The sequence below is a fragment of the Vipera ursinii genome, assembly GCF_947247035.1.
Source record: "Vipera ursinii genome assembly, chromosome: 6".
NCBI lineage: Eukaryota > Metazoa > Chordata > Lepidosauria > Squamata > Viperidae > Vipera > Vipera ursinii.
The window spans coordinates 44,395,160-44,655,350 of record NC_139515.1 but is presented as its reverse complement, the minus strand read 5'-3'; the positions used below and the strand labels follow the sequence as shown (position 1 = coordinate 44,655,350).

The following is a 260,191-nucleotide window of genomic DNA, read 5'->3' as shown; positions in this document are numbered from 1 at the left end:
ACCACATGTTCAACAGAAGGAAGGTTATACTCTCCAAGCTATAACTCAGAATCTGTGTGGGTTGGCAGACTAACTCATGACTCTTACAATAAATAAACCATTTGAGTGTTTCAAAAATTGAAAATTTGAGAAGAGGGAAGTAGAAGAAATATTGTTTCTACAATTAGTAAATTGTCTACAAAAGCAAAGTCCCTTCCTTCCTTCCTTCCTTCCTTCCTTCCTTCCTTCCTTCCTTCCTTCCTTCCTTCCTTCCTTCCTTCCTTCCTTCCTTCCTTCCTTCCTTCCTCATGGCACATATTTAGTAATTCTGGATCATTTCATGAGCTTGTTTGAAAATCTAACTCTCTTGATGAAAAGATTCTTGGCAAAATTCACTGCACCTGTATCTAACATTGTGTTTTCTAATTTTGATGGCATTACAACTCCCATAATTCCCAGCCAAGGAACTGAGTTATAGTTCCAATGCATCTGAAGGGCATCGGTCTGGGGAAGATAGTTGTAGTGCATGAGAAGAACACTGTTGTATAGTATTATTTATGTAGAAAAAGAAAATATGTAATTGGGCTACTGCATAACCAACCCTGTTAAGGAAAGGCACTATATTTTCCTATGTATTTTTTCATGTTATGTCTATCAAATATAGATAGCTACAGTTTGTTACAAAGAAAATTAATATGGCCAGGCTGATATCACATGACTGCTAATGGCTTCCTTAAAGTGTTGTATGTCTTAGAAGGACCTGCTAGTCAATATCAAAATATCTGCATTATTGATGAAATCAAATGGGTTCTTTCAAAGGAAAAATCTGCTTTGGTTCTTTGATCCTTTCCTCTACAACTTATCAGCATAATGTCAAGGCTTTTTAGTCCTTCAAATATTGAACATTTGTCTTGCTGGCAAACAAAGAAACATGCTATTACTTGGTTTTTATTTCTGCTGAGAAAAATGGGCCATTTCACCGCATTCAGATTTCTCTTTTTTTCTTTCTCTCTTCTTTATTTCAATAGGTGGATTGTTCAAAAAAGTAGTAAATGGCTTTCTGTTGTTACTGTTAATAAGTACAAAGAGATCCTATATCAGACATCTGTCTTGCAAGCTGCAAATTATGTACAGTTAAAATCCACAACCCCTTTGACCTGGTTTTATTAGGTAGCCAGAGAATCACTCTCTGTGATTTACCCATGGTAAAATTGATCAATTATCTTTGTATTCAAGCTAACCACTATTAATGAATCTTAAAACTGGTAACCCCTATTTTATGTAATGGTAACAGTTATAGTTTGATATGATGTCAAGGGTTGAATTTCCTTCTTTTTCCTCCTGTGTTAAGTAATAGACTTTGAAAGGTACCAGCTTTGCTGGACAAATATTAGAGAGAAGTCCACATGTGGATTTCTACAACTTGGGATTTTTTTTATTAATAGGAAACAGAATGCTGTTAAGTCATTCCAGGAATTAAAGGGAACCATAAAAAACCCCTTTTTAAAGGGACATTATCTGGGACCCACTATAGATGGTCTGTAAATGGGTGTAAGGAACTTAGTATCTGTCAAGTTTCTCTCAGATTCCCTTGAACTAGGTCTCAAGCAAGGTTCAAGGACACAAAATTTGATAAGAAATGTTTTGTTATAGACTCTAGAAAAATTGCTAGTGCAGAGAAAATTAACAAGTGAAGACTATAACATTCAAGCCACTTATACAGTTGATCTGAAGTTCAAACCTTATGTCTCTTCCTTATGTACATGTGGTCTAATGAAATGAGAATCATATATCAGCTTTCAGGTCCTTTGCTTCTCACACCATTCCTACCAGGGAAGACCAGAGATAATGAAATTACCAAGTAGTACTACTTATATTTAAGCCACAAACTTTTTACTGTCAAGAGCTGAACAGAATTCTTTTGAAATGTAAAGTGAGCCAAAGAGAAAAGGAACAGAAAAGTGTGCATATGTGTCTTAATGGGACAGATCATCACCAGTTATTTCATATGCAATTATTAACTTGATAATGAGTGAAATGATGACTTATATCTGGGAAGCAGAGATTATAGTGCAACCAGAGGGTTCGATTAATGTAGTGTTTGGGCCATGGTGGTGCAGTGGTTAGAATGCAATATTGCAGGCTAACTCTGCTCACTGCCAGTAGTTTGATTCCTTTGATCCTGGCCAGCTCAAGGTTGACTCAGCCTCCGATCCTTTCAAGGTCAGTAAACTGAAGGCCCAGATTGTTGGGGGCAATATGTTGACTCTGTAAACCACTTAGAGAGGGCTATAAAGCACCATGAAGCAATATATAAATCTAAGTGCTATTGCTAATGCTAGTGCTGTTAAGGCATCATACTGGAAACTAGGAGATTGTGAGTTCTAGTACCATTTTGGCATTAAGCCAACTTGGGCCAGTCACTCGCTCTCAGCTCTAGACAAGGAGGCAATGAAAATCCACTTTTGAAATCTTGCCAAAAAGTCTGCAGGTATTTGTCCAAGCAGTCTGCCATGAGTCAACACTGACTTAAAGTTGACAAAAAATATATCTGTTATGTATGCAGGACCCACTACATTACAATATCAAACTCTAGATTATGCTATTGACAGTTTATACATTTTGGGTAAGCAATAGAAACTCTGTTATAAGTTATCTCAGACAATATACCTATTTTGCATCCTCAACATTCTTAATAATATTTAGGAGTTTTGTGTTATTATTAAAACAGAGTGCTATCCCATTAGAGATGTTTAACAATCATACTGATGTTTTGATATTACCATAAGAAATTATATAGGAGAAAACATGGGAATACTTTGCTCTATGAAAGATATAAATGGGGAACAATCCTGGATGCATTATATATTTATGGATTTACCTAGAATTTGCTGTATGCTTTTTCGTATACATGCAGTGAAGATGGAAATAAGGTTTCTTAATGGAACAGATGAGCTGAATAAATTCCTTAACCAATATAACATTTTTAAAATTACTCTTGTATATATGCTAATAATTCAAAGAAATTCACCTAGATAGCAAAGCATTCCTCAAAAATACTAGTTTTGCTGTTTATTTGGATCTCCTTATAGCAGGGGTGTCAAACTCAATTTCATTGAGGGCCGCATCAGCATTGCAGTTGCCCTCAAGGGGCCGGGTGGGTAGGGCCAGGGTGGGCGTGGCCTGCTGGGTGGGCGTGGCTAGAGTGCATATGCCCTACTGGGTGGGCATGGCCAGCTCTACATCGTTCGCATCAAGGGTGCCTATGGGGGCCTGGGCAGGAGCGGGACAGATCTGAGGGTCTCTGGCAGAAGGAGGGTCTCTGGGCCAGGGCCAGGGCCAAGGCAGTGGGGGCCGTTCCCTCCCTGTTTCCAGGATGGCTTCACAGGCCACAAGAAACCACTTTGCGGGCCGGATCTGGCCCCCGGGCCTTGTGTTTGACATGTCTGCCTTATAGTAAATGTATGTCCGGCACCTGCTTATATTTATAACATTAGCATAAAGCAGTCTTTCCAGTTTACTTGACAAACTTTTTCTCCTACATGTTTTGAAACAACACTCAAGTTGCTAAAAAGCTTTATTTTTCTACAAACAAAGCTATTTGCATCTTAATATAAATAAATAATAAATAAAGTGAAATATGGTTATGAAAGCTAGTAATTTACTAGGATCTAGTATATATAACAATCATTGTATAACAACATATTGTTTCCTTTTTCCCCCTTCCCCTACCTGGAAGAAGCAATGTTGTGTATAAACTCTTTGTGGTTTTTAACACATGGAAGTTGTTTAAGAAGAAAGTCCCTGTTAGCTTAAATTGATCTGAAGCACTGAACTTTCCATTATTTGTTTTGAGTCTCTTCACTATTCTTTGGAGCTTTCATTTAACAGCACAAGAAGCCAGAATCAGCATTTCAGCTGTGCTTATTCCAAGAATCTGAGAGATAAACAAGGTTGTTGTTATGTACAGGGCTTTTTGAGGGAATACAACGTGGGTTGCTGGAGCAGCTAACGGCTCTCCAGCAACCCAGACTACAAGTCTCCTGTGCTGCAATTGGCTATCTCCAGGCGGCAATGGTTGATTCAAACCTATTGGCTGCCACCTAGGGGCTAGACTATATATTACGGCTGGTTGCAGCCATTTCCCGCAGTACAGTTACATCACAAAATAAACGATGAGTTACCCTGTACTCCGTTTCGCGTCTTCATTCCTGCATCAAAGAACCCACTATTTAACAGTGGCGACGAAGATGGGATCCTGCTTCACAGACTAAAGAGCTGAAGTCTATGAGGGGAAATGCAGCTCACACCGGAGGGAAGAGGCATTCCCCCCCCTCTCAAGCTCGGCTAGCAAGCTACGCTAGCGACTTTGTGCTCAGTGGACTCATTCCCTGAGCCTGGAAGCAGGATCCACAAGAACGCAGGAACCAGAAAGAAAGAATGCTGAAGGTTGGAAAACTGTGAGAATTCAACGTAAAACACCCGGAGGAATGGCCATCATATTTATCGCAAGTAGAAAACTACCTCAGAGCCAATCAAATCGCGGAAGAAGGACTGAAGGTCGCAACGCTACTCTGCATGTGCGGCCCGGCAACCTTTGATTTGGCCGAGAACCTTTTTGCACTGACACCAATCAAAGCGGTCTCCTATGCAGATCTCAAAAAGAAGCTAACCGAGCACTTCCAGCCCAAGATGTCTGAAATGGCTTGGTGGTTCAAGTTCGACCAGAGAGTGCAGCTACCTGGGGAGTCAGCTTCGGAATTCATAGCAGGCCTAAAGCAGACCGCACGCCTATGCAAATTTTCAAATTTAGAAGAGGGATTACGAGACCAGCTCGTCTGCGGCCTACGGGACAGAATGCTTCAGCAGAGACTATTTGCTAGGCCAAATTTAACGTTTTCTGAAGCACAGGACGAGGTGATGGCCAACGAAGCTGTCGGGGATGCAGTTCAGACAGTACAGCCCACCAAATTGACAAAGTTCAAAGAAACGGTCCACCTTGAGGACGCCAAATGCACCGGAGAATCTTCCGAGGAAGAAGAACCTGAAATCAACCAACTCCAAAAGCAACCCAACACACAACACCGCAACAGCCTCCAGCAAGAGGACAGTTAGTTTTCTTACTGAGTTGTAAGGGGTGCGGCGGCAATCATTTTTGCGCCAATTGCAGATTTTGTTTAGCCACGTGTAGAACTTGCGGAAGGACAGGCCACATCGTGGTGGTTTGCAGAGCCTGCCAGAGAGACCGGCCACTTAAACACCAATTGGAAGAACTGACTAGGAGAGGTACTGGGGCCCAGGGTCCAGTTAGTGTGAGATTTTTCAGAATCCAAAGAAGTGTATGCCGCACTGGGGCTCGACGCCCCCTCAAACCCAAACTTAAGCTCATGATAGAGCTACAAGGAGTTCCATGTAAGATGGAATTGGACTCCGGCTCTGCAGTCTCAATCATTTCTCAAGACACTTTTAACTTCGTCTGTAGGCGCAGTAACAATTGGGCCAAACTAAGACCCTCAGATATAATCCTAATGGATTTTCAAAATGCTCACGTTAAAGTTAAGGGAGAAGCCACTTCGTTGGTAAAGTTTAAAGGGTTTTTGGGCCACCTGGATGTAATAGTAGTAGGGGGCCAGAGAACGAGTCTCATTGGACTCAATTGGTTTAATGCCTTAGGTATTCAGATTATTGGCATAAACCGGACACAAACTTTAGACCTCGCGTCAGTGTGCAAGGAATATGCAGATGTTTTTGATTCAACCCTTGGAACATACACAGGCCCGCCTATCTCATTTAAGCTAGATCCCAACATAGTTCCAATCAGGGTTAAGCCTTGTAGGGTCCCCTTTGCCTTAAAACATAAAAATGATTCTGAAATTGATAAGCTTGTAGAACAGGGAATGTTACAGCCTGTAGATGGTGGGGAGTGGGAAACTCCTATAGTAACTCCACTTAAAGCCAACAGGGAAATTCGCATTTGTGCTGACTATAAATGCACACTAAATAAAGTCCTCAAGCAACATGCTTACCCGGTCCCAGTGGTCAACCATATTTTAGCCTTCTTGCAAGAAGGTACTATTTTTGCTAAACTTGATTTAGCACAGGCCTATAAGCAATTGCTGGTTGATGAGGCCACAGCTGTGGCTCACATGATCGTGACTCACAGAGGGGCATTCAAAGTTAAATGCTTACAGTTTGGAGTCAGTGTTGCACCGGGTATTTTTCAGGGAATCATGGAGCATACACTCAAGGGTATTCAGGGCATCTGCCCTTATTTTGATGATGTTCTTATTGCAGGGGAATCCCCAGAAGTGTTGGCCAGTAGGCTCAGGGCTGTCTTGCAGAGGCTTCGCAAAACAGGCCTCAAATTAAAAAAGAACAAGTGTAGTATTGGGGTTTCTTCAACATAATTCCTGGGTTTCCAAATTGATGCTAATGGCATTCACCCCACTGATCCTAAAGTGAAGGCCATTAAAATGGCTCCTACACCCAAATCAAAAGTAGAGCTACAAGCATTCTTGGGTGTCCTAAACTTCTATCACACATTTCTACCTCATAAGGCAGCAATAGCAGAGCCCCTCCACAGGCTTCTAGATAAGAAAGCTCCATGGAAATGGAATAACTTACATGAAAAAAGTTTCCAGGACTTAAAAGCACTATTGTCAGAAAAGTCCACTGTAACTCACTACAAAGAGTCTAAATCTGTATGTCTTGCATGTGATGCATCTCCCTATGGGGTGGGGGCAGTTTTAAGTCACATTGAGAAAAATGGAGTTCCTATAGCATTTTACTCAAGGACATTGTCCTCTGCTGAGTGCAAATATGCTCAGATTGACAAAGAGGCCCTAATCATCATTGCTGGAATAAAAAAATTCCATGACTATTTATATGGCAGGGATTTCACGGTCTACACTGACCACAAACCTCTGTTGGGACTTTTTACAACAGACAAACAACCTCCCCACATACTATCTCCAAGAATGTTGAGATGGTCTATTTTCCTATCTGCATACAATTTTAAATTAATTCACAAACAAGGCAAGGAAATGGGCCATGCTGATGGCCTTAGCAGACTACCACTGCCACTAATGGATTCAGATCCAGCTCCTGATGCTAGAATATTGTCCATGCAGGACATACCTGAGTTTCCCTCTCCATGCAGGGGACATCGCTGCTGAAACTGCCACAGATAAAATACTTAGTAGAGTGTTGTCATGGTTATACACATAATAATAATAATAATAATAATAATAATAATAATAATAATAATAATAATAATAATAATAATAATAATAATAATAATAATAAGAATAAGAAGAAGAAGAAGAAGAAGAAGAAGAAGAAGAAGAAGAAGAAGAAGAAGAAGAAGTAGAAGAAGAAGAAGAAGAAGTTGGAAGGGACCTTGGAGGTCATCTAGTCCAACCCCCTGCTCAGGCAGGAAACCCTATACCATTTCAGACAAATGGCTGTCCAGTCTCTTCTTAAAAACTTCCAGTGTTGGAGCATTCACCACTTCTGGAGGCAGGTTGTTCCACTGGTTAATTGTTCTAACTGTCAGGAAGTTTCTCTTTAGTTCTAGGTTGCTTCTCTCCTTGACTAGTTTCCATCCATTACTTCTTGTCCTGCTTTCAGGTGCTTTGGAGAATAGCTTGACTCCCTCTTCTTTGTGGCAGCCCCTGAGATATTGGAACACTGCTATCATGTCACCTCTCACCCTTCTCTTTGTTAAACTACACATACCCAATTCCAGCAACCGTTCCCTATATGTTTTAGCCTCCAGTCCCCCAATCATCTTTGTTGCTCTTCTCTGTACCCTTTCTAGAGTCTCGACATCTTTTTTACATCGTGGTGACCAAAACTGGATGCAGTATTCCAGGTGTGGCCTTACCAAAGCATTGTAAAGTGGTATTAGTACTTCACTTGATCTTGATTCTATCCCTCTGTTAATGCAGCCTAGCACTGTGTTGGCTTTTTTGGCAGGTGCAGCACACTGCTGGCTCATATTGAAGAGATCAGAATTTCAAAGCTATTTTCTCAGGAGGCATGAGTTATCTGCCCATAAAGGGTGCATATTTTGGGGAAACAGAGTCATAATTCCCACTTCCCTAAGAGACAGGGTTTTACAATCATTACATGAAGGCCATCCAGGCATTGTCAGAATGAAAGCTTTAGCTAGAAACTACCTCTGGTGGCCTGGTCTTGATAAGGCCATTGAGGCTCAAGTCCATGGTTGTTATACATGCCAGCAATCTAGGCCTGAAATGCCACAGGCTCCAGTTCACAGGTGGGAGGAAACGCACACTCCCTGGTCTAGGGTTCACATAGACTACGCTGGGCCCTTTCAGGGACAGCTTTTCCATATAGTAGTGGATAGCCACTCAAAATGGTTGGAAGTAATTCCAGTTCCTAACATGACTACTGCTAGGACCATCCAGGTGCTGCAAAAACTCTTTGCCACACATGGGTTGCCAGATGTCTTAGTTTCAGACAATGGGGCCCAATTCACTGCTGCTGAATTTCAGGCTTTCCTTAGAGCTAATCTCATCAGACATGCAACATCTGTGCCTTTTCATCCATCTTCTAATGGTCAAGCTGAACGCATGGTGAGGACAATGAAGGAGGCACTCAAGCCTCGTTACAGGTGACTGGCATCACAGATTGGCAGACTTTTTACTCTGCCAGCATTCTACGCCCTGCACTGCCACAGGCAAAAGTCCTGCAGAACTACGTTGGGGGAGGCGTTTGATCACTAAACTGGACAGGTTGCATCCAGATAGAGTGACATCAGAAGCCTCTCAACTAAAATCCCCAAGGGGGCTGCACATGGGCGATTGGGTTTGGGCTAGGAACTATGGTCATGGGAATCTGTGGGTTCCTGGTCAAATTACCAAGTCATCTGGACCCTATCTTATGAAGTGGGGTTGGAGGGAGGGTGAGTTGTCAGATGACACATTGATCAGCTCAGGAAACGGTTTCCAGAATGGCCACTAAGCAAGGATTGCATCATAAGTCCCTCCCAAGGTCCTCAAACTTGTGGCCAAGCTAGCCCTCACATGGACTACCAGGACTTTTCCTTCTTAACTGAGATGGAACCAGAGGGAGAACTGGGGAGCTCTGGAGTGCAACATGGACCCCCTGAAGGAGCAAGCCAACCGAACTTCAGCAACTGCTGTGCTTACTCTGCTGAACAGTCTGACTCTGGGGTGGGCCAACCTGGAGAGGCCAGCCAGAATGCATCGAATGCCCTTGACTCAGGAGCACAAAGGGACACAAGTCTACCCAGCCCACTGGGTAAGCTGGTAGACCACAAAGTGATCAGAACTCTGAGATGTTCCTCTAGGGCAGACATGTCAAACACAAGGCCCGGGGGCCAGATCCGGCCCACGAAGTGGTTTCATGCGGCCCATGAAGCCATCCTGGAAACAGTGAGGGAACGGCCCCCACTGCCTTGGCCCTGGCCCAGAGACCCTCCTTCTGCCAGAGACCCTCAGATCTGTCCCACTCCTGCCCAGGCCCCCATAGGCACCCTTGATGCGAATGATGCAGAGCTGGCCACGCCCACCCAGTAGGCCATACGCACTGTAGCCACACCCACCCAGTAGGCCACGCCCACCCAAGCCATACCCACCTGGCCCCCTGAGGGCAACCGCAATGCTGATGCGGCCCTCAATGAAATTGAGTTTGACACCCCTGCTCTAGGGCACACAAGCCTCCTTCATATCTTGCAGATTATGTTGTAAAATAAAGAGCTATATATTATTGTAATTCCTGTTGACACTAGACTACAGAAATTAGTGCTATGATGTAACTGTCTAAAAGTGCCATTTTGGTAGCCTATTCATTCAGACGTTGTTTAATAACATTGTAGTCTACATTGTTCTTTTTATTATTATTATCACTTTTACTTTAGTGTGTTTGGATATTGAGTCTTGACAATTGTTGAGACTAATTGGTGTTATTATGGTCTGATCTAAGAGGGGAGGGGTGTTATGTACTGGGCTTTTTGAGGGAATACCACGAGGATTGCCGGAGCAGCTAACGGCTCTCCAGAAACCCAGACTACAAGTCTCCTGTGCTGCAGTTGGCTATCTCCAGGTGGCAATGGTTGATTCAAACCTATTGGCTGCCACCTAGGGGCTAGACTATATATTGCAGCTGGTTGTAGCCATTTCCCCCAGTACAGTTACATCACGAAAGAAACAATGAGTTACCCTGTACTCCATTTCGCGTCTTCATTCCTGCGTCAAAGAACCCGCTATTTAACATTTGTGAACTGACAGGGTTTTTTTTCCCAAAATGAAATATGTCACAAGGCTGACTAAGCTTTGGCATATTACAAAACTACCTGCCAATTGTCAGCTTTTTGCAAACTAAAAAGGTTGGCAACTGGCATTTTTTAAAATACATATTTGCTATCTCTAAAGTTGCTATTTGCACACCTGCCAGAAAATGTCAGCATGTTTGCCAAGAATAAAAAAGTGACCTTATATATTGTTTTCTAAAAAAAAAAACTTTATGGATTTTCCAAATTCATTTACTCCCTAAAGTTGTTCATGCAAATGAGAATTTTGGAGAACATAAGATAGGATTACTTTCTGATCAGATCTAAGGCCTATTTCACCAGCTCCTCCCCAAGGAGAAGTTACATATTAGGGAAGTTTAGCTTTGCACTGAGGATTAATTTGTAAAGGACTAGCAGGTATCAGGTGCCTAGTTTAGGAAAAAGTGTAAATATTATCTAATTGGAATAATCAAATTGGAAAAGACTAGCTTGTCTAAGCCAATCTTTGGTTGCTAATTAAATACAGTTCAGTCACAGGATACTTGTCATCTCCTGCCAAACTCTTCTTTCTAGTACAGTACAAGACATGGTTATCAGTCATGTTTCAAAGGAACTATGTGTGCGAAAGGAGGAGGAGGAGGAGAAGGAGGAGGAGGAGAAGGACAAGGACAAGGAGAAGGAGAAGTAGCAGCCAAGGTAAGCAGATGAGACTGCAGAGGAAGCATTGGTAGAACTTGCAGCTCTCTTTCCTCCATATTTTAACCTGGGATAGAATTTCAATATGGGTTGAAATGTGAGGACCATTAAAAATGTATTTATTAAATGCTTTCTAAAAACACTTAAAAGATAAAGCAGTGAACACAGACTATTTATTAATAAAAATATCAGCCACTGAGGAAGGGAAGAACAAAGCATCTACAGAAGGACTAAAACACATAAAACTATAAATATCACTAAAATCAAACGAGCTTAGGAATCCTGTCAATTATCAAAGGCCCTCTGGAGTAGCTTAGTTTTCAAATAAAAATAAAATAAATTACAGAAGGCAAGAACAGTGTTAGCCAACTTAATTTCTAAAAAGGAAATTATTTCACACTGGAGGAGAAATAGGCTTATGAGCTTCCGATATATACAACTAAGAAGTCACCAGTTGTTTTTCCTGTGGTGTCCAGACAAAGTAGGTTGATTCTGGTTGGAGGAGAGATTCCTGCAAATAGGGAAAAGTCATAGCTAAGGATTAAACTTATTGTTGTTTCATGCTTATTTTATATAGAAATAGGAAAAACACATAAGAATTGCAAAAGCTTGATGAAATGGGTAGATATCGACAATTAGAACTGCAGCCCAATATATAGTAGTATTTTTGTGTTTTTTAACATTAGATGCATGAAAAATGTACATGACATCCTTCTTAAAAAAATTAATATTTTTAAGAAAAGGAAAAGGAAAAAAGACACAGAGAAAATGGAGAAAGTAAAAAAGTACAATATAGCAGGGAGCTTAAAGCTTCACAGAATTGGGTTAATTTTTTTCAATACATGATTAGTTTTACATAACTATTATTTTAAAAAGTACAAATCATTGTTAAAATCCAAGTAATATTTGAAAATCAACTATAGTTAGCATAGTACACACTATAAAATGGGATATAAACAATAATTTCTATCTGAGCAATGAAAGTCTTTATGTTAAAAGAAACACGATTTTCAGATGTGATATAAATCTACATATAGAAGTACAAACTAAAAATGAATTCCAAATTGAATTAAATTCCATATCAGATTTATTTTGGAAACATGAAATTATTTTCACATGGTAATCTTATGTTGATAAACTTTTAAATTAGAATTGGATGTTTGGATTTGGCATTGTTTTGCTGTGCTACTTTAATTTATATGCTTCCGGTTTTGATGTCGCGACTAAACAGGCAAATGAAGATGGGGCTCCATCTTTCGCGTTTGGTTTCGCCCTGCTGGGAGACTCTGGAAAGGGTTGAAAGTCACCCCATAGAGGTGGCAAGCAAGGAGGGGACTCTTGTTGATCATGGAGGGGCGGGTTTGTCAGCCCTCCCATTTGATCCAAGGAAGCCCTCCAAACTGGTGGGGGAAAGACTGGCTGCATTCATGTAGCTCAGGAGTGTCAAACTGCTGGCCTGCGAGTTGGATGTGTCAAGCCAAAACCACACCCACCTCATTACCAGCAATGGGGAAAAAATCACAATACATCACAACACGTCACGCAACATTGCGAGTTTGACACCCCTGATGTAGCCAGTCCGAGGCTGCTGACAACAGAAATCAACAAGCACTACTAAGCAGCTTTACAGCAATGTGGATGAAACTGGGTGAGACCTAATCCTTTCTTTATGATTTTAAGATCTCTTCCTGAAAACGTGCCCAAAGCACTCCCCCCAATGAAAGAGGGAAAAGGAATTTCCACCCCATTCCCTCAGAAAAGAAAATCGGCAAATTAATTACTTGGGGGAAATGGCAAAATCCATAAGACCTATTTGGAATTAATATATACATACAGATTAAAAATTTGGGGACTAAAAATGTTTTTAACACTACAACTTATTTATGCCTAAAAGAAACCTGGCTTGAAGCCCAGGATTAGATAAGACTTAGGCTGGTCTTGGAAGCTTTTAGTACTGAGAATTTCAGCTGAGAAAAATTGAACAGGCTTGGGGGCTGCTTATCTGTGTGGCAGAGATGATAAATATGGTAAATTTGGCCTGTCTGAATTTTGAACATGAATACTGACTTTCAGAATTGTATTGTGCAATTATTTTCTTGTAGAAGAAACATATGGAACACTTTGGATTATAAATCTTGATTGTTGAACAACCTTCAATGGTTCTTTTTTCTTCCTGGACAGAAAGGATATATTTCTTACTGGACAGAAAAGAAATGAATTTTACCTATATCTGCTTAGGGGAGACTCAAGAACAGACATTTGGTTGGATAAATCTATAAAGACTACTAATTTAAAAAAATGGATGTTCCATACTCGGTGCTAAATAGTAAAACATCATCTGTAACATCTGTTTCCTGTAACATTAACTTGCCACATCACCAAGAAAATACTGATGAAACACAGAAAGAAATTCTCTCCATGATGAAATTAATACAAAAAACAATTACTTTAGCTTGTGAGCAGGTTAATAATAATACAAAGGAGATAAAAGAACAATTTTCTAACTTAAATCTACAAACTCAGAAAACAACTACAAAGAAGGAACCAGCAACCCAGAAAATAGAAGGAAAACTCTAGAATGCTGACACAAACATTGACGATCTAAAGGAAGAAACTAATGACCAGACTCAGATAAATGAAAACTCGGAAGACACAACGATAATATTGGAAACTGAAAAGACATTTTATAAACCAAGGTTTCAGAACATACTGGATGACAAGGAAGGAGAGCTGATGGAATGGAAGATAAAGCCATTAACAGAACTGTGGGGAACTGGAGAAGGAGGGAGGTGATTTAATGAACATCAATGGGCTAGTTCTTCTAAAAACACTTTAACCAAATTGTTTCTCTTGTTGCAAATAATATATACAAAAATAGAGGAAGAATTATTTGATGATCCAAATGCACTGACTTGGAAAGTTAGTTGGCAAAGAAAGAAAGCTAGAGTAAGATTGAAGGAAATAGAAGCTTTGACTTATTAGAGGCGATGCCATATTAATTAATTAGAGGTTTGAATATGGTTAAGAATAGATTGTTAGAAATAGAAGTATTATTATAACTAGATAGTTAGGAGTTATAATCAGAATATTATATCTTGATATGAAAAGAGAAATAAGAATATGTTAAGAATTTTGAATAAGGGATGCTTTTGGTTGCCCAAATACAACTTGCTTCAAAATTATAAATGATTGGGATACTTTGAACATGGATTGGAAATTAAAATTGTAAAAAGTGAAAATAGGATATGGATTAAATAAGTGGAAATTGAATGCAAATGCAATTAAGATATGCTTTGGCTAGAAAAGATATTTTAAACAGATATTATTGATATTATTAGAAAAATGTAACATAGTGATATGCAATTGTATGTTTACTAACTAATAAGAATTGTATTTGCTTGATGCGAAAAAATGGTTATTGCTAGAAGAAGAGAAGATGTACTGGTGGGTGTAATAGTGGATTTAGTTGGAAGAAGCTTATATGGTACCACAGAATTAATTAAAAAAACTTTTATTTAAAAAAATGCTTTAATTGTAAAGCATACTTTGAACCTAACTCTATTCATAAAATGTTTTCTATTTCTGCTAATTGATAAGAAAGGGAAATATGCAAATGGCTGAAAACATGCATAAAAGATAAGCTCAGAAAACAAATGATGATGAGACCAGTTTAGGGGCATAAAACTGAAAGTTTCCTGATTTGGGGAAATGTCTTGATTGCCTATAGTGAACACACAAACTGACATATTCCTGAGATGCAGGTTGCAAAATGACCATTCTGGAGAAAAAGTTTCTGTTGGGGTGGGGGAGAGATACATTAAATTGCTAAACAAAAGCCTAAAACAGAAAAGGTTGGATTGGCAGCTTGGACAGTAAACATCTTTAAAAAAAACGATCCAAGAGTCTAAAGGGCATTTTATCATCAGTGCACTCTAGATATGCATGTCCTAGCCCTTCTTGCAGTCCAACCTCTTTGTGTCCTTACCGGCATCTGTAACCTCTCTGGTTAGGATCCTACTTGAGACTAAGCTCCTAACTGGGACCTGGATGTTGGTAATTTGCCTTAACTTGGAAAGATGAAATTCTCTTTCTGTTGATTGTTTTATTTATCTAATGCCCATAACGCTAGTTCATTTTATCAGTGTAACTTGCTTCTTTACTATCTAGTAAAAATAGCTTGACTTCATTTTGATCTTTTATCTTTAGCTACTACTCTGCCATAAAAAAGGAGTTTGTAGTTAGGAGACAATCTGGTGTCTGTAGGTACATCTGGTTTTGTTTGCAGGTATGAGAATGGATGCATCTGAAGAACAGTTATTAAATCAGATACCAACAGTTTATTTGAAGTGGTCTTAGTCAAACACATGAGTAATTGAACACTATAAACTAAGATTTTTCCTAATGGTAAATTGTGTTTGCCAAGCCCTCTATAATAAACAAACTTAACAGCTTGTTAGACAATCCAGAGATCAAGAGTGGAGTGTAGGAGCCCCACATCAATCTTAACAAGATCTTATACAAATAAATATTTCAGAATGTAAGGCACATTACATAATTTTACTATGTAACTCATTGCTATGAAAAATGTTGGGATCATTTTCTTAAAATTCAGAATAGGGATTGTTACAAAATCTTTGTCCTCTGGTTGTTAAACTGTCATTTTGGGTCATTACTGTAATTCAAATCTGTTCTTTCCAAGAATGTATCTTGTGGAAGTGTCTGCTAAATTTGCTTAGACTGACCAGAGAAAAATATTAGAAGCACTTCGGGCTATTTTTCAGTGGCAAAATAAAAAGGTTCATTGGATCTAGTCAAAGGAATGGATGAAATGATGACTGATTTCAGCATTATACCTATAGAATGACTAGAAGCATTTCTTCATATCAAGTGAAAGCACTTCCCACATTTACCGCCTGAAGGAGATGTGAGAGTGAAGTCAGCAGAAAACTAAACCAGCCTAACATTTAGAATGCCTATTGACAATTCCTGTCTTGTAATAGGTAAGATGGGGATGATGTCTTTATTTATGGTACATAGGACACATCAAGGATAGGTATTTGTGGATTTAGTGTGCTCCCCTTTCATCAATTTCAGCAGCTGATAGGAAAACATCCACCAGTTGCTTTCTTTAACTGGGTTGGAACTTGGAAGGATGCAACTTTAGACAAAAAAACCGTCCTCAAGTTTTGTGCAAGTATTATCTGCAGATTCTTTAAAGGAAATCCAAATGTCAGTTGATGTGTTCAGCAATATTCCAGAAGAACATTAAACCAATGATCTAAAATAGCTTTATAACAGGAAATCACAGCTCACTAGCAGAATATTGGCAAGATATATACAGCCCCTGGTTATACTGATTCAATTTTAAAAAATGTTTGGTTACTTATATTATGAAAAATCCCTGACTTAGTCTTTATTAATAGTTGCCCATTGAACAGTATAGAAAATATTGTGCTATGTAGGCAGATAGGTTGGAATTCTGTAGTTCTGTGAAATAATAGTGAAATCATAACAGAGTTGCCACTGTTTCTAACATCATAATTCAAAAATATCTACTGAGTTTTAAATACTAGCGTGGCAAACTTACCTTCCTGCAGCTGTATACATGTTGCTAAAAAGTGCAGCTACCCAGAGAGCATCCTTGCAGAGTCTACAAGAGAAATGGATCCATTTTTCTTGGATCCTATTCCGTCCAGTGACACCACCACTATACCTCTGCCAATTTTGTAAAAATAAATAAATAAATAAACACTCTAATTTTAACTCAAAGTTCAAACCTGAATATGGTGGAAATTTCCTTATTTACAAGACTGCCATACATTCTTGATTTTAGAAAAACTATTAAACACAGTGTCACGAGACTGATTTCTTACTCCCAACTTCTATGTTATTTTTTTCCCTTTAGTTTTCTTGGGATGTTCTAACAACCTAGTCATGAATCTTTTACTGCCACCAGCTGGGTGCAGACTTCATTGCAATTGCTTTCAAGGCTGCCCCATGATTGTTATCTTTCAGGAGTCCTGGGAATTTAGGACCAAGATATCTGTATCAAACCAATTTTTATTGCAAGACTTCAGATGCTATTGCTTTTTTATTCCCCTTTTCTAATGGTAGTCAACTGACTATTTTTGCATGCATAAAAGATTGTGAATCCTCAGTTTGCCCCAGTAAATCATATAAGGAAAATGACATAATATGGTGGTTGTCTTGTTATTTCCTACTGCATTCCTGTCTTGAGAGCAAAAAGATTCAAAATAATAAAATGACAATACTGTCATGATTTTGGAACACAAATGTAGGGTTCTGTATTGCAGCATGAGATAGAATGCTCAAAAGTAACAAGGTGAATTTACCACATTTTTGAAACATTTAATGTTTCTATGCACATTGCAATTTAGATAGCACCTGAGTAGCATTTATGTAGCCAGGAAGTTCCCCACAGAAACCCTGCTAGGTGTGTGACTCTCAGACAACAGCTTACAAATGTATTGCTTATCCCAAAGATACTTTTTCACGAGGCAACTGGACTTTCTTGTTTTTCTTTCAAGATGTTTCACTTCTCATCCAAGAAGCTTCTTCAGCTCTGATTGGATGGTGGGGAATGGAAGGACTCATACTAATTGCAGACAGCTGAATGTCTCTTAGTCATCCAGGTCATAGTTATACCAAAGATGCTTTTTTCACAAGGAAACTGGACTTTCTTGTTTTCCTTTGAAGATGTGTCACTTCTCATCCAAGAAATGTCTTCGGCTCAGAACCTCATGAAAAAGCATCTTTTGGATGCAGACAGCTGTTCATTTGCATTCTTTTAGAGAGTCATTGAGGCTACCTGGAGGTTTATTTGCATTGTCAGAGTCACCTGAGTAGTGCAAATGGGTGTGGAGCCTTCCTGGAACTGTTAAAGGACTGTGTTGTAGACTGGAAATAGATGATGTCATATCCCTCCCCCTCTGTTGAGAGAGGGCTGTTCGATTTTGACATAGATGGCCTCTTTGACCATCTAATAGTGTATTCTTGGGTTTGAAGTGTGCACCTATGTTGTGTTGGCTGAAGATCCTCCTGAGCTTTTCTGATATTCCTGCAATGTATGAAATGACTGCATTGCTTTGTTTATTGCTTTCTTCTTTGTTATGCAGGAGCTCCTACTCGGTCTTTTCTGGGATTTGATTAAAGCCCACTTGGGATAGCCACATGTTCTGAAGGATTCCTTGATATGTTTTAGTTCTTTTTCTTACTCATCTTTGCTGGTAGGCAGGCCTTCAGCTTGGTGGTGTAGGGTTCTGATGACTCCCATTTTGTCCTCCCGTGGGTGGTGAGAATCAAAATGTAAATATTGATCTCTGTGTGGGGGTCTTCTATAAACTTCATTGTTAAGACTTCTGTCTTTCTTAATGTATACTGCACAGTCTATGAAAGCTAGACTGTGGCCATCTATGTCAAAATTGAATAGCTCTCAACAGAGGAGGAGGGATACGACATGATCTATCTTCAGTCTACAACCCAGTCCTTTCAACAGTTTCAAGAAGGCTCCACACCCATTTGCACTACTCAGGTGACCATGGTCACACAGATAAACTTTCAGGTGGCATCAATGACTCTTTGCAAATGACCAGCTCTCTGCAAGCAGTATAGGTCCTTCCACTCCCCACCATCCAGTCATAGCTGAACAAGCTTCTTGGATGAGAAGCGAAAGGTCTTCAAAGAAAAGCAAGAAAGTCCATTTGCCTCATGAAAAATCACCTTTGGGATAACTATGATCTGGATGACTGAGAATGTCCACAGACAAATGTATTGCTTCCAATTATCTTTATGTTTCTGTATATCCAACACAATTTCAATACAATACTCAGCTACACTATAGCAGGCTTTAAATATTGGAGAGGAATTAGATACATCCATGTGTGTATGTGTAAACTGCAATAAACTGCAACAATCGGTTGCCAAGAAATGTTGATTCCTGAATTTAATCAATATTCTGTAATTGGGTGGATTACCTTTCTTTTTCTATCAAGATATACTTTCCTATAGGAATCAGTCTACTGAGATCAGTAGACTGTGATTGTACAGTGGACAGAACTGAAACAAGTTGCAGCAATGACCAAAGCCCAAAAAGTGTGTGAGGTCCATCATTTTTTGTAGTTTAAACTTCATCTTTTTTTTTTTGCCTTTTTCTGGCATCCTTTTCACTCTCAACACTTCCCCTCTCTCATTAGATAGTAGGCTATCCAAAAAAGAGAGACAACCCTTTTGCCCGATGCCTGAAATTACTGGATGCCAAAATCTTTTGATTTTAGGCTGAAGATTGCATCAAATTAGACCATATGGTCCCAGGTTCCTGATTTAAGATACTTTGTCAAATTGAAGAATAATGTTATCTATGTCATAACTCACACCTAAGTTCAGTGAGGAGCATTTCTGCATGCAGAAAATCCAGGGGCCTTGTTGTGATTCAGGGTCAGCCTGTGGGTTCGGCAGTTGGGTCGGACGACTCAGAGGAGGAGGAGGGGGATGTTGAAGACCTTGCTGAGGGGGTTGAAGATCTTGCTGATGAGAGCCCTCAGCCAGGCCCCTCCCACTTGGTCACCACGGAGACCCAGCTGTGTGAGCCTGACAGCGTGGATGAAGATGACCCACAGCTGGCCCTGTTCAAGGACGCCCGACGCAGGAGGCAGTGAATTAGGAGTAAACAGAGGAAGGCAATGGGGCTTCTCGGAAGGAGGCAGAGAGAAGCCACGCCCTGAACTCTATATAAGGGGAATGTGTGGGGAGGGCTGGTTTGCTGAAGGCAACCGCTTGGATAGTTCATGTTTCTTTAAGCTCCTGTTTCTTGGTTTGTCTTGTTCCATTTGTTTTTGTGGTAATAAATTTGGCAGGCATAATTCCAGCCTCTTGCCTTCTTGTAAAAGGGGTTGTCCCTGCCTTTTCTGCAGGGCCGGTAGCAGGCTGGTGCAGAACAGGCCTTTTCTTAGCACTATCTTACCTGGGTCTAGGACAACTCAGTGTAGCCAACTTGTCACGGCCACCTTGCTGCGACACAGCTCACCACAGGACAAGAGTTACTGTAATATTGAAGAAATGGTAGAATAGAATAATTAAAGAAAGGAGGCCAAAGGGGGGATAAAATGAAATGTGAATGACAAAAATTAAAATAATTTTTAAATTACTTTAAATACTTAAATTGAATTGGTGAATTGTCCTGCAGCAAGTTGTCCCGTACTGAGTTGGCCACAGAGAGTGTCCCAGTGTGAGTTGGCCGTGATGAATTGGCTGTGGCGAGTTGGCCACACCAAGTTGTCCCATTCTGATCTTACCTAGCCTGTTGCCCTTCAGATCATTTGGATTATTCCATTATATATTGCCAGTGGTCAGAGATAATGGAAATTGAAAGATTGAATAACATTGAAAAATCAGAGGTTGTTAGACCTTGAAGGTTTTGAACTGTATTTGGGTGGCATGTTTATTTATGGTACAACAAAGTAAAGGTTAATCCAAGTTTTAAGAATCATTTTATTAGACTATTGCTAAGCACATTTAATTTGTGCTTAGATTGTAAGCCGCCCTGAGTCTTCAGAGAAGGGAGGGATATAAATGGGATTTAAAAATAATAATAAAATAAAATAAATTAGGTGTATCCACTGTGGATATCACTTCATGAAGCACCGAACAGAAAAGAGATACTAATCAAAGCTAAATGGATAACATATTGTGATTTACTGACATTTGAAGAAGAGGAAATTAAGATAAAAACAAAGGTATAAATAGTAAGTGGAGGATTTAAATGTGACCAGTTTAATTATTATAGAATATTTGAAAGATTTAAACTTGATTAAAAAAACTTTTGATTTTGCAGGAGATAAATCTGAATTGGAATCCAATTTATATTTTTGGGATGACCATTTGATTTCTAAAGTTTATCAAATGCTGCTTACAATGAACTTGGAAGATGAATATGCTAAGGATTCTATGATAAAATGGGCAGAAAAATTGGTTATAACATAATGCTAGATCAATGGGGAAAATATGGGGACTAATGGTTTGAAGTTTATTCTGAGTTACATTCTGAAAGAAAACTTTTATAAAATGATATAGAAATGGTATTTGACCGAGACAGATTGGCAAGAATGTTTAAGGGAACCTCCAACAAATATGGGAAAAGTAATCAAATTCTAGATACATTTTGTCACATGTGGTGGTCTTGTAAACATGCTAGATCATACTGGATAAATATAATAACTGTTATGCAGAAAATAGTTAAAATACAAATATTAATGAAACCCTCCTTGGTATTATGGATAAACTGATAAAAAAAAAACAATTTGGGACTTTATTTTGGTACAGGGTGACTACCGCAAGGATTGTATATGCCAAATACTGGAAAGATATGGAATACCACAAGAATAGATCCTAAAACTGACACAGCTGGCAAATTAACTGTATTGATTAGAGACAATGGTTTGGGCAAGTTTATAAGAGACTGGAAGAGTTTTGGAATGTTAAATACAACAACAGACTATTAACAGAGGACTTTGAAGATTAGTTTAACTTTTTGGGTTACTAATTAACAGCTTTTTTTTACAGTGAACAGAGATTGGATCCATCTGATTGATAGACAATAAAATTCTACATTTGGGATATTTGTTAAGAGATTGTGATTTAAAATAGTAATTTAGTTTAGTATAGATGAGAAAATGTATAACCATTTGTAAACCCGTCGAGCAAGAGAGGGTATTTATTTATTTTATTTATTTATTTTAATTCCATTTATATCCCGCCCTTCTCTGAAGACTCAGGGCGGCTTACAAGCTTAGCAGTAGCCTTCATTCTATGTATATGCCTGCTTATTAGGGCTTTCATACACCCCCCAAGCGGCGTATTTATTCGATTTGTTTGAGTTATATTTATCAACTTGGTGGAGTTGATGGAGCCTTGGTGGAGCCTTGGTGGAGCCTTGGTGGAGCCTTGGTGGAGCAGTGGGCTAATGCCTCCTTAAGTAACACCAGCTGCCTGCAATTAGTGCAGGTTCGCATCCCACCAGGCTCAAGGTTGACTCAGCCTTCCATCCTTCTGAGGTAGGTAAAATGAGGACCCAGATTGTTGGGGGCAATTAAGCTGACTTTGTAATAATGCCGCTTGGGTTGTGTGTGAAAGCCCTAACAAGCAGGCAAATACAGAGAATGAAGGCTACTGCTAAGCTTGTAAGCCGGCCCTGAGTCTTCGGAGAAGGGCGGGATACAAATGGAATTAAATAAATCAACATTCAACCAGGGTGTTAATTGTATATCTGTTATATAAATATTTTTGTTTGTTTGTTTTTTTATCCAGTGTTAATTTTTTTCCTATTTTGTCTATAGTTTTTGTTGTTTTTTGTTCTTTTTATTTTTTATTTGTATTTTATCTTTTGAAATCAATGTTTTAAATAAAATTGTACTCTATAATATCTAGAAGACTACAGACTGGGGCAATGTGTTTGGCATGTCCAATTAAGAGCATCAGTTGAAAGACCCTTGAAAGTTTCTATGGATCAGAACAGATAATACTGTGTTAGATGAACCAGGAATATAACTTGGTAATACAAGCAGTCCTCGACTTACAGCCACAACTGAGCCCAAAATTCCTGTTGCTAAGTGAAAGGTTTGTTAAGTGAATTTTGCCCCATTTTATGACATTTCTTGCCACAGATGTTAAATTAATCACTGCAGTTGTTAATAACATGGTTGGTAAGTGAATTTTGATCAGGTGATCATGGGGATGCCACAATGGTCCTAAGTATGCAAAATGATCATGAGTCACTTTTTTCAGTGCTGTTGTGACTTTGAATGATCATGAAACAAACCGTTGTAAGTTGAGGACTACCTGTAATTTGAGAATTTCCTCTACCAAAAGTGAAGTGATATAATATTAAGAAAACGGGTATGCTGTCTACAGTACAAGCCTTCCTTTCCTTAGGAACTCTATATGTGCCTCTTTCTCCTGGAGTAACTCAGGCCTATCTTATGAGTGATTGGATAGCAGCATTGCTATATTAATTAGCTAGTTTGGGCTGCAAACTTGTCATATGAATTACAAATCCTTTGTTCAAATTCTAAAGAAACTCCATTCTGCTCTCTTACTTTGCTGAAACTGCATGATTTATTGTGAATGACATGATCAGATTAGTTACTTAACCAAGGGAAATAGGAACCATTTAAGCTGTGTTTTCCCCTTATATTAGACTTGGGTATCCTTTTATGTAATTTATTCTGACTTCTGCTCCATCTTCTTAGCATTGCCTGCATGCTTTAATATAGAAGAGGACAGGGATAGATTAATCCATCCATTTTACTTCCTAAAGGTTTTGATTCTTTATGAATGGAGAGCTGATTCTGGTCTGCGTCAATCTGCAAGTGCATTGTTTAAATATTTACGAGAAAATCTGCACGCATTTCACCTAATATATGCATTTTAATGGATTGTTTCTTATCATTCTTTTCAAACAAATGTTCTCAATATATCGGGTTTTGTACTGATTTTTCCCTAAGATATAATTTTAATACAAATGTTTCCAAATGTATAACTTTTTATCTTTCCTTTCCTTAATATACACATTACATTTGTGTTAAAAAGAAGCAGGGAATGCAGAGAAGCACAATCTAGATTGCATATTAGTTCAGAAAGCACAAATTACAATGGGCACATTAAAATGTGAGAGATTGTATATATTTATGTTTGTAATAAAGGGACTAAACCAAATGTTTTGCAATAGGAAAAACAAAAACAACTTATCTGAACAATCAACTGAAACTGTGATCTATCAATTTCTTCCCAAATCCCAACAGGATGAGGGACACATGTAAGAGGTATTTACTATAAATCAGGGGTGATCAACCTGCAACTTTAAGATTTGTGGACTGCAACTCCCAGAATTCCCCTTACAGATATAAATATAAACATAATTCTGGGAGCTGAAATCTACAAGTCTTAAAGTTGCCAAGATTGGACACCCCTGATTCAAACAATGCAAAGTGGTGGTCAACAACTCTTTCAATCAGTGTTCATTTATTCTTGAATATGAAAGGAAGAGACTGGATGTATCAAGATCTTCTATTTTCAAAGTCCTTCAAAGTGTATTGGAATTCAACTTTGCATCAATTGTTTATCTGCCTTTAAAATCTTCTTAACCAATAGGGACAAGAGATAGTTAGAAGAGGGACTCTGCAGTTTTATATCCTTTCCTTGGGTAAATGACTTTCTCTGCATGTCATTAGATAACATATTTTCTTTTGATTCCACTGGTCCTGTCAGAATGTCATCACTTTGACTTCCTTCTCCTTCTCAGATCTATTTTATGTTTCTATCCCGTTCAGTTCAGCTTAACTCCTGATTCCTCTTCTCTCCAGTAATGAAAACAAAATACAACAATAATCTTTAAATAGCTTCAGATACACTAAGTTATTCAGGTTTTTGTGTATTTCTCAAATAAAGGTAATATTTTAATTTAATTCATCCAAGTTCTACAGGTCCCTTAGCTAGTCATGATGACAAAATAAGATGAAGAGTGATGTCACATTACAAAGTCACAGGCTTTGCAACACAGTGTCTGGATAAACATTCTATCATTTGCCCCAATTCAATTGTCTATAATAGACAATTTTATAGCAATCTTCTCAGGCTACTTGGGAGGGGGGCATCCAAGTCATGTAACTGCATATATACAAGGATATTAAATGCTTTTATTAAAAACTATAAAATATATTTTATATATAAAAATAAATAAGATAAATATAAATATACATATGAATAAATATAAATAAGATGCATATAAAAGACAAATTCCTTATGTGTCCAATTCACTTGCCCAATAAAAAATATTTTATTCTATTCTATTCTATTCTATTCTATTCTATTCTGTTCTGTTCTGTTCTGTTCTGTTCTGTTCTGTTCTGTTCTATTCTATTCATGAATTTATTGAATATCTTTGGCATGTGATGAAGAAATCCTGGGATGTCATTAATATAATAACTGAACAACATCACAGCCAGGATAAACTCTACCTTGAAAAGTAGATATATTTCATATGAGAGAACCACTGGTATGGACCTTCAGATGGGTATTTGTATAAAAAAACCTTAACTAAATAATGTATTTAACCCAGATAGCTTTTTCTACAATGCATCTCTATTTATAAAGTGGCTCAGTGGGTTAGGATGCTGAGCTTATCGATCAGAAGGTCGGCAGTTTGGCGGGTCGAATCCCGAGTGCCGTGTAACAGAGTGAGTGCCTGTTACTCGTCCCAGCTTCTGCCAACCTAGCAGTTCGAAAGCACGTAAAAATATAAGTAGAAAAATAGGGACCACTACGGTGGGAAGGTAACAGCGTTCCGTGCGCCTTTGGCGTCCAGTCATGCCAGACACATGACCATGGAGACGTCCTCAGACAAGCGCTGGCTCTTCGGCTTTGAAACGGAGATGAGCACCGGCCCCTAGAGTCGGAAACGACTAGCATGCATGTGCGGGGGAACCTTTACCTTTTACCTTACATATGCTACACTAAAATACTACCATAAAATGTAAACAGTTGTTTATTTTGGCTATATATTTCACTATGAGATGATATAGTAGGAAGGAATCATGGTGGAGAGTCCAAATCTAAATCTAGTCTGTTCTTCCAAGTTGTCATTCTTGCCAGTGCTCAATTCTAATGAAAAGACGTTTAGTATACATCTTGGCCAGTATTATTTACAAAGCTTGTAAGCCCATGAATTCGAGATTCTCTTATTACCTTTTTTATAAACAGGCCTATGATGAAAAGTTCCCATCCTACTAGCATGCATGGAACTCTGGTTGCAATTTGCAAACAAATAGCTTAAAGACCTTCTCACACAAAGACTGGAATAACGACATCAAAGAATACTTTACATTTCTTCAGTATACCATATGCAAAATTTCAGAATATTGCCAAATTAGACCTTTTCATTGACATTTCAAACAGTATAATTTGCTTTGTTAGCGATTATGAATTTCTTATATTTGGGTCTGAGCTTAAACATATTGACAGATTTCACATAATGTAACATATATATATATCTTCTCTGAATGCTTAGGAAAAATTTACTATATGCATCATTTAAGAATCTCTATGGTTACAGCACAGTTCTTATTTAGCCCAAATAAACACTATATATTTTATTATATGTAGAATGAAAAATTAATTTGCTAATATTATAATCCTTACTATTATACAAAAAGTTTGTGTTTTTCCAGAATAGTTATTTATTATTTCAGTTAGTTACTGGTTTGATTGTACTCTCTGTTCAGTACCAGTAGTATATCCATAAGTGATCTGTTACAACCTACAAAACAGTTTAACTTAAGAAACTAGTAAAGTACACCTACTGTATGAAACAACCTGAGTGGGACACGAGACTGGAATTTAGAAAAGCAATCTAATGTAGGCTATAAATGAGTTAATATCTTAAGTTACATAAAATATGTTCATACCTAAAGTTAGATACAATGGAGCAGGAACTTGAGCTTTCAAGGTTTGGTAGATCTTTTTTTCCTTCCATTCAGTTGTGCACGATTCTCAGAGACTGTCTGGACAAGTCCCTGCAATTTTCTTGGAAAAGTTTTTGAGAAGTGGTTTTGCCATTGTCCCTTTCCAGAGCTGAGACAAAGTGACTGGCCCAAGGTCACCCAGCTGACTTAGAATTAGAATTCATTTCTGGCTTGATGCCTTAACCAGTACACCAAATAGGCTCTCAAAACTTACATTTTGTTGTTGTTGTTGTTAGCTGCAAAGTCATGTCCGACCCATCGCGACCCTATGGACAATGTTCCTCCAGGCCTTCCTGTCCTCTACCATCTTCTGGAGTCCATTTAAGCTCACATCTACTGCTTCAGTGACTCCATCCAGCCACCTCATTCTCTGTCATCCCCTTCTTCTATTGCCCTCAATCTTTCCCAGCATTAGGCTCTTCTCCAGTGAGTCCTTCCTTCTCATTAGATGGCCAAAGTATTTGAGTTTTAGCTTCAGGATCTGGCCTTCTAAAGAGCAGTCAGGGTTGATCTCCTCTAGGACTGACTGGTTTGATCGCCTGGCAGTCCAAGGGACTCGCAGGAGTCTTCTCCAGCACCATAGTTCAAAGACCTCAATTCTTTTGCGCTCAGCCTTTTTTATGGTCCAACTTTCACTGCCAAACATTGCAACTGGGAAGACCATAGCCTTGACTATACGCACTTTTGTTGACAGGGTAATGTCTCTGCTTTTTAGTGTGCTGTCTACATTTGCCATGGCTTTCCTCCCCAGGAGCAAGCATCTTTTAATTTCTTGGCTACAGTCCCCATCTGCAGTGAACTTGGAGCCCAGGAAAATAAAATCTGTCACTAACTCCATTTCTTCCCCATCTATTTGCCAGGAATTGAGAGGGCCGGATGCCATGATCTTGGTTTTCTTAATGTTAAGTTTCAACCCAAGTTTTGCACTCTCCTTCTTCACCTGCAACAAGAGGCTCTTTAGTTCTTCTTCACTTTCTGCCATTAGAGTGGTATCATCTGCATATCTTAGGTTGTTAATATTTCTTCCGGCAATCTTAATTCCAACTTTTGATTCATCTAGCCCTGCCTTTCTCATGATGTGCTCTGCATATAAGTTAAATAGGCAGAGCGACAGTATCTGCCAATTTTGAACCAATCAGTGGTTCCATGTCCAGTTCTCAATGTTGCTTCTTGGCCCACATATAGGTTTCTCAAGAGACAAATAAGATGGTCTGGTACACCCATCTCTTTAAGAACTTGCCACAGTTTGTTATGATCCACACAATCAAAGGCTTTAGCATAGTCAATGAAGCAGAAGTAGATGTTTTTCTGGAACTCTCTAGCTTTCTCCATGATCCAGCGTACGTTGGCAATTTGATCTCTAGTTCCTCTGCCTCTTCGAAATCCTGCCTGTACTTCTGGTAGTTCTCAATCCACATACTGCTGGAGTCTAGCTTGTAGGATTTTAAGCATAACTTTACTAGCATGAGAAATAAGTGCAATGGTGCGATAGTTTGAACATTCTTTGGCACTGCCTTTCTTTGGAATTGGAATGTAAACTGATCTTTTCCAATCCTGTGGCCACTGTTGAGTTTTCCAAATTTGCTGGCAAACTGAGTGTAGCACTTTTACTGCATCGTCTTTTAAGATTTTAAATAGCTCAGCTGGAATACTGTCACCTCCACTAGCTTTGTTGTTGCTCAGCTTTTCTAAGGCCCACTTCACTTCACATTCTAGGATGTCTGGCTCGAGGTCAGTGACCACCTCATTGTGATTATCAGGGATGTTAAGCTCATTCCTGTATAGTTCTTCTGTGTAATTTTGCCACCTCTTCTTAATCTCTTCTGCCTCTGTTAGGTCCCTGCCATTTTGGTCCTTTATCATGCCAATTTTTGCATTAAACGTTCCCTTCATCTCTTCAATTTTCTTGAAAAGATCTCTGGTTCTCCCTATTCTATTGTTTTCTTCTGTTTCTTTGCACTGTTCGTTTAAGAAGGCATTCTTATCTCTTCTAGCTATTCTCTGGAATTCTGCATTCAATTGGGTGCATCTTTCTTTTTCTCCCTTGCCTTTCACTTCCCTCCTTTCCTCAGCTATTTGCAAAGCTTCCTCAGACAGCCATTTTGCTTTCTTGTATTTCTTTTTCTTTGGGATGGTTTTGGTTGCTACCTGTTGTACAAGGTTGCGAACCTCTGTCCATAGTTCTTCAGGCACTCTGTCTAATTCCTTAAATCTATTTGTCACCTCTACTGTATATTCAACAGGGATATGATTTAATTCATATCTGAGTGGCCTAGTGCTTTTCCCTACTTTCTTCAGTTAAAGCCTAAACTTTGCAACGAGAAGCTCATGGTCTGAGCTACAGTCAGCTCCTGTCATTTTTAGGATTGTATCCCAGTATTGCTTTTCCTACTCTTTTTTTGACTATGAAGGCTACTACATTTCTTCTGAGGGATTCTTGCCCGCAGTAATATTCCTGATGGTCATCTGAATTAAATTCACCCATTCCTGTCCATTTTAGTTCGCTGATACCTAATATGTCGATGTTCAGTCTTGTCATCTCTTGTTTGACCACGTCCAGCTTTCCTTGATTCATGGATCTTACATTCCAGGTTCCTATGGAGAAAAAGTCTTTACAGCATCGGACTTTCCTTTCACCACCAGACACATCCACAGCCGAGCGTGCTTTCGGCTTTGGCCCAGTCGCTTCATTCTTTCTGGCGCTACTAGTAGTAGCCCTCTGCTCTTCCCCAGTAGCATATTGGACGCCTTCTGACCTGAGGGGCTCATCTTCCAGCGTCATATCGTTTTGCCTTTTGGTACTGTCCATGGAGTTTTCATGGCAAAGATACTGGAGTGGTTTGCCATTTCCTTCTCCAGTGGATCACGTTTTGTCAGAACTCTCTGCTATGACCTGTCCATCTTGGGTGGCCCTACACGGCATATCTCATAGCTTCATTGAATTAGAGAAGCCCCTTCACCACGACAAGGCAGTAATCCATGAAGGGGCAAAACTTACATAGGTAAAAGGTAAAGGTAAAGGTTCCCCCGCACATGTGTGCTAGTCGTTTCCGACTCTAGGGGCCGGTGCTCATCTCCGTTTCAAAGCCGAAGAGCCAGCGCTTGTCCGAGGACATCTCCGTGGTCATGTGGCCGGCACGACTAGACGCCAAAGGCGCACGGAACGCTGTTACCTTCCCACCGTAGTGGTCCCTATTTTTCTACTTGCATTTTTACGTGCTTTCGAACTGCTAGGTTGGCAGAAGCTGGGACGAGTAACAGGCGCTCACTCTGTTACGCGGCACTCGGGATTCGACCCGCCAAACTGCCGACCTTCTGATCGACAGGCTCAGCGTCCTAACCCACTGAGCCACCACGTCCCTGTAAAACTTACATACTACTGCACAAAACCTATCAAATTGTGTGATGTCGTAAATGGTCGTTTATTTGTAAAAAAGCATTTGGATATAGACAAAGTCTAAACTAGCAAGATATCTGCCGGAGATGGAGGATGAATTTGGTTTGAACATCTCCATAAAAGGAGTAAAGAAGAAAAATGTTTTCCATGGTTTCTGTCTCTCCAGAATCATAAGGCAGAGCCTTTTAGCCAATCCTCCTTGTTTTATATTTGAAATCCAAAACTGCAGAAGGGAGAACATGACACTGGGTGAAGATAAAAGCTTTCCTGTGACTGGAGCTTTCTAGCTGTGGGAGTCAGCCGGCAGAATTGACTATCTTGCATTTGCTGACGATAGGAAGGCTGGGACTTTCCTTAGGTCTGCTTGACTCTCAGTCTGCTTTATGGAAGTTGTTCCGGCTGATTATAGTCTCTTGAAAACAGAGAGAAAAATCCAGATATGGGGGTTAGATCTAACAGCTTTAATTCAGGTATATCAATAGTCATCCTGGAGAAATAAGGAGGGATTCTTGCCCGCAGTAGTATACCTGATGGTCATCTGAATTAAATTCACCCATTCCAGTCCATTTTAGTTCACTGATACCTCTCTGCTACTTCCTTTCTTCTACCAATTTCCTTTCAAGATCTCCTGGACTTCTTCCTGACCCCAATTCAGCGGCCCAGCACCCGTTCCTTCGGGATGACCTCTGGCTGCTTTCCCGGAGCCTGCATCGCAAATTCCTGAGCCAGGAGAGGGCAGCAGCCTCGCGGTCCTTACTGCATCTGCGTGGACTTCTCAAGCATGCTCATTCACCAGGAAGGAGGAAAGCCTTGATGAGAAGCCAAGCCTGGCATCGCTGACGGCCAGCGGGAGCTGGGGCGATGCTCTCCCAGCTGCACGAAAGCACCATGTGGAGGACGGCAGCCTCCCTTGTCTTCCTCTGGCTTCATCTCCAGGCGGCAGGTAAGGTGTGTGTGGGGGGGAAATCAGCCGGGCTGACGACCTCAGGGAGCAACGGGTGGGGATAGCTCTCTTCAAGCCCTGGCGAGAATGGAAGGAAAGAGGATTGCCCTGCTCGCTTACCAGAGAAGCCAACTTCACACGACCCTGTTCAAGCACTTGTTGTTACTAATGGCCAATATGGGGTGGGGTTCTGCAGGCGGGATGGTCGTCGCGGTGGTAGATGAACATGTTGCGGACAGTTGGGGAGGGCGGTACGCAAATAGGTGCTGATTCCGCTCGAAACGCGCGAGCCCCCCCTTTTATCTGCCCCTTCGCCGCCTTTCAAGGGTGGCTCAGAAGAGGCAAATCTGACTCCTCCGGCGGCGTTGTTGGTGGGCTGCGGGGGGTCACTGCTGCTCTACCGTCTCGATCCCGTCGCGCTTCCTTAATCAAATCGATGCTCCTTTTCTGCAAGGGTGGGTTTCTCCCTGGCGAAAGCTCGAATTCCCGCTTTGTTCGGAGTGCGCGGCGGAGTCTCGGTCGTTCCTCCGTCTGTTTCTAAGGTTTCAGCACCAGGGTCAGGAGCAGCCGGAACCCGTGAAAATGCCCAGCAGCTGGCCCGGGCGGCGCGTGGGCGGCGGGGAGAGAAGCTGGCGAAGACTTCCCATTGCCAATCTGTCCGAAAGAGCGCGGTTCCCGTGAAATCAGGCCATTCCTCAAAATGCCACTTGCAAGTTCAGGTCCCGCAGCTTTCCAAAGAGAGAAGATGCGCTGGAGGGCTGGTCCAAGGAATCGCACGGATGAGGCTGTTCCTGTGCTGTTTCCTGTGAAAATAGCAGTTTAGGAAGACCAAGGAATAAGCGGTCAGTGGCCACCTGGTCACCCCACCTGATATGTTGCTCCTCTTGCTGTTAGGTTCAACCAAGCCATAACTTGTTGTACAGGTAGCCTTGGACTTATAACTGGGACCAGAATTTCTATTGCTAAGCAAGGCAGTTGTTAAGTGAATCACCCCCGATTGTATGGCCTTTTTTCCTCCATGAATCCTTTAGTGAATCATGGCTGTTAACTGTATCATGTGGTCAGTAAGCAAATCCAGCTTCCCTCATTGAATTTACTCGTTGGACGTCAGCTGCCAAGGTTGCAAATGGCAATTGCACAACACTTGGATGCTTGCAACCATCATGAACACAGGTCAGTTACCAAATTTTGATCACATTGCCATGGGATCAATGGTGCAATGGCTGCAAGAATGTGAACTGGTTGTAAATCACTTTTTTTCAGGGCTGTTGCAGCTTCAAACCGTCCCTAAATGAATGGTTGTAAGTCAAGGACTACCCATACTGTACTGCTTCTCCAAACAGAATCCCAGGCCTCTGCTAATTCTTTTAGCAACTCCAGTGAAAGGGCAACAGACAACTTTGCTAAGGCTGTCTTGAATTCTAGCCATTTGAATGGTGCGAATTCTTCCTTGATATTGCCTTTTGAAAACCACACTGTGAAGTTCTTCCTCCACTGCAACCTGACTGTTACCATTTTAAATTTATCTTCTTCGGATATTGAATCTGAAAGGCCATCTGTGGGTTTAGCCAGAAGCAGTGAAAGCCAAAGTTGTAAAATTGAAGGCAGAGAAATCTTAAGGGATCACACGGACATCGGACCCAAGAGTGGAACAATACCATTTGCCAATAATATATATATATATATATTAAGCTTTTGTTTCAAAAGACTCAGATGTTAAAATGGTCTTTGTTCTGTAATGTTAGTTAAATTCTTTCCAAATAAGAACTGTATTAATTTAAATATGAGATAGTAGATATTAAGAGAAAAAGAGAAGAAGTATTGGATGTTGAAATAAGGGAAATTTTGGTAATTAAATTATAGTATATAGTATAGCTAGGCTTTTGAATACACACACACACACACACACACACACACACACACATATAGCAAGCAAGAGAGAGAGAGAGTATAAATATACTAAATATGGTTATGTCATTTTACTGCATGCACTAATAGTCCAGTAAAAGCAAAATGCTTGGTTGCTATGGGGAAAATTAATTTTTCATGGGGAGATCTGGCTTGCTTGCCCCCAAGGGCCCAGTGACCTATTAACCCAAATTACTATTATACTCTTCTTATGCTGGTCTATGACCATAATACAGATTTGATTGCTATTAAATAGAAATGATAGTACTGTATAAAAAACATTAAAATTGCTGAACTTTATCATCCTATGCATTTCTATAAAGTGGGTATGCAACATCATGCCATTCAGGAAAGATATCAGAGGTATGTGAATATTTTTGAGAGAAGGTAAACCCAATTATGGGTAGCTTTGTGAAAGCATCTAATAATAGTTGCCATTTGGTATATTCTGCAGAAATTAGGGTTTGTCTGTTTCAATTGTATATTAAACTCCTATCCATGAAATACCTTAGGCTTTAATCAAACATATTGCCAAAAATTGTATCCCTCTTTTGGATTTAATAATAAATGCGACATAAAATTTTAAACATCCTGTAAAATAAATAGGTAGGCAAGTATTAAAATGTACATTTCAAAATAACATCAATAATAATTTAAACAATACATTATGGTTGGCTGGTTGGTTATTCATAATGTCTTCAAGTCTCAGTTAAGAAGCAGCACCAAAAAAATAAAATATCGTCAGTGATACCATTAGTCTAAATTTAACATACTTGAGGCAACATTTTTAAAATACTTGCAATCTCCCTCCATATTATGGAACTTGGTCAAGTTTATGCTTTTGTAGATAAATTTTACTGAGAATCCTAAAGAGTCAAACTATTCAGTCACATCTGAATATTTATGTATTTATTTATTAAATTTATGTGCAGCCCATCTCACTGTCAAGTGACTCTAGGTGGTGTACCAACATCATAAAAACCAAAGGTACAAAGTATTAAAATATTAAAATGAACAGAGATTAAAACCAGAATATTATGGGATGGCATGGCATGGCAAGATGGAATGCCCAAATTGAGACCAAGGCCAATTGGCAGGGCCAGTTTTCTTGTGAACGGCCAAGAGGATGGAGGCTGATCTCATCTCAAGGGCACGATGTTTCAGAGGGCAGCAGCCAGGAAAAAAAGGCCCTTTTCCTGGACCTCTGAATGTTGTTACCAATAACTGATTAGCAAGCAAATGTCTGAAAGCTATCCAATGATCTTTAAGTTAAGTTTTAATTGAAAAATAGGAAGTCATAAAGGTAAGGGTAAAGGTTCCCCCGCACATGCGTGCTAGTCGTTTCCGACTCTAGGGGCCGGTGCTCATCTCCGTTTCAAAGCCGAAGAGCCAGGGCTTGTCTGAGGATGTCTCTGTGGTCATGTGGCCGGCATGACTAGACACCAAAGGTGCACGGAACACTGTTACCTTCCCACCGTAGTGGTCCCTATTTTTCTACTTGCATTTTTACGTGCTTTCGAACTGCTAGGTTGGCAGAAGCTGGGACGAGTAACAGGCGCTCACTCTGTTACGCGGCACTCGGGATTCGACCCGCCAAACTGCCGACCTTCTGATCGACAAGCTTAGCGTCCTAACCAACTGAGCCACCACGTCCCTATTGGAAGTCATAGAAAACACATATATTATTGACAAGCTACCAATACCTCAGAAATTCAGCCTAAAATGAAAAGAAAATAATAACATGTATTGCTTTGAATGAAAGGTTGGTGGAAATAGACACCTCAAGATAATCCAGTTGTGTTCACAAACAAGGGAATTTCATATTGCACAAGTGTTTACATGACAAAGAAAATAAATTACGTGGCTATGTAGTATGTGGATCTGCACTGCTTCTAGATAGGATATTTAGAACGATCAACCCAGATTTGAATTTGAAAAACATAAAATTCTGTTTCATTGCATGAAATTGATCAACCAGTTTCAATAGTTGCCCTTTTATTTTGGGGTTACAACAAAAGAATAATGTTGAAATTTTATAGCTTATAAATAAGTGAGGGGGATGTAGGCTATAATCTTTTATTTTTCTTCATAGAATACAGAAGATGTGGCCCAACATTCAGTTTTGTTTCATAAAAGAAGTAACTGGGGGGAAATGGCAGTTCTACTAAAAATACTAAAAATGGCTTTTTAGTATTTAACAAAATTTCTAACATACTCACCCCTATCCTAATAGACTCTTGACTGCAAAGAGAAACATTGGATAATAAATAAACTTAGTACAATCAGTTTCTAGTATTAACAATGTCATTAAAATATATTTTACAATTCTTGTTAGAAAAGATGCTGATGTAGATCAAAGCTGGTAATAGGTAGATTATATTCAGGTGGTTTTAGAAATCTGTTGACCAGGTTTCTTTCTTTTTTCAAGAATGATGTATAACTCTGTGTGCCTCATGTAGAGACAGTTGAATTGATGGGCACTTTCCCCAGCTATACATTTGTATTATTGCAATCCAGTGGTAGAGAGACTTGGTTCAGTTGTGCAAGAGAACATTCCAAGGCCTCAGGAAAATTATCCACTAAATAGAAAATTGTGATGAAAGCTGAACTTTTGAGAATCTCACCACTTTTGTGGCAAGAGTACTGCGTTCCATATTTTTAAGATGGCCACATGATGATGGAAACAAAGCAGGCTCCCTCAGCTGAGAATTGGAGTTGAGCACTGCTCCCTTGAGTTGGTCACAACTGGACAGGGGAAACCTTTAAACCTTTATAGGTTTAATCTTTTCAAAGGAATAGAATAATTTATAGATTTAATTGATGTACAAGTATCTCTATGATACTGTAGATTATAAATTTGTGTGGACTACGACACATTGTATCTTGTGCATGAAAACATATGCCCATAGATTTCTGGCATTTTAGTACAGTTGGGAAATATTTCTAACATCTTGAAGAATTGGGCAAGATGAATTGAAATATCATCCTCAGATATATTATCCTAAAGCAGCAGCAGTAGCAGCAGCAGCAGCAACAACAACAACAACAACAACAACAATAATAATATAAATTTATTTGCTGCCTATCACATGGTTCAGGGTAAACCATACTCCATTATGGATTGGTTGACTGTATGAATCCAGCTAAATTTACAAACCACAGTTAAACTATAAACTATAGTGTGATGTCTGGATGCTGAAGAGAGCTTCTGCCACTGACTGTAATATTTGGACAAGTTTACATTGTGATATGTGATCCCTTTGTTAGTAAGGATCCTAATTATTAGGGATTTAAATTTAAGCCCAGGACTTTAAATCATGGAAAGAGAGAGAGAGGGAGAGGGAGAGGGAGAGGGAGAGGGAGAGGGAGAGATCCATAAAAACATAAACATCTGGTAAAAACCATGAAAATGTGAGAATGGGGACAAACCTATGCATCATGTTGTTAGCTTTGTTGTTTCATGCTTATCTTCTGATGTTTTGTATATGTGTGTGTGTTTGTGTGTGTATGTGTGTGCACGTGTACATTCCCTCCCCCCCATCTCTGTAGACCCCTGTGTTTAAGGATAACCTTATGTTGAATGTCTTGCCAGAATAAATCATGTGAGCATGAATTACAGATATTAGGTGGCTGGTTCAGGAATTGTGGCTAGTGCTCTGCCAAACATATTTCTGGCACATTTCTAGATTTGCCATTTTAGCTAATAGCTACATAACAATCACTTAATAAATTTGCTTTTGATTGGAATATATATTTCTCTATGGCTGCCTCAGCTATAGGTATTTCCAAAAACAAAACACAGATGATATTTTTAAAATGTGGTATTGAAATAAAGGAAACGAAATAATAGCCTAAAGACTTATCCTTGTACTAACTTTGTCAGATTGTGTTTAGTTTTTTGAGATCAGCCATTGTTAGCTAGGTATCACCAGCTTGTTGATCAGAATGGATATACAGTTTAAAATAATGCCAGTAAAACAATAGTAAAAAATATTAACAAAACCTTCTGAAAAATTAGTTTATATTGTCTAATCTGAAGCGTACTCCTTTGAGATAATTGGAATTTCCTGCCAAATTTAAGAATAATTTCTAAATATAATTTTGTTTTGTGTTCCTTTTAAATAAATATAGAATGCTGAGGGCACATATAGCACAATCTCTCAAGATGAGCACTGAGTGAATGGGAGATTCAAATAGATAAGACAATCAAAGCTTCAAGGCATCTATGAACAAATTCTGGAGGAAGGAATGCAGGACTGAAGATGGCTGTATGAAAAGCAGAACCAATGACTGTGGCAGAATGAAGAGCTGACCAGAAAAGGAGAGGCTTGAGATTACAATCCTCAACTGCTCTAGACAGTTGCTCCTCATGAGGAGACCACAAGATAGCAATCTCCAGTAGGTTTAGAGCTCTGGGAGATGAGGAAATAGTGCTGTTGCTTAAACCATAGTCAGCACCTTTGAAAAGATACTAAGTTTGAGTACTTCTTTTTCTAATCACTTTCAAAAATTGCATGTTAATTAAATTTTGCAGGACTGGGTGAGTTTCCTTCAATCTTTTATGAAAATTAGTTTTAACTACAAGGTTAAGAAATTAATTTTTTTAAATAAACAACAAAAGGGTTATTAAAAGTTTGATTTTAGAAAGGGTTGAATGGTTCAGTTCAAGCTGGGAAGAAACAACATAGCAACTGCTTTAGAAAGAAGATTGCAGTTTATTGAAGAGGAGAGCCAGACAGAAAGATTGCTCTGGAAGAAAAGAGAGAGAGCACATGTAAGGAGTGGGTTTTTATACCCTCTTGAGACTTTTGTTTGGAGTTGTTTCCTGTTCCTGTTTGAGGCTTTGTATTTCCTGTGTCAGGTATTCTGACCTGAGTCTGGGTGTCCCTTTGGCATCTGTGGGTTAATCCTATTATGTCCTGTTTTAGATTTTGGGTGGGATATGTAGGTTTTAGGTGTCTTTGTTTTCCTAAGCTTCTAGCTGGGGGCCTCCAACCCTCCTGGATTATTTACATCTACATTTCTATAGAGCTGGTTTCTGCTTGGGGGAGGGAGACTTGGGGCTTTAAGAAAACTGGGAATGCTTTTCTCCCTCTTTAAAATCCTTTAGGGAAATATATTTTTATGTCCTTTTAATATTTCCTTCTCTGGAGGGCTGACTTCCCACAAAAGTTAAAAATAATTAAGGTTCCATATAAGTTTGAAGAATGTTTCGAAATTGATTATACAGAATCCTTCTTGTGAGAAAATGTTTTTGTTCTGAATTTAAAAAATAATAAGGTAGGATTTTAAAAAAATAGACACTAGAGGGAACAAGAGGGAAATAAAGATTACAATTACAGGAGAAGAACATAGGTTCAACTTACAGTTGCCACATGAAGCAAAATATTTAGACATATTGAAGTATATTTTTGAATGACAGATTTAGAAGCTAATTTTAATAGTGTCAACAGAGACATCTTTTTTTAAAATTCCATTTATATCCCGCCCTTCTCCGAAGACTCAGGGCGGCTTACAAGCTTAGCAGTAGCTTTCATTCTATGTATATGCCTGCTTATTAGGGCTTTCCCACCCCCCCAAGCGGCATTATTACAAAGTCAGCTTATTGCCCCCAACAATCTGGGTCCTCATTTACCTACCTCGGAAGGATGGAAGGCTGAGTCAACCTTGAGCCTGGTGGGATGCGAACCTGCACTAATTGCAGGCAGCTAGTGTTACTTAAGGAGGCATTAGCCCACTGCTCCACCAAGGCTCTGCCTCTTTGTCTGAAAGATGTTACGGAAGAGGAATGAGTTCTACCTGACAAAATGAAGACTGTGTTGAAAGTGGATTTACAAATCACAGGCTACAAGAATGATAAGAAAACAGATGTTACACTAGGCACATAAAAGAAACCAGTGTATGTCTTAATAATTAAAAGGAACATACAAACTATAAACCAAGAGAATGACTTTGATAATTTTTCTATACTGGATTTAGAAAAGACGCTTGTTGAAGTTTGAAGAATCTTTTGAGAAGAGACGAAGAAAAATAAACTGCAACCTTCTTTCTAAAGCAGGCGCCATGTTGTTTATTCCTGGCTTGGACTGAACCATGATGAAGACTTTTCCTTCAACATTACTTTAAATGTTTAATTTTATTTACAAAATATTAATAAACTAAGCAATGTCCAAGAATTAAAATTGTTATAATCAATTGATTATTGTTAGCTGGTCTGAGAATACAAATGAAATAGACAGATCTGCACCTTTTAAAGCAGTTGCAAGCACTGCGATAATCATTGTGATGAGTCCTTGGTGCTCTCTGAGCTTGGTTATTTTCTTGCAAATGTTTCATTACCCAAACTAGGAAACATTATCAGTGCTAGTAAAAGTGGGGTTTGCCTCAATTTATATTCTAGTGCAATGATGACGAACCTTTTAGAGACCGAGTGCCCAAACTGCAACCCAAAACCCACTTATGTATCACCAGTTGCTGGGTGGGCGTGGTCCACTGGGTGGTCATGGCCCACTGGGTGGGCGTGGCTACGGTGGTCATGGCAGACTGGATGGGCATGGCCAGGGTGGGTGTGACTACCTTGATGTTGCTCCTGGGGAGGGATGCCTGTGGGGGCCGGGCAGGGTTGGGGGAGATCCAGGGGGTCTCTGGCAGGTGGGACAGTGGGCTGGAGGCTCATCCTGCAGGGTGAGGTGAGGCGAGGGAGGAGGCAGGGCAGGGGTACCATTGCCACAGGGCAAAGCGAGGCAGGTGCCGGGGCTGGTTGCAGACAAAAGGGGGCTCCAGTGAGGAAGAGGAGGCAGAGGAAGAGGGTTTAAGCAAGCTGAGCAACTGGAGTGGGGATCCCCCCCAAAAAACGTGCTTCGTGGGTAACCTCAAAGCATGACAGAAGAGACCAAAACCTACTGCAACCACCCAGCAGATGGGAGGGGAATAAAAACCAAATAGCCCCCTCCTGCCAATCCTCAACAGAAATGTTCACAACAACGAAAGCCTCAGGGGGAAGAGTATGGGCAGGTGGTCGTCTTGCTCAGCTTATGGATTGGGGGGGAAGGGGTCAGCTACACCCCCTCCCAAATGCTGCCCTCTCATAAAAGTAGGATGAAAACTCCAAAAGGCAAGAAGGAAAAAAAATTAAATCAGAAGAGTGTCTCACAATGGTTTTCTTCCCCACTTCCTTCTAGCTGCAGTTTAAATATGTAAAGATCACAAAAGAAAAAAACTTGGCTTTCCCTCATTTTAATTCAGAAGGCAGGAATGGGAGGATCGGGGGGGGTGTTTTCCACAAGGCTGGGCAGCTGGTGAGTGTGAATGCTGCCTCGTTGGGACCTGCTGAAGCTAGCGAGCAGATGAGGCAGCTCCAGACACCCAGCCATCACCCCCTCCCCTATGTGGCTGGTTGGCCTGACAACAGAGGAGTCATTGCTGGCACCGCCACCATTCCTGCCTCCACCACTACCATTGCCTGCATTGCCGCCGCCATTCCTGCCATCGCCACCTCCACCACTGCCATTGCCAGGATCTCCACTGCTGTTACCACCATCACTTCCACCACCCCACAAGGCTGGGCAGCCAGTGAGTGAACACTGCCTCATTGGGCCCCGCTAAGGCAGCTCCAGACACCCGGCTGCCCCCTCCTCCACTGGGTGGCTTTGTCACCACTGCCACCATCACCGCTGCTGCCCCATGAGGCTGGGCAGCCGATGAGTGAACGCTACCTCTTTGGGCCCTGCTGAGGCCAGCAAGCAGCCAAGGCAGCTCCAGACACCCAGCCACCCCTCGTCCTCTTCCTCTGTGCATGGCTGGCTGGCCTGATGATGAGGGTGTGCTCCCACAAACAGAAATTCAAGACTCAGGCACAGTTGGGTTTTAACAGTTATGGGACCAGGTGCTCAGCTCAGCCTGGGACCCCTCCACTCCGGAGGCCCCGTGGTTGCCGGGGGGACATGGGGATTTGAGGAGGTCTCTTGTCCCCAGCCTGGCCATGTGAAGCAGCTAGAGTCTTTGAACCACCGCCCTGGAGGACAGCTTGGGTACCTGGCCCACATGTTGGGGAGGGAAATTGGTGGCACAGAAAGAGGCCAACCCTCAGGCATGCAACCACGATGATGCTGGCCCTGGCCTCAGCCGGGTGGCATGCTGGCTGCACTCAGGATGCCCGGAGTGAAGAATGGCCGCAGTGGCAACCTATCTTTCACCTTCATGGCTACAGATGTTTCCTTCTGATCTGTCCGACACACCTGAAAGGGAGAGGGGTGGGAGCCTCCGGGTGGAGACCGCAAAAGGAGGAGAGGACCCTGGAGTGGGCAGCATGGGGCCATGCAGTGGGACGATCAGCCGATTCCCCACCCGGCAGGTGGGATCACAGACTGGTTGAGGGCAGGAAAGCCATTGTCCCTAGCTTTGGCCAGGCGGCATGCTGGCCACCAAGCAAAGGTTGTGAAAGGCGAGGACCCCGGAGCAGGGAAGCTGTCATCATAGCACCAGGGGTCGTGTGTCACCACTGAGGAGAATGGAGGAGGAGGGCTGGCCAGGGATGGGCTGGCAGCAGGTGCAGTGCTGCTTGCAAGGGGAATCTGACCAGCCCCAGCCTGTAGGGGGAGAGAGGCCAAGGGAGCCTGAAGGGAGGCAGGCACAGTGCTTGGGGGTAGCCATTCTCCCCATTTTCCCCATGCTCCTGCAGAAGGGCTGGCTAGCTTCGGCGTCACCTAGGCAGGCCTAGCTGTGCATCTGATGGGCCCGGCCTTCCTTCCTTCCTTCCTTCCTTCCTTCCTTCCTTCCTTCCTTCCTTCCTTCCTTCCTTCCTTCCTTCCTTCCTTCCTTCCTTCCTTTCTTCTCCCTCCCCTCCTTCCTTCCTCTCTCTTTCTCTCTGCCTTTCTCCAAAGTGCAAACTTACATGTCCTTCCCCTGCTAGCCTTCTGCAAAGCGCACAAATGGACGCCACATCCAACTTGTCTTCTCCAAACTCACGCCCACCATTGCTTCCAAAGGCCATCTGCTCGCTCACTCACTCTGTCACTGCACTCCTACCAAAACCTGCTTTTATACTGGTTCCCCTCCCCCCACCCAGCTCTCACAGCTGTTACCACAAGAGCACTGCTGAATTCAGTTTTCCTGCCCTCTCCAGTTCCCACTACTCAGGTGCACATGGAGAGGGGGAGGGAGCATCCCTCTGGCCTGTGTGCCAACAGAAAAGGCCATAGGTTCACCACCACAGTTCTAGTGGCTTCAGTGGTGGGATTCAAATATGTGAACAACCGGTTCTCTGTGTGGATGCCACTTCCACAAGTCCATTCTGGGCCTGGGCAACAAAAAATTAGCTACCGGTTCTGACGAAGTGGTGTCAACCAACTGAATCCCAACACTGAGTGGCTTGCCCTGTCAGTGTGGGTAGGAGTGGTCTTCTTGGAGGTTTTTTAGTTGGGGTGTTTATTGTTAGCTTGCTTGGCAGTTCTTTGATTGGGATATTGTTTGCTTCTTGATTGTTGGTCTGATGTTATTCTTGTATGTTAATCAATGCTCATCTGGATGTTGATTCTGGTAGGGAGGTGTTTTGGGTTTTTTGGATTATTGATTGTTTCTTTTGCACAGTATGTGGATGTTGTTTATCTCTGTGTCTATTGATGGCCATAATTTCTCTAAGCATTACATCATAATTACACTTATTTTCCACAGAAATATTACTTTTTGGTTACTGCTGAGGTATATGCAGCATTACAGTCAAAGGAAGCTGAAATGACCTGCATATGTTTTTCAAGGTTAACAATATTTGTTATGCTTCTGTTTAATCATCATGACATATGTCAGATCTGATTACTTTGATGAAAATACTTGGCCTTTTGCTGCCTCAACTGGAAGTATCACCATATTCTGTAATGGCTAATGCAATATGTAGAATTATCAATCATTGTTGAATTGGTTAGAATTTTATTTTTAAAAAGTTATAGAACTTTTTTAAGGTAATGTATGTCAACAAGTAATGGAAAACCACTATCTGGTTCCCTATGTATAATATTTCCTTATAGACTAGAACACTAATTTGCAACATCTAAGTTCTATGATTTTGAAACTATTTGAACATCTCATAAACATAATGAAATAGTCAAAATGATTGTTTTTCTCTTCTCTATTGATCCTTTCATTCCATAAATTAATATGTAACCTAATGTTTGGAGACTGTTACTTTTTCAGTCAATCAATTAGTTCTCTTTGTTTTCCCAAGATTGATGCTTTATTCCATAGTTACTCATTTCTGCCTTATTGGGCCTGATCCATTATTTAGCAGCAGGATGTTCCAGAGTTCAGGAGAGTCTAATTTTCAGGAAGAATTATCGTTATGATAGCATCATCTATCTATGGGTCACGTTTTTACTTCAATGAATGGAAATTCATAGTGTGGCTGAATGTTTAATAATATCTAGTTCTGTCTTGTTTATTTCAGAATCTAGATGTAATTCCAAAGCCTAAAATCATGTGTGTTCAAGAGTACAAAAATTTCCATCTGAATTTGTCATTTCTTAATTTTCTCCTGGAATGTCATTTTCAGAATCAGAAGAGGTAGCATTGCTGAGATTTATTTCAAAAAACAGTTTTAGAGTATAGAAATGTGTTTAGTACATTCCACTTGTAAGATATATCATATAGTAGTAATATTTAAAATAGGTCATAAACACAAACAAACAAATGCCGTTCAAGCCTCAATCGATCCCCGCTGCCTTACATACGGACTAGAACAACTTCACCCGACATACATACTCAGAGGGGGAGAGCAAAAACAACTGACTGGCAAAACAACTGACTGTGTAGCCTTGCCTCCCCCCTCCGGAGCTCGCCGGCAACGGCAACAATGGCAGCAATTGACCGGGTCTAATACCTATTACCTAATCAATACCTAATTTTAATTAATGTTGAGTCCCTTATTACTTTAACATCTTACTAACATCTTCCCCATTTGTAAATAATGGCTTACACGGACATGTTTATTAGCTACGAAGTCACTCTTTAATCAATGACTCGTCTCAAGTACTCCATCACTGCCTTATTCGCCCTTAGGGGTTCCCCCTCCTCCTGGATGCAACCCGCCTCACTTACCAATCTACCTCTTGATGAAGGGCCCAATTGTTGGGACCCAGAGAGATGGCTGGGCAGGGATAGGGGCCTCGGTTACAAACCTAATAAGAGGCCCCTGGTTAATTTTCTAGCTAAATTTTTTATGGGGTTAGGGAGAGGGGAGGGTTTAGAGTTTCGGTCAGATACCGGGCGGTTTCCACCAACCGCTACTCAGGCCAGGCCTGAGATTGATCACGCTGAGAGGGAGCTTAGACTAGCTACCCTCGGGGCCCCGAAGCGGAGTTTGGGATTACCTATTCCAATGACGGTAGGGAATGGCAGTAGGTGTCCGAACAGAGGACCGCATCAACATCCGGGAGTGCGTCCCCGCTATCTTCAAGTGGTGATGCACTCCGACCCTCTGGTTTCGGCCCGTGGTACCAGGAGCGAAGATAATCAACCACCTGAGCTCAGGTTTGTATATCTTAATGCCAGATCCATAGTCAATAAAGCTCCTCTCATCCGAGATTTAGTTGAGAGTGAACATGCAGATCTGGCCTGCATTACGGAAACCTGGTTAGGACCTGAGGGTGGTGTCCCTTTGGTAGATCTTTGCCCACCAGGTTTCCGGGTGCTACACAGGCCTCGGGCTCTGGGAAGAGGTGGGGGAGTGGCGGTAGCGGTGAGGGAGAACCTGTATCTGCGAGAGGCCACTGTTGTCCAAATAGCCGGGTGTGAGTCTCTCCTCCTTAGATGTGGCCCTAAGGCTCAGTTGGGCTTGCTGCTAGTGTACCTTTCACCTAGTCGCGTAGCAGCAGCCCTGCCCGAGCTTCTTGTCATCCTCTCGGGACTGATGGTTGAGTTCCCCAAAATTATGATCTTGGGTGACTTCAACTTACCATCCCTGGGGAGATCATCTGAGTTGGCTCAGGAGTTCATGGCTTCCATGACGGCCATGGACCTGACGCAGATAATCCAGGGCCCAACTCATGTAGGAGGACACATGCTCGATTTGATTTTCCTATCTGGACAGTGGTTAGATGATCTGGGTGGGGGCTCTCCAATTGTTACGCCCCTGTCATGGACAGATCATCATCTCCTGCGGCTGACCTTCCTCTTTGCCACTCTCCGTCGTGGGGTTACTGAACCAATGAAATGGTACCGCCCCAGGCAGCTTATGGACCCTGGGCGGTTCCAAACAGCGCTTGGCCCCCCACCTGCCTCCTTTGCTCATAGCTCGGCCAGTGCCATGGTGGAAGCCTGGGAAAAGGCAGCCACAGAAGCACTCGACCAAGTTGTACCCATGCGGCCCCTGACCCGTTGCAGATCCCAGTGGGCTCCATGGTTTTCTACAGAGCTCCGGGAGATGAAACAGCAGAGACAGGGCCTAGAGAGCTGTTGGAGATCCAGCCGATCCGAATCCGACCGATCACGACTAAGGTCCTTTACGAGGTCTTATCTCGTGGCGCTAAGGATGGCAAGGTCTAATTACTTTGCTGCCCTTATCGCGTCCGCAGATAATCGCCCGACCGCCCTGTTTAGGGTGACCCGCTCCTTCCTTAATCTAGAGGTGAAGGAGGATCCCTTGCAGGGTCGTGCTGAGGAATTTAGCCAACATCTGCTGGACAAAATCGCTCAGATCCGGACCAGTCTGGATTCCAACTGGGCAGAATCTGACGATGAGAACATGGACAGTCTTGTTGATGTTATCTGGGAAGAGTTCGATCCTGTGACTCTGGACGAGGTAGAAAGGATCATGAGGAAGCTAAGCTCCACTACATCCTTATTGGACCCGTGCCCCTCCTGGCTGGTTTATTCGGCTCGGGATGGGACACGAGGCTGGATCCATGCAGTGGTAGCTGCTTCATTGAAGGAGGGCAGTTTCCCCGCAGCCTTGAAAGAAGCAGTGGTGATACCCCTCCTCAAAAAGCCTTCCCTGGACCCAGCTGTTTTAAACAACTTTCGCCCGGTCTCCAACCTTCGCTTTCTTGCGAAGGTTGTTGAGAGCGTAGTGGCGCATCAGCTTCCTCTGTTCCTAGAAGATACTGATTATCTAGACCCGTACCAATCGGGTTTCAGGCCCGGACACAGCACGGAGACGGCATTGGTCGCTCTGATGAATGATCTCTGGCAGGCTCGGGACAGGGGTCATTCCTCTGTCCTGGTCCTATTAGACCTCTCTGCGGATTTTGATACCATCGACCATGGTATCTTACTTCGGCGTCTCAGGAGATTGGGAGTGGGAGGCACTGTTCTTCAGTGGTTCTCCTCCTACCTTCTGGAACGTTCACAGTGGGTGTTGGTGGGTGACCAGAGATCGACCCCGAGGCCTCTCATTTATGGAGTTCCTCAGGGGTCGGTCCTCTCACCTCTCCTGTTTAACATCTATATGAAGCCGCTAGGTGAGATCATCCGTGGTTTTGGAGTGGGTTATCATCAGTATGCTGATGACACCCAGCTTTTCATCTCGACCCCAAACCACATCAGTGATGCCCTTGACGTGATGTCCCGTTGCCTGGAAGCGGTCCGGGAATGGATGGGGAGGAACAGGCTTCAACTCAACCCGGACAAGACTGAATGGCTGTACATACCGGCATGTCAGGATATTCAGAGTATTCCATCCCTTAATATTGGGGGCAAGTTACTGCCCCCCGTAGATAGGGCTCGCAACCTGGGTGTCCTCCTAGATTCACAGCTCTCCTTAGAAGATCACATAGGAGCTGTGACTAGGGGGGCTTTCACTCAGGTTCGTCTGGTGCGCCAGCTACGACCCTATCTGGACCTGGATGCCTTACGTACAGTCACCCATGCACTTGTGACCTCTCGTCTTGACTACTGCAATGCTCTTTACATGGGGCTGCCCTTGAGAATCACTCGTAAGCTTCAGCTGGTACAGAGTGCAGCTGCACGGACGCTTTTGGGGGCTCCCCGATACTCCCATATTACACCTCTGCTTCGTGAGGTGCACTGGCTTCCAGTTGCCTTCCGGGTGAAATTCAAGGTGCTAGTGATGACATACAAAGCCCTACATGGCATGGGTCCGGATTACCTACAGGAGCACCTACTGCCAGCATCAACACCCCTCCGTCCTGTGCGCTCCCACAGAGAGGGCCTCCTTAGGGTGCCACCAGTCAGAGAATGCCGGCTGGTGACCCCCAGGGGGAGAGCATTCTCGGTGGGTGCGCCAATCCTCTGGAACCGCTTACCAGCCGAAATCCGGATGGCCCCCGACCTTCGCACCTTTCGGTGAGATTTAAAAACCTATCTATTCCAGTAAGCCGGCCTGGCCTGATAGATTTGGGGTTTTATTTGTAGATCTGGGGTTTTATTTGTTTTATTGTTGGTTTATTGTATACTTACTTTGCTCTGTACACCGCCCTGAGTCCTCCGGGAGAAGGGCGGTATATAAAACGAATAAATAAATAAATAAATAAAAGAAAATTAGCAGATAGAAAAATTAAAAAATGTAGACATAGGGATGCAGATAGATCAGAGAGGTAGCACATCTATATATCTGCAAAGAGACATATATAAGTAGTTGCTCTCCCAGAACACACACATACTCACACAGACATAATTTACATACACACAACTTCTTCTCTGTCTTATACTCCATATGCACAAAAGTCTTCAGATTTAGTGACGAAAGTGCTGTGTTCTTTGTAGCATTGGTGGTGGCAGCACAGTGGTTTACAACCCCTTGAAGAAAGAATGATTTACTAGGGCTTTTCTTTGCCATCTAAGATGTGATCACACTTCAGCCATAGCCACACCGTGGCTTCATTTTTGTTTTTTTTTTATTTTAATTCCATTTATATCCCGCCCTTCTCCGAAGACTCAGGGCGGCTTACAAGCTTAGCAGTAGCCTTCATTCTACGTATATGCCTGCTTATTAGGGCTTTCACACACACCCCAAGCGGCATTATTACAAAGTCAGCTTAATTGCCCCCAACAATCTGGGTCCTCATTTTACCTACCTTGGAAGGATGGAAGGCTGAGTCAACCTTGAGCCTGGTGGGATGCGAACCTGCACTAATTGCAGGCAGCTGGTGTTACTTAAGGAGGCATTAGCCCACTGCTCCACCAAGCAGAAAGAACGAGTCTTGGAGGCTCTCGCTTCTTTTTTCTCCCACCCAAGCACAGCACAATTGAAGGTGGTACCACAAGAATGATGGGAAGATCCCCTTGGTCTTCCTCACTGCCTAGCTTTCTCCACCATGTATTTACAGATAGCAATCGATTACAGTGATTGTTACTGCTGCTGCCCATTTCTCACTTCTTCTATCACGGCTTTGTTGGCCATGCCCACATCCTTCTGCTAAAGTGTGAAGCAAGTCCTGTATCTCTGTGGAGGAAAAGAAATGTGGCTGAACAAAGAGTAAGAAGTCAAATTTATTACAGCATTGGTTTTTCTAGTTTACTTAGGAGAAATTTAGATAATGGTACCTAGTTTGTACCCTTTGCACGTTTACACAACCTAGAATGAAATTGTTTATTGAAATACCCACTTGGTAGAATTTTGCAATCTCCTTTGTATGTTTAAAAGAAATGTACGGGAAATCATACGTTACATACAGTTGTGCGTTATCTGCATATAACTAAGGATATGGTGCACAAAACCGCACAAGGCACTTGGCAAAATATGAATATTATAAAATGTGCACCTAAAAATGTTTACATAAGAGAAAATTGGCATTTAAATGCATGAAAATATACTTTTAATAAAAAATATAAAACTGAAAAGTTAAGTATCACTAAATTGACCACCAATTGGTCATATGCATTCATTCCTAATTTTAGGCTACAGTATGTCTGAGACCTGACTTATTAAACATTAACCAATGTTGCTTATATCTCATAATAGTAATGTTGTAGTAATTGAATGACCACATATTTTTCTTCCTTTCTATGAAGAATAATTTAATATCATAGCCTGAAGTGTTTTTGCTCAATTTTAAGGGGTTTTCTTCTTTTTTCTTAAATAGGATGTTTTTCAGGAGACAGTGGACATTTTTTGGCAGTTCATCAGAGGAAGAATTGGAAGCCAATGTTCATTTATCATCACGTGCAAAGTATTGAGAAAAGTTTGGACACCAGTGATCAGAAGAATTATGGAAAAAAATTCCACTTGCCTTCCCATGTAAAAATAGGCAAATTGCACCCTGCAATTATAGTTAAATCAGCATTCTCCAGACCAGCATTTGACCCAAGTCTCAATCTCCTAGCTATGACGGGAGAACACCAGGAAGTGGAAAACCTGCCCATCCCAGCAGCTAATGTGATCACTATGGTAAGATCCTTTACTCTTCTAAGGTATTTTAGTTTCTTAATCATAGCTCAGCTTAGGAATGTTTAGTCCCAACTTTCTGAGACAGCTACTCAGCAGATGTACAAGAACAGGTATTCCTAGAATTCTCAAGCAGTGTAGGAAACATTGTCTGAAACATGTATGAATAGTAACAAGTTGAGAAAGCCAACTTTAGTGTGCTATTGGTTTCCAGAATTCTAATGGAAACTTGCTGTGAGAAATATTTTTGAGGAAAGCTAGTCCTGAATTTTCTGCCCCCCACCCCACATAATTCAGGAACTGGAAACTGATTTATTCTGAAGTCAAAAAAAACCTCTCCAAAGTATATAGTGGACATGGTCAAAGATAAAGTGAATGAAATCCAAATTTGGCCCTTTTTATTATTACATATTTTGGTTGTTAAGGAAACTCATTCCCTACTACAAAAAGAAAGAAAGAAAGAAAGAAAGAAAGAAAGAAAGAAAGAAAGAAAGAAAGAAAGAAAGAAAGAAAGAAAGAAAGAAAAGGGAGATGGATGCATTAGGTCCCCAATATGTTTAATGTTTAAAAGAAAAAGTAAATTAATTTGGCTCCATTTTGGTGGTGTATTCGTGAAGGTTCTCAATTGCTGTATGAAATATTTCAATAAAATAATGTAGAACTCTTGTTAGTATAGTCTTTGATGAATTGCTTGAAGAGACCATTTGTGAATGTGAACTAAGGCTTTGCTTGTAGGCTAGAGATAAGATCCTATCTACCCCATCTTATCCTATCCTAAACAATATCCATTTAGCTTAATATATTTGCATTAATTATACCAATCTCTGTGTCTTGAGAGTAGTGTGAAAGTCCCTTGCCATGGTTTTAATGTTTCCCAGGTGAATTATTTTATATAATTACTACCTGAAGCCCAAAGTCAGCATATCTCCATTAAATACTTAGCAGGAAACCTGAATTTCTCTTTTTAATGCTTTTGCAAAAAACAGTGACTGATTAAAACAACTCCAACCGAGAATCATATCAGCAATGTGTCTGGGCACAAGACTGTGAATTAGGAACCCAGAGAGGATCATTTATAGTAGTGTACACAGCCTTCTATCAGTATGTATCTGTGGGCCACTGTTCTTTTTGCCTTGCTTCCCTTGGATGGAGATAAAGCTTAATTATAGGGAGGTCAGCTGCGATCTGGCTAAAAGTGCCTCTGGGAAGTCTTAAGATAACTTTTATCAATGGGGTTTCTCCCATATTCAGGAGAAGCTTCCAACCTTCAGGCACTTTTAATAAATTTGGTTTGAGAGCTGATTTTTTTTCCTGTGCATCGAAAATAACCTCTGTTTAAAGCTTTTATAGAATCAATACACCATTATTCCTGCAAAAGGAAAGCTCTACTATTCACTTCTTTCTCATTCTGGTTTGGTATTTTTGGGAGAATGGAAATAACTGTTTTTCCTTTCACCGTTTGTTTTACAGGAACTGTTCATGAAAGAGCTCTTTCCTCCAAGATCTTTTGGAGGATTATATTGTTTTCTATCATTGTCAATGTAGGACAAGGCAGGGAGTGTGCAACCTTGTGATGTCTCACACCCATAGTGGGCAAAGCAAGGTCATAGAACAAGCAGGGCTGCAACATACTTATCAGGGGCTATAATGTTATCCCTTCTTCTGTTTGGTGGAGATATACATAAGGCATATTTTTTTTATGTCTTGCTTTTTCAGCCTCTCAGGGGAATGGGAAACTGAAATTCATTATGGTTAGATAAGAGCGTGGGTTGAAAGCTTTTCATTGATCTCTGAGGTTGCCTATTGTTCAACTGTATCCATAGAATTGGTTATCCTGTATTTCATAGAAAGATTTGTTCAAACATACGTATTTGCGTGTGCTTGTATGCATATGTGTAATAGATATTTTGTGTTATATATATATATATATATATATATATATATATATATATATATATATATATATATATATAATACATATGCGTGTGTGTATAAAGATAGTGAGGTTAGAAGATAGGTAGGTAGGTAGACAGACAGACAGACAGACAGACAGACAAACAGACAGACAGACAGACAGACATTTTTTAAAAAAAAATCCCTTCTCATCCTTATGTGTGGTGTGCCTTCCTCAATCCTGAGTCCTCTATCAGAGCCCTTGGAGTTTGAGAGTTCTGCACAGGATCTTAGTTGTTCATAGCACTGAACCCTTCTAGGCAGAGAGGTCGGATGTAATTCCTGGGATCTGTTGGAGCTACTCTCCTGGCTTAGGAGTCACAACCTGATTGCTCTTACCACCATTGGGACCACTTTGGCCTTTACTTTCTACAACATCTCCAGTTCCTCCTTCAGGCCTGAAACTTCTTCAGTTTCTCATACTCCTTCCTGATATTGCTGTCATTTGGCTCTGCTACATCTATCACCACTGCTTGTTTTGGGGTTTTGTCTACTACATTGATATCTGGTTAATTGGCCAGCACCTGCCTGTCTATCTGGATCTGGAAATCCTATAGGATCTTAGCCCTATAACTTTTTGTGGGATCACACATTTCCAGATAGTTCACCTTAAGGCTTAAGCAGACTTCTGTGGCACTGCATGTTGGGGAATATATGCATCTATTATCCAGGGATTGAAGCATAGCCATTCCTTTTATATGTCGGCAAATTTTAACACTCTGGCTAGGGACCCCTCAAACAACAAAGTACAAAACAAGAAGCTGGGTCAACCGATCAGCATGCAGAGTGCACACCTCTGCAGTTGGAATTTGGGAGATGTTTGAGTCAGCCTGACTGCATCCCTCTACAACCTCCACTTGCCCATCAACCCCTTCACAGTGTAGGTATGTGGCGATGGCTATGGGCAGTTGTGGGCACCTCTAAATCAGCCTTCCCCTGAAAAGTTTGCTATGAGAATAAAATGAGAGGTTTGGTGGGATGGATAACGTACATATTGTTCTGAACCCATTGAGGAGAAGGATGGGATGATAAAAGAACAACCAGAGCAACCATAATATATTCTCAATGGAAGTTTGTGCTTTGGGGATTCCAAGGCTGATTAGAACCACAGGGCATGCTCGTGCTATCAAACTGAAGTGGGCAAGGGACAGGGGGAAGGTCTCAGATGAAGTGAAAGCCTTGGTTTTTGTCTTGAGAGTTATTTCAACATGGTCAGCGTCAACCCAAGAAAACAATTAGAAAAGATGATGGTTGCTAAAGAATTACATTTCTTGAATATCTTATGACAGAATAGGGTTGCCTAAAAATATTGTTCTTCTCTCTCGCATAGCCTTTTTTTAGGGAACATGATCCTGAATTCAGTTTAGGTTTTGATTTTTGAACAGGAGAAGTGGAGATGGAGGGCAATTGCTGTGAGTAAGAGTGAATTTTTTTGTTTTCAAAATAAAGCTTACAGGAGGCAGATCTTCTGTGCACTACACTTTCAAAGGCTAAGAGTTCAGTGGGTGTAATTAAGAAAATGAAATTGATTTGTGACTCTAGGAATAAAGGTTTTTTGCAAATGAACAGTCTCAGGATTTAGCCTGAGGGGTTTGTTTAGAGACAAATCCTCTTTCAAAGATTTTTATGGACCCTTGAAAGGTTTATAATTCAATAACACTTTTATCTACTATGGCTTATTTATTTATTTTCCTACTAAATAGCAACCACTAATGCAATTTCCCCCTTCATGGATTACTGCCTTGCATAATTCAATGAAGCTATGAGCTATGCCATGCAGGGCCACCCAAGACGGACAGGTCATAGCAGAAAGTTCTGACAAAATGTGATCCACTGGAGAAGGAAATGGCAACCCACTCCAGTATCTTTGCCATGAAAACCCTATGGACAGTACCAAAAGGCAAAACGATATGACGCTGGAAGATGAGCCCCTCAGGTCGGAAGGCGTCCAATATGCTACTGGGGAAGAGCAGAGGGCTAGTACTAGTAGCACCAGAAAGAATGAAGCGACTGGGCCAAAGCCAAAAGGACGCTCAGCTGTGGATGTGTCTGGTGGTGAAAGGAAAGTCCGATGCTGTAAAGATTTTTTCTCTATAGGAACCTGGAATGTAAGATCCATGAATCAAGGAAAGCTGGACATGGTCAAACAAGAGATGACAAGACTGAACATCGACATCTTAGGTATCAGTGAACTAAAATGGACAGGAATGGGTGAATTTAATTCAGATGACCATCAGGTATACTACTGCGGGCAAAAATCCCTCAGAAGAAATGGAGTAGCCTTCATAGTCAATAAAAGAATAGGAAAAGCAATACTGGGATACAATCCTCAAAATGACAGAATGATCTCAGTTCGAATCCAAGGCAAACCATTCAATATCACAGTAATCCAAGTCTATGCCCCAACCACCAGTGCTGAAGAGGATGAAATTGACCAGTTCTATGAAGCCCTACAGCACCTTATAGAACTAACACCAAAAAATGATGTCCTTATCATCATGGGGGATTGGAATGCTAAAGTAGGAAGCCAAAAGATAACTGGAATAACAGGCAAGTTTGGCCTTGGAGTACAAAATGAAGCAGGGCACAGGCTGATAGAATTTTGTCAAGAGAATATGATGGTGATAGCAAACACTCTTTTCCAACAATCCAAGAGACGGCTCTACACATGGACATCACCAGACGGTCAACACAGAAATCAGATTGACTATGTGCTCTGTAGCCAAAGATGGAGAAGCTCTATACAGTCAGTAAAAAAAAAGACCAGGAGCTGACTGTGGCTCAGATCATGAGCTTCTTATTGCAAAGTTTAGTCTTAAACTGAAGAAAGTAGGGAAAAGCACTAGGCCACTCAGGTATGAATTAAATCATATCCCTGTTGAATATACAGTAGAGGTGACAAATAGATTTAAGGAATTAGATCTGATAGACAGAGTGCCTGAAGAACTATGGACAGAGGTTCGCAACATTGTACAAGAGGTAGCAACCAAAACCATCCCAAAGAAAAAGAAATGCAAGAAAGCAAAATGGCTGTCTGAGGAAGCTTTGCAAATAGCTGAGAAAAGGAGGGAAGCGAAAGGCAAGGGAGAAAAAGGAAGATATGCCCAATTGAATGCAGAATTCCAGAGAATAGCTAGAAGAGGTAAGAATGCCTTCTTAAATGAACAGTGCAAAGAAATAGAAGAAAACAATAGAATAGGGAGGACCAGAGATCTCTTCAAGAAAATTGGAGATATGAAGGGAACATTTCATGCAAAGATGGGCATGATAAAGGACCAAAAGGGCAGGGACCTAACAGAGGAAAAAGAGATTAAGATGAGATGGCAGAATTACACAAAGAACTATACAAGAATGAGCTTATGTCCCTGATAATCACAATGAGGTGATCACTGACCTCGAGCCAGACATCCTAGAATGTGAAGTGAAGTGGGCCTTAGAAAAGCTGAGCAACAACAAAGCTAGTGGAGGTGACAGTATTCCAGCTGAGCTTTTCAAAATCTTAAAAGACGAGGCAGCAAAAGTGCTACACTCAATTTGCCAGCAAAGTTGGAAAACTCAACAATGGCCACAGGATTGGAAAAGATCAGTTTACATTCCAATTCCAAAGAAAGGCAGTGCCAAAGAATGTTCAAACTATCGCACCATTGCACTCATTTCACATGCTAGTAAAGTTATGCTTAAAATCCTACAAGCTAGACTCCAGCAGTATGTGGATCGAGAACTACCAGAAGTACAGGCAGGATTTCGAAGAGGCAGAGGAACTAGAGATCAAATTGTCAACGTACGCTGGATCACGGAGAAAGCTCGAGAGTTCCAGAAAAACATCTACTTCTGCTTCATTGACTATACTAAAGCCTTTGATTGTGTGGATCATAACAAACTGTGGCAAGTTCTTAAAGAGATGGGAGTACCAGACCATCTTATTTGTCTCTTGAGAAACCTATATGCGGGCCAAGAAGCAACAGTGAGAACTGGACATGGAACCACTGATTGGTTCAAAATTGGGAAAGTAGTCCAGAAAGGCTGTATACTGTCACCTTGCCTATTTAACTTATATGCAGAGCACATCATGAGAAAGGCAGGGCTAGATGAATCAAAAGTTGGAATTAAGATTGCCGGAAGAAATATCAACAACCTAAGATATGCAGATGTTACCACTCTAATGGCAGAAAGTGAAGAAGAACTAAAGAGCCTCTTGTTGCAGGTAAAGAAGGAGAGTGCAAAACTTGGGTTGAAACTCAACATTAAGAAAACCAAGATCATGGCATCCTCTCAATTCTTGGCAAATAGATGGGGAAGAAATGGAGGTAGTGACAGATTTTATTTTCCTGGGCTCCAAGATCACTGCAGATGGGGACTGTAGCCAAGAAATTTAAAGACGCTTGCTCCTGGGGAGGAAAGCCATGGCAAATCTAGATAGTACACTAAAAAGCAGAGACATCACCCTGTCAACAAAAGTGCGTATAGTCAAGACTATGGTCTTCCCAGTTGCAATGTATGGCAGTGAAAGTTGGACCATAAGAAAGGCTGAGCGCCAAAGAATTGAGGCCTTTGAACTATGGTGCTGGAGAAGACTCCTGCGAGTCCCTTGGACTGCCAGGTGATCAAACCGGTCCCTAGGGTCACGATGGGTCGGACACGACTTCGCAGCTAACAGCAACAATGCAATTTCAAATTCTTGAAGCATAATTTGATAATATTGAAATTACACATATTATGTTAATGTTTATATTGTGATTTTTAGATGTTACATTAATTTTAACATAAAACACAATGTGCTTTTTTCTAATTTCCTGTATGACTCAGTGTTTTCAGAAATGACTAAACCTAAGCATATGTACTATATACATTCTGATCACACTATCCCCTCTTAATGTTATAATTTTATGCAACCACAGTAAATGTATAAGTAGTAAATAAATAAAAAGCAAGAATTAAGTCCATTTTAGCTTCTATCAATGGTCTTTATTCCTTGAAACAGATCACATATAAAGTACTTATCAGTATTTGTAGTTTAAACTTCTTTTTTAAGAATTTATTTGTGTATATATGAGTAAGCTTATGCTTAAGCCATGTATCAAAACAAACACTCTTCTAAGAATATACGTTAGCATTCTTAGATATGTGAATTCCCGCCCCCCATTTTTAATAAACATTCTACTAGGTATACAAATTCATCTACTTGCTCTTATTATTTGCTGTTTGAGTAAATGTGTAGAAATTTACTTCATTTTCTTATCAAACAAAATTGAGTTGGGTTTTAATATATAATTTTTGATGCATACTTTTTCATCATATTATCTAACATTGCAAATTATTATTGGAGATTATTTAGGTTGAATGCCAGCAACATAGCACCATCAATGTACAACAGTACACCTAAACTGATATCCATTAGTTTTCGCATTCACTTACTGGCTTTTCTTACTTGCTATGAGAATAAATAGGGGAACAGTAATAGCATTGTTACATTCTTCACACACACATAAAGCAAATTTCATCCACAGCCTTTTTCACTTCACCATTCTAGCAAGCAACCTTTTTTCACATCTTGTATTAGCATAATTCCACAGATTCCATAGGCATTTCATAATATATTACTTTCCTTCTATTCCTATCACCTTCCACATTCTCTTTCTTTATGTTCCCCTTCCTTTCTTTCTGTTGGAAGACTCTTTTTTCTAATGTTTTTATACTCATACATTCTCTTTTGAAGTCCAACTTTCAATGTCACTGTTTCACTTATTTCATTTTATTCCATGTCCATTTATTTTCAAGATCCATTCCAGACACTACCAAAAAATGGTCTGTTCCATATTCAGAACTTCTTATACAGTAGTATTATAGTATTTACTATAAGGTTAATTTGTAAAAATATAAAGAAAAACAACATATGGTCTTAGGTGCTTTTAGGATAATCCAGAGTGCTTTTGTGTCTTAATGAAATTAAGAAATCTCTGTTCCTCATAAGTATCTTCTGTTGTTGGACAATTTCCATGATTCCAACATATTAAAATGATAAATAATGGCTAAAGTGTTTTAATATTTAAAAATTATACTATTTGTCTTTTCTACATTCAGAAATGGAGAAATTTAGAAATGAATTCACAAGCTCTTCTTTCAGGTTTGCACATATTTTTTGACTGCCATAACTGAACAGATTTTTTGGCTCATGTAACTTATATGTGAGTCACCAAATCATCAGTTATTTTAAGCAAGAAGCTTCATCATTTTCCTGAGATTAAATCAGTGCCCATTTGATATGAAATATCATGGCATTTTTTTGTAATATCTGCTGATATTTCTCCCTGCAGATGCACAAACTGCTATTTATATGACATTTCTGTTTCTCTTTTTATAATTCCTTTTCACATTTTTCACATTCACAATTGTGCTTTTTCTTAGATGTATCACATTAATGGGAATAACTGAAAAGGCTCCTAAGGCCATTAGCTTTTGATTCATGCTTTCAATACACATGTGTGGAAGAACTGAAAATCCAAGGCATTTTCAAGGATAAATATCAAATTATATGCACCCCATTTTTACCCATAACATAGAGCTATTCAAATGGTGAAAAATAGATATGAGCATACAGAGAAAAATAAAGAAAAAGAAATTGAGTAAAAGTCTCTTCTACCACTCAAGAATTCTTTTGAAAAGGTGGCAGACCTCAAGGCATTTTACTGGTTTTTAGCTAATCTATATGCTTTCTTTCATATATGCTAGCTTTCCCTTTTTCATCTTTTGTTCTTTTATTCTGATTAAGAAGTTGACTGCTTAATTTTCTGTTCAGTGACTATTGCAGAAGTTACCTACAGGGTCTATCTAGAAAAGATGGTATGCCTTATGAAAGAAATGATAGATTGACACTTTTAAATTTTGTATGGCTCACTGCTGAAAATTTAAATATGTAGATTTATATGTGTTTTTCTGAAATATGACAAAACCAGTGCTGCTGTACTTGCTACATAAGTATGAACTCTGAGAACCACTGTGGGAATATTTGCTATAAATGTTTAGGGCTCAAAGCTTGCATTTGATAATGGGCATGATTTCTTTCAAAATCAGGGATGTTCATTTCAAGGTTTGGGTTCTGTTCTGATTTATTCATTTCAGTTGAGGGTATTTGTAGCAGATTCATATGCATGTGCCTTTTCAAAGCCAAATCATATTATGGAAGATTTCTTGTTTCCCATACCTTCTCTCCAGCAATAAGTCCAACTGCATCCAAAAATCCAACAATGGAATGATAATAATGGCATTCATATAATTATTTCACAAATACACCATTAATTTGTAATCTTTTGCCACCATGAAATGTCATTTCTTTTCCAATTACTGGGATATTGCTTTTATATAATAAAGGGAGCTGGTAAAATATGTGTTCATTTAGCCGATTCTTACTTCTTGAATTATTTCTTACTTCACTTAACTATAATAAAGAAAATCACAGTGAGACAGCTAGAGGCAATATCTGCTTGTTTGTTAATGAACAGAGCAATGAATCTTAAGTGTAATTGATGTGGTGCATGTTTCTTACAAAAACCAGAACTACCCATTTAGACTTTTCTAGAATCTAAAGTGATGTCACTTCAAAGAGCTGATTTAAATAAATTATTAACAAATGAATGATTAGCATAATGCAAAGTGACAGACAGCAGAAACTCCTGCTAAAAGACAATTTCTATAAATCTTACATTGATGTCCCTGATTCTTTATTGTATCTGTCAAAATGACTTTGTAAGAAGGCTTAATTTCTTGCAAAACATATAGATCACTAAATAGGAGTCAGTTCACAATATAGTGAGTGGAGTTGCAAAACAGTATCTAAAGATCCTTGTTCCACTGTAGGAAAGAGGAGAATGACTGGCAAGTAGATTCAGCACCATGGAAAGCTCCACACAGAAAAGATGTAGCGGATGACCAGAGGTTTTTCGTTAGATCCACCTCATCTTGCCTGAAGAAAGTTAATCCAGCTCACTGACCTACTGGATGAACATCTATCCTCTTTTTTGTAGTCTCCCACAACACATTTTGTACTTCATTAGGTATATGTGTTGGAACAAAAGGTACCAACTTCTCAGGAGTAATAATTGCAGGAGTTGTTATTTGGCTCACATTCTTTAAATTCAGGACCATCTGCTTCATATTACATATAGGAATATGCTCCAGTTTTTCAGCCAATTGTATACATCCTCAGTCTTACCCATACTATTCTCTCTGATGATGAGTTTGAAGCATTTAAAAGCTAGACTTTGATTAATGAAGACTCCCAAGGAAAATGACTGTTTGCTTTATTATACAAGACGTAGAATTACCACCATTCCCATTAAATACATCATATCGAACATTAGAATAGTAACATCATGGAAGAGCATATTATTTGATCATCAATATATGACATGATCTTGAGAGTAACAATACTAAAATGGGTTCTGTAGTGTCAGTATTTGATTAACAATGTATATCCTATTTTTCTATTTTAAACAATACGTAGCACTTACAGGCCATCTATGAACATAATACCAGTTTCATTTAATTAAAGTAACTTTAAAGTGTCATTTAATACCATAAAACTATACACTGCAAAACTGCACTCATCATAAAACTCTTAGCAATAAGAAACAATCACAATTAGTGTATTTGTTATCTATAAAATAGGTATAAATAGGCAAAGAAAAAATAGCAATAAAAATATCTGAAAATTCAGGGTCAGGCTCTTCTATAACTAGATCAGTTATAATGCCATTGCTTTATTAAAGTTGGCATTAGGAACAAAAAGTGTCACATTGAATTTGTTTTCCTTATCCTTTTCTGTATCTGCATCACTGACGATTATGAGCTTCGTAAAGTAGAATATCATCAGAAAATAGTTCATCATATTCTACATGTAATTCTGAAATGAATCACACATCATTATATTATTGATTAAAACATTGTAATATGAAATTAGGGAAAACATTCTTAAGCATCAGATAATGAGGGGGCAGGTCCTTTCTTATATCCAAAAGGTCCTTTTGTCTTTTATCTTTTAAAACTATAATAAGTGTAGTTTACAGTTGGGACTTGGTGCCCCCTTTATGCCATGGTATCAGAAGACAATGGTATAGATTCCTCACCCTGGTTTAAACAAAATATATAGAGAATGGTGAATAGTATGAAATTGGCTTGTGATACTTTCAATATTTTCTGATATAAAGACTATCTTTAAATGTTAAATGTCCATGTATTTAACTAGAAACTGCAGAATGCTGTTGTATTTGAGCACATTCATTCTGTGAGATGGGAGAGGGGCCTTCCACAGACTCCAATAAAGGTGAGGAGCAAGTGGACTTCCAACCTCCAGATTTTGCTAAACTATAAAATCATAGTCATAATGAATGGTGAGAGATTGTACACATTAGTTCCGGACATCCTCAAGTTTCTCACCTCCAAACTGCATCTTCCCCTCACAGGCCATCATTTTTAATAATATAATTTTATGCTGATTCAATTTGCAAAAAAAATGCCTTCTCTTCTCTTTAGATGGTGAAATGCTAAATTTGGTTATTATACAGTATTAGTTCAGAAAGTACCCTTTCATTGAAGCTGTATTTCATATTCTAATTGCCAATGATTCCATTTTACAATATTTAGTCAGTCTGGTCACAAACATTTGGTAGCTTAGGAGGATAATTACACAGCTGTACATTACCAAATGAATACATTCAATATTTCCAATTACTTTTTTTAAAAAAATTAAAAATAGATGTTTATTTTAAATTACAAAAAAATCACATTACAGTATTTTTTGTTCTATCTATTGCTATAAAAACATATGTTTTCAACAGAATAAGAGTGTTCAAAATTTGAAGTAGTCAAGGAACTTGGGACTTTTCCAGGCTTTGAAATAAATATGCAGATTTATCTGATGACCTCTTCTCCAGCAGATGGCAACAGAATACAATTTAGTTAGGTGGGCAAAAGCTACTTTGCTGAGGTTGGGTTGCAGTTCCCAAAACCCTGAGCAGAATATCCAAAGGTCATGCTATGCTGTCTGGTAAGTCTGGGAGGTATGGTCTAAAATGACTGGAAGGTAACAGGTTGGGCAAGATGTCTTTAAATAGCTGGCAGATTAGAAAATAAGGAGACTCAATTATACAGATAGGCAGAGTATGTTGTTGCATAATTGTTCAAAAATAAAGAGAACAGAGAAAGATGGTATATTCTAACTACTAAATAGAACCCAAATATATCTATGTATGAGACAGATATATATATAGAGAGAAATATTCACCATTGTGAAAATTAAGGCATTTGACTTGTTTGTAAGTTTTTAAGACAAAAGATGATTTTTCCCCCCTGGGATTTTTCCAGCTGCAGAGAACAGGCATCGCAACATGAGGAAAGATGCAGCTACATTAAGGAATTACAGACAAATACGCTGGGAATACCCATGTACACTCAGATGTATCTTTTGCCTTTAAAGCAATGCAAAACATGTTGAAAACAAATGCTGGAGGAGGAAAAAAAACTTCATTGCTATTTCCCAAGTTTGCTTTTCTTGGAAAAAGCTATCAGTTTCTCCACATTCAAGGTGCTTGAGAATGTCTTCCAAATTTATCTTTATTGTATATTTAAGCTTACATTATGGTTGGAGATATTTTGAAGTGTTGTTACTATTCTATTATTGTTCAATTACACATCTTTCAATCACTGATTTCAATTCTTTCGATTCTGAAAAGATATGGAAATATTTAAAGGAAGCATGTGAAATAGGGAGACTATAGTGAGCTGGAGAAGTTGTGGTTCATTGAAGCACAGGACATTCATACATCCACATAACTTTGGCCATCTTGGACTCATTAAGGGTTAGGGTACAAATACCACATCATAGCTGTGATAAATTAAATTATCTTCTTATTTGAGTGAAATTTGGAAAGCAGTGAAAAATGGTGGTAATTTTTTTCCCCTGAATGGTCCTACTGGAGATGGAATTGTGTTAATGTTGCCACAGTGTTCATATGACTGTATGGCATGGGCATCAAACTCGCCATGTCACTTGATGTGTTGTGACGTATCACAACTTTTTTTGCATTGCCAGAGCTGGGGTGGGCACGGCCTCCACATGATGCAACCGGCCCATGGGCTGGCAGTTTGACACCCCTTCTGTATGGCATAATGCAGATAAAATGCTTTTTTGGGTGTGTCTTTGTATTCCATGAATTTAGATGCTGTTTTATTTGAGTATAAGCATGGTGTTCCTTGCTGATGGAGAATAGTCTCTTTGCCAATTTTCTTTAAACCCAGTTAATATTTACAAGAGGGATTCATTTACTGCATCAATGCCTTCACTCTGTTTCAAAGATGTTTTTCTATGCACAGCAATATGCTTTGCCCTTTGCAGAACTAATCAGTAAGCCTGGAACTCTTTAGTGTTAACATGACTCACAGCAACTGAACTGTCACAGTGCATTTAACTTCTGTTTGATTTCCTTACCTATAAGGTCTTAAATGCTAATTTCCCCTGAATGTTGTTGTCCTCCTGTTGCAAAGAAAGACAGGATTGTTTAGAAGGCTGTGAGCAGAAGACATACAAAAGACTGGTGCACATTGGTTGTTACAGAGAAGCACATCTAAAATAATACTGATCATTCCATTGTGTATTTAGGATGGGAATAAGTGAAATACCATTCAACTTCCATTTGCTAAGAGCAGGGTATATCCCTTCCTCCTCTTTGCTATAGACTGGAGACAACATGGAACACAGAACATATCCCAGTGGATACAGATATAGATATAGGCTAATCCACAAGTAACCTGAAGTATCTGTGCATTGCAGGCCCAATCTAGGTCTCATTTTGGTTAGAGCAGCATCTCTATTTGTAGACTTCTAACTATCTCTGACAATAGTGATAAGAATAGATTTTTAAAAAGATAAAAGTGTCCCTTTGAATGCAGATAATGAAAAGTTCAGAATTGTCTTTTCTATTCCTGACCTAATCAAAAGGAACTCATATAAATGGAGACCATAGGATATAATTAGAATTCCTTTGGAATTAAGAGATGTCAATTTTATTCCTAGGTTTATTTTATTTCCCTAGTAACCAGTTCCTTGATTTATTTATAGTCACACCTTATGTTTTTATTTCAATAATCAAGTAATTTTAAACTGAGGTAGGTCATACACTACTGTTAAATTACAGAAATTCTCCAATGCATGGCAATAATTTGCAAACAGGTAAAATAGCAAATTTTCAGAAAGGTGTTAAAAATGGAGATAGGATGAATGCTATCTCTGATTCACTACAATCTTCTCAATTACTTTCCTTGCAATAGTATCATGGATGAATCTGTCAATGTATTACTTGTTTTCCTAAATTCCTTTTGTTTCAAATTTGCTTCAGTTTTCTTTTTTTAAAAAAAACACATTTGAATGCATTCTTAAAACATTTCTCACAAAGTTTTCTTAACAGGTGTGCTTTTTGCAAATAATTTAACAATTATAGTATAATTGTGCTGCTTTTGTATTACTTTCTCTAGTGCCTAAGAAACTTCCTTAATGGGCACAATTTTAAACACGTCTTAGACTGTAAAACTATATAGCAAACTCTGGAAAAATTGTAGAAACTATTATTGTATATATTAATATTAATGATAACAATGCCTTTTATTTATGGCCAAAAGACTGGAATAAAAAAATACAGATATCATCTAAAGGTTTGGCATAGATATAATAGTTTAAGCCAGATAATATCCTGTTGAAAACTCTTGTAAAAGTTAGAATGCCCAAAATATTATTCAGTTTCAAGGTCAATAACATTACAGGGACAACATTTTTGAAAAATGAGAAATTTACCTTATAGAATATTTGATGGCAGCATGTTTAATCTGACTTTCAAAAGTCTATTCTGTATTTATGTATCTCTGAAGAGCCCTGGTGGCATAGTGGTTGTAATGCAGTACTGCAGGCAAACTCTGTCCATAGCCTGGAGTTCGATCCTAAGAAGGCTCGAGGTTGACTCAGCTTTCCATTCTTCCAGGATTGGTAAAATAAGGACCCACATTGTTGGGAGCAATATGCTGACATTATAAACTGCCCAGAGAATTCTGGAAAGCACTATGGGATGGTTTATAAGTTCAGGTCATATTGCTATCGCTATTTACTTAAATTTAAACTGCTAAAGTATATATAGACCTGAAAAATGTATTTAGAATTTATTCCAAAAGTCAATCAGTAGAGAATGGAAAGCAGCCAAACAGCATTTAAATTCCTTGCCCCAAGGCTACACCACAGTACAACAAATGGATAGATTCCTTTGAAGTATTTTAAGGAAGAACTAGACAACTCATGTCTCATTGGGCCATTCATGTTTCCTTACTTAAACAGGGAAACAGAATGCCCACAAAACAACACATAGACTGTGCAATGTCAAACTTTGTTACAAGAAGTTTATAGATGGCCAAAAAAGCAGTGAGAGCAGAAGTGACTTCTGATTTTTTGCTTCTCCATTGAGTTTCCTTGGGAAGGTAGGGAATGAGCCCATTCCTTCTGGGAAGCTATCAGAGAGCAATGGAAATGATCATGTGATTATGACTGACTGCAGGGAGTGCAGAAGTAGCCATACCTTTCCCAAATGTCATTCCCATACCACCTCCCCTGATCCCTGAGGGACCTGGGACAGCCTCTCCAAACATGCCAAGGGAGGCATGCCAACCCTGTCAGACAGTCCTGGTTCCAACTCCTCCTCCTCCGAACTGGGCTCCGATGGGGCCATGTGTCATACCTCCATCAGAGCCTGAATCTGCAGAGGAAAATGAGCTGGAACAGGACCCTATGGAGGTTGAGGGAGAGGTGTCTGTGGCTTCAGAGGAATATGGGGAAGAGCAGGCCAAGGCAGTGTCCCCATGATTGTTAATATATTATAACTTTTTTCTTATGTATACATTTTTGTTGACTGATATAGACTTAAATAGCTAATCTGTGCCCAGAGTGACTGGATATAAATGGAGCATCATTTTCCTGCTCATGTCTCTCAGCATCTGAACACCAATATCAACCAAAACCATAAATAACCATCACTATCAATAGTTACCAGCTTTGTTGTCAATAGCCAGTAATGACTGACAGTTTTGCTGTACATGAACTTGTTTATATCCCATTCACAACCATTCAAGTTGAGGATATCCCCATAATTTATGATAGCAAACTTTATAGTATATTTTTATGCTCTGAGAAGTTCTTCCATTCATCTGTTCTGCCAACATTCCAACAGCCAGCTTGATTTTGAAAACTTAAAAAAGCACCTTTGTGACAGACAGCTTGATTGGATTACTTTTGGTTCTACAGCTGTAAAAGTGGGAGGAAAACCTCTCTCTCTCTCTATTCACTTTCTCCAACAATGCAGCCTTTATGGGCCCAAATGGGATATAATGAAAGATGTACAATGGGAAAGGGCAAGTGTATATTCCTATCTGCTTGGTGATATCATCACCTTTTCCTTAGAAAAATATTTGGGAACATATAAGGTGTGATAAGTATTTTGTTTGACAAAGTTATTCATGATAAATAGGTTCTCCTGACTAAATGAGCAATATGGCTAAAGCAGCAGGAACCATTTTAACAGCTATATAATGTAAGAACTCAGCCTTTCTCTTGAAATTCCTAGTTGCATTGTTCTTAGAATAAATACTTAAAAAATAGAAGCTTAAAATAAATCCATAAGGGAATAGAATCCCATGCCAAAGAGAATAAGAAACAGCCAGCAACAAGATTTATTTATTTATTTAGTGTATGACAATGGTATATTAGCCAGAAGACTACAGTGTTAATACAGGGTAGTTGTTTGGCTGCCTAAGACTGCTAGCCCATTTGGTTCATGCTAATGGGCTATCCATAGCACACCGCAGGGGGGCAAACTAGCTCCACACTCAGAATGGTTAACGGCATTCGGCACTGTCATCTAGGGCTTTTCCCTTCACCAGTGTTGCCTCGTGTTCAAGTGTCCCATTCAGACAGCTCTGGCATTATCATCATTATTTTTCCCACCAAAGTGGTACCTATTCATCTACTTGCATGTAACATGCTTTGAAACTGCTAGGTTGAAAGAAGCTGGGAAAGTGATAGAGTTCTCTCCATTACATGGTGCTAGGACTCGAACTGCCAGAGTGCAGACCTTTTCCAGCATCTTTAAGCCATTGAGCCACTGAGCCTCATTCAGCAACAATAAAGGGATCTGAACAGCAGTGAGAAGAAGCCCAATGGACTTAGAAACAAATGGGAGACAGGAAAGGATGGGAGCATAAATTAAGAAGGTAAAACAATGGGCTGCTGGGTTTGATTAGTGAAAATGATTCCACTTAGGCAGGGTTCAACAAGGCCAAGCAGAGCACCTAAGAGGATCCAAATACAGTGATGAGAGCTCAAAAGCAATGACATTCTACCATCTGACCTTTACTCAATTCTTCTTTTTGAGTAGGCTATCAATACATTTATTGAAAATTCTGTTGTAGCTGAAATCATACTTAGTTACAGGAAACTCTGTAGCATGACATTTGTGAATCCATAATTTAAAATGGAGCATAAACTAATCCCAATAATGTCAGAGTCAGTGCTGATTGCTTAAACTGCCAATATTCCTCTCCCAGTAGCTTTTATGCATATTCCCCATCAGTGGACAGTTTTTATTTTCTTAAGCTTCAGAGCTTTAAGCAGAAGGATGATGACAGATGGTGAGGGGGTGAAGATTAATCTGTAGTTACACAGAGGATAGCAGTAGAGACAAATAATGAATGATATGATGAGAAGGTATCAATAGGACACTGGCTGCCAGGAAAAAAATGAGTCCTGCCAGAAAAAAAACAGGTGCAGCTGTGAAGTGCTTCAGTCTAGTTCATGGTTATCAAAGCTTTTGATTGGGATTGTGTATATTTTTCTCTTTGTTCCCCAGTATGCACTTTAGCCATTCCCTTCCCAGTGATCTATTTGATACCTTAAAAGAATGGACAATCTCAGAAGTATTTCTGCAAAAATATTAAATCTCAAAATGTAGACTATTTTTAAAATTTGCATGGGGCTTTCAGGCCCCTCCTTAGGTTGTAACAAATTCCCTGATGCCTAGATGAGTCAAGCTGCTAATGCTGGAGATAATTTGTTTCCCACAGCTGATCATGTGCTATGCTTCTACTAATAAACTTCCTCTTTGATGTGTTATTGTGGGACATGTATACTCTGTGTCAGCCAAATATTTGATACATCCTGTCTGCATCCACTCATGTAAGATAGCAATTATAGTTGTAGTTATTGATAATTATGCATATGTGAACTGACTTTGTTTCTCAGGATTGCTGGAAATGATCCCATGCTTACAAGATCCAACAATATGCCTAAGAGCTATCTATGCTAATATCCAACAGGGAGGGCGGTAACATGATGCAGCAGCTCTAATGTGTGACTGTTGGATACCTCTTTCCATGTAAATTAAATCTAATTTAAAGGTTACATTCATTATGGGGATTTTTAACTTTCTAGCAGTTTTTCTATCCCTTTGCTGTTTTACTTATCAGGCTATATCGCATAGATTCTGTGCATTAATGTGATAAGTACAGTCCATGTCAGTAGTAATCACCAACAAAACTGAAATTCCATGCATAAATTCTTTACTGAAATTAATTTGAATTTAAACAACACAGATTTCCATTGGACATGTGAGCTTAAGGAAAATGCAGGCCAAGTTTTGATGAATTGCTTGTGTTTTCTTTGCCAAGCATATTCAGTGTGTCAAATGGATTTTGTGCTATTTTTTCTAAGCTACTCATCAGTTGCTTTATGTCAATTGGTAACATACAACTCATTATACCTAATAAAGTCAATATGTATTTACAAAATTTAAAACAGCTGAAGTATGTTTTCTTCTTTCAAACCACCCCAGTGTCTTTGCAGTACAACTAATCTTTATAGGGAATGTGAGTTTAAGGATTTAAGAAATAGATGCCAGTTTTCTGAGGCAGCCGACAAATTATTTGCAAACATCAGAAGATGCAGAACACAAAAAAATAACGTTAATTGATTGTTATCTTTTGTTGATGAGTCATAATAACAGAAGTTCCTTTAAAGTTGTTTAAGAGAAGAAAAGTATTTATAAAATTGGACCTGCTTAGACAGAAGACAAATAATTAGAAAAGAGTAGATTAAAGCTAAAAATTAAACATGTAACATTTCCTAGCCCAAAGTTAAGATAATTGGACATTTTTACCTAAACAGATTCAGAGCCATAGGCATAATTTAGCATTCACTGAATGGGACAGCTAACTATTTGTACATACAGTAGCTAGTGCCATTATTTAATTAAATTTGGATTCAATGATCCTTAATAAACTTGCTCCAACAATATAAATGTGTCCCCAATCAAACAAGCTTTATTTATCATGGAACAAAAATGTTTTTATATTCTAGTTTTATTACTTTCTGCCAGTAAAGAGAACTGTGTAATTAAGCATTTGTTTCCTTCCTTCTACCTCTTCTTCCTTTAGAAAAAAAATATTAAATATAAGGATAGGTTTATATAACTAATGAAGTTCTAATATTTATGGGAAGGATAGAAAGAATAACATTTGAGGTCTCATTGTTGTTCTTTGGAACAACTGAACTATATCCATACCATACCCAAAAACTATGGAGGCTCTTTTTAGTTTATTGAATTTAGTTTAGTTTATTGAATTTATATACCGCCCTTTTCCCATAGGACTCAGGGCGGTTTACAAAGTATTTAAAAACGTCAGTACAATACAAAAGTTAAAGACAGTTAAAATAATTAAATTTAATCCCTGAACAAATATAAAACCCCACTTAAAAACTCTCAGCCTGGGCCGGAAAGCTTAAAGAGCCAGGTCTTCGGGTCCCGGCGGAATGACCGAAGGTCGGGGGCAGTCCTAAGCTCCACGGGCAGCTGGTTCCAAAGGGCAGGCGCACCCACTGAGAAGGCCCTCCCCCTGGGTGTTATCCGCCGGCAGTCTTTTACCAGTGGCACCCTGAGAAGGCCCTCCATGTGGGAGCGCACAGGACGAAGGGAACTTGATGCCGGCAGCAGGTGTTCCCTTAAATATCCCGGACCCAAGCCATTTAGGGCTTTATAGGTCATCACCAGCACCTTGAATCTCACCCGGAGGGCAACTGGAAGCCAATGCAGCTCGCGGAGTAGAGGTGTTACATGGGAGTATCGGGAAACCCCCATCACAACTCGCGCAGCAGCATTCTGCACCAGCTGAAGCCTCTGAGTGGTCCTCGAGGGCAGCCCCATATAGAGAGCGTTGCAGTAGTCTAAATGGGAGGTCACAAGTGCATGGGTGACTGTGCGTAGGGCATCTCAGTCCAGATAGGGTCGCAACTGGTGCACCAGGTGAACCTGGGCAAAAGCCCCTCTGGTCAAGGATCCTATGTGATCTTGAAAACTGAGCCATGAATCCAGGAGGACACCCAAGTTGCGAGCCCTATCAACGGGGGGTAACACCTCACCCCCCCATCGTTAAAGATGGAATAGTCTGGTTAACCCGAGATGCCGGTATGCACAGCCACTCAGTCTTGGCAGGATTGAGACGAAGCCTGTTTCTCCCCATCCAGACCTAGACCGCCTCCAGGCAATGGGACATCACGGCGAGGGCATCACTGGGTTGGTTCGGGGTGAAGAAAAAAAGCATACTGATGATATCCCACCCCGAAACCACGAATGATCTCGCCTAGCGGCTTCATATAGATGTTGAACAGGATGGGAGAGAGAACCGACCCCTGAGGAACTCCATAAATGAGAGGCCTCGGAGCAGATCTCTGCCCACCCATCAATACCAATTGCAAGTGGCCCAGGAGATAGGAGAACCACCGTAAAATGGTGCCTCCCACTCCCAACCCCCTAAGACGCTGCAGTAGGATACCATGGTCGATGGTATCAAAAGCCGCTGAGAGGTCTAATAGGACTAGGACAGAGGAACAACCCCTGTCCCGAGCCCGCCAGAGATCATTCACCAGCACGACCAATGCCGTCTCCGTGCTGTGACCGGGCCTGGATCCAGATAATCAGTTTCCTCCAGGAACAGAGGAAGCTGATGCACCACCACACTCTCGACAACCTTCGCCAGAAAGCAAAGGTTGGAGACTGGACGATAGTTATTTTTCCCATCGAATTATTGAGTAATCTTCCCCCACTCCCCAAAAACTTCAGAATGATCATTATCATTATTATACTTTCAGCTCAGGCATAATAATCTATGAATCTGCCAGATGTGCAGTCATGAAACATAGTTCGAGCCTTTCCAAGACTGTAGCTAACGTGCTAAAAACCTACTAGGCAGTCATCACAACTTAATATAAAACACAACACACACAAAATATAATAGTATAAGCAGTAATAGCAGCACTTCTTATCCAATTATGTCATTCCACCAGAACCTTCTGGCATTAGATCCTAATTTTAAAATATAAACAACAATGAAAGTCGGCTATGAAAGTCTACAATAAAAGTCTAGGCAAACAATATATTCTAGTTTTATTACTTTCTGTTGTTAAATGTTTTATGGCTATAGATAAAATTTGATCGATTGAATGTAAATGCATCAATGATTTGGCCTCTGCCATAAATTTAGTGTGAAAATTGTTGCTGTTAAGCTATTTTGAATCCATATCAGATCAAATCAAAATATTTTGCTTCAAATGTATTATTACTATGTCATCATTTCCGTATCATAGCAATGAGCTGAGCTGAGTGGATGATGGAATGATGCTACTAATGGGATAAGTGGATTAAATGGCAAGGCAGCCTGTGAAACAAGTGAAGCTCATGTCACCATCTCACTGCTGATCACCAGCACCTGTTACTTAGACTGCCACAACATTTTATCTCATAATAGGTCTGATCATTTATATCGGATACCTTCGAGGACGGCCATTCAGCCAAGAGCTGTTTTCTCCAAGCCTTCCTTTTCCACTGATAGGTCTTTTTCCAGTTTCTTTATTTTCTGGTTCTCCTAAGCTGCAAGAGCAGCAGGCACCTGAGCTGTATCCCAAAGGAGCCAGTCTCACTAGTTCTGGGACCAGTTATGCAGGCAATGACTTTACAGGGACTGAATGGGAATTGCTCTCTCTTTCTCTGTTGGCTTAGAAACCAGTGTATGATTAGAATGACTCACACCCTCTTCAGAAAATGAGATAGTCAATGAGATTCATAGACCCGGGAGCATCAGCCGTATCAGAGAAAACTAGCGAACCCTGGATATTACCTAAGGTATAGTGTTCTTCCTTTCTTTCCAACACAGCAGAACAAAACTCCATTAGGCAGGGCTGGGATTTTTTTGATGCATACAAACTTAATACTTTACTTCTTTTATATTTAAAAGTATAGCCTCGAGGCAAATAATGTCATTAAAGGTACGGTCATAAAAATATGTTTTTGCCCAATTTCTCTTGATTTTATTCAACTGAGGTTACCTGATCTTGAAAATATCATCTTTTGGGTACCTCAGTCTGATACTCCACAGCATTTCCAGGTGAATTTAGTTCAATTTTTTTTTTCCAATTTTGAATTAGAGCTTGTAGGTAAGTTTGATGCAATGGCAGTTATTACTGTTTTAACAGCCACGGACAATATAAATTAGTTTTAAAATGCCCAGTTTTATTTGTCAGTTTAATAAGGGTTGCATTTTTAGGTTTTATTTCATTCAATTAATACAAATTATTTGGTGTGCTTTCTGTAAGTTTCATGACAGGAGAGGAACATTAAATACTTAACATAAAAGTAAACCTTATTCTATTAGGTCCAATGTGGAAAACTGGTAGCCCCTGAACCATATTTGGCTTCCAAAGTTATTTCATTTAGTTTCTAAGTATTCTCTTGCATACTAATCAAATATTTTAATATGTGTACAGTATTCTTAAATATTAATTTATAGTTTCATTCAGATAGGGAAAAACGTGCTGTAAAAACTAGATTGCTCACACTTTAATATTGCATTTTGCGTGCAATTTGTTTCCAAAATATTTTGCACACAATTTGTAAGTTATATCTAAACATATATACTACATAGGTATAGGAGATCAGTTTAGTATAGTTATTACATTGAAGATGATGGAGAGCCCAGTTTGATGTAACTTTAGGCCAATCATCTAGGATAAAAACCAAACTTTTAAGGAATAGTTCTAATCCCTAATACAATGCTTGGAAAACAGATCAATCGTACAACACTCCTTTTTTTTAGGAAAAAGTCTGAAAAAAAATATTCCTATGCACATCTAGCACATCTTTGTGCTGGCCACAAAGGCCAAAAGGGAAAAGAGACATCCAATGTCATGAAGGGCCAAAAATAGGTTGACTTGCCAGTAAAGAGAACTGTGTAATTAAGCATTTGTTTCCTTCCTTCTACCTCTTCTTCCTTTAGAAAAAAAAATATTAAATATAAGGATAGGTTCATATAACTAATGAAGTTCTAATATTTATGGGAAGGATAGAAAGAATAACATTTGAGGTCTCATTGTTGTTCTTTGGAACAACTGAACTATACCCATACCATACCCAAAAACTATGGAAGCTCTTTTTCCCCATTGAATTATTGAGTAATCTTCCCCCACCCCCACCCCCAAAACTTCAGAATGATCATTATCATTATTATGCTTTCAGCTCAGGCATAATAATCTATGAATCTGCCAGATGTGCAGTCATGAAACATAGTTCAAGCCTTTCCAAGACTGTAGCTAACGTGCTAAAAAGCTACTAGGCAGTCATCACAACTTAATATAAAACACAACACACACAAAATATAATAGTATAAGCAGTAATAGCAGCACTTCTTATCCAATTATGTCATTCCACCAGAACCTTCTGGCATTAGATCCTAATTTTAAAATATAAACAACAATGAAAGTCTGCTGTGAAAGTCTACAATAAAAGTCTAGGCAAACAATGAAGTGTCTGCTTCTACAATAGTTGCAACATGAGGAGGCAACTAACTTAAAAAATGCACAGTAATTTATGGAGCTAACTATATAACAGAAACTGCTAGAAGAGCAATCCAAAGATGATAGGAATGAAAAACTTTAGGGCAGCATGCTAACTACACCTAGGCACAGTCATATTTTACCTTTTATGACATACAACTTTTTCCTGTCTAGAAAAAAAAAGATATTCCTGGAAAGAACAGTTATATTGTTTTGTAGATAAATAAAATGATTAAATCTTATGGTTGGCTTAAAAATGTTTTAAAATTAAAATGCTTTCTTGGTAAAACTGCTTTTGTTCCATAATTGCAGGCAATTTTAAATTTAAATTTTAAATAGTGCATAAAGAAAATATTGGAGACTAAATAAAATCTACTTCAACATTTACAAATTTATTGACTGAAATATAGTTTCAGGCCAAAATTAGAACACTTATTTAATCTGGTGCTATGTAGAATTCTGGATTCTATAAAAATCTACAATCTCTAAAATAATATATATTATATCAAAACTGAATCCAAGGAATAGAAAGGACGAAACTAGAAATTAGGTAATTGTTCAGGTTTCCTGAAGATCTTTCTTGGGAACCGATGCTTTTAAAATTGTTTTTAATAAATGAGCTGGATCTAGGAGAAACAGTCAAGTTCATTGTTGATCTCAAATGAATGCTGTGTGCAAGACTAAATAAAAATAACAATCATAATAATTGCAAACAGCTCCACAAAGTTCTCTTCGAACTAGGTCAATAGATTTCAAAGGCAAATGTAATGCAGTGTAAGTAATGTACTGTATAGTGGAATAAAGATATCAAATAACAGTTTCATATGTTCGTTACTGAGATCTGAGCTGGCAGGGACATCTCTATGAAAATCTCAAGCCAGTGTGCAGTCACTGTGACAACAGTCTTAACACCCTACTCCTATCCCTAACACTCGTCCTTCTTGGCCATGTCATATCTGACCCAAAGAGTTTCAAAGCCTGCTATGTGTCATAATCTTTGAGCTGGCCTGACAATAAACTCTTTTCCCAGAGGATTCAGGATTTATTTTTAATAATCAATATAATTTTTTCTCTATGTTAGATAGTATGCTGTTGGTAAGAGATAAGCTCATGGCTTAAAACAGAAGTCTTCATGGGGAGGACAAAAGAGTCAAATTAATACTACTGGTAGCAGTGTCATGGTGTCACAGTGCAAATCTCTTCTCTTTTTTATTTGTGTTGTAATGTCACATCTATGCCCAGAAGGATCAGAGTTTGCAACATGAAATCATTATACTGTTTTCATTATTCTTTGAAAAGCACAAGAGCCTGTGGACACCAAAGCCCCACAGAATCATCCAGTTCTTGTTGCTGCCATTTGAATTCCATGATGCAGCTTTCTTACCAGAGGTCATGAAAAGAAATTTGCAAGAAATCAAATTTGAATGTTGTAAGCTCCCTTTCAAATATCTCTCAGATTTTACTTTTAAGCAGTCTTCAGCCTTTTACACTGAAGTTATATTCTAATAATATAACTTAATATATAACTATAATATAAAATTAATAATAATAATAATGATAGATTATCAATCTCAGAGAAAGTGCACATGTAAGTGCACGTGTTACACCAAGCACTGCTTTCCAACTAATGGTTTAAAAAGTATTTTCTCCCTGTTTATGAAAAGTTTATTCTGTCCCAATGAATCGGTTAGGTGTTTAAATATTACTAGGTGTTAGTCTTTTTATTTTTATTGTACATGTATAAATGAGCCAAATTTTAAGGCATAACCTGATAATATAATTTATCATATCTATAGTCCTGAAACCTGCAAACTATCGCCAACAGTTGCAGTGACTAGATTAATAAATTGCTTTGGGAAACTGTGTTCCCTGGAGTGGTTGTCTTCTTCTCCTTTAGGGTTACTAAGTCACGGCTGCCAGCATGTACAGTATATTCAAACATGAACTCGCCTCAAGGAGCAGGTGCCAAAAATGATAAACAGTACAGATCAACAAGTCATAATATGACTAATTAATGTTGCCTGGCTTCAGAAGGTACAATGCTTCCTTTGTTGAATTAAAGGTGCCAGCAATGTTTGAGGAATTTCTAACCAATTAATCTCTTTCTATTGTTCCATGGAAGATTATTGCCCAAGATATAAGTGGTATGTAAAAGAGATTGATCTTAAAAGCTTGTGGAATGAATCCTATTCACAGAAGCTTTCTCATCATGTAAATTCCCTTGTGGCACCTAACCACAGTCCAAGATGAACTGTGAGATCAGCTTCATTAGGCAGGGATGCTTTGGTGTTAAAAGTTGGCCAAATCACATGGCCCAAGTGATTTGTAGCTGACCTAAACAGAATTTTCACCTGGCTGAAATATATTTCACAAAGTGAAATAGAAACGACTTCACAATTTCTATCTTAAACAAGCCTTCCAATTGGTGAATTTTCAGTCAGGTGAAAATTCTAGGATGGCACCAATTGGAAGACTTGCTTAAGATAGAAATTATGATATTGTTTCTATTTCTAAATTTGGGTTCATATATGGATTCAAAAAGTCATTCACCGAAGTAAAATCTCTCTCCTCTAATAAAATGTTCTTCATCTGTTGCTTCTACAGAATTAATTAGGCCACAGCTTCTCAAACATTGAGTACATTGACCTGCTAAAATGATAACATAATTTTATTAACTCTCACACACCACCACGAATTCATTGGGGCTAAGGGAATAAATCAACACTACTTACATTTACTAGTTACTTTTTAATTGATATATCCCTAGGACAGGGATAGGCAACCTCGGCTCTATTATGACTCATGGACTTCAACTCCCAGAATTCCTGAGTCAGCTATGCTGACTCAGGAATTCTGGGAGTTGAAGTCCATGAGTCATAAAAGAGCTGAGGTTGCCTACCCCTGCCCTAGGATAATCAAACTTTGTAATAGCTCAGCTGCCTACTGCACCCTTGCAAATAAAAATCAGGAGCAATGCCTGCAATAAACACTAATGGCACTCCGTTTTTGTCCAGGAACCCTAATCAGGTTAAAAAGGTAGGGGACTTTTCCCCACTTGCTCGCTAATCACTGGTAAAACTCCTAATTTCAACTATTGATTGATGGGCTTAATCAATGTCATGTGGGGACAGGTTGGAATATCAGTTTTCAGTTCAGGCGCATGTGATACCCCAAACAAGTTGGAATCTGCAGTTGTCTAATTTCCACACTGCAGGAAGCATTGATTAATGCCAAGCTGAGAAAAATGGCATTTCCCCCTTTGAGTTTCAAAGTGTTTAAGAGAAATGTGTGAGTGTATCAAGTTCCAATGGCTTCCCATGTTTCAGTCACGAGGGATATCCTCCCACGGGCTTTTTAGTACCAGGATACTCACAAAGGATACAAAGGCAGAAATTGTTGAAGATATTTCTTTTCCCTAGAAGAACTGTTCCCCAACTTAACTGCCCACAAATTTGGTGGAAATTTTGTTACATCATAGTTCCTCATCTCTAGCAACAATAACATAAAAGGTAGAGTCTTCCTTCATCCTGGTGACTACACTTGTTTGCTTTTTGCTTCCCAGTCTACTTTACAATTTTGAGATTTCCTGGTGGTTACCTATGCAAGCACTAATCATGTCTGATCATGCTTAGCTTTTTGAAAGCAGCTAAGAGTAGTAGCTGCTCCAATCTATCCACTATATTGTTTTATTACTATGAAGAATGATAACAATCAGAGGTAATTTTTCTGAGTGATACTCTTTCACCTAGTTCTATTGCAAGACCTTGTGATCTGGCATTTTAGCTCCTATAAAAGCTCCAGGAGTGTAGCCAAAGTAATTTCTTTGACCTCATGGTGAACTTAAGGTTATGAAAAGAGGAAATGTTAACATTCTTTAAACCAACAACCATTAATAGTCTGGAATCCTGCACCCCTGACCTCACTCCCCAACTCTTGTTCTCTGTTTGAAATGCAAATTGACTTCACACATTGCCATCCTGGGAAAAACGATTTGCACAATTCACGGAGGTCACTCATTAGCAGGGAACTGTGTGTGCCTTGCAAGATTAGCACTGTTTGGGTTTGTTTTGCAGACTCTGCAAATGGATGTAAACAAGTTGAATATCACATTGCTTCGGATTTTCCGCCAAGGAGTGGCTGCTGCTTTAGGACTCTTGCCGCAGCAAGTGCATATCAACCGACTGATTGTAAGTGGCTTAGTTTCATGCTTACTATTGCATAGTTTCACCTTCTGCAAATTAAATCAACCAGCCTGAACAAATAAATGGTTCTATATACCTGCTAGCTGCAGAAGTAACAATACTGGACAAGAAGATTCTCTGGGATGTCTCATCCATGTATAGTATTAGCCCAAATCCACTGCAGAATGACAGCCTTTTTGCTGAAGGTTATGGTGGTCTATAATCTACCACATTGATTCAGTGCAATTCAATGGATATACAACTTTTCGGTTTAAGGGAGAGAGACTGACTGGCGCAAAGTTGCCCACTTAGCTTCTGTTCTGGTTCTCCCTACTTCTAGCATAGCTTCATAACCAGTAAAGGTAAAGGTAAAGGTAAAGGTTCCCCCGCACATGCGTGCTAGTCGTTTCCGACTCTAGGGGCCAGTGCTCATCTCTGTTTCAAAGCCGAAGAGCCAGCGCTTGTCCGAGAACGTCTCCGTGGTCATGTGGCCGGCATGACTAGACGCCAAAGGCGCACGGAACGCTGTTACCTTCCCACCGTAGTGGTCCCTATTTTTCTACTTGCATTTTTATGTGCTTTCGAACTGCTAGGTTGGCAGAAGCTGGGACGAGTAACAGGCGCTCACTCTGTTACGCGGCACTCGGGATTCGACCCGCCAAACTGCCGACCTTCTGATCGACAAGCTCAGCGTCCTAACCCACTGAGCCACCACGTCCCTTTCATAACCAGTACACCATATTAATGATAGATAGCTAGATAAATAGACAAACAGACATATATATCCCTATCTCTATTTCTGTAACAATATATTATACATATACATATGCCAACTATCTTAATTTTATTTGCTTTTTTAAAATTATTTTTATTTTATTCAAATACAAATAATACAAACATAATACATATAAGTCTAAATAAAAAACAGTATAAAAAATACAAATACTACAGTGCCCCCACCCCCCTGGAGACCATTTTTATTACCTATATTTCTTCTCATATAACAACTAACAATATACAATATATTTCGATTGTGCCCTTATCCCCTCCAAAACAGCATTGAGCAAGTTTATTCCCTTTGCCTTCCACCAAGACTGGTGGGCACCCGTGCAAAAAATGCTCTGGCGCTGGAGCAGAACCCTACTTGGTGTTGCCCCGGGGCCCCGGTACCTCTCCTGAAAGACTCGTCTGGCTGGCAGTCCCTCTGGCGACCTCGACAGATAGTGACAATGTGGCCTGGTTTTCCACACACCCAGCATGTGGTTGTCCTGAAACGGCAATCCACACATTGATGGTGGCCTCTGCAGCCCAAACACCTTGGGAACAGAACTGCCTTGTCAGCTGGCCTCATTCCTCTTCCATGGTGCCACTGAATTTTGTCGACTTTGTGGTCGGAGTCAGTGTCTTCCACTCATTCAGTGTCCTAGTGGTGGACGGTTTCTGTAGATGGTGCACTTTTGGAGGGTCACAATGCCTTCACGCCCCCTCTGGTGGCTTCATCTGCCATAACTTCCTTTAAGGCTTCTTGAAGTGAAAGAGTCTCCTTTGCAAACAGTTTTTGTTGGAGCTCTCTGTTCCTGAGTCCATAGACTAAGCAGTCTCTTAGTCGCTCCTCTAGGTCAGAGAAATTGCAGAGTCCCGAAGCTTGACGAAGCACTGCAATGAATTCTGTCGCCGACTTGCTGGATTGTTGTTTGCGTTTTTCTAAGGCATGCCTCCACACTATCACTGAAATCTTTGGTTTGAAATGGTCATGCAGCTTCTTCTTTAGGTCTGCATATGTGACGGTCTCCAACGGTGCTGGGGTGACCAAATTCTCTGCAATATTGAAGGTGGCTGGGCCGCACACGCAGAGGAGGGTCACAGCCTTCAGCCCATCTTCGCTGACTTGATTTGCATACAGGTAGTTTTCTATGCGGGAAATGTAGGATGACCACCTCTCCAGGTGCGTCACATCGAATTCTTCGAGCTTTCCGACCTTCGCCATGGTGAGAAGTCTTTGTGGCTCGTGGCTCACGTTGCCTCATGCTGCTGGCTTCTTCGTAGTCCCTGGGACTGATCCTCAGGGCAGGGTGGTCTCCAGCGTGGCTTGCTAGGCAGACCGAGTGGGGGGAACGCTGTTCCCTACCAGGCTCTGTGCTGGTCTCACCCTCAAAACCTCCATCAATAATGCAAATAGAACTGGGGATAAGGGGCAACCCTGTCTTGTTCCCCGGCTTAAGGTTATTGTCGCTGTAACACCATCATTTATAACTATTCTCACCTTATTCTCTGAGCATAGTTGATTTATCACCTTTCTAAAAAAAATTCCAAAGCCTAACTTCTCTATTAATATCTTCAGTGTAGGCCATTCCACACAATCAAAGGCCTTAAATACATCTAATGCTAATAAACCAGCCTTTAATTTTTGATTCTTTATGTAATAACCTATATTTAATACCCTTCTTACTACATCTGACATTTGTCTTATAAATCCATGCTGATCATTTTTAATATAATGCTCTATAAATGTATTCAATCTATTTGTCAATATTGCTGTAAAAATCTTAGCATCCTGATTAATAAGGGATATTGGTCTATATGATCCTGGGTTTGTAAGTTGTTTATTAAGTTTCACTATCAACACTATCAGAGATTGCTTCCAGGAACTTGGAATAATTTCCCCTTCCATTATTTTATTAAACATTGACCTCATCTTCGGCACCAATAATCTTTAATTTTTTTTGTAATATTCTGTGCCTAGTCCACCGATTGACAACCCGTGGCTCTGGAGCCGCATGTGGCTCTTTCAGCCTTCTACTGCAACTCCCAGTCCTCCTCCGCCATTTGCAAAGAGAGAGACATAGACAGAGAGAGGCACTTGCGCTTCCCTTCTCTGTCTATTTCTGTCTCTGTCTCTGTCTCTCTCTCTGATCTTCTGCCTCACACTGTTATCCGACAAGCCGACAAGCTTATTGAGCGGGGCTCCTGCCTTTGCTGCGTCTCCACAGGAAGGAGGTAGCAGCAGAAAGCAACATCTCTCTCTCTCTCTCTCTCTCTCTCTCTCTCTCTCTCTCTCTCTCTCTCACACACACACACACACACACACACACACACTTTTACTTACTTAGTGGGGGAAGAGGATTGGCAGACCAAGGGCAGGAGAGAGCCAGCCCAATAAGAAATGTGTGTCAGCTTGTCACAGAACAGCATGAAGCCAGCTTGCCAGGTGAGCAGAAGATCAGACAGGGAGAGAGAGGGGAGAGAGAGAGAGGGAGAGAGAGAGAGAAAGAGAGGGAGAGAGAGGGAGAGAGAGGGAGAGAGAGAACTCATGCAGAGCAGCCTCTATTTCTTTTTAATTAAACTCTTCAATCAAGCTTCCCCTCTCCTGTGCACGCGCCTGCGAGTTTTGCAGCTCCCAGTGTTTTCTTTTCTCTGGGAAACGGGTCCAAGTGGCTCTTTGAGTGTTTAAGGTTGCTGACCCCTGGCCTAGTCCATCTAACCCTAGTGCTTTAACTATTTTCAATTTATTAATAACTTCCAGTATCTCCCCCTCTTCTATTTGTGATTCCATTATTTTTTTTTCATATTCTCGAATGTTACAGTTTAAATTCTTTTCTGTATATGCCTGACTTTCATTCACATTTATTTTCCCTTTCCCTTATATATCTTTTCAAAAAACTTCTGAAATATCAACAATTTTTCTCTCATCGTGTTACATCTTTCTCCCTTATCGTTCTTTATTACTCCAATCAGGTTTTTTGCCTTTTTTAACTTGTGTGGCTCTAGCCAACGTTCTAGAATTTTTATTACTATTTTCATAAAATTCCCTATTTAAATAAATTTGATTTCTTTGAACCTGTTCTAACTCAATATTTTTCAACTCTTTTCTTTTAGCTGATAATTCTAACATAATCCTATTTTCTCTACTTTCTATATTTTTACTCTCTAGTTCTTTAATTTCCGTCTCCACCCTTTTTATATGTTTCTCTTTTTGTTTTTTATATTATAAGAATATTTTATCCCTAAACCTCTTATCACTGCTTTCATTGCACCCCATATTACACCTATATCACTACCTCCTTCTTCATTTATAGTCCATACAGTATGTCTGTAAAATCTTACACCGTAAAAAAATCTCAAAAAAACTGGATATCCCCAGCTGTAATTATTATTTTTCTTCAATATTTGACAAACTTGATGCATCTTTCTCCTCCATTGTAAAGTCTCATTACATAAATCTGGGAAAACTTGTATCTGATGCCCCCAAAACATTATAGATGATATGTTTCTTCAATTTATTTATATGTGCTTGCCATTGCTTATGGCAACAAGTTTCATTCATGCTCCGAATGCTACGAATCACAGCAGGCCTTCTAAGATAAGCTTTATTGTGACTGCTGTTGGCTACCTATAATCTGAATAGAAAAAGCAGCCACCCAGCATTATATGAAGCTAGATGATTGATCTACTGAATTTAATAAGAGCTAATGTGATGGTCAGTCATTCCTATGGGCATGCTTTCTTCCTTGCCTGGCGAGGCCATGAATTGAGTCCAATACCAGAAGTGGACTTGTTTTTCTTTCTTTCTTTTCCTATGGTACAAATCTGCTGGGAAATAACAACTGAAGTAAAAATAACTGATAATAATGTCAAAAACAGATGAATTTTCTCTGCTGGTACATCACTTTTTAAAATTTTCTAGCAACCCCTTTCTTTCTCTTTCTCTTTCTGATATCCCCTTCTCTTCCTCACCTGTCTGCCAAAAAAATGAGCCAGATCACTCTTACTTGCCAGTTAAGGGGTATTGCAATTAGGCTGAGACAATAGGTTGCCTGCCCAAGGTCATCCTTTCCCAAAGGCTTTCTGCAATAGTGATATTGTCACTAATTAACCAACCTTGAAATATAGCATAAGTAGAAAGGAAAACCATATATTTGAAATGCAGTTTGGGATATTAAAAATATCAATTTGAACTTCTAGATAGCTAATTCTAATTAATCTCAAGAATATAGACTTCATTAATTCATATGTTTATTCCTACAAAGTTTTTTTGAGCTATTCCTCTCTTATTTTATGTATTATTGCTAGGGCAAGCGGAACTGTGTTGAACTCTTTATATCTCCAGTCAGTAGTAAAGGAGTTTCTGATACTATCCCATCCAAAGAAGTGCTACGATCCCTTAATATCAACGTCCTACGCCAAGGATTAACCCAGTTTGGAATTACAGAGATAACCCCAGAGGTAAGCTATCATTACTATAAAGTGCTAATATTTTATCCATAGGTACTCCCTTTAAGACCTGTTATTATTTTGCAAACTCAGATAATAAACAGTAAATAAATATATTTCTAGTATTTTCTAGATTATAAATTCCTAAATTCATTGTGTATCTAATGTGCCTGAGGGAACCAAGGTGCTCACTAAAACAGTACATTAAAGGTTGTAACCCTAATGCACAGCATATTGGAGCTTTGTTTTCATTCCATGGTTAGAAATCAACCAAGTGAGGGTCCTCTGGTATCAGGGCAGTATCCTGAGGGCTGATTAATAGAGTTCCTTTCCTCAAAAAGTTCAAAAAAGCACATATGGGATTTTTCTTTATTTCGTATAGTAAGGTACGGTGAAGTTAAATTGAGGAAGAGTGACTGAAAGTAAAGCAGTCCACTACCACTTTATAATGTTGCTCTAGTTTAGTTTGATATTACATAGTATGTGTTTGTGTGTGTGCAAAAAAGAAGTGTAGTTTTAAAGTGACAACAAACATTTACAGTCCCAGTGGCAAGAGTCATGGAATTCAACAGGGTTTAATTTCATATATATAGGATTGCAGTTTGATTCAGGAAAGCATAAACTATGTTCATTCATATGAGAACCTAGTATCAATTTATGTAGACTCTGATGGTATTTTTTTTTAAAGGAGCCTGGTTGGTTCTTTCAGGTAAACTAAATCTATCCTGTTTTAAATTATATGCAGGTTAAGAGTTATTGATTTTAATAAATTGCAAATGCAATGAATTCTTTGTTTCATGGATAAAACAGATAAACATACAAAATAATCTATTATTTATTTATTTATTTATTTATTTGTCCTATTAATTCATCTCTTTGCCTCATCTCAAGTCATTTTCAACTCCTAGTGACCACATAGATCTTCCAATGTTGCCACAGTCATTAAGTCCATTCAACAGTAATTGAGTCAATCCATTTGCAGTCCATCCTCTTATTTTACCTTCCACCTTTCCCAGCATTACAGCCTTATCCAGAGAGCTGGATCTTTGCATAACGTATCCAAAGCAGACTAATTTTATCCTAGTCGTTTGTGCCTCAAATTAGAACTTTGGATTTATTTGTTCAATAATCCATTTGTTCATTTTCTTAGCTGTCCACGATAGTTTTAGGACATTTTTTCCCACACCAAAGTTCAAAAGCTGTTGAACTTCCTATTTTCCTTCTTCAAAATCCCATTTTCACTTCTATACAGTGTCACAGGGAAATAGATACGTAATGAAATGTAACACAACTATAGCATATCTATCTGGTAGGGTTATCTTATAATCACTGATGCAAAAAATAAATAATAGAAATGTATTGAATCATTCGAGCATTTTATATTATTGAAGGAAGATAAAGCTTTATATTATACTCATAATGATTCCCAAATGTATATAAACCATATAATTACTTTTTTTCTTTTATGTTTTTATAAGTCAAAGAAAAATGTTTTCCAAGGCAAGCATGAGTCGGATAAACTCTGGAGTAAAGAAGGATTTTATGCTGTCATAATCTTTCTCAGCATCTTTGTTGTTATTGTAACATGTCTGATGGTAAGTCTGTTTGTTTCCATTGTCACTGTTTTTGCCTTTCTGAAAAGCAAAACAACCTTTACTGGTGCTGAAATTGTTTGCTAAAAACAGTCCAGTCTTTTAATCACAAACAAAATTAATGCAAATTGAGGAATAAGGCGAATCTTAATCATTCATAGACCAAGTAATGTTTTCATTCAGATGACTTCAAAGGGGCGCTTCCCACATTTTTTGAAAGGGTGAGTTCATTTATTGGCCCTCAGACAAACACATGCTTATAATTGGCATTGTAAATATATGGTGCCTTTTTAAAAAAATAGTGATTGGAGGAGAGGCAGAGTAAAGCATGGACTGAATCCAGATTTTCCATTCTCCTATTGAACAACAAATTGATTTTTGGTAAACCACAGCAGCTGGATTGGAAGAGGGGGGGGGGGGAATCATATGCAGAATCCATTTTCACACCCAATTATGGACGTAGCTCAGCATGTCCTGATAAGCTTATTTGGTCCTTAACTGGTTAATTTTTAAAAACACAAAGTGCTACAACATTTGTTTAGGCACCTGCTGCTAATTGCAATATGAAAAAAGACAAGACACCAACCTTGCTCTTTGGCACTTGCTTTCCTATGTCACATACAAGCACATAAGTCATGGCTTTTGCATCAGAATGTAATGATGCATTTTTTATCAATTGTCCCATCTCCCATGCTGTCCTCCTTGGGGTATCTATGCATACTTTCAGGAAAAAGAATAGTGTGAAAATCATTGTAAATATGTATAGAATAATGATGATTATGACTAGTGCAAATTTCTGTTGTTTATATGCTGACTGTTTCTAACAGTTATGCTCTGACTGGTAAATCCTAATATATCGAACCAAATAATTGTTTCCCTGTTAGTTGTTCATTTACACAATTTTTATTAGATTCCACATGGTTTTGTTTTTGTCAGCTGTAGTATTCCAGGCTTGTCATCTTATGTTTTCATCTGTTTTTCTGGGCTTAAGTAGTGATGAATCTCCTTTTTAAATTTTCAAACACTACTGCAGTGCCGACCTGTGAATGTCACTTTTTCTCATTGGAATTAGCAGCTTCTTTCTCTTCTATTTCTTTAATGGTTAATATATTGCTTTCTGTTCATTCATGCTTAGCTGTGGCATGTTGGCTTACCTTTATATAATAATTTTCTGTCCAATAGATGGGATGTAGATTATTACTGCTGGTTGCTATTTTGTGCCTCTTCAATTGTTATTATGTTCCTATTTATTGTTATTAACATAGTTTTATAATCCCAGACAATTAGAAATAAACAGTTGCTCTGCTTATAAAGAGCAACCCAAAAAGTGCATTAGGTTGTACCTGTCACTTTACTTGGACTTCAGTAAGGCATTTGATAAAGTAGATCACAACCTACTACTTGATAAGATAGAAAAATGTGGATTAGATAGCATCACCACCAGATGGATTTGTAGCTGGCTGACAGGCCATACTCAGCGTGTGGTCCTCAGTGGAACTGCATCTACATGGAAGGAAGTGTGTAGTGGGGTGCCCCAGGGCTCTGTTCTGGGCCCAGTGCTCTTCAACATCTTCATCAATGATTTGGACAAGGGGATAGATGGGAAACTCATCAAATTTGCAGTCGACACCAAGTTGGCAGGAATAGCCAACACTGCAGAAGATAGGCTTAAAATACAGGAGGATCTGGACAGATTTGAACACTGGGCGCTATCTAACAAAATGAAATTCAATGGTGAAAAAAGTAAGGTTCTACATTTAGGCAAGAAAAACCAATTGTACAGGTATAGTATAGGGGGTACCTTGCTTAAAAGTACTAACTGTGAAAGGGACCTTGGAGTCCTAGTGGACAATCACTTAAATATGAGCCAGCAGTGTGCTGCAGCTGCCAAAAAAGCAAACACAGTGCTGGGCTGCATTAACAGAGGGATAGAATCAAGATCACGTGAAATACTAATACCACTTTACAATGCCTTGGTAAGGCCACACCTGGAATACTGCATCCAGTTTTGGTCACCACAATGTAAAAAAGATGTTGAGATTCTAGAAAGAGTACAGAGAAGAGCAACAAAGATGATTAGGGGACTGGAGGCTAAAACATATAAGGAATGGTTGCTGGAATTGGGTATGTCTAGTTTAACAAAAGGGACGCGGTGGCTCAGTGGGTTAGGACGCTGAGCTTGTCGATCGGAAGGCCGGCAGTTTGGCGGGTCGAATCCCGAGTGCCGCGTAACAGAGTGAGCGCCTGTTACTCGTCCCAGCTTCTGCCAACCTAGCAGTTCGAAAGCACGTAAAAATGCAAGTAGAAAAATAGGGACCACTCCGGTGGGAAGGTAACAGCGTTCTGTGCGCCTTTGGCGTCTAGTCATGCCGGCCACATGACCACAGAGACGTCCTCAGACAAGCGCTGGCTCTTTGGCTTTGAAACGGAGATGAGCACCGGCCCCTAGAGTCAGAAACGACTAGCACGCATGTGCGGGGGAAACTTTACCTTTACCTTAGTTTAACAAAGAGAAGGATGAGGGGGGACATGATAGCAGTGTTCCAATATCTCAGGGGTTGCCACAAAGAGGAGGGAGCCAAGCTATTTTCCAAAGCACCTGAAGGCAAGACAAGAAGCAATGGATGGAAACTAATCAAGGAGACAAGCAACCTAGAACTAAGGAGAAACTTCCTGACAGTTAGAACAATTAACCAGTGGAACAACCTGCCTCCAGAAGTGGTGAATGCTCCAACACTGGAAGTTTTTAAGAAGAGACTGGACAGCCATTTGTCTGAAATGGTATAGGGTTCCCTGCCTGAGCAGGGGGTTGGACTAGATGATGATGATATCATTATTATTATTATTATTATTATTATTATTATTATTATTATTATTATTATTATTATTATTATCTCTAACCCTAACATTAGTCTATTTGCAATAGTTGCTTATTCAATTATTTCCCAGTACAATTTTGTTATCCTCCTGACAAAAGCAACCCAATAAATTCTATTGTGAAATATTATGCTAGAAACCCAAGATGCAGATAATACATACCAAACTATCTAATGAACAATTTAAGGATTCCATTCGATAAATGTTTTTTTATTATTGCTGATGCTCTCCTTGCCTATTGGTTATTTATTGTATTAGTATCTAATCCTCTATCCAGTTCATTACTAACCCAATATGTGCTTTTTTTTCAAAATTTAAGATAAAAACAGCTATTTTCTCTGTTATGAACAGATTTTATACCGAGTGAAAGAGAAAATACAATTTTCTGTGAGACAGGATAAGAACAAAAAACAGGAAATACACCTTTCTTCTGTCCCTCTGCAAAGAACTCCATCTGAATATAAGACAGCAAACAGAATGGTCCAACCTGAACAGACCCATAAAGTACTAAATGTTGTAGTAGATCCCCATGGACAATGTACGACTGAGATCAAGCCTCCATTTTCTGCCAATCCATCACCTTTCAAAATGAAACCAGTGGGGCTACAAGAAAGGTAGGATGAAAGCCTGTTAGACAGGGTTTATTATTCTCTCTTTGTAAGGCAGGGAAAGCAACTTGCCATACTGTACCTATGGGTCTGCAAATACCATCCATCTTCCTGATAAATCTCTGTGTCCCCTGTAACTTTTATTATTTTTAGGATTACTTTTAGTAAAGAACATGGATTTGGCATGTTGCTGAATCAAAGTGTTAACCTTAAGTGTCATTTTTTCTCTCTCTAAGAATGCCTCCAATTTCTGTAGGTGGTTTTAGAAAATAAAAAAGGTACTGGCTATATCCTGGTTTTTTATTTTATTTCCAAGTCTGCCTTTCAATACAGAGAAAGCCAAAGCAAGTTACAGATTTCATTTCATTTCATTTATTATATTTGTATACCGCCCTTCTCCCGAAGGACTCAGGGCGGTGAACAGGGCACATAAAAAATACAGAATACAAAAATTAAAAAAGAATTAAATAAGAGCCTGAGCTAAAACAGTAGAATAATATAAAAATCCCCAATAAAAACCCCAGCACATCCCCCATCAGGCCAGGCCGGCTTGCTCAAATAGGTAGGTCTTCAGACCGCGTCGGAAGGAGCGAAGGTCAGGTGCCATCCGGAGCTCAACCGGCAGCTGATTCCATAAAGCCGGGGTGCCCACAGAGAAGGCCCTCCCCCTGGGGGCCACCAGCCGACATTCTCTGACCGGTGGCACCCTGAGGAGGCCCTCTCTGTGGGAACGCACAGGGCGGAGGGAAGTTGACGCCGGCAGCAGGTGATCCCCGAGGTACTCCGGACCCATGCCATGTAGGGCCTTAAAAACCATTACCAAAACCTTGGTAAGGATAGTCTCAGAAAGCTAGTCGCACCAACCACACGCTTCTGGTAAAGAGAGGTTTGCTGACAAAGGTGGTGTATATGCTTCCTAGGTGACAAAAGCCAAAGAAAGTTGCCTGTGTTATGGATACTGATTCCATGAGTATTTCTTAAAGAATGGCTGAGATTGTTTTATTGCCTTGAAATATTATAGCACCTTAAATGAGTAGGAGTATACAAGTAGTGTAAATAGTATATACACGGTATAAGGGTTTGTGTGTTGTGGGAATTGTTTCCATCGTTTCACTAAAAGGCCCTGGTCTGGATATGTAATGTCAAGGACAGAAAACATATCTAAATCAGTGAATATTGTAAGGCCTATTGTCCAGTAATGCTTAGCTTTCAAATACATCCGCTTAAAATTTATGCTGTAGCAATGCAAAGTAAGGCAGTGTTATTAAACCATATCTGAGAGAAACTGATGCTGAGATTATCATTGCTTCCCCTGAACTAGCTTGTGCCAGAAATATTTTGCTTCCTATGACTCACATTGAATGCTATTTCTTGATGAGCAGTGACATCTAGAGGAGAGAAATTATTGTCATCACATTTCCTCTTTCATTTATGATCTATAACAGACGTGTCAAACACAAGGCCCGGGGGCCGGATCCGGCCCGCGAAGTGGTTTCATGCGGCCCGCGAAGCCATCCTGGAAACAGTGAGGGAACGGCCCCCACTGCCTTGGTCCTGGCCCAGAGACCCTCCTTCTGCCAGAGACCCTCAGATCTGTCCCACTCCTGCCCAGGCCCCCATAGGTACCCTTGATGCGAATGATGTAGAGCTGGCAACGCCCACCCAGTAGGCCATACGCACTCTAGCCACGCCCACCCAGTAGGCCACGCCCACCCAGGCCACACCCACCCAGCCCCCTGAGGGCAACCGCAATGCTGATGCGGCCCTCAATGAAATTGAGTTTGACACCCCTGATCTATAAGAATGGAAGATGCAGTTAACTTTCCCTTAAGTTCTCAGACAGAAACGTACGGATGTTGCATTATGTCATTCCCTCACATACAAGGTTTTAGATGATTTCTTCAGAATGGGAATGGGTCTTCGTTCTTTTTTACCACGTATGTCCTCTATGGCCTTTTCAGGTATATTGACCATCAGGAAACAAGAAGTGAGTCTCTCTGAGCTCTGGTGCAGATTTATAAAGAAGAGTTTAAAGTGATAATATGCATCCTGGTGTCAATTTAGCATTCTATTTAGGACAAATCATTCTTTGTGTTCACCTGGGAAAATATGTTTCTACAGTTTTAATTGGTATGCATTCATTTCTTCCTACAGTAGATCAAAATCAGCTTTTCCAGCCTGGTGCTGTCTAGAGGTCTGGAGTGACGGTCTCCAGAATTCCCGATTAACATCTCAACATATTTGGAGAGCACTAGGAGGTCTACAAATGTTCCCTGAATAGTAGCTTATCTATTTATCTTTTAATATTGCAGAGCATGTAAAAGTACTAGCACAGTATTTTCACAAACCAATTTATGGACAAGACCAGTTAGGAAGGTCACTTTCCACTATATTTTTGCAATAAGAGAAATTGACTGTCTCATTATGAAAACCATAGTTAAGTGTCCTCCAGTTTCCAAAGAACAAGAATGGACAAGAATGAAAGATGGAAAGTGGAAAGTATAGTTGTGTTTGTCACCTATTATATTTATTGGGAGCCTGTAGTGATCCAGATTAAAAAGACAAAAAGATGGCTAGGAATGTATACAACTGGATCCATTTCACCTGCCAACACTTGAAATCAAATGGTCTTTTTGGGGGTCTATACAAAAAGGCCCCTCATTGTCTTTCAATCCTCCAAGAGGCAAAAGATATCCACTGATTCCCATGATAGAAACATTTATTATGTGTTGAATTTAGTATGTTTTCTTCACCTTCGTCTGCTCATGGTTTTCTTATACTCCAACAAAAGGCTGGCTTCCACTCCACTTCCTCAGGGTCTTGCAGAATAACAGGGTAGAACAACAGCTAATGACCTTCTTTTACCGGTCTCCTTAGAGAGCGTCCTCTCGCATTGTATTGTGGTTTGGTATGCTGGCCAGACAACCGTGGATAGGAAAGTATTACACAGGGTGGTGAGCATAGCACAAGACATTGTGGGCTGTCCCCTGACACCACTGGATGACATTGACAGGGCTCGTTGCCTTGTTTATCTTATTTCAATTCTCTCTAATTCCTTTGGCTCCATCCCTGTTAGGATTTTTCAGCCACAAACTGACCTGGAAACAAACAGCTAAGATCCATAGGTGGGCCCTGAATATTTAAATTTATCAAGAAAAGTTTCAAGTGACAGTACAACAATTCAGACCAGAGCTTTCCACCTGAGCAATGTTTACAGCATGCTGGTGACAATCTTCCCATTCAATCTGACACTTCATTCTCACAAACCTTCCTGTAAAGGTGTCAAGTTTCAGAAGGTGAAGACCTATTTAGTCTAAAGTTACAGTATCTATAGAAAAGAGTTTGCTATGCCTGGAAAAGATGTTACTATTTAAAAGAAAAAAAATCCAGGGAAATTTAACTGCAGCCAGCTTAACAGTCCTTAGGCCTTAGGGGCAGAGAGGCTCATTCCAATTGCTCATCTAATTAAATTTAGATTTAATTTAAATTTAGATCTTTTTATGTGTGTAGTGTTACCCCCTCAGAGGCTGCCAAAGCCCAGGCCCTCTCCCCTCCATAGTGCTCTGCAGCTCCCCTCTCAAGGTGTTAATAAAGTGGGAGCTCACGTGAAGTGAGGCGGTGGCAGATTCTTGTCGTCAAGGAGGGGGGGGGGGAATTTAGGAACAAAGATGACCAACCCCTAGCCCCATAGTCAATGCATGGCATTGTTTAACAGCCCCAGGAAGTTGTAGCGGCAATAGTCAATGACTTTACAGCGACCATTTGGAAACAAGGGGGTGGGGAAAACCCTGGCTCCAGGAAGCAATGGAAACACAAATGAAGGTAATCGGTTGGATCTAATCCCGCCCCCCTCTCCACAACCTGATATAATAATCTATTCAGGCACCTTATATATTCAGACAGCTTCTCACCCCTCTTCTGATACATGTTCCAAACGAAACAGTAAGCTAGAGACCATCTTGGCAGATCCAAATTCATCATGCAACAAAGAGAGATAGTCACGCAGAGTAAAATGTCTTCGGCTCAATGTTAGGCTTTTAATAGCTTATGCAGAAGGGCCCTTTAAACTCTCTCTAACTCGTTGCTTATTCTTCAACTGCTTGTATTGCCTGTTCCATTCAAGCTTCATACTCCTCTTCCCCTTCTGGCACCGGTTGCATCCCCAAAAAAGTACGTAATTTGGTCAAAGGTGTGCCCCATACAGTCAGAAAAATCACCGCTACTCTGACATCTTCTGTCAGTTGCAAACTTTCAACCTGAAAGTACTCCAGAATACTCTTCTTCCATTCTAGCAGTACATAAAAATGGGGGAAATCCTGATCCACCTATCACATACACCCTCTGATCCGGGACAAGAACCCTCAATATCTGTAAAATTCACTCCTCTGACAAAACATTGCCAGGAATATCAATAACAATGCTTGTCCTTCACTATTCTGCTCCTCGCTCCACCTGATAGCTGCATTAGAGTCCCTTTTGTTCGCCTGGCTCATATCCCTTGCTAAAGGGGGTGGGGCAGGCAGGGAATCCCGGGACAAGCTCCCACATGTAGCGTTGCCACCTCAGAGGCCGCCAAAGCCCAGGCCCTCCCAGCCCCGCTCCCCTCCATCACGCTCTGCAGCTTCCCTCTCCCGCAAAGCCTTTCAGCCAGCCCCACTACATGTGCTTGCCATTTATGAGATCACAGTATATAGTCTTTATATCAATCACATTAACTTTTTCTAGCACAGATAGAAGAAATTCAGTCTGGAAAAGTATATATTGCAAGGCTGTGTAAATATACTGTACACTGGACTGCCTACCTGTAAATCATTTGTAACAAGCTTCTACAAGGATTAAAATGATCATCATTCAGCTATGGCATTTAAAAAATATATATCTAGCAGAAAAAGCAGGGCATTGACTCTTGATATCTACTGCCTTTAGAGTCTTTCCAGAATTCCTTTTTTTAATCAAGTGCAGCAGGATTTCTGGTGTAGGTATTGCCGCTTGTGCTATATATACTATAATAATTATTAAACATTTCCTGTGTTTTAAGTCCAGTATTCTGTTAAAAGCAACTGCTTGACATTAAGCATTGTGTTGCTCTTTGAAAACTAAATAATGAAACTGAGCCAGTGTTTGTGGATGATAGCATAGGCCTGAGACCCTAATACATGTACAGGAAAGGTTTTGGAATTTCCTGACTGAAATATACAGCTTTGCGTGGATTTGGAGGATAAATTTACTCTATTGTGTTGAGATGAATATGCTTTCTTGTGCTTAATATAACTCTTAGCTATTGCTTTCAGGGAAATGCCAATAACAACCCTGTTTTAAGCATAGGGTTGCGATGATCCCTAAAAAGTTTTTTTTTTTTTGAGAACAGTATTTCAAAGTGTTTGTAGTGATTGTGTTTGCAGCTCCTCTTTTCCCTAACTACCAGACATAATTATTTAACCTAAATTATAGTTAGGTTTATCTGTACCCAGAATAGCCACAATTTTAGTTTATCCATGGTTAAAGATGTTAGGTTGCATGTTGCATAAATCCAAAATGATGGTTGCAAGGGTTCACACAAAACAGGAAGCTTGTAACTGAGGTTAGCGTATTTGCACTGGGATGGGTAGCATATGCTCACGAACCAGACTGCTTAAGCTAACATATCTTGCAAAGAGAAGCACTGCAAGTGTTTCATTAAACCCAGGCATGCAGAGATCGACTTCCGGTGGCGGCGCGGCGCCGGAGACAGCCTTTTCGGGCTGCCCGCTGCTCAGCTGTGTTTTTTCACCGAAACAGCGCCGATCAGCTGTTCGGGTGGATTGGAAGCCCCCTCCTCGGGAGAAGAGGAGGGGGTGAGGCCACAGGTAGGGGTTGAGTTCTCCGGGGCCGCCTGAGCTTAAAGCTTGGGCGGCTGAAGGATTGAACTCCCCCGTAGCCTGGGTTGCTCCCAGCTGTTCAGCGTCTCTGCTCCGGGATTTTTGGAGCAGAGCCAGGCGTTTGCGACCACCCCTGCCAGAAGGAAAGACCATGGAATAAAAGGAGCAGGCAGAGCGGTACAGGAGGAAAAGGTGAAGAGGACATTTATTTTTACTCCCTAGCTTAATGGACTTTCTAAACTTAAAGTGAAAGTGCACAACAAGTGAAAGTAAAAAGATGGCGGCTAAACCTCCCTCAAAAACTCTTCGGAGTGCTGGAACTTCCCCGGTGCAGCAGACATCGCTGCAAGCTCTGCTTCCTCCTGCTGCATTGACATCGAAGGATTTACAAGATGCTCTTGAAAAACAAGCCCAGGTAATTTTAGAAACACTGGGTGATAAGTTGGCAAAGGTGGAGGAGAAATTGGAGAAATTGGAGGAGAGGATAGAAGAGAGGATGGAAGAGAAGTTCAGTGCGATGAGGGTAGACATTTTATCTACAGTGCAAAGTGTGGCTGAATGTGTGCAAGGTTTGGATGAAAAAGTGGAAGACCTGACTCAAAAGAATGCCATATTAGAAGTAAAGGTATTGGAGAATGAAGATTTAAGAGACAAAATGGACAGAGAACTGAGTCTTGTTCAATATCATCAGATGCAGTATGCTGTTAGAATCAGAGGCTTAAAAGAAAATATTAAAGAAGACCTAAAGCAGCTTATTTCTGAGGCTCTGGAAGCAGTATTGGGTCAGCCAGCATCTGAAATAAAGGGATGCATGGATAAAGTTTTTCGTGTAAACTCATGGATTGCTAGACAGAGAAAGTTACCTAGAGATGTGGTGGTTTATTTTGCAAAGAGGGAAACTAGAGATGAAGTTATTCAAGCCGCCTATGATACTAAAGTTGTGATTGCTGACCAAGAAGTTTTGGTTTTAAAAGAAATTCCTCCAAAGATTTTAAGGAGAAGGAAGGACTTTGCATTTCTTGTGCAGGAACTCAAGCAACGTGATATAAGGTTCAGATGGGAGATTCCAGTTGGATTGGTGGTGATGCATGAAGGTAAAAGGTACCGTCTGGTTACTGTGACACAGGCGCGTGATTTCTACAATAATGTTTTAAAAGCAACCCTGCTATCACTTCTGGAAGCTGCAAAGGGATCTGGAGAAGGAAAACCTCAAGAGGCTGAAGTTGGACAGACAGAGGAGAATGGTGCTGGAGGGGATCAAGTTACAACTTCCTTGGCTGATCCTGGAGAGCAGAGGGTGACGCGTGACGCTTTAAAACGAGCAAAACAAATAAAAGAACAAGACCAGCAGAAGTTTATGGAACTTTCAAAACGTACTTACAACGAAGCAGTGGGAGGAGCGCGGCCCAAAGGAGATAGTGGGGCTATTAAAGATGTGCTCCAACAGCTTTGGGATGACATGCATGGCGACTAAATTTCTAACCTGGAACGTTAATGGACTAAATTCACCACAGAAGAGGAAGAAAGTTTTTCAATATTTAAAACAATTCAAGATTGATGTTATATGTTTGCAAGAAACGCATATTAGGGTTATGGACCAAAAGTACTTATCGAACTCAAGGTTGGGCACGCAATTTGTTGCTTCTGCAATGAATAAGAAAAATGGAGTGGTTGTTTATGTTAAAAGTGCTTTAACAGCGGACTTAATTGAAGCAGATAAGCATGGAAGATACGTTATGATAGAGTTGCTGTTAGAAGGTAAAAAGACGCTTTTAGTTGGATTGTATGCTCCTAATCAACAACAAGCTGATTTTTTTAGTTTACTTCACACAAAGCTTACTCAGTTGGATTACAAATCGTTTATTTTTATGGGGGACTGGAATGGTGTTTTGGATGTACAGATGGACAAGGCTGGTTCTTTTAAGCGCGTTCCGAGTCATGCTAGACTGCCTAAATCCTTTTTTGAAATGAAGGATGATTTGGAACTGCGAGATATTTGGCGTGACATACATCTGCATGAAAAGGACTATACTTTTTTTTCTGACAGACATCAATCTTTTTCCAGGATCGATTTTATTTTGCTGACTAATGACTTTTTTTCTAGGATTAAGAAGGTAAAGATATGTGCAAGAACTATTTCTGATCACAGCCCAGTCTGGTTAGAGATTAATAAGGAGAATAGAGATAGGCGCTCGTGGCGTGTAAATGAGAATTTGTTCAGAAACGAGAGAAATGTGGAAGAATGTAAACAGCGGATGAAGGATTTTTTTGAAATTAATATGAATAAGGATACTTCTATGGACATGGTTTGGGATGCTAGCAAGGCCTATATGAGAGGGGTGTTGATATATATGAATAATAAACACAGACGTACTTTGGAAGCCAGAAGGAAAGAATTGGAGAATGAAATTAAGGAAAAAGAAAAGGCTTTGATTTTGAATCCAGCGGATGTGAAGACTAAGGAGGTTATTAAGCTATTAAGAGGACAATTTGATAAGCTAATGGCTGACCAAGTGGCAACCAATTTGCGGTTTGCCAGGCATAACACCTTTTGCATTGCTAATAAGCCAGGTAGATGGCTAGCTTACAGATTGAGGAAAAAGCAAAGGGCTTCTAATATAGATAAAATTGAGCATAAGGGAAGGGTTGTGTTTCAACAGGATCTTATTAAGGAAGCCTTTGTGGATTTTTATTCTAAATTATATGCTAAGGAGAAGATTAATGAAAAGGACATTGATGTATATTTGGAGAATGCTAGCATCCCGGTTCTTACGCAAGCACAAAAAGATGGGATTAATCAATTGATAACAGAAGAAGAAATTCTTATAGCAATTAAGGAATTGAAGGTGGACAAAGCACCAGGTACGGATGGTTTGACTGCGGCTTATTACAAAAATTTACAATTAGAGATGATAAAACCGTTAAAAGAACTGTTCCAGAAAATTCAGAGGGGGGGAAAGGTGCCTCCGTCTTGGAAAACTGCTTTTATTTCTTTGATTCCGAAGGAAGACCAAGATGCTACTCAAGTTAAAAATTATAGACCGATATCACTTTTAAATACAGACTATAAGATATTTGCTAAGGTGTTGGCTAATAGACTGATGAGGGTTCTGCAACAGGTGATTCATGGGGACCAAACGGGGTTTATTAGTGGTAGGCAAATGAAAAATAATGTGAGGCATATAGTTGATGTGTTAGAGTTTTTGGAGAGGAACAACCAGATCCCTGCGGCGCTAATTTTTTTAGATGCTGAAAAAGCTTTTGATCAATTGAATTGGCAATTTTTGATGAAAGTTCTAGATAAAATGAATTTTGGGGAAAATTTTCTGCAACCAATTAGGGCATTATATCAAAAACAAACTGCCCAAATAATAGTTAATAATAGCCTGACAGAAGCATGTAATATTGAGAAGGGCACAAGGCAAGGGTGTCCGTTATCCCCCTTGTTATTTGTGTTAACATTGGAGATATTATTGGTTAAAATACGGAATTTGGAAAAAATTAAGGGTATACAAATTAGAGATCAGGATTATAGATTGAGAGCGTTTGCAGATGATCTGGTTGTTACAGTGACCCAGCCGGAGAACTCTGTTGTGGACCTGATGGAGATAATAATACAATATGGGAAGGTTTCTGGATTTAAAGTTAATATACAAAAAACTAAAATTCTGGCCAAAAATATGACAGCTTTGCAAAAGGCTCTTTTAGAAGGACTAACTGGATTTGAGATTGTTAAAAGGGTCAAATATTTGGGGGTGCTTCTGTCGCCCTCTAATACAAAGTTATATAAAAATAACTATGAAAAATTATGGGGGAAAATTCAAAAAGAAATGGAGAGTTGGGAAAAATTGCAACTGTCTTTGTTGGGGCGAATCGCAGCAGTGAAAATGAATGTCCTGCCTAAATTTTTATTTTTATTTCAAATGATACCGGTTCTTAAGAAAGATTCTAATCTGGAGGAATGGCAGTGAGGTATCAATAAATTTGTTTGGGCAGGGAAAAGGCCACGAGTTAAACTTAAGATTATGCAGGATACTCGTGAAAGAGGTGGTCTTAAAATGCCCAATCTTAAATTATATTATGAAGCTGCTGCGTTAGCAGGAATAAGTGATTGGATTAATTTGACACCAGAGAGATTATTAAATCTTGAGGGCCATGACTTGTTGTTTGGCTGGCATGCATATTTGTTGTATGATAAGAAGGTAGATAATGTGTTTAGAGTGCATATTTTAAGACAGGCATTGTTGAGAGTTTGGAAGAAGTATAGACATAAGTTAGACTGTAAGATACCATTGTGGGCAATCCCAAAACACGCAATAGAAAATATAAATGTTGGTTTTAAACATGATGTGACTACGTATAAAGAGATTTTAAGCTTGGAAAGAAATGTCTGGTGTCTGAAACCATACAGCCTCTTGCGAGATGAGAAGATTGTCCAAACTTGGTTTCAATATATTCAGCTACGGGCCAGGTGGAAAGAAGATCAGAAAATTGGTTTTACAATGACTGATGAAAATCTAATAAAGCAAATTAGAAATCAGGGTCCAGCACATATTAAACGGATATATCTTGCATTGATAGAAATTGACTCAGAAACAGAACTTGTTAAAGATTGTATGATTAAATGGGCCCAAAACATCCAAGAAGTTATTACAATGGACACGTGGGAAAGGATTTGGGTGAGGAACGTAAAATTTACACAAGCTCAAAATTTAAGAGAGAACTTTTATAAAATGTTTTACAGATGGCATTTAGATCCTAAAAAGCTTGCAAGTATGTATCCGAATTATCAGCCTAAATGCTGGAGGTGCGGTGACGAAGATGCAACATATTTTCACATATGGTGGACTTGTAAAAAGGTTAAGGCTTTTTGGATAAAAATTTGGTGGAATATGCAGAAGATTTTTAAGCAAAGGATAAAGTTTTGTCCGCAACTTTTTTGTTGGGAATAATTACAGATGCTACAGTTGTGGACACTAAGTTGATGCTGAATTAAATTACGGCAGCAAGACTCTTAATAGGGAGGGATAGGGGGGATAGGGGAGGGGTAGGGGGGACTGTTAAAGATAAAATGTATGATAAAACTTTTCAATAAACCCAGGCATGCAGAGACAATGTCATTGTGTTGTCCCTTTTAACTACCCACTTTACTCCAGGGCAATGAAATGTTTAATGCCCACAGCCTGCAGATGTAGGATTTTTCAAACAAGGGATAAGGATCCTTTATTATAGTTGCAACCTGTATTTCTGTTAGAAAGGATTACCAGTGATACAGTACCATTAAGAGTTTTCTATCTTTCCAATACATTATCACTTCTTGTTATTATGCTCTATGGCAGTTTTTGCAAATATTTCTATCTTAACAAAAAGTAGCATTAAAAGCAGATGTGTAATTAAATTAATTTTAAAGGAGTTACCGACTTAAGTAACACCTAGCATAGAATGAGACACAATGTTTCTGCCAGCCGTGCTCATGGTCCCCATTAGTTTTCCTGCCCTCCCTGTCTCTTTTTTAAATATTATTTTAAAATTATTTCAACTATCAAAAATGAAAGTTGGCATGCTGCGAAGAAAAGCACCAGTCTCTACCATCATCTTTATCTCCAAGAATGTTCCTGGTTTGCAGTTGTTGTGACTGGTTTTAGATTAAATACAGGAAACGTACCAATCAATTTCATTTCCAAGATGACAGGAAATCTTTGCTCATTTGTTGATTGTGCATTTGTTGCTGCACCACCCACTGCACTTTTTCCCCCTCTTGGCTAAACTTAAAACAAATTAATCAGTGGTCAGCATCTGGCAGACAATTTTGCTAACTTTAAGTAATGTCACAGTGATCTGTTAAAAGGTTTGTTATATTGTAAACAGACTGAAGAAAGGATAACTGTCTGAACATTACACTTTTCTACGTTTTTTCAGCTTTTCATTCCTATACAATTAGTTTGAACTATGTAACTATAATGGCAGAGGCTTGTGTGGTGAAAGTCGACAGTTCCTAAGCTAGAGATGGCCATTGATATAATTTTTTTTCACCTGCACAAGGCCACAAAGCAAACCTGTCATTTATTACTTCAAAAGAAAAAAATCTGGATTCTAAAGTCTTGAAAGTATATAAAAGTCTTTGAAATCTGACTTACAATGTGTACACAAACAGCACAATGGGTGTGTAAGTGCTGTCAGTTTGAGACAATACGAGGCTGAGCATAGGACCAATAACCAATTATGTTATTTTACTCTTTTATTCTGAGGTATAATGTCTGGTTATTTTTAGATAGTAAAAATCTAAATAAAATATCTCCCCACCCCCCCCCACACCCCATTTAAAATACAGGGATAATTTTTTTATCTTCCTCAACACCAAGTTTCTTTTACAGGTAGTCCTTGACTTACGACACAATGGAGCCCAACATTTTTGCTCTTAAGTGAGAAATGTTGCCCCATTTTACAACTGTTTTGGCACAGTTGTTAAGTGAATCACTGCAGTTAGTAAGTTAGTAATCGAATTGTTAAGTAAATCTGGCTTCCCCATTGACTTTGCTTGTCAGAAGGTTGCAAAAGGGGATCACATGACCCCAGGTTACTACAACCATTATAAATATGAACCAGTTGCCAAGCATCTGAATGTTGATCACATGATCATGGGGACGCTGCAAAAGCCGTGTGAAAAATGGTCATAATTCACATTTTCAGTGCCATTGTAACTTTGAATGGTCACTAAATGAACGGTTGTAAGTCAAGGACTACCTGTACTCTCCCTTTCCCCCTCACCACCCTCCCAGTATTGCTAAAATACTGCTTTTCTTTTTCTTCTCTATCTTGGGTAAGCAGAAAAATCTTTATTCCATACAATCTTTGTTTGTTTGCTCCTTCCTTCCTTCCTTCCTTCCTTCCTTCCTTCCTTCTTTCCTTCCTTCCTTCCTTCCTTCCTTCCTTCCTTCCCTTCCTTTCCTTCCTTCCTTCCCTTCCCTTCCCTTCCCTTCCCTTCCCTTCCCTCGTCTTCTCTCCTCTCTCCTTTCCTTCCCTTCTCCTATTGGAGAAAGCTGGTTTGCTTGTCTTTCCCACTCGTTGTCCAGTAGAGAGACCTTTGTTCTTTCATCCCTTAAGCAGCCCCAGATCACAATTAATGACTTGAAAGGCCACATGTAGCCCACAAGCCTTCTACTGTAGACCTCCCATCAAGAGCACCAAGCCAATCTCAGGCTCCAATTTAGCCAGTACCAGATTATAAAGTTTATATCAACCTTCACCAAACTTCTAATATGTGCAGATTACAACCCTACAGGTTTTGTCAAGTATGGCTCTTATGTTGTCAGTACACTACTATGCTATTGATTTCTTCAGTGCAATGAGGTTGTTTTGGTTTGCTTCAGAAAAGTATGTATCATGCTTTTTATACAGAATCCATACAGTCTATAAAGAATACTGGCCATGCATGACAGATGGGCTGCATAATTCTTTTGACATGTTTTCTGTCAGACTGCAGACCAGCTGTTTTGCAGTTATGTTTTACAAATAAGAGTGATCAATATTTTTTCAGTTCAAGCATATATTCTCTAATAGAGAATATTTATTATATAGTGTGCTATATGCAAACAAATGTGCCTTTCGTTTGTTGCTTGCTGTGAATGTAATTATTGAGAACCAATTCTTTTCAACATAATGAAATGCATAGTGGCAGCTGCAGCTGCAGTTAGTAGACATGCGTATAGAAATAGGAAGCACTGGGAGTTCTGAGATATTGCTGGAGTTATCAATATATTAGTGTTTTTCAAGACAAGAATCAATGGATGGAAACTATTAAAGGATAGAAGTATCCTAGAACTAAAGAGAAATTTCCTAATGGTGAGAACAATCAACCAGTGGAACGGCTTGCCTTCAGAAGTTGTAGGTGTCCCATCACTGGAGGCTTTCAAGAAGAGACTGGACAGTCATTTGTCTAAAACTGTATAGACTCTCCTGATCGAGCAGGTGGTTGGACTAGATAACTTCCAAGATCCCTTCCAACTCTGTAGTATTATTATTATTATTATTATTATTATTATTATTATTATTATTATTATTATTATCATCATCATCATCATCATCATCATCATCATCATCATCATCATCACAGTCAGCCAGCTGTTCAGACTGGATTTGGCATTTTTGTCTACCTATTGAGTCCTTACCAGGACCTGGGATAGGCAGATGTGGATGTTTGATGGTATTACAGATATTGTCGCAGTTCCTAGTAAGGCCGCCTTTTGCAATTGACTAATGGTGAATTTGTCAATGCCAATGGTGTTCAAGTGGTGGTATTATTATTGTTATTGTTGTCATCATCATTATTATCATTATTACTCCCATTTACATTTCTGTGCTGGCTTCTTATATAATTGTACAAGCTCTGTGATTGCTATCACTTTTCCTTCGTTGTTTCTTTCATCATGACTTTGTTTTAATAATTATAAGATTGTTCAAAGTATTTAGAGCTCAAGATTTTTCCAGTCTATATTAAACCTAGAAAAAAATTATTTGACAATAAAAGGAAATAATCATTAGCTTCCACTGATGAAACATCAATCATATTAGATGATTAACTGGCAACCTACTATACAAAGGGGTAGTTGTTTTTTTTAAAATCCCATTTATATCCCGCCCTTCTCCGAAGACTCAGGGCAGCTTACAATCTAAAGCACAATGTGCTTAGCAATAGCCTTCATTCTATGTATATACCTGCTTATTAGGGCTTTTGCCCCCCCCAGCGGCATTATTACAAAGTCAGCTAATTGCCCCCAACAATCTGGTTCCTCATTTTACCTACCTCGGAAGGATGGAAGGCTGAGTCAACCTTGAGCCTGGTGGGATGCGAACCTGCACTAATTGCAGGCAGCTGGTGTTACTTAAGGAGGCATTAGCCCACTGCTCCACCAAGGCTGTTAGTTGGCCAGGAGCCACAACACTATTTAAGTATTTTTCATTCAGTGACTCAATTAAGCATTTAGTAACAGATAATAACCTCAATAATCATTTTAATACATATTTGGATTAATCTTTTAATAATATTCAAAAGGTTTATACAGTTGAAACACCTGGAAAGTGAAAATGTGTCCTTTTGGAGTCTTTGCAAGACTATTGCAAAACTAATTTTGTTTTGCTGATCTGAGGATCAATTCATGTATTTTTTATTTTTGCTCCAAAATTAATGGGGGGGGAGGGTTGCAGTCTTTGGAGAAAGACTACATGTCATTTTTTTCTACTGATGTTTCCAGCACTTGAGAATCAAATCAGCTTCAATGTTCATAGCCTGTTCTGATTTCTGTTTCATGATCATACCAGACCGTAACTGAGCATTCTTCACCTAGGTTCCTTGTGAATGCTTCTATCCCTTCATCTGAAAATCTGGTTTACATGATAATCTCCATTTGATGGTGGAGTTAATTGAGAGGTATAAACAGGTGTTTATCTTTCAATCAATAGTCTGTTCCTAATTTTTTGGATAAATAGGAGAATTGACAGAATTTTAGAAAGGCTGATTAAGAGAGGGAAAACTGAAATGTTTTTCTTTCAGCACTTTCCTGCACAGGATGTGGAATGATTCCTGTCCCAACCAGATACCAATTGCTTAAAATTTAGTCTAGATGTACTTTTGAAAATCATTTCCTTCATTCCTTTGTGGCATAATGTAATCTGACTAATGCTTGGAAGTGATTTTGAATATGAATCTAAATACTGAAAATGCTGCTCAGTTGATAGTTATTTTTGAAATTATCTCCTAGTGCCTTTAGGTTTCCAGCAATCCAGCAATTACTCTATTTTGTTTGCAGGAGTTTGTAACCATCCAGGGAAGAAGTACTTTAGCTGATTTTATTTAACAAATAAAGCAAGACAATTATACCTACTCAGCCAGATTGCTAAAGAAGAAAATTATGCTTCTCCAAATATCAGACTATAATATCAAATAAAAATCTGATGGGGCACATTTTTATTAAGGAAGAAAGGATTCTCCAAAATAAGGAACAGATTCTGCAATAAGGAACAATGATACCCAACTCTAATTCATTCATTTATGCACTTTTATTTTCACACTTTGGATAGCTCTCTCAAACTGAAAATAAGACAAAGTGGTTGAAATAAGTGCCTCTTGGTTGCACAGGGAGTCAGGTTCTGAATATCTTTGCTATAAGCTTTGATATTTTATAAGAAGTCTTCTTCTTACTGATTACATATCTAAAAGGATGCTAGGTTCTCTTATTAACGATTGCCTGAATAGTCCGAGCACATTATTTGAATACATTGTTCTCCTGTTGCATGTATGTTAATTTTCTCAACATTTTGGGATAATTCTTTATGTATTTTCCTCCAACTAGATATGGTAACATTGACAAAGGATCCCACATTGCCAAAAAGTTTGCATCTTTGGATCTGCTGCTTTAGTGTCTTTTCAGATAGATTTGTACCATAGTTGTTGGCCAAGCAATTTTTTAAACTGTGTATATAGAATATTTAATGTAGCTAAACTACAGTATGTGCATGTACATCCATATTTTGTTCAAAAGATATCTGAGAAGCCTGCACACCATTGCTACATGCAACTTAAAATGCAGACCATTTTTTTCCGTCTGATGTAAAGACAAGTAGTTCTGCTGGTTAATTAATGTCTTCCTCCCATCTCTCTCCTGTTGACACTATACAACAAAGAACTCCAGTCATTGAATCACATTTCAGAAATGCATATAGAGGAATGCAGAAGCCTCTATATCTGCAGTTATAAAGGAAAAAAGGCAGAAATGATGAATGAGGGGAGGGAGAAACTCAATCAGCTATGCATAATTCTTTGCCCTGTCCAGAAAATGAATGAATGAATGCAATCAGGTTGGGTACTGCAATGCTAAACATGACATTCAGAGCCTGGTGTTAAAGATTGCAGAAACTATTGGTTAAAATAATCACAAAAAGTGAAGAGAGAAGTCATTTTAAGGGAAAGGCAGGAAATGACCACTTCAGTGATTTATGGGCTTCATCAGATTGGTTGACATAAAGTGAATAGGTGGAGCTTCCTGAAGAGATTTTTCAGTTAAATTCCATGACACTCTTCATCCTCTAAAAATTGACACCCTCTGAAAATGCCTAAACCTATAGCATGGATTAGGCTGTTTGGAACACAACACCATAAAACCTATTGTTGAAATATGTAAAATTAAGTAAGAGTAACTTAATATTGATTCAAATTACTTCATAAACATGGAATATGACATATAGAAAGAATATATGGCTCTTATGATTCACATTAAAACTTTTCTCAGTGAAATGGGTATTGAAGGTTGATGGTCGTAGTCAAGCCTGTGAATGTGTTGAACCTGGAAAACTATTTGAGCGATTATTAGTCAAGTATTCTTTATGATTATAACAGAAAGGAAATTTATTTACAGGAAATACATTATAAACCTAGAAATAGCTAGCTACCTCTTATCAGACAGAGAGTCCCAAAGCAAACATTCTCTGTGCATTTGAGTCTGTGTCTGCATGCTTTGAAGAAAGGCAGAAAGGACGGCTTCAGAGAAAAGCAATCTCTTACATAAAAAGCAGGCAGAGATATAGACAAAGAGAGTAAATCCATAGTTCTGTATCATCACTCTACTGTCTTCTTGTGTTCAGGAGATACTAATGAATCAGTGCCATGGGATTAGATTGTGCAATCTTCTTTCCTTCACTCTTTTCCTATGTCTAAAATGAACAATTATAATTTAATTATATTACATGAATTTATTTTTCCACTAAAATCTCTCTTTAATTCTATTCCCACTTATTTTAGAATATGAATTCCTGAATTCATGTAGAAGGTTGCCTTTCAGCCATGACATACTATGCAAATTAACGCATAATTAAGGTCAGGTATTTGGGTTTATGGGACAGGAAGGGGGGCTTTGAATAAAAATAGGCATCAGGACTTTGAATAGAGAGGATAACCATAATTATGCAATCTAGTTAACAATCTAATAGTTATATTCTAATCTAAGTATAATTTCCAGATTTTTTGTATAGGAACCTCCATATACACTGAAAACCTGGGCCTGCTGTTGTCCAAGAAACAGTGATAAATGTCAATTATCCATTAGATTCAGTAAATAAATGAATGTATTTATTGGCTACACCTGAACAACTACTTGCTACAATTTGCAGGACCAGATTATCCTCCAAGACTTTCCCTTTCCTTGAAGGATGGAGGCCTTAAAGATCTGGCTCCTTTTAGTCATCTTGTCTAATATTGTCTACTGCAGGGGTGTCAAACTCAATTTCATTGAGGGCCGGATCAGCATTTCGATTGCCCTCAAGGGGCCAGGTGGGTGTGGCCAGGGTGGGCATGGCCTACTGGGTGGGCGTGGCTAGAGTGCGTGTGGCCTACGCATCAAGGGTACCTATGGGGGGCCTGGGCAGGAGTGGGACAGATCTGAGGGTCTCTGGCGGAAGGAGGGTCTCTGGGCCAGGGCCAAGGCAGTGGGGGCCGTTCCCTCACTGTTTCCAGGATGGCTTTGCAGGCCACATGAAACCACTTCGCGGGCCGGATCTGCCCCCCGGGCCTTGTGTTTGACATGTCTGGTCTACTGACAGGGTATCACAGTGTGGGGGTGTCTTGATTTCTTTTTCTAGGTCAGTGAGATTCAGTCTCAATCCACCTTATAAAACATTATTGGGAGCTTTAATGCATTAATGTAATCCTTACTTCTTACATGAAATAGCCTTTGGAAGCATTATTTGCTATAATTCTATTTTTATAATTAACCTGTGCAAATAACAGATAATTTTCTGTTTCTTTCCATACTTCTTTCTTTCTTTATATTATTTTAATGTACTGTTATCTTTGGATCAGCTGAGAGGAATCAATTTGCTTCTCAACACCAATTTTCTTTATTAATCACTTGAACTGGAAAAGCCATAAATTCAAAGATATAATTAGTTCTTGCCACATTTTTTGTTGCAGAGGAAATAACCCTTTTGCCATGATTGACTGATAAAACAATGTCAAAGCCAAAGAAAATATCAACATTTCAATTGTGCTTTGTTATAAAACAATATGTATTTATGCTTTTTTATTAGGAAATCCAAAGACACTTTTAGAGAGGTAAGATTGTGTACAGAGTAACGAAGAATTGGTTGGTTTTACTTCATGTTCTCTCCCTCCTTTCTCCCACATAGTTGCTCCATTGTAAACATTTTGAACTGTTTTTAAATAACTGCCAAGAAATTGATGCAGGAATTGGTCTGGGGGTGTAAATGTTCCAAAAATATAGCATTCTATTTTGACTCAACACTAAAATACAATATATTTTGCATTAGCATTTAGTTATAAACTCTGATGTCATACCTACAAAGTAGGAAAAATAAAAAAAATACCTCACTTTAAATTGGCATCACCACAGCTGGTTTGTTATGTTTTAAACTAGTTTCAGTAATGCCCATTTAACAAGAAACAATATCTCCCTTGTGGATAAGTGGATGTAGGGGAGCTTTTAGATCTGTGTCCATTGACTGAGATCAGCCGATCCTTAAAGATCTAGAATCTCCTTTTTAAGAGAGAAATAAAAACTAGCAAGGCCTTTACTATCAGCGTTACCATTGAACTAGTGTTCGTCTCAGGAAAGAAAAAATAATTGAGTCCACAAAGGGTGGAGGCAGAATTGCTCCCTCTCTTCAAATATATTGGAGCATATACAAGTTCAGTCTGATGGAATGATTGTTAGTCCAATAATATACCAAGTGCCTAATGCTCAGTCTTCTGTTTGAAGGTGTCCTGCTGAAGTTTACTTTAAAACTATAGAGTCATAAGAAGGAAAGAGACATGGTCTTGAGGTTGGTCATCAACAATTAACATGTAGGTAGCAGACACATAGGGGACGTGGGTTAGGATGCTGAGCTTGTCGATCAGAAGGTCAGCAGTTTGGCGGGTCAAATCCCGAGTGCCGCGTAACAGAGTGAGCGCCTGTTACTCGTTCCAGCTTCTGCCAACCTAGCAATTTGAAAGCATGTAAAAATGCAAGTAGAAAAATAGGGACCACTACGGTGGGAAGGTAACAGCGTTCCATGCGCCTTTGGCATCTAGTCATGCTGGCCACATGACCATGGAGATGTCCTCGGACAAGCGCTGGCTCTTAGGCTTTGAAACAGAGATGAGCACCGGCCCCTAGAGTCAGAAGCGACTAGCACGTATGTGCGGGGGAACCTTTACCTTTACCTAGCAGACACATAGGTTATCTAAACAATCTCTTTTATTTTGCAATTTTAAATTTAGTCATTTAGTCATTTCTTAATTGGCATATTCCTTCTCCCTTATCACTTTAATAATACTTAAATAGCCATATTTAGAAATCACAGTGTTTCCATGTTGTTCTCCAGCTTTTAGGTGTAAACCTAAAACCTTGGCAGCCTCTTCCAATTTGCTACCTTCCACTTGTATTTTAATATTTCAGTGGTTGGCATAATGTTATGCCAGGTGACTTCCTGGCATTTTAAATAAAGTTTATTACTTCATGCTTTCACCATGTGATTAATGTGAAGGGGAAATTCATCCAGAAAAGGAACCATCAGATCCCCATCAGATCCTGAATGGGACATGATAAATAGATTGCCTTATATCTGGTGGTGTTAATAAATATTTGTAGCAAGTATCCTTTTACAATAAGTAAAAGTAACAGAAGGGACGCGGTGGCTCAGTGGGTTAGGACGCTGAGCTTGTCGATCGGAAGGTCGGCAGTTTGGCGGGTCGAATCCCAAGTGCCGCGTAACAGAGTGAGCGCCTGTTACTCGTCCCAGCTTCTGCCAACCTAGCAGTTCGAAAGCACGTAAAAATGCAAGTAGAAAAATAGGGACCACTACGGTGGGAAGGTAACAGCGTTCCATGCGCCTTTGGCGTCTAGTCATGCCGGCCACATGACCACGGAGATGTCCTCAGACAAGCGCTGGCTCTTCGGCTTTGAAACGGAGATGAGCACCGGCCCCTAGAGTCGGAAACGACTAGCACACATGTGCGGGGGAACCTTTACCTTTACCTTTAAAAGTAACAGCCAAATACATGGAGTAATTTCAAATCGGGAAAACTGGCTAGGGAGACCTGTTCAATAAAGCAAATTTTTAGTGAGAAAAGATACTAGACTTTACCTTCCCATTTTTCAAGTGGGGAAGTCCATAAAATAGAAATGTAACTCCTATATATTATCAAGTCTGATTCTGCAAGCAGTCAATGGATGTGAAAAATCTGTGATCCAACTATGGTGGCAATTTATAAGATAACCTGTTTAAGGTCACTGACAAGAATAAATGATTGCATTTTTCTTCTGTACTGTCAGCTTATTCAATATTGCTTTAAATAAAGCCAAAGGTCAATCTGGCTCAAAAACCAGAGTAAGATTTAGCTTCATCAGGACAGAGGAAGAATGCTTTTGAACTGGAAATGTCTTTATGAATCCTGCCATCATGAAAACGGATATTTATGCTACAAGCAGAGCAAAACATCTTTAGTGATACATTCTGTGTTAATAAAATTTCAGTCCATACTTAGTGCTGACAAGACAAAATATTTCAGACCAGTTTTTCTGCCTAATACATACCAAGATTTGAAAAATAAAGCAACCAAATTTCTGAAATAAGAAGAGGAAGATGATGCCCCTTACTATATTTTCATCCGGATTAATAATAACTTTCCAAAACTAAGTAATCCTATTTTGACTTTACATGACTTTTTCCAGCTAGTACAAGTCAAATTGTATTTTGTTAATGGCTATTTAGTTGGGTCTTTCATCTACCTTCTACTAACAATGGTTCTGCAAATTTGGAACAATATTTGGGAAGAGGTCTTGAGAAATATATAGATTTTAAGTTTATTATTTTTAAAACACACTAAGTTTTCAAAGTGCTTTCCCCCAAGTCACATGAGTGCACAAACTTTTAACTTAGATGTGTTGTACAATTTTTTTTGAGAAGTATTTTTATATACTTTTTTCTATACCAATTTTCTTTTCCTTATTTGTGGTGCAAACACCAACATAAAGAAATTCCAAAGACACCCTTTATATAGTAATATGTTTCTCTGTATTCAGTGGCATTTATTTTCCAATAAATATACTTAATTTCTTATGCAAGTATTACCTATCAAATTTTAATTTATCAGGTAGGTTCACATAAAGAGTTAATTACAAATATTATATTTGTTATCACACAGACGGGGATCCAACGTTTCGCTCACATTAGATATGAGCAGCTTAGGATGTGCTGAACCTTTAATAGCTGTACCAACCCCAAGGGAAAAAGTAGCAATGGAGTATCTACAGTCTGCTAGCAGAATGTTGACCAAAGAGCAATTAAAAGATGTAGCTGAAAGTTCTCATTTACTTCAGACAGAATTCATGGTAAGTCTGTAACACTGCTTTGTTGTTTTAAAACTAAAAACTTCTTGTAACTTTCTGTGGTCTTCAGAATGATATACCTCTGGCATTTGTACTGTACAGTGCTTGAGCAAGGGCAATGGCAGAGTTGTAAACTGGAGATGCCCAACCAATCTTCTAAAGCTGCACTACTGTCAACTCTACAAATGAGCATGGCTGCAGCCATTTTCCCTACTCATTTTTGGTTGCCACATAGAATGGAGGGAGGGGGGTTGCCCAGGTGCTTTGCTAGTCTAAATAATCTTTTGTCCCATGGGAACCAAGGTCATTGGCTGCTCCCGAGACTGTATTGGGGAATGTAGTTGCTTGCATAGTTTTATGGGTGGGATTTTTTAACTTTGTATTGGGGTATTGTTATGAATGTCTCCAGACTTGGTTTCACTTTTGACGTGCCAATACTTTGTAACTAATAAACATGTTACTTGAGGAATTTGCATGCCTTGGAGTTCTGCTTTATTTGTTTCTGTCTGTCGAAAGCATGACATTTTTAGTATGCATATAAAAAAGTAAGATTTAAGGATATGGAACAAAGATGTCCTGGCATTATTTCATGATTTCACTAAAAACACAATAGAGTAAATAGCTGCTGAATTCTATTCCTTGTTATAAAACAGGATTTTCCATGTAGACCTTCAATTCTCTAGAGGTTTTCATAGCATTGCTAGGTCTCCTGATACAACAAACAAAGATAAGGGAATTCCAGAATGTCTTAAGCTCAAATAGTTTTGGATAAGACTGAACACACACTCACTGGTTTATCTGATTTGAGATCATACCAAAACAAAACAAATGTAGTAATTAAACATAAGTCAAACTATGAATCAAGCTTTTCAATGGAAATTGACCAGGATGATACTTTTATTCTGAGATTTTTGGAGAGGTAATTTTGAAGCTGAACAGTGACCAATAAAAGTGACCACCATATGTTTGTATGTGGTTTTATATGTATTATTTATTCTGTTTAACTTTGCAGGCTCCCTAGAGTCTTTTGATGATTATAAATCTAAATTTGTAAATTAATAAATTAGCCATCCCAGACTCTTATTGCTTTTTAATTTAAAATCCCTAAACAGATTATTTCTAAAAAAAAAACACCCAGAAAAACAATGCTGCGGCTTTGTGATAAACTTTCCTATGAGCTGCAATAAGTAACTTATTAACATTGATACTAAGAATTGCTCATAATGAAAATTGTGTTTTATTTCTTTCTCTTTAGGAAATCCCCATGAATTTTGTCAATCCTAAAGAAATAGACATCCCTAGTCATGGAACCAAAAATCGTTATAAAACCATTCTTCCAAGTAAGTTAGTTTAAAGTGATACTTTTGTCAGTTAATTCTCCTTTTTCCTATTATCAGCTTTTTAATTCTTAATTTATAGGTGCCCTTGAATTAAAGCAACCTGGCTTAATTGCAAAGTAGTTTGCAATAATGTTTTTTTAATATGCATTGTTGTTATTGTTGCTATCACAACTCCAGTTGATGAACTGCATTTGACTTCTTAAGCCCAACTTGTAGAGATGTGCTGACTTACATAGGAAACAAAATAAGCATTTATCCTACCATAAACTTTATTAATGTACTTTACTGTTGGAAACTTCTGTTAATGTAATTGGTTCATATCAATAAAGCTTAAGTATTTTCAATTTCTCTACTTCTATCCTCTGTCAAAGTATGTTTCTGCAGCAATATGATTTTGCTAAAACATATACTAAAGAGCCATAAGATTAATTTTGATTAAGTAGCAATGGGGAGAAGCAAAAAATAGAATAAACCAGAAAGCCAAATACAGTTCACTCCAGTAAAGAGCCATAGTTGTTCTAAGCAGTCATGATTAAAAATGTTTTCCCCATCAAAGTGGTTTGCAGTCTTGCCCACTGCTAGGAAAGTTAGTATAGTAATTAATCTAGCAGGAGAAGGGCCCAGCTTTCACTTCTCTTTAGTTGATGTATTTTAAGCAACAGCAGTAAAGCTGAAACTCAGGTTTCTACATCCCAGAGAGATTTTAAAAATAATATTCTATGTGTCAGAAAAATAGGATTAATTGAATATTTTTAATACAATGAAGTGTATTCCTATTCAGAATGAATTACCACTGAATATGCTCATGGCTACTCTTTAAATTGGATGGGATCTGTTCGCTCTCAGCTTTGATAGTTAGTTCTGGTGCAGGTAGAAATTCAACAGCAGTGCCTCCCAAAGCAAGTGGTGGCCTTTCTGAAGGAATGGAGGGAGGCAAAATTTATCGCTCCCACTGTCACAATAAGAGATGTACGCACAAACCTCTGACACCCTTATCTGACATAATAGGAGACTGGGAATTACATTTCTGTGATAAAACTAGGCTTTAATTTCTGGATAGCTATTTCAGATTTTCTCAGAAGGATATAATGTACTTTCTCCCTTCATACTTCTGAGTCTTCAAAAATATTGAAAAAAAATTGGGTTATCTATCCTTGCGCATAGATGACATGCATATCGGAAATAGGTTCTCCTCCCCTTTGCACAAAACTCAAAAGCAGACAGAAGACAGTATGAATCCTTCATGTACTGTATCTGTTTCACAGCTTTTCTGGAATGTTTGGAAGGATTTGTAACACTCCCTCATACCTATAGCTGTCAATATCATTGCATAAATCATCAAGCTTCTTTAAAAAAAATCCTTATGCTTTTATGACATTTCCCTTTACTACTTTAGGTTTTCATTTCCATTTCCACCTGTGTTGTCTTTACAGATCCTGTAAGCAGGGTATATTTGAAACCAAGGAACCCAGGGGATGTTTTGAACACCTACATAAATGCTAACTACATCAGAGTAAGTACACTGATGTGCAGTGTGCTGACTTGCCAACATATATTTCATCTTCATGCTTCCTATTCAGTTCTTCTCTTATCAGAACACCTAACTTAGTACTCTGCCACCAACTTCCACTGCCTTTTACTATTGACAGTAGACAGTAGACTGTGTATGTACTGTATAGAAATGAGCAATCATTCCATAAAATATTGTACCAAAACGTATTGGCCTTTTAACTGAAGCATTGTACAAGGTATGCTAATTCTCTTCTTGTTTCTTCTCAGCCCTTTATAATCACAAATTTTAATATGACTATTCCATCTCTGTCTAAATTAGGGTTATGCTGGCAAGGAGAAGGCTTTCATTGCAACTCAGGGTCCTATGATTAATACCGTAAATGATTTCTGGCTGATGGTATGGCAAGAAGACAGTCCTGTTATTGTTATGATCACAAAGCTGAAGGAGAAAAATGAGGTAAGACTTCTTAGCTTAATCAATCACGGACACTTTGTCTAGTTCAAAAAAAAAAACCACACACCACCCAATACAACCAACACTACTATCAAATATTCAAGACCCTATTATTTTTTCATAGCACTCTATTAAAACACCTTAACTAATTTAGTGTGGATAACATTATCAAAGTTGCCTATACAATATGAGCAAAACATTCTTTTTTTTAAAAAAATACAAATTACTTTTCAGATTTGAAATGGCAACATAAGAAATAATTTTGTCCTGAGTCAATTTCAATTCAGAATAGAGCTGGAAGGGACTTTGGATGCCTTCTATGAAACCCCTTGCTCAAACTAAAACTAATAGGGCTATCAGTGTATGTAACATAAATGTGTGTGTGGATAAGAATATCAACCTTGCTGTCAAGCAAAATGAAGCTTTTAATAGTGAGTGCCATATCAAATGAACTAATCAAACAGATGATAAGGAAATAGGGGAACTCAGGCACCACACAGGTTCGGGGGAAAGTAAACACATGGTCAGTCATAAAGGACTCAAATGATTATACACCAACGCACAGAGTATGAGCAATAAACAGGGTGAATTAGAAATTGAGGTAAATGAGGGCAGACATGATATTGTTGAGGGCAGACATGATATTGCTGCCATTATGGAAGTTGGGTAGGATGAAACTCACAAATGGAAGACACAGCTAGAGGGATTTAAATTATTTAAAAGAAAAAAAATAAAATAAAAGAGGAGGTGGAGTTGCCCTCTATATAAGAAATAACTACATCTCTACAGAAATAGAGCACAACAATGATGAAAACTGTCTTGAATGCATTTGGGTCAATATAAAAGACATTGCCATAGGTGTATACTATAGGCCACCCAACCAAACAGAGGAAATAGATGGACTTTTTGCTAGTCAGGTAGGTATGTAGGAAGCATATCACAACAGTAATGGGGGACTTTAATTACCCTGACATCAACTGGAATACAAAATCTGCACCAAGTGGAAGAACAGATTTCTGACAAACCTAGCAGACAACTATGTCTCCCAAAAAGTAGAGAAAGGAACTAAGGGATCAGCCATATTGGACTGAATTCTCACTAACAGACTGGATTTGGCATTTTTGTCCACCTATCGAGTCCTTACCAAGGACCTGGGATAGGCAGATGTGGATGTTTGATGGTATTACAGATATCATCGCAGGATGGAAGCAGTTCCTAGTAAGGCCTCCTTTTGCAACTGACTAATGGCGAATTTGTCAATGCCAATGGTGTTTAGGTAATGCTCCAGTTGTTTTGGGATTGCACCCAAGGCGCCTATTACTATGGGTACTACACTTGCTTGCCTTTGCCACAGTCTTTCTATTTCTATTTGTAGGTCTTTGTATTTTGTTATCTTCTCCAGTTCTTTCTCGTCTGTTCTGCTGTTTCCAGGCACTGCCACATCCACTATCCAGACTTTTTTGTCTTTCTTATCGATAATTGTTAAGTCTGGGGGGTTATGTTGCAGGTGCTTGTCTACTTAATTCTGAAGTCCCAGAGCAGTTTAACTTTATCATTTTCTATGACTTTCTCTATTTTATGATCCCACCAGTTCTTGCTTACAGGCAAATGATATTTCTTGCAGATCTTCCAATGCACCATTGTTGCTACTTTGTCATGCCGCTCCTTGTAGTCAGTCTGTGCGATCTTCTTGCAGCAACTTACCAGGTGGTCCACTGTTTCTTCAGCTTCTTTGCATAGGTGGCACTTACTGTCTGTTGCTGTCTTCTCAATTTTGACTTTGTATGCATTTGTCCTTAAGGCTTGGTCTTGTGCATCCAGAATTAGTCCCTCAGTCTCTTTCTTCAACTTTCCTGCTCTTAGCCATTGCCAGGTCTTGCCTTCCCAGCTATTTTTTTAATGCCCTGGCAGCATTCAGATGATGTTTTTCCATACAGCTTCAGATCATCCATGTAAAGGAGGTGGGACAGTCTGGCAGATGTTTTTTATGTTTGATAGCCATGTCCTGAGTTATTCAGTATTGTTGACAGAGGAAACAGTGCAATAACAAATAGTAGTGGTGATAATGAATCTCCTTGGAATATTCCTCTCTTGATATTAACCTCTCCCAGTCTTTCACCATTGACCTGCAACTGTGTCTTGCATTGTGCCATCGATCTTTGCACAAATTTTCTGATGTTTCTACTGACTCCTGCTATTTCTAGGCACTTGATTATCCAGTCATGTGGCAGAGAGTCAAATACCTTTTTGTAGTCAATCCATGCCACATTCAGGTTGCTCTTCCTTTTCTTGCAGTTTTCCAAGATCATTTTATCTATTAAGAGTTGATCTTTTGTTCCTCTGCTATTGGGGCAGTTTCCTTTCTGTTCAGGTAGAAAGACATTGTTTTCAACTAGATGCTGTTGTACTGTATCAGCTACCATACCAGTTAGCAATTTGAAAGTTGGTAAGCAGGTAATTGGCCTGTAGTTGCCTGGTGTTGCCCCTTTTGCTGGATTTTTCATTATTAGGTAGGTTTTCCCAGTTGTTAGCCACTTTTCAATTTCTCCTCCTTGTAGTATATTGTTGAACTACTTGGCAATGAGTGGGTATATAACAGTTAGATGTGTTGTGATTCAGGGTCAGCCTGTGGGTTCAGCAGTTGGGTCGGACGACTCAGAGGAGGAGGGGGGTGTTGAAGACCTTGCTGAGGGGGTTGAAGATCTTGCTGATGAGAGCCCTCAGCCAGGCCCCTCCCACTTGGTCACCATGGAGAGCCAGCTGTGTGAGCCTGACAGCGTGGATGAAGATGACCCACAGCTGGCCCTGTTCAAGGACGCCCGACGCAGGAGGCAATCAATCAGGAGTAAACAGAGGAAGGCAATGGGGCTCCTCGGAAGGAGGCAGAGAGAAGCCACGCCCTGAACTCTATATAAGGGGAATGTGTGGGAGGGCTGGTTTGCTGAAGGCAACCGCTTGGATAGTTCCTGTTTCTTAAAGCTCCTGTTTCTTGGTTCGTGTCTTGTTTGTTTTTGTAGCTATAAATTTGGCAGGCATAATTCCAGCCTCTTGCCGTTTGTAAAGGGGTTGTCCCTGCCTTTTCTGCAGGGCCGGTAGCAGGCTGGTACAGAACAGTATGTTTCAACCAAAACCCATGCAGTTCATCTGCACCTGGTACTGACCAATTTTTTATCTTCCTTGCTCTTTTTCTACCATTTTTTAAAATCCCATTTATATCCCATTGTTATTACTAGTTCTTTCATTTCAACTTCTGTTTTATTTGCATCCACCTCTTTTAACTAAGCCGCATCCTTGTTGTGTTTCTTTGGGTTATTCCATATCTGCTTCCAGAACTGCACTGTTTCTTCCTTGTCAGGTACTGACTGATTCATTGCAGTTTCTCCATTGATGGATTGGTAGACACATTTCTGATTGGATTGAAATTGGAGGTTCTGCTTATAATTTGCAATTCAAGCTTCGTATCTACTGATTTTTCCTGGCTATAGCTGTTAATGGCTGCTTTATTATTTCCAGTGCTTCCTTGTTCTTCCTTGTTTCTAAGTGCTATTTCTTGATTAGATATTCTTTGGTCTTCTTGTTCTTCAGCTTCTTTTCTTTCATCTGTTCTAGCTAGCTTGCATGTGATCTTAACTTGCTGATCTTTGTGGTGCACTGTTCGTTTGTTTTTCTTCTTTGTTGATGTTGCATCCCAGGTATTCAGTTATAACTGCAGCTGTGCTGTACATTAGTTGGTTTGTTTCTTGCAGTAAATTGGTGCTTTTACTTGATATTGCAGTATTTGCATATTTTAATGCTTGTGCTAGCTGTTTCTTTGGAACAAGCTTCAATGCAGGCAGCCTTATTCCGTTGTTTTTGTGCTGTTCTAGATGCTCAGTTATTCTTTGCTTCAATTCTTTTATTTCTTTAGTTAGAAAGCTTTGTTCTTCCTGAGGAAGAGGTGCCTGGTTTTCAAATGAGAACAGTTGTATATCTCTGCTGGATTCTTTCACTGCCAACTCCCCCTGGCTTGCTTCTACATTCTGAATTACTTCTGGCAAGGCTTTGATTTCTTTGCCCTGGGTAAACCTTTGCAGTTCATCCTATTCTGTTTCTGTGAATACTTTATTTCATATTATAAATAGGCGTTGATCTGCTAGTCTCTGTTCTGTTATTTCTGATTCTGGATGTTGTTCTTTCCAGAACTGGTGCGTTCATTTTAGATATCCTCTTCTTGTTGGACTTGATCTGTAATAACAGATAATTATTTCTTTGTTTCAATCACTGTGTATTTGTGACAGGTAAACACCTTTTCTTCCAATAGTTCTGCAGCTGCTGGCCCTGGTTGCTCAGCCAACAGTCCCGAGTCCTGTAACCCATTTTTCACCAGATATCCAGGAACTCCAACATCTAGCGTGGACCTTGTTAACCCCGGTGACATCCAAGCCATTATGGTATTCTGAAATTTATGTCTCACCATATTTTTTATGGGAGAGACACTCTTTGTCCAGTAGGGTTGAACCTCTGGCATAGCTCTCATCTTCCTGAGAGTACACAAGCCCCACAACCATGTCAAGGTAGTGCCTCAATGGGGGAATTGTTGTTGTTGTTGTTGTTGTTGTTGTTGTTGTTGTTATTATTATTATTATTATTATTATTATTATTATTATTATTATTATTATTATTATTATTATTATACAGGAGACCCTATACTGTTTCAGACAAGTGGCTGTCCAGTCTCTTCTTAAAAATCTCCAGTGATGAAGTATCTACAACTTTTGAAGGAAAAGCCATTCTTCTGGTTAATTGTTCTCACTGTTAGGAAATTTGCCCTTACCTATGAAACTTATCTAAGAAACATATCTAAGTTTCTCTTGTCATGCTATGAAAATCCCATTCATCAATAATTACTCAATGTATAATAACCAGTTCAGCCATTTATGACCATAAAGTGCTGCTTATATTAGCCATCAGTCTATAGATACAATATTCCTAGCTGTGACTGTGACCTCCCAGCATTACACAAAGTTCTTCAGCTCTTTCTGGATTTGTCAGGGATAGAACTTGATTAAATCTGTATTTAAATATGGAAGCTCTAATATTTTAGGGATAGTTTATTGCCTTAGATGTTTGCTGTATTCTTTGACTGAAATGATCTATTTATCAGAAATTAGTTGAGCTCTACTTTGAAATAATAGTTTAATTTGTTTATTGAAACAAATATTGGTTTCTAACAAGGAAAAGAGTGTAGACAGGTATCTATACAAGGAGTATCCTAACACATGTGTATCTCAAAACATATAAAAGAATAATTTCTGAAGAAATATGCAATATTATTAGTAGTGCATTATCAGGACTGATCGAAATACTTCTAAAAACCTATCCTATTATAATATGGTACACAGAACAAATATTTTCCCCAAAGGAAAAGTTTTTTTTTAAAAAAAAAATCTTCTAACACTGCTTGAAAAGAATGATTTAAAAGAAATACAAAGTAATTTTCAACATATCAGGAAGCCCTGTGTTTACCTGAATTGCTCCCACTCGATACAATACTGTTTCTCTGTATTGTTCTAGACTGACGGTGGCAATTTCCTCATAATAAAAAAGATTGAGACTTCTTAAGGAATTCCCAGGCTACGTGGACATTTATGTTTATATGAGCTTCTCATATTTGATCAAATCATTATAAGAATAGTTTATATGGCAGAAATTGTTTCTTCTGTTACATAATTTCTTTTGAGAAACAGAACAGATTACCCAATAAAGAGTTCAGTAAATACTTACAAGAAAGCATAGGTGAAAAATATATATTCAATAGTCACTCTATTTTAAATAAACACATTTTATCTCAATAAGTCATATTTTTGGAATATCTCAATAACTCATATTTTTGACTTTGTAATGTGTTTATCAAACCAGAAGCAGATTTTATATAGCAGTAATATTGTGGAGAAACCTTTCACACATTTTTCCCTTAATCATCCTGAAAGGAAAATAGGAATATTTTTAATGACATTAGATTAGAACATGTCCTCCCTCCAAAACATTTGGGGGTGGTTATTTCTTCTGCAACCTTGTATAGCAAAGCAAGAAAATTAGCAGTCTGTGGGAAATAACCAGGTTTTCTTACTCTATCCATCACAGACTTAGTATAAATTGGTTTGCCTCTCCCCTCATCACAAATCTCAAGAAAGTATGTCCAAGTGACCTATCCAATCTTAATCACACATTGGAAGATGCTTAGAGGTTACCATATCTTAGAATAGGGACGAGAAAAACATTGTTGATTATTCTCTTCACAGTCCTCTACTTTCTCTTCCATTGCATTCCTACAGTCACCAACTGCAACAATCCATTTTATTAGCTAGCCAGAACAACAAAGGGAATTAGGATGGCATATTATGATCCAAGCAAAAGCTAATTCTCGTGATGAGGAAAGGTTCTTATATCGTAACAGCCAGTTCAGAGAATATGTGATAGCATGGTAGATGCATGTGTCGTGTGCCTCTATCTGTCCAGCTACTTATTAGTTGCATTGTGTAGTTAGAATCTGTATCTAAGACAAAATGTTACAAAGCTCTTCCCAACCAGTATTCCATGGTACTGTATTCATTGGATTGTCCTATTTTTTATATAGTTTTAATTTCTGTGAATGCAGGGAATGACCACAATAATCTATAGTACATCAACTCTATTACCTGAAATAGTAAAATGATTTTTATATTAGTCGTCATAATAACATTTCCCTCCATCAGTGTATTTAATCCCCTCTTAAACTATGACATCAAAGAAGAGGACATGATCTTCAAGAAAAGAAGATTTATTTACAAGCAATAAATCAGAATAGATAATACAAAGAAATCAAGAGATGGATAAATTGAAAGATAGATTAAAAAACCCCTAAGAGCTATAGTTGCCAATGTCCTTCAGGCTAAAACACAGGCATAATATGTTTCTTATTTTGATTTGAATTGGAGCAAAATCACCATTCCAACAGAAATTTCTGTATTCTACATGATTAAAAGCCACAAATAGAAAAGAGCTCAAACAAAGTCCAATTCCTACTTGGGAAGAATTGAGTAGTGACAATAAAGCTTCTGAATATTCTTCTCCCTATGCCTCCATGATAGCAACCCAAATTATCAATGGCAGAACTGGTGTGTTGTTTGAGAATAGCAACATTCTTGTAGTAATCTGAGAGTCTGGAGTCACGTTTATTACAGCAGGCTAGAATAAGATTCAGTTTACTGATAACTGAACTGAATCTCAATTTTCTTAACCAGTTTTGATCAATGAAGTTTGGATCTTTTCCATTTTTCTCTAGGACCTGTGTTGCTCTGTCAAATTTCACAAGAACATGTGATCTAACCTTTGCACACTCTACTCAATATACTATACATCTGCTGCTTTTCCTCTCATCTTTACTAATGGATTTTTTTACTGAAATCCTCCAGATAGATATATACCCAGGGATGGCTCTCAGTGGGTTACTAAACTATCACTTCCAATAATCAACATGGCTTTACAGTAAGAACTACTAGGGGTTGGTTATGAGATTCGGAATGTCACAACTTACCATGCTACAAACATTGTGTAAGGTTCCAAAATTCCACTCATTACACTCTTTCCTTTCCATCTCATGGCTTCTTTTTTGTTCTGTCTAGCCTAATAATATCACAATATATTTCTAGCAGTTCGCAACTACATTATTTAATTAAGGTATTGGGTGTTGCTGGATAATTATAATTATAGACTTATAGTTAACCTAAGGATTTCATATTTAGAGTCTGATAAAACACAGTTGGAAACTGTATAATTCAGCAATGAAATTTTAAAAGGGGCATTTTTTGCACAGTCCATTTGGTTGCATATTTACCCATGTTTTAATGAGGGTTTGGGCAATTTCAATGTGTCCAAGAGATTGCTAGTTTAATTTTGTGTTTGATTTATTCCAGGCAATTCATGTGTACCAAGATGCGTTATAACTCTATGTTCAAACTAGTGTAGACAGTATTTTAAGAAATAGCTAACATGTACATTAAAATGTTTTTCTAATTAGCATTTCAGGCTGCCACTTGTAGCAATACAAGATCAGAATAAAATGAAATTTAATGAAAAGAAAAGAAAATTACAAATCATCATGCTTTACATTATATAGTTTTATCTCTTGTGCCTAATGTAGTTCCAGTGTTAACTGTTTTAGTGAAGATGGCTTACATTTTTCTTTTATATAAAACAGCAATATAAAAATAAATTTAATGATAATTTCTGGAATTACAATTCCTGTTTCTGTGCAATTACATAGATTTTGTATCAGTACTGATTGTGGTTAATACTTTTTTGACCTCCACATCTGTTTACCAAACAATGTGACTAATGCCTAAACAATTGTAGAAAATATGAAAATTCATAAAATACACAGTACTGCAAACTGGTACATGTGAATTTGAATTCCAGATTTGCATCTAAATATGGCTTTCATTAGTTGTCTGGCTTGGGTTAACTGGTTTCATGATACAGCATCAATAATATGCTTATAACTGTTTTCCTAATTTTCTGCTGCATATTAGCAGATATAATAATATTTGCATTTGGGATTTACAAACTGCCCTTCATTCCTTCTTCAGTGCCATGTGGATCTTGCTAGAATACTAACAGTAACGTGTTAAAAATAAATCTGTTGGGCCATATTGAAAGTTAGAAGCAGCTGTGAGGTAGATAGTCTAAGAGTGAACAATATATTTCATTGTCCACCCAAAGCTGTCTGCCAGTTATACGTCTGGGAACAAGATAAGAAAAACATTCCTTTAGCTTTTAAGGAGTTGAATATAGTTGATCTATTATCAAGAAATCACAGAAGGATGTTGAATAGGCAGCAATATTTTATGTTGGCTTTCTTAATGTTGGCAAGAACACATCTTCCCAGGGAGGGGAAGGCATATATGATGGCTTTTTGTATCACTGTTAGTCTTTCCATGCAATTAAGGATCCCCTGGGTCACATGGGCTAGGAGCCTGAACATTTGAATACAAGCTTAAAAGGTGGGCAGTGCTTTAACTGGGTTAGTAGCAGGGCTCTTTGATTTCCAGAGGGCAGCTCCAACTTTCTCTTTGAATGGACCCTCTTACATTAGTCAGTGTAATTTGATGTTACAAAGTAAACGAACATCACATAAATGCTGAATATCTATCAGGTAAGAAATTGTTTTTTTACAAAAGTGAAAAATATTGATTGTTAAAAAGTAATGTCATGATTATGGTAGTTATTATAAAAGCTTTTTTCCCCATTGCTTAACTGATGGGCTATCATGTAAGGCTTTAAATAATAGGGGTTTTTTTTTTGGGGGGGGGGTTGTTTGTTTGTTTGTTTGCAATTGCTTTGTTCCAGACATTGGTGTGCAGCAAATTCATTACTTTTGGATAATGATAAGTACAGCCATTTAGCTACTAAAGAATGGTTATATGAATAACATTATTTTAGGTATTTATTATAATCTTCATTTCGTTTAGTACATAGATTATTTCTCTTTCTTTGTACAAGAACCTGCTCTCCTATTGCATGGGCCTTGTTTAGGGTACAGGCATCTCTATTTTTAGAACTTTATTTAAACTGGAGTTCAAGACCTTTTGCAATCAGGATGGAACTACTGGGTATAACCAATTATGTCCAATTAATGGCACAGATTTATTTAACATTGTTAAGTATGGATTCAACTCACTGTACATTTAAAATTGAAAATAATTTTAATACATTCAACAGTTGAAAAAAAATATATTATTGATGATTGTGAAATTAGTATGTCTTAAACTTTGCCAGATATAAAAAATAAAATAATTATTTAAAGTAATTAATTAAAACTTGGGAATGTACATATATTTAGCCTTTTTGTTTTTAATTTTTAAAACATTATGTCCTTATTAGATAAATAAAACATAATTAAAACTTGGGAATGTACATATATTTAGCCTTTTTGTTTTTAATTTTTAAAACATTATGTCCGTATTAGATTTCTTAACCACTAAATTGGTTATAGGTAGATATAAGAAAACCATCAAAGTATAAAATAAAATATGTAGTTTTACAAATTAAATGTAGGCCTTCAAATTTTCTAATAATTAGTAACAGCCAAATCATTAAAGTTTGTCAGAGAAACATTCTGAAAGTTGATGAAACATAATTCTAGTTATTTATGGTTGTTCTTTTTATTTCCTTTAGAGGTAAATCTTAGCAGTTCTTTTTGAAAGCTTATAAGGCATTCAGGCATTTGATTCCAGGGAAAGGATTTATTAAGAAGGCCTTACTGTGTTTAGATCATCATTTAAGCAATTATCTTACTCCTAATGATCAACACTACATGGTTTTGACAGTAAACACACTGTTTTCTTTATTTTAAAAAAACATTTAAAAGTAGCAATATAAGTTAAATTGGATTCTAGGGATCTTGGAACAAAAATTCTCCACAGAGTAACTTTCTGCTGCAATTTTGTTTACTGAAATATTTATATGCCAACCTATAGTCATGTTATTAGGGAAGCTTACAAGATATGGAAACAGGTGTTATGTCAATTCATGTTCTTAGCAATTTACCAAGTAAAATTCTAGAAATATTAATGATGAAGCAGTTACAATGCCTGTCATAATATTTGTGACAATTACTACTTTCAAGAAAAAAATAAACTTGACTTATTTTGTTTGATCAAGTATTATTTAATCCTTTTTTCTAGAAATGTGTGCTGTATTGGCCAGAGAAGAGAGGAATATATGGAAAAGTGGAAGTACTTGTTGACAGTGTGCAGGAATGTGAGAATTACACTATCCGCAATCTAACATTAAAGGTACTATTTTTTATATTGTTGTTTTTCAAATCACTGTATGTAGCTATTAGTTCACACCACCTATAGTACTGAACTAAATATAAATAAAGGTTTATATTTATTTATTTATATTTAAATTTATATACCGCCCTATTCCCGTAGGACTCAGGGCGGTTTACAGGGAAAATTAAAAGTTAAAATACATCATATACAATTAAAAATGATTAAAACTAAGATTAAATTAATCCCTGAACTTAACTAAAACCCCATTAATTAAAAATTAAAACCCCTCAGTCTGGGCCAGACAACTCAAAAAACCAAGTTTTCAAGTCCCTACGAAATGAGCGAAGGTCGGGGGCGGTCCTAAGTTCCGTGGGAAGCTGGTTCCAAAGGGCCGGCGCGCCCACAGAGAACGGCCTTCCCCTGGGGATAACCCGCCGGCATTCCTTAACCAGCGGTACCCTAAGAAGGCCCTCCCTGTGGGAGCGCACAGGACAATGGGAAGTTGATGCCGGCAGCAGGTGTTCCCTTAGATAGGGAACACCTGCTGGTTAAAGGTTCCCTTAACCTAAGGGAACACCCTTAGGTTAAAGGTTCCAAGAAAATAACTTACACAAGAATATGAAAAAACTATATTCAGCTGCTGGTAGCCCAGTCTATGCATTAACATGGTTGCTTAATATGGCAGCATAATATAATATTGTAGAACTATAAGGTATATAGTATCCTAAATTATGAGTAAGATTATCAGCCTTCCTCAACTAAATGCCGTCCAAAATTGTAATCTTTAAAGTCTGTTAATATGAATTAGGATAAATACAGTGTATGTCTAGAAGATAGCTTGAGAAATGTTATGTATCAATAATGAAGTAGATTTCTATTTTATACATGATAATAATATTTATGAGACACATTTGGTCTTTATCCCTACCAAGTTGAGCTGATCACAGTTTGATAGCAGATTTTATTTGGCTTATCAAGCTTTTTGCCTGGGAAGATTCAGATGATAGCTAGGTACCAATAAAAATATCCAGCATATGCAGAATTTTCCATTGCCAACTATAAAAACATGTCCACCATTTGAGTTCCAAAGAAGTACTTGCTTACCAATAGAAGAGAATATTTGTAGCTTAGGGTTGAATCTGTGGGCTACTGGGTGCTCTCTGAGTGTGATTGGGTTTTTTTTGCAGATGTTTCATTACCAAACCAGATAACATGATCAGTGATAGCAGCGATGAGGTTACCTAGTTTGGTAATGAAACATCTGCAAGAAAACAACCAAGCTCAGAGAGCTCCAAGCTCCCCAAAGTACTTGCTTCACTGTGTGCAGAAACACATTTTGCCTCATTTTCAATCAATGGTGTTGTTAACATATGTATGTCGTTCATCGTTTTCAGCAAGGAAACCAGTCGAGGAATGTCAAACATTACTGGTACACTTCTTGGCCAGATCACAAAACTCCAGTCAGTGCTCAACCTCTTTTACAACTCATGCTGGATGTAGAAGAGGACAAGAGAGCTTCAACTGATAGAGGTCCTATTATTGTTCATTGCAGGTAATTTTCACCTTAAAAATGATTTTAAATTTTAATGGAGCAGGATAGGAAAAAATACAAATTCAAAATTGATTTTTGCAATGTTGATTGTACATGTCAAGAAAGTAGAAAGCTGGTTCATTTACACAATAAGGAGCTTTTTATTGAACTCATTTCCATCTGTATAAGAAATATCTTTCGAAGCTTCTGGCAAGAATCTTTCTCAGCCTAATCTGGACTAAAACTCATACTTTTTCATGCAAATTTTATGATCTATCTATATTCTATAATTATCCAAAAGACAACAATCCTTCCCCTTATGATATGACGTCTTCAATTCAGGCAGGTCCCCTATTTGCTGCCTAAAACAGATTTAATGCTCAGTAGTAGCCTTCTAGCAAAGTGCACAGCCACACATTTTGCTTGGCCTGTTCCAGTATGGTCCACTTACCACTGACATTGTCCTCCTCCTCCTTCTAGCCCACCAGAAATGCATCCCCTACCCACCCTTGTTGTCTAGCTTTGGTTCAAAACTACTATCGTCATACCTGAACTGTCACAAACTCTTCAGAATGGATCATCTCCAGCATTTTGTTCTGATATAGCAACAGCTACAACTGTGATTGGTTGTAGGGCTTGGCATATTCGCTCTCTGTAGTGTCTGATCACTGCCCTAGCTTGTAGATCGGCTATGTTCTCTGCATTTTTTATAATCTTGCAATTGATTAAAAAAGGCCTATTAAGCCAATGAACTGTGCCAAAACCTAGAGAATTATGCTCCGTTCAACTCTAACATCTTCTAGTGGACACCCTGTTGATTAATGCCCAGTTTGGATGAGATATGGTCCCTAGCTTTCCCTCACCCTGTCTACAATATTGTAAAGCTTTCTTTCACTTCCCTTTATCTGTTTATACACCTGTGTTACAGCTTCAAGATAGAAAGATTAAAGTTTCCTTTTAATAAAGCCAAGTTATCATTTCTTCCTTGTTACAAAGTTTCCATGGCTCTACATAGTAAGGTAGGAACCAAAGAGCAGCCTGTTCCCCTGATGCTTTGATTACCGTAGCATGAGAGTACAGTAATGATGTCACAAAAGTAAGTAGAAAGAAGAATCTACTTCAGTGGCGAGGGAGATAATGTGGGAAGGGATTTGAAGGCATCATGTGTGCAAACCTCTAAGAAACCAAGGAATGGGATGGGGACTGGTGAAGAAGGAACAACTCCAAAAAGGTAGGAAAAGGTAGACGTTGTTAGACCAGTCTACACAAGAGTCAGACAATGAGGCTGGCCTTTCCTGTATGAAATGGAAGGCAAGAAGCAAAGCAACAACGAGTCAGGTCTTTGAAGAACTATAGTCTGGACGGAACACCAGCCTGGCCTCATTGGCAACTGGAATCTGGGCAGGGATTTCTTAAGAAACAAGCAGGAAAGGAGAAGCCTAAGGAAAAAAGCAGTTAGACTGCAATGTGGAATTGCCCAAGTCTCGCCTTTTGGTAAATCTCACATCTGATCTTAACTTACAACAAACAATAGTTGACACTGATCTTGCATCCAAATAGATAGTAATCCAGAACTCTTCTTCAGTGAATGATACTACTTTTAGAAAACATATAGTTTGCTGAATTTCCCTTCCACCACAATTTTAGTAAGATCCCAGGTTATATAGCTTTTGATAATCTTTTACAATGTGAATTATACCATGTGTTGAAAATACCTATTTTCTCACCCAGTGTAAGGGGAGCTTGTTTTTATAGCAGTTCATAGAATAAATTTTCTACTCATCTTCTTTTCTATAATATGGTTTTTTAAAACGGGTCCCTGACCCCCCGGTCTGTGGACCGGTACCGGGCCGTGGCATGCCAGCAACTGGTCTGCACAAAGAAGCAAAGCCCCATCCATGGGATGCAGGCAGCACACAAAATCATGCACTCTCTGGTCCATGGAAAAACCTTTCTCCACAGAACTGCTCCCTGGTACCCACAACGTTGCGGACCTCTGTTTTAAAATATCAGAAAAAATGCAGTTCCATGAGTTTATCATACTGTGGCAGGAAATGTACATATTTGTATTAAGATCTCAGTTGTGCAAGGAAAGAGGGAAAATACAAAAGTGTCTGGGAAACTAAAATCTAAGAATATGACATTTTTTATTTTCTCAGATATCAGACATGTGTCTTGTTTTTGCAATATATTACATTGCGATATATTATAAGAATTTAGATATTCTAGAAGTTTATGGAGCTGAAAATTGCTGAATTTTTAAGAAGAGGTTAAATATCATGTTCATCTACTTAATCACATATTTTTGCATGGAACAAAAATCAAAAGTTTCAACTAAATTTACATTCATTAAATTGCTAAGCTTCTAAACAAATTTAAATTTTTATGCCACTCAGAGCCACCTTGTAGAGGAGATGGGTGCCATAGAAATTTAATACATATGTAGTTCTGCTGAGAAAATAAAATGGTTATCTGAGATTATCCCATCAGTAAATTAGGAACAAAGCCTTTCTCCTTCTTCTATGGAGAATATTTCAACACTTAAATATCCTGTGACAACAGCCATAATCTGTCATTTTAATTCTATTCAGCTTTGGTTTAATTGTTTTCCTTGACAGTGCTGGAATAGGAAGAACAGGGTGTTTCATTGCTACTGCGATTGGTTGCCATCAGCTCAGGGAAGAAGGAGCTGTTGACGCATTGAGTATTGTCTGCCAACTGCGTTTGGACAGGTAGGATGACATAAGAGGACAAAATCCATTAATATTTGCCACCCAATATTTTTAAGTGTCACTCTCGTTCCTGTCATGACCACTATAATTCTGAAGTTTTTGTAGGATCCAGAAGAACCAAACTAATAAGCAAAATTAATAGCAAATAGCTCCATTGTATGTAAAAGAGCCTTGGTGGAGCAGTGGGCTAATGCCTCCTTAAGTAACACCAGCTGCCTGCAATTAGTGCAGGTTCGCAAGCCCACCAGGCTCAAGGTTGACTCAGCCTTCCATCCTTCCGAGGTAGGTAAAATGAGGACCCAGATTGTTGGGGGCAATTAAGCTGACTTTGTAATAATGCCACTTGGGGTGTGTGTGAAAGCCCTAATAAGCAGGCATATACATAGAATGAAGGCTATTGCTAAGCACATTGATTTGTGCTTTAAATTGTAAGCCGTCCTAAGTCTTCGGAGAAGGGCGGGATATAAATGAGATTTTTAAAAAAATCAATTTAAAGTTTTTGCAAACTCAATTTCCTCTTTATCCAACATTTCAGTCCACGCCCTTTGTGCCCATTTACAATAAAGAAGTAACTAGATTAATGGGAATGCATCCATGCAATTCCATCATTGTGTGTGCTTTGGCTCTTTGCTAGGAATTTTAGGGGCAAACTCATAAATGCATTTGGCAAAATGCAAAATACAATTAAACATGAAAAGCAACATTATCAGCAGACAAATGGTGGGAGAAGTAGTTCTTTGATCTTTCCATGATGGCAGTGCCCCCTTTAAATTTGTTCTGTAAATTCTAAGATTATTGTACTTGACATCTCTTATATTTCCCTATCATCCCCAGCCAGGCTATTTATGTGTTAGCTACAGCCTGTAAGAAGAATGCCTGTGAGAAGAATGACCAGTTTATTCCATAGCTTAGTGGAATTCCACAATGTGTCTTTAAAAGTATCTGAGCTGTGTATTTTACTTTTATGGTCAGATTAAATACAGCTCTGCTGTCAATGCTGAAATGAGTCATGGCTTCAGCATTTCTTCGATGTCAGCTGGTGAGACAGGAAGCCTGTGAGGCGTTAGAAAAAGGACAGGAAAACCTGCAGCCTGTACGTGTGCTCTAGGACCACAACAGGTCATCCATTTAGTGCCAGAATGCAAATTCATGGACATCAGCAGTCACATTCAAATTTTCTTAAACGTTTGAAGATGCACGTTGCTTGTTCTGAATTTTAAATTGGTAAATAGTTCAAGGACTGGAGCAGCATCCTCTGAAGAACAGCAAACAAAATCAAGACATTTGACTGCAGAACTGCATAGCCCAAAACTATAATTGAAAAGCAGCAAATAGTGCCCTTCCAAGTTTGAGTTTTGAATATATTTTAACACTTTAATACATTTAATAAATGCCACATGCAAAGGATTCAGATTGTTATTGGCTTATTATTTAAATAAAACTTAATGATGCTACAGAAAGTTAGTCAACTTTAGCAAAAAAAATCAGCTTTTCTTTCTATATAAAGGAATAATACTCTGTAGTTGGACAATGTCCTTGTGGCAAGATTGTATACATCTGGTGTTACATTCCACAGTGTATTCTTTATCAAGGGAACATAAAGACATGAAAAGGCATTTCAACAGTCATTGTAGTCACAATAGATGCCAGAACTAAGCTGCAAAAGTATTCATCATTTTTGACAGAAGAGAACCTGGCAACTATTTCATGAAATGTCGGGGTTATCATTTAGCCTAGTTTCCTTCATTTTTCACAGCTGTGTCCATGTGGGCATGTTGGTCTTGCAAGTACAACAGCAGTAATTGTGATGGCACCCTTTTGCCATCAATACTTAGGCCCAAACATCTTTTGGGAGTGTGGTGAGGCAAAATGATGGCTACCAAATGCCCAGACATTGTCCAGGGCTGGAGAATATTCAAGGTGGAGACTACTCAGGAAAAAAAAAGTATTAGAAACTCTTCTGTAGATAATAAAAATAAGGATAAGGGGGAAAATTCTTTTTGTTATTATTATGGGAAACATTGTTCGTGGGGGGGAGGGGGAATGAACTCAGCTACAACTGTAACACTTGCACTTTGCATCAGCTTGGCTGCAGACATAGCAATGAAAATGGTCCAAGATAGAAACGTCATTTTCCATGGTCACATTTCTATCATTCTGATTCTGGTTGAGGGAGGGAGTTGGATGGTATTTGAAATGATGCTATCCCCTGCCAAACTAAAATGGAAATGCAGTATGATTGGGCACAGACACAGATAGATATTCTATCAAATTGTGTTAATTAATTAATTAATTAATTAATATGCTGCACATTTCACTATTGAATCGACCCTGCTTACAACAGGATAAAAAGACAAATATAAAACCAACTACAATTAATAAGAATTAAATACAAACTAAAAACCAAGAGGATAGATGACACAAGGCTTTAGGGAGGGAAATGCATTGTAGCATCAGCGAGACGTTACCTTTTTATTTTGCTCTGCTTTCTTTTGCTTTTCAGAGGTGGAATGGTCCAAACAAGTGAACAGTATGAATTTGTTCATCATGCCTTGAACCTGTATGAAAGCAGGCTCTCCGCTGAAGCTATCCAATGAAACCAAGATGGAAAAAGTAAACAGATCACTCTCTTTTGAGGTAATTTATCTCATTACCTTCCAGCAACTTCTTCAAGGAGTTGACAGCTGTAGAAGGAGAAACAGAGCATTCAACCTGTCAAAGGAATGTGGATCCTTTAAAAAAAAAGCATTGAAGATTGATGGACTCTTGTCTTGAATGTATTGTTCCTGAAACAGTTTTAATGAAGGTTAATATGCTGATGTTACATTGAATTTTTCACATATACACACACATGTATACACGTGTGTGGGTGTGCATATATTAAGGAAGATTTATTTCTGTATTAATGGAATATGAAACACTGAATGTATGTATGTACAGTATGTATGTATAACAACTGGATGTGGGAAATTTCACAGAAGAAATGTGTATACATGCTTCAATGTTTGCAAAGTCTGTCTTGTGAATAGCCAGTCAGATGTTCAATTGTACCTGCTAAGTGCTATTCCCTATTATGCGGTAAACTTCATTTGGAGTGCGTTGAATTTTTGGTGGCAAAAGCTGCAAGGGGATGGTTATTAGTAGTAATCTCCACAGCATCCTACAGAGGAAAAATAAAATAAATTTGTGGGTTTTAAAATGAATAAAAATCAATAACTATTTTATATGATGACTGTAGTAAATGCTCATAAATATTTACTGCAAATAGTGAATTTGGTAAAACATTGGGGAATAAAATGGGTGCAACACAAGGACCATTTCCTGTGCAAATTATATGAAAAAAGATGAAGTTATTTTTTTAAAAAAGGAATGCATTTAATGAAGATTGCTGGATTCTTTTGAACGTCCATCTAATTTCAATGGAGCTAGGTCAAGAGAAATCCCTAATAAATTGCATCCAGTGTCATTTTGCAATAGTTATGCATTTATTCAATACCACTTACTGTGTTAAAAAGCTGCTCCAGGGCAGAATTCTGTGCATGTGTAATCATGAGTCATTTTACAAACAAACAGAAAATAATCTTTGTAACATATATTTATATGGCAAATTTTAAAATATTTCCATGTCTTTTAATTTTAAAAAAGTTGTAAACCCTCTACTCACATGTGAAGTTGGATGCTTGGAGAAACAAAATCTTGAAAGCTTTGTTAAACATAAGGCTTATTTATTTTTTCCTAGCTGGCATTCCACCTTCAAAAACTCGAGGGTTTTCAGCACACAATTTATTCATAGGTTTCTAAAGCAAATGATGTTATCTTTGCTTCATGTAGTTAATAAACTGCATATAAAGATGCTTGTAATTTTTAAATTTTTGTTTCAGTCATTATAATCAAATATTGCTACTTTTCTGTTGGAGTATTCAGTGATACAACATTCTGCCTGAGAGTATTTCTCCAAGGTCTATATATGTCTTCTCACTATTCTATCTGGGTGATCAAAAGTAATGTGTAAGAAACCTTTCTATTCCTATAATTTAATACAGGGGTCCCCACCCCCAGTCCATGGACCGGCACATACAAGATAAGCCCAATTCACGAGATGCAGGCAGCACATGAAACCATGCCCCCTCCAGTCCATGGAAAAACCTCTCTCCATGGAACTGGTCCTTGGTGCCCAAAAGGGGCGGGGGGGGACCTGATCTAATGAACTAGTACTTGTTATACTTTCCTTAGTGGCAGCAAGAGAGAAGCAGATTATAAGATTGGAAGGTCAAGGCACGGGCAGACCAAGAGAAGAGCTACTGCTTTTGAACTCTACTACTGCTGCTGCTGATTCCACTACTCTACTACTTTACTACTTCTACAAACTGCTGACTCCAAATTAATCCAGAATAAAGCAATCAGAACCCTACTTTCTGGATGACACCACAGGGACATTTCTAGACAGCAAGAGTAAAAGTAATATATTTGTCTGTAGCCCAGTGAGAAATCCATCTGATTTCCAGAGCAACCTATATATTTTAAGAGCAGCGCAGTGGCTCACTGGTTAAGGTGCTGGCTTTTCAGCTGGAAAGCCAGCAGCCCAAGTTCAAGACTTGAGCCCAATCTGTCGAAGTGAGCTCCTGTCCTTGCTGTAGCTCCTGTCAAACTAGCAGTTTGAAAGCATGCAAATATGAGTAGATAAATAGGTACCACTTTGGTGGGAAGGTAATAGCACTCCATGACATCCTGCTGGCCAGTTAACCACATAAATGTCTTTGGACACCGCTGGTGCAATGGCCTTGAAACAGAAATGAGCCCTGATCCCTATTGTTGGCAATGACTAGTGGAGTAAAATCTTCAGGGACTCCTTTATCTTTTTTTACCTATGCATTATAAAGCTGAGGCTCTAAACTCCACAGTTCTTGAATTGTGCCACCTTTTTCAGTAATGCCACAATATAAGAAAATCATTCTTCAGGGCCATGCTTATTATTTCGTGCATCCTTCCTCACTTCAAAAAGATGTGGAGCCAATCCAGGCAAAAGGTATTAATTTCTTTCACAACCATTGTTGTTTGATAGAGAAAAACGGATGAAGTGACAGCAAAGTACAGTGAAAAATGATGTCATGAAGATGCCATGTGAATGTTACAAGTTGGCACTCAGGGCACAAATACTCAATTGAATTCATAATAAAGAGACCCCAGAGAACATGCCCTTCTTCCTTGTAGGATACAGAGAAATCCTATATGACATCTAAATATGTAATGTTCCTAGATGTATAAATAACATATCATTACAAAAAGCTGGTGGTATTTACAGGACAACACAGTATATATTTACACACAAGTACACCTGCAGACAGGTAATTAAACCAAATTACAGCTCCTCTTCCTTAGCTGAGATCTGTTTTTAATGCCTTCATGTTTTGCTTATGTTTTCCTAAATATAAGAGATAGGACAATAAAGAACTGTATGAAAATTCAAAGTGATGTAAAACTCCCCCAAAAACAATTGAATAGAAGGAAATGTTCGTCACAGACTTTTTCCTCTTGTGAAACCACATTTCCTTCCTAGCCTTCACTTCACTTATCTGGACGATGCTTTTTTAAAAAAATTGAAGAGAGAGAAAGAAGCAATGGTTGTTGTTAGAGGGAAAATGGGGGCTTTACTTCGTGTTTTAATTTCTACCTCCCTGGCCTTTGCAATCTCTGGTAAGTATGACTACAATTTTTCTGTTTCTTTTTTTCCTGGCTGTGAATTCCAAGGGTTACTGGGAATTTTCAAAAGGTTTCTGAAATAGAATAATTAATTTCTAAGGTTTGGTGTATACAACAGAAATAGAGGGATGGGCCATGGAAGCCCATATTTAGATTTTATTCAGAAAGAAAATTAAGTTTTGTGTTTAAAAATTACCTTAAATGTGAGACTCTGAGATGCTGTCTGTTTTTCTGATTTCATATTTTCCAAAAGTTATAATATCACATGCTTATGAATATATATTATATAAAATATTCTGTAAAAATGGAAATGAATAGCAGAAACAAATGCTAACTGAGCGTATTATTTCAAGTAATTGATCTATATCACTGGGACTTTTTAATGAATATTTGGCAGAAAGAAATATAAGAAGTATTGCATCATGGTATTTTATAGTTAGGATTGAATAGTTTTTATCTCAGTGAATTTATTCTTGAATTTACCAGTTGTGTCTTTTAAACATTATAGGAAGAAAAATGTTTAGGAATTGTATTACAATTAAGAGCATTACACCCAAGTCAGTACTATATATAGATATACATATATATGTAGAAACAAATATGTGATCAATAAGGACTAGCAATATATCTGACTGCCATTGCCACTGAATACTGTGCTAGTACAAAATGTGTTAATCTCATCATGTGAATCTATTCTAACTCTGGCTATACTTTTGCAAGGTTTTTTGTTTAAGAAAAAGTAAAGACTGAAATTCAATAAAGCTTTATCGTTATTCATAAGATTGACATTTTGTCCTAACCATTTTGATCTATATATGAATTATTTATACATTAGCATGATGGGAGTGGTGATAAAATGAATGGGTTTGAATTTGTGCTTTTGTTATTGTCCTTATCTTATGAATATTAACAGGTGTTCTACTCTGTTACTATGGATTCTTTGTCTCTCTTTTTTTTAGATAGTTTTCTGATTATCCATGAGCAAAAAGAGCAGTGTATTTATGAAAGTCATAAAATAGCCTATGTGGGAATGTGCAACTTGACCAATATTAATCAGCAGTGGAACTGGTTGCAAGAAGACAAGCTTCTTCATCTTAGAACTGGCCAATGTCTAGCCATTACCAGGTCCAAAGTTGCGCATTCCCGCAAAGTGATTATTGCCAACTGCTCTGAGGCTCCTAGCTGGACTTGTTACAGCAGTGAAGGCCTCCTGGAGGTGAAAAACAGCTCTCTCTTCCTTGAGAAAAGAAGTTCAAGAGTAGTTGTGAAGAAGGGCAGGAAATATCCCCATAGTTGGAAAAAACTTGATGTCAATGAGAAGGGAGAGAACATCCATGAAAATCTTTGTTCAAAGATTGGTAAGCATTTTGTTTGAATATGTTTCCTGTCAACTATAAGATAAGATTTTGAAAGTACAATGACATTTGACTTTAATCATTTAGAAGCACTTTAAAAGCTCTCCAAAATAGTCCAACTGTAGTTTTAAGGACAGTGATAAGAAATGCCTTCTTAATTATATATGTATGTTTGTTATCTTTCTCCATGCTTCCAGGTAGCTTTTCATGGCCTTTCTTGGGGATGGTGAACAGAAAGATGTATTTCCCCCACAGAAATGAAGAGGCCAAGATTAGCAATCATTTAAATACATGGTCATGCTAGTAGTCTGTTTGCCTCTTGAAATTATAGAGCTTAACATTTCTAATATAAAACCAATCATACTAGTAAAAAAAAACCAAAGATCAGTATGCATACTACAATATGGTGGATTAAAAAAAGCAATAGATGAGAAACACTATTTGCCTGAATATATGACTGGAATAAAGTTTGAATTACAGAATGATTTATTCATATCTAATTCTGTTAGCCACTATGTTGAATCAGCATATAGCCCAAAGCCAGCAAAAAGTTTGAATGACTGGTATAGGGCTGATATATTTGATATTTTGTTTTTCTTAATGACCTGGATCAAATAGACATTTGAATGCTCTATCCATGACCAATGAATATGGTATAATGCATTTCTTTTCCATCTAATATATTTTAAACTAACATATTTAGGATATGGAGTGCAATGGCCTATGCAATGGTTTAAAGGTGTGAATAATATATGCCAACCAGAAAATGATAATCAGACAGTCACTGTACTCTCATATTAATGAATTTACTATAGTACACAAGATAGAAGAGGCTCCACCATTGAAACCCTTTCTTTTGCTTTCTGTTTGATCATGTTGATGTTTTAAGTCCTATACATTTTAGTACTGTTTGGGCTGGATGGTTCTGAGCATGACAGATTCAAATTTATTATTTACTTTAAAAAGTATATGTTCTTATATTAATGAAGAAAGCATTAATATATTAAATACATAAGCCTGGATCCAATTGTAACAGGCAAATTGAACATGCAAATCAGGCCATAGCTTGAGTAGACCTCTTTGTGGAAAACTTAATACCTGGAGCATCATTGGGACTGGTTATATACACAGAATATGACTTTCAGTATTCAGGCATTCAGTATTCCTATATTGAAGCAAAAAGGGCACAGAGTTTTATGTATACAATAGAGTTGGTAAGCCTTTAAACAAAAGCATGTAAAATGCTTACTACTTAGCATTTCAGAGATCTGTGGATAGAGGAATGTGATTAAGAACAAATGAGAGATCATGAGTTATTGGATGAATAGTTGTTTAGGGGATTGGATGGAATGATACAAGTAAAATGAAATATGAGCAAAATAGAGGTAGCCTATGTCAGTGACTGTGTTGGCTCTGGTCAGGATTACACTTTCGCCAAAAGAGCATGGATTCTCCTGGATTCACAGTGCCTGCTTGATCTGGGATTCCTCTGCCCAGCTTCAGTTATTGCTTCTTTCTGAGTGAGTGGCCTTAGCAAAAGTTACCAATGCCTTGATCACTTTGGGCTACTGTTCAACTTTTTGGAGTACAACTAAAGATCACTTGGAAACTACAGTTGGTATGGAATGTGGCTGTCCATTAACTGATGGGGTGATTGGAGTTCTTTTGGCTAGGTGCCACTATTTCTGTAGGTACTACATAGCCTGCCAATAACTTTCCAAGTAAAAAATAAAGTGTGAATGTTAATCTATAAAACCCAGCATGGTTTGTCTATCTGTTATCTTTTCCCAACAGAGTATAAAACCATCTTGATGAATTGTTCCATTTGGAAATGGGAATATTATCTTCTGTTCAACCATTTATATTTATTCATAAATAAGTTCGTTTGAATTTTATTGGATTTTAGTGGAAGTTCAGTGATATTTGCTGAAAGGATAAAGTAAAAGCCTTATACCTGAGAATAAATTTTATTTCTTGGAGTAGATTGCATTGAATTTACCAAGTATACATGCATTTGCCTGCACTGTAAATCTTATCGATATCACTCAAATATTGAAATAAAACAATTATGGCAGTTTCTTTAAAAATGTTACTTTACACATTTATTTCAAATTTCTCCCTTACAACTGCTATATGTTTGAATTAGGACTGTAGCTGTTTCAGAAAGTAAGAGTACTGAAAATGCAATCAATTTTTAATGTTAGAAAAACTAATGATATTAAAATATATCTTTGTATTTTAAGAGGTTTGACCAGGAGCCTACTAACATTAATAATTATTTTTATAACTTGAAAAAATTCTTTGGCTCCTATGAGAAAAAAGTTTTAGACATTAAGCTTGACATGAGTAATACCCATACGTTATATCCTCCTTTTGTTTTGTCTGCAAACTTAAGCAGACAAAACAGAGGATAAGAGAAAAGAATATAGCATTTGAACAGAATGACTGATATGGGTTAAGAAGAACTGGCAATAAGAAAGCAAACAAAATGTCTCCCAATTATTCACCTCTTGATCCAATCAGTTCCATTTAGCAGCTGAAATACATGAGCATAATTGCATTTGGTATTCTTTGTGCATTCTAACTTTTTCATAACATTAATATACTATAGTAATATATTATTAGTATAAATAATACTTCTATATAATTACATTATGTAATCATTATATTACTGTAAGAATAGTATTTGTGCTGGTTTTCTCCCATAATCTTGCCTTCAGAGTAGCATTCAGTCAGCAGAAAATAAAGGCCCTAAAACAATAAGTTGACAAGTCAATTTTACTATATTTGAAGTTTACTTTTAAGCCACATGAACAGTTCCTTATACAGATTTCAAATCTAACTTGGAACACACAATTTTGAAAGTAGTTTTGCAAAATGAAACTGTGGGAAGACAGGTTCCATCACCCTTCTTCCATGGCTAGTGAAATTAGTTATGATCTTAGAGTTTAGCCATCACTTTCATTCTATGAATTTCTTCTGGTCCTTTTCATTTTTTACATCTAGCTTCTGTTTTTAACTGAGTTTAGTCCAGGGCTTTTTTTGTCATAGAACGCCCAGAACAGAGTTCCGGCACCTTTTTTGGATGGAACCTTGTAGGTTAGGCAAGACAGGTTGTATGGCATGTGTGAGTTCCGGCACCTTTTTTTTTTTTACAAAAAAAGCACTGGTTTAGTCAATCGAATCAAAGTTCACAATAAATAAAATGATAAAACAAATATTCAAATTAATTGTAATCTAGGAAAATTTGGCTTTTAGATAAGGAAATGTAGCTATATTACCCTTTGGAGAAAGACTGAAAGATTGAAAATCTGACTAAAAAACTTCTTAAATAAAGCTGAGATATGGATTTTAAAAGACATAATATATTAACAATTTTAGATCAGACCCTTCAAAGTTGCATCAGTAGTTTGGGGACAGAGGTAAACATTACATTTATGAAAATATGTCAAAAATATTTAATTTGTTTAGCTAATCAACATAAAAGATGCATTGTGGGGTACTACAGTTAGCATCAGCTTATTCTGATTTCATTAAAAAGGCCGGGCCAGGCAATCTTCCATTACTAAGAGCCATCATTTTCAGAGCACCACCAAAGGCCCATGGAGCATAACAGCCATGTGGCCAGAAATTTTCTGTCCATTTTTGGTTAATGTGCTTATTTATTAACTACATATGCTGCCCATTTTAGTATTGAAGCAACTCTTTGTTTTTGTATTGAAGTAGTTGTTAAACTAGTTACTTAATTTGTTTAATTAGATTTTAAAAAGGTGCAATGGCTCAGTGGTTAAAAAGATGCCATAGAAGGTCTATACTTCGGCAGTTCAAATCCTACCACTGTGTGACGGACTGAGCTCCCACAACTTGGCTCAGCTCCTACCAACATAACAGTTCGAAATTGTGTAAATGCAAGTAGATAAATAGGTTCACTTCAATGGGAAGGTAACAGCGCTTCGTGTTTCACCATAGACACTGAGCTGCGGCCTAATGTTATGCTGGCCACATGACCACAGAAAAATCTTTGGGCAGCACTGGCTCAATGGCCTAGAAATGGAGATGAGCACCGCCCCTAAAGTTGACTAGTTTAGCAGAGCAAAACCCATAGGGATTCTTTTTTTTTTTTTACCTTTTTAAGATTTTACACTGTTTTGTCCATACTTTAAAAAAACCTGAAGGCAATTGAATGTTTAAAGGAGCTATTATGGCACAGCAATATATATTTTTCTACAGCACTGCAAAGAATGAAAGATTAGAAGTTGAACCTTAAATATATTCATGAACAAAGCATAAAAAAATAATGTGTGGCAAAGCCCCTTGTAGACAGAGAGGTAGGCATCCAACTGGTGAGTAACAGAAAACAAACAATATAGTCCAAATATATATACAACCTGCTGCAGGATGCTGGAGTTTCCCCCTTACCACAGTGTGAAATAGTTAAGAGTGCTGATATGGCAGGAAAAAAACAGCTATCAAGACTTTTGAACTATATGTTAGGCTAAGTAACATGCAAGAGGTTTACAACAAGGAATAATTGTCACTGAAAAGGACCTCACAAGAATAAATATCTTAAATAAAAGATAAGTTTTATTTTATTGGAAACATTAAACATGCCTGACAATGTTTTTCAAAGAAATTTATTTCAGGATGAAAGTCTGCCGACTGCTTTTTTTAAAAGAGTAGAAATCATAGGTTGGCATTCTAAACCTTCATAATTATATGCCAAATGATCATATTTGGAAACACCGGCTCTTTATAACCCACTAATTACATTTTTAAAGGGAATCTTCAAGCTAAAATTGTTATATCTAGTAACCAGGCTAGTGTTGTGGCAGCAAAACAAAGTTTTGTTGTGCCTGAAACTCAGTTTTTAGTAGTCGGGTGTCTCTGACAAAAAAAAGATTCCAAAGTGCTATAGGAAGTGTGATGCAGTTGTAACCAATATTCAGCAATTAAATAGTGGGACCATAAAATGTCACAGATTGATCATTACTCTCCCAACATAAAAATATATATTATTTTACCATGGATGAGGTATGAAGTGTAATCATTGATTTCTGTACTAAATTCTGTCATCTCAAAAAGATAAACTCTTCAAACCATAATCCATTGTCAGACATTTGGCAATCATCTCCACCAAGTTATTTGTTAAACAAGTTGACAGACAATCTGTACACCATTTATTATAATGTAGTTCTTGACTAACCAGATTGACTAAGGAGATTCTCAGTCATCCAATGTCATGGTTGTTCCAAAGATGCTTCTTCAAATCTTCTTGGATAAGAAGCAAAGTCTTCAAGGAAAAACAGAGTCCAGTTGCCTTTTGAAAAGGCACCTTTGGGATGACCAACCTGAGTGTGATTATTACCCCAAATGGAGCCTGTTTCTGCTAACACAGAAAGCATCTGCTTGCCAAAATGATACAACTAGTGTCTGGGATGGTTTCCTGTCATGTGCCCTAATAGTGGGTCATGGTTATCATATTTTCATCTACTTAAGCTAAAGAATAAAAATAAGAAATGGATTTTGAAAGATGACAAGCTGACTTTTAGATGATGATGATGTGATGATATTGATGAAATTTTAGATGGCTGAATCAAAAAATCCATTCAGTTTATGTAACTGTCACCAAGTTATTACTTTTCAACAAATACCCAAGTTAATATGACTGATGATTATGTGCTGTCAAGTCAGTGTCAACTCTTAACTACTACCCAGTAATTTTTTTTCAAGATGATCTATCCCAGGGGTGTCAAACTCAATTTCATTGAGGGCTGCATGAGCATTGCGGTTGCCCTCAGAGGGCCGGGTGGGTGTGACCTGGGTGGATGTGGCCTACTGGGTAGGCATGGCTAGAGTGCGTATGGCCTACTGGGTGGGCATGGCCAACTCTACATCGTTTGCATCAAGGGTGCCTATGGGGGCCTGGGCAGGAGTGGGACAGATCTGAGGGTCTCTGGCAGAAGGAGGGTCTCTGGGCCAGGGCCAAGGCAGTGGGGGCCGTTCCCTCACTGTTTCCAGGATGGCTTTGCAGGCCACATGAAACCACTTCACGGGCCGGATCCGGTCCCCGGGCCTTGTGTTTGACATGTCTGATCTATCCTCAGCCTGATCCTTCAGTTAATGGTGTATACTGCTATCATAACTGAGCAAGTTCACCTTGCTGCTGGTTGCCTTCTTTTTCTCTTTCATCTTTTACAACATCATGGATTTTTTAAGAAAGCTAGGTCTTTTCATTGTATGCCCAAAATCTAATAATTTGAGCCATTTGTGCTTCAAGTGGAAACTCTGGATTTGTTTGTTGTATAATCATTTGCTATATCCTTGACTATCAATAATATTGTTAGGAGTTTTTAGTGTTGATCTAGCTTCTTCTTCTAGTACTAAGAGTTCCTGTAAATAGAAAAATATCTTCTAAATCATCATGGATATTGATATCTCAAAATTTCAGTATACTCACATCTTTGATCTTGAATCTTGATCTATGCATCTGTTACCACCTCAGTGTTGGCATCCTTCGGCATACCAGTTCATGGTTGGGTTTTTCTTTTGTGTTCAGATATCTGTTGCGAGACACCTTGTATTTCCATGTCTGTTTCTATCAATGATGTCTTTATAGAAGTCATTGCAATACTGCTTCTTGTCATTTCTCATAGCTCTCTGAAATTCTTTGTTAAGTTTCTTCCTGAGATCTTTTCTTTCTTGTCTTTGGCTTCTTTCTTGGAAAGTTCCACTATTTATTCTGACAATCAGATGGCTTTCTTCTGTTTCTTGTCTTTGGCAGAAATTATCAAGCTGTTTTCCTACTTCATTTTAATTTCCTTAGTCATAGAATCCGATTGTGTTTTCTTCTGTTATTTCCAATTTTGGAATTCCAGTTTCCAATCACAAGTTGCACATCTTGTTTACAGGTTGTAGCAATTTCAGATTGAACTTGACCATAAAGCTCATCAACCTGAATTAATGGCTGGACCATAAACACTCAACATATGAAAGAATTTTTCACTAAGTCTAATTTGTATTATTTGGTTATTGATTGCATTGTATCCAAGCAATTTTTTCTTCTTCCCTGCATGGCATCAGTAGCAAGATAGATTTAAACTTGCATATCATAAATGTCATTGATACTTTGAAAGTATCTTTTTTTTCTGAAGTTGAAAGTCATCCAACCGAAAGGCCCATCAACCAGCACTGCATCATCAATTAATTTTACATACATGCATGTAATTTTCTTGGTAAAATACAGGTATGCTTTACGGTGATCTTCTACTACACAGTATGAACAGGTTCCTTTGCCATTGTCACTAAAGTATTCATTCACCTTAGTATCTCCATATGTCATACTTGCCTGTTATAGGTGCATGCTTGCTTTATCTAGTAAGATGGGATGATCTTCATACTTTGGGTGACCCTGTCAAAATTATATTTTCTTAACATAAATTCTCCCAGAAATGCACACATGCAATGATGAAGCAGTAGAGCCAATTCTGAGGGGGCATATTAGTCTACTACAATAAAAATACTTGTTTTTCAACAATTGTCCCAAAGGTGCTTTTCAAAAGGCAGCTGGATTTTCTTGATTAAAAAAAGCTGAAGAGGTTTCTGGGATGAGAAGTAAATGTTTTCAAAGAAAAAGAAACCAAGAAAGTCCAGGTGCATTTTTAAAAGGATCTTTGAGACAACCCTGACCTAGATAATTGAGAATCTCCATAGACATTTTTCCAACAAGTTATTTACATATCACCTGTTATGATTTCCCTAAACATGATACACTTCAAATGTGATAGGACTATGATGTCCAGAATTCCCAGTCAATTGAAAATGGGCTGGACATAATACTTCAAATTGTAAAAGGCTGAAGTAGAATCGTACAGGACCATATTCTTCAGAGCAGAAAAAATATATGTGTATATTGAAGGGATGCGGTGGCTCAGTGGGTTAGGACGCTGAAGGTCGGCAGTTTGGCGGGTCGAATCCCAAGTGCCATGTAGCAGAGTGAGCACCTGTTACTCGTCCCAGCTTCTGCCAACCTAGCAGTTCGAAAGCACGTAAAAATGCAAGTAGAAAAATAGGGACCACTATGGTGGGAAGGTAACAGCGTTCCGTGCACCTTTGGTGTCTAGTCATGCCGGCCACATGACCACGGAGACATCCTCGGACAAGCGCTGGCTCTTCGGCTTTGAAACGGAGATGAGCACCGGCCCCTAGAGTTGGAAACGACTAGCACGCATGTGCAGGGGAACCTTTACCTTTACCTTATAGCCTTATGAATAGCAGAGAAAGTCAGGGAGAAATAAGATCTGGTCCAGAACTCCTAGCTGGTGTTACTGGTACTGATGAAGAACTGTGATTTAGATCTGACTTCAAATTTTAAGGCTTGTTATTGATGCATGTGCAACTTGCAAGTTAAATGGGAATCATGTGTTAAATATAATATAAAGTAGAAGATTGGGATTTGCCATGTATTGCTTTAACAAACATTTCCCATTCTCAGCTCTCTTTATAACATATGAAACTGGAAAAATACAGTATATGCTACAGAAGAAAATATCCATTAATTATTAATGGTTCACTTGAGCAATTGCAAATATTACTTGGAAAAAATGCTAAGTGGTACAGTTAACAGAAGAAAATAAGAACTGTAAAATGGGAGATTTACCTTAAGGAGAACAACTTATGGAGAACAGCAATAAAGTATCTGAAAGCAAATAATTCCAGATGACACTACAAGAAAATTTTAAACTTTCAGGAAAACTTTACAATTTCCTTCCTTTCCTTTTCTCTTCAATATCCTCTTTCCTCTTCTTGTCCTTGGCTTTCAGCAATAAAACACATGTTTTGAATGTAGAAAGTAGCAGGTTTGATACTTTGTATATCAAGAAACATCTGGGAAAATCTCTAACACTGAAGATAGTCATGATGGATAACACAGACAGACCAGAGAAAATGTTTAGGCTTCCAGGGTCTTTATTTTTCAAATTTAATTGCCTACCATCTCACAGTTCAAGGTGACTTTGAGTGGCCTTGTTTTCATTTTCCCTTGCATCCAAACACTTCAAAAGAAGTCACAGTAATAATAAAATTTAAATAATAGCCATAATAAAACATTTAAAGGAGTAGTTTACAACAAATACGAAACGGAAGCAGATTCAAAACTTGTTTAAGTTTGGGAAGTATGAAATGCCTAAGCGAAGCAGCATTTACAGATTGCCTAAATCAGCATGGAAAAACAACTATCCTGGGACGAATGCTTCTGGTCAGTTTCTCAAAACCATTCCCAAATGGCTGCAGATAATGGTGACAAGATCAACTATCTGACATCATGATTGTCATCTTTAAGAGTTTATTTCAAAGACAGTGCTGAGCCATGTTCTAGCCAAATTAATATGAATGCACTTGAAACTTATTAAATGATTGCATTATTTTGAGAAGGCTCTTATAAGCCAGCAGATAACTGGGGCTAAATTTGGTCTTTGAGAGTAATTCTGATACCTAAAATTGTTCCCAGGATTGAAGCGGGAACCAAACCTTCTTTTAATACTGGCGCTAAATATTTCATCATAATGATAATATTAACTAATTCACTATATGCATTTTGAATCAATTGTGTTTCTGGTTGTTCTATCTGGGCAACACACTAAAATTACTTTTTCTATTTTTGAGTAAGACAGAATAAAATCACTATGCTATTTTGGGCATCCTGATTGTTTGTCAATATACTGCATGTATTTCCATTTTGTGGGATGCAGACAATGGTATATTCCCTTGCAAGGTATTCTCTATTTTATAAATCCTAGTATTGAGTAAAGTCATGATTTGCGGCAGAGATTAGTATCTATGAACTCAGTTATCACCATGGTGTATGAAAGATTGCATCTTGAAATGTAAAAGGAATAAATGCTACAAAGCATGAAATCATAAATCAAATTGATTTACTTTATTTATTTCAAATATTAAATATTTATTTTAAGTAAATAAAAGAGATATGAGTCTATGAAATTAAGAGAAAGAAGAAGAATGAAATAGGTATGAATTAAGATACCTGATCTTCTACAGAAGAATTAAATAGTACATAAGAAAGTGAAGGTATATATTTAAATTCTGAAAATAAAGACTAAAAAGTTTCAAAAATAGTGAATTAGTGCAATCTAACTTGTGTCTGCATATCAAAGTAAGAATTCATATGTTGGTGACAGTTGCATGCCATGCTGCAATGGACTGCAGTAATGAAAGAATCAGAAATGAGTGTTGCAGAAAACTATGGGGTATTCTGAATCCATGCAATTGGAAGTAGGGGTGGGAAAAGGGGGGTTATCTGTAACTATGGGAGAACAAGAGAGTGCAGAACAAGTGATTGGGCCATTTGGCAACCCAAAAATGAATCAGCATGGAAACAGTCTGGATTGGAATCCTGATACAGAAATCAGAGAATTAATGAAGTGGGCCATACCATTTTTGATCATATCACGAGACGATTTTGGAAAAGATAAACAAGGAAGATAAGAAAAGAAATGAAAGAAAAAATAAGGATGAGAATAGAATTAATGCAGAAAGAGAAAATATATGTCTCATATATAAATAAATTCAATAAAAAATATGAAAATAGCTAATTTCTCAGTGGAAAAAAGAAAATATGAGAAAACTGCATGTTACAGAATGCTAAAGAAGGGCATGGAGTTAAGGTAACATTTGAAACATATCTGAAATTTGATTTGATTTGAAACATTTGAACACATGAAAAATGATGCTTGAATGATGTAAAAGACCTATAAGCTAAAAAAAATAAGAGATTGATTGCTGCAAAACATGAGGATGACAGAAAGATATTGTATAACATGTATAGTGAGGAAAAATATATTTGTAAAGAATGTAAACTAAGAAAGCAAAGAATAATTAAAATTAAAAGTTTAATTATTATTTAAAAAACAGATGTAGAGCATGGATGTCAAATTTGCCATGTCACGTGACGTGTCACGATGTATTGCGACTCTTTTTGCATTGCCGGCAATGAGGTGGGTGTGGCTTCAATATGATGAAACCGGCCTATGGGCAGGCAGTTTGACACCCCTGATGTAGAGCAATTTTGAAGGAAATGTAACAAACTTCCAGCAGGGTAAATGGAATTTAAAATAAAAGAAATGAAATGGTAGGGTGAAACTCAAGTAAGAGAATGCTGACAACAGTATTTTAGAAATTTTCATGGGAAAGATGCTAATTATGTCAGACAAGAATTAAGACAGTGCTATCCAACAAAAATATATATAAAAAGGCACTGTTGCTGTGACAACAGTGTAGATGGTGCGACTGACAATAAATTAAAGCAAGGATATGATTTACCTATGATTGTATGCCTCTTTTAAAGGGTGTGAAGACTCCATATGTGCCTAATAATTGGAAGAATGCTACTATTATCCCCCTTTACAGAACAAATTTGGAACACTGAATTCCAAAACTGAAAAGGGATTCATTTATTAGTTGTGCCTTGGAAGGGTTTGGCAGAATTCTGAATAAAAAAAATAATGCAAGAGGTGACAGTGAGCAAAACCTGAGAAGCGCAAAGCAACTTTATGGCAGATAGGGCAGATGGTTGAAAAATGAGTGACTCTTGACTCATAGAACATTCTTCATGGATATGGAGATAAAGAATAGTTGCTGAATATAAAAGCAGTATGTGACAGAAGTAAAACATGCAAAAGAATAAATGCAATCCTTAATTAATTGGAATTAAGCAAATGATGCACTGAATGGCTGATGTAATTATGTATAAATGTAGTAGAAATGCATATGATTAGGGTAGTTGGGTTTTGGCAAGGGAGGTAGTTGGGGACACAAGCATGCATGAATAGCTGGGGACCTCTTTTATGCAGATGTTGCTTTGTTGTTAGCAGAGAACCCAACAGATTTGCAGCAAATATTAAATAGATTGCATGATCCATCATCAAAGAATGTGCATAAAAAGTAATGTCCCAGATACCAAGGGTCGTGGTATCTCACAAGGAAATAAAGTGAATTACTAAAGATCAGTGAAAAATAGTGAAAAATTAATAATTCTGAATGTGTGTGATAGAATTTTTGTTAAAAATAAGAAATTGATGGGAAACATATGAATTCTGGACAGAGGAAGCATGTGATATTAACTGTGTTAAGGATTGAGTGTTTCTTGAAAGAAAGAGAAATGGCTGTGTATAAGATGCTTTTTGGACCACTTTGTTATATGGAAATAAACAATAAATCAGGACAAAACTTCAATATGTTAAATGCGGTAGGAATGTATTATTTTAAAAATGTGTGGCTGAATTAACATGAAATAAATATACTTTGGTAGTTTCACACCAAAGTACACCAGTGTCCCAATTAGTTTTACATAAAACTATCTAGAAATGGAAAAACAAACATAGTTTAAATACTGAAAAGTTACTTTTAAACCTCATATTACTAATCTCAGTTTGATGTCTTATTCACTTCAGCACCCAGGGCAAGATCTGAATTTGCCGATTCTTAGGGCCACTTCTGAAAGTTGCCATTAAATTGGAACAGGACAAGTACAGTTCCTGAGTTCTACAGTGCAGTGTGATTTGGGGTAGTTCTTAGACCTTGATGATTAGCTTATTATATGAAATGATTAAGTTAGTTTCTTCGTGCTATAGGTAGACTGTGGAAACTTTGCTTTGGATTGTCAAAATATGACTGAGCAGTTAAGCACATGTGCATACTAAAGTTATGAATAATCATGGATGCACCTAAAGAAATGGCCATTGTGGATTTCTTTAGAAATCTAACATCAGAGAGCAATGTGGATATCATCTTATCAACCCAGCTCTAAATATAATTATACTTTCAAAAAGCATTTTTCTCAATTAAAAGACTATGTAGTCAGCTATTATTGTAAAACTGAAAACCATTTAACACTATTCATGTTAACAGTTAAGATGTGATTAATATTTCAAACTATTTCTATGTATGTTGAGCCCTGATTTTATATACATTTATTCCTCCTAGATTTCCAAGTTGCTGAACCATTGGCTCAGAGCACTAAAAACCCATCCTTTCCCTTTAATCCTGTAAGCTATAGTCCACAGAATTTTCTTGACAGTGGCAATACAATGATTTCCATCAGAAATGTTACACAAAACAACTATAAGACTATGGGCAAATTCAGTCTTAACCAGAATTTATTTGAAGTGACAGAAAAAAACTGGATTCCTACAACTACTCATCATTTCTCTAGCACTACAAATGAGGTAAGATAATTTATTCACTGGAAAAGCTTTCCTTTCCTCAACTATATTTTGGAATAAAAAAGGAACAATAAGATCATAATCCAGTATATTGAGTCTGATAACTGATGTTGATGTACATGTTACTTGATTGCAGTACAATGTTATCATCCACAAGTTGTTAGGAGTTTCCAGAGGCTCTTGCTCCATAGATAACTGGATGTAAGACTCTCTGATTGAAGTTGGGCTCTAGGGAACAGATTCTATTGTATATCCCTGTTGCTCAACATCATCCCTGCCTGAGCTGCTGGATTTCATTGCTGGGCTGGTGAGTTAGACCCAAGGCTTACGGTTCTTGAGGACTTCGATCTGCCACCCAGAAACATTGAATCTAGGACATCTCAGGACTTCATGGTCATGGCACTGACCCAGATTATCAAAAACTTGATGCATCCTGGAGGCCACACATTAGTTTTTGTCTCAGTGCAGTTAAGATGCAATCTGGTCTTGAAGGATATTTTTATTACTGTGGTCAGATCACTTTCTAATTGCTTTGCAGCTTGGTGAAAAGTGGGACAGAGCCTGCTAAATCAGCTAGTAATTGCTGATCCTGGCTGGGAATCAGAGGGAACTTGGAGTCTCCATGAGGGTTTAATGGGTAGTTCAGCTGAGACCCTCTTTGCAGTTTATACCTATAAATTAACCTATAAATTAAATACATAAATGCACAAATATTGTGGGTGTTGATCTGGATCCTTATTTTGCTTATAGCCATCACTGATAGCCCTAGAGCGGTAATAAGGATCATAGAGAATTATTGAGGTAAATTGAATTGTACTGCTCATTTCATTTATCCAGCCAAGATTTGGTCATAGGTTTCTCATGTGTCATATCAATATCAAACTAGAGCTATTTTGAACTGTATGAGAACAATGACAGCTGCTCCATTTGGCAACCCAGAAATGACTACTCAAAATTGGGTAAGCTTGTGATAGAAATCCAGCATTAGCCTATTAGCACTGTTTTGGGGGGAAAGTTTGTGGTAAAGGTACAGTTATAAGTCTCAGGTGTTAATGCAAGACAAGACTTCTACATATACATGGATTTTGGAAAGAAGTGCCGTGGCTGACATAGGCGCTGACATGCAGCACATTCAAAGGCATAACTGGGTGAAGGAGTGGGTGAAATAAGAATCTGTTCCAGCTGTTTGCTTTGTTCTCAGTCTAGATGGCTGTTCTGCATGGTCCAAACCTTTCTAATTCCATTTCAGCCATGTTCCCCTATTGCCATAAGAGCATTAATGATAGACCAGCAAAGGCATTGGGCGTTTGCACATCAGTTAAGAGGTGGTTTGTGAGATGGATCTTCAGCTACAGAATTATCTTTCCAGTGACAGAAAGAACTATGCCATTTTTAGAATTAAAAAGATTGCTAAAAATGTAACCATTGCCATATTGATTTTTAATTATATTTTATCCTTAAACTCGATTATTTTTAAAAATGGAATTCAAGAGCAGCCTGGAAGTTGCAAACCACTAGCCAACTATCTCAGCAACATAAAGCTACTGTAATTCTAACTTTTATAATGTTCTTCAGTTAAACTTCTTGAAGAAACCTGATAATACAATTTCATTCACACTTGACCAGAAGCAAACTGAATGGAATTGTGTTGAATTTATTTCTGAATAATCATGAATAAGGGCATTTAAGACTACATTATTACCAATGAAGAATCACTATGGACACTTACTCTCAGCCACTGATTTCACCTCACTAACCTTGTGCTTCCTTCCACTGTGGGAATGTTCTCCTGGCTTCAGTAGAAAAGGAAATGGGACGAAGGTTCATCCAGCTGGCCAGTAGAAGAGTGAAAAAATGGTACCCCAGCCATGGTTCCACCCTTCTATTCTCATTTCCTCATTTCCATTTTCTTTCAGTAGGAAAAAAGTGATTGCATTGGCAGAACAACAAAGCCTTTTTTCTGGATACTCCTGAAGCATTTTGGAGGGCAGGGAAATCAAGACAACAGACCACTTCAGGAAGGAGGGGGGAAAGCCCAGGAGTGATGAGATGGGATGAGGTTTCACCAAGATGAACCTACCCATCCTGCAGCTCTGAATGAAATGCTGCCTGATACTGCCCTCACAATATTTCCTCTGGATTCATAAAAAAATTGATGAATCCAGCTTCCCAACCTATATTGTATCTTGCAAATGTGGGATCAACCCCTAAAGAATGAGGCCAGTGGGTCCCCCCTGTGGGAAGTAGTATGTCTTCAGATTTTAGAATGCTATGACAATAGAAAAGGATAGATAGATAGATAGATAGATAGATAGATAGATAGATAGATAGATAGATAGATAGACAGACAGACAGACAGACAGACAGATAGATTATAGATAGATAGATTCCTATAATTGCCCAGCTAAACAAGACACTCTGGGTGGCATATATCATAAAAATATAAACAGTTAAAAAGTGCAAAATAGATATATATGCTCTCCATGCATATATGCCGTTCTCAGCCTGCCAGATCTTAATCTAGCTAAGAAATGGGATCCCTAACACACTCAGAGCCCCAGGCCCATAACCACCCCTTTACAGCCTCATGAAAGGTCAACAGGTTCAGGGTCATCCTAATCTCTGAAAGGAGAATGTTTTAGTGGGCAGGGCCAATGACAGAAAACACACGCCTCCTAGTCGCCATTAGCCAACATTCCTTGGCTCAGGGATCTTCAAACCTGGTCCTTTTATGACTTGTGGACTTCAACTCCCAGAATTCCTCAGCCAGGCATGCTGGCTGAGGAGTTCTGGGAGTTGAAGTCCCCAAGTCATAAAAGGGCCAAGTTTGAAGACCCCAGCCTTGGCTGATGGGACCTGTATCATGCCCAAACTGCTAGACTGAATTGGATGGATGGGGAGGGACGAGCAGAGGTTGAATGGCTAGCTAGTGAATTTAATTACTTCATTAAACACTCTTTCACTGATTTCTCAAGGTGCAAAATCAGCTTACATTTAGTCTCGCAGCTCCAACTTCTTTAATGAAGATAATCGCAACCCTAATTATACTCAGGATAGTGTACTTCTGTAATGGTCTTGCCAAGGCAAGTGAGAGTCTGGCTTAGCTAACAACACTAAGCTCACAGATGACTAGTTCAGGATGTACCTTTAGGTCAAACTGGCATGCACCCTTGGGTCAAAACTTATTTTGAAATTCTGTATGATTGAGGCAGATTTAAGTATCTAAACAGTAAATGAATATCTAACTCTTACAGGCACTGGACAAAATGTTTAATCTCTTTGAACATGTTTATTTTAAAGCATTTGTTTTGGGAGGTTTTTCCAGAAGGCTGACATGCTATTGAACCCTACTGAAAGTAGTGCCTTTAAGCCTTGGCCATCTCTCAAAAGTGGGAAACTTCCCCATTCAGTGGTTATCTACTACCGTGACCAGTGCAACCTTATAATATAATGTCCTATGTTGCAGCATTGTTTTAGGAATCCTGTCCATCTCCCAGAAACTTAAATGACCCAACCTTCAACCTACTGCTAATAGGTGGGTTGAGACTTGATGGTGTCTTCATAGCTGGTCCAGGTGAAAGAGGTGTTAGAAGCCAAGATTGGTGGCCATAGCTCCACTGGTTTTGCTGCCATTATGGCCACAGTCTAGCAATCACTACAACCTATCTCCCCAAAAGAACTGTTGTCCCAGCTGCCAGTTCTCTCCAGTTGTCTGACCAATTTGTCACCCAAAATCTGGGTAACTTTTTCCAAAGTTCTCCCAGCGGGTCTTAGTTCACTGGCTAAGAGTCTTGTTCAGCTATTTTGTTTTGCCTTCTTAACACTAATTCCTACTTGAGTTATATTCCCTCTTCCAATCATCCATCTTATACACTGACTACTCTCACTAATACTATTTTAGACATTTCAAGATAAATAGTAAAATAAAAACCAGGGGGATGATATGAAAATGGTGAATGCTTTTCTCTCTATACCAGCCTCCTTCTCTGTAGACCTTCTCTATACATCAAACATATTGTTTTTCAATTGCCAGCCTGCTTATGCCACTATTGTTACAAAGCATAATACTGCCAGGAAGCAAGAAATCTGATAGAATTATAGGTTGTCCAGAAAATGCTAGTTTTATCCATCTGTCCTAGTCAGCCTGGTATTCTATTAAAGACAGAGATGAGGGAGCTCTTCCCAGGAAGGACCAAATTTGCTACTCAAGTCTATCTATTCTCCTAGTATCCACAAAATTGGAAGTAGAAAAGTTACACCATCTCATAAAAGAAACCTATATGTGGGCCAAGAAGCAACAGTGAGAACTGGACATGGAACCACTGATTGGTTCAAAATTGGGAAAGGAGTCCGGCAAGGCTGTATACTGTCGCCTTGCCTATTTAATTTATATGCAGAGCACATCATGAGAAAGGCAGGGCTAGATGAATCAAAAGTTGGAATTAAGATTGCCGGAAGAAACATCAACAACCTAAGATATGCAGATGACACCACTCTAATGGCAGAAAGTGAAGAGGAACTAAAGAGCCTCTTGTTGCGAGTGAACAAGGAGAGTGCAAAACTTGGGCTGAAACTAAACATTAAGAAAACCAAGATCATGGCATCCGGCCCTCTCAATTCCTGGCAAATAGATGGGGAAGAAATGGAGGTAGTGACAGATTTTATTTTCCTGGGCTCCAAGATCACTGCAGATGGGGACTGTAGCCAAGAAATTAAAAGGCGCTTGCTCCTTGGGAGGAAAGCCATGGCAAATCTAGACAGCACACTAAAAAGCAGAGACATCACCCTGTCAACAAAAGTGCGTATAGTCAAGGCTATGGTCTTCCCAGTTGCAATGTATGGCAGTGAAAGCTGGACCATAAGAAAGGCTGAACGCCAAAGAATTGAAGCCTTTGAACTCTGGTGCTGGAGAAGACTCCTGCGAGTCCCTTGGACTGCAAGGCGATCAAACCGGTCAGTCCTAGAGGAGATCAACCCTGACTGCTCTTTAGAAGGCCAGATCCTGAAGCTAAAACTCAAATACTTTGGCCATCTAATGAGAAGGAAGGACTCACTGGAGAAGAGCCTAATGCTGGGAAAGATTGAGGGCAATAGAAGAAGGGGACGACAGAGAATGAGGTGGCTGGATGGAGTCACTGAAGCAGTGGGTGTGAGCTTGAATGGACTCCGGAGGATGGTGGAGGACAGGAAGGCCTGGAGGAACGTTGTCCATAGGGTCGCGATGGGTCGGACACGACTTCGCAACTAACAACAACAAGGCCTCCTCTAATGTCCTGGGAACTTTAACACCCTCAAAAAGCAAGTGGACAGATATCATTATTATCCAGTTTTTGAGAATTATTTGGTTTGATGCAAAACATCTTCTGCATTGCTCAGTACATGGGCTGTTTGCTGGATAGCCTGAAGATGCTATCTATGTCTTGAAAGGAGGTTCACAGGAATATTTCAAAATAGTATTGTGCTGGAATCCCTGGAAGTGCCAAGCTGAAACATGCTGGGATTAATGATGTGTAAAAGTTCTATTTTCCCTGTTATTTACATTCCATGTTTCCCCTCAATGAAGCAGCCACAGGCATTTTAATTCTTTCCCAGTAATAGCTATGGATAATTTTTAATCTGAGTTTAAAAATATAAACTGTCTTTCATTTAATTTATGTTTACATCAAATTATAAATTCAGATGGAATTCTGACCTCTTCAAATCTCAGGGCTCCAATTCAAACTGAATCAGCACTAATGCACAAAGGTTATTTGGGAGGTGAGAATTCAAGCAAAGAATCTCAAAAGAATGGCTCAAACTTGGAAAACGTATCTTAAAAATAAGCAATTAGGTACAATAGGATGAAAAATTATTGAAGCAAGGCATTTATACCTTGATGAGATTTGACTTGCTGATAACTCACAGGAAAATAGATGTTGCTATCATGTAAATTAATGTAAAAAGTATTCAGGGGTTTTTAATTTTTGTAAAAATGAAATTGAGCAATGGTAAATTTAAAGGAAACCTTATATATCAAGACAACAGGAATGATTTCACAACTTTTGAATAAACTTTTTAAGGATTTGTATAAATGCTCTATAATGAGAAGGGTTCTCTACAGACCTGTTCTGAATGATTTTATTAGCTGCTGAGGCTTGTTCTAGTGCAGGGGTTTGTCAACCTTGTCAATTTTAAATCAACTTGTGAGCTTCAACTTACAGAATTCCCCGAAAATTGGACACACTTGGAAGTCCCCTGTTTATAAGCTGAAATAGACAATAGTTCCAAGTATACTGCTCAAAAAAATAAAGGGAACACTTAAACAACACAATGTACTGTATTTAATAGTAGGATGTCTTATCTTGTGTTCCCTTTATTTTTCTGAGCAGTATAGAAGTTAGAATGTGGAATCCTGCAGGGATTGCTTCTCTCTTTTTATTTTTACAAACACAAAGTTATTCTTTTTTTTCAGAGTTAAAATAATTTGTTAATGCTGTTTTCCAAGAACAAAACCATTTATTTCTTTTAATTATCTATATTTCTAACGGAAATATACCTGGGGCAGAATAATGGTCACTTTAAATGCAGATGCTGATGGAAGAAAAAAAGTAAAATAAATTTTCCATGTTTTTTTTTTTCCTTTTTCCACAGAACTGATTATTGCTGAACATAAGGTTCTGCTTGATATGATATTCAAAATGAGAATGGCTATATTGATTGTGAGGAAGAAAAGTAACTGCTCTAGGCTGATTACTGATTTACTCAGCTTAGATAACAAAAAGGAAATTTCTGTCTTTTTTAAAACAACAACCAAAAAAAGCTACAAGGCTTTGTTAGGGAAAAAATGGCTATTATCTCAGCTCTGAAGGGCATTATATACTTACAGCCAAGTTTTGCCAAGGCTGTTGTTTGGGGGTTAACTACCACCTTTGCCTCGGCACCCATAATTTGGAGTTGCGATCTTATGTTAGGAAATTATTCTGAGCACATTTCTGGATGTGCTCAAAATGAGACGTCGAAGGCTGGGGAAGCGGAGAGGCCAAGTGACTCGGACAAGCCGAGCTAAAACCGAGTTAAGAGTCTGGAAGTTGAAAGATGGCAACTGGACTTTTTTTTCTTTTTGGTCTGAAAGGTTTCGCCGCTTAGCCAAGTAGCTTCTCCAGTCTGTGAAACCAAGAGGTTTACATAGGACATTCCAAGGGGAGGAGAAACGCCTGAAGGAAGTCATCTCCCTTCCATCCAGTGTCAGAAATAGCCCTGGGAAAGAAGTCCCAGACGAGGGAGGGAAGGAGGAAGGAAGGAAAAAGGGAGGGGTGGAATTGCTTGCGGCGGCGAAGGAGGAGGAGGAGGAAAGGGGGGCGGTGATAGGATGGGTAGGTAAGAGCGAGGGAGAGCGCCCCGGGCTCCGGGAGCAACGGAGAGGCAGGGTGGGAAGGGAAAGTTCGGGCGCGGAGGCAGAGCTCTCCGCCCGTGGACGACGGAGGGAGAGCAGCTAGACTTTCCGAAGCAGACGCCGAGGTCCAAGGCGCCTGGCGAGGGCCGGGTGAGAATGGCACCTTCCACGCCGCGCCTGCAATCCGCCGCGGGGTACAGTCCTCGCCCGGCCGGCGGGAAACTTCCCCGGAGCCTCCGGAGAGCCTGCAAGAGTCAAGCTGGCCACTAGAGGGCCGCCGTGGGCCGCTGCGTCTGTCGACCCCGCGGGCACTGGGGAAGCCGCCAGCCGCCGCCGCCGGCGGGGCAAAAGGAGGTTCCTCGCCGCCAGCCTTGCAGATCCAAACGGATGGCAAGGCTGAAATGCGGAGCGGGAGGCTCTTGGTGGATTCTTGCGCTGGCCCTTCTCAAGGTGGGTGACAGGCACTCGCGCGGGGGACGGGGGGGGGGCTCGCCAGGTAGGGCGCGCATCCCCCTTGCCTCCTTGCTCCCCTCCTCCCACTCCGGCTCTTTCTTCTCCTATCAGTTCTCGCTAACTCTCCCACGACTTTGCCCTCCGCATCAGCCTTACCTTAACCGGCGAGCTGAAGTTTCCCGCTTGGAAACTCTTCGGACCGAAGACAACCTTTCAAAATCTAGTGACTGAGTACTGAGTCATTATTTCGCGAAGACCAGGGCTCCCGCAGAATAACAGAGTTGGAAGGGGCTTTGGAAGTCTTCCAGTCTACTCTCTGCCCACCTTCCCCTTCGTCTGCAGCATCGGGGAGCCTAGAGTGAGAAGTGAGATTTTTGTCGGGACAGCAAAAATCTGGGAAATTGGGAAGATGTAACAACTCCTCTTAGGTCCGGCTGTATTTTACAGCTCTTGTGTTACAAGTTACTCACACCTGCCTGCACACACACACGTGTGTGCTCTCACACACCAAGGAGAAGTGACAGTTTCGTTCCATAGTTTGAATTTTAGCTTTTTGTGGGTTTTTCTGGATTAATTAAGGTACAGGTATCCTGAAAAATATTTCAGGATGATTGTGTTGAAAATGCAACAACCTTTAGAATTTGCCCAGTTCTCATAAGTAAGAGTAAATTAAAAAAAGAAGAAGAAGAAAGCATTTACTCCTAAATGGCCTTTGCTGTTTTTGATTGTTCTCCAGAGTGGTCTAGCTGCTCCAGTCAAATGCACCATCAACCAGACAGAATGGAAGGTCTTCAGCCAGTCGGTTTATCTCAGATGGAACAGTATGGGCAACCTCTGTAATTTCAGCGTAATCTGCAGCTCCGGCAAGTTTTTATCCAGGGATTGCCAAGCCATCCAGAAGGACAATGGTTCCTATGAATGCAACTTCAGTGGCTTGGAAGCTGGGACTTTGTACTCCATCAGGATTGTTTCTGTCTCTGATGGAGAAACTAGCAATATCACCCTGCAAACAGGTACAGCTTGGCTGATCGTTGGGGGGGGGGATAATTAGAAACTGAGGGAGGATCTTCCCTGCTCTATTTTCATCCTGATGCTAATCCTGAATTTGTAGAGATTGTTATGTAACATGAAATTAATGTGAAAGGTTCCTAAACAGCATCATGAGGTAGATGACATAAAATGATATTATTTGAAATCTCTAAACACAAATCTCTTGTATAAGTATATGATACTTTAACTGTGTATCTCTATTCTTATTTACAAATTACAAGTTCCTAATTGCTAGAGCTGTTAACTTTTTGCTAAGCATATTTCCTTTCATCAGACTTTAGGAATCTTTTCAATTATATTAGTCTTGCCCAGTGCTTATCAGCTTTCCCCCAAATTGTTGCCCGCTAGGTATGTTTAGCTATAATTACCAGCATCTCCAGCAAGGATGGTCATTCTGGATTGGGGATTAGTGAGATATCAAGTTGGGGAATGGCTATCTGGTCATGGATTTGCACAGGAAATGATGATGATGTTTGTTCATGAGTATATCTGATTTCAGAGGGACGCGGTGGCTCAGTGGGTTAGGACACTGAGCTTGTCGATCAGAAGGTCGGCAGTTTAGTGGGTCAAATCCTGAGTGCCCCATAACAGAGTGAGCGCCTGTTACTTGTCCCAGCTTCTGCCAACCTAGCAGTTCGAAAGCACGTAAAAATGCAAGTAGAAAAATAGGGACCAGTACGGTGGGAAGGCAACAGCGTTCCGTGCGCCTCTGGCGTCTAGTCATGCTGGCCACATGACCACGGAGACGTCCTCGGACAAGCGCTGGCTCTTCGGCTTTGAAATGGAGATGAGCACCCTAGAGTTGGAAACGACTAGCATGCATGTGCGGGGGAACCTTTACCTTTACCTTTATATCTGATTTCACCCTAATAACCATATTAAAATAATATTGCCTCCTTGCTTAAAGTACTTAATTCAAATCACTTATAAAATTCATGTAGCCATGTAAAGTAGCAAAAAGGGATAAGTGATCTAAATCTATTTTTTTAAAGTCTGCAATGGTAATGTCTATTAATTTTAATATGGGCACAAAACAATTTTCAGTGCTTTTATAAAAGGATTTTATATATTCCACTATATCTGTATATTATACAATGTAATATATCTATATATTAAGCTCACAATGTAAGCATTAAAATAACATTCTGTATATGTGTAGACAGATTGCTAACATAAATATTGCATATATGTCTCAAAATATAAGTAACAAATTGTACATTTCTTCTGATTCTAATTTGACTACAAGATCAATAGGAGAGCTGTCTCTATCCATAGAGAACATTTCTTCTTTATTTATTATCAGGAAATCTTTGTTCCTTTTCTGATGAAGAGAGAGAGAGAGAGAAGGGCAATGAGAGATAGAGAAAAAGATGGTGAGGTAGAAGATCAGCAGAAAAAAAAACAATACAGTAGTAAAAGATAGGAACTTTCACTACCTGAACACAGTGTTTGTGTGTGTATGTGTAGCAAAGTTTTCATCTCCTGTCTTTCCTTTACAAAATTATTTACACCTAAATTAATATTTCAGTTTGCCTTTTTCCATCTGATAGTAATATTAGAAATTATTTTAATACACTTGTATTTATAGTTTTGCCACATGACAAAAAAGTTTTTAAAAACTAAGCTCTATATTATAGATTCAGAGCCATCTGACTGTGTATGTACAATAGCATTAATCAACATGTTTTTCTTTCACGTCAGTTATGTGAAAAATAAAGATTCTATACTGAATAAATTCTGCATTGCAATAGTGGCAAATATCTGTATTATTAAATTTTAAACAAACAGATACCAAATGCAAGATAAAAATTGAACTAAGAGAAATGTCATGGAAGCATAGTGAATTTCTTTAAAAAATTATTAAATGAAAGTGAAAATTAAAAGTTAACCAAGCTCATTTCTTGTATACATCTTCTTTTTCTTGCTAGAATATGTGTAGCAAACTGTAAAATATCTTTATAGAAATATTTGATTTCCATGATATATCGCTTTTGGGCACTTGCCAGTCAAGAAGTTTGCAACAATGCAAATGGTTTTTAAGTGTTTGCTTCCAGACCAGAGTTTCAGGCCAGGCACTTCCCAAACTCATTGTTCCTTTGTTCTAGCGGATGTCCAAAGGACTGAGTGTTTTGTGTTCTGAGCTAGATAGATTAGATAAAGACTGAATTTCTGAACTTCGCCTTCTAGGCACGCAATCTTTTAATTTGCTTTAGGAGCTGTATCCCACCTCTAATTTGTCATTTCCAGACCTGTTTATATTAAGAGCAATCCAGACTAAGAAGCCCTTTAAAAGTCTCTACCTTCCATTGAGAGATGAAACCTAGGAAAGCACTTTCTTTTGATTAGACCAGTTTTTCTCAACCTTGGCAACTTTAAGCTGTGTGGATTTCAGCTCCCAGAATTCCCCAGCCAACACATGGTTGTCCCAAATTGGCAGCATTGGTCAGAATCTTGGGCAGGCAATCTTGAATCCTTATTCAGAGTAGCAGAGATAAAACTCGGAGCTTTTCTGCATTCTGCTGTTGACTTGAATATGTGGCTTAAAGTGGGCATAAATCCTGAAAAGGTTGACTCTGAACAGGTTGACTTTTCCATCCTGAAAGTTCAGAGCTGGTAGCAAATAATTAAAAACATTTTTTATCAACTGTTTCTTCCATATCTCACTACTATCTGATAACTACCATATTCCTCTAGTCAAGGTCATATTTTTTTCAACTAAGATATTTCAGAAACCACTTAAATAAGTTTGGTAAGGTACCTGACAGTTTTCTGTAACAGCATAGAATGTTATTTAGGCTATGATAATCTTGTCACCTTTATATTGTAGTGACTCCCAAAACAATGCCTTCTTCCTCCTTTTCCTGGATTGTGTGTCTTCCTTTCACTGTGCAACCTAGCTGAAGAACATGCTCAGGCATAATCCCATCATCTGTATATTATATAGATGATCCTTGATACTGAATAATTATTGTATTGTTTGTGCCATCCTTTATTCCTAGCAGTTGAAGAAGGAAGGCAGGAACAAAATTTTCTTCATTTAACATTTTAATTTAGTTTATAATTAAAACGTTGATTTAATTGTAAGTATTTAGATCTATAAATGCACAAGCAAAAAGAAATGTCTATTATAGATAAGTTCGCAGCCTTTTAATTTTCTTAGGCCGGACAATTTAGCCTTTGTCGCAACTTCCTTCTTCTAGTTCCCAAATATCTAATTCCTGCTGGTCTACCTTCTTTATTTGATATGTGGTTGAGCTCAGTTTAGGTCTTGAATAACAGCTATTCATACATTTATCTTACATATAAAAAGTATTCAGACAGTTGATGTGCTTTGAATTATTGGCTTTGCTCATTTGGTTACCACCTTGTTTGCCTTGTTTTTGTTTGTTGGAAACTCATAGATCCGTTGCCCCCTGCAAGATTTGAAATTAAGAAGGACAAAGTTACAACCACCTCTTTACAGGTTTGGTGGAGCCCATCCTTAGGGAAAGTGGATTGGTATGAGCTACAATTACTTAATGGCAGCAAAAAAGTGGAGGAAATACTAGTTCCTGGAGGCATTTCTAGAAGTGATCAGATATTTGCCAATCTCATCCCTGGCAATAAATACACCATCACCATAAGAGCAGTTGCTGGAAATAAAAAAAGCTCATCAGTTGACATCAGTGGGTCTACTGGTAAGAATGCTGTTGATAGCGATATTATATTCACCAATATTATTTCACTTATGTTCTTAATTTCTCTTTCCCCAAAGAAAAGAAAACAAATGAGAATTCCTTAAATATAAAAGAATTTTGAGATGGTTTGTGAATAGCCATAGACGTTTGTGGGGTCCATGGGATGGCAAATGACAAAACATGCATACTGACATCATTTTGTAAATAAGGTGACTTATGTACTCACTTCATACATCAGGATGCAAGCATATGATTTAATTTAAATTATATATTAGCAATAGCACTTAGACTTATATGTCGCTTCATATCTTACAGCCCTCCCTAAGTGGTTTACAAATGTCAGCCTATTGCCCACACAACAGTCTGGGTCCACATTTTATCAACCTTGGAAGGATGGAAGGCTGAGTCAACCTTGTAATATAATAATATCATAATATAAACTTATTATAATTGAAATTAACATGTAATTTACCTGTTCATGCCACTCTGGTTTGCTGAGGACATTGCAGGCAATTAAAATAGACAGAAATCCAACATTTAGCAAAAAAGTTGGCATAGTTATTTAAGAAGAAGCAGTAAATTGAGCTTTCTCACCTTATTTATAGCAATAAATATACTGTACCATTCAGATGCCATTTGCCATAATTATATATAATCTGTGTCCCACACTATACAGCATTGGGGGGGGGGATTGAAACTTGTCAGATCCACTGAAACTGCAATTACCAGAATTCATAGTCAAATGTTGACCAAGGTAGCCAGAAATTCTGGGATGTTAGGCCTAAATGTAAATGAAGGGCCTATAATGGTTTGGGTTTTGGTTTTGGTCTTGGAACGTAAATTAGAAGAAGTCTATGGCAGTGATTTCTCTACTATCACAATCCTGCCTGAACACGTATCAATGACAGATGCAATAACAACATAAAAAGAAAAAAAATGAACTGATATTGGGCCTAATAATTCAGACAATGTCCTGACTGATGTTCCTTTCCCAAGGAGTATGAAATCAAGTGATATAAAAAGCCCAAAAAGTTTAGAAAATCATAGTTAATACTGCGAGCATAATTTGATTGGAACAAAAGTGAGGTTTCATTAATGGGCATAGTACGTACATTTTAATCTAAAAAATTTGGATGTCTCTTCAGAATACAAGTAAATGTTTTACTGAAATCTAGTTAACTTTATTAAGTAAAATGTATATTTTAAGAGGTGTACTTAAGGCATATACTTGCAGTATTATTTATATAACCTTCTCCCTTTCGTTTTTTTAATAGTTCCTTCAGCAGTCAAAATTATCGAGATCTTGAGTAAAACGCAGTCACTGCATATTTCTTGGCTGCCAGGGGCTGGTCATGTGGATCAATACAGACTGGTTTTGCTGGAGAAAGATGTTCTAATTCAACAGATGAATCTAGAGAAAGATATTTTGTCATACAATTTTTCAGGATTAACACCAGGATGTCTATATAATTTGACAATAATTTCCAAGGCTCAGGGCATGGAGAACTATAATGTAAGACTAGTAAGAACTGGTAAGATTTGTCAAATCTTTTCCTAATAAGTTACATAATTAAAGGGTAAAGTAAAACCACTTTTTTCAAAATAAAACAGAGGTTTATTCATATAAATGTCCTTAAAATTAATTGCAATAGAATGTGGCATATTGTAAGAAGTACTTATGACTTTAATAGAAAAAAGTGGTTTAAATCTTGAACTATTTCAAAATAAGACTTTAACAGAATATTTTTTGCTTCCACTGAGGATTGTCCCATTCATCTCAGTATAGTCAGCACTTGCCATTTTATATATAAAAGTAGATAACCAAGTGTATCCTGTCATCAATGTTACCATTTCCGGTTTAGAAACTTACAACTACACAAAAAACGCCAGATAATTTTGAGAGCAGTTAAATATTGAACATTTGTATTTTACTCAAAATTCAATTCTATATGCAATATAAAATCCAAAGTTTACAATATTCAAAAGTGATCAGGCAAAGTTAAAAGTGTGATTGGACTATGTGAGATACTTTATGAATTGTTACATGATTCACAATACTTTGATCAAAACAGATAAATCTATGTCTAATCCTAAGCACTACATTGATGCCAAGCCAATGGAGCCTATAGACTATACTCCTTCTTACTCTGTTAGTATTGATAATTAAATTATTTCCAGCTCAAAATATTTTTAATGTAGAACTGTAAAGACGTGTAAAACTTACTGATTTGTAAATGGATCAGTCCAAAAAAAAAAAAATCCACAATAGTTCATTCTCACTGTGATCATGCCAGATCTCCACCCATGCTATTTGTGGGATGGTTCAGTGAGGTCCAAAAGGAAATCCTTCAATTTGGAAGCAAGAATTGAAGTTACACCAGGAAATAACTGAACCACCCCAGAATAATATGTGGAAAAGTGAGTTTTGTGCTTGCCTACAACACTGGTGCAAATATTTGGTGTACTGTGTGCTTGGTAACTAATTTTTTAAACTCTTTTTTTAATAGCTCCAGCCAAAGTCTTAGATTTGATGGTAGCTAATGATGACAGTCTGGATACACTGAAAGTGTCATGGAAGAGGCCTTCAGGAAACCTTGATTTCTACAATGTCACCTTATTTCATCATGGATCTTTTAAGGAAAGTAAAATTTTACAAGCACAAGTCACGGAGACTTATTTTGACAAGCTAATTTCTGGAAGTCTGTATGAAGTGAATGTCAATGCAATCAGTGGTGAATTATTCACCAAAGTGACAGCTCATGAAAGGACAAGTATGTTTCTCATTTTTCTAAGCATCTTCTAATCCGATCAGTATTTTGATCTTTTTGTGCCAATTGTTCTTGGGCAGTAAATACTATGGATTGGATTTAGATTACAGTTCATTGGTCATACCGATTTCAAAAGAAAATATTAATTAGTAAATCTTGAACTATATGTATGTAAAAGATTGCAATAATAATAATAATAATAATAATAATAATAATAATAATAATAATAATAATACAGTAAATACTATGGGTTGGATTTAGATTACAGTTCATTGGTCATACCGATTTCAAAAGAAAATATTAATTAGTAAATCTTGAACTATATGTATGTAAAAGATTACAATAATCCTCATTTGTTATCAAAATTATTGTATATCTGCTTACAGTCTTTATAATAATTTGTTCACCCTTCAGCATAAAAATATTATAACTGGAATAGAGCACAGTTAAAAAAATGAAATTAAATGATGCTTAAAATTCTCCCTATAAATCCTATGCCCAGCCATTCTCCCCTAGCTACGTGCCCAGTCCCAAATGAAGAAACAAAATATATCTGTCAGGAAGAATCTGTATTGTAGATAGGAAAAAGAGTTACTAACTCCTTCTCAGGCGGTGATTGTATCCTGCCAATGTGTTGCAAATCTTGCATTATATATAGACACAGGATTTTAAGTCACAAACTGGGATTTTGTAAACATTTTCAAAAGCATTTAGATGTTTATCAGTAGGAAGCTACCGAATTAATGAATGCTAATAGAATAACAATTTAAGGAAGAATTATTTATTCTGTGATAAACCACTTTCCTTTTATCTGGTATCATTTTGCATTCTGTGTTTCAGTTCCCCAAAAAGTTTCAGAATTGAAAGTAGACAGCATGGGTTGGTTGAGATGTCTGAAAGTAAGTTGGCTTCCCCCCACGGGAGACTGGGACAAATACCGTATTTTACTGTTTGACCGCTCTACATTACTGCTGAATATTACACTGGAGAAAGATAAAAGAGAATACATCATCAAGGATTTAGCACTCATTCCTGGAAGAAAATATGAGGTGGTCATTGCTGTAGAAAGTGGAGGATTACAGAATAAAGCCCACTGCAAAGGCAGAACAGGTGAGAAAACAGTTTGTTTGGGTTGGGTTTTTTTCCTATTATAGCCAGCAGAAATGTTGAAAAATTACAAGAGTTTGTCTGAAATGAGATTATGGAATACAAATACTACTTTGGGGGAAGGGACTGTGAAGTACATAAAAAAATATTTGAGACCTATTTCTTTCAGTCAATTAAAGAAGGGCAGTTGACTCTGAAATAAGCAATTGCTGTGGGTAGAAAGTTAAGAACTTCAGTTTTACAGAAAGGAAGGGAGTTGTCTGGAAAACAAAAGATAGGGTGCATAAGAAGACCGGGGTCAGAAACCCTGCCTTATCTTACACCTCATGTTGGTTGTTTTTCCTGCTACACCCTCACTTTTAATCCTTTATACACATTTTGACTTTTTGACATTGTACTTTTTATAATTATAAAGTGCAGGTTATTGTGGGCTACAGAAATGTACTATTCCTAAGCAAAAGTGGAGTGTTGCAGTAGAAACAGGCATATTTGTGATCATACCTTTTATTGTTTTTCTTTAAATCTGACCACATGAAAACTTGATTCACCTGATTTTAGTTGAGTCCGTCATTAATATACCTTACCACTGTTTCTAATTACACAGCCACACCAAATGTACCCAAAAGCACAGAAGTACGGTACTTCTTGCCATAGGAGTACTAGAAGGGTTCCATGATATCGTAACACAGGGATAATTTTGTGTTCATTAAGAGAGGTTCCATAACCATGTGTAACAATATGGGAAAGACCTTGAAAGACTTGGCGAAAAGACACTACCAAGAGAATGGTCAGATAAGAGACAACCTAGTCTGCATGTGGATGGTAGATGGCAGTGCTTTTTTTGTTAAAAAAAAAGTGCTGGAATTCACGCACGTCATATAACCCGCCTTGCCTACCCTGCAAGGTTCCATCCAAAAAAGGTGCTGGAACTCCGTTCTGGGCGTTCTATGAAAAAAAAAAAGCCCTGGTAGGCAGGGCAAGAAGTTCAGAAGAAATGCTCCATAGTTTCTCTCACTTTTAAGGGGAAAATGGGGAGGATTTTATTTTCAGACTTGCATGATCAATGTTGGCTTTGTGGGCTAAACCAGATAGAAATCACAACTAGGTGAGTTAATTCTACTTTACTGTAAAGCCAGACTCACAGAATCTTGCAAGCTTGAAAGTGCAATCCTCTTTCCTGTCTGCTTTTCATTGCCAGAAGCGGGGGGGGGGAGGTGTGTGTGTGTGTCTTTTCACAACCTCATGCCGCAACCATGATCCAGTTGCTGGCTATGCTGTCTCTTACTGACCATTTTCTTGGCAGCAGCTCTTTAGCCAATCCCCCAAGGTCTTTCCCACATACGATTACACCATGAGTTCAAAGCCCTTGTCTTTGTGCATTATCTCTATTCTATATGAATGGGAAAATGCATGGTTTTGATCATATAGTCATAGCTGATTATTTTTTTTATTGCCCCTGTGGACGCTCCCTGTTATAATGGTTTGGCTTGGCTCTCTATGGCTTGGCTACTGCAACTAATCAGTCTTTAAGAAAGGTATTGTTAAGTCATGAATTCTGGCTGTTTTTCTTTTTTTTTGTTTTGGTGTTTAAAATAGATCACTTGGTTATATATCTCCACAGCATGGCTGATTAGGTAGAGTTGGTGTACTCATAACTAAGTCTTTTGAGGGCTAATTTACCTTCTCCTCTCCAGGATTAGTTGAATGGGGTCATTTACTTTTATTGGTGTTTTCACAATATCCTAATTATCCTTCCCCATTGATTTGAGTTTTTGTAGGAATAAAGCCACTGTGGTTTCAAGAATAAATGCTCAATTTGTTCAATAGTGTCATCAGATTAAGGGCAACTCCCATAAACCTTCTCCTCAGTTTGAAGTCTCTCATTAAATGTCAAATCCTAAATAGTTTAGCTCAGTGCCAGATGGAATGGAACTGTGCTCAGCACTTAAGGCATACCTCTTCTAACACCAACTCAGTAGCTTGCAGATACAAACAGAGAAAAGTAAAAAAATAAAATAAAATAACCCATTGGCTTGAAAAACTAGCACTACAAGCTGTGAAGCCAGGCTCACTCAGGAAAGAAATACTTTTTACTTATGAGTAATATCATAGCTCAGTTGGTAGACCACACACATAAGGTCTTTTTCAACCATAGCACTACAACTAGCCATACCTGTGATGTGTTTCTTCATAATTTTTATCAAAACAATATTACTAACTCCTTTTCAAAATGCAGCTCCTCATAAAACCTCAATATTGTGACGGTATTTCTTTTTTTTCTCCCACAGCTCCACAGCCAGTTCTTCAGCTCCGCGTGAAGCAGGCTAATGAATCATCTCTAACAATCATGTGGGTGACCCCTCACTCTGACTGGGATCACTATGTGGTTTCACTAGGACACCGGTCCCTCACAATTGTCAACAGGGCTCTGGCTAAGGAAGCCAAGGAGTTTACTTACTGTGATCTGACTCCTGGACGAAAGTACACTGCTAATGTCACCACCATAAGTGGGGATTTGAGTAATTGGACTTCAATTGTGGGTCATACAGGTACCATACTATTGACATATTATTGGTCCTAACTACCTTGTGTGGTTTTCTTAGTTAATGCTTTTGAAAACTTCATGTCTTCTATAAATCAGAAATTATGTCTCCTCAGAATATACAAATCATGAAGAGCTCTGCAAGATTTGATCCAAAGTCATGTATAGACTAGAACTGGGACTGGCAACTTGGTGATTAAATGAAATGGTCATTAAGTGAAACCATGATTGTGTTTTTTCTTCAGTTTTCTTGGTCTATACTTTATAGACTAAAAAGATCTCATAAATGTGAAAATTTACAAGATGTGTAAACTTTTTCATCACCACTGCAACTCTGAACAGTTGTTAAATGAAGCAGTCTCTAAATAAGGACTACTAGCATTCTGTTCCCATTGTAGTCAACCAGATGTTTGCAGAATGCTCACGAGCAGAGCAGGAGCCAAAGCACTTTCAATTTTGTATATCAGCCTAGTGCTTTTGATGCTGGAGATAAATGTCTAGCCATCACAACAAGTATCCCCTGATAAGCTGATGCTTTAGGAATTTGTCATTTTAAAGCAATTTAGTTGGCAGCTATCATGGCATCTTGTGGCAGTGAATCAAATCTATCATGTCATCTTATTCACTTTTTTGCCTCTAAAGCAGACATGTCAAACTTGCTACGTCACATGACGTTGTGCAATGTATGAAAGCCTTTTTGCCATTGCTGGCAATGGGGTTGGCGCAGCTTCCGGATGATGTGTCCGGCCTGTGGGCTGGCAGTTTGACATCCCTGCTCTAAAGACATACCAATATGGTAACATTTCCTCAGAGAGGATTTATTTTAGGACCAATCATTTTCCTTGCCTTTTTCTGCATATTTTCTACCTGTCCAATAGTTAGTTTCTATATCTAGCATTCCGAGAATTGCAATATCTGGGATCTATATAAATGCTTTACAATATTAGCAGCTTGGTTTTGCTCATGGGATGTGCTTTTTATAGTATTTGTTTGATATGTTGATATTTCATTGAACTGTGATAACTGCAATATCTCTGTCTTGGTCAATTTTTCCCAGTAAGATATAAACACATATATGCAACACTAAGAGGTTTTGCCGCAGTCCACATCACGGTTTGCTTATTTACACAGAACTCTGATTGCATGCCATTACATATTCCTCCATTTTGAAGAGATCTTTTTGCAAATTTTCACCACCACTTTTCTTTAAACATCCTTAATCATTGGTTTTGTGTACAAATACAATCACCTCACTCTTCACCCATGACTTCACATTCCTTATTTATTAAATTACAAATTCATAATCATAATAATTAAATTACAAATTCATAATCATAATTCATAATCATAATATTGGTAGGGACCTTGGAGGTCATCCAGTCCAACCCCCTGCTCAGGCAGGAAACCCTATACCATTTCAGACAAATGGCTGTCCAGTCTCTTTTTAAAAACCTCCAGTGTTGGAGCATTCACAGCTTCTGGAGGCAGGTTGTTCCACTGATTAATTGTTCTATTGCAAACCCCAGTATTTACATATTCCACTGTAATAACTTTATATTTATTTTTACATCTGCTCCTTTAACTAAGAGTTTAGTTTAACTAATAAGCAGATATGTCCTCTTATGCTGTGACCTTTATTTAAGGATTTTTGGTGAAAAACTTCATTGAAAGGCTTTTCGAGCTGTAAACTATATTCATTGGATCATGCTATTCATTTGACTTTGGGAATTTTTTACAGGATGCCTTGCATCAAGATCTCTTTCGGATGGCATTTTTCATTGGTACATGTAGGCTTCTGTAAGGAAGAAAAACGTTGTAACAAGTGTCCTTGGCAAAAATACGTTTTGTTCCACCCTCCAGTATTAAAACTGATTCTAAGAGCTTTCGTTCCCAAGAGACCAATAATTTTCAAATTTCAGAAATGTTCAAGACATTTGAACATTTGACCATGTACAGGTAGTCCTTGACTTACAACAGTTCTTTTAGTGACCATTCAAAGTTACAACACTGAAAAAAGTGACTTATGACCATTTTTCACACAATCGTTGCAGCATCCCCATTGTCATGTGATCAAAATTCAGACACTTGGCAACTGACTGTTATGTCAGAGCCTTGGTGGAGCAGAGGGCTAATGCCTCCTTAAGTAACACCAGCTGCCTGCAATTAGTGCAGGTTCGAGTCCCACCAGGCTCAAGGTTGACTCAGCCTTCCATCCTTCCGAGGTAGGTAAAATGAGGACCCAGATTGTTGGGGGCAATTAAGCTGACTTTGTAATAATGCCGCTTGGGGTGTGTGTGTGAAAGCCCTAATAAGCAGGCATTTACATAGAATGAAGGCTACTGCTAAGCTTGTAAGCCGCCCTGAGTCTTCGGAGAAGGGCGGGATATAAATGGAATTAAAATAAATAAAAATAAATAAATAAATGTATGACGGTTGCAGTGTCCCGGGGTCACGTGATCCCCTTTTGTGACCTTCTGACAAGCAATGGGAAAGCCAGATTTACTTAAGAACCATGCCACTAACTTAACAATTGCAGTGATTCACTTAACAGCTGTGGCAAGAAAGGTCATAAAATGGGACAAAATTCACTTAACAAATATCTCACTTAGCAACAACTTTTGGGCTCAATTGTGGCCATAAGTCAAGGACTACCTGTATTATGGATTTTACTGGTATGATTTTGAATTTTTATGCGAGTGTTATGTAAATATAAACCGTAATTTCATGCATTAACCCTCATGCTAATCTTCTAGTTCCAGCACAAGTGATGAGCTTAAATGTAGCAAACCAAGGAACAAGCAACAGTCTATTCACCAACTGGATAAGGCCAAAAGGAGATGTAGATTCATACCAAGTGTTGGTCATTCATGAAAATGTTGTCATAAAAAATGAGACTGTTCCCAGTGATACCGTTAAGTACCACTTCCAGTCCTTAAAGCCTGGAGGACTCTATTCAGTAGTTGTTACCACTATTAGTGGAGGAATATCTTCCAGACAAGTGATTGCTGAAGGAAGAACAGGTAGGTAGATAATGTATACATTTATTCATGAGTGAATATGTTAAAATGACTGTATCACGTCTGTCCTTCAGAGAGGAAACCAAATCAGCAATACTTTAAAATAGTGGTCAGGTGGCTTCTGACTGACTTGTCTTGGTGGAAGACTAGATTGGTTGGATGGACCTGGGTAGGAGACTAGCAAGTCAAACAATGGCTGGAAAAGTCTAGTGACTGAACCAGCAAATAAAAAAAACTGGAAAAAAGGCAATGGGAATTGATTCCATATTGCTCCACGTTTGGATCCATTAAATCATCAGGAATAAATCTCAGCTGGGATAGTAGTTCTTGGGGATTAAAATGTCCAATGGTGGTTGTGGAGAAAGCGATGATGATAACTGAAAATGCCTGCTTCTTAAAGAACTCGGTGTTTTTGTTTTAATGTTGCCCAAATACCTCTGTTTTTAAAATATTCCTTAATTCTGGAATGTGCTAGAATAGCCATTCCTAACTTAGTGCCCAATAATCATGCTGGCTGGGGTATAGGAACTGGCCAACATGTCTGGTGACGGTTGAATAACATTTGAGAGGTTGTGGCTTTATTTACAAGGCTAAGAAATCTGAAGCATTCTTCAAATGGAGCATATAGTAAGGTAAGAAAAAGAAAGCTTTACTTTTTTCTTGAAAGATAAAATAAAATGTGAGTATAATTACAGGTTGATAGCCAATTTAGCATAGCAGTTAAGGCACTGAAGTAGAACTGATAGACCCTGAGTTCCAGTTCTGCCTTAGGCATGAAGCCAGCTGGGTGACCTTCATCTAGTCAACTCTCAACTCTAAGAAAGGAACAATAGCAAACGTCTTCTGAAATCTTGCCTTGAGCACTGCAGGCACTTATCCTGCCACTCCCCAGATTTAAAGGCACTATCTCTCCCCACCCCCCCATCCCAAAAAAAACAGATTAAATTATTTTTTCAGGTCTTCTGAAAATTCACTCGACCACACAAATTGAAATTGTTTTTTTGGAACTGACATTTTTCAGTATCTTCAAAAGAAAATAATGAAAGATTTATTCATTGAGCTTTGTTCATATTTGTATCATGGATTTTCCATTCTTCAGCTTATGTGAAAAGCTGTGATCATATACACACTCTTTCCTTTTAAGAATAAAGTTGCTCACAAACATTTGATAGGAGTATGGTGAATTTCTTAAGTGATAGGTAAAATCTTGAGTTAATGCTTTTCAGTTACAGAATTTATATATTTTAAAAGCCTAAATTAATAGAGTCAGATATTTTGAGGATATATCATTTTATAATATGATTCAGATAATTATTGAAAGAAACTTGAAAAACAAATGTGAAAAAAATTAAAATTCATTCTCAGATAAATTGTTCATAAATCTTTCCACTAGAGGGCAGGCAACTTCAAAATTTGTGAAAGTAAAGTATTCTGTTGCAGCACCTCCAAGTTTGGCTGATCATTTTGCTTTTTTTTTTAAGATGAACAACTGTAAATAAGATTCCTTGTACGTATTTGTGTGTGTATGTGTTGTTTTAATTAATGTTTGGTGTCTAAGCTCTATATCATTTCCTTTTAACTGCAAGAATTGCTGATTCAATAAACTATATTGTACTAGCAACATAAGTACAGAGTAACTTTTTTCTGCTGGGTGTCCAAAACATTGAATTAAATTCGTAGAAGAGAGTATTGTGAATGCCATAGTCAGCACCAAGGTTACATGACTATTTTAGCCCCCATCCCAGGATTGTTTTAGGCTGAACTAATTTCCGCCAGTCAGCAATCAATGAATGTTACTTATAGGGAGAATGGAGGTTTAACCCTTCATTTCTACTGTATAGTAGAAACAATATTTAGAACAGAATAACTCGTCCTTGCTTTTTTATGCTTTATTTTTCATTTCCTTGTGGCCACACAGCAAACTATAGTGGGGCAGGAGGAATAAGCACCTCCATTCTCTTCCTGCGGTAACAGTGATCACAATCAGCTGATTGCATTTTAAATTTATTTTTTTACTGCAGCACTTTACGGGGGGGGGGAAGCTCTGTGGTGGCCAGAATTGCCATCTGATTGGAGGTAAAATGAAGTAGAGAGAAAGGCCACCACTTTTTGTTTTGATTTTTCCACTCAGGTTTTGCTTCAGTCTCACCCTGAATTATAATGTCCCTCCCGCCAACAAATTATCCTAAGGGAATTGATTCTCAGTAGAAAAAGAGATCATCCCACTGCCTTGGTCTTCTAGATGAAGGAAGCTCTAAGCTTCCAGAAGAACAGGTGTGCAGGTAGTCCTCAGCTTACGACAGTTGGGACCAAAATTTCAGTTGCTAAGCAAGGGAAAATTTTACAACCTTTTTTCCACTGTTGTTAGGCAAATAACTGCAGTTGTTAAATGAATCATGAGGTCATTAAGTGAATTTGGCTTCCCTCATTGACTTTGTCAGAAACCAGCTGAGAAGGTTAGAAATGGTGATCACGTGATCTTGGGACACTGCAACAGTCAAAAATAGGTGCCAGTTGCCAGCACCCAAATTTTGATCATGTGACTGTGAAGTATGCTACGACAGTTGTAAGTGTGAGGACTAATTACTCACTTTTTCCAGTGCCACTATAGTCACTAAATGAACTATTGTAATTCAAGGACTACCAGTATTTTTCTGCACCAAAAGAATGAAGAATCTCATGGAAACTTAAAAACTAACAATTGGCATTGCATAAACTTTCTCGAATCAGAGTTCCACTTCAGGACTGAGATCTAAAATGCTTATGCAATAACACATTTTTGTCATTTTTTTAGGTGTCACAAAATTCTCTGTTGTTATAAATGTGGACCTTATCGGGAAACTTTCTCTGAACACCTGGTAAACTGAAAACTTTCTGTTGCTTTGATGTGCAGTTCCTTCCAGCGTAAGTGGAGTCACTGTGAACAATTCAGGGCGGAGTGATTATTTGAGTGTTTCCTGGCTGCCAGCTGCGGGGGATGTGGATAGCTACATGGTGACACTCTCCCATGGAGGTCAGACTGTTCATATCCTCACCATTGCAAAATCCACCAGCGAGTGCTCCTTCAACACTCTCACACCGGGTCGTCTTTATGATGTGACGATAACAACCAAGAGTGGGAAATATGAAAACAAGTCTTTCAGTCAAGAGAGAACAGGTAAAAAAAAAAGCTGAAAGAAGACGTTTGAATGTATTCAGCTAACTATGGATCTACCATAGCTCTATTGGGAAAGCTTGTAGGTATGTCTGAGATACACAGACACACGCAGGCACACACACACACACACATGTATTGTGTCTCCCTGAGCTGTATGCTATATAACACAGGTGTCAAACTTGCAATGTCACGTGACATGTCACGATGTATCACGACTTTTTTCCCATTGCCGGCAATGGGGTAGACGCAGTTTTGGCGTGACGCATCTGGCCCGTGGGCCAGCAGTTTGACACCCCTGCTATATAATGTCAAGAAAGGAAAAAGCACCAAGCTTTGCTCTTAAGTGAATGGCAAAATATTGTTTGAACGGGTCTGCCTGCTAAATGGTTGCATTAAAGAAAAATGTTGTGAATAAAAAATTGTTAAAGATCATTAGGAATTGAGAATAAATATGTATTTTCATTCAGATAAAAACAAGAGCATTGCTTTTGATTGTTCAGTGTTATCATACTTTATACACGTTAGAATACATTTAATATTTTTCTCATAAAAATATAAAAACAATGAGTTGTGCTATGAACCAAAAAGTATTTGCTATTTTAAAAGGGAATATTAGTTTCTAACAGAACAAATACAAAAAGGCCAAAAATATACAATCACTTATCCTCCCATTTAGATCAGTGTGATATTGTGAAATAAATGTTTGTAACTATATATTATTGTATGTTCTCCTGAAAGTCTAGGCTCCAACTAACAGTTTACAGAAACAAGTTCTAACCCTTAATAAATAAAGTAAATATTTAAGAACCTTGTAGTATTTAAAGTGTACTCTAAAACTGACTATGTATTTACTATTTGAGTCAGGGGACAAGTAGTGTGTAACTGTGTTCTGGGAAGCTAATTATATATGCATAAATGTTTTGGATTGCTAACAAAGAATTAAAGGGAGACTGATATAGCCATTTCAAACTTATTTGTTCTCATCAGTCAGCCACACCCTTCTGAGATTTGAACGTGGGCTGATTGCACATTAGGCAGTTGTTTTTTTTAAAAAAAAAAGATTTGGCCCTTATTTGGGCTGGCAAGGTGTTCAAAACACTCATATATAGAGAAATTATACAGTGATTAATATATTGGTCACAATACCATTATTTTATTTTAGGCAACAACATACTATATAACACTTATTTTATTCATGCATACTGTAGCCCTGGGAAATAAGTCATTTATATAGAGGAGAACAGAGAAGGACAATAAAAATAGGATTTTGCTCAATTTTTACATATCCAGACAAATCATTTTGGCCTAGATAGGAAGACTCATTTGTAATGTTAGTAGCTCGATAATTACTGGCCTGAAATCAGATACTCATCACAATACTATGTTTATCAGGATAAATTTTACTACATACAACTACAGCTAGGTCAGAATGATTATCCTTTCCTTAGAGTTGACATGTAACAATTCCTTTCTCAAATTACTTTGTGTATCGACTGTATCAAGTATAATGGCACATTGGAGTATGTTTTATCTTTTCAGTTCCTTCAAATGTCCAGGGACTCACGGTGAGCAATTCTGCAAGAAGTGACTATTTAAAGGTATCCTGGCTACATGCCACTGGAGACTATGACAATTATGAAGTGATCATCAAGCACAACAATGATTTCATTCAAACAAAAACTGTCCCCAAGGATGTCAATGAATGTATATTCACTAACCTGATTTCAGGAAGGCTTTATAGTGTAACTGTTTGCACAAGGAGTGGAAAATACGAAACCAGTGAAAGGGCCAATGGAAGGACAGGTAAGTGAATGTTCAAGAGTGGTTCAAATAAGCTATACTTTAAAATTAAAAATCCAGTTTAAATATTACACATCTGAACTGAGGATCTTATTAATTGAACTGATTGTTAAGGACTGTTTTCCTATGTAAAGAAAGATCAAGTGCCTGTCTTATAATTTGATGTTTATGACCAGCTAATAAATTAAAACAAATCAACAAATTCAAATCAAGATGAACAGTTGTATGACTGTTAGCAACTAAGAGAATAGGCATTAACTTTCAGTCTCCTGAAGAAACACTATTTTGTCCAGTGAGTAACATTCTTCATTTCAAGAATGCCCTGGATCAGGCTTTCCCAAGCTGCTATATTTATTAAAGAACATAGAAGTGAAAAATTTGCCCAAATTAAATATAAGATGTGTGTGCATGCTTGCATATGTACATTTATGACAAATAAGTTCTGGAAAGAAAGAGATAATGTCGTCTCCCATCATACAGCATTTCCTGTAAAAATATCTCTGTACATTCCTAAGAAACAAATTGAATCATAGCATGCTAGCTATCACCAGAATAGTGTTTAACCTCATTCCTCAAAAAGAATATGTAGAATCTTTTAACATGTTTAAAGGATATGTTAAATATTTTCCCTAAGTAAAGGAACCTAGGTTATATCATCTCATATATGGATGCCATGTCAAAAACACTACTGAGTTATAAAAGATGTATCAGTTGGTTTAGGTTACATAAATATTTCTATAAAGGTAGAATGCAAATAATTAAAATTCATGCTCACTCAAAAATATATGTATTTCAAAATGATTAAAATCATTTCTGAATGTATGTACAGGTAGTCCTCAATTTGTGACTACAATTGAGCCCACAATTTTAATTGCTAAGTGAGATGGTTGTTAAGTGAGTTTTGCCTGATTTTTTATGACCTTTCCTGCCATAGTTGTTAAGTGAATCAAAGTAGTTGTTAGTAACACAATTGCTAAGTGAATCTGGCTTCCCCATTGACTTAGCTTGTCGGAAGGTTGCAAAAGGTGATCACATGACACTGAGATGCTGCAACCATCATAAATAGGAGTCATTTGCCAAGCATCTGAATTTTGATCATGTAACCATGGGGATGCTGCAATGTTCGAAAGTGTGAAAAATAGTGATTACTCACTTTTTCCATTCCTCTTGTAACTTTGAACAGTCATTAAACAAAGCTGAGGACTATCTGCTCAGTTATCCTAGGCAACAAGAATGCATGCAGCTCTCCATAGGTAAATGAATAGGTTGGTGAAGAAAGGTCTATGGGCCCTCTTCTGTACCAGTCACATAAATCAAGTGGGCTAAAGAAATGGCAATCCTCCCCTTTGCAAGAGCTTTCTTCCTCTTTCAGTTTAATGCTTTTAGGCTTTTAGTTCAGTTCAGTAAAAAATATCCTTAATTATCACACAGTAAGCTAATTATAGGATTTTTTATAATAACTTTCTTGATGGCTAATAATATTTGTGGTCTTATTTAAAAGCTGGTCAAAATGAGTAAACTGTTCCTCAAGGCTGTGTGTGTGTTTGTGTATATGTATATTTGTTACCTCACACTGTCCTTTCCCTCATTCTTCAGTTCCAGAATCCGTAAAAGAGTTGACTCTTAGTGACAGAAGTACTGAAGATTTATATATTACTTGGTCCAAAGCTGATGGAGATGTTGATCAGTATGAGATCCAGCTTCTGTTCAATGACATGAAAGTTTTTCCACCTCATCACCTTGAAAATACTGTCGAATCATTCAAGTTTACATCCCTCACTCCAGGCCGCCTCTACAAAATTGTTGTCATGACAATAAGTGGCGAAGCACAGCGCTCTACTTTCATAGAAGGATTGACAGGTTAGGAAAAAATATATCAAAAGACTTCTGAACTTGCCTTTGTTGGGTTACGAATGCATGAGAGCAGTAATTTTTTCACAAATTTGGGACAATGCAATATGATCCAGTACAGAGGTCCCCAACCATTTGGGCACCAGGGACCGGTTCTGTGGAGAAAGGTTTTTCCACAGACCAGAATGTGTATGGTTTTGTATGCTGCCTGCATCCCATGGATGGGGCTTTGCTTGTTTGTGCAAACTGGTTGCTGGCATGCTGCGGCCCAGTACTGGTTGGGGACCCCTGATCTAGCAGATTGCAAGAAGGGAAATGCATTTTTAATTCTGTACCTTTGAATTTGGGTTTTCCTCCACATGCAACATGACTTAACATACAAAAACAGCATGCAAGAAGGGGCTGTGTATGGTCACAAACTTGAATGGCTTTACAGTGAGGGACGGCACTGCTTGGGGATTTACATTAGGAGTATGTCTCCATCTTCTACATGTAGGTATCTAGAAGTATTTGCTTGAACAATTTGAAAAAAACAATCCTAGGCTAAGTAGGCCCCAGCCTAGTCCATTCCAACATGGTAACATAAACATTATCATAAAATATTTCATGACATATTACAAAATGTCATAGAACATTTCCTGTGGTCAATTGCTAATGTTTGACAGTGCTGTAGAGTTCAATATGGGTTACTTTCAAAGCAGATATACTGAATATATCTCTGAATTTTTAAGAACTTTTCCAATACTTTAGAAGCTTTGCCTTCATAGAAAGCATTGAGGAATCTGTAAGGAAATATGTCTGAAACAATGATCCAATAGGCACAGGTTGTCTAGTAGAATCTAAAAGTGAAAAGACATTCTTATCACAGAATTGTGTTTGGAGTGGCAGGATTTAAAGTTCACAGCACTGAATCCTCCTTCCCATCCCATTTCCATCACATCTACAAATTTCATTTGCTAGCCTATTCAGTATCCAGGTTTTGAGTATTTATTCCTGGCATTTGCTCATCAATTTACTTTCTGTAATTTCACATTGAAGCATCTGCAATTTTTCTCCAAAATCTTTGGGTCCCTGCCTGCCTCCTATTATAACATCTCTTAAAGTTTGTTTACAAAATTATAAAACAGATGACTGTCTTTCACGTTTTCTGCAATTTTGAAAATATATGCTATATTAAGGAAATGTAAAGTAACTTTCCTTCCCATGTTGCTTTTTGTCTCTTTAGTTCCAAGTGCAGTTAAAAATATTCATATTTCACCTGCCGGAATGATGAACAGCTTGAAAGTGAATTGGACCCCTGGAGGGGGAGATGTTGATTCTTATACTGTCACAATACTTCATCACAACCATCCCCTTGGTGTCCAGACGGTTTCCAAACATGTGTATGAGCACACTTTTAATAAACTAGATGCAGGGGAGCAGTATATCATTGTTGTACAGACCAAGAGCGGCTTCCTGCATAACAATTCAACTGCTGTTGGACGAACAAGTAAGTCTCTTCCTGAAACCACATGTCAAACACAAGGCCCGGGGCCCAGATCCGGCCCGCGAAGTGGTTTCATGTGGCCCCCGAAGCCACCCTGGAAACAGTGAGGGAACGGTCCCCGCTGCCTTGGCCCTGGCCCAGAGACCCTCCTTCTGCCAGAGACCCCCAGATCTGTCCCACTCCTGCCTCCTCCATAGGCACCCTTGATGCCAATGATGTAGAGCTGGCCATGGCCACCCAGTAGGCCATACGCACTCCATCTGTGCCCACCCAGTAGGCCACGCCCACCCTGGCCATACCCACCTGGCCCCCCAAGGGCAACCACAATGCTGATGTGGCCCTCAATGAAATTGAGTTTGACACCCCTGCCATAGGAGCAAACAGTTAAGAAATCTTCACAATCCCCTCCTTGTCTCTCCAGTCCAGCACACAAATTCTGTCCTCCTTTGTCAGGCACCTCTTTCGCCCCATCCATTCAATGACCTACATGGTTGCTTAATAACCATAACTGCCAGAGCCAAGATTGCGGTCACTGAGGAAAGCAGTCATGTGGGCATCTGACATAATGACCGCTTTGCTCAGTGATCAAAATTCCTGTCTCAACTATGGCAGTAAGTCAAGGACTACCTGTAACAATTGAAAATTGAGTAAAATGGAGAAAATAATTAAAGAACTTTGCTAAGTTATAATAATCAATTTCATAAGTGGTGTCAGAAGCCACTTCAGCCCACATCTTAAGAAAGTAGGACTCTTGGAGACAAGATTTTCCAAGCAGGAACTTTTACTAAGAAATAGGAGATAGCAGGCATAATAGACAGGATCTGAGGAATTCCCTCACAGATAGATATTTTTAAAGTGTTCCCAAGCAAACCCCACCCCACAGTTCATTAGGTCAGTTCCGGATCAGCCAAGCTCCAGGTGATAAGCCCATCATGGGAGAAGAGAAATAACAGTCCATTTGCAGCAGGATTATTTCCACCCTCCTCACACATCATTCGAAGAAACAAACCAGATTCCGGAGGGTTGTATTTCTCCCTTTCCCGCCCCCTTTTCTAGTTTCCCCGTAGGTTGAGAGGGAATGCCTAGTGAGAAAGCAATTTGGTTTACATTGTAAAGGATAGCAGGCAGGCGGAATAAACGAAGGTTACATTTTAGAGAGGAAGTGAAAGCCATAAAGTTCCGTGCCTGTTCCCTCTCCCCCTTGGCAATGGCAGAATCCAGGGGAAGATGAGATTTGGGTTTAGCTCAGAGGAGATAGTTAGAAATGAAATATAAATGGGTTCTACAAGTGGCTTGTTAAAACTCTGCATAAAGAGAGTTTCATTTATATTGGAAGCTAGAAATGAATAGGGCAGGGGGGAGGTGCAACTATTTAAAATAGCTGTCATAAAAGTAGTTGAGATTCTGATTAATATGTGTGCTGCAGGAAGATGTTGTTTTTCTTGGCACCAAAACATAGGGGGAACAACTTACCTAAGAGTTTTACCAGATATGATTTATCCAATTCTCTTCATCTTACATTCCATTGTTTTGATCTCACCTCACCTGAACAGACAGACTCAATAGCAGTTCAATAGCAAACATCAATTATTGCAAATACGGTCCAAAATTACCAAAAATAGAACTTGGAATTTTCAAATGTATAGAAAAATTACTCATTTGAAATATTACCATTAAACTATTATTTCTAGTTCCTGCTCCTGTTCAGCAGTTGCATACAGACAATGAATACAGCAGTTGTTCATTGATGGTGACGTGGAATGGTGCTCCTGGGGTAGCTGAACGTTATGACATCCTCCTGTTGACTGAGCATGGTGTCCTTCTACACAACAAATCAGAACCAGCCACTGCTAAACAGCATAAATTTGAAGATTTAACACCAGGCAAAAAATATAAAATACAGATGTTCACTGTCAGCGGTGGTCTCTTCAGCAGCCGGGCAGAAACTGAAGGCCAAGCAGGTACTTCAATGCTTCTAATATGAAACAACAACAATCTGTTGATGAAAATCTGTTCAACTTTAATAAATTTTAAATTGCATCATGAATATTTGCATTGTTTTTTGCAAATTGAATTATTATTTTAGCTAATTTCTTAGCTATGGAAACAATACATAAATAAAATATGCCAGCAAATCTGCAAGTATTTCAACTGTCCAAATAATTTCTTATATGAAAATTTCAGTTAATTTTGACTGGTCTACATACACTGGTAAATATCCATAATAGGTTTACTCTTGTTTATTTTTCTTTATTATGAGAAGCCTCCATATAAATAAAGGTGTGTGAATATTTCAAGTTAAAAGTATTTTGAATTCAAAATGTTAAATATCTTCTACTACAAGTGGGATTTGAGTTCTTCTGGGGACATAAAATTTACATATATCAAGTTCCTGGAAATTTTTCTTTTAATTTGGAACATAGGTCATTTTTTTTCTTTGCTGGCTTTCTTATTGATTGGGGACACTGCTGTTTTTATAGTGTAGACTTTATATATCAGTCTCAATAATTAGCCCTTCCAGGAGAAAAAGCCCAGCACCATTATATAGTAAATAACAGTAAATTATCCCAACTTCTTATTTTATTTCTTTCAATAACAAAAGAAAAAGGAAATTCATTTCATCTTAAAAAGAAAGAATTTCAATAGTTTAAAAATGCCTGTTTCTAAACTGCCATTATCAAAGCCAACCTAAAAGAGTCCACACCTCTTTAACATTTTGACTTCATATCCATCAACTTTTATGAAAATGAATTGGCCATTTTAATTTTATGAGTAGCTGAATGTTCAGAATATAAATGATGGAATATGCAAAATTAGGTCCCTCTTATATGTAAAAACTTACCTGTCCACATATAAAAAGCTGCAGTAGACAGAGCCTATATTCACTTTAAACACATTTTTTATGTTAAAGAATGTTTGGATCTGTTGTATTTAAAAAATGACTTAAGCATGTATGTGTTGAAATTACTGATAGAAAACCCATTGATTTTTTTATTGTGAGGTCGTTTGTGCTCTCTGACCTTGATTGTTTTCTTGCAGATGTTTCATTAGCCAAACTAGATAACATTATTAGTGCAGATATTACCTAGTTTCAGTAATGAAACATCTACAAGAAAACAACCAAGCTCTGAGAACAACAAGAACTCCTCATTTCAACTAGGAGCTATAAAAATTATCCTCTATCAGTATTTTTAATTATACTATGGTAGTACACTATATTAACTGTTCTTTTTAGGTTTTATAAGCCAGCTTGATTATGACTTAAGAATTACTATGGTGAATAATGGATAAATAAATGCATCTGGGGACTATTTTCTAGTTTATGCAGTGATTATTTTTTTTTAGTTTGTAGCCAGGAGTAGATCAAATTATAATGGCATTTATTTCCAGTTAATTTTATAGAAGGCAACACTATGGATATTTAGTGTGTCGGTATAGTTTTTTAGATTATTCAGAGTGCACTCTCTTTTCCGATTTTAGCTCCTGCAGCTGTCACAAATTTGAAAGTTACAGAACGTACCACTGGACGCTTATCATTCAACTGGACTACTTCTCTGGGAGAATTTGATAAATACGACATTTTTTTGTATAATCCAGACACCTCTCTTCAGGACAGAAATTCAGGAAACCAAAATCTCCAAAAGTATTCCTTCCAGAATTTGGTGCAAGGCAGATTGTACAAAATTGTGATTGTTACTCACAGTGGCAAGCTTACTAAAGAAGCATTCATCTTTGCGAGAACAGGTAAAGCTCTTCATGAGCTGATCCATCTACAGAAAAATGGACTCTGAAAACATAGTGGGTTAGTTGAACTGTGAAAAGCTATTATTTATAGACTTGCTAGTAAACCATATCACAGTTGCTGTAGTTCTTCCTGCCTGCTTGCAACCTTATAGAGACTGAGAAAGTTCAGGTATCATAGTTAAACTATAGTTTAGTGAGGTATAAACAAGCCTAGGCTCTACTTAAGCTCTCACATTTCTTGTTTATACCTCACTATAACATTTCTCATGTTTCTTTTTACAGCCCATCTAGAAGTTGTTTGGAAGTTTATTCTTTCCTTTGATTAATCGAAGTTTTCTTTTTCAAGTATGAGTAAATTAACTGTTGTTAATTTAAACTAGCATGGTCTATAAAACACAACTGAACATCAGCTTGTTGCAACAAAGGATAACTTACCTTTGTCAGTCAAAATCCACAATCCAAAATTAATTACAACTGAAACAAAACCTATGAATACTTCTTTGTCATCAGATTGTCATCAGATCATCAAAATAAGCACTCCCCAAGCTTAGATTAAAATGCCTTGCTATATCATATATTTGTGTGACAATCCAGTAGGATAGTAAGATTCCACTTGATGTTAAATTTTGAACCTCCTTAAGGCAGCCAATCAGAAGTAATAATCCTAAGGATTTTGTGAATTCAGCAGATATTTATATTTGATGTACAGATGTACAAACATCTGGTATAAATGTTGAGCATTCTCTATTGTCTTCTGTTTAGACCCAGCTCCAGTTAGCAATCTCAAAGGGGGTAATAGGAATATGACTAACAGCCTATGGTTTACTTGGAATCCAGCACCAGGAGATGTTGATTATTATGAATTACATCTTTATAATACAAATGGCACACAGAAGGAAGCACAACGTGGAAAAGATCTGACAGAGTGGCATTTCCAGGGTTTAGTTCCTGGTAGAAAATATACTCTTGTTGTGGTTACCTATAGTGGTGAGCTTTTTAATTCAGCTAATACAGAGGGACGAACAGGTAAATAACAATCCCATCTTTCTTTTATGTTATTGGAGGCATAATTTGGCAAGTAAACTTTTTTCCTTAACGTCTGCACCATGAAAATATTTTTATAAGTGCTTTATAATCCAATTCTAACCATCTGTTTTCCTGAAAAGAATTTTTTATTGCATTCAGTGGAGCTTTCCTCCAAGTAAATAATGTATGGATTGGTAGATCATAGATACAACTTTGAACAAGCATTTATGATTTTAAAACAAATTAATACAAGTTTCACCGATATTTCCACAGTGAACTGTATCTGGTTCCAATGCATAAGAAACTGAAAGATAGCTCTAATAAAAATGTATATAATTCATTTCACCAGTTCAGATAATCAGAGAAGTGTGTAATCTGCAATTCCACACAAAATCAAAGGAATTGGAATGGGGCATGGAAATCAGCAGAAAATCCTATATTGTGAAATTGAAAAGCAAAATACTAATGGTAGTACCTTGCTCGATAGTAGTAACTGTGAGAGGGATCTCGGAGTCCTAGTGGACAATCACTTAAATATGAGCCAGCAGTGTGCTGCAGCTGCCAAAAAAGCCAACACAGTGCTAGGCTGCATTAACATAGGGATAGAATCAAGATCACGTCAAGTACTAATACCACTTTACAATGCCTTGGTAAGGCCACACCTGGAATACTGCATCCAGTTTTGGTCACCACGATGTAAAAAAGATGTCGAGACTCTAGAAAGAGTACAGAGAAGAGCAACAAAGATGATTGGGGGACTGGAGGCTAAAACATATAGGGAATGGTTGCTGGAATTGGGTATGTGTAGTTTAATGAAGAGAAGGGTGAGGGGTGACATGATAGCAGTGTTCCAATATCTCAGGGGCTGCCACAAAGAAGAGGGAGCCAAGCTATTCTCCAAAGCACCTGAAAGCAGGACAAGAAGCAATGGATGGAAACTAGTCAAGGAGAGAAGCAACCTAGAACTAAGGAGAAACTTCCTGACAGTTAGAACAACTAACCAGTGGAACAACCTGCCTCCAGAAGCAGTGAATGCTCCAACACTGGAAGTTTTTAAGAAGAGACTGGACAGCCATTTGTCTGAAATGGTATAGGGTTTCCTGCCTTAGCAGGGGGTTGGACTAGATGACCTCCAAGGTCCCTTCCAACTTTTTACTATTATTATTATATTTAGGTAACATTGAAAGTGAAATAGATAAAATCTGATTACATGTTTCAACTTTGAACCAAACTCAAGCCAGTGATTTTGCTTAATATTCAGGATGCTATCAGCCTATTCTTCAGTAGGATAACTCCTGATCACTATAAAGAAACATGTCAAATTTGGTACGGCAGGAAGAAAAGAAAGACCAGATTAAACATGGTCTGAATTTGGTTAGGGACTGCAGATAGAAAAAAAGTCCAGATGAAATTGGACGGTGCCTTTGCATGTTGGTGGCTGCTCCATTCTCATTGCTTCCTCCATTTTCGTTCACATAATTTACATTATTAAGGAATTAAAAAGAATTCAAAAGGAAGTTCTCTGCTTGTTTTCTCTGATTCGTTTTAATTTAAATTTTGTGATTTGTTATTTCCTAAATAGAATTCTATTAATGGGTTTCCTTCAGTCAGATTTCTAGAACAGGGGTCTCCAAACTTGGGTACTTTAAGACTTAAGGACTTCAATTCCTAGAATTCCTCAGTTAGCATGGGAGGACTTCTAAGAGGTGAAGTCCACAAGTCTTAAAGTAGCCAAGTTTGGAGATCCCTGATCTTGAACTATGGTCTTAAGTGTACTACCTACTCAAGTGAAATATGGTTGTGTTTTTCTATCTTTAGTGCCAATCCCTCCCAGTACTGTGTCATTTGCTGATGTGACCAACACCTCTTTATCCATCACATGGCTGGGCCCTCCTGACTGGACAGACTATGATGACTTTGAGTTGCAATGGACTCCAAAAGATGCCCTCACAGTCTTCAATCCTTATAGCAGCAGCAGATCAAAAGGCCGCATCTTGAATGGCCTCCATCCAGGGAGACTCTATCACTTCAGTATCAAGACGGTTAGTGGTCCAGTTCGGAAGACTTACAGTAAACCACTTCTTGGAACTGTGAGGACAAGTAAGAACTGGCAAGATCTTTTTTGAATTGAATCTGGACACTGCTAAGAAAGATTTATAGATGCATTGATTACTTTATATCGAAAAGCAGCTTAAACCATTGTGGCAGATTCAAAACCTTCACTTCTCTTCTGGCTATGCCCTGCATCCCCATGTAAATCCAGACAGGGACTGGTGAATTTGAATAATTTTGGTAACTGCTCTGTCATACCTTCTATATCTGATTGGAAGACAACACATTTCTCACATCACTGTGTCTCAAAATAGTCACTTTAGTTTCCTTGGGGAGGAACTACCCACCATCTCAGTGTATCCTTTGCTTGCCATTGTTCTGATTTCCACAATCTGTGGGAAATATCTACAATGTTCTGTGATATCGTTTGTTCATGAGACTGTCAGCCTTTACTAAAGGGTGGTTTGGGGACCATTTCTTGACACCAAGTACCTCCTGATCCTCTTGCATCTTTGGGTCACACTTTTTTTGTGTGTTTGCCTCTATAGAGAGTTTTTCTCTCTCTCTCTTCTTTATGTTTTCTTCACTTCTCTGTCCTTCCTGGAGATCTTTAATTCCCCTGTTCAGAAACATCTCATCTTCCCAAAGCATTTCATTGTAGTCACAACTATCCTTAAGTCCCTTCACCCCTTCAGTAAGGAAACAAGCTTGAATTGGCTATAGATATAGTTAGGATCCACAGCAGTGTAGACTGGCTTTATGTGACTTCAGAAACATCAGTGATGCCATGAAGTCACTAGCAGAGAAATAATACCAAATATTTTTAATGAATTCTTGTGCTTTCAAGTAAGTCCGGGCAAGCTGAAAATGTTTTATTTGCTGCAGTTGAACCGTAAATAATGTCTTTCTTTTTTCAAATCTAAGTGTCTAGTACCCACATTCCTCAGGTGAAGAAAATCCTGGGAGAATCTCTCCCATATTCTAGCACAGTGGTGGCGAACCTATGGCATGTGTGCCAGAGGCGGCACTCAGAGCCCTCTCTGTAGGCACGCACGCCATCGCCCCAGCCCCGCCTCCTCTGTGGCCCCCTCCTCACCAGCAGTCCCCCAGAGAAGAGTCGCCCCCGTGCACGGCCCGCACAGAGCAGTGCAGCCAAAGACATGGCAACTGGGCAACAGGGACAAGACTCCGCTCTTCCGCCCCATTGTATGCAGATGATGTTGCGGGGGCAGGGTGGGGCGGGTTTGGGGCACTCAGTCTCTAAAAGGTTCACCATCACTGTTCTAGCAGCATATTGACTGCATTGAAACTAAGTATATCCATTTAGGCATCAGTCTCATTTCATCTTATCCTTTGCAGCAATTTTATGATGCTCGGTAGGTGTCCTCTCCCTCCACCCCCTGCCTCAAATTTGTAGTAATCATTTTTCCAGCTGGCCAAAGGAAGACAGCATCCAGCTCCTGTTCTTGTTCTCCCCTTGCTGTATTTGTTTTTAGTGGCAAAGGGGAAAGCGTCTGAAAAAAACAATCCTGGGAACTGGGCAAGGTGAGAGTTCCCAGCAGTAGGAAACTTCCCCTTCTCTTAGCAGCATTCAGAACTCAACTTCACAACCCCCACAGAAGCCATCCAACAACACGTTAAATCATCAAGACCCTTCGGAGTAAAGTTGCAAACTGAGTCTTAGGACATTTATTGTACTTTTCCTGTAAACTTCTAATATTTAAGGTTATCACAAATAAGTTACTGCAATTTTAAACAATTTATTTAAATTATGGTTAAGTCTGGAAACTTAGCAATAATGAATTAATAATCTTGAGTTTGCTATTCCTCCAACATTAAAATTGTGGCAGCCTCATTCTCTTTGATAGTGCAATATGCCAAATCAATATAAATCTCTTTGATATGACCAGTACTTGATGTAAGTATAAATATCAATGTATAATCTTGATTTTGTTTCTGCTTCTTTTCAAAGGACCGGATAAGATACAAAATTTACATTGTCGGCCACAGAATTCAACTGCCATTGCGTGCTCCTGGATCCCTCCTGACTCTGACTTTGATGGATATAGCATTGAGTGCAAAAAAATGGACACGGAGGAGATAGAATTCTCTAGGATCATAGAGAAAGAAAGATCTGTATACAACATCATGACCCTTGTTCCCCACACAAAATACTCAGTGTCTATCAAAGTGCAATCAGCTGACATGACCAGTGAGATGGTATCAGACAATAGCATCACTATGATAGATCGTAAGTCACTTCTGAATGTACACACAAAGCTTAATGAAGAAGAAAGTATAGCAGGGATGGGGCAGGAAGGCCTCTAGTGTGTGATAAAAGACTTGAAATGAATGCCAAAATGTGTTTCTTTGCTGTCTTTCATGCATTTTCCAGTGGTTTTTCTAATTTTAAAAGTAAATGGATGTATTTCTTTTTTTAAAAAAAATAAATCTTTATTTACTTTTCGTGTTAAGAACACACACCATACACCAACAAAGACAAAAAAACATTTACAATATACAGAAAATGAAGAAATCAAAAAATTGGAAACCATTTCCAAAAAAATCAAATTATATCTACTTCTAAGCTGACAATTATATTCCACTCACTAAATCTCTTATAACTAATCAACTCCAAAGCTTATTCATTAACAAAAACTATATCACTTCATTTTTGACCAACCTCCAAGCCACCCTCATTTCTTTAATCTTTTATCCATCCAAATATACCATTTATTCCATGATAGAAATGCTGGTGTCTCTTCTTTACCCTTCAACTTCTTGGTCAATGTGTCTGCTTCTGCACAATCAAATATTCTCCTAATTATAGCTTCATCCGGCGGGGTATGATTTGCCTTCCAAAATTGAGCATACCCCATCCTCACCACCATTAAGATATGTAAAACCAAATACCATATTCCCCTCTTAATATTTCCAGGCCTGAAGCCAAGCAGATAGATCTCTGGTTTAAGATCAACTAAACACCCTGTAATTTCCTCTATCCATTTTTGGATCCTCATCCAATATCTAACCACTTCCGGACATGTCCACCATAAGTGATAATACGTGCCAGGCCCTTTACCACACTTCCAACAATCAGCCGACAATCCAGGGAACATTTTGGAAAGTCTAGCCGGAGGGAGATGCCATCTATAAAGCATTTTGTATATGTTCTCCTTATATGACGTGGAAACCACCAGCCTCATATTAATCCACCAAATCTCTTCCCATTTCTCAAGTGGAAGTGCATAACCAAAATTCTTCCCCCAGGCAATCATCGCGTCTTTTACCACCTCCTCCCCTACTACCCTGATTAGCAACAATTTATAGCACTTAGATATCATCCCTTTCTCCCGGACCAAGCAGAATCTTATCTAATTCCTGCAGATTCAGATAAATACCCCTTCCTTCCTTCCTTCCTTCCTTATCCTTCTTATACCTTGACTGAATCTGCAGGTAAGTCCACCACTCCAATTGAAACCCTTGCTGAGCCAGATCTTGTCGCGTTTTGAGTTCTCCCCTGCTATCTAAAAGTTGGTCTTCTTCCCTTCTTGAGTAGGGTCGGATGGGTCAAGGCTTCCAAGGTTGATAACCAACTCGGAATTTGCACATAGTACTTGGCCCTTGTCTTATCTCAATTCTGAATCAGTATATCCCTTATGCAATGATGAGTAAACTGTTTGCTTGGAGGAGTACCTTCCCGCCAAAGAGCAGCATGCCATAATGGATGTATTTCTTATTGTTACTTTTTAAAACAATTAATCTGATGAGCTTTTGTAACTAACAAAGCAAAGTAAATGGCCTAGTAAATGCTATTACATTGGTTTTAGAGGGAAAAAAGACTTATGGGATGGAAGATACTGCCACAATATCTGACTCTCTATAGGTAAAATCTGTATTTGAGCTAGGGATGTTGAAGATTTCATTTGGTTCTCATGTTGCGGTATGCTGGTTCTACACCGCTTCAGCTAATAGGCAAACTGGATTGTAATTATTCCAATTACACTTCCTCCAATTTGCAATGAAATTCTCAGCTCGAAATATATGCCAAAGTATATTTTGCTTAATATATTTCATTACAATGAAAAGCATTTCTAAACATAAATATTTTATAGATACTTTTCTTTAGGATAAATTTAGCAATAGTTATTTTGTATGAAAAGTTGCATTCAAGGCACACACACACACACACACACACACTGATGCAATTTCACATAAAAACAAACAGATGAGATGATAGGCTAAACACATTAGTTTATAAAATGAAAACTTAGAAAATTAATTTAGTTAATTTCCATTTGTAATTTTGGCACAATACAGCAGATGGCATTTGTAACAGTACTCTCATTTCCATTTAGGTCCTCCTCAACCAGCTGCATATATTCGAGTGAATAAAACGGATGCCATTATTACCAAATCCACTATCCACTTCACCTTCAATTGCAGCTGGTTCAGTGATACCAATGGAGCTGTGAAGTATTTTACAGTGGTTGTGAGAGAGACTGACGGTATGTTTTCATAGAAAATAGCCTGCAAATTAATATGCTGCCTTTGACACTGTCTTCTACCACAGATTAGTTAAATGACTTCATGAGTGACTAAAATTTAAGCTACTATTCAAATTCCAAAGCGAAATCCCAGACTTATTCTTTAGAAGTCATATTATATAATATTTAGCCTCTTTCTTTCTGCCTCTCCCAACCCCCATCCTTTTCTAGGCAGTGAAAGAACGAAGCCGGAAGAGCTTCACCCTTTACCCTCTTACTTGGAATATAAACACAATAATTCCATCCAAATCTATCAAACAGATTACTTTGCAAGTAAATGTTCAGAAAGCCCAGAGAGCATTTCAAAGAGTTTTGATATTAAGCTTGGAGCAGAAATGGAAAATCTGGGAGGAAAGTGTGATACAAATCAGCAGAAATATTGTGATGGACCATTAAAGCCCAGGACTGCCTATAGGTGAGAATCGTTGTAGTAATTAGGTTACAAAATACAGTGTTGTTTTATCTGCATTATGCTTTCTAGATATACTTTCATTGCTGTAAATAAACCAAATCTTTTGCACCACATGATATTATTTTTATAATAGCTTTCCCTTGGTCTATCACATGGATAATGCTAAATCAAAGCTATATCATGTTTGAGAATTTTGCAGTTAATAAACAAAGAAACTATATGAACTAAGAAGGTAACTAAACACCATCAACAATATATCAGTGTTCAAAATAACTAAATGTCATATTAATTCATCAGTAATCTCCCATATGTTCAGTGGGACTAAATCTTTGAAGCTAACAAACCTTTTAGGAATTGAGAGTAGATGTATATATGAAAAGTCTTCAGGAGTTCAGATTTAGTTCTGCACAAGAGCATGTGCTAAAAAAAATTAATAAAGGTAAAGGTAAAGGTTCCCTCGCACATGCATGCTAGTCGTTTCCGACTCTAGGGGCCGGTGCTCATCTCCGTTTCAAAGCCGAAGAGCCAGCGCTTGTCCGAGGACGTCTCCGTGGTCATGTGGCCGGCATGACTAGACGCCAAAGGCGCACGGAACACTGTTACCTTCCCACCGTAGTGGTCCCTATTTTTCTACTTGCATTTTTACGTGCTTTCGAACTGCTAGGTTGGCAGAAGCTGGGACGAGTAACAGGCGCTCACTCTGTTACACGGCACTCAGGATTTGACCTGCCAAACTACTGACCATCTGATTGACAAGCTCAGTGTCCTAACCCACTGAGCCACCGTGTCTCTATCTAAAAAAATTACTGAGTGCTTAATTAAATGTATATATGACAGCCTTCTGGAATAATATTTTGCACTTGGCCTTAGATGATCAGTCCTGATCAATATGAAACCACTCTTAGAATTCCAGTTATATAATTTATAACTAAAAATGGTTTTAAAAGGTTTGTTTGTATGGTTAGTGTTTTTATCCAACTAAACTGCTATCCTATGAGGTTTTTTTCTCTTAAATACTCAGGCAATTACATCAATTGCATAAAGGCATTGTGCGGTTTGGTCATATTTTAACTTAAGATGTAGGCATAATTTATTAAAAAAAACATGTATTTTATGTTTTATGTCCTAACTCTTGACTGAGTGTGCATATCAAACAAAAGGCTATTAGCTAGGGTCTATTTAACATTATGATGCTTTGCAAAATCTGATACACTCTTGCTATGCCAACACACAGGAAATTAGGGCAAGTGTGCCAATTCCTTTGCCAGTATAATAGTAATCCATATTGAGTGTTTTAGAAACAGAAGCCAGCAAAAATTGTTCTCTGTCTCTGTCTCTCTCTCTCTTTCTCTCTCTCTCTGTCTCTGTCTCTGTCTCTCTCCATGTGTGTCTGTATAGGTATGTATGTATGCATGTTTGTGTGTGTGTGTGCATGTGAATGTGTGTCTGTGTTATAGAACCAGCTATGAGTAATAGTGAAAATAATTAGACAAAATAAGAAAACTGCTGAATAATAAAATATTTTAGATGCTATTTTGTTATATCTTAATTATTTTCATAACTGTAAATTGATTAATATATTTCTATTCTATTGATCTTTATATAACACAATAGATGCTTCTGGCTACATTTAAAGGTCTTTTTGACCTTCCTATCTGAGTATCCTGCAAAATAAACAGGGAATATTCTTGGAATTGTACAAAGAAAGAGCAGAACATTCTAATTCTGAAAAATCATTTTTTTTAGTTTACACTAACTGAAATGCAAAGCAACTTGTAGCCTGCTTTATAAATGCACAAGTGCCTAATTTAAGCCCTACAATAAACAAACCACCTGACACAATACTTGAAGCAAAAACAGAAAGCAATATGGGTTGAGTTGAGTTCCATATTCATAAAAGTTAGGGAAGATAGATAGATAGATAGATAGATAGATAGATAGATAGATAGATAGATAGATAGATAGATAGATAGATAGATGATAGATAGATAGATAGATAGATAGATAGATAGATAGATAGATAGATAGATAGAATGTTAAACTCCTGTAGTCTTCAGAACAGTGCTAGGGTATGAAAACTATAGTCCTCCAAATGTTGCTCAACTGCAGCTTCTAGTAATAGCCATGCTAACTAGGAACTGTGGTCCAACACTAACAACCTTCCTTCTTCTATTCTAATACAGTCGTCGTTTCTGTGATAACATCTGCACCTCTAGCTATTAGTCCTGTGATTGTAAAGCATAACTACCTCGGAGTTTCAGTACTAAAACTTTTGGTTTTCCTTCTAGAATCAGTATTCGAGCTTTTACCCAACTTTTTCAAGAAGATCTGAAGGAAGTCCAGAAGCCCTTGTTCACAGATACATATTTTTCTTTGCCAATTGTGACTGAGTCAGGTTAGTTTCCTTCCTATCTTTAAAATTTTGACTATAACTGAAAATGATATAATTAATATAGTAATCTTATTACTATATTATATATTGTCTAGAGGAGGTAGTGTTTAGATCCTCCTTAAGGGCCACTCTTGCTTCCTTTAAGGATGATTATAAGCCAATCCCTAACTTCATTTGGTTGAGAAAAATGAGATAGAAGAAGGTGGATTTTTAGATGAGATTAGCTACTCCAAAGTATTAGTAGTTTGACATTGACTTTCCTGAATGTTTTTTAGAGGCAGCATTCCATAAAGCCACCTTGTGATCACTGGATATATTCTGTGTTTGCCAGGAAGAAGCAACTGAACTTGTGTTCGATGGTTTACACGCATTGTAAGATGTGGAGTGAATAGTTCAGATATAATTTTAACATCTACATCCTTTACAGAATAGAATATATTTGAGATTCAATTCTGCTCCCAACCAAGATGCATTTGTCATTTAGAGTAAATCTCAATATTTTAATCTATATTCAGTCCACAAGTCAAAAACTTCCTAATTATTGTCATTAGAGAAAAAAGAAAGATTGGTGTATAATATGTCCAGCTCCAAGTCCCTAGATATTTTTTCCAAAATTTGCATATAGATTACTGAAATTATATGAACAATAGGATATAGCTGTTAAAGACCCGAATGGCCAATTTAAAAAATCATGCGCATAAACACATTACTATCTGACAGATTTCTTAAAAGGATACAATGATTGATTGTATCAAAAGTCAGTGCAATATCAACAGAACTAACAGATAAAGTAATGGAGAAGGAGAATACATCTGAATGTGCCTTGCCAATTTAAGAATTGTAACTTTCAGTCCAAAAGGCAGAAAAAATACTGTTGTATACTTATTATATAACAGGGTGAATGCAGGTCTATTTGAAATAATGAAAATACGATAGTTTTCTATATTTAATTGAAGTTTTGAGAACAAAATAATACAATAAAATATTGCTTTGTTAATTGTTCTCCTTGTAAATAATACTTATGTACGTGTATAGTGGGAAACTGATAAAATAGTTATTTTATTATTTATATATAATTATGTGAACTATTGTGGCTTAGAAAAATGGTAAACAAACCCTCTTTAGCTTGTTTAACAAATAATGTTCTTTAAAAACTTGGATTTAGTAATTTGTATGAATTAAATCAAAAGACCTTACCAGTACAGGTAGTCTCATTTAATGACCATCCAAAATTATAACAGACGTCACTAAATCCACTTATAGCCCATCCTCAAAGTTACAAGAGCTGCATCCCCCCACCCTTCCATGGTCACATGATTGTATTTTGGGGGCTTAGCAACCCGTTTGCATTTACAATTGATTTTAACCCTCGTTGGTCACATGACCACAATTTGCAATTTTTTTTGCCATTTTCTGGCGGAAAACAAAAAACCCTGCCCATTGGATATGATTGATTTGTTTAATGACCATATGACTCATGTAACAACCATATGATTTGCTGAATGGCCACAATTACTCACTTAATGACCATCATAAAAATAGTTGAAAATTTGAGTCAGCTGACGTGATGACCCATTTAACAATGGCAACAACCTATAACCCAAATTCCATGCTCGCAAGTCGAGCATTACCTGTAACTGTGTAAATATATGTAGATTGATTGTTGTTGTTCATTACATCATAAGACAAAGGACTATGAATAGATTCTATATGTTATTTCTCTTTTTTATCTCATACAATTATTTCAGAGTCTTCATTTGGAGTTGTAGAAGGCATGAGCGCTGGTTTATTCTTAATAATTATGGTTATGGCTATCACTGCATTGCTTGTTTGCAGACGAAAAATAAAGTGAGTTTATATTTAATTCTTTCCTGTGTCAAAGGGTAGTTTTACTTTCCTAATTATTATACAATAATTCCCAAACTCTACATGTATTTAAATCAGGATATATGGATAGATATTCACTTAATAATTTGGTGGCATAAGTCAGAGCCAGTTTCGTGGTGTGAAGATGAGATGAATCACGTGCAAAGCTGCGACGAAACAAAGTCCCATTTGTTTTCATTGTTCTTGCAACAGAGATTGCAAAAGAAAGCCCCTTTCCTGGTCAAACAAAATAATATTGTTTCTTTTAAGCATTAGATACAAACCTGATCAAATTCTTGTATTGCAGAAGTGGCCATGAAAGAGCAACAGCAAAACTAAGCATTCGTAAACAAGCCACATCAGTTCATTTGAACTTGGGACAAAAAGGGTAAGGTCGACTGCTTTGCATTTGCATACCCTATGGATGGTGTCTTCTATTTAATCAACAGCTGACCTATTATTTTTTTCTTCCCCGAACATCTTAAAGGAACCAGAAAACATCCAGGTAAGAGCTGATCCCAAGTCGCATAAGATAAGAACATTTTTTCACTGGTTGTTGTTTCCTACCTTGCTAACAGATTTTTCTCCTCCTTGAATATTTTAGCCTAATAAAAGTAAATCAGTTTGAAATGCACTTCACCAAACTTCAGGCAGATTCAAACTACCTCCTATCTAAAGAATATGAGGTAAGCTCCATGTAGACTGGGAAAAAAACCTGCAATCATGTTCTATTACCATTTAATCTTGGCTAGCAAATGTTGTATTATAGAAGGTGCATATTAATACATATTATTTATTTATTCAATCTGTGTATAATCTATTTTCATCTCCTTTATTTGGTTTTCTATAGGATCTAAAGGATGTGGGTCGAAATCAATCATGTGACATAGCACTTCTGCCAGAGAATCGAGGGAAGAACCGGTATAATAATATATTACCCTGTAAGTTATAATGTTGAATGTGAGCCATTTATTTTCTTTCTATTCATGTGTCTTTTTAGCAAGAACAAGCTTCATCCTACTACTAGAATTCAGTCATAATTGAAAATAGTATTTTATTTTGTATATTTTTAAAAATATTATATGTGGATCGTTCAATATCTCGGGTGGAAAGTATGGTTTCACTTCTAGTTAATGCAATCTCGACCTGATTTTTAATGTGTCTAGATGGAGGATATTAATGCTGACTGGAAAAATAGTAAATATTTATTTCTATTTCTGTAGCTCATGAAAGTTAAGGAAATTAATAACTGTATATAATGGTTCATATTTTTATTATAATAAATCCTTCTTATAGATGACACAACAAGAGTGAAACTTTCAAATGTAGATGATGACCCATGTTCTGACTATATCAACGCAAGCTACATCCCAGTAAGTGATCCATATTTCCTTTATATGGACTCTTTAAAAAGTTATTTGACAGTTATCCAAAGAGAAGTTCTTATATCTTCCTGCCCATTTTTTAACCAATCAAATTCTTAACACTGTGCCAAACTAGTTTCCATAAAACTGAAATTCTATTATCACTAAAGACCACAAATTGATTTTTAAGCAGCATTAGAACCTACAGATAATAATTTGACAGATATAGGTACCTTAAATCCTTTAGAAATAGATACAGCAGATTATTACAGACAGCACCACTATTTGAAGATATATTTGATTCAGAAAGCATATAGATCTATGAATTAAAAGAAAATGGTAATGATGCCATGATGCTATTTTCAATATAGGACAACAAATCATCATGTGGGTATTCTTATATAGCTTCTATAATCTATAGTTAACTCAATCATGATAAGTGTTGGAAGTAATAGTGGGAATTAGACTCCAAATGTATCAGAAGGTACCAGCTTTAAAATGATATATACAGAATAGGAGCACTTTAGGAACCCATGAAATTGGAAGAAGAGAGACTTAGCCTAGCAGGAACATTTTCCTCTGGAAAATTGAATCCATTGCTTTGCTCATAATTTTGGCCAGGTTTTTTGGTTGTTGTTACTTTAGTTTTTGGATGTTATTGTATGTTGATCCTGACTGATAGAAAGATGAAGTTGCTTCTTTAGACAAAGTAATCTTCATATGTGACATTTTAGTTCTTTTCAGCCTGATGACATCATGGACAATCCCTCTTCTTATTTTAAGTATGAATACTGTGCTTTAAAACCAAGAATAGGGAGTTATCTCCGGTTACTATGGCACTATCTGAACTAATCATAGGCTTTGAATCAACAGGGCAATAATTTCCGTAGGGAATACATTGCAACTCAAGGACCTTTGCCTGGCACAAAGGATGATTTCTGGAAAATGGCATGGGAACAGAATGTTCATAATGTTGTCATGGTAACCCAGTGTGTCGAGAAGGGCCGGGTGAGTGGTTTTCTTATTTGTTAATTACCTCACAAAAAGATTATATCATCTAGCACTGATAAAATGCCGATAATAGCACCCATGACAGAACTTGTTGCATATCACAGTGTAGTAGAAGCTTTATGATTTATGCAGAAAAGACACACGTGTTTGCCTTGGGATCATTATTTATAGCCTTTTCACAAGCTTTTAAACCATCACCCAAACACATGCTCCATGTGAAAAGAAGGGAAACCTTTGATGGGGGGGGTAGTATTCAGTGGTACCAAACATTCATATGTCGCTAATGCACAGAATCCTTGTTTCCATAAAGTTCTGTATACACACAGTGGATTGCACCCAAATATTGCATGAGTGAATTTTCTCACAGAAACATCCAACTATGGGATGGGACAAAGAAATAGCTTGCATTTTGTCCTTTCTTTCTGAGCCCCAATTGAATTGGTGTTGGATTGTTGGATGATCCAGTAAAAACCAGGGTGATGAAGGCAGCTGTAGAAAGTTGATTATGCTCAGTTCTTGTTTTTTGTAGACAATTCTAGTCTTGACAAATAAAAGGAGCAAATCTGAATCTTAACTATAATATTGTGCAGAGTTGTTACCCACTCACAAAAATATTGACAGAAAAATGAAGGTTCATTAAGATTTGTCTATTTATTTACTTCAGTTTTTAAATGGCTTTTCATTCATATGGTTATTAGTTGGTATTCAAGAATATGATAATTTTATCCATGTTGACATTAAGCTGGAAAGTATAATAAAGAGTTAATTCAATTAAAATGTGCAGATGTAAAACAGACTATATTCTCAAATGTTAAATCATAAACAAGCAAAAGTTATTTTAAAGTGATAAAGATACACTAGCACCTTCTATTGAGTTCAGAAAAGACCAGTGTAGAATGATGTTTCTTGCTGTATCAATTTCACTTGTGGTTAACATATTTTATTCTAGCTGAAGCTTCTTGGTTATTGTCAAAGCCAGCCTACACAAATCATATATGGCAGTAATGAAAAATTTAATAGAACATTAATTGTATTAGGTAAACATCATACAGAAGATGTTACATTTTTAACTAGTCAAAGCTGATAAAGATCAGAATGTTCCAGAAGCTTCCAAACATCAAAAGACAAGACTTGATTAAGAGACTTTCAGGCTATATATATCCATTCCTTCATTTAGAACAAGCTGTACAGATATAGAACCCACCTATCACAAGATCTCCATCTGACTAGAATCAAGGCATGGTTTCTTGAGCTAGTTCAATATCTGCACCACTTCATCTGACCCAAATAAGGACAAGTGGAGCTGAGTGTTACTAATATATTAATGATCTTGGTTTATCACATTACCTCTTATAGGACCTTAAAAACAAAAAAATGAAATGATCAAGCAATGTTCCTTGCCTGTTTATCCCGATTTAACATAGCATTGGATACATTTGCCATAGGAAGACAGATTCTGCTTGACTCCATGAAATGTTGGCAACAAATGACTGTGGTACTTATGGTGTGCAAAACTACAGATAGTCCTTGACTTACAACAGTTCATTTAGTGACTGTTTGAAATTACAATAGCACTGAAAAAAGAGACTTATGACCGTTTTTCACACTTACAACTATTACAGCATCCCCATGGTCATATGATTACATTACAGATGCTTGGCAACTGACTCATATTTATGATAACTGCAGTGTCCTAGGGTCATGTGATTTCCTTTTGCAACCTTCTGACAAGCAAAGTCAATGGGGAAGCCAAATTCATTCAACAACCGTGTTACTAATTTAACAACCGGACTGATTCATTTAACAGCTGTGGCAAGAAAGGTCATAAAATGGGGCAAAACTCACTTAACAACTGTCTCGCTTAGCAACAGAAATTTTGGGCTCAATTATGATCGTAAGACAAGGACTACCTGTAAACTGATAGTTGTACATAGCACATAGGATCAATCAAATCATCTGATACGCAAATGCCTCTGCAAAGAGCAAAGCAGACCAGTCTGAAACAGAGAGGGTATTTCTTGCTTTTTACTGGTTTGTATTTATATACAGAAAAGTATTGATTTAGACTTTTTTATTCCACCTTTACAGTGTTATTTTTATAAATAACTTAAATTGGTGAACATACCTAATGCTCCTTCTTCCTATTTTTCCCACAATAACCCTGTAAGGTGAGTTGGGCTGAGAAAGAGTGACTGGCGCGAAGTCACCCAGCTGGCTTTTATGCCAAGGCAGTACTAAAACTCACAGTCTTCTGGTGTCTAGCCTGGCGCTTGTACATTCTTCTCTAGAATAGGAAAATCAGATTATAAACATCTGTATCTGGAACCCTACAAAATTTGCTATAAAATTAAAGTATATTTTCATTGATATATGCAAAGCAACTTGTTTTGTTTCAACAAAAAGATTTGGCCAAGGAGTTGATGTGATTCTCTCCATAGAAGTGAAGTGGTGCCACAATTCACCTTAGCAAAACCATTTGCATTGCCTCTGACTTCTTCAGTTCAGTGCTATGGGTGAAAGCTTCTTCCCCATTTCTACAATTAGGCCCTGAACTTTCTCATTCAGCATTGGCCATATACAGTACTTCCCTGATGGCCTGAAGTATGCAGCAAAACAGTCCAGCATGAAGTATCTTTCAGACTTTGATGTATGTTGTGATCACTCCAAACTGAGTGATTTTAACATGAGCTATGGCATAGTTCCACAGTATTTGCTAAAGATTCCCAAAAAACTTTGACAGGCTTCAGAAAGTTCAAAGCCAGGTAGCAGTCGGCAAACCCACTACATCTGCTGAAGTGACTCAACCTAGAAGTGCCATAGCCAACTCTGAATGAGAAGGCTGAAGGAGCACTAAAGCATAATAATACAAAGTAACATGGTTGCTTCGACTTGTTGTTAAAAATGAGAAGAATATAGCACTGCTTTGAGAGGATGTTTTGCTCTAATCTACAAAGTGGAGCATTCCTTTGAAGAATGGCACAGCTGTTCAGCTGTACAGTGATAAATACAGCTTTGTAATTTTAAAAGCAAACTTTTTTCAAATTTCTAGGTAAAATGTGATCATTACTGGCCCTTTGACCAGGATTCTTTATATTATGGTGACTTAATAGTCCAGATGCTATCTGAATCAGTCCTCCCAGAATGGACAATAAGAGAATTTAAGATTTCCAGCGTAAGTATTTCCAACTATTTAATCAAATGGTTCAAAGAAGATACGCTATTTCATTTTATAGTTAAATGTGAAAGAAATAATGTATTAAGGGTGCAGCTCCATGCCTATTTAAGATAACACCTTCTTTGAATTGAGCTCAATTCCCAATATGTAGTCCTTATAGATTTATGACACCAATATGGTATGAAGTGGTCTATCACTGCATTTTTCCACATTTTTTTCTTCCCACTCTGACCAATATCCCTGACATTTCCTAAAAGTGTCCACTCAACCTGCTTCTAAACCTGCTTAACCAGCCAGACAGATATATCCTTTAATCTAAAAATGGATCTCCAGTAAATCCATTTGAGTTTCCTTCTAAGGAGACTTATTGAATAGTGTTCTGCTAATCTATTCTTATATACAATTCAGTGATGTGAATTGATGTTTGTGAATTGAAAAAATATTTCGATACCTTACTGGAGTGATAGCATGGATATTTCAAGAGATCTATCTGTCACTTATTTCTCAACATCTTTATACTTTATTATGCCTTAGAAATAATTGGAGGTTTTCATTTTACACCAGTAAAGCAGCCATTATGTACTTATACTTTATGAAAAACTTTTCTCCAAAATGTAGCACATATTCATGTGGTATATAATGTCTGTTTCCCAGGCTAATTATTATGTTTGTTCCATTGACTTGATAGGAAGAGCAGCTTGATTCCTCTAAACTTATTCGTCAATTCCATTACACTGTATGGCCAGACCATGGTGTACCAGAAACCACCCAGTCGCTCATTCAGTTTGTGAGGACTGTAAGAGATTATATCAATCGGACCCCTCAGGCTGGACCAACCATAGTTCATTGCAGGTATGAGCTGCAGAACAGTATTTTCAAAAATACACAGACCTTCATTTTAAAAAGTTATTTTGCTTCTTTCCAAAGGGTAACAGCAAACCTTGAATCATTCAATTTGATCTCTGAAATTGAAAAAATGAAAAGGAATATCAATCCTAGTTTATCTTGAATTAATAATCCATAAGACATTGGCAAAAAAAGGCATGAGATATAGAATAAATGGTTTGGGTCCGGGATATCTGAGGGAACACCTGCTGCCGGCATCAAGTTCCCTTCGTCCAGTGCGCTCCCACAGGGAGGGTCTTCTCAGGGTGCCACCGGTAAGAGATTGCCGGTGGACGACACCCAGGGATAGGGCCTTCTCAGTGGGGGCGCCTGCCCTTTCGAACCAGCTGCCAGTGGAGCTGAGGACTGCCCCCGACCTCCGTTCATTCCGCCGGGACCTGAAGACCTGGCTCTTCGAGCTCTCTGGCCCAGGCTGAGGATTAATCTTATTTTAACTGGGGTTTTATTTATACAGGGACAAATATAATTTTTTAAACTTGTTTTTAACTTTTCTATCTTGGTTTTTAATTACCCTGTAAACCGCCCTGAGTCCTTCGGGAAAGGGCGGTATATAAATGTAATAAAATAAATAAATAGAATAGAATAGAGCTGGAAGGGACCTTGGAAGCCTTCAAATCCAGCCCCCTGCTCAAGCAGGAGAACCTATTGACTGTCTAGCCTTTAAAAAAAATATCTCCAGTGATGGAGCGCCCACGATTTCTGGGGGCAAGCTGTTCCACTGGTTAATTGTCCTCACTGTCAAGAAGTTTCTCCTTAATTCCAGGTTGCTTCTCTCTTTGATCAGTTTCCAACCATTGTTTCTTGTCCTGCCCTCTGGTGCTTTGGTGAATAATGTGACCCCCCTCTTCTTGGTGGCAGCCCCTCAGATACTGGAATACTGCTATCATGTCTCCCCTATTTCTTCTTTTCTTTAGACTAGCTAGCCAAACCCAAGTCCCTTTGATCATCTTAGTTGCTCTTCTCTGAATTTTTTCCATAATCTGGAGTGGCATTGTTCTTGTTTTCTCTTTCAGTGCCGGTGTTGGTCGAACCGGGACATTCATTGCACTGGACCGACTTCTTCAACAGTTAGACTCAAAGGATTCTGTGGATATTTATGGGGCAGTGTATGATCTCAGGCTTCACAGGGTTCACATGGTTCAAACAGAGGTAAACTTTAAAAACAGAATGGTAATATAGTATTATCAAGATAGCTAAAGATGTCCAACCAGTGGCCTAGCGTGGGGGGTGCAGGGGGGGCCGGCCGCACCGGGCGTGACATCTGGGGGGCGCGCTCGCACTCGCAGCTCTCTGCCCCTGCCTGGCTCACTCACTCTCTCTCACTGCAGTGCTGGCTGTGCGAATCTGATCCGAGCCGCCGGGTCGCCGCCCACTGTGGAGGGGGGGTACCAGGCGTGCCGTGCGGTGCGGAGAGAGAGCGAGGGACTATCTGGGGGAGGGACAGTGCAGCGGCCGCCCAGCGCAAATTACTTGCCTTGCCCCGGGTGCTGACAACCCACGCTACGCCACTGTGTCCAACTAACTATACCATTCAAATCTATAGTAGAAAAACAGTGTCCCCTTTCCTCCTTGATCCACAATCCCTAAGTCTCCACTTCTTTCCTATCGTCATCTCACTATCTATCTTGTCCTAAATTTTATGACCTACGTTCTCTCCAGTCTTCCATTTCATGACTCTTCTTCTTCTGTTATCTTCAGACTTCTGTCTCCTCTGCTCATACTTTTTTTGCCCCTTCCATCATCACCTCTGCTCCCAGGCTTTTGTCCAATCACCCTCTTCACAATAAATCATAATCCTTCCCCATTTTACATCAACAGCATCCTTTTATTAATGCATATATTTATTGTGTTTAAATCCTATCTTTCTGGACCACCGCCTAATAAAAGCAGTTTACAATATAATGTGCACAATTCTAGCTGAATAAAACTCTAGTATGGGGCTTGGCTGAAGGTTTCCAACCTTCACCATCTCCCATTCTTCCTCAAATCTGCATTTTCTTTTTAACTTGTGCCTCCTTCACCTGTTAGCCTCGCAAATTGCTTTTTTCTCTCTCTTCTAATAGAAACAATCCATACTTTCCTTGTCAAATATCTTTTCTCCATTCTCTCTGACTCTGGGATCCTGCCTCTCTCCCAGCATCGACAAATCCTGAGATTTCCTGTAACAGATGAAAGGGCATTCTAGGATCCAAAGCTGCATGTGAACCCCAATTCCTTTTTTCCAGTGTGCTGCTAACTTTGAAGTTGCAATTGCCAAAAACTGGCCATACAGTTTCCTACAATTTTGAGGGTTAAGATATAGTGTTACAAAAAAAACCAGCAGTGATATAGGGTCAACACGGTTGAGGAGTAGAAGAAAAGAAATCTGATCCCCAGCCTTAATGGAAAATTCTACCCTTATTTCATCATTAGCTCACAAAAGATTGTCCTGAATACTTGGATTTCAAACCTACAAAACCTGTGACTTTATAATCAGCCCTGATACCAATCAGATGAGAGTTTATATAATAATGGCAATACTCTTCATGTTCCTCATCTTCTATGCCACGAGCCTCACTTAGAGTTATGATTTACAATTTTTTTTTAATCCCATTTATATCCCGCCCTTCTCCGAAGACTCAGGGCGGCTTACAATTTAAGCACAAACCAATGTGCTTAGCAATAGCCTTCATTCTATGTATATGCCTGCTTATTAGGGCTTTCGCCCCCCCCCAGCGGCATTATTACAAAGTCAGCTTATTGCCCCCAACAATCTGGGTCCTCATTTTACCTACCTCGGAAGGATGGAAGGCTGAGTCAACCTTGAGCCTGGTGGGATGCCTATATCTTCATTATTACAGATATGAATGCTTAATTACTTAACTTAAGGAGTATGGCACCAATTTCATGCAAAATACAGTTCTTTATAATGGGTGGAAGGATGCTAAAACCATTTTCACCAATTCTGGCATAAAGCCAAATTCACTACCATTTGTATGATAATTTATAAGCCCTCTAGAAATATTTCAGATAAATAAGCTGGGATTCTTTTGCCAATGAGCGAAATAGCATTGCTGTTTCGGGGTGTTGGTCTTAGTAAAAGGAAGAGAGGTAATATTTTCAAAGATGACATTCAAGATGCTTTGAATGTGAGTGTTAAAAATGTTAACTGATAACAAGAAGCTCATAGGTTTGAGCTTAGTGCTTTGAAGCTGGGAGGTCATAATTCCACTTTAATGTGCTTATTTATTTATTTATTTATTTATTTATTTATTTATTTATGAAGTCTGGCCATAATTCATTTTTTCATTTAAAAGAGGAGATCAATACACTTAGCAAGTTAAGCATGAATGGAAAACAAATGAGAAAGGAGATTGTTGTTTTAGTGTAACTTATTCTTAATTTATATATTAATGGAGATGGCATAGTAACAACTTAGGTTTTGATTATTTTTTAAAACTATATTGAGAATTAAACATTAAATGTGTTAGTACTAGAAAAATAATTTATTATTATCAAAGTGGAATAAGGAAATACAACTAGGGCCTTCCCACTTCTACTGTACATTTCTGAAGCAAGAGACCAGACTGTATTTTCTCCAATATACTAGGTTTTAAGTGGAGGGGATGATGGCTCAGCAGTTAAAGACCCTGAACTTGTCAGCTGGATAGCTGACAGCCTGTATTCAAGACTCGAGTGCCTGTACAGTAGGGTGAGCTACCATTACTTGGCCGAGCTCCAATCCACCTAGAAGTTCAAAAGCATGCAAATGCAAGTAGATTAATAGGTAGCACTTCAGTGAGAAGGTAACAGTGTCCTTTGCAACTTTGGCATATAGCTTTGCTGACCACCTGACCATGGAAACCCTCAGCCAAGAAAAAGAAATGAGCACCAGGTCCTAAAGTAGGGCACGACTGGCGGGGCAACCTCTACCTTTTTACTGTGTTTTAAATATGTTGGAGATGAGCTTGCTAACAGTTAAAAGATTTATAGGGGGGGAGTCTAGTTTTTAATATGTATTTCCTCTTCATTGTAGTGTCAATATGTATATTTACATCAATGTGTGAGAGATGTCTTAAGAGCAAGAAAGCTACGCAGTGAACAAGAAAATCCCTTGTTTCCAATATATGAAAATGTGAATCCAGAGTATCCCAGAGGTAAGAATAAATTTAATGAGCATTACACGTAGTCACACAATTATTCTTAATAAATAATTTCCATCAATACTTTGTTTTAGTTATTTTGTCCCTTTGTCACTTTTCTTCCTGGTATCATTAATATTATTAGACTGATAACACCACATTTCTGTTTGTATAAACATTCAACAGCAATCAACAATACAACAGTAAAATCAATTAAAACCAGTAACAGTGAAAAGGTTGGTTAAAGACATGTGTTGATACCATTTTCTTAAATACTGGTTGAGTGGAAATCTGGTCCACAAGCCTGGGTAGAGCTGAGAGTTTGTTCATTGTAAATTACAGGAATGTTCATTTCTCATGTAAAACAATTGCCATAGACTGAGGAGGAAAGCTAGGCTTCTTGTGTTCTGTTTTTAATGCAGTGATATTCCACATTTTTGTACCTTACAAGTCCTCCTTTTTTGGAAATTATGTTGTATAAACAAAATCTGACATATTTACTTATGCAAACATATCATCTCAACGGAAAACACTGATTTGCTTTTCTCTCTTTTCACACTTAAAATTTTGCTCCAGTGGGAAGGCATAAACAAAAGAATTAAAATTATTTCATTTTACACCTTGCACGCAAGACCTAGATAATAATCAGCCCTGTAGTGTATTCACAATCTGTTTGATTAACAACCCGTACATCATCCAGGAACTTCTATTATTTTAGCCTTGTTGAGTTATATTGAGTTGTACTGAAGAGATTAATGAACTTTACAGAGAAAGAAACTGCTGTAAATTTGGTATTACTTTGTATTAAATCTCGTAATATATATTACTCACAAATACACAGACATGTTTAACTCTCATGATTTTTCATTCTTTTTGTAATTAATTTAAAGTTTTTCAAAATTCTGTTACAGTTGCAATGCTCTATACTGTGATACAGTTCCAGGGAAATCTGTAAAAGAATTCCTTTTGCTGACTCCCTGCTTTTCTTGTAGTAGGAAAAAAAATTTGAACATTTTGTCTATTATTCTAAGATTACTTCCTTATATACACATACAGTTCTATATTATTTGTCATATTATTTATATTTTATTATATACAATCATTACTGTACTTTCATAAGAATATATTCCCTAGGTTACATTGAAAACCAATCTCTGTACTTTTCTAATTACAGTTTTCTTTTGGTTTCAGATGCTGTTTATTCAAGGCACTAAAGCTCAAACAGATTCCTGCTTTTTTGCAGCTCTATCTGTTAGGTTTTTTTAAATTAAGTTTTAAAAATATTTTATGCACTACAAGTGCCAGATGTGTTTGAAGCTGTGTATAATTTATTAGTCTGGTGATATTTTAAAATACATAATTTAAATATAATAGATATTGTTGTAGATAAATATTTTTGATATGTAAATATGTTTTATCTATATTGTTTATATTATTCTTCAGATAATGCTATTTTTCTATGTTAAAATTATTTTAATGAAATATTCCTTATAAACTATCTTATGCGAAAAAATGTATCAAGACTTATCAATGTGATTATTTTTTTCAAATTATCCATTAAGCCTAAGGTATGATTCATATCTTGATCTATCCACCTTTGTACACATGAGAAATACAAACTGCATATCCCAAGCTCTCCAACAAAGTCAGGTGTCCTAGACTTCTGAAAATAACAGGTTTTGCCTTAATAACCTTACTGAGAGCCCACTTAGTTGCAGAGCTAAGTATACTATTTTCTTCAAGGCCCATTGTGAACCCTACCTTGATGAAAGACCTTCTAGTATTGAGAGAGGGTTTCTTCAACCGAAGGAAAATTTAAAAGCTGTTGTTCATCATCTCTAAGTATTCTGACAACAGTTTTGTAGGCAGAAAAAAAATTAACAATAGCCATTTTATGATTTTAAAGCATTCATTGCAAATTGGGTGTTCTTTCCCCAGAAAGATTTGTTGGATTTACTTGCATACAAATGGGTGGATTTATTCACATTTCCCCCATGATGTGATCTTTCTGAATAACATCCAAAATTTCTGATGAATTTTATTTCTTTACTTGCTTCATTTGTATGCCATCTTTCCAGCAACGTGTCTGAGGTTCTCATTTATAGAAAAAATACAAGAGAAAAAACAGATTTAAATAACTGAATAGCAATAGAAAAAGTATATAAATAAATATAGCCAAGACTAGCAGAAAATAAAAGATAATATCACTGTAAAAGCATTCTAGCCTAAACCTTCGTCTATTTATTCAGAAATAAGTCTCACCAAGTTATTTTCTCCTAGGTAAATAAATAAATGACTGAATGAACAAAACCTTCAAATCAAATAATAGAAGGAAAGCTGCAAAGTTACCTTAAGGATATTTTGTAACAAATTAGATACAGTGGTTAAAGATGCTGAGCTTGACAGCCCAGGTTCGAGACCCAAGTGCCATGCGACGGGGTGAGCTCCCGTTACTTGCCCCAGCTCCTGCCAATCTAGCAATTTGAAAGCAACCAAGTGCAACTAGATTAATATGTATGACTTTGGTGGGAAGGTAATAGCATTTTATGGGCCTCAGCCTTTAGTCATGTTGACAACATGACCACAGAAGTATCTTTGGACAACCCTGGCTCCCTCACCTAAGAAATGTAGATAAGTACTGCCCCATATAGTCAGACACAACTGGAGATGGGAAACCTTTACCTTTATTACAACAAATGATATATATTTCCTTGATGATGATTATCTTATTTATCTTACAAACCAGGTAATTTAACGGCGATGAGAATGTCATGTATCATCACCACACAATGATGTTTGATTATTTTCATGAAATTTCAAACATGCTAGAGTTGATTTCTGAAGTGTTCATCTGATGCTTTCATAATAAGTTCTGTTTAAAGAGGAAAACATTTTTCCCTAATAACACAAATTGTACAAAAAAATTGATTAGGTGGAAGATTACAATTATTAACCTGAAGTAATTAATATACTTCACAGGTTTTCAAACAGTTTTTCTCTAAACTTATTATGAAAGCATAATGAACACAGATATTCTACTTAGTATTCCAAGAACAGTAAAATTGCATAAAGCTGACCTCAAATTATTTGGCTGACTCAGCCTTCCATCCTTCTGAGGTCGGTAAAATGAGGACCCAGATTGTTGGGGGCAATATGCTGATTCTGTAAACTGCTTAGAGAGAGCTATAAAAGAGGGCTTTTCAACCAGTGGTACGGGTACCACCTGTGGTACATTGGCCCCTGGCAGGTGGTACGCAACCATCCTAGAAAAGTGGTAGCGGGGGAGGGGAATGAGCTAAACTGGTGGCAGCACCGCACAAGCCTGAGAGAGAGATGGCTGGAGCTGCAGGGCTGTCAGGGCTCAGCGGATGCGCCAGGATCAGCGGCAGGCTCCAGCTGATCGGCACTTCCTTGGGACTGTCAGGGCTCAGTGGAAGCACCAGGATCAGCGCTAGGCTCCAGCTGAAGCTCGGTGCAGATCCTGGTGCTTCTGCTGAGCCCTGAAGAAGCACCAATCAGCTGGAAAGCAGCACTGATCCTGGTGCTACTGCTGAGCCCAGAAGAAGCACTGATCAGCTGGAATGTTGCAGCATCTCCAGGGTCTTGTGATTTACATTCCGATGCTTGGCAAAACCTGCTGCAACCACCTAGCAGATGGAGGGAATAAAAACCAAACACACCCCCACCCCACCCCTACTGCCAATCCTCAACAGAAATGTTCACAACAATGAAAACCTCGGACAGGAGGAAGAGTGCTGCCAGGTCAGCAGGCAGTTGTCTTGCTCGGCTGTAGCTTGAGGGACACTTTTTTCAGTGCCATTGTAACTTTGAACAGTCACTAAGTGAACTGTTGTAAGTCGAGGACTACTTTATCACTTTTTTCCTTCTTTTTTTTTGGTCATCAAGTTTTTGACATCTTGCTAGGCGACTGGTGGTACTCGGATATTGTCATATCCTAAAAGTGGTACAATGGGTGAAAAGGTTGAAAAGCCCTGCTGTAAAGCACTGTGAAGTGGTATATAAGTCTAAGTGCCATTGCTATTGCTATTTGGCTGGAACATGGAACAGATGAATGGAAGTACTGAATCGGTCTTTGAATGGAAAATGTTAGAAACTGAATAGGTTTCTATAATATTTTGTTAGTTTTCTAATTTTACAATTACGGTAAGTATTTAAAGAGCAATATGGTGACTGGGTTAATCAATAGTTCAATAACATATATAAATCTTTAGTATAAATCTCAAGTTACAACATCAGATATTTCCTCTCTTTTCCCCTTAATATCTACTATCTCATATTAGGCTAATATGGTTCTTATTATTAACTAAGTTAAAAAAATCTTTGGTACATTTATCAATATTTTTTAGTTTATACATATCTTAATTGTGTTTGCACTCAATCCTTAAATACAATCAATGTCCTGTTATTGCTTTGTTTCCCAAGCTTTAATTTCCCATCAATATTCAAATTAACATTTGTTATGTATAATTTCCAAGCTTTAGGTAACCAAAGTTTCCCTTATCTCAACTTCTTCCTTTTTCCCTTTTCATAACAAAACCTAATATTCTAAATACACATCTATTTGAATATAGTCTTGTTCTGTTTTCTAAAAGTTATCTATTTTCCACCATATTAAACCAGCAAATTAATAATACAGTATCCCCTCTACTAAATCAAAACCATTACATGTATTGTCTGGGTTAACCAATAAATCAGTAATATACATATTTTTTTTCATTTAGGTCTAATTTTTAAAAGCTCAAATAGTCCCTCTCTTTTTCTGGTAATATCTATTATCTCATAATGGGCAAACAGAATTCTTATTTCCAACTGATTTCCAAGTATTTTACATTAGGTGACCAAAATTTCCCTTATCTCAACTTCTCCCTTTTCCCCTTTTCATACCAAAGTCTATTAGTCTTGTTACACATCTTACCTATTTAATTATGTTACTTTATTTTCTAAAAATTATCTATTTTCCACCAAATTCAACCCTCTGCTTAGTAATATGAAATCCCCTCTAATAAATCAAAACCCTTATTTTCTTCAGTCTTACTCTGGCTTTTTTCCTTTGCTAACTAACCTTCCATGTTAGTGCTTTTGAATCATCAAATAGTTCTCCCTCGATTATTATATATATTATTTGGAATAAGAAAGGCCATTTGGTTGCATTTTTTTTGAAGAGCTAGCCCATTTGTATTCATTAAATCACCTCCCTATTACTCCAATTTCCCATAATTCTCCTGATAGGTTTATCTTCGCTTCAATCTGTTCTTCCTTTCCCTCAATTTTCTTCTGATTTTTGTAAAAAGTCTTTTCCATTTTCAATTTTGTCACTCCCTGTTCTGATTTTTCCATTGTTGGTCAATTGAGTCCTCTGTCTTAATGTTTAGTTGTTCCACTTCTCCTGTTATTTTCTGCATTGTTAGTTCTTTGGTTGTAGTCAAGATCTGGGTTTGTATATTTAAGCTGGCATCTTGTTCCTTTATGTTGCATCTTATTTTGTCACAAGCTGAAAGAATGGTTTCGTGTATTGATTTCAACATGGAAAGGATTTTTTCCTGACCTTCATCCATATTCTCTTGTTAGTATGTTAAGTTGAAGACTTTAGAATCAAACGTTAAAAATAGTTTCTTGTTTTTTATAGCTAGGTATGGGGCATCTATTTCATGTGTTATAGGTGGTCTTTATAGTAGAAATTGTTTGTCAAGTAAGAGTTTATAGTCCAAGGTATCCCATCATCTCATATAATAACATATGCTTCTCAGGTAAAGAAATAGGAAAGCAATTCCCCACATGTAGCTCTGAAAGTCAGTAAAAGTTTACATTCATAGTTCAAACAGGCCAGACATGCTGCCCAGAAGTTCCTTCTTTGCAGTTGAGTTTTTCACAGATGGTAGCTGTCAAGGTCAAAGAGGTTTTTTTCTGGAGTCTGGGCTTCAAGCCAAGTCCCTTTTAGGCAATAACAAGTTGTAATATCATACTTTGCCACAAGATGTCACCAATGCCATTTAAAGCTTTTTAAGTCCAAAGTTTTTATGATAGTTTTTCAAGTCTTATTTCTTTTTTTAGATAAAAACAAATGTCTCCAGTAAGAATAGGAACACTTTTAGTTACCAAGTTTCAAAAGCATATACATCCAATTAGATTAAAATTCTTCTTATAGTTGCTCTGTTTCCCCTGGGTAGTTAGTCACTGCTTTTCTTAGAGGGTGGGGTAGAAATTCCCTTCCCTTTCTCCTCACAGGGGAAAAAATACTTTGGGCAGCTTGTACAGGAAAAATAATTAAAAGTCTTAAAGAGAAGATCAGATCTCACCCAGTTTTATCCGTGTTGCTTTAAAGGTGCTTGCTGGTGATTTTGACTTTGGCTGTCAGCAACTTAGTGACGAGCCATATTGCTATGGCCAGTCTTTCCCCTGCCATTTTGGAGGGCTTCCCTGGATCCAATGGAAGGGCCACTGCCCTCCCGCAATCAAGCGGGGGTCCCCTCTTTGCTCGTTGCCCCGACAGGGCGACTTTCGACTTTCAACCAGGATCCCCCAGTGGGACAAAATCGGATGCGAAGGATGGAGCTCATCTTCCAGCGTCTGCAGCACTGCAATGGCAAACTGGAAGCCAGAAACTGAATAGGTTTCTCTTATGGATTTGTGCCATAAGAGATAGCCATAATATATTTTTATATCAGCTAGGCCACAGGTCTGCAACCCGCGGCTCCGGAGCCGCATGCGGCTCTTTCAGCCGTCTCCTGTGGCTCCCAGTCCTCTGCCATGTGCAGTCCAAAAAAAAAAAAAAAGGTGGGACTAAAAACGTTCAACCAATCAATTCAAATATGCAGGGTAGGTGCATATCTCGCCTTGGCTCCACTCTTCAGTCAAACGCTGTTCTGCGCATGCGCGCATGTACGCGCATGTGCACACATTTTTTGCGGCTCCCAGTTTTTCCTTTTGTGAGGGAACCGGTTCCGAGTGGCTCTTTCACTGTTTCAGGTCGCTGACCCCTGAGCTAGGTGATATAAATATATCAATTAATGTTATCTCCTATAAGCAAAAAAAATCAAAGTTAAATTTAGAATAAGTATCTATCATTGGAGAAGGAATTCAGAAGCAGCACGATCCCCTTGTCACCAAGGAGACAGATGGAGCAGACGCTGTTTCATTTTTAGTATTTTGCAGACCAGGTGCATTGTCACAACAAAATGCAGCTGAAGGAAAACTCCCACAATACATCTGTAAAATGTAAAAAATTGAAGTGGAATTTACTTTACAGAATCCCCAAACTGTACATTTTCTTCTATATACTGAATGTTTCCACGGTGTTTTAATAGTTCTCAAATGCTTCAGTCCCCATATAAACCTGCTTTTAATTCATAGGTTGCTTGAATGTTTGCCTGAATATTTATTCTTTAATCATTTATTACAGTCTGACATCATTGATATAGGATGTATGTGTTATAATTTTGAATGGTGGGCTGTATAATGTAATTCCTGCCACAGATTACCAAAGGCAATCCTCATTTCTAATTTTTCTCCTTTATATGTGCAGCCCATACAAATAAGACTACATCAGCCTCTGGCTCCCAGCATGATGTTCTTATGATTTCAATAAGAGAGAATATCTGTAACTCAGGGTTCAACTGTGGAGTGTTTGGTACTCTCTGATTTTGATTGTTTGCTTGAAGATGCTTCATTGCCCATCCAACATCATCAGTGCTGGTGAGTGTGTACCTTGTGCTCTGTTAATAAACAGACATTTGTGATTGCATAAATCACAACTGTATCACTATTGTAATAAATCACACTTGTGATTGCATAAATATGAACATCCTTAGGGTAATAGAGTCGCCGCTAGACAAGATGGGCAGCATATACTGTAAATCTAATAAACAAACAGAATATTCCCCTTATGCAGTACAGATGAATGAAAGGATGGGTGGCATTTAGAAAGCTTTTGCATGCAAAAGTATCACTAGAATTAAATTCCATACATCAGCAGCATTCTAGGAGTAATAGATAACATAATAAGAGATTAAAAGCATGTAAATGTTACATCAAAATCCAGCATCCTATTATGCTGTGCAAATAAGCTATGTGTATGTAGAATACTATGCAAGGGTTACTGAAGATTGCTTTACAACCACTAAAATAGGATTTTTATAATTGTTTAATAAAGCATTTCACAAAAAATTAGATGTTTAACAAGCCCACAGCTTTGTGGGAAAAATTTAGTCCAACAGATTCTCCAATTATATTAGTAGATTATTTTTTTAAAATATATATACATTCTGAAGAAACCACCGCCACACATCAGGCTATACATATGTCCCAATATATAAAACTAATTTGCCAAGCTTCATTTAGCAATCCAAAACTATAGAAGCTATAGTTAATCAGTACATATCACATTGCTATTTATAAATTGGTATGAGATTATAACCTACAGAATGAATAAGAATCAGTATGATCTAGGATGCCTACTCCTAGATGTGTGTTTCTGAGTCTGTAGCTATAATTTTAATTGTATGAGTTTTTAAAAATTATGTTCAATACAAATATAAAGTCCATCATAGATTTAAAGAATTCATTCAATTTTAATCAGCTATGCCTTTAATTCAGAGGAAGGGTACTCTTTACAAGAAGCATTTCTGTTTTATAGAAAATATAAAGAGAGAAAATAATCTTTTACACAGCAAAAACAGCAATGACTTATTTTTTGTGCATGATTATAACCCAGTCCTGCAAAATTTAAAGAACTTTGTTAATAAATAAATTCTGTCTATAAAGGATTTTTTTTAAAAAAATTTCAGTAGGTAAATAAGTTTGGATTATAAATGAAATTGTGGATATTTAGAGAAACATTTTATTACTAACATCTTCCACTAATCAGTGAGTTTTAATCATAGTTGTTACTGTGACTGACACACATAAAAATGTTAAATATGTTTGTGTGACTGTGTGACTGTGTCTGTGTGCTTGTGTGTTTCTCAGTCTGTAACTATAATTTTAATTGTATGGGTTTTTGAAAATTCTGTTCAATACAAATATAAAGTCCACCATAGATTTAAAGAATTCATTCAATTTTAATCACCCATGCAAATCCATAAACGTTCCATCAATTAAAACTGGTATAAAAGCAAAAATTGAAACTGTCAGACAGTAGGAAATTACAAAGGACAATTTGAACTGTTTGTAAATCTATTTGCTGTAACCAGTTTTGCACTGATTAAAAGGTTTTTGGAGCAGCCTTGATTAACCTATTTGATTGTTTCATCATTAAAAACGTAGTTATGGAAGCAATTAGAGATAATGCTGCACTACTATTTGCTCTGAAGACAATTTTACAGCATATAAATTATGGTTTCCAAGGAGATAATGCCCACAGTGGCCACTCATTTCAGTATCTGAGATATTAAGAATGCCTTTACTTAGCATGGGTTTAACCAAGAACAATTTAATACTGACAAAAATAATTTAGTGCTTTAGTAACAATGTACAGATTATCCTTGAAGGGCAGCATCTCTGGTATAAAAAGTGGTATGTAGTGCAAGATACTTAAGCAAAAATAATAACACATTAGGCTATGGGTTTTATGGAATTTGCAATATCTATCAACCTTACATTTCTTGAAACCAAATCCATTAAGAGTTAAGAGAGACCTCACCATCAGAACATGCTTGGGATCTAGGAAGAGAGCTTTTTCTGTTGTGGTGCCTGCTCTTTGGAGCCTAATACCCCTAGAAATTAGATAGACCCAAGGCTGGAGGCCCTTAAGACAACTCTGAGGACCTGGTTATCCCATCAGACATGAGAGTCAGAATATATGGGAGGCATAGCCCATGGGATAGTTGTGTTGATGGCTGTGATGGTATTTATGTTGCCTACTGATTTGTATTTATTAGGATGTTATGTTTTTAACTGTTATTGCACCCAAAGTCATAAGACTTTGAGACAGACAGAAAGAAAGAAAAAAAATCATAAACCAACAAAAACAGAGAAGTGTTTATTGCTTCTACATGTAAAGCAAATTTGTTTGTGTGTGTGTATACACAAATATAAACACAAGACATTCTATTTTCTCTGTTGAAAAACTGGAAATAATGGGAATATATTACATTTTTCTTGTGCCAATGATCCCAATAACAGAAGGCTATTGTTTATGATAGATGATAGATAGATAGATAGATAGATAGATAGATAGATAGATAGATAGATAGATAGATAGATAGATGATAGATAGATAGATAGATAGATAGATAGATAGATAGATAGATAGATAGATAGATAGACAGACAGACAGACAGACAGACAGACAGACAGACAGACAGATAGATAGATAAAAGAGAGAGAGGGAGATCCAATATATCTGAGCACTTCTCACACATTTTCTGAATAAAATATAAATAAAACAATTGATTCTTAAAAACATCTTTGTGGTTTATTTGGCTGCTTTATCATTAAAATTTTGATACCAGATAAAACGTCAATGTCTGAAGAATGTAAAATCAATCAGTTCCATTTTTTAAATTTCAGATAGAGAAACAACTGTTAAAAGTACACTATACCTATGAATTTCCATCAAAGCATGATTATTCTTACAATTGTTAATCAATAGAACAGTAGAGTCGAATCTTAAATAACTAACTTGTAAATAAATTGCAATTATTTTATTGGAATTGCTTCCAAACATATCTTAAGTCTTAGACTTCACATTTATCAACAAATAGTTTTACTTGACCATAGTAGGACTGTTGGAAAAATAAGCAGCCAAAGAACTGATTTAAAGGCACCAATTGCAAGATATATGCATTCTTTTAAACTACAGTTGCTTTCAACCATAGTCTATTAAACAAGACTTAATGATCTAGCCCATACATAACATTTCTGCCCCAAGCCATTCATTTACAAATCATACTGCCTGAGTTTTAATTTGACGTACTAAGCCAGAATCAAATAAAATACATTCTCACTAGAGAAAAATATAGACAGAGCTCTACTTGTGAATGGGTTATATTTTAAGAGACTATTATAAGTCTATTTTGTTTGCAAGTCCAACAAGCATTAAAAAAAACCTATACAGTATAATTCTTGCCTTGTAGTGTATGTGTGTGGGAGAAGGCAGGAAATGAAGGCAAGAGAAGGCAGGAAAAAGTTTCTTTCTGGTGTACTATGTACATAAGCAATGTGCCAGAAACTAACCTTTTCCTATGTTCTCTCAACTTCTAGGACCTTCTAGGTTGGAGTTGCAGACAGGTTTGTTTATACTGGTGAACTTTTGCAACTTGCAAGTTCATAGATAAAGTAATATCTCTATGAATCTACTTCAGAATTTACATTTCCAATCATAACTCCACTCACAATCAAAGTAATACCTTTGTACAGCTGGGAAGGCCCTCTGTCCCAGGTCCAGTAGCAAAATATTGGTTCTGTTATATCTGAAAGGAAAAGAGAATCCATTCTCCTTGCATTGCTTTTCCAATTATACTTCACTTTCTCTTTCAAATCATAGTTTTTATGCCTGATGTATTTCATGGGGCATACATTAGTTTTACTGGGATGAAGCCATATAAATGCTGTTTTCTTCCTCCCTCCTCCCTCCTCCCTCCTCCCTATAGTTCCTTCCTTCCTTCCTTCCTTCCTTCCTTCCTTCCTTCCTTCCTTCCTTCCTTTCTTTCTTTCTTTCTTTCTTTCTTTCTTTCTTTCTTTCTTTCTTTCTTTCTTTCTTTCTTTCTTTCTTTCTTTCGTATATATCCATAAGAGCCCTGGTTGTCCAGTGGTTAAAGTGCAGCATTGCAGACAAACTCTGTCCACAGTCTGGAGTTTGATCCTGATGGGACTCAAAGTTGACTCAGCCTTCCATCATTCTGAGGTTGGATTGTGGAGGCAATATGTAAATAATGCTTCTACATTGTAAACTGCCCAGAGTGTGCTGCAAAGCACTATGAAGTGGTATATAAGCCTAAATGCTATTGCTATAAGGACTGTCAATCCCCATGCAGCTGGACAAGAACTACAGTGAGTTCAGCAAATAGGCTGAACCCTTATTTAGGGTTAATACAGAATCTTGGAAATGGGCAGAAAAAATTCCCATCCTTGTTTATGGTAGGTTATTTAAGGCTGAGTCTGTGAATGGTTGGAAATGCTTCTTCTCAGGTTTCTTGCTTACCTAGATGAAGTAGCCATTTGTGAGATAGGATGCTAAAATATTCTGCTCAAAAAAATAAAGGGAACACAAGATAAGACATCCTACTGTTAAATACAGTACATTGTGTTGTTTAAGTGTTCCCTTTATTTTTTTGAGCAGAATATTTGCCCTCTGTCTCTTGTCTATGGTGTCTCTTCTATTCCTGTTCCAACCTCAATCTGAATCTCTCTGAAGAATTTACACAACTCTTCTGTGGTGTCTACTTTCATGAATAGTCAGAGCAATGAAATAAAGTATGTGGTTTTAATATTCAGACCACTCATATTCAGAACAAAACATCAAGGGGCATTGGTAGATAATTTGTCTTTATGAATTATTATTTCTGAGGGAGTGGTGCGGAAGCAGTTATTGCTTGCCATTCTGCAAATAACTGGAATCACTGCTGAGAAGGAACATTTGAATGCTGTCCCCGCTGATAAAGAAAAAAAACAAGTTAATTTGCTATATCTGATCTTTAAACAGCAATTGCTCAGCAATTACAGTAGCAGCAACCTTTCCATATCTAAAAATAAGAAAAAGAAAAGAAATTGTGAGGATGATGGTTATGAATATTCTGAATTATTTCCAGTTGTAGTGATTTACACATCAGTCTTTTCAGAATGGAATTTATTTTTAAAATGACCTTTTCTCTTTCAGTTCTATTCATCCCAGTCTGAAAAATACTTTGCCAGCCAGACATTATAAAATGTAGTAGGATGTGTGAAGCTGATTGTGAACAATGTATTTTCACATGCCTGATTTACTTTTTGTTGAGATAAAAATGACTAACTGAAATTCTATTAGAAATTAAGAAACTATAATATACAGCTCTACTTTATTTTAGAAAAGAGACTTCTGTTTGAATGCATGGACTATTTGAAAAAGCATTCAAGCCAAGTTTATTGTGAATTCTATATTTCTATAGACTTTATGATAAAGGAGGATATGGAAGGTTGAAGACAAATGCATCCATAGAAAATCTATCCAAGTGATCTCTAAGGTATAATTAACCAATTCATAGAAAGTTTCGCTTAGTGACTGCAATGATCAGTGGCGTAGCGTGGGTTGTCAGCACCCGGGGCAAGGCAAGTAATTTGCGCCCCCTAACCTGCTGGGCGGCCGCTGCACTGTCCCTCCCCCAAATAGTCCCTCGCTCTCTCTCCGCACCGCACCGCACGCCTGGCACCCCCCCCCTCCACAGTGGACGGTGACCCGGCGGCTCGGATTGGATTCGCACAGCCAGCACTGCTGTGAGAGAGAGTGAGCCAGGCAAGGGCAGAGAGCTGCGAGTGCGAGTGTGCTCCCCCAGATGTTGCGGCTGGTGCGGCCGACCCCCCTTGCACCTCCCACGCTACGCCACTGCAGGGGTTGGCAACCTTGGCTCTTTTATGACTCGCGGACTTTAAATCCCAGAATTCCCGAGCCAGCATAGCTGGCTCGGGAATTCTGGGAGTTGAAGTCCGCGAGTCATAAAAGAGCCAAGGTTGCCGACCCCTGTTACCCAGGGGAATCTCCTTTTGTGAGGAGGACTCATCCCTTCCCAGGCCCAGATAATTATAGCTCTCTCCGCGCTGCAGTTCCCAACCCGCGGCGAGCGGCAACGGGGCGCGCTTCCCTTCTCTAGTGCGCTCCGGAAGCCAGGAGGAAACTGACTGGCTCCTTTTACGGCGAGGGACAAGCCGAGACAAGCCCGGTCCTGCTCCGAGGTTGTCCTGAAGCGCATCCCCGCCCCCCCTCACCTTCCTGGCCTCTCCGCAGGGCTAGCGCTCGGAGAGGAGCTCTCTGGACAACCGGCGGCTTCCGCCGGGCAGAAAAAGCCGGGAGAGGACCGTGGGGGGGGGAGGAGGAGGAGGAGGAGGAGGCGGAGAGGAAGAGAGTTGGGCTTGCAGCCATGAAATGTAAACCCAGGCGGGGGGGGGAAAAAGCCGCTCCGGTAAGTTGATCGCCCCTGCCTTGGCGAAGGCTGTCTTCGGCGGGACTCGGCTCGCCCCAGGGACCGGATGACTTCAGGCTCCAGCCGGGCCTGGCTCCCCGGAGCCTTCTAGGCCGGGCAAAGAAGAGCGCCTCCGACTTGTGGCCTATGGAGTTTCCGGTCGGAGCGGCCCGAAGGAGGAGTCACGCTGTGTGTTTGTGTGTGTGTGTGTGTGTGTGTGTGTGTGTGTGTGTGTGTGTGTGTGGCGCGCCGTGGGGCGTCAGGCCCTTCCCGGCTGGGGCTCCGGTGCCTCCGCCCTGCCGGATCCCGGCGCCGTCGAGTGCGCCCCCCCAGATGTTGCGCCCGGTGCGGCCGGCCCCCCCTGCACCCCCCACGCTACGCCACTGGTCCATATTCTTTTTGGATCTAATATATCAATTGGGATATTAAAAGCAATTTGAAATATATCAGTTTCTAAATCTATTACAAACAATTGTAAACAGAAGCACACATTTGAATCTACATTAATCTTCATAGATGACAACTTGAGTAGTGGTGGCATAACCATCCTCATCTTACAGCTTTTGATATTATCAATTACAGTATCCTTCAAGACTGTCTACTAGAGTTGGGAGCTGGAGGCACTACTTTTCTTTGTCCCCATTCCTTCCTAAATGGGAGATTTCAATCATCTTACATCTTTGACTGTTCTTTAGAAATGCAAGTTCCAATCATGATAAATCTAAGAATTATCCAAATAATGTTTTAAATTATTTGATTAGCAAGATAAATCCACAGTTTATTAAGTGCCTGGCAGCTCTACAAATGAGCATGGCTGTAGCCATTTTTCCTACTCATTTTCGATTGCCACATAGAATGGAGGGAGGGGGGGTTGCCCAGATGCTTCGCTAGTCAAAATAATCTTTTGTCCTGCGGGAACCAAGGTCATCAGCTGCTCCCGAGACTGCAGGCTGGGCATAAAAAGTCCGCCAAGAAGATGTATTGGGGAACATATTTCCTTGCATAGTTCTATGGGTGGGATTTTGTAACTTTGTATTGGGGAAATGTTATGCATATCTCCAGACTTGGTTTCACCTTTGACATGCTGATACTTTGTAACTAATAAACATGTTCTTTGAGGAATTTGCAAGCCTTGGAGTTCTGCTTTATTTGTCTCTGTCTGTCGGAACCATGACTCATGCCTGGTTTAAAGACAACAAATGTATTTTAACCCTAAGGGGGAGGACTAGCTTAGAAGGGCTCCAAGTTATACCTCCCAGATGGCCTTAGACTCCAAGCACTGCAATGGAGTCATGACGCTAAGCAGGTGGGTCACTTTGGATTTTTGAAGACATTGCATCTGGTGTGGAGGCAATTTTGGTGGCCAGGAATGAAAAAAGGTATTGAGAGTTAAGTTAAGAGTTGTACCACCTCTACTGCCATTAAGAGGTGTCCTGGAAAAGCCCCAAGATTGTTTTCAAGTCATTTTTGATTTCTAATGAACACCCAGATTTTTCTCTGTAATAATCTATTCCTAACCTGTTCTTTCAAGACACCCAAGGCTGCGCTCAATGCCACTGTTACAGAGTTCAATCACCTGTCTGCTGATTGCCCTCTTCAATTTCCTTGATTGCATTAGATCCTTCTCCAGAGAGCTAGGTCTTTACATAATGTGTCTGAACTGGGATATTTAGTTTGCATAAAAAATTGTTCAAATTGTTTGTTACTCTGCTAATGTGCTAATAACTATAGGGATGAAGATCTTTTCCATAATTATTCTTTTTTCATGATTATTCATTTTGATCTTTATATCTTTTCCTTAATTCTGCTGTCCCTCAATACTACACATTTACAAAAATTACTGCCTTCCACAATGAACCAGTGGAACAACTTGCCTAGAATAGAATAGAATAGAATAGAATAGAATAGGATAGGATAGGATAGGATAGGATAGGATAGGATAGGATAGGATAGGATAGGATAGGATAGGATAGGATAGGATAGGATAGGATAGGATAGGATAGGATAGGATAGGATAGGATAGGATAGAATAGAATAGGATAGGATAGGATAGGATAGGATAGGATAGGATAGGATAGGATAGGATAGGATAGGATAGAATAGAATAGAATAGAATAGAATAGAATAGAATAGAATAGAATAGAATAGAATAGAATAGAATAGAATAGAATAGAATAGAATAGAATAGAATAGAATAGAGCTGGAAGGGACCTTGGAGGTCTTCTAGTCCAGCCCCTTGCTCAAGCAGGAGAATCTATACCATCCCAGACAAGTGACTGTCTAACCTCTTCTTAAAAATCTCCAGTGATGAAGTGCCCACGATTTCTGGAGACAAGCATTGGTTAATTGTCCTCACTGTCAGGAAGTTTCTCCTTAATTCCTGGTTGCTTCTCTCTTTGATTAGTTTCCAACCGTTGTTTCTTGTCTTGCCCTCTGGTGCTTTGGTGAATAACGTGACCCCCTCTTCTTTGTGGCAGCCCCTCAAATACTGGAATATTGCTATCATATCTCCCCTATTTATTCTTTTCTTTAGATTAGCCAGACCCAAGTCCTACAGCTATTCTTTGTATGTTTTAGTTTCCAGGCCTTTGATCATCTTAGTAGTTCTTCTCTGATTTTTTTTCCGAACTCTCAACATCTTTTTTGTGATATGGTGACCAAAATTGGTTGCAGTATTCCAGGTGTGGTCTTACTAGGGTTTTATAAAGCGGTACTAATACTTTGCCTGATCTTGATTCTATGCCTGTTTATACAATTCAAGATTGTATTAGCTTTTTTGGCTGCTGCTGCACACCGCTGGCTCATGGTCAAGTGATCATCCACTAGGACTCCAAGGTCCCTCTCACTGTTATTGTTTTTAAGCCAGGTCTCACCCAATCTGTACTTCTACCTTTAATTTTTCCTGCCTAAATGTAAAACTTTGCTTTTCTTCACACTGAAACTCATTTTGTTGGATACGGCCCATTGTTCAAGTTTGTCAAGATCTTTTTGGATCCTGAGTTTGTCTTCTGGGATGTTGGCTACTCCTGCCAGTTTCGTGTCCTCTGCAAATTTGATGAGTTCCCCTTCAATTGCCTTTGTCTTTAGTTATCATATTGCACTTCTGACATATATTTAGTTTATGAGCAATGACAATCTTGAAATCCCTTATACACATTATCACGCATCCCAGATCCTCTGCCTGTGCATTTAACTTTTTTTTCTAAAAGGAGAACTTTGCATTTGTCTCTATATTCAATTGTATTCAATTGCTTCCATTCAATTCTCAACCTATGTGGACCATTTTTAATTTTATTTCTCTATTCTAGCTACGCCTCCAAATTTTGTGTCATCTGCCATTTTTCGATAAACATTCCCACTACATCTTATTGTGCAATCATATTAACTTAGCCTGCTAATTGTTATATAGTTTCATTTGGCACTATTTCCACTCCCCAGTCCCTCCAAAGCTTTTTTTTTATAAAAAAACAAGTTTTATTAGTTTTTCAGTTAAAATCTACATATTTAGAAAGCATCATGATGACTGGGTAATCAGAGATTCAGTAACAGAGTTTTCAGTACATAATTCAGGTTACATTATCAAAACATCCTTCTCAATTTCCCTTAACATTTCATACAACCAGTTTAAAATAATAAATTTCTAGAAATAGCATGGTCAGTTGAAAAATTTGTCAATTCAATTTCATTGAGATACATCTATGTCCTGTTATTAAAGTTTACCTAATTTTAATTTTAATTATATTATTCAAATTTAGCCTTTAACAACCCAAATAATATTCACAACCCAAATTTCCTTTATTTCATTACAGCAAAAACTATAGCATCTAACATGTACACAGTGGCTGAGTAGCTATGTTCTACCTAATAAACATCGTCTGTTTCATATCCTAATACATCACACGTTACTGACAGGACCACAGCCTATGTTTATCAGTCTACAACTATTTATACACAACCAGATTCTGTTTTAAATTTTAGCTAATTCTTAATTCTTAAATAGAATAATCAAACGTCTTTTAACATCAAAAGTGGGATCTATAAACCAAATTTCCATTATGTCGGTGCACAAATTATAATGTTTAAAATAAGCCTAATAGATACATAAACACATTCTAGTTCTATCTCATAAACATTTTCTAATTTTAGATCCTGATAGGTCACTGATTACTAAAAGGATAGCCTTTACTAAAAGGATAGCCTTTAATGGTTCTCTAAGAACTCACTTTTTAAATCTAACTCTGCCTTTTTTTTTTTGGGCCAATCAGGTTTCCAGACCAAGGCCTTTGAATTGCCAGATAGGTCTCCCTTCGCTCCAATACATATTATTTGAATCAAAGTAGGCCATCTAGCCATCAGTGGTCCACAAAAACCAAACCATTTGTAATCATTATGTTGTTGCCCTGTTAGTTCTAGTCTCTGTATTTGCTCTAAAAACTTTATCTTCAGTTCGGTCTGGATTCCTCTTCCGGCTGGGTTCATCTGCTTTAAATAGAGAGTCTTATCCAATTTTGTAATTAATGCTTGGCTATCCAGGCTTTCAGGAAACTGTCTTTGTTGATCTTCCACGTCCTCCATTTTAGCATCACTACCTTGCACATTAAGTTTTCCCATAGTATGTTGTTGGTCCTTAAGGTTATTTGCCATAGTGATAGTTCCTTGTACTTTTAAAGTTGTCAGTTCTTTGGATAGTTGTTGCTTATGTTCCTCTGTCTCAATAGTAATATCTTCCAATTTTGTTATATTCTGAAGTGTAAATTCTTTAGTTGAAGTCTGGATTTTAGTTTGTGATTTAAGGTTGGCATGTAAATTATTAAATCTAGAGATAGACATCTCAGTGACTCTGTAGATTGTTTCATGTATAAGGTTATAGTCAAGCTAAGTTTGTGGCTGATCCTTCTCCATTTTGCAATAATTATAAATAGTCCTTCGTGGAAGCTATGTTTCAAACAAAAATCAGTAAGAGTCCACCTCCACAAGTGTAAGCCAAATTCATCTCCAGCTGTTTCAGGTTTTTATCTTAATGCCAAAGTCAGTCCAAAATGTAAGCAAGCTTGTTTGCCAATAGTATTCACTAGATATCCCCAGAGTACTTCAAAACCTTTTCAGACAGTATCTTTTTATCTATTTCTTTTTTTTGTCCCCCTTTTAGACTAATAAGTAGAATAGTCCATTTCTGTAAATATAGGAATTTTGCACCAAAAGTAGAAAGGCAGTAAGTCCAATAAATCAGTATAATTTAATACAAGCCTTTTTCTTTTTTCTCCCAATGTAGACAAAGGCCGCTCTTAAGGAGGGTGGGAAGAAGAAATCCCTTCCCTCTCTCCTCGCAGGGGGAAGCAAATTGGAGAAGCTTTTGGCAGGGAAAGTAGACAATTAGGAAAACAAGAAGGCAATTCTCACCCAGTTTTCAAGTGCTTTGTTGTGCTTTTGGCTTCGGCAGAAAATGGCTAAATGATGGGCCATGGGAGTGGACGATCCTTTCTTCTTCAGTTCGGAGAGTAGCTCCAAGCTGACGGGAGGGCCGCCACCCTTCTACCACCGACTGGAGAGACCTCTCCCTCACACATCGCCCCTCCTGGGTGACTTTTGACCCCTTTACAGCCCCCCCCCAATGAAGAAATCCAGGCGACACAAGGAGCAATTCCCTCGCGCGTCTGGGAGCACCAGAAGTCCAGAACCGGAAGCTCCTCCAAAGCTTTTTGATGCCAGCTGTTCATCTACTCTGTACTCCTGTTAATCTCAAAACATTGATAACAGGCTGGGAACAATCATGCTCATCCAGCCAACCAAAAGGAAAGTGCAGGGGGAAAAAAATCAGACTTCAACCAGTGCCCTACCACCTGAGTTAGAGTTCCTGGGTAACAAAAATATATCTCTGTTGCAAGCAGCAAAAGGGAAAATAGCTAGTACTATCCTGTGCTTTAAAACACATATGTGCATTTGTTTCTTTGAATTACAAAAGAAGGAGGAGGATGGAATGGTGTCATGACATGAGGTTCAATCATGAGAATAGGAGGCTTTTCAAAAGCGTGTACATCTTTTCTATGGTTGGATGATTAGATCAGCAGTGGACTCCAAACACTGTGCCATTTTTATTTCTTGTTCCACTTATTTTAAAATAGATAGTCTCAATAAAGATAGTCCTCAACTTACAACCACAATTGAGCCTAAAATTTCTGTTACTGAGATGACAGATGGCTGTGCTTAACTTTTCTTTCAGTATTGTCTGTTTAAAACCAATGTGAGAATTCAGCTTCAGATTTGTACATTATCTTTTCAAAATCAAATGTTTCAACTGAATCTTAGTTTGAAGGAATTGATAGTTCTTCTCCCCTCTTTTAGCATCATTACTATAACTCAGTATGTTTTTCAAAATCATTGCTTGTTTGCTACTACCCATGCCTGTTTTTGAGTAAATATTTTCTTCATTCTATTATTATGGACATCTCTCTGAATGGAATAAAACTGAAGTAAATTGCTGTTAATGGAATCAAATGAATTGGTGTACACTGAAGAGATGTCCTTAGTTCACAAATTATGTGCACATGTTTATGTGCTAGCTCTGCTACTGCAGAGGGCAACAGTTTGGTTATCAGGCATCTGGTAAGGACTTAACGACTTAGGCATCTGGAACAAGTGGGGATGACAAAAAAATGGAATATGCATTACATTATATAGATGAAATATATATTGCATCTATATAGCCTTCTGTTATTATCTGTTATTATATTTAGCATGTACAGTTTCCAGTCTTTTATAAAGCTGTCTAGTCCATTATCTCTAATCAAAGCAATTTTGCCATCTCTGCTAATTCAGTCAATTTTTTTTTAATTCCATTTATATCCCGCCCTTCTCCGAAGACTCAGGGCGGCTTACAAGCTTAGCAGTAGCCTTCATTCTATGTATATGCCTGCTTATTAGGGCTTTCACACACACCCCAAGCGGCATTATTACAAAGTCAGGTTAATTGCCCCCAACAATCTGGGTCCTCATTTTACCTACCTCGGAAGGATGGAAGGCTGAGTCAACCTTGAGCCTGGCGGGACTCGAACCTGCACTAATTGCAGGCAGCTGGTGTTACTTAAGGAGGCATTAGCCCACTGCTCCACCAACAGCAGTTGCCATCCTTTTTTCTTTCCAGTGTTTGGAAGTACAATCCTCACAGCATACACTGATGGCTTTCTGACTTAAGGTGGCACTAGAACTCACAGTCTTTCAGTTTCTGGTATGATGCCTTAACCACTACACTGCAGTCATTAAGGCATTACACTTTCCAAACATTGCTTTGTGATAAAAGGAACTTCCTTACTTTTGACTGCAATTATTCACCTAGCTTTCAAATTGTTTTGAATATGTAATAATAATAATATATTAAATTTGTAGGCCAACCAACTCTCAGCAACTCTGGAAGATTATTGATGTCAGGGTCATCCACAGACTCATAAATGTCAGGATGGTGGTTGTGTATGCAATTAAAAATCCATCCCTTTTTTATATACAATTCATACGTGATACAAATTTATGCAGTTATGCTCAAACTTCTTATTATTATTTGCTTCTTTTCCAGTCATTTTGTCTGGCCTGATAATGAAGAAAAAAGAAACAATAACTTTTCTATATCAATTTCATAAAGCATTAATATAATAAAAATTATATTTCCTTATATTGAGCTTAGTATTTAATGTCATTTTAGCACACAGTGCCAGAATTATGATAAATTTAAGAGATAATAACTGATTATCAGAACTTTCTGTAAAACTACCTTGAGAACTTCATTGGGCAGTGAAGTGCCTCAGAATAAACATTGTATTCTTGCAGAATAACAGAATAACAGAGTTGGGAGGGACCTTGAAGGTCTTCTAGTCCAACTCAAGCAGGAGACCCTACACTATTTCAGACAATCTCTTCTTAAAAACCTCCAGTGATGGATCACCTGCAATTAGTTGCCTTATCCATTTCTGCAACAAATAGCAGAAAAGGAAGTGCTATTAACTACATTCAACCCTATTAATTTACAAGCCTCTGCATCAGCTCCATAGACATTCCTGAGAGGCAGCTCCAATGGCAACCCCTTCAGAATCCTTGCAATTGAATGTCTTTAGATTTACCAACTGAAAGCTCTTCCTCTTATTTGATCTACAAGGGCAGTGATGAAGTCAGAAAAGTATTTTTTAAAAAGTAAATTAAGAAAAATCTTGCTGTCATAATTCAGATGTATTTTCTTCTGCTTCAGTAATAATCCTTCAGCTGTAAATGCTTCAATTTTCAACATGTATTGATTGCAGTCTATGATACTTTGAAGAATAATGTAGCTATTGCCAAAGTGAATTTTGTGAAGTCCATTTAATTTCTTGAAACATAGCTCAAGTGGGTATTTCAGGAACTTCAGTGACTATTTTATTTTTATTTTTCTTTGTAGAACTTGTCATTATAAAAGTGACAGTCTTTTTTCTTCTTCTGTCTTTTGTTAGCTGGTATGAGAAATAACTAACTAATACAAGCTGTTGGTTCTATAAATATAAAAAAAATCTTTAATATTCTTAACAGTTGGTATTTAAGCACTGTTGAAAAGCTGATTGGATCAAAGACAAAAATATTCAACAAAATAAAAGAATTGTGAAGAATGGAAAGCTGCATTAATCTCTACAAAGACAGAAACAAAGATTTGTCAATAGCTTCAGGCCAACCAGTAGCTTTGCTCCAGATGTATTACCCACACAGGAACAGTCAATCCTTTCATTTGAGAATGCATCAATGATACTTGTTGTTCTGCTGTGAAATACTTTTTAAGAATTTATATCTCTCAAATGTATTGGAGTATCTCCATATACTCTGTTTGGACAGTGGGGAGAGGAAGGCAGAAAATAGGAAAGGATGGTAATTTGCATGAAGTTATTTGTTGCACTTTAAAAATGCATACATCTGAAATCTCCCTCTGGGGTAACACACCCTAACTGCAATTCTTTCCATGGTGTGTGGTAGCTGGTTGTCCTGTATAGCAGAAGTCCCCAACCCCTGGTCCATGGACCAGTACTGGGCCACAGCATGCAGAAGTGGATAAGGCACACAAACAAGTAAAGTCCCATCTGTGGGATGCAGGCAGCACACAAAACCACACACTTTCCAGTCCGTGGAAAAACCTTTCTCCACGGAACCAGTCTCTGGTGCCCAAAAGGTTGGGGACCTCTGCTATACAGGAGTATGGTAAAGCCTTGAAGAAGTTCTACAAGAGATGTAACAAAAATATTACCTTAAGCCAGGAAAGCAGGAGGAAGTGAGGAAGAAATTCAAGATTTCCCACCTTCATTGTTCTTGTCATAAGAAGAGAGGACAAGAGAAATTGTCAGGCTTTCAAGATTCTGTTGCAATATTCTGTACCAAAAAAAGTGGAATTCCTGTAGTGCTGGTGGTTTTTGTTTCCTTACTGGACTAATCTTGAACGGTTGACAGCTCCCTGCATCACCATGAATTTCTTATCCCTGCCCTAAAGAAAATCTTTTTAGATCTTTTATTGCCTGTTTTTTTCATTATGATTTGCAGGGAAACTTGTGGAATGCCTTTTTCCACCTGCGGTAGAAAAATAAAATGGAAATGGAAAATGAAGATTTTGATCAGGCTGTAAATAGTGTTGGTTTATTATCTAAGACACTGCTGTTGATGGCCCTGCGTGGAGAAAATAAATGTCAGAGATTAAAAAAAAACACAATCAGAATGAAAATAATCTCGTGTTATCTTTATAACTAAACTATCTGCACTATCCTTTCAGAGCTAAGTGGAGATCCTAAAACAAAAGCCTGCTCCTTGTTAATACACATACATGGATACTGTACACACATATATTATAGATTGCAATCCTTTATAAGAGGCTCAGGGGGATTCTACACAAATTCTGCCTTTCTTTTAAATGAAACAGAATGTTCTCACAATAATGAAAAGGGAAGTATTGGCTATGTGATCTTCAGCCATGCCTTTGCTAGACTAAACTTTCATTGAGCATCTGAGTCTGTCTCGCATATGGGATGGGAAGAGGCTGCCCTCTTATCATATTAGAGCCTTGGTGGCGCAGTGGGCTAATGCCTCCTTAAGTAACACCAGCTGCCTGCAATTAGTGCAGGTTCGCATCCCATCAGGCTCAAGGTTGACTCAGCCTTCCTTCCTTCCGAGGTAGGTAAAATGAGGACCCAGATTGTTGGGGGCAATTAAGCTGACTTTGTAAAAATGCCGCTTGGGGTGTGTGTGAAAGCCCTAATAAGCAGGCATATACATAGAATGAAGGCTACTGCTAAAGCTTGTAAGCCGCCCTGAGTCTTCGGAGTAGGGCGGGATATAAATGGAATTAAAATAAATAAATAAAATAAATATTTTGTCAAAGCTTTCCCTTTTAAGCACAATAACCATTCTAGTACGTTAAAGTTAATATCTTAAGAAATATTCATGAATATGCCCCCCTAGTTTACCAAACTTTTTTTGTTCCACAATGCCACTATCACTTTTCAACAAAATATGGCAACTGCCAGACTTGCGTCTCATTTCTACACTTATTTTTTCTCTGTGTGTCATAATTGTTCTCACCCCAGCTCCTAAAACTGGTATAAGCAGGCTCATCTTTACAGATATCATTAAGATCAACTGATTGATCTGCGATCAAGTCACAATGATTTTAGCTTTACATAAACTTTTATTTTATTTCTGCCTCTTGCATGGACTTTTCCTAGCAGTGAAAAAAATCCAGAATCACCATCTTTCATTTATAGCTTTCTTCCATTTTCACAGCTTTTTTATTTAATACAAATACTTTATGCTTTTAAATATATATATATATAAAATGTTATTCAATGTGATATAAAGAATGTGCTTTTGAGCTTTATTTTAAAGAGAATTTCAGTTCTCATTGGTAGAAAAATTGTTTTCCCTGTTATTCCACTTCTTCAATAAATCTAATGGGAAAGCATGATTTTTCTTCTTGCTCTTCTAACTGTGAAGTTTGGGCAGGCAGGAAGAAACCAAGAATAGCAGTAGTAGCACCTTCTCTCACTTAAAAAAAATAAAATAAAAGCTAATAAATATCACCAACAGAAATATAAAATAAACCCTCAAAAACCCTGAGACTTAAGCTGAAAAATAAAAGCCTGTTTTTCAGAGGAAATAAATATTTGAGAAATCACAAGGCAGATTGCAGATTCACTCCTAGTTAGACTTACCGTAATAGAATATAAGTTCACATTCTTGATGCAATCTCAACTCCACCCTCTGGTTTTCTTTTTGGGCTGAGAAACTTTAAAAAATATAACTGTAGCCTTTCAAACACTACGGAAAACATATCCACTACATCTTAATTTTGATCCATCTTCTAAAGTGGGATCTTTTATAAATGATAAAGTCGCTATTTGAATTACAGGCCTCTGGCAGCTAGACTCAGAATACCATTAACAGAATTTAAAGAAAGATATGTATGTACATATTGTAACAATTCCCTGTGTCAAATTTATTGAATAAAGCAAAGAGGAAGCAGATTCCTTAACAAATAAAAATCTAATTGCCACACATGAAAGGGAATTCATATCCTTTAATAAAACTGAGTATGACAGAGTTTAGTGAAGCAAAATTCTTCAAAGTAATGGCAGTATAAATATTGAATAAAATCAGAACAGTGTGCTGTGCCTAAGATGAGATACATGCTCAGCAGGTTGTTTGAAAAAAATATGCAATAAAAGCACCTTTCAAAAGATATTATCTTTTACTTAGGAACCCAGAAATAAAAGATTCAAAGAGAAATTATGTAATAGGTGTGTCAACAATAATGGATTCAACAAATAATCCAATCAATAGCATTGCTTTTAGGCACTTTGCAATAATTCTGCAGGATCCAATCTTGGTCGGTCACCGGGCAGAGATTTTGTCTTCCAAGTCCAAAAGCTTGAAAGACAAAAACCTCTGGTCCTAGTGACCGACCCAGATTGGATCCTATTTCAACATCCATTTCACTCCTCACAGAGAAATGGCCTTCTTGGCTGTAGTGAGGCCATGTGTTCTTGGTATGTGGTGAAGGGCCACAGACTTTTCCACTGGTAGTATGCTGCACCTATGGGCAAAGCCATATCCCACCAACTCAGGAAAGAAATGTGCTAAATCCAATTCTATAGGTCTCTTAGCCTCCAAAAATTAAGTTGAATTTCCAAATGGAACTCCTGCCTTCCGGAAAATCATCATAGCAAGTAGGAAATGAACTCCAAAGAAACAGCAGTTGGTTTGACTCTATTTTCCAGGAGAGAATTCCAGTAGAATTGAAATAAATCAGGACCATTTGTGGTCTATTTTTTGGTCATTATTTTTTATATTAGTATATATCTTACAGTGTGTTTCTGTACAATTCTTACAAAATATTAGATGATGAGGATGAAGATGATGACCGTATAAGGCAGTAGGAACAATAATATTTGGCTTTGCAATTGAGTGAGGCTTGGCAGAAAATGTTCCTCTTGGGAGTATGACAAGGGTAACTTGACAAATGAAATGAACTTGAACCATTTAGGATGATATAAACTGGTGGGGGGAAAACACATGAGAATTCACTGTACTGTCTCTTGAACATTAGTGTTACCTCTGTTTTGTGATGGAACTTCTAATAGCCATATGAAGAACTGAAAGACCAAAGTTAGAAGTAAAAGAGTAAAGGGATCAGACACCTTCATTAGAATAATAATGTACCGATGTTAACCACTCTTTCCATATATGGCTGGAAGCTTCTAGTTGCCAGCTGCTCATTTTCTGCTCTACCTATGCCATTTCTAGTAGTTGCAAAAAATAAAAAATAGTTGTCCTAGAATCTTCTGTTAATTTTTGAGTAACAGTCAGGAAAAGGCCTGATAAGAAATATGAATTCACAATAGACAAAGTTTTGATCATACAGAGAAATACATATGAAGGAAAATGTGGCTTCCCAAAAGTCAATTTTCAATTCCCAAAATAATTGTACTGTATACTGAGTTTTAAATAGTTAATTTTAAGAATACTCAATAAAACTGATATTTTGTGGTATTTCGTCTTTGACCTTAAAGCAAATCATTCCCACAAAAGAAGGACACATGTTAATAAAAACAACCACTTTTAATATTTGAGAAATACAGTCTATGAGAAAGGAAGTAATAAATATTCAAGACTAAATAATAGCATTAAGAAAGATAAATTTAATAAGATGAAGTCAACCACAATTTGGGTTTTTACACTTTGTCCTCCACTCCATCAGATACTTCGATTTCATTAAGGTTGAATGAAGGTTTGATACATCTTAGGATCATTTAGTGGAAGAGACACACTTGCTTTCATAATGGCAGAAACAACTAGTTAACATGTCAGAGCATGGTCACCTAGGCATCAGCAAGACCAGCAGTTGGCAGTACACTGGGAATGGGCATTGCTGGGAACACCAGAGAAGTGATAGTCAGTCACATTTGGCATTCTCTCATCCTTTCTTGAAGAGTGTCCTTCATTTAGGAATGTTTCCTCTTCTTCATAGTTTCTGCCTTGACAGCCAAGCTCTTTGCACAGATGGTCAAGACCACAATTAGGACTCCAACCAGGAATGTGACCACTGGCCAAAGGAAGCAGTGCAAAAGAACAGATTCATCATGTGTACGTTGTAGCAATACATCATCTGGTCTGTAATAGGAAAGACAGCAGAATTATTGATGGAGAGTTAGAATCAAACATCCATGAACCATAAAATATATGTTGTTTCCAACATCATCAGAAACAATGTACTGTTGTGATTTCTCTAATTTTTTTACAAAAATCAGATTTGAGGGGAAGAAACTAAATTAAATATAATCTTGATACGTTGTTGTATATATTCAGGGCTTTTTTCTCATAGAACACTCAGAAGGCATTCCGGCACCTTTTTTTGCAAAAAAAAAAAAAAAGCTTTTGCACAAGCTGTGCTGCTATTGGCTTAAGCCTATTGCAGGCTTTGCTCTTTTATGACTCATGGACTTCAACTCCCAGAATTCCTGAATCAGCTATGCTATTGGCTTTGAAAAGCCAATCGGAATTGCTGCTGAGCTTGCCAAAAGACCCTGCCAGCAAATGTTGCACAGGCAGGTTGCAGTGAAGGCAGGAACTTTGCACTCCTCCTTGCTCCCCAACTACACCATCTCAACTAGGTAAGTAAGATATTATTTGCAAATAGGATATCCAAGTATGGCTCAAGGAAATTTTCCCTGCATGGAGGGAGTAGTGGTTTGTTTCACTTTGTTTTACTTTTCAAATTGCTGTAGGGAAGAAATGATGATTAGAAAAAGGCAGGAAGTTATTTTTTATTCGGAAGAATTCATTTATCCCATGCTAGATCTTTGGAAGCTTAGTACCATCAGCACAGAACATTTGCTTTTCTGAAACTTCATTCAAATTCAATTCCTGATAGGGGCATTTGAAAAAAAATGTTATTTATTAAATTTATATGCTGACTATCTCACCAGGATGACTCTAAAGTCAACTGTGAATCCATGCACGGTGGGGCCATTAAGCCCATTTTTTCCACTTTATCAAAAAGGAGACTATGATTCTGCCGACTATAGAAGAATGGACTCTAAAAGTTTCTGACCTGGCAGAAATGGCAAAGATTTCGGCTTATTTGAAAGACCATTCACAACAACGTTATATTATGGAGTGGAAAAAGTGGATTGATTACATCCAGAACAAATATGGGACTAAAAAGTTTCATTTAGCATTTGTATAAGTTTTGAGGTGATATTAGTATTGCTTGTAGTCATTTTATATGAGCTAGAGTGTGATAGACTTAATAGTTTATTGTTGTTAACATATGGTTGTTTAATGATTGTTTTTACCTTTATACCTTGTATTTAGCTCTGGGAAGTCGGGGAGGGGGGAGGGGGGAAAGGGAGGGGGAGGGTTAGGGAGGGTTAGGAAGGGTTGGGTGGGGGGAGGGATTGTTAAAGATAAAATGTATTGAAAAACTTTTCAATAAAAAAAGGAGAGTATGATTTACTTTATCAAATCCCTTTAAATTAACTTCAGCCCTTACAATTGCTAGCAACCCTGACTCTCAATGAGAGGCTCTTGTATTGTGAAAAAAAGGAAAACTGCCAGAGACTGCTGTCTGACTTTGGGCCAATCACTAAGAGAGTGTGAGTTTTAGCCCCGCCTTAGGCATAAAAGCTGGCTGGCTGATTTTCAGCCAATCACCAGGAGGCTGTGAGTTCTAGTCCTTCCATAGACACAACAGTCAGCTGGGTGACTTTGGGCCAGTCCCTCTCTTTCAATCCAACCCACCTCACAAGGTTGTTGTGGGAAAAATAGAAGGAGGCGTATTTTATTATTATTATTATTTTATATGTTGGCCATCTTGAGTTATTAATAAAACAGTAATAAAGGTGGGATAAAAAATCTAAAGTAAAAACAGAAATTTTAAAAAATATGAGAAGTTTACCAGAAGTTTCTCAGATGCTACCAAATTTTCTGCACATCCCAACTTATCCTTTAATAAGTGTGTGAGCATCATTCCAAGCAAAGGACTTTAACCCATATCTCTTGGCCAATTTTATTTTTACCTTACGCATTAGATTTTCCACCTTGAAAATTTTTAGTGATTCTCCATTCCTCCAAACAAAAGGGTGCTCCAAAGTTTGGATACAAACTCTGAAAAAACAGTGCCCTTGATGATACAGGTAGTCCTCGACTTACAACAGTTCATTTAGTGAGCATTCAAAGTTACAATAGCACTGAAAAAGAGACTTATGACCGTTTTTCACACTTATGACCATTGAAATAGCCCTAGGGTTACTTGATCAAAATTCAGATGCTTGGCAACTGACTCATATTTATGATGTTGCAGTGTCCTGGGTCATGTGATCATCTTTTGCGACCTTCTGACAAGCACAGTCAATGGGGAAGCCAGATTGATTTAACAACCGTGTTACTAACTTAACACCTGCAGTGATTCACTTAATAAATGTGGCAAGAAAGGTCGTAAAATGGGGCAATGTTGATAATGTTGACTGTACATTTCAGTTAAGAATCTCATCTCTTTCTCTCACTCACTCACTCACCCATAATGTCTTCTATTTTGAAAATGCTATTATAGAAATGGCTAGTTTATAATGTTATAGATAAGTAAAAAGTTGAGGTTCAATGTTAATGCTTCCTTCTACTCCTGCAACAGAGGAAGTCAGAAGTCAGTGCCTTTTTTCTCCCTTCTCCCCCTCACTTTTCCCTTTTTCTCTCACCCTTTGCTCGCAAAAGCCCCCCACTCACATACACTTTGCTCACAAAAGCCTCCAGTCACTCTTACTCACTCCTCCATCTCTTTCAAAGGCACCTCGTTCAGTCTCTCCCCCCACTCACTCCCCCTCTTTCACTCCGTCTCTTGCTCACCCGCTCACTTACTGCCCTGTCACTTCCAAACGCCATTTGCTCGTTCACACACTCACTTACTGCCCCGTTGCTTCTAAACGCTTCCAAATGCCATTTGTTCATTCACTCACTCACTGCCCCGTCGCTTCTAAATGCTTCCAAACAGCACTTGCTCACTCACTTACTGTGTTTGGAAGCGACGGGGCAGTAAGTGAACGAGTGCCGGGGCCAGAGGCCATCAGCTGTTTGGCGCTGGAGACACCGGGTGGCCCGATGCAGCGCTCTGTGGCTGGGGTGTCTTCAGCTGGTGTCAGGGACGGTGCCGGAGGCCGTCAGCTCTTCAGTGCCGGAGACCACTGCCACATGGATGACAGCTCTGGGTCGGGGTTCAGAGCAACTCCAGGTGGGGGCTCAGCATGGGCTGCGCCATGGCAACTGCAGGGAGGGGAATCCCCACAGCGGATGTGGGGAGGAGAATGCCCGTGGCTTCTGGCTCCAAGCCACAGTAGCGGGGGTGCAAAGAACAGGTGGCGACGCCGTAGCAAGAGGGGGTTCTTACAGACACCGGCATCGTTCCCAGTGACAGCACCTCTGAGTTCCGGCACCATTTTTTTTAGAAAAAACGCCCTGGATATATTGATATGTTTTGGAGCCCTGGTGGTACAGTGGTTAGAACGCAGTATTGCAGGCTGAGTCTACGTACTGCCAGGAGTTCAATCCTGACAGGTTCAAGATTGACTCTACCTTCCACCTTCTGAGGTCAGTAAAATGAGGATCCAGATTGTTGGGGGCAATATGTTGACTCTATAAACCACTTAGAGACTGCTGTAAAGCACTACGAAGTGGTTATAAGTCTAAGTGCTATTGCTATTGTATACAGTTCATGAAATAAAAATGCTCACTTGTTTTTTTTAAATTTAGTTCCTTATTTTTTACACATACACAGATTAAAAGCAAACTATTTCAGAAATATCACTGCTACATATGCAGTAGCTTCCACTGCGTTATACCAACTAGCACCCACTGAACACAGTGAAAATTGCAACATGTATGCACAGTTCCTAACAAAGTACAAAGCTAAATACAATATACTTCTTAAATACAATAAACATTTCTAAGCTGTTTAGAAACTGAATCCTAAAAAGGATGGATATTTCAGAAACGTGCTTCCAAATTAAGTACTTATAGGGGGGGGGGAAGAAAATCATTTATAGTTGCCTTCATAGTCTACAAACCTGAAGATTATTGAAAAACCATGGGGAGATCTTAAACATGCAGTGAATGCAAGAAGCTAGAAGAGCAGGAAGCAATTCCAAAAACAAGAATAGAAGGGCTCGTAACATTCTTATAATTTGTAAATCAATAAAAATCTTGACTGTCGGGCAAACAAAGTACGTACATGAAATGAAGCTGACGGAAGCTATGATTATGTGCTTGCAAACCTACTCCTGCTCCATCCTGTATCTTCCTTGACCCCACCAACTTGTTAGCCAGGCTATTTCTTCTGGAAATAGTACAAGCACTAGCAATAGTTATTTATTTTTAGCACTAGCAGTAATTATTTATTAATATCTAACAAATCAATAGAGCATAGTTGAGCCATGGGATAAAGTAGGAGGGAGCTCTGCTGCTGTTCCTGTAAGCTCATTCCCTCTTCCACCCCACCAACCTGTTAGACAAATATTTCTGGACATGGGAATATCGATCTTCTGAAAGACTAGCATTCCCCAGACAAAAATTCCAGTAGCTCTGTATTCACTCAGAACATAGTTAATTAAACTTTCCATTTCAAGTATATGTCCAGGGACCCTCAACTCTGCCCTGCCATGTTACGAAGACAAATTGATGGTTGTTTTTCTTGTGGCAGATGGTGCTGGATACAAGATGAAAGAAAAAATAGTCAACGAATCAACCAATCACTGCTGTGAAACATTTCCATGTTAAAGCTGTGAGGTCAGTATCACTTGCCAGCCTTGTTCCTGAGGCACATGAAGCTCAACTGACTGAGAGACCTATGCAATTTATGCTGATATAGCTTTCCTGGTTGACTCAAGGATGGAAGGAATGCATATTAATTTTGCTGCTTTCAGTTTATCTTTTATAAGACTAAACCAGAATCTGCTCACTTCTTTAATCAACAATACATGTAGAGAGACACCCAAGTTAAAGAGGCTTTGTGATCTTTTCACCAGAGGCCCTCTGTCTGTATTTGGATTCAGCAGTTGGTTGCAACTCAAAAGAGAAAACAGCCAACTAAGATGACAAAATAAAGGTTGGCAGATGTTCTATTCTCTAAAAGTAGAACGTTCTATTCTCTAAAAGCCCTTGTTATAAAGGGTTCCTTTGCTGCAACAAAGCAATTATCGTAAGATGGATGACTATGAAGAGCAACATAGTGCTCTGCAGATGGTTATTATCTATTGCATTCTTTCATTTAGTAAACTCTAAACAAATATTTGGACACAGCATTTATCCTGACATAGAATAAAAGATATCAGTCAGCCATGGTACAGTTGCCAAGTCACAATGGAAAATAAACAGTAGAGTTAATTTGGCACAATGAGTGAAGGGATACATATCTGCCGAACTATATTGTTGCAGAGAATGAGATAGAGAGATACAATACAAGTCTATATGTATACAGAGATAAATATATACTGTATGGCATGAGTATCAGTAAGGGTGAGAACACATTTCATTGTAAGTAAGTCTCTGTGAAGAGTTCTCCCTCCTCCTATGAAATCTGTGCCAAGAGGCCGTGCTACCTATGGTGAAGTCTCCAATCTTTTTGAACTATAGGGTTGCTGCTGAATGCTGCATCTGTTGTGAGTGTACTTATAGTCTGGTTGCCCATCCACAGAATAGTTGCAAAAATGGTCAGTCACAAAATGACTATTTCCTGACAATCTGATGAGGCTGTATTTGCCACCCACTAACTCCCCAAAGACAGTTTAACTTTCCAACTCAACTATGCCCAGCATATTTTCAATTATGAATTTTCTCCTGCTTCCCTTTTATAAGTTATTGTTAAGTAAAGAGAAACATGCCAGAGGCAAAAGGCTAAAATGTCATTGCCAGCAGAATTTGGTTCATGAGTATAAAACACAAGGGGTTCAAGGCTGAACTAACCGGAAGCCTATGCAATCAATTCCAACATTGAGATCACAAAGTAATTAAGACCAAGGCAATAAGCCAGCTCTACAGCCAAGTATTTGTTGCAGATCATCTCTCAGCATTGCATTCTTGTTGACTGTTGCTTTTGAAAAGGAATATTCCTGAAGGGGTTCAGGAGTTTTTTTTGGAGAAACAGATAAATCAATATAAAAGCATCAAAGTGTACTGTATACTGAGAATTATTTCAGGAAAAAGCTAAATCCAAACAAGAAGAGCTGAAATAATGTTGTTATTATTTGGCAGATCTTATGACCCAGGCACAATGGAGGTTTTGGTCATGTGAAAGGTTCTCCTGGATCTCTTTGTGAGTCTCAATCTCAGGATAGGAGTAGGAAAGCAACAGTGGGCCTAGTTTGCATGTTGAGATTATGTTGTAGGCACTGTCACAAAAGAGCTAGCCAGTGGGAGGCCATCTATGTTAGTCTGTAGTGGCAAAAATCAAGACTCTGGTAATACCTTTTCTGACTAGAAAATGTTATTAAAAAGAATAAAGTTTCATGAAGTTCAGCTCTTCTGATTGATTGATTGATTGATTGATTGATTAGGTGCCATCAAGTCAGTGTTGATTCTTAACAACCAAATAGAGTTTTACCGTGGTGGTTTATTCCTAATCTGATATTTCAGGTTTTCCAACGTTGCATACTCACTGTAACTGAGTTCTTCCTCCTTGCTGCTAGCCATCCTCTTCTCTTTCCTTCCATCTTTCCCAGCATTACAGCTTTCCTTAGGAAATCCTGTTCAAAGCAGGATAATTTGAGCCTTGAGTGAGAATTCTCGGTTGATTTGCTAGATGATCCATTTGTTTGATTTCTTGGCTGTCCTTGGTATTCTCAGGAGTCTTCTCCAATGCAATATTCTTCCTATCCTGCTTCTTCAAAGTCCAACTGTCCCTTCCATAAGAAGTCACAGGGAGTACCATTACAGGTTGTCCTGGAGTTATGACCAAATTTGTTCAGCAACCCTATGAAGTTGCAGCGGCAATGAATGAATGGTATTTATGCCTGGTCCTTGAGGTTACAGCTCTTGCAATGCCCCCATAGTCACGTGATCAAAATTCAGGCACTTGGCAGCCTGCTCACACTTACAACTGCCAGGGCTCTTCAACTGCCCCCCACCCCATCCTTCTATTATCCTGCAGTGTGGCACTCCTCAGCAACAGTGGCAGTGCTGGAGCTGAAGGAGAGGCCCAAAGCTTTCAGTAGTTTCATCCAGCCAACATCAACCCCCGGGCTTCTACTTCAGCCCCAGTGCCACTGAGCAGTATCACCTCAAGCCTCATCCATGATGAGCATAGCACAAAACCCTTGCTGCCCTACATTCCACTCACCCTGCTGCCTTGCTGCCTATCAGCATTGCTGCCCCAAATGACTTTTGCTATCTTTCTCCTATTGCTGATGAGATGTACCCAGCCTAACCCTACGTAAGGCAGATGCTGGCCAGGTTAGGCCTTCTTCCCAAGGCTGCTCACACGATTCTTCGAGCAGCACTGTCACAATGTTTCTGAGGCTTTCTAAAACGTCACCAAACGGCTGCACCAAATCCTGTTGGCCATTCTACAGTTTTTCAGACAGTGTTCAAAAAGCTTCTGAAACCAAATCAACAGATGATGATCCATTACCACCGCAAATTACTGAACCCACAATTAGACTCAGAATTTTAACTTCCTACTTCGCAGCATATGGTTCCTTTTAGGTGGTGCTGTAATTCTATTATCTGGATATCACAAGAGGGTCATTCTCTCATGTCTCTTCTGTCTCCGAATGGTCCCAAACCAATGTTTGAACAATGTAACACAAAAGAGTAAGCCACGTGAGGTCCTTTTAATACACAGTCGATTTTTTTTCCAATTTTCAGAGCAACTGGAGGACCAGTTGACTCATGAAGTCAATTAATAGTTGCACTTCTGCAAATTGAAGCAGTCATAATGCGGCACCAATTCTAGAATCATCTAACTCTCGCTTGCTGCTTCTAATGCTGTAACTGAGTCTCTTTGGCTACCACATTTTCCAGATGCTATTACTGCAGCCACAGCCAAGCTCCTTACAATGATTTCTTTCCAAATATTCCTTTGGCGTTCTCTGGAGGTCTCCTTTGCACATTCTTCAGTCAAGCCCCTCTCACCTATCTGCTGTCAACACTCTCTTGTGCATATGGTGCACCCTGCACTTATCAACCCTCTCTAGATTCTTCCTCTTCTTCATGGACACTTCCTCCACCGTTCCCATCCCAGGTCATCACTTCAGGAGCAGCAGTGCAGATGGCAAACCCATTTACAGAAATGCAGACATTTTAAAGGAGGAAACTCAAACATTTCTCCTTTGTTCTGCATTTCCTCTTTCCAGACTTGCAGTTGACCATTTTATTCTGGGAAAGTGTAATTGGAGCACAGGAACTTTCTAAATAAATAAAGTGTTGGTTAGAAGTTGATGTTTTACCCAGCAGCAGGATGTTTCCTCCCTTTTTTTAACATTAGAAATCTTTACCTAAAGTTAAAACCAGGAAAGACAAAAGCTAAGAAAATATTGAGAAGAATGAATTAGCCACATTTATGCCTGTAAAAAGGTTACTGTCTTTGTGTTATCCAAGATGAGCAGAAACACCTTCATCAATTCCTGGTGAGTTGCCGGATTTTTCCAAAATCTTCAAACGATGAAAGCAATGTTATGAGAAAACAGCATAGATGATGATAATGACGATCATGATTTATTAATTTTGTATTCTGCCTGATGTTTCCACGGTATGTTTATACTCTTAGTTGGAGTCAGAAGACCATGAATCTTAATCTAAATTTCATCCTAGGGATTTACCATTTATTCCAGATGAATGGTATACTTATTCCAAGGAGTGTATGCTGTAATCAGCTAAGATTATGGTTTGGACCCCCTCCTTAAGCCCTGTGGCTATGACCTATAATTGCACAATAGTCAGCTGCAAAAAAAAATGGTATAGGTAGTCCTCAATGTATGACCACACCTGAGCCCAAAATTTCTATTGCTAAGTAAAATATTTGTTAAGTAAGTTTTGCACCATTTTATGACCTTTCTTGCCACGGTTCCTAAGTGAATCACTGCAATTGTTAAATTAGTAACACGGTTAGGTGAATTTGGCTTCCTCATTGACTTTGCTTATCAGAAAATTGCAAACGATGGTCACATGACCCCGGCACACTGCAACCGACATAAATACGGTTCAGTTGCCAAGCATCTGAATTTTGATTATGTGACTATGGGGATGCTGCAACTGTCATAAGTGTGAAAAATGGTCATAAGTCACTTTTTTCAGAGCTGTTGTAACTTCCAACAGTCACTAAACGAACTGTTGTAAGTTGAAGACTACCTGTATAGGGTCTCCTGCTCGAGCAGGTGGTTGGACTAGAAAACCCCCAAGGTCCCTTCTAACTCTGTTATTCTGTTCTGTTCTGTTCTGTTCTGTTTGTCATCTTTGTTTTACATTAGCAACATTCTGCTCTTCATTATAACTTCCTGGCCAATAAGGAATATAAGAACTTTCCTGTTTTCATTATTGTTGCTACTAGTAGAAGTATTTTAATATGTCTGGAAGACAAATGGTTGTTTGTTTTTACTACAAAGTTCTGTTCTCAAAGGTCAGGAGTCAATCAAATTTTATGGGGGCGGGAGAGAATGTCCTACACCAGACATGTCAAACACAAGGCCCGGGGGCCAGATCCGGCCCGCAAAGTGGTTTCATGCGGCCCGCGAAGCCATCCTGGAAACAGTGAGGGAACAGCCCCCACTGCCTTGGCCCTGGCCCAGAGACCCTCCTCCTGCCAGAGACCCTCAGATCTGTCCCACTCCTGCCCAGGCCCCCATAGGCACCCTTGATGCAAACGATGTAGAGCTGGCCATGCCCACCCAGTAGGCCATACACACTCCAGCCATGCCCACCCAATATGCCACGCCCACCCTGGCCATACCCACCCGGCCCCTTGAGGGCAACCGCAATGCTGATGCGGCCCTCAATGAAATTGAGTTTGACACCCCTGTCCTACACTCAGGATAGCAACCAGGAATAAACCTTCATCTATGCAAAATTTATCAGTTTGACTTCCAAGGAGACAAGGTTGTATTTAGACCTGATCCCTGATTTAGCTCAACTCTATCTTCAAATTTTGTGCACAACAAGCAAAGGTACCAAAAAGACAGTGAGAGTGGAGATAATATATACAAATGAACTCATAGATGTGCGATAATACTTACCTGAGGTGCTGATTAAAGTAGCAAGTGAAAGGCTGAGAACCTACTTCATCTTCCCAATAAACCTGCCAGTGCATTACAATATCAGAGTTCTTCTCATTTTCCCGTTCACAGGGGGGGATGTATGAACACTGTGGAAATAAAAGGTCATTAAATGGTATCTTTTTAGTATGCAACATTTTAACTTGGCTCTTCCTTAACAGTTTTCATAATTAAATTTAAACCATATGGCTCAGAAATTCAGCAAAAGACAAGTGAGAGATTTAAATGAATACTGGTGTTGTGAATATTACTACTCGAGAATGGTCACTGAATACTGAAATTCTCCTATTCAAAGGAACTGAATTTTCTCCATCTCTCCCTGTGCACATCTCCAGCCTCCAGTTACATAAAAAAGGGTGTGACACAATAGAATAAATCTGTAAAGAACATAAGAAGAGCTCCACTAGTGAGACTAGAGCCTTTCTAGGCACAAACAGAATTTTTATGAGAAACTCATAAAAATAAGGACAAAAGCTTAGTAGTTATTTTCCGTACTATGTTGTGTCTTGAGTGTATGCAATACATGTAGTCCTCAACTTACGACCACAACTGAACCCAAAATTTATGTTGCTAAGTGAGAAATTTGTTAAGTGAGTTTTGTCCTATTTTATGGCTTTTCTTGCCACAGTTGTTAAGTGAATCACTGCAGTTAATTAGTAACATGGTTGTTAAATGAATCTGTTTCCCCATTGACTTTGCTTGTCAGAAGGTCACAAAAGGTGACCCCCAGACACTGCAACAGTCATAAATGTGAGTCAGTTGCCAAGCACCTGAATGTAAATCACATGACCATGGGGATGCTGCAATGGTCATAAGTGTGAAAAATGGTCATAAATCACTTTTTTCACTGCTTTTGTAACTTCAAGCAGTCACTAAGCAAACTGTTGTAAGTTGAGGGCTACCTGTACATTTGATGAATAGGCTTTGCTAGCATTTCCCTACATGGCTGATATAAAATAATGTTGTATTCACTAGGGAAGCTTCCCATTCAGTCCAGAATCTGCCTCAGGTAGGCAATCCCAGAGACAGGCTTTCTTTCCCCTCCTACAATTCATTCTCCAGATACACAAATCTTCCCAAACAGGAACATCATTGTTTCTCAGTGAGTCATGCCTGACAATATGTAAATCAGCCTTCCTATTGGTTAGGAAGAACAAATGTTTCAAGAAAAGAGTGCTGGAGAACTCTTTTGCTTCAAAGGCAAAGATTTCCAGTAGAGGACTTGTAATCAGAATTGTTGATTTGTTTTTGTTTTAAACAGATTTATTATCTCTGGCATCTTGATGACTCTGGTAACCGTCTCTAGATACTTTTTTGTCAAAATGCAGTTCAAACTCCAGTTTTGTGTTTACTTCTACTTCAAGCTTTGAGCTAAAAATTTTCCTGTGGATCTGGGACCAGTCTTCTTGCTTCTTTTTATTGGAGACTGATGTGATTTTATGCTGCTCGGCGCCTTATTTACTTGCTTGTGAAGGTTTTGATAGTTTGACTACCTAAGATTATAAGATGTTTTCTATTGTTCTTATTTTTATTTTAATACATTTTTTTAATTTTACCATGTGCTTTTCTGCCTCCATCCACAAAAAGGAAGGGGAAACAGTTTTCTGTGGTCACCTGGCTCAGAGGTACAAAGAAGCTACAGATTTCAATTTCCTTTTTCATTATTATTAACACAATCATTACTACCATTATTATTCCTGGTCTATTAACTAGTATGTGTTCAGGGATCCCTATTTGTCCTGTATTTTAGGATTAAGAAGAGATTAGAAGATAAAGCCATCCCCTAAACCTATAGGTGGTTGCTACAGTAATTATCAAGAAGCTGCACTTAAAGGAGGAAAGTAATCTGGGAATGTGAAACATAGTGGATTTCTGAGAGAGGAAGGTTGAGCCCCACAATCTTTCAACCTACAGGCTCAGTCTCTAGCTGTTAAAAAGGTAAAGGTAAAGGTTCCCCCGCACATGTGTGCTAGTTGTTTCCAACTCTAGGGGCCGGTGCTCATCTCTGTTTCAAAGCCGAAGAGCCAGCGCTTGTCCGAGGACATCTCCGTGGTCATGTGGCCGGCATGACTAGACGCCAAAGGCGCATGGAACGCTGTTACCTTCCCACCGTAGTGGTCCCTATTTTTCCACTTGCATTTTTACGTGCTTTCGAACTGCTAGGTTGGCAGAAGCTGGGACGACTAACAGGCGCTCACTGTTACGCGGCACTTGGGATTCGACCCGCCAAACTGCCGACCTTCTGATCAACAAGTTCAGCGTCCTAACCCACTGAGCCACCGCGTCCCTTATCTCTAGCTGTTACAAATATATAAATATAAATGATGCCATTTTTATTTCTAATCAAAATTAGATCCAGATCCAGAATGTGCATTAAATCTAACCGTTATCTTATGAAATATAATCAAGCAACACAGTGAAGTCTGGCATTATCATTCTGGCTATTTTCTGACTGAGACAAACAAGGAATTAGCAGCCCTGAGGGGCTAAGACTAGGAAACCAATCTGCTACCATTTTGGGATAGTGTCACCATCTCTCAGTGTGCCTAAGAAATAGAAAGAAAGTTGGGATGGCTATGCAAAAAACAAACCACACATGGCACAAACCTATAGATTTAATACTCAGCTTATCTGTTAGCTCACCATTAATTATAATTATCACAATAATTTCTCTAAGAACTTCACTGTCTCATCATTGAGAATTACTGATAAAGATGAGTAATCCAAATAAAAATAGAACGCAGAGGTTTTTCAGGAGCTCATCAGCAAAGAGCACTCCAGAATGTCTCTTCCTTTCTATTTTTCAGGTTGAGATTCTTACCACTCAGGAGATTGAACATTCTGGAAACAGCACACAAAGTCACAGATAGACAAGGCAGTGAAATACTACATAATTTCATAGCAGACAGCTGCCTGGAAGCTTCTTTCTCTGGTCCCCACACTTCCACTCCAACTCTCAATGGAATAAAAATACATTTTGTGCTCTTTTGGAGATAGCACCTGTGGCTGTTTAGCAAAACCAATGCCCAGTTGACTGTAACCACATGGACCGGGAATCAGTGCTGATAAACATTTATAGTGCTTATACCATATTATACATTAAGCACTATACCAAAGCATTCTCTACTTTGATGAATGTGTCTTCCCCTGTAAAACTGGAGGTTCTTCCCCCAACCCAGAAAGGTGAAATATTTTACAGTAAATGAAAACAGTAAAAATGAAAATCAATGCAAAAGCAAAAGATGTTCAAGACTTTTTGAATTTTACCCTTGTACTTCCCAAGACTTCAAACCTGTGCATCTCAGGCATATTCATATGCGAAAGTCACAATGGTTATTTTAATTTCTCTTCAGAACTGAAGCTTCTTTAATCCTATTGATTTTTTTATTAAAAAACCCCCTCTTTTAGGAAATGTATTCTATACTATGTAGCTTATTTTTTTAACAAGTAATATATATTGAGGACTTTGTACCAATGACAAGAGTCCAATGATGCAAAGCTCAGAAAATAAGACTATAATTCTGTGATGCTTGCAGGACTATATGACTAGAGTTATGATGTTGAATCAGACTATGATACTATAGAAACTGGAAGATATTTTTATTGCTCCAAGCAGTGTTTTGGAAAGATTTCAAAAAGCAGTTAATTTGGTGTTCTGTGTAGGTACACATTGTGCTACAGTATTAATTTAAGAGATGATAGATAACTCCACTGAAGAATAAAGGGTGAGAATAATTTTAGTACATTTTTAAGTTGTCAGATAAAGATACCAATAACAATTCAAATCATTCATTTTTTTAAAAAAAAATCTATCCAGCTGAATAACATACTACAGTACTTCTCAACCTTGGCAACTTTACCATGTGTGGACTTCAACTCCCAGAATTTCACGTTGCTGGCTGGGAAATTCTGGGAATCGAAGTCCATACATCGTAAAGTTGCCAAGGTTGAGAAACACTGACCTACTAGATTAGTGGCCTTCCGTTTTCCCTAATCCCGCACTATGTGAGCTGAACATATTTGGAGAAAATCAGATTAGAGAAAACATTACTGATGATTAATGGCATATTTAGAGAAATGGGTAGCTGATTCACATATGCATGTCTCTCACTTGACTTGCAAGTGTAAATGAATCTCACCTTGGGATTTCTTTTTACACAATGAAAAGTGAGCGAATTTTTAATGAATAAATGAACTATTATGCATCTAACTATGAAATAAAGTTCACATTACCGATACCACTAGCATTTCAAACACAGTACCTTTCAGTGGACAGTTATAGTGACCAACTGGAATGCATCCTTGTTTAGGAAGCAGAATTACATTATATCTGGTTTAGTAGCCCAAAGTTGTTTTTGATAGTCAACAAAGCTATAATTCTAATAACTTTCAATATAGGCTGACTATATGTGAAAAGTTCTATATGAAAGAATTCTGACAAAGCATCAAATCCTCCAGAACTTGGAACTATTTGCCCCTCCACAATTCAGTGTTACATGCTGCGATGTGAGGCTTATTCTAGCCCCTGAAACAAATTCTTATATGGACGTGACTAGATTGTCCCCAGAAATATACTGTACATCTGGGGGGGGGTGGAATTTGTTATTCCTTGCCATCATTAAAAGTTAACTAATAGTGTATGTACTTATTAACACATTCATGAAAAATAGTAACCTAACCACCTCAATAGAAACTTCCAATGTGAAACAAAAGCAATACTATAGCTTTGGGTTATATATTATTTTGAGTTTAGACTGCAATCCTAAGCTTTCATAGGTGGAAATAACAGAAGGGAGTATACAGATAACAACATGATTACAAAATAATAATCAGAATATATATCTAGCAGTTATTTTTTCTAGGTTTTGTCTAATTAAATTAGACCTTTATTTGACCTTTATTTGACCTTTATTTAAACAAATATAGCCTCTATTCTATAGTTAGCCTCATCCAATTAATTAGCGCAGCACAAGCCAACAGGACGACTATTTCTGTGTAACACAGGAAAAGGTAACTATTTTCAGTTTAAGGGTTGCACCTGGCCTTTGGATGCCTTTGTTTTTGAGGTGAACTCAATAAGTAGAAACAAATGGAACAGAAAAGTGGACAAGGCAGTTTCAAAGAATCTTTTTAAAATCCTTTCCCCCAAATACAGGAAGGGAGGAACAGCTATGCACACTTTAAAATATAGATATAAGTTTTTAAGGAAGCCTTTCAATACCTCCAAGTCCTTGCCAAAAACTGGGTGAACACAATGGGAATTGCTTAGATTTGCACTAGAGAATTTTAGGGTCTCATATGGCTAGGAATTGCTCATCTCTTTTTTTAGCAGATATTGCTTTGTTCATGCATGTGAAAACTCTTACAGTTTATTTTCTATCAGTGCTGCCTTTTGAAACCTTTTATTCCTTGCCTTTTTTCTTAAAACTTCAAAATCAACTCATGCACCTCTTAAGCCACTATTTGGCGGCCAGAACTACTTGATAAATGTAATTCTAAGGAATGAGTTCCAAGAGGCACTTGTTAACTTTTCCATTCTTTTTGTTTGGGATCCTTTTTCATAAAGCAAAAGGAAGCCTTGACCTTCAGTTCTCATCTCTCAAGCTTTAACTCATAGTACAACATATTTTTGAGCCTTTTAGATTTTACATATTTAACTTGGCAACATAAAGAACTTCACCAGGCACAGGAAGAAAAAAGCGTTATCTCTAGCACAGAAATATCTAAAACACAAAATAATCTTTTCTTCCTCTGCTATAGATCAGAAAAGAACAACTTTGCTAGAAGAAATTTAAGATTATTATTTGTTAAATAATATCAAAGGCAAAAGTGTCCATGTGAATTGGATTTAAACTACCAGCACAACATAATTCTTAGACAAAAATATTTTGCTAAAAGTAGACTTTATGTAGAATTTTGTTATGTGGTCTTGAGACGATTCTGTTGTACCAGGCAGAAGTGGAAGAAGAAATTAAGTCCTTGAAAAAAGGGCAACCATGTAAGACATCAAAATAAAACTTATTTGAGCATCTTGAAGACTATCCACCATCTTTCCATCAGTATTTATACCTCTAATTTTTTTCATTTTCACCTTATTAACAAACACTCCTAATTATCAATAATTTCCTATACATGATTGTGAAAACCACACATCCCTGTCTTACTCCCTATTTAGTATGGTACCACTCACTAAGCATTCTATTTATTATCACACATGTATTATTTAGTTATTTTATTAGTTATAATTGTAAGAATACCCAATTCAACAGTGTCTGTGGGACCTTTATAATATGCTACCATAATCATGCTCAGCAGGCATCCCTAGTTTCCATTCTCTAGTACTTTTCTCTACTTTCCATTCCTTTGATGTCCATTTTTTCCTAGACTTACTCTTGACACTTCAAAATAATACACTGTCCTCCATTCAAACCCTCTCATCATCACTATACTCTTCACTAATCCTCTTAATCTTACAACATAAACAATCAAATAAATTATACTCACAATTCATTCTTTTCTGCACTTTCCTGTCTTGTTCTTCTCATGTCACCTGCCAGAAAAAAGGTTTTCCCTGACTACAGACTGTTTGCCAAAATTAATTTGTTTCTTCTATTGATATCATTCCCTGAGGCACAACATGCATTTGTAACCAAGGTAAGAATTTAGACAGCAATCTAGATGACACCAATTCATACTTTACAGCGTATAATTCAGCTAACTAAAACTTTACCATTACTAGTCTATTCCAAAAAATAAAACCACCTTCATTCAGACCTATTATATCCTTCCCTTGATCTTAATTACAGGCAACATATCTGTCTTCCTTTCTTTCCTTGTATTCATACATTCATGCTTTTCCTCCTTTAAATTCCAAGTCACAGTCTTGAAGAGTCAATACTTTCACGTAATTCTTTTTAGTAAAATAGAGAAGGTGTAGACTTGGTCATGCCCATGCGACCTGCTTGATTCTCCACTAACAGTAAAAATAATAGCAATCAACTTGGGCCCATTTGGGTAGTATATCACAAAAAATAACCAGTTTTGCCCAAACATGTTCATTTTGTTCAGTTCAAAATTAGATAGCTTAATAAAGCATCTCTTGCAAGCCAAAATACTTTCTTCTACCAATAGGAGTGTATGGTGATTAATCATTTCTATCCACTTTTAGGAAAGTTCATGGGATTCCTGCCTCAAAATTATGCTAATGATTCTTGGCAGTGATGACAGAATGAGACCAAAAGCCCTCAGTTACAGGATATCTACCCTTGGACAAAGCCTATTATTTTCTCTTTACTTAATTTAGAGTAAATATATGTATAAGTAAATAAATTTGTATTTTTTTATTGCAGCATTTTGTGAATGCCTGAGTTCTAGGCAAATCAACATATCCTATTTGGATGGGATAGTTTCTTCTCTTTTATGATCAATCACCCTGTGTCTGATGGGACATCCTCTTTCTTGTAACAAGGAACACACTTTTCAGTTTCTCATTTCTAGATTGTTCCATGCATTATAGCCTGAGGAGAATGGCAGTTAGCAAGCAACAGATGCTCTTGGAGAATAGTTAATCTAAGAGATTTTCCCCACTTTCTCCTCACAGATATGCCCCAACAATTTGTTTTGGTAGCTTTGTTGTGTCTGCAAATCATATCTGAGGCAGGCAAGTCTCAGTTCTCATGATGACGTAGATTGAAGTAGCTTGTTGCTACTTAAGGACTTCTCCCCTTAAGTAGCAACAAGCCACAGCACATAGGATAGTGGATGGGGCTAGTGTAATGCCATTGTAGTCTGCTGCAGATTCTCTATCATTGTCCTCTGCATTCTGCTTTGAGAAATGAATGAGTCCAGATCTTTTAAACTGGCTTTCCTCTCTACAAGCCATGTCCAACCTAAATCCTTGTGTCAGATCCCAAGATCATGCCAGTGATGTCAGAAGGGGGACTGCACAGTGGATAAGAAGAGAAGCACAGATTTGTTTGGAGAGTAAAAAGAGCCTCTACTTCCCTTTGCTTGCTGCCTCTCTTAACCGGAGGAGTGCTTATCCAAAGGCTGAAGAAAGGTAAATGGCAAGGGAGAAAGGTTAAGTTCTGACACTTGGTGCCCAAATGAACTTATTAACTTGAACTGATTTTCTGAATGAATGTCATAAGCAGTGACCTGGCCTATTAACACCATTCCAGCTGCATATAGTAACAGTTTGTATTTATTCCTGGTTACAGTCAGTTATAATCCCAAAGTAACCCCTTTGAATCTGGGCTCTGCTCAGCCTTCACTACAGAGCTAAAAGTGGTTCATCACCTATTCTAGCGAGAGTTCTTAAATTCGAGGGTTCGGTGCCAGGAGTTGGCTCCTCTGAACTAAAGGACGCTCCACCTGAGTCCAACAGTCCAGCCCTCCTATACAGGGTCCATAGATACCATCCTGGCAGCTTCTGCACCCTCAGATACCTTGGCGGGCCGAGCTGTCTGCCTCCCAAATAGCGCCAGGTCTTTCATTCCGACCTTTGCCCAAGATCAGCTTTCCGGCAGAAATTTCGCCCGTTTTCTCTCCAGCCCTGCTTCCCTAATCCCGGTTCTGAGCTGCCCTAAAAATAAAGTGGCATCCCCTGACATTTGCCCGGAAACCGGCCGGTGCTTTTTTTTACCTTCGGGTTGGTGAGGAGCTGATGCTCGTCCGGGTGCAGGAGCGCCCGGCGTTGGATTCGGAGTTGTTGACGTAGATCTGGAGGCAGGGGTACAGGGAGGTGCCCTTGCAGTCGGCGCCACACGTGAACGTGCACTCGAAAACCTCGCTGATCCGTTGCACCGACAGCACGGTGCAGTTCGCCGCCTTGCCTTGCAAGTCCTGCAGGGCCGGGTTGAGCCAACAGAAACCCAAGATGAAAAGTGACAAGATAGCAGAAACGATGAGGAAGAAGCCCAGCCGGATGGTTTTGTCTTCAGCTTCGGTGTATTCGTAAGCCACTCGGATCTTGGCCATCGCCCCGCCTAAAGAGCATGGAAAACAGCCGAGCGGGGAGGGGGGGGGCGTGATTGGGGAGGGCGAGAGAGACTGGAAGCAATGCTGGAGGTGGCTTTCCGCCCACCGGGAGACAGAGGAAAACCAGCAGAGGAAGGAAAGAGCTGGAGCGCCCGTGGAAGAAACTCCGGCCACTCGTCAGTGGCCGATCCCACCTGCGGGGCTCGCTCCGGCTGGAAGGCGGCCCGGGAAGCGATGCCAGCCAGCAGCTGGCGCGCAGATCCGCTTTGCGAGGCGGGCGGGCGGGGAGAGAAAAAGTCAAGGCAGAGTGCGAATCGCCAAGGAAACGGCCCCTGGCTGCACCTCCTTCCTAGCGAGGCAAGGGGGCTTTATGGCTCTCGGCCTCCCTCTCCTCCCACCGGGTGATCGGAGCTGGCCGGGAGCCTGTCGACATCTGCCACGAGGTAAGCTTCTTAGCCGAGGCGCGGGGCTGAGCGGGCTCCGACCTTGATCTTCTGCTCCCTCCCACTGATCGCCTCGTGGGGCAAGCCATTGACGAAGCCGGGAGGGTGAGCCGAGGGATCGCTGGCGGGCCGCGACTCTCCGGCCAAGGCTTCCGACGTCCGCCAAGAGAACAGCTTGGCTCAGGATTATCTGCCCCGGCGATTTAAGCTCCGGAAGAAGCACTTGATTGCTTGTTTGGGTCAGGAGCCGCGAAAGGGAGGGTCCCGCAACCCCGAATGGGGCAGGGCCGCCGCCACGTGAGAGCTGGAAAAGCGGGGCTGCACGTGCCGCCGGCAGCGCGGCTGTTTTGGAGTGAAGGAAGCGGGGCGGGCTAAGCCTCTGAGAGACGCGCGGTATATATATATATATATATATATATATATATATATATATATATATATATATATATATATATATATATATATATATATATATATATATATATATATATATATATATATATATATACTATATATATATATATATATATATATATATATATATATATATATATATATATATATATATATATATATATATATATATATATATATATAATTTTCCCGCCTGCCGGCTGAGCTGCCTCTGCCTCGCACCCGAATCCGCAGAAGAGATCAGAACAAATGTACTAGACGTCGACGAGTTTATGCCTGCCCATTTGGGCTGCTTGCAAGAGCAACGGAGTCATAAATCACCGGACCCCCATTTATCAGCGGGCACAAATGGACAGGCTCAAGTTATCCCGCTCCAGAGACACGTTATGCGAAGATCCAGCTCTGTAGCAAAGGCTCTAATCTGGGAAAAGCCGAATGAAAGGCCAGAGGAAAAGCAGTAGCAGAGGAGATGGACTCACTTAACAGCAATGTTGTGCCTACCGTGGACCAAAGACTTAAAAGGGCCTGTTAGGGAACAGACCCCCCCCCCCGGGAAAATCTGATTCTTAAGAATTGACAGTGACTTGATGGCCCATAATCAATAATCATTACATGAAATGGAAATAGAGCCATCGTTTTTAACAAAGCAGATGAATTGAAAGGGGCCTACAGAGAATGAGCATTCTTCATCTGTAACTACCAATGATAAAGTTGAGTATCATTGGTAGTTACAGATGAAAAACAATAAAGGTACTCAGTCTATTATAGGAACTGGCCACTTTATAAACCTCCTACCCTATGAATTCAGCTAACTGTTACAATTGCTGTGTATATTTCACAATGTATGTTTAAAACACATCACCTGTTACTGAAATTTACAGTAGCTTGAAGTGTCAGCACTCAGCTCCGGATTCCCCAAATACAGTTCTAACAATAAGTGAATACAATTAAATGAGCGATGGTAGCTCAAGATAGGCTTTAAGATGGATTTTTTAAAAAATTCAAAGGGCATGGTATCAACAGAGCAGTATAGTCAGGGTGAAAGAAAGTAACCTTTCAGCCTTTTTTATGATCATATAAAAACCTATTTCCTTTGAAGCTTGCATTTCTTTGGAAGATAAATCCTTTGTTTCATATAAATTAAAACAAAATGGCTCTCTTGTATTACTTTGATTATTTCATATTAGCTTTTATGCCATCCCTTCCCTGAATCACTGTTTTTTCCCCTTCAATTATCACTCCGCAACCAAGTGAAAATATAGGCTAATCATTTAAAAAGAAAAGCAAGAATATTCAAAGCCCATCAAGTACTTCTTTACACAACGGCTAATTAAACGGTGGCAAGTGCTGCCATCAGAGGAGATGAATGGAAACTGTTTTCACAAGGAACTAGACAAATTCGTGGAAGATTAGACTGTTAAAAACCCACCAGTCTTGGATTACAAAGGGGCACGATGGCTCAGCAATTAAAGAAGCTGAGCTGGTGACAGCCCAGGTTTGAGACCTGAGATTACTTGCCCCAGCTCCTTCCCATCTAGCAGTTCAAAAACATGCAAATACAAGTAGATTAATAGGGACCACTACGGAAGGCAATAGCGTTCTTTGCGGCTTTGGCGTGTAGCCATGCTGGCCACAGAAATTGTCTTCAGACAAGGCTGGCTCCCTTGGCCAAGAAACCCAGATGAGCACCGTGCCCTAGAATTGGACATGACTGATAGGGAAACCTTTATCTTTACCCTGGACTACAAGCAACCTAGCTTAAATTCCACCTGCTAGCTGACTCAGGAATTCTGGGAGTTGAAGCCCATGAGTCATAAAAGAGCCAAGGTTGCCTACCCCTGTGCTAGGGAATAAGGATGCTTTTGCTCTTCTGTTGATGCTTTTGATACATTTGTTCCTGATACATTTGTTTGAGCACTGCTGGATTCCACTCTTGGGCATTGGTCTGATCCAGAAAAGCTCTCCTGAAGGGATAGGCCAATTTGATAGAGTGTCCCACATAATGCCATGCAGTTATGGAGTGGACTGTGTTTCTCATGCTTTTCTGTAATCGCAATAGCATTGTCAAACCTGAGCACAATCTGCCTCCTATTGCCTTTCTCCCTTATGCATTGTTTTTGTTTCCAACCCTTTTTCTCTTCCTCACTCACAATATTCATTCTTTTTTCAGTACACATCTTCCTTTTATGCTGAGGGTACAGAGAAAGAGTGACTTGGCAAGAGGGATGGATGTTGGGGAAAGAAATAGGAACAAAAAGCAAGAGGCAGCTTGGAAGTCTCTGAGTTTCTTCCTCTTCAGCATCACTCTGATCAACAACAGCTCCAGCCTACCTTAAAAGGTTGCAGTCATTCCTTCATCTCCCTTCTTTCTGCTTTCATGAGCAACAGTCCTGCAAAAGGAAAAGGTTGTATTTGGTGGGCATTAATTGATAGGAGATGACTTTCAAAATTATAGCAAGAATTGCAGATCAGCTTCCTCCTATTCTAATTCATAAAACAATCCAACAGCATCTATAACAAAGAGGCAAAACTATGATACAGTGGTGTCATCGGGTATGTGCCATATTTATATACAGGTAGTCTTTATTTATAAGGGACGTGGTGGCTCAGTGGGTTAGGACGCTGAGCTTGTCGATCAGAAGGTCGGCAGTTTGGCGGGTCGAATCCCGAGTGCCACGTAACAGAGTGAGCGTCTGTTACTCGTCCCAGCTTCTGCCAACCTAGCAGTTCGAAAGCACGTAAAATGCAAGTAGAAAAATAGGGACCACTATGGTGGGAAGGTAACAGCGTTCCGTGCGCCTTTGGCATCTAGTCATGCCGGCCACATGACCACGGAGACGTCCTTGGACAAGCGCTGGCTCTTCGGCTTTGAAACGGAGATGAGCACCGGCCCCTAGAGTCGGAAACGACTAGCACGCATGTGCGGGGGAAACTTTACCTTTACCTTTAGTCTTTATTTAGATATCACAGCTGGAAAGAGCAACTTTGTTCTTAAGTAAAACATTTGCTGAGTGAAACTGCAACTGTGCTTATGATCTTACTTTAGCTATCCTTTGCTTTAAAGACTTGTAAAATTGTAAATGTCAGGATTAGTGGTAAACTAACTGCAAAAGGTCACTAAATGAGGCAGACACTAAACAAGACTACCTGTACTTGCATCCTAATGTCTGATACAAGTACATAAACCTCAGTATTTGTATTAGAATTTCTCTACGCATCTCATAATTTTCTTCTCTCCTATGAATTAATTGACTGCTTTGCAGAGGAAACAATTATTTGATGCAAGTTATCTGGCATGGCTTTAATTGTCCATTGAGAGAGAAAGAGAGAGAAATAGACATCACACACATATAAGATGGATAGCACAAATTAGACAGGAAATGATATTATGCAATGAGAGACCAGGGTAAGTTTAACTTTAAAAAAACAACAACAACTGAGTGGAATATGATAGCACTTTTAAGTACCTAATGGAGTGCTGCACAAAAGGTGAAAACTTCTGTCAGTTTAGAAGGCAGAATAATGGTTTTGAGTTTATTTTATTATTTATTTATTTATTTATTTATTTATTTATTTATTTATTTATTTATTTATTTATTTATTTTATTTAATTTGTATACCGCCCTTCTCCCGAAGGACTCAGGGCGGTGAACAGGGCCATAAATACCAAAATAACCAAAATACAAAATTAAAAACAAATTAAACCTTAGTGCCCAAATGTAAAAATGAATTACATTAAAACAATAATTAAAACCCAAACCCATCAGACCAGGCCGGCTTGTTCAAACAAATAGGTTTTTAGATCACGTCGGAAGGAGCGAAGGTCGGGAGCCATCCGGAGCTCAACCGGTAAACGGTTCCAAAGGTCAGGCGCACCCACAGAGAACGCCCTCTGTTGTAGGAAAGCAGATTCTGGTTAAATGTTAGGGGGAAAAAACTAAGCATAAGAATAGCTTGAACATGAGATCAATTATCCAGCTGGTGGTGCTGCATGTATTCAAGCAGAAGCTGGATAGAGATTTCCTGGGAATCCAGTTTGTCTTTCTGCACTGAATAGTGGAGTTAAATTCATGGTTTGAACTGTCACCTTCCAGTTTAAAGATTCTATGAAATACTCTGCAGGAGTTCAACAATAGCAAGAAAGAACAACTCAAGAATGATCAAGAGAGGAGCAGAGAGGAACAATGTCAGAATGTAGTCAGTGAAAATAATGGTTTCAATGCACACATCATTATACACTCTTACTGTTATGAAAAATTGCAAAAGAGTAAAATAAACTGCTTATGTTAGCTGTTGTTGATAGGTTTGATAAATAGTCAGGTATGGGAATCAGATGTACCTCAATTAAAATTGTCATTTATTAATATGTACCTTCTGCCAATGTGGCTCAGTCGGTTAGGACGCTGAGCTTGTTGATCAGAAGGTTGGCAGTTTGGCGGGTCAAATCCCGAGTGCCGCGTAACAGAGTGAGTGCCTGTAACTCATCCCAGCTTCTGCCAACCTAGCAGTTCGAAAGCACGTAAAAATGCAAGTAGAAAAATAGGGACCACTATGGTGGGAAGGTAATAGCGTTCCGTGCGCCTTTGGCATCTAGTCATGCCGGCCACATGACCACGGAGACGTCCTCGGACAAGCGCTGGCTCTTCGGCTTTGAAACGGAGATGAGCACCGGCCCCTAGAGTCGGAAACGACTAGCACGCATGTGCGGGGGAACCTTTACCTTTACCTTTTACCTTCTGCCAAACTGCAATTTCAAAAAGGGACAAGAATGCTATTAAATACATGATTGGAAATTAATTATTAATTAATGCAGTTGTCATGAAGTGAAAAAAAATCCCTCCTGGATTCCACTCAGCATACCACTCAAAGGTTATTCACAGAAATAAGTTCACATAAAAAATTGCACATTCATGTTTTAAGTGTTCAGTGATTCAATGGTTGGTGCAAAATCATCCCAATAATATCAGACTTGGGCCGCCATGTTTCTAATTCAGCACGTTTAAGTATTTAACAATAAAACATTTTTTTTTAAAAAAATCTGAAAGTCAATTCCTTTGGTATACATTCAGAAGACTTTTTTTTAAGGGTCAGTATTAGAGAATCCGACAGGGACGCGGTGGCTCAGTGGGTTAGGACGCTGAGCTTGTCGATCGGAAGGTCCGCAGTTTGGTGGGTCAAATCCCGAGTGCCGCGTAACAGAGTGAGTGCCTGTTACTCGTCCCAGCTTCTGCCAACCTAGCAGTTCGAAAGCATGTAAGAATGGAAGTAGAAAAATAGGGACCACTACGGTGGGAAGGTAACAGCGTTCCGTGCGCCTTTGGCGTCTAGTCATGCCGGCCACATGACCACGGAGATGTCCTTGGACAAGCGCTGGCTCTTCAGCTTTGAAACGGAGATGAGCACCGGCCCCTAGAGTCGGAAACGACTAGCACGCATGTGCGGGGGAAACTTTACCTTTTTATTAGAGAATCCACAAGTTGCAAGGTGTTAAACTCTTTGTTGTTGTTTTTGTTTGTTTAAGCAAATAAGAATTATTTTTTTGTATTTCATTTTTTATTAGTTTTCCAATATTCCAATATTATCTTTAAAAAGCAACATGGTGTCTGGCTTACAATAGTTCCATTTCAGACAAATACATATTATTACAAATCTCCAAATTGTTGTAACCAATACTTCCTCTCTTTTTTTCCCTTTAATACATACTATCTCTTACCTAAATTAACATACTTCTCATTGCTATCCATCAGTCATTTAATAGTTTTCTTATATTTATCAATACTTTAGTATATTTTATATGTTAACATTTCATCTTTAAAACATCAAACACCTTATATATTTTTCTAGCTTTAATTTTACATTGATATTAAAATTAAATGATTAAAATTTCTCATTTTCATATTGCTAAATAACCTCCTTTCCCTTTACACAATTTTCTCCAATACCTAATAATGTAATACACTTATTTATCTCATTTCCATATCAATATTAGTAGTACAATATTAGAATAGTAGTCATTAGAATACGAATTGAAAGGAGGAGAAAGAGGGGGAGGACAATATAATATTCTTGTTTCTCATACATAGTTTCCACATACTAAAAAATAACCAAACTTTCTTCCGTTTCAATATTTAATACATCCTCTCATGTCACTACATCCATGTACTGTATATTAGTTACATTCTATCATTTTTAACATATACATCTTAATCCATATCATTTAAAGAACTCAATATTTCAATGTTAGTATTCATACATCTGTATTTTATTTTTATTTTTTTATTTTTTAATTAGTATTTTTATCTACTCATCAAAACAATCTCTTGTAATCCAAATACAATCCTGTCTATTTTGGTATTATCTATTTCAGACCTCTTAAAAATGTCCATATTTCTTCAATCTTATTCTTGCTTTCTTCCTTTGCCATGTCATTTTTCGCTTCTTTGCCTCAAGGTCATCAAAGCTTTCTTGTGTTGTTATATCATATTGAAGTGGCCCTCCAGTCTCCACTTTTGTGGAATTGAGGAGTCTGTTAAGAGCTCCAAATCTTCTCATTATTTTCACCTCTTGATATAATTGTCCTGGTCTGAATAAATTTTCTTTCACCTGTTTTCCATAATAATCTTCAACAGTCTGTATTTGTTGAATATTTAAATCTTCTGCCAATGTATTTGATTGTTCAATTTCTTCTGTTAAGTTCTGTCCCAATAAAATATTAGTTATAGTCAGGGCTTTTTTTGTCGTAGAACGCTCAGAACGGAGTTCCGGCACCTTTTTTGGATGGAACCTTGTAGGGTATGCAGGGAGGGTTGTATGACATGTGTGAGTTACGGCACCTTTTTCTTTTACAAAAAAAGCACTGGTTATAGTCACAGTTTGAGTTTGTTTCCTTGAGATGCTTTCTAATTCTTTTCCAAAAGCTCTTATTTCATCACCAGCTGTAGAAAGGAACTGATAAGTTTGGTAAGATATTTCCCACATAGCATGGATTTGTTTTTGAAACTCTTCCATAGTGAAGTTTCACATCTGGTGTTCGAGGTTAATCTTATCTTGTTTTTCTTGAATATTTTCTTGATTTTTTAAAAGAGAAAGTCAGATTGCAATTTCAGGTTTAGCCACTGGGTGTCCCCCAAGTACTTAGAAAATTCTTTTCTTTTAGTCCGTTTCTTTTTTCAACTTTAAAAAAAAACACCCCTGGGCTTGCTCGCTT

At 38.4% G+C, this 260,191-nt stretch overlaps 4 protein-coding genes across 5 annotated transcripts; 3 read left to right on the top strand and 1 right to left on the bottom strand.

The window, feature by feature from the left end:
• Positions 1-30,745: 30,745 nt before the first annotated feature.
• Positions 30,746-131,835, top strand: PTPRR (protein tyrosine phosphatase receptor type R; the record flags this gene model as incomplete). Of its 2 annotated transcripts, none has more annotated exons than XM_083366644.1 (14): positions 30,746-30,827; positions 48,767-49,071; positions 77,056-77,169; positions 82,234-82,386; positions 83,853-83,969; positions 87,195-87,457; positions 109,505-109,691; positions 110,944-111,028; positions 112,462-112,541; positions 112,860-112,997; positions 123,698-123,808; positions 125,185-125,342; positions 127,940-128,053; positions 130,557-131,835. In XM_083366644.1, the coding sequence occupies 14 exons, from the start codon at positions 30,746-30,748 to the stop codon at positions 130,648-130,650; spliced, it is 2,001 nt and encodes a 666-aa protein (XP_083222770.1). In that variant the 3' UTR covers positions 130,651-131,835. The 2 variants fall into 2 exon arrangements, with proteins under 2 accessions (XP_083222770.1, XP_083222771.1); XM_083366645.1 differs by having other exon boundaries at positions 30,773-30,827; positions 83,859-83,969.
• A 1,832-nt stretch (positions 131,836-133,667) lies between these two features.
• LOC310641976 (uncharacterized protein) lies at positions 133,668-150,011 on the top strand (the record flags this gene model as incomplete). Its single annotated transcript, XM_083365352.1, has 4 exons — positions 133,668-133,747; positions 134,713-135,111; positions 148,105-148,346; positions 149,919-150,011. Exons 1-4 carry the CDS (start codon positions 133,672-133,674, stop codon positions 150,009-150,011), a joined length of 810 nt encoding a protein of 269 aa, XP_083221478.1. The 5' UTR covers positions 133,668-133,671.
• A 5,777-nt stretch (positions 150,012-155,788) lies between these two features.
• PTPRB (protein tyrosine phosphatase receptor type B) lies at positions 155,789-206,575 on the top strand. The gene is made up of 32 exons (XM_083365424.1): positions 155,789-156,165; positions 156,905-157,181; positions 160,620-160,895; positions 162,170-162,427; positions 163,403-163,666; positions 164,504-164,773; positions 167,059-167,319; positions 170,066-170,332; positions 173,223-173,486; positions 175,026-175,289; positions 176,883-177,146; positions 178,363-178,626; positions 180,315-180,584; positions 182,104-182,367; positions 183,130-183,393; positions 185,212-185,493; positions 187,418-187,696; positions 189,804-189,953; positions 190,164-190,407; positions 192,693-192,799; positions 194,545-194,644; positions 194,970-195,050; positions 195,150-195,167; positions 195,267-195,348; positions 195,513-195,603; positions 195,959-196,035; positions 196,900-197,034; positions 200,087-200,209; positions 200,901-201,064; positions 202,132-202,267; positions 205,134-205,254; positions 206,431-206,575. Exons 1-32 carry the CDS (start codon positions 156,103-156,105, stop codon positions 206,451-206,453), a joined length of 6,003 nt encoding a protein of 2,000 aa, XP_083221550.1. The 5' UTR covers positions 155,789-156,102; the 3' UTR covers positions 206,454-206,575.
• Positions 206,576-232,552: 25,977 nt separating this feature from the next.
• Positions 232,553-252,818, bottom strand: KCNMB4 (potassium calcium-activated channel subfamily M regulatory beta subunit 4). Its single transcript, XM_083365812.1, is given in 4 exon segments — positions 232,553-233,009; positions 243,110-243,237; positions 251,793-251,842; positions 251,845-252,818. Coding segments are annotated over 4 exon segments (630 nt in total). The 5' UTR covers positions 252,128-252,818; the 3' UTR covers positions 232,553-232,840.
• Between the last annotated feature and the right edge of the window lie 7,373 nt (positions 252,819-260,191).

Excerpts from the sequence above, each read along its gene's own strand:
- PTPRB (XM_083365424.1), top strand. The coding sequence starts at position 156,103 with ATGGCAAGGCTGAAATGCGGAGCGGGAGGCTCTTGGTGGATTCTTGCG. Across the intron at positions 201,065-202,131 it reads CCAACCATAGTTCATTGCAG|TGCCGGTGTTGGTCGAACCG; the intron begins GTATGAGCTGCA and ends TTTCTCTTTCAG. Across the intron at positions 205,255-206,430 it reads GAATCCAGAGTATCCCAGAG|ATGCTGTTTATTCAAGGCAC; the intron begins GTAAGAATAAAT and ends TTTTGGTTTCAG.